The sequence below is a fragment of the Sparus aurata genome, chromosome 4, assembly GCF_900880675.1.
Source record: "Sparus aurata chromosome 4, fSpaAur1.1, whole genome shotgun sequence".
In the NCBI taxonomy this organism is placed as follows: Eukaryota; Metazoa; Chordata; class Actinopteri; order Spariformes; family Sparidae; genus Sparus; species Sparus aurata.
In genome coordinates this window covers 9,989,708-10,278,065 of record NC_044190.1, presented here as the reverse complement: position 1 = coordinate 10,278,065, position 288,358 = coordinate 9,989,708, and the positions used below count along the sequence as shown (strand labels likewise).

Below are 288,358 nucleotides of genomic sequence, written 5' to 3'. Positions count from 1 at the left end.
CAAAAGTGTGTACTATCAACATGTCATATTTAATGGACACACTATAAACTGTTGAGTTGAGTACCAGATATGTGATTTTTTGTTTATGTTTTTTTTCTGCTTGAAGGCTGCTATTGTACAGAAATGGTTTCTTTATTAATAAAATGAATCTGATTTTGTACTTCTGTTGGTAGTCCATACAATCCATGGTCGTTTTTCATGCTTTCAATAATTCTATCGTATTGTAAGCTTAAAACTCTGTATGCCTCTTTTTTCAAATTTATACTGGGTGATTACACCGCTCTTTAGTTTGAAGTTGGACAGAGTTGCAGCAGAGTTTGCTACAACTCCACTGGACAGTCAGAGGTATGTCAATCAAGCACACAGCCCTGAGAAGACGACTTATCAGCCCTGTAAGTGAAAACACCTAGTACTATGGGTGTTTAGATGTAGGTGTGAAACTTTTCAGAAACAACGATGAAAATGTTGTGTAGGGGGTTTGTGGGACTCAATGGAGAGTGGCCAAAAAGGTCCAGAGGCAGCTGCAGTGCCTCCGGCCCAAAAGAGTCAGAGCTCCACTGGGCAGCTGCGAACAGGTGAGCTGGGGCAGGCCAGAGGGGTCAACCCATTTTATATTCTTCTGCCCCACCTCTAAAAAAAAGCATGCACGCCTCAGTTTTTAAGTTGGCTCCTCCTTGCTCTTGTTGCAGTTGTTGAAGTGCGAGCAAAAGGACTTCACCCTCCTATAACTGAGCAGCTCAGTGGCAAGTGGGAGAACGCTGTGATTATACTGGTCAGTCCCCCAGTGTGAATGTGTAAATGTTTGTTGGGGTGTGATGCCAAGTATGACTTAGACAGAGGTTAGAGGTCTTTGCTCGTAGAGACAGATGTTTAAGTAACATCACATGTTTAACCAAGTGTTTGTCTGTGTGGAGGAACAGCCAATCAGAAGTCAAGAATTCACTGTACGCATACTGTTCGTCCTTCAAGAAAACAAAGCAAAAAGAGAAAAAAGATCACATTTTCATTTTTTAAAAGGTTTCTTTTTCGTTGTGTGAAACCCTTAATATCTCCAGTAACAAGTGACACGTCCAGTTACCGACAATCTGATGTATTTAGAGTAGGGATGGAACTTTGGGGAGTTGGCTGAAATAGAAAAGAAAAAAGAAACTAAGGGCAGGAAAGAAATTGTACACCTGCCCGGAGGAGAACTGAAGATGATGTGTACGAGAGCAGACAGCTGTGATGCATGGAAAGTAGTTGTAGACAAAATAAAGCTTTATTCTTGTTTTTAGCACATGTGATTAAAGAAAAACAAGAAAAAAAACTGGGTGCATTAAATGTTTTCATCAAATAGGCTCAAACCTCTGGATCATGAATCATACAACAATCTATTTTGTACGATCACTCCAGATGGTCAGAGGAATCAGAATACTGCATATATGAGCTTTTATTCTGAAGTTTGTAGAGGAAATGTGAAAGAATGTTTACTTTTATCTAAAAAATGTTACGTTTCTCAGTTTGATGGGCCCAGGCCTTTATCATAGACCAGCTTTTGTTTCTAACCCTCCACTATTTTTAGAGTCTTCTTATTCTGTAAGTTATAAAGTCTGACTCCGGATCTCCATTTGCTCTGTTAATTCACTGTTACTATTATTTGCTAGCAATACAAATTTAACACACCAGCTCCTTCTTTCTTTAAAGAGCACCTCGCCAGATTTAACCAACATACTTGTATATTCAACCCACCAAATCTCAATGTAAACCATTTAAATAAGTATCTATTTGCTCTGAGGATGACATGACTTTTAATGATAATGAATGCGGTGGAAATATACTCAACACTGAATTTATCAGGACAATAATCACGTGAGAACTAACGATTTTTCCCTTAATTTAATTACTGCACCTGCATTTGTTGGTGTGAACTGTGACTTTCCATATGATATAAGACCTTTATGTATTTATTTGAATGCAAGCTTTTATTTTAAAGTTAACTGTAATTCTTAGGATATTATAGGATCACATTTGCTTACATTGTAGCAATAAAAATGATCATTAGCTATATTATTAGCTATAGGAATAAAAATGTAATACTAATAAATGTAACGTGAAAGTAAAACTAAAAGGAACTGCAAATGTACATTCCTATATGAGTTTTTGTAACCTGTCACTTGCATGTTCTGGCAGAAGAGCTGATGTTGTAGCCTAATTCAGTCTTTACAATCACAGAGTCTCAAAGGCCCCTGTAAAATAGACCTTGGTCAGCACTGCAAGCATTGACAATTTTACTCTTATATTGAAAGCATTCATCAGGAGCGACGCGGTGGAGAGCCAGTAACTTGCAGTGGGACTACCGACACGCCGCCTGTTACGAGGACTAAAGATAAGAGCTCACACATACTGAACACTCTGACTGCCGAAGAGACGGTCCCCGCAGTCTCCCACGTCTGCTGTGTGAGAAAGTGTCTCTGACAAGATCTAATTTCATCTCAATATTAGTGTATGTGGTGATGTGAGCACCGGCAATAAGAAAAGGAACCATGCTACCTGTCAAAGTGACTGCATGGGGTGATAAATGACCTGATGTTGATCTGTTTCAGCTCGTTTTATTGCTGCTGCTGCTTAATACTCACAGGTCGGTTCCCCGCAAAAATAATCAGTCAGCTGTGGATCAATATGTGCATGTGACAGATGTACGATCACTGTACAATCAAAAGAGTTTCCATAAGAATCAATATCAAGCTCAATCCTCTTTGCTATAGGCGACTACAATATTAAATAGTAGGTCTTTTAAGCTCTTTATCTCCCATTCAGTTTTTCATTCATAACTGCAGATACCTATATGCACTGAAGAAGCTCTGTGGCGATCATCATCATTATCTTTATTAAGCCCTTTTCTATAAAACCTTTATTAATTTGTGTAAACAACATACTTAAGGGACCCAGAGATTGTTCTGTACCATATGCAGCAGTGAAAATGGCTGCAGGTCCAAACGTTAAAAGTGCAATATGCAAGAATTCTATTTGAAAACATTAAAGAAATTACTGCGATTATCAGCAGTGTGAAGAAATAACAGTTTTGACACTACATCAAAGACATCTTTGCACTGTGCTGCAGAGTTGTCCTCTGACGTGCTACACCTTTAATTAAAGCGAACCAGAAAAACCCTGCTTTCATTTATTTTCTAAAGTCTGTTAATTGATTTGTCAGCCTAAGCTCCTCCGACAGGTTGTTCTAAAGCTGTGGAGTCCAACTGAGTGCAGACCGTAGTATCAGGGAGCCCAACACACACATATGAGGAACTGTTGTTACCTAAGGGGGCAGTTGTTTTTAAAGAGCCCGGACCACCCATGTCCTGCTGTGCCATTACCTGCTTTAACAGCAGTGATTTGTTGGTGACTCTCACTGGCACTGTGTGATGTAGGTTTGGGAGTGAGCTCTATTAAAAAGTCATTAAAGCTGAGAGAAAGCATGGTGGGCTCAACCCTCTTGGCGAAAGGCGCCTCTGGAAATTACTCCATCCATCATAATTACACCGACCGGACTCTGCCTCACAGAGGCCAAGGGACACAGATCCCTTCATGACCTCACTGAACCAGACTGTGAGCGTATAGGGAGAGAAGGAAGGGATGGATAAAGAGACTAAAACCAACAGAGTGAAGGAAGGAGGGAGGCTGGGAGAGGAGTATTAAGAGGTTAGAGGAGGAAGGAAAGGAGGAAGGCTTCGGGACAAAAAAGGAAGGAAGGAGGAAAAGTTAGAAGGTATGACCCTGACTGAGCACAGATTAACTGTGAAGTAAGGCTGCTGTCATAAAACAGATGATAAAGGGAGGGACATATTTCCTCAGTATCTCAGTATGGGCTCTGGTGCAGGATGTGAGTGCACAGGGTGTGGTGGCTGAGTTTTTTAAATTCTGAGGCCAGAGGCAAACAGCGCAGCTGGAAATGAGGTTGGATTTAGAGAAACACATTATCTGTGCGTCTGGCTTCAGTCATGATCAATCAGATAAGCACTTTTCCTTCCTTTTAGAGTTTGATAATTTTGTGATGTAATAGTCCAGAGCATCACAAAAGCCTCTCTTGAAAGGAAACTAATGTCCTTGTGTGGGAGGTGCGGCGCTGCCATCAGTGACTATATGGTACCTTAAATAAACTACTGGTACTTAGGGCTGGTGATTGTGTTTGTTGCTGTGGCCGTATGGGAACAGTTGCCCCAGTGCAGAAAATGATATTAGACAAAGAGACAATCAAACATTGGCAGCAAATCGCCGTGTTAGCCCACACTATTGACTCCAGACTGTCCCCGAGCACATTGTTTAGAGAAAATAAAAACAACCCCGACGACCTGTCAGTCCATTACGGGGCTCGCACACATACATATTCAAATCCAGGCGAGAATTACTCTGTCCTCTCTGGAGTTAGAGTTTGCTTTTATTGAATCAGAATCCAATATACAATCCCTTGTTGAATCTGATTAATTCAACATTTGCAAGTAATTAAAGTAATGAAGTAACTAAAAGTCAATGATCTGTAATCAGCTTTTACTGGCTGTGGAGGCAGAGATACTTCAGTTTAAAGTAGTCATCTATTTAATCTTCACAACCTGCAGCTACACCCTAAAACTGAGATGAATGGCAGAAGACATGTAACTGACACTGAAATAACACTTTAAGCCAACACACTTTAACACCTGATTTTTCATGAGCTGCTTGATGCAAATAATGGAGGCCCCGATTCAGAGGTCGTTGATCAACTTAAAATATTGATGATATGCATAAAAGTTTAACTGTGAGATTAGAATGTCACGGCATGATTAGCTAGATCATTTCTCAAGAAAACAGTTGCCCTTCTTGGTCTCGCTGAGCTCCTCGTGGTTGCAGACTGGTGTTGAACATTGGTGTTTCTCTTCACTCACACACACTTAGCTGGGTCAGTGGCTCGAGGAGATCCCATTTATCAAACAGACTTAACAGCCCAATCGCCACAGTAACTGTGGTCTTCTGAAAACCATTGACATGTTTCAACTTTACATTTTTTAAGATTACGTTTTCTATTCTATTTTGTGATAATGCTGTGCTTGCTGTCTTAGAGTACCTGGTTTGTTTGCCATAAACAGTTTGAGATGTCCCAATGTCTGATTAAAAAACAACTGAAGATAACTCAACTTCCTGTCAAAAATATCCCGTTTTTGCTGCAACAAACAGGCCAGAAACTTTACAGCGGTCGTCATAAACTATCCAGTGGTTTCACATTTGCAATTGTTGAAACACAGTCTTGAACTACGGTCAGTGGCTTGGCAGCCTCGTGGCCTGTAACTCCACCACCATCCCCTCCACCTTCCAACAGGATAGTCATAAACCTGTAATGTCGACATGCTATACAATGTATTTTAGAAATGTCAGTATGGTAGCCTACGAATGACAGGTGCAAAATGTGAATGAATCAGTAGTTTGCAGAAACGTCACCTGCCAACATTTTGTTCTGGCAGCTGGGTTGAGCTTCCTCCAGACATTTTTTAATAATTTTGTCTAGTTCTTTCCTTTGTTGAAAAAGAATCCAGTTACTGTGAATATGCAAATATCTAACAGTAGCTGAGTAACATCCATTGGCTTCCAAACCAGTGAAGATCTCACAAAGTCATGCCAGTCTGTGTTCATCTCAAATTCAGAATTGATGTGAGACTCTTCCCCCTCAGTAGATACATGTGAAAACACCCACACTCTCAAGCTGAAACATCCAAGAGAAGCGACAACAGTGAAACACATTTTCACAAGGAAGCGGACTTTAACACATCTGGACATTTTGCCACCTAGGAACGGGATCCAAACTAAGTCTGTCTTTCACAAATAAACCCTCGTCGCCTCCACTTTACTGACAGCACAGCAAAGTCGACATGGAAAAGACGCTTCAAGGACCTCACTGATTCCATGCGTTGGAGCCCCAGGACTAGCCTTAGCAGTGATTATTCAGTAAATGTACAAACTAATGCATGTAAGTCAGTTGCGTTGCAGCTTAATAAAGTTAGGCTACATTACAGCAAGAACAAGAAACGTTGGAGAATATTTGTTATTTTTCATAAAAAAGTAATAAACCAACAGAATTTTGCCTGACCCATTTAGTTTGTTTTATCAGTAGCATATTATAATTCCTGACAAAAGCAATGCTGAGAGCAATAACTGGCAATAACTGTATCATTCTGGATCAACACATTGTTCAACAGCTTTCAGAAACACATTCACACGTCATACAATTCACATAATGAGCTCAACAGCCTTTCGAAGAATATAATACGATAAAATGTATTGTTACCCTGACATAGTTTCTAATTCATTGTCTACTTTTATGTGAGACCATCATCAACTCCTTTAGTATTCTGAGAGCCCACTTTGCTTATTGTGTGGCTGTGTGCAGCTTGGATTGAGCTTCCTATGTGTCTGGGCTGATCTAACTCCTCCATCTCTCATGTGCACCGGAGGCTCTGAGGCTGGCAGCGCTGCCAACAGGCTGCAGGAAACATCAGCCTGGAGACACAGAAACAGGCAGCGAGGGGGACCAGGGTTATTAATGATGACCGCTGGAGCTTGGTAGAATGACAAAACAGGGAAACAAATAGCGTGTGAAATGCACACCTGTCTGCTGCAGTGGCACGAGTCTCGGAAGAGGAGTGAAGTAGAAGGTGAACACTATGAAGATGGACGAGGAGGTGCGGGCCACTCTGGAGGAGCATGACGAGGTGGTGGGGCGGGAAAGGTAGAGGTCAAAGCAGGAGGAGGAGAACGTGAATGCTGCTCTGGAGGAGGAGGAGTACGAGGGGAAGGAAAAGGAGGTGCGAAACGCTGTTGAAGAGCTGGAGGGAGGAAACAGCGCGGGGGGTGGTGGAAGTCTCTGTAGAAGAGGAGGATGGGGTGCAGAATAAAAAAAAGGGGAGCTGTATAATTGTGTTGCAGAGCAGGAGTAGGTGGAGGAAGAGAAGCTGCAGAGGAGGCTCTGTTTAGCTGTTTGGAATAGAGTCAGGTCTGCCGGGTCTGACGGAAAAATAAAATAGGAAGCAGGAGAGAGAAAGGAAAGAGAGAGAGGGAGAGATGCTAACCCATATTTCTATTACTATGTAGTGCCAGTGGTCAGTGTGCGAGGTTTCCTGTTGCTTAGTTACTGTATTGCAAAAGCAGCGTCAGTGTCTGTGTTTGTATGTGTCATCCTCCCAGTGGTGGGTGTCTGCACGACTCTCCCACTGCTGCCGCCATGTCTGCTGCCTTGAAACTATAGTGCTGTTAACAAGAATCGCTCTCCTGACACAGAACTTTCACCCATGGCTTCCTGTAGGCGCCTCGGCCGCTTTGCCATGTACTCCAGACGGTTGGTACTGTAGAGGGAATCGCAGTGCCCAGCTGGTGTTTAGGAGCCAACATGCTCCCCGATGAGCTGTGTGCACTGGCCCAAGTGCCCTGTCGTAACCCCGCCCATCAATCACCATTGGCTGACAGCCTCAGCAATGGCGTCCGCCCTAAGGAAACGTGAATCTCCCTTTTCCCCCCTTCAGGATGATGGATGACGATGGAGCACTGGGCCCTGAGGGCTGGTGGCTCTATGGAGTGTGAAGCTGCATGGAGGTCGGGTGGAAGGGGTGTAAAACTTGGAAATCATATTTTTTTTTCTTAACATAAGTGAAAAATGTCGAGCCTTGGGAGTGTGATGATTCTATTTCACGGCAGAGTACATGAACCCACTCTGATAATTTGCTTCAATCGTGTGACATAGAAATCTAACACAATTGCCAGTTGACCCCAATTTTATTGATATTCGCACCCGAGCTGGGAAGAAGAAAAATCATCGCACCTCATATCGGGTTTATTTCACTTGTTTGAGAAAAAAAATCCAATGAGAGGAGGAAATGTGAGATGAAATTACTTCTTCAGTTGGACAGTTTTTACATCATCAGGCTCTGTATGTGAGGATGAGAGAAGAGAAAGCTCTCCTCTCAAAGCCATGTATCTGATGAAACGTGGCTCTGAAAATGTGTCCGCCGTTTGATCCTAGAAAAAGGTTGTGATAACATCAAAACAGTGACTAATGAAGTCCACCAGCGAGTATACTGCAGCGATCTTGTATTTTAAATGACAGAATGATGAGCTTAGTCGTGACACAACATGCTGAAGTCTTTTAGCGAGACATGCTACAGTACAAGGCCATTTCTTGTTTGACGTCCAATAACACAAACAGAGAAAGAGAAGTGACTTATATAACATCATTCTTTCAGAACGTTCAAGCAATTTATTACGTGGATGGAAAGAAAAAATACCTGGCCACTAAAGGGATGGAGGGGGGCAGGTTAACAGGGGCTGGCCTGCAGTCGTACGCGGTCAAAGGGTACAGATAACCTTGACTCAAGCCCAAAGCTAAACGTTTGACCCTTAATGGGGCAATATGCAAGAATCGACCACCTGTCAAATTCATACTCAAAACAGATAGGGGGCAGTGTCTCACTAGAGTAACCGCTAACTGCTGCTATTTAGTGGTCCAGCTGTTTAAACCACTAACACAGTAGCTTTAGATGAGCCGAGACAAGCTGGTTAGCATAATTACTAGATAAACGGTGAAATACATTGAAGTCATAACATCTTTTATTCAATCGCATTCTTTGCTAAATTCATTTATTTCGTATTGAATTAATTCTGACATATTGCATCTTTACATGGGATCAAGTACAACAACTTACCCACTGACCTCTATCACTGAACACAATGTATATGTGTTTACATGCTGAATTAATTGACAGCATAAAAAAACAAATTCCAACTTGCTATCTGATACCCCAACCCCTGCTTTTGCTGCAAAATAGTGCGGTCAAAGCCGTCTGTCAAATATTCCAAACTCATGCTGCACATGTCGGGTGAACTGACAAGCAAAGTGGAAAAGTGCAGAGTAAGCTAAATGTGTAGTGAAAATGCTAACAAAAGCCAGGGACTGGGCAAGATATAGAGACAACAAGTAAATGAACAATGCTTGCTGCAGTCACCCATCAGGAAAAGAGCGAGGCAGCTTAACTTTGAAATTAGAATGTAAAGTGTGAATGCTTGCAATGAGTGAATTGTTAACAAATTGCTTACTGGTAGCACAAACATTATCAACTGTGTTAGCATGAAACAATAAACTGCTGAAGGAATCTGAACATTTATGATGCTAAAACCATGGTAATTTCTCTCAAGAGAGCTCAAATGTGACTTTATCTAATTTGTAACAAACACAATACGAGTTGCAATGAACAGCGCTGTGGACGTGAAGTCTGACTTGTAGCATAGTCTTGTAAGAACGTATGTGCGTCCCACCATCCACACACCCCGACAGCACCATGTCATATCTTCCGTGATTAGCCTGCAGAGAAAATGCACAGGTAACTTCACCAAACATTAAGAGGGAAAGTAAAGTAGCACAAATTTACTGGGATTGTTACAGCTGTTTCCACGGTGGACAGTGGCCATGCTGCTGCTGGTAGCCATGTTGCTGACACTATGACTGGGGTAAGTTGGAAAGTTGTCGATTGCCACTCTAAGGAAAAGATTTGATCACCTCTCTCATTTGCCAGCAGGTTTATTCCTATTTTTAATGAACTTACTGACACATTTAAGCACAGAGTCTTGGGAGACTAAAATCACATCCTTTTTAGCCCCAGTACGCCTTGCATTAACACGAGACTCATACCTGAAAGATGTTGTTTTATGTCTTTATGACTATAAGTAGACCTCTGTGAGAATGCAAGCACTCTTGGGGGTCTCGTCTCACCTTATCTAAAAGGTTACTCTACAGTATGTCTGTGGTTTTTTCATGGACACTGGTTTTTAACACACTCGTAAAACCACGTATGATATCTCTCCCAGAAGACACACTCTCTAAATGAACAGTGGCAGCTGAGAGACTCCGTGGATTCAGTCATGCTAATAAATGTGAAAGAGATGAATAGTTGATTCCTCTTTTAGCAGCGAAATGATAAGAGTGAAATTAAGGCCGTGTGACTTGATGTTGTTTCGGGCCAGCTGCAGCACTGCTCAGATTATGCAAATGTGTTTAATTCCTTATCCTCCAAATAAATAGTTGCCGCCAATATTTTTCCCCAACTGGTGTTGAAGTGTGCTCAGAGCAACAGCTCCACTTCATTTTGCAGATTCCAGCTAACTGCTGGGGAGAGGATTTTCCCTGAAACGTGTTGAAAAATGAGAAACATTGTCTTGAACAGCGTAATGGCCATAAACAGAGACCTGCAACTGGAGTTTTGATGAACACATTAACTGCTTCATAAATGAGCTGGCTTTATTTGGACCCTATTAGACGCGTCAGCAGCATGATTTAGATGGAATGTAACTCTTAGTAGCGTAATGAGATCTTCATACAATGGCCTGCTTTGCATCTCGTCTGTCCCAGTCAATGTAAAATATGGAAGCCCTCATCACAGAATGGGAGCTGATTGCTGCAGAGTCATATGTAATATTTTAAGCTCTTATTGGAGACATTGTCAGGCTGAGTATTTTTTCAGGTAAGAGGGTAAAAAATTAAAAAGGTTTTAGAGCGTTTAAACGTTTAATGAATAACTAAAAATGACTTACATTTTTTGGAAGGGTGAAATTGTAACATTGTTGTTTGTTTTGCAGTTGCTGCAGCGGCTCAGAGCCAGGCAGCTCTGGAGGACAGAGTCTGGGTACAGAGCCAGACCTCCTGGAGGGATAAACACCCAAAGTCACATCCAGTCTTGCTCTGATTGGGAGCTGTTTACTGACGGCAGGAGGGAAAATGTACTTTACTTCTGTAATGACTTAAAGAGAGGAGAGGGGAAAAGAGGAGAGAGAACTGGAGTCTCTGTTGAGTGCTGAATTTAGTGAAAGCTGACCTGAATTCAAACACACAGGCACGCTCAGTGTGCACCATTGCTTACTAACTTACAGCTAATGCACAGTAAAGTGATCTGGCTGTGTGGGGCAAATGAACACTCACACCATTAAACAACCACCAATGCTGATAAGATATCAATCCGACGTGACTCAGTCACAAATGTTTACGGACAATTTTATTCACGTTAAGTTTTAACGAGTTCCCTGGTTGGAAGTGATGGGCGACCAAATAAAATTAATAGTTACTTTAAAATAACGATCTCAAACATTTTGCTGTATTTGCTGTAATACCAAAGATGTACACAGGGTGTTGGTGCTGAATATCGCAGAAAATATCACAAGCAGCGCACAGTTAGTGACGCAAGCACCCAGCAGTGGTTGTTAGAAAGTAAGTATGTAAGAAAGTATATACTAGGGTTGGGCCGATGGGCTACTAATCCCAATCCGATTACTAATCCCAATCCTATCGTAACATCAGGATTTAAAAGGCTCCCCATCAGAGAGAACAATCAAGTGGTGTGTCCTCTCAGAGTTGCCATAGGGCAGGAGTTGTTGTTTGTGATGTGTAGGGAGAGGAAATGAAAAAAAGGATGTTGCTGCTCAGTGCACAACATTACGTCTCCATGTCCCCTTGTCCCCTATGGACATGTGGTGCGGAGATGAGGCATGGGCATGTATGTTGGTGGTAACGGGAGATAGTTTCCTCTGCAGGGTGAGACAGTCAGATATTCATGTCAGAGCAATGGGGGACACGCTGCCTCAGATTCATAGACAACGATGTCACTGTCCATCACGATGTGTCACTGTAGACATCGTCATATGCTACTTACGCAGACATTGCCCAACCCTAGATTTACATAACGTTGCTTTTATAGCAACCATTTGTTATTCTGTAAATAGCACGTGTTTACATCATTCCCTTTTTGCTTTCATGTGATGTTGTAATGGAGGCGTCCCAAAGCTGTCAACTGGACACTGGATCTCCGGGAAGCAGTGAGGTCCAAAAATACACATGTAATTGCCGCTTCCAGAAATCTTTGAGATTGCCACTTTGAGTGAACATCTCTCTGGTTTGAACATTAAACAACTCAAGAAAATGTGTATCAACTGTGTAGTTGTTATTAGACACTTTTGTGTGACTCAGGATGTGAGTTTGCATTGAATGCAATCAATTGTATTGATACATTTAAACACATTACATACTCAAAGCACGGCTTCATTAAATAATAAAACAATATAGAGGTAAGATGAAATATAATTCATATTACTGCCTTAGAAATGCACAAAATAAATTAACATTTATCACAGAATACAAAACCATTGTACACATCTGTATATTTATTCTTCTAAGCAGGGAATGATATTAATATTTCTGTCAAATACTGTGCATTGATTTTTTTCATTGTTCAACGGACTCTCCATCTTTTCTTCTCAAAGTTGCAGTGTCCTCTCAGTCTAATAAACATATTCTTACTGTGCCAACCAAGAACTTAAGTTGCTACAATCCATCAGAACAGCAGCTGAAATACGTTCCTGCTAAATGAGTGATAATTCATTTTAAAGAAACTCTTTTAACAATGTCTCCGTCCTGAACTCTCTGCCACCTGACTCCGAGACTTAGTGCTGGCAGAATAGACTCCCTTTATGTGATGCAGATAGAGGAACGTGGTCTCTTGAACACATTGCTGCTCTCTTCAGAGAAATGAATGTGGAAAAATTGGAACTGACAACGACCTCCTAGACAGAAAGCATGTTGAATAGGATTTTATAGTGCTTTGCCTTAGTGTGCCAGTTCCACAGATTCTCGGGTGAACTGCATCGGTGTGACGTGCAGAGAGGATTCTCTGTTTTGATTTTTAGCATGGTTGTATTAATTATATATCACCTTCAATTATTCAGGCTTTAAAGGGGACCCACTCACAATGTCTTGCAAGAGTGCTCCTTTCAAACTAGATATTTGTGCTGCTGAGCTGCATGACTATTGGAAACACATTTTAAGCAGGGGAATAGTGAGAAAACAGTCTGCCATGATCAAGAACAGGAAGTGAATCAGCAAGAGTGGCACATCTGCTCTTCTTCTCCCACATAACTAATGATTTCCCTCAGCCGTAGGAGGATGAAGTCTGAAACTCACGGTTATGAATAAAGCATTTAATAATGACATTTTAACATGAAAGCTATCTTTAGAAGTTGAGGCACAGGGATGTTGAAATAGCCTGCAACAGTTAGTAGCAGCATTTCAAAGGCGGAGCAGGTTACGGGCAAAGCTCATGTCTAGCCAATGGCAGCTGAGGAAGGGGAAGCCTTCGGAGGCAGACAACACTTTCAACCTCTGCCACTCCTGACACAGGTCACACCAAGCAGCACAGTGAAGCTGATCCACATGTCCTCATGAGAAAGGTCATGTCAAAAGCTTGATTATGTGGAGACTACTAGCAGGGGTAGTTTTTGAACCACTGTGGCTGCTGAGGTAACAACATGCTAGCCAGCTAATTGCATGCTGATACAAACAGCGGTGGGATGTGACTAAGTACATTAACTCAAGAAGGGTAATTCAGTACACAATTTAAGGTACTTTATTTATTATTTATATCACAGTATTTCATTTTCCTTTTTGGAGGCTACCTCTCTGCTAATGTTAGCAATCCACAAACTGTAAATGAGACAGACTCTTAAACATCCACTGTGTAGAAATTCAAACTCAGAAGTTTTGTATTTACAACATTACTGAGGTAACAATACAAAGAGATCTTTATTTTCCCCTAACTGGATAAACTAGCTGCTCTCAGAGGAAAATAAGGTCGGCAGAAGACAGTTTGAAGCTAGAAATGTGGCAGGGTCCGCCAAACACAATCACAGTAAAATGGTATTAAACTGAGTTGTCCTGAAAGGTCACTTTATGCAGTCATGAAAACAACGAGAGTTTATTCTTTTTAGTTTATTTAGTTTTTGTTTCGGTGTGTTCAGTCAATAAAGATCTTTCTCTTCTGATTAATACATTAATTTGTTTCTTCACCAAAAGGACAGAGTTAACCTTTAAAGTGAGATGTGAGTGAGCGCGGCTCGACTAGACTGGGTCCTGTGTTTCAGCTTGACTGCACCCTAAGCTTGATGAGTAGTAGAATACCTCAGTATTCCTCAGAGGTCGCCCCTCCGTCTCATTTAGACTAAAGGTAGATGGTATTTCAGATTTTTGCACCTTAAACATTTTCTTTTCTTCCATCATGTGGCAATTCTGTGAGATGAGACATTATGATGACAGTGATGTCCATGTTTGGTAATAGAACGATGTTTCACTTTTAAACAGACCGAGTCGTACCTCTTCTAATTCAGGACAGAAAATTGTCACCTCCAGGCAATTAACAAAATGAGGTCTGGTTAAGGTTTTTAAAACTGCTGTCAGGATGAAGTTCAACAAAAACCAATTAAAGTGAATAGTGAATGGAGAAAAAGATGTGTAACCTGCTTCTCCTCCGTTCTGCCAATGTTCTTTAATTCAAGGTTGCAGATGTAGAAAGAATAAATGTAACCATTGTTGTACGACCTTACATGTGCAAAGGTTATTTATCTTTGACCCACTGATGTAATTTTCGCTATGAAATTTGAAATATTCAGGTTAATGTTTCCTGCAGTCACAGCTACATGTTACAGATGCGGGATTTTTCTTAACAGTCCATCTTATGTAGACCCTGCTGGATCCAACCCAGTGGCCACAATACAATTATAGCAGATAGATAGATAGATAGATAGATAGATAGTTAGATAGATTGATTTCCCCGAGGGGAAATTACATTAACAAACCACTGATATGTTCACATTCGTCCAGGTTGTAGGTTCAGTAACATATTGACATTTCTACAGTTCTACAGGTCACCTCATCACATGTTTATGACCTGCCTTTAAAATCGGGAGGCGGAGGTGGCGGGGATGTTGATGGTGTGACAGGTGAGGAGGCCAGTGACCGCAGGATGACTGCAAGGATATTTTAAAATTAATCAAACAATATTGATTTAATTCAGAGATTCAGAGATTCAGTGTAAAAAACACTGAGTTGACTGAGTCTTTTTACTCAGGTGCCTTACTTACGTACAGTGTTGAGGTACTTCTGCTTTTTATACTCTTTCTCCACTTATGATATAAAACATAATCAACAAATACATGATGACGTAATATTGTAGGTAAGGATGATATGATTTTTGATTGACCTGAATTCACAAACTCCCCAGCAGTATATAAAGTTATTAAGATGAAATCCACCTTCAACAGCTGCAACATTAATACATTATAATCCGGTAATATAATATAATTATTCTTTGAAAGTGTTTTGATAATAATAATTTTGTACTTTTTGACTCCAGAGTATCTTTATGCTGTGTTGCTTAAAGCTCTTTCGTCCATCCTGTACCTGATTGTCTGTGGATGCACAGAAATCTCCTTACTTTTGTTTCTTTACATTGGTTAAATTTGTCATCCGTCTCCAGCACCTGTCTGTTACAATTTAGCCGCGGTGCGACGCTCCTTTCCAGCGTAATGTGTAGTGACTGAAGAGGAAGAAGCTCTGGGTCTCGCTCGGGGTTACACTGACAGAACACATGGCTTTTTGTGGAAACACTGGCTGTTGCGTCGGTCAAACGTGTGACGTTGCAATTCAGATCTATTTATCCACTCGGTCGTCCTGGTTCCCAATATGAAGAGATCCAAATGCAGAGCTGACAGACCTGATTTGCTGGTGCAGTAACGTATTTTGGAATGTCCACCGAACTCAGACGACTCAATCGCAGCGTGCCGGCTATGCTCCATTGCCTCATCTCATATCTCATCCCAACCAGCCCCTTCACTGATTTTTTTTTTTTCCCTCTGCTAGTTTTCTCATTACATTCCTGGCACTCCCAAGGAAATAATACAGAGCTTTTTTATTGGTCTCTGTGGAAAAATGCATTTCCTTTCATCTGGGCCTGTGTGTGTGTGTGTGTGTGTGTGTGTGTGTGCAGGATCCACATACTGTATCTGTCCTATCACAATGTGTATGCAGCCCCCTCTCCCACTCTTCAGGCTCCTTAAATAGGCTATTTTCTCCTCTAATGTTGTTTCCCCTCTTCTCTTCTTTTGTATTGATTGGACAAGCTCGCTGGATCAATAGATTGCTGTAGATCAGAGCGATTTCTGCTCAGGCGGGCAACCATCTCCCAGCATTCAGCACGCTCTCCCTCCCCTACAACCACTCAGAGAGCCTCTCATTTCTGCGCCAAGGTTATGAAATCAAGGGCTGATAAAAGTTGACGGTGAGGCTTGTTTGTTTTGACCGATGAATAGGTTAACTGCTCTGGCATTGTAGCAAGCCTTCCGCGAGCGCTCTGGGTCTCACCTCATTGTGGAGCAAATTACCTTGAATCTATGGTCTCTTTATTGCGCTCACAAATCCTGAAAGTTGTTAGTGCCACAGGGCTGAAGAACAGAAGGGAAGATTGTATACTAATGGACCCATGATGCTTGTGTTTTTTTTTGATTCAGTTGAGATATCAAACCATCAATCACTGTGCCGTGCTATTAAACCAGAAGTTCGTCCTCACCATTGTTTCACTTACTTCTCCTTTTTTTCCACACTTTGGACATTTAGCTGACACTGCACTCTGGCCAGCCTTTCTCAGTACAAACACTACACTACATCAACTTTAATTTGTCCTGCAGTCAACCTGTGTGTCAGCAAATTATTCTTTTCTGTGTTCTTTCGGAGAGAATTTTATTTCATTATTACCACGTCCCCATCACATTTCACGAGGAGACAATTATTACAGCTCTCCTGCATATGTTAAAAATCATTAACAGCTACTTGACAACTGCTATTTTTTCCTTTAGCTTTTGTCCAAAGTGACTTACAGAAATTCATAGAGTATTTCATACACTGATGGTGGTGGCTGTCATGCAAGGTGCCAACGAGCACATCAGGAGCAGTTTTGGGGTTCCGTATCTTGCCCAAGGACACTTCGACATGCAGGCCAGGGGAATGGAACCAGCAACCTTCCGATAACAAGCTCTGCCTCTGAGCCACAGCCAGCCCATGGTCTGCTTTGGATGTGCTTGAGTTACACAAGTAGCCATCGCCATTTATGGATACTCACTGCCTGCTCAGTGAAAAATCTGTTAGTTGTATACAGATGTGAAGAACGCTGCATAAAAGGAATACATTACATCATGTCTTTGTCAGATTGTTTTGTTTCTCATCCGTTCCCAGGTCCTTTCCTCTCCTAACGCTCTCCTGTGCATGCTGTCCCTCTGTTTTCCTGGTTTGTGCTTAGAGTTTAGCTCTTGGATTATTCCTCTTTGTTGCCAGCCTTTTCCACCTGACCTTGTGAGGCAGCTGGAGTCATGAGTTCACAGATCACATTCAGGCTATACGCTTGTGGCCATTCAAAACATGATCGGCTCAGTCAGTGTCCTTTACATTACGGGCGTGGTTTGGATGCGATGAGGGCGAGAAGCGGCTGCTAGCTCGTAAACAGTGGCGACCCCTGAAGAGGTTAGCATGGATGCTGCCATAGCAGCAGTTTAATCAGAGCTGGACAACATTTCTTTATTAAAGAAGAGCAAAGAACTGCTCTAGAGGCTTTTCTTAAGGGAAAAGATGTTTTCGCTCTACTCCGGAGACAAACCATCTGTGGTGCCAGGGTATTTTCCACCTGCCCTTCTGCTGCTTGTAATTTTGAAGTCTGTGGGCTTCAGCTTTAGTTTTTCAAACCTAGATTTGTGTCCTTTAACCGGTTCTACCTCTGAGTGTAGGCCAGATTTTAGGTCGCTTTTAGATACATGCACAACATTTTAGGTAGAGCTGGAGGCGTTTCCAATACTGGTGTACGACCAATCCTGCTTTTGAGCTGTGCTAGTTGCTTTGTGGCTTGATGTTCTTGGCCGATGTGTTCACGGCTTTGTTTCAAACTGGGGGTGTATTTATTGAATTAATGGCTGTAAAATTTCAGACATCCATAGTACCAAGGGATGAATCTTAACCACCTCACTTGAAATGGATCTATCTAACTATGTTGTATGCCATTTCCAGTCAAGAAACATCTATCACACTGTAAAACATGTACACATGGAGGGAGGCCACGTCTCTCCAATCTGATATTCAGCACATAGCTGATAGCAGAATCAGCAGAATGTATATTTAATGGATTTCGTGTGGACAGCAGGCGCCGACACATTGCATCTCATCCTTCCCTCACAGTGAGGGACACGGTGTAAAATGTTTAAACAATTATTGGATGGCACATCATGGAATTTGGTACACAATAAAACAAAGCTACTGGTAATGCCATCAACTTCAGCCATACTCTCTGCTGGTGAATGTCAACACACTGGGAAGGCTGACATTAGCATGTCTCTCTTGTTCAATCTTGTAGAGGTTAGATTTCCCTGCAATTGAAAGCCATATCATTACCCCATGTCAAGTCAAGCTTGGAAGAATATTTCAGTGTTCCCACTTATTGCCTATAGCTGTTAGCTCAACCTGAACTGATATTTCATGTAGTTTCTAGAGCTCTACATTTCTAAACAACATTGAGACCACCGTTTCAGGACATACTTTCCTCTGTAGCTTTAAAAATGCCTCTTCATCTTTTGCCTCAAAAAACAATTTCCCTGAGAAACACATCTTGGCCCTGTTTATTTCTCTACTGTATGAAACACAGCCTCATCTCATCTGCTTTGCAGTGGACTGAAAACTAGCAAACTGACAAGCAATCTGTGTTTGCTCTTTTGGCAACATTTGGGTAATAGCCCTTCTTCGATAAAAAATACATGTCTAACTGCTGTTTCAGGTGAACAGGGTTGTTCAGTCTTGTTTTCTGCAGCTGAAGAGCATTGATAAAATAATGTCCATTATCTATCGCAGACCTTGAAACAGTTATCACAGCTTTTATCTCATCTTGTTTATGCAACAAACTGCACTCTGGGTTAAATCAAAGATTGTTCTCTATGCTGCAGCTTGTCCATAATGAAGGCAAGCTTTCTAACAAGCTTTAAAGAGACTGCGAGACTTTTCCTGTTTTAGACTTTCCTCATAGCCTGACAGCTTCAGAACTAAAACTTTCGCTGAACAACAACATTTACTTAATCTGTTTCCCTAGTCTTTGTCTTATTTTCTTTTCAGGTCTCATTTGATAAATTGATCATTCTGTCTGTTACTAATCCTCGGATTTTTCTAAAGATGACTTCAGTATTTGGATGTCAGTTTTACTCTGAATTTTATGCTTTTACTGCCAACTTATGTGCTTTTATAATGTGTAATTTGTAAGACGTATTGTTCCAAAACTATAGGAGGCAGCATTACTGCTTAGCGCTGCACACTATACTAGACTTGCTACTTTTGGCTGCAGCAACTACCTGCCGTTAGCAAGTAGTTTGGTTAGGCATGGAACTAAGTGGCCATGTTAGCTGTCTGGAGTTTGCAAGCACTGCAACCTCGTATGGTGAGGGGAGTCACTGCGGGCGAGTGATCATGGACACCAGACTGAACACAGCCTCTGAGACCACCAGATCCCAGTTTGAAGACAGGGGATGTAATACAGAGGTGATTTACAGGTCTATGACTTGAGGACGAGAAGACACGGTAGGCGGGGATAGGAGAAGTGTGAATGACAGAGGACCATGAGGGATCAGCTGTGGTTGAGTCCGGCTTGTAGAGACGAAATATTTTCACATCTTACTCTGTGAATTGAGGATTTATTTTGACCAGAATCAGAAGTAACTGTGTCAACCAATACCATTTTTGAGAGTTTTATTTATGTTTTTAGTAGGGAAAGTAGAAGATATTTCCCTTCTTTCCATTTTGTGAGTTTATTTTGTTAAAGTAGCAAACTTGATGCTTTTACCTGTCCCAGCTGAAACTACACGGGCTGTCAGATATGTAGCTATTGCTTCTTGCCGGGGCTAGCTGGTTAGCATGCTAACCTCAGTAGACATCTCTGCGACATGAAAAAACGTCTTCGAAATAATGTCAGCACTGTTGTTACTTCACACTCTGTTGATGATTTTGGTTCTACTAAAATACAATTCTGGCCATGAGATGTAAACCACTTGAAACGAAGCATAGAAAACGTGTTAGTCCTCTCCCTCCATTTGGCGTTGAGACAAATATTAGCAGCTTATTGTGAAAAGGTTGAAAAATGAACAGCAAAGAGAAATAAAACACAAGAGTGCAATCAAGACGGAAAGATGGCCCGCCATATGCTCCTCGTCAAATTTGGTTTCTGTTTTGCTCTTGACTTACAATAATACATTAGTGTCATTTCACAATGGAGCTTTCTTTATTGGCAGCACTTGCAACTCTTTTTTCTAGAGGGATTCTCCAAACTAAAGCCAGCTCTGACACAAAGGGGAGGGTGTAAGGGGAAGAACTGGGACAACACATTATTATTTGTATTATGACAGAAAATGGTTCATTTATTGTGGTTGTCGGCATGTAACAGCCGAGGTCTTAATGAGGCCTCATCCATCTTCCTTGCTATGCAGCCCGCGACCATAGTATCCAGCACTCCAAAGGCGTGAACTGCAGCTCTGTCCATTTTAAATAACTGGCTTTTTCACCTGTGCTACATGCCCTGGGACATTATGCAAATGTCCCGTCTCCTTGCCAGCAGACCCCACTGCTCTCTGCCTGTAATCAGACATGATTATGCACTGTTGGCTGCAAACGCTTCTTCAGCAAATAAATTCACAATGGCCATTATCATATCCAGACCTGGTGGGACGAGGTGAGGGCAGGGGGGTGGACAGGTGTAGTATATCCAAAGATGCACAATAATCCATTACAATAGGAGCGTGTGGTGGTGTTTTGGATGTGGCGGGGAAATGTCAAATGAAGAAATTAAGATAATGAGTGCGTTAAATCATAATCAGACATAAATGATTCTAAAAAATGTTTCCATTTTGGTAACGAAACACAACTTGCTAGGAGCGCAAAGGTTTCTCAGCAGCGGAGAGGACATAGTTTTTACTTTAACCACAAAGTCAGCTGCAAGACCCTGGAGCGAACTCGCCTCCAGCAGACTACCGCACAATACATTTGACCACCATACTTGGTGCACTTCTATCTTTCTTTCCTTCTGTTCCTGTCTTCAGCGCACCGTAGGAGGACTATCTCTGGCCTCATTACAGGGAACAGACTCTGCACTGATGAAAGCCTGTTGGCCATGCAAAATATCTGGTTCAATATTTCAATATTTCATCATGCCCTTACGGCAGAGCGAGTAAACAGCACTTTGCAATTCCCCTGAACTCCCTTACTTGGTTTCTTTGTCTATGCTAACATCTGTATTTTGTCTCATTCAGTCCAATCTAATATTTCTCTTGTGCTCTGTTTATTTCCTCTCTTAATTTCTTTCCCTCTCGTTATTTTACTCATTTTTTTTTATATCAAAGTGCACAAAGTTTGAAATCTGAAAAATGTATTTTGAAATATGAATGGCTGCAACCGTAAGGCCCTCTACATGTAATCGCACATGTGCTGGGCCTCGGCTGGATGCTCTTATTCATGAAAGACGCGGTTCCTTCCTCTCACCCAGACACATTTATCAAGAGCAGGGGGACTTACTTTATCTAACGGTTGCTCGTGTTGTCTTGCTAAAATGTCAGCCAACCATTCAAAAATACTTGTAGGACATGTTAAGCCTGAATCATTCATTTCTCTTGAGTGACACTTGTCCCCTTTTAATGAGACGCTCATCTTTGTCATGTGTTTTTATTTGTTCACCGTCTGACGTAGATCACTTAGTCAGAACAGTGTCGCGTCTAATTTGAAAATTGACAGAGGCGAGGAAAGGCTCAGTCTTAACAGAAAATGAAACAATGACAGCTCTGAACAAAATCCTTGCACTTTAATAGAATCGCCACAGTTAGTAACACTTAGACCATTTAGCCCTACCCCCCTGTTTAATGCTTTCTCAACTGAGGTGCAGGGTGATTCTTGTTCGGATAGTAGGGAGTTTTTAAGAGACACTTAAAACCAAGGGTTATTGTAACCGTCTGCCATTTGAATGTATTATGGTCCTTTTCTTCAGAACAAGCAAAACACAATCCAACCAAATGTAACATTGTTATTGCTGACTTGTGAATGAGTTCTGGATTTTGACAAATTTCAAAGTTGCATTAGTCACCTTTGATGGCATATGATGCCTGAAATGTAATTAAAGCTGGTAGTGAGGCAGTGTTCCTTTTATTTCATGGCCTGGTTGACAGCATGAAGTTGTAAAAGAATTGGGAACGTCCATGCATTTCTATCTCCGTCAGATAAATGGCAGATGTTCACTGTGATAATACCGACATTGTAACAGTAACACAAGAGAAACTGCCACAGCGGAATACGCCATGTTGGAAATGTCTGGTCGTAACGTACCTGTAGATGTCTCAGGGTCCCTGAGGGTTGGACCATTTCATGGGGGAGATTTCAACCCCTGCCACTTGTAACTCTGTTCTGAGGGGCAAGCTGTTCACTCAAAAACTGTCATGATTCCTGATTTTGTGTTGTGTTTTATGTTTGGATTTTCATGCCCCATGTGCCTTTAAGTTCTCCCTGTACATTTTCCTGTGGTCTGCCCTCTGTCTCCCTCTGTCTGTCAGTCTTGTTCCCTCCTGGTTTTCTCCTCTGTGCTCCTCCCCCTCGTTACCCCACCTGGCCTCCTCCCTCCTCTCTCTCCTCACATGTTCCTCGTCGGTTCTTCAGTGTCTGTGTATTTAGTCTCTGTGTTCCCTTCACTCCTTGTCCGGTCATTGTATTCTGTTTGCCTCTGTCTGCGTCCATGAGCCTGCTCCTGTCTGTTCCCTGTTCCCCATGGTATGTGTTTTTGGACTTGAGTTTTGCATTTTGCCTTTTGATTTGAACTTTGTACTTTTGGTTTGCACTTTGTTTAGCTATCTTGGTTGCTACTTTGCTTTTGTCCCTTTTATCTAGTTTTGGTCTAGCTCCCTTTTGTTGTTCTTGTTCAGCTTTAAATTAAAGCTCGCCTTTTGTTTCCCCATATCCTTGCCTCCCGTGTGTAACTGCACTTGGGTCCAACTCCTATCTCCAAAGCCTTTTAGTTTTTCCCCCTTTAACCCTACCGTGACAAAAACAAGGTGTAAGGGTAAAATGAGACAAATAAACGTCAATGATGAACTGTCCACCTGAGATGATCCTAAAGATCATCAGATCATCCTCAACTGAACTGTAGCCTGCTGTGTTTTGTCCACCTCAGGCTGTTATTAAAAAGCTTCTCCCGCAACTTGCACTTCTGAGAGAGTTACATTTCTTTTTATTTTGACAGTAAACATGGATTCACAGACCTCCAACACTAGCTGGATCGATTTAGTCTTGTTAACAAAGAGCAGCATAGCGAACGTTCAGGCAGGCTGACCGTTTCTAATGCCGGTGAAAATAACACATTTGCTGACAGCAGGTCATATTATCTCTGGCTAAACTGGTTATACCATGAGTAACTTGATGACATGCCGAAATAAGCTGCTGCTGGGTTTGTGTACTCTCTCCAAACTGCTGTCTGTGTAGTCAGCCAGAAGTCACTTGTGAAGAAAACAACCTTCATTTTTCGCAGTTCCAACAAAAGCTGATCCGGGTGATTATGTCAACTTAGGAGGTGCGTTATCTCAGTTAAACTTTCATTAAAGCTGACCAACTTAAAGATATAATGTGTAGGAATTCTGCATTGAAAATGTCTCAAAATGACAAAACCTCTGTTTAATGTCTTGTTGAATCATGTACTTAGAATATTTTTAAATGTTTTCAACAATGTTCAAACAGAGAGATCCACAAGTTAAGTCAAGGTAACGGTGCCTCTGCTGCAGTCAGGCTGATAGACAGGAGGGAAGATAATAATTAAACCAATAGTCATTTCTGATGTTACTCCGGGTGTTTCCTGGGCCGGCCCTGCCACACAACACTCTGCAGACGTCTTTTGTTTTGTTTTGATATAGAGCCCCCTATCGACAGAAGTTACACAATGTATGTTTAAAGGCTTGGAACGAGACAGCTTGTGAAAAATAAGTAATGCTTTGGACTGGAGGGCGGGGTTGCCCTGCTGACCGGTGTGTGCAGCTATAAACCATCAGCAACATTCTGCTCTCACAGGCTGCTGCAGCAGTGCACGCAGCATGACTGAAAAGTCCATTCTTATCGGCCTGTCGGCACTGATACCGACTGGAAAGTGGACTTGTAGGTTTTCCCTGCCTCACTGTTTAAGGACCTGTTAATAAAATGTTGCGTGTGAGTGTGTGCGTGCCAAAGCCTCCCTACATCCATCATAGCCCCGGAGACAGAGAGCATTATTACACTCAGTCGCTGACAGGCGACTCTACACTATGACCAGTTTGGAGCTGGTCATATTGTTGGTTGTCAGGGTGAATTGTTGAAACACATGCTGAAGTTCTTCCAAACTGGGTCAGCGAACCAATGAATCACCACACTGCATCTCATACCCCCACCCACATCTTCCTCCTTGTTCTCAAGAAATAGCCTAACTACCTTTCTCCTTTGCTCTGTTTCTTCATATATTTATAGAACATCTGTGGATGGAATATTGTCAGGCTATTTAATGTCCTGCATTTCTTACTACTTGTAAATATTGGTGATCCTAATTTGGACGCTTGTGCACTCACTGCAATTCATCTGGGTAGCAGCTAAATGCATAAAATCTAAATACCTGTTAATGTCTTTAATGGAGACCTGTTATACTTATTCATTTTCGTCCTTTCCTTCAGTATTTTGTAAATGTTCCTGTGCACGTAAAAGACCTTGAAAGTTCCTTCTTTTTCTTCTTTCTTTTTACTCTATCGACAGTGATATGTCGTGGTTTCACTCTTGCAACAAATTATTATTATTGTAAGTCGCTTTGGACAAAAGTGTCTGCTAAATGCAAACGTAAATGTAAGTTAAAAAAGTTCTGCAGTCTGCACCATCAGAAGCTTTCTCTCTCCTCTCTGCTCCCGAAACATCTCGTCTGTAGTCCCGCCTTTATTTCCATATCTTTGTGACATCATACTACATCATGGAGTCACGCTTGGCACAAAATGATTGATTTAGCACAGGTGCTCTCTTGTTGTCGGCGGGGCTGGGTCAGGCATGTGTGAACTGACCAATCACAGCAGACTCTGTATTCAGTAGTGGGGTACCTTAAAGAGACAGGAGCTAAAACATAGCAGAACTGTAAATTATGAGAAAACCAATGTGTTTTTTGAGCCTTAAAGCAAGTAAACCTATTCTAGTAGTAATGCAGATTAAAATGATGAAACTGAAAAAGGGCAAAGATGAGATGTAAACATTGACTGATCCCTCCTCTGAAGGTTTTCTAATTGTAGTTTTCGAATCCCCCCCAGGCTGTGAAGGCCGTCCATGTGAGCGTCTTACAAACAAAGTTGAACTAAACCTGAATCAAAGTCAGACAATAATTTCCGTCTCACAGTCAAATACAAATTGCCTGTGGGGGAGCCTGTAACAGGTGTGTAATCTACATAACGCAATCACCACATAATCACAGCAATTACATTCACACTAAATTGTGGCTTGCATTAAAATCCACCGAGCATGTCACTTGTCTTGGTATCAGACCCCTCTGCACCAAAACTTTGCTGAGTTCCGCCATTTTTTAAATTCACATTTCAAGCATCCAGCTGAATCCTTTACAGTACGAACAATAAACTCATGGACCCCCTACAATGCCAGCAGGTAACCGCAGGATTGACGGAGCTCATGGTCTCTCAGTGCTGTGACTGTGATTTAGCATTTATGGGTATCTAAAGTAACAAACATAAGTGTTTGATCAAAGAAATGGATTAAATGTATGAGCAGGGAGCACATGTTGACATTGTGCAGCAGAGGACTGGGACCAGGTTTAAATGAATTGATTGATTAATTGATTAACTGATTGTTTTGACGCAAGGTTCCTGCTTAATGGCGTATTTCACTTGTCTTTCATGGCTGAAACATCTTTTCCAGCCAAGGTCTTTATCTTAAAAGGTTTTTATCTCTAGATTTGAATCAAATTGTTTTTTTTTTCTGTTTCTTCTTTATTTTAGCATTGCCTTTGGTGGCAAGTAGTTATAACGCAAATGTTTTGTAGTGTACTATCCTGAGATCACTTGTCAAACTGACAGAGTGGGAATGGGTTGATGGGTTTCTGTAGGCGATGCTCTTAAAATTATCTTACTTTGATTGGCAAGTTATAAAAAATAGACATCTCATCTTGTAGAACATGTCTGCTGGGGGTATTTTTTATTTTCTCACTGCTGACAAATCCTATTAAAATGTACAAACAAACAATGAATGCCAAAACCAACATCAGTCAGTTATTATCTGTGTATCCACAGCTTGATATGTGAAGCCGAAACATAGAAACCTCACAAATAGTTATCATTTGAACACTTTCAGATCAACATTTTTTAAAGATGATACTTGATACGTTGATAAGAATTTGTCTGATTTCCTACATTCAGACAACATGCAACATGGAACACATGAAGCAGAGTAACGTTATCCTAGCATTCAAGCTTTCCGCCCTGAGTGACATCAGAGGAAAATGGCTGCATGTGAATGTGGTCGACTGGTTTGGGTCTCGAGTGGCACAAACAGGGTTGGGAATGTGGAAAGTACTGAGGACCTCCCCCTTCTTATTTAACTTCCCAGATTGCATTGTGCCTTCAAATTATTTCTACCATAGAATGTAAAATTTGTGTCCGCGGCGTGTACTCGACTCTCACTCACGGGACAATACACCTGTCAGAATGGTCGCAAAATAATAATATTTCACAAATTTCCAGTTTACTATTACGAAGGTAGTAGCAAATGAGTGGATGCGGGTCACAGCCTTGGTATTTTCATGTGTTTTGTTGACAATAACAGCAATATATAAAACTGCAAGCTTTATCCTTTAATGGAGGTTTAGGAAAGTGAATGTTTAGGGGGATGGGGGGGGTTACACAGGTTGAAGAGGGGTGAAGCAGAAGAAAAAGAGGCCTTCGAAGCTGTTAATTGTGTCCAGTCAAGGTTTAAAACAGCAGGTCTGCGGGTTAAACTCACTCTGGAGGCTGTCAGGAAAGCCAGGCAGGGCTGCAGATGATAGATGTACCAGCATATGGCTGCTGTTAAAGAAAGCTAATCTGTGGCACATACAACGCAGGCTCATACCCATCCCCTTATTTGTACAGATGACATACTGTAGCTTGTAGGGACGGACAGTAGCCTCGATCATTTGTTGCCATCAGAACGGCGAAAATGTTGACAGACTGCAGCGGGATAATTTTTGTGGCTATGATCGCACCAATTTAAAAGCTGCTGCCTGTAAATCAACAGCGATGCAGGGAGGAGGCCGGCTTCATTAGTCTACGTTTTTCATTGACAGGCATATCAGGCAGGCAATCAATGCAACACTGATGGGTGATTGGTTATCATCATTTATTGCTTAGTCAAGAGCAGCAGCCTCCAATCAGCCAGATGGTTCTTAAGGCAGAATCCCTTTTTATTCAGTGAAAGGAAGAGATTGTGTTCTTTTTTGTTTACAGCTCGAAGCCATCTGTGTTAATCTGTAAGTATGAGTCCACATGGATGGATATTACACTGTCGCTGTAAAGGGCACAGGCTTATTTCATTGAATAATTTGCAGGGAGGTTAAAAAGAAACCAAACAGATGGCAACTGCAGAGTCCACTGGCCCAGAGCTGCACCTGTGGCTGGTTACAGCGCAGGTATGATTGATCGGGAAAGGGCTTATAGAAACATGTGTCAGGAGACAGGACACTGCTATAAATCTATACTAAATTATAGCAAAGATCTACCCAAATGGGAGAAATTTGTTTCAAGTTGGCATCTGTGATCTAATGTGTGCATTTGGAGGTCTTTGACATGACAACGTGTAGATCATAATGTTGTATCACAGCAGCACACTTTGTTGTGCAGATGGGAGTCCTTTATCATGTTAATGCTCTTCATACTGCTGATAGGGGTGGCAGGGTACTCAAGTGCTGGGAGAGACAGACATCCGTCACTGCAGCCGGCTCTTTATCAGATTTTCTGGGCTGAATTAAATTTTGTTACATTAAACTCAGATAGCTCAAACTAGTTCCTGTAAGACACGGCTGGGAGCGCCTTTTTGTCGCTAAAAAAATGAAGTCATGTTTAGTATTTCAGAGCCGTTTTTCTCAGAGGCAGCGCGGCTTCCTCACCAGTCATTCCTGTAATTACCTAAAATGTCATGGGAGTGTAAATAGTTTAGTCATATTGCATTCGTGCGCTTGATAGTTGGGAAAGTTTGGAAAAAAAAAAAAAAAAAGAGGCTGTGGCGAAACACGTGATGAGCTTCTTCATTTGAACCTGAAGGTAAAAACGAAGTAACAGTCACAGAGAGTGAATGTAACATCTAATCCCTCACTTTAATCCCAGCCTGGAGAGAGCATCAAAATGCAGACAAACTAATTCTGTCGTTCATGAAATGAAAGAGAATTGCTCGGAAGAAATATGCATTTGCTTAACTTAGTATTAACAGTGATGTGTGGTGGCTGCTAGCAGAGATAATCCACAAGGCAGCGTACACACATGGATGCAGGATGTTCGGGGTGTGTGCCATCAAAACTGACCACCATCTGTAAGAGGTGATAGACAGTCACAGGTCTGTGGATGGTGAAATGTGGACAGAAATTGAGTTCCCCAACACCTTTACAGTGGAAGTATTAAAAGGTTAAAGGTTTTTATGTGTCATATGTATATGTAACACAATGAACAACAAAGCTGACAGGCATAAAGCGTATGGTCTTATGTGATGAGGGATTTGTAAATGCACACTGATGCTGATTGTCATGTATTGCAACAATGACATTTTTTCATCTAGCACAAATGACCTACAGTATATTGCCAAAAGTATTCACTCACCTGCCTTGACTCGCATATGAATTTAAGGGACATCCCATTCTTAATCCATAGGGTTTAATATGACGTCGGTCCCTTTGCAGCTGTGACAGCTTCAACTCTTCTGGGAAGACTTTCCACAAGGTTTAGGAGTGTTTATGGGAACGTTTGACCGTTCTTCCAGAAGCGCATTTGTGAGGTTACACTGATGTTGGACGTCTTCATGGACCTTGATTTGTGCACAGTCATGTTGGAACAGGAAGGGGCCATCCCCAAACTGTTCCCACAAAGTTGGGAGCATGGAATTGTCCAACATCTCTTGGTGTGCTGAAGCATTCAGAGTTCCTTTCACTGGAACTAAGGGGCCAAGCTCAGCTCCTGAAAAACAACCCCACACCATAATCCCCCTCCACCAAACTTTACACTTGGCACAATGCAATCAAACAAGTACCGTTCTCCTGGCAACCGCCAAACCCAGACTCGTCCATCAGATTGCCAGATGGAGAAGTGCGATTCATCACTCCAGAGAACGCGTCTCCACTGCTCTAGAGTCCAGTGGTGGCGTGCTTTACACCACTGCATCCGACGCTTTGCATTGCACTTGCTGATGTTTGGCTTGGATGCAGCTGCTCGGCCATGGAAACCCATTCCATGAAGCTCTCTACACACTGTTCTTGAGCTAATCTGAAGGCCACATGAAGTTTGAAGGTCTGCAGCGATAGTTTCTGCAGAAAGTTGGCGCCCTCTGCGCACTATGTGCCTCAGCATCTGCTGACCCTGCTCTGTCATTTTACATGGCCTTGCTGTCGTTCCCAATCGCTTCCACTTTGTTATAATACCACTGACAGTGACGGTTGACTGTGGAATATCTAGGAGCAAGGAAATTTCACGACTGGACATGTTGCACAGGTGGCATCCTATCACAGTACCACGCTGGAATTCACTGAGCTCCTGAGAGCGACCCATTCTTTCACAAATGTTTGTAGAAACAGTCTGCATGCCTAGGTGCTTGCTTTTATACACCTGTGGCCATGGAAGTGATTGGAACACCTGATTTCAGTTATTTGGATAGGTGAGTGAATACTTTTGGCAATATAGTGTATGTTGACAGTGGCCTGACGTGGTCCTCAGGCACACATACTGCATTTCCTAGTGATGGTCAACAATGTTTTTTACCCTCCACCATTAGTAACTGCCCTCAAGAATCATTAATGAGCATTTTTCTAATCTGACGCTGTATCAGCAGGACAACAGCCAACACTGTGACGATTGATCTGATCTGACAACGCTGAAACTGGAGAAAGGACTGAAACCCCAAATCAAAAATTAAAAATAAGATAAATTAATAAATAAATGGCTAAATAAAAAAGTGATATCCAATTAAATGCATCGAAATATATTAAAAATGTAGGCAGTCATCAATTTATAAAATGTTACATAAATTGACGTTTCTGGTGCATTTATTTGCCGTTGTATTCATTCCCCTATTTATTTACTTTAGTTTACTAATAAACTAATTTTGAAATGTTTAATTAATTTTATTTTCTCTTTACATTATTGATGATGAATACACGTAATATACCATTGCGCTGGCACTTTCAACATTCCCTTTGCTGACATGTAAAATGAAAGCCCTACATGTGGCTGATCACAGACAGCACTCCACATTACACTGTACAAAATAAATAATTGTTTGAAAATGTGAAGATAGGAGTAACTGCTGCCCTGACTGCCTTAACATTTCTAACTGAATTAATACTGCGTAGTAACACCTGTTCATTATTTATATATTAAACATGAAGAATCACCTGAACTTAAAATCAGCATGACTTCCAATTATTGCCTCATTCAACAACAACCATTTTTAGTCTGATTTAGTCTCATTATGCACTACACTGCCTATTCAAAATAATTAAGCAGCATGATCAGCACTGATCCAAGTTTTAATGTGACCGAGCAGAACTATGTTTAAGATCAAACCCGGCAGCACTGATGTAGAGAAACACTACACTGTCACAAGGCAGACGACAGAAGGTCAGCACGTGGCTTTTTTGCACTTGTATTTTCATCAAACTCATTCACACACATGCTTTGATTCATTACTTGATAATGAATGTTTCCATAGAAGATTTCATCGTGATTTTTACAATTGTGCTATTTTAATTTTCATACTAACACTGATAGACTGGTTTTGACTTGCAAATCACATCTCAAAGACTAGAGGCATGACCTGGACTTCATCCAAAAGACTTAAGTTCACAATGTGTCATCCCTGCTGCTAGGGGTCTGTATCCTACAAAACAAAGGATGTTTGTTGAGCGTCGTGTGGGGAAGGAGCAGGGGGAAAGACGTTCAGGGTCAAGCAGCTCTAGAGGAGAGAATCGAGCCAGAACATCTGGAGTCACATCGGATTCCTGCTCTGATTCAGAGCTTCCCAGATGAGTTCAGAGATTCCTTATTTCATTTTGGGATTGAAAAATAGATTTAACTTCATTATTCATTATCAACCTGACTGCAGCAGCGATCTGTGGAGGTGAACATCATTGTCGGGTCTTTATGTTCTGTTATGTTGCGTGCTGAGTGGAGCTGCAAGGGAAATGTCTTCTTTGTTGGATACATTTGTGATAATGTAGTAGTACACAAGCACACAAATGAAGAAAACATAGCCATTTCAATGCAGAATTCTTACATATTACATATTTAACAGCTCTAGACCTTTTTAATATTGTAGTCTAAATCCTTTAATTTAACACACTAGTGCATTAACAACACGTAGTCCAATTTTGGACTGTAATGGGTTTTTATGTTTACATCACTCCCTGACAGCTGGACACTGGCGCTGTAAGATAGCGTGCATCTCGATGTATAACTTGAAATATCAGTATAAACCATAACAGGGCCAAAGACATGAACAACAATTTGATATAAATGAAGCTCAATGAAGGCTGAAACAAAAGGCTAAATGAGAGGTGAGGAAGCATTTACTCAGTGGTAAACAAGTAATTAATCATGCCACCTCCTTACAGGTTCCTCGTATGTGTGTACACTGTAGAGAAGGAGTCACTATTGCCTTATTTTCCACTCCTGAGAATATCAACACCCCCACATCACGTACAATTTTAGAGGTTATAGAATTGAGTCTAATTAGACCAATCATCCTTCATTTGAGTTTCACTTCAGATAGGAACGATGAGAAAAATGCTGCCACGTGTAAACCAAGTTTCTCGGCAGACACTCTCTCTAGTCCTGAAGTAGAAGTGATTGTTACATCGCTCCATGCAGATTAGTAAATTGACTGTTTTTCACAGAAAGTGTCTGGAGTGTGAGCTGTTAGAAAAAAAATTTGAAATCAAAAACCCAGAGAACCTGTCTGTTCCTCGGAGGGGGCCCCGTAGAGACTAGATGCAAATTAAAAACAGGTCGCCAATTATCCTGGAAGTGAAAATACGTCTTAGAAATCCCGGAAATAATGATTTAGAAGTAAGAAAAGATAGATAAAAAGGCTGTCTGGCTGTTTTCTAAGGTCCATCGACAGGAAGAGTGATGGTCTGCAGGGGTGGTTTCTTACTCAGAGCAACTGATCTTCACTTCTCAGCCAAACTTCTGAGTGTTTGATGGAAAACATGAACATCATTGAGATATGAACCCACTGTCAGGTATAATTAAAAGTGACTTCATCTCAAACTTTAAGTGTTCCTGAAACATGCAGTGACTCTTCGAAGAATCAATATGAAGGCAGACCACACTGACAGAGAGGCCCGATAACTCACCACTCCATCAGACAATGTTATCGTGGAAATAAACAATTCATTCTGACATTAAAAAGCCTTTTCTTCCCTAACAGTCACTAACTACTGCTTTACTTTGAACTTCTGCATTCACCGTTTTATTTCAAGGCAATTCATGAAAACACACACAAACAGTTCTCATGGTCGAACCTCTCTGCGGATGATGTAGATAATATAGTTTATTCACCGTTGGATCTGGTGCCGTTGCCTTGGGGCATGTGAAAGTTACTGTATATGCTTGAAATATTAAAAGCTCAAAAGAAAATACACGATGCAATGCCAATAAGATTATTTGTACTCTTTCATGTCGCTTTTGCCATTAGCGAGAAAACCCAGACCAGAGGAAGAAAACTGTGGACCTTGAGAGCAAGAGGATTTTTGTGATGAATAATCAGCATGTGATGTCAGTCACTGAAACCAATCTGCTCCTTTTAAATAATCTGTTTTTCCCAAAATAATAACTAGGACATCTTACTTGTAATTTACCCCACTTCCCATATTTTTTTAAAGTCTTCCTCCCTTATTCACTCATGTTCCACAAGACACTCTGAATTTAATCTTTCATGTTGTCAAACATCCCCTAATAGATATTGATTGAAATATAGAGTATGCTCTCTTTGGAACAACCTACTTCTATCACTATAATCATTCAAAGGACCTCTGAAAAGGATCAATTACGCAGTCTTTTCACCACTCTTTTTAATATTGCTGTCAATATATGTGATAATAAAAAACAAGCATAAAAAAACGAAAAAAACAAAAACAAACTACAAACCTTGATTACATGATTATATCAACATGCTCACTCCCAACTCATCAAATACAGCAGCTTGGTCAGTGGCCATAAGATTCAAACTATGATGTCCTACGTACCCTTTTAGTGCACATTAGCGCTCTACTTTAGCACTTCTATGTCATATGCAACATTAGACTTTCAAAATAAAGCTTGCTGAAAAGCAGTTAATATATTATGACATAATATGACACAACACAGCAAACAAATTAAATTATGCCAATTATGTCTGTTCCTTACTTACATTACGTAACTTGAAAACATATCCTTGCTCTTTATACTGTTGCACTGAAGTGCTTCAGGAGTTGACTCTATAGAGGTAACTACACTGTGAATGAGCAGGGCCGCTGACCAGTCTGCTGTATTTGAGGCGTCTGGAGTGAGAAAGGGTTGTTGTATTATTTACACAGCAAGACTTTCAAATACCAGATGTGGAAAAGTACTTCAGTAACCCTGTCATCATTTTCTCAGACTAAAGCTCAGTTTTTGCCGTACACCCAGCTCATCAAATGCTCTGTCTGTGCTGTGATGTCTTTGGGTATCAAAGCAATGTCTTCTCCTTTCTACTCTCTGTGCTTTAAGGCGAGCAACTGTCTCATTCTCTGCAATTCTTTGGAAAAAGATATTGATCTTGCCTTTAAAAAAAAAAAAAAGGATGTTGCCTTTGTGACAAGAACACAACTATATTCACTGCGTTTACATGCACTTACCTAAACCTGCCAATAATTGACATTCTGCAGTAAACTGATAAAAATGAGAAACCTGGATTTCTTTAAGGCCCTGTGCGCCTACGGTCCGCCCACAGGTCATTTTAATTAATGTGCCTAATTAGACCTCTGAGGACAGTGTAGGTGTGGACTGACTGTGTTTCAGTGGAATCTACCCGACCTTCTCTCTAACTTTGATGCACCTGTGAAGTTGGAAAAGTTACACCTTGATATTCAATTCAAAGTTTATTAGGGACACATCTCATGAGAGGTCCATAGCACCGACATACACAACACACTGATAAAAAAAATAAAATAGAATAAAATAAATATATACATGTATACACACACACACACACACACACACACACACACACACACACACACACACACACACAGAAATACAGGTTTGTTGACCTCAGATGTGGTCACACACTGGGGAAAAGATGCCACGTCAAAAAGCTTCACTTCATATAACTATCATATAAAACACCTGACTGAAAAACTACTTTCTAGTTGATTGTGTAGTGCACTATTTTGACCAGAACATGTGTATGGCTTTCCTTTTTATTTTTACCTTTTACATATTCAGTACCCGACTACCACTTTGGATCTCTGGCACTTATCCCTTTAATAATGTATGTTCTATTTTGTGTCTGTATTAAATGTCTCGTCTGTCTGTAACTGTGTTTGATCAATTACACTGGTACATTGGAAACAATAAAAACCTTCATAAAAACCTGTAATATTCTGGCAGCAGCAAAACAAATAATAGAAACAGTAATTTGCTGTAATACAATAGCAGTTTATAGTCTGAACCTTACATGGGATCTTTTTTTATTTTTTTTTTGTTTAAACCTTTAAATCTTTAATTGAGTATATTTACTCATATAAAAACTAGACAATACTTGTAAATGTACCCACATAACTTTTACTTGATCTTATGCTAACTGGATCTAATTTCATACATTTTCAATTAAAACAACTTAGCAAAAGTATTTTCATGTGGGAAACAAATATTACATTACATTAGACATAAATAAGAGTCTATATTTGCAATTCCATAAATACTTAATTGCATTTAAAAAATACAGGGAACATCTATAAGATTACAGTTTTTTTAAATTGATTGATAATAAAATGTGTCAAACTTAATAAAGAAGGGTTAAATAAAAATAAATACATTTCAAAATAGCTCCACAAAACAGGGTCTTCACATGTGTGCATGTTCAGGGCACAGACGTGAGATGAGTAAAGTGGTAGTCGAACACAACTGTTAAACTTGTTGTGCTGTGATAGAAATACAAATTATTACTGATTAAAACTGAAATAAAAGAGTATGAGTCCATTTCTACAGCTGAACAGACGAGCGTTTGCAAAAACCAGACACGAGCACACTGTCGGGAAAAGTTTTGCAGTCTCACAACACAGCTTGTCCTCTCACTGCAGCGTCAGTCCAAATGTTCCTACAGAAAAGCTGCAGACTCTATGTCTCATTATATCAAAATGAGACAGACTGGGTTCAAAAATCTGGTAAAAGGATAGAGGAGGAATCTGATTACTGAGCAGCTGAATGTGAAGTATCCAGATAACTGCTGCGCATGTGAACTCCTTAATCTGATCTTTCAAAATAACCTGCCAGACACAACATCGCTTCTTCTCGTATAATGATATCAGTTTTAAGTCTCGTTCTCACTGTATGAAGTGAGCACATCAGCAGCTAATCATTATTCAGCAATCCAACCACCGGCATTGATACTAGTGTTAGCTTTGTTCTCCAATTGTGGTGAACAAACTGTTCATAATCTCCAGATGGACTCTGTGCCAAAACCTAATCTCCATTTTTTCAGCAGCACTTTATACAACTAGACGAGTGTGACGTGCTCTCGCTGTGACAAACTGGTACTGACCGACTGTCAGGTTGACTTGCTGCATATAAACAATGACAAATAGGTGGCACACTCTTACCGCGCCCACCCCGTATAAAATGAATTATATGTGACTGCCTGTGAACGTTACAGCTACTCTTTAAATAACTGCAGCAGTAAACTGCAAATCATCTTGTAATAGAGTTCACTGCTTTCAGGAAATACAGGATAGTATCTTGAAAACTGGTTGAGTAATGCTGTAAAACCTGAGCCTCAAAAACAAACCCTGGAACTTGGAAAAAGGTGAAATTCGAAGAAATATGAAACAGTCTCACTCTATCAGCAGCAGACTGAGTAGTTCAGAGTGCTGTTTTGCTGAGTTGCCCATTACAAACAAACAGGTGACTGCATTTCCAAAAAGCTTCTGGTAAACCAACCACAAGCCGTATGGACAGTGAACTATCCACCCGCAAAACGTCTGCATTGCTGCTAACTTGATCAAATTATCTCATTAATATTGAACTGTAACAGCGCCCCGAGGCCTTGAACATCTCCTCATACGACTTGGACGCATTTTAGCTGCACAGATGACTCTTTGATTGGACAAAATATGCGGATAAGCATTTTTGGGGGGGAGTGTGGAACAGCATTAGTGGTTTGGTGTAGCCAGAAGCGGAAAGACATAGGTGATTTGCAATAATTACATTAAGAAAGTGATACTGGCTGAGTTGAAATGGAATACACATGAGTGCTTAATGCAGCCCAACCATCCCCCCTGCATTGTTCTCAAGAAATTGGGCTTCTGAGAATTCATAATTACTTGTTTTACTCTTGGCCTAGCTTATGAAAGATTAAAATTATGTTTAAGGCAGCCGTCTTCCTGTGTTGGTGCAGAAGTGCTTTTGAATGCCAATATCTGCAGTACTTATCACAGAGACGGATATCTCATAAACTAGAGCTCATGGATACTCACGGCTACTCTGCCAAATTTGTCAGCGTCAACTGTAACATCTAAACTCTGCTCAGACATGCTGGGCGTGTGAAGCCCAGAGGAGCCCTCTAAAGAGGAGATCGAAGGGACCAAACGGCAGAAAATAAACGACGCGGAAAAACATGGGCTTATGATAAGTCTACAGAGAAACGGCTTGCTGGCCCTGTGCCTTTTGATATCAGTTTGAATTAGAATGATATTATTGATTTTTGCAAGAGCAGCCTGACAATGCGCCTGTAGCCAGTCCTCGGAGAGCGAGGAGACGGAGGCAGAAAAAGGCGAAGGGACAGAGGGAGGCAGGGAAGGAGATAAAGAGGAGCGGGCAGAGGAAAACAGATAGATAGAGGGAGGGAGAAGAATGGGCAGAAAGAGGGGAGGGGTGGGATAAAGGAAGAGCAGGAGACAGAAGCGTGAGTGAGGGTCTGCTTGCAGAAATAGAACGACTCCCCAATCAATTGTGCGTCGGTGGCCCTGCTGTGAGACTGCAGGGGATCCCTCAGCAGGAACACATAAAGGAGAGGTCGTAATAGGCCAATACATTAGATAAATGGCATTTACTGCTATGGAAACGACTCCAACCTGGCTGGAGGTTGCCCACTGTGCTGGCAGCAGGTTTGTATTTATAGGCCTCTCCAGCCCCTCGCCGTGCAATTTCTCTGAAACCTTACCACCAATATCACACGTATCACACCACCAACACCAACACCATCACCAGCTCCTCATCTTCAGCCTTGTCTTGTCTATCCTTCTTCACCTCCCTTGGTCTCAGTGATCCTGTATCTGAAATCCTGCCTCCCATGTACCCAGCTGCCCCTCCTTCTCCTGTAACCAGTTCCTGGCGTCTGTGGTGAACCAGGATGCCGCTGTTGGCGACTCAGTGCTTCCTGCCTGAGCAAGTAACGACCGGATGGTGCACTAAGTGGAGGAGCATTCGTGAGTGGTGATGATCAAAGTCAAAATTGTGTTCAGCACTGTGGCAAATTTGTGGCAATTACGGACATAACCGCAGAGCAGTTCTTTCATTTATAACCAGTTCGTTCATTTGTGAAAAGTCACAAGAGTGGGATCTCATCATTAGTTAGCTCCAGTGTCCATTAAAGACTGTTTCAAACTTCTGCAACCAATATTTACACACTTATAATGGAGAAAATCACTCATGTGTAATGTTCCCCTCATCTGTACTGACTGTTTTAGCTCGTTTCAGCAGATTGTTTTGATTTTACAAGCTCATTTCACCTTACAGTCAACTTAGATGATTTTTTTGTGAATATAATGTAGGCTATGCTTATTTTGAACTTGATGCCGTTTCAAACCAGTCGTAACAGGAGGACCAACAAAACACTGGGGAAGTTGTTGAATGATTTAGAAATTGTTTTCTTGCCCAAACTGCGTGCATGCCGCAAAAGTCCAGTAAGTGTTTTGTTGTTATGCTGCAGAGGTCGTGTTGTTTTTGTATTCACCCACTTGGATGTTTTACGCTTGTGTAGCTTTTATAAATGGAATCATGGTCACTGTAAATAAAAAAAAAGTCTTCATTTTCAGCATGAAAACAGATTTCTAATGTCAATCTCTTTGTCAAATTATATTGACCGTGATTCAGTTTATAACAGCAACAAAAGGGGAAAACATCTGAGGGGTGAATTCTACTTATAGGCACTGTACATTGTTTTGGGAGATGCTGATAATCCTTTTCAGTCGTTTACATATGAGGATGTGCTACATTGGTATCAGGTGATAGTATCATGACTAGGTATGAGAAGGACATCCTTGAAAGTCACAGGTCTTTCACAAACAGACTTTGTAAAACCATTATCAGTGGACACTGTTTGTTTGCAAATAATTGCAATCTGTTTTTATTATTTCACAGCGACCCAACTTCTTTGGTATCGTGCTGTACTTTGTGGACTCTCCCTGTCAAAATAATTCAGCTGTGGTGAAATGAAAATACGTGCTGCTGGAATAGGTCCCAGTAAAAGAAAGGTTGTTTCTGACGGCAGGTAAGATAAGGTAACATTTATAAACTCAAATTATCTCACATCGCGCTTTGGGAGAAAAAAGTCGAGAGAAACAATGAAATCTCCCCTCCTCCATCCCAACACAATTATTTCAACCCCACATGACAGGCATTTTAATTGGTACTTGATAAGTAAAGTGCATTTTAAATTAAATTGTGATAATTTATAAGTTTCAACATGTGGCTCAGTCCTCTCTTGAGCACTGCCATCACTGCATGGGGATGATATCTTTAATTGTGCGCAGATTTACAGAGATAAATAGTCTTACAGTCTGACTCCTGGAAGCAAGAGAATAAAATTAAAGGATTGCTGGTGGTATTTCGGGCTCCTGCTGAAATAAATCATGTGGTAAACAGCCAACAGGTGACACCAGGACTGATCTGATGCTGATTATTGTTACACAAGGAAATGGCGAGATGATGGCATGAACGCTTACACTCAGCATTTTTAATTTCCGTGGCTGGCTTTGATGCAGACAGTCATAGAAGGACATTCTCATTTAGACTAAAAATGCTCTTCTGTCTGTTTCCACTGTTCTCATTTATGCCGACGCCTTAATTTCAGCTCTACTGACACCAAAAAAGATTTTCAGTATCTATTGTGTACAAAAACACCTCCTCCTCTCTCCTCCGCACTCTTTATCTCCCAATGGTGGATGAATAATTAATTCCTTATTCAAAGGAAAAGGGCAAGCAGACTCACAATATTGTCTATGAACGAGTACTTATAACCCACAGACCATTGTCACGTTCATGTCTCCCCGGGGAGCAATTCCAACACAATTTACTGAGCAGGAACATTAGACTGTCAGGAGCAGGCCAGAGCCCCTGCCTTCTCAGTACAACAACTCTGGTCAACTAATGCACAGGGGAAGAGAAGACATCGGGGAAGGCTTTGCTTTCAGGTAATGGCTCTTAGCGACGCCTATTCATTAAACAGAGTGTCTGAACAATAGAGCTCTACGTAATGCATCTGCTTTACACATCCTGCATTATTTATGAGTGTAGAACAGCTTTATATTCAGAATGGGTTAAAAGCTTAAAGGTTGTTGAGGGACGTGTTTTTATTCAAGCCGGTGCATTTAGCATCACACTGAAATTCTAGGAGGTCACTGATTAAAAGCTACAATAACCAACTTCCTCACAGCACGGTAACAAATAAATTATGTAAATATATAATTGTTGTAATGCTGTAACAATTCAGCGGCTCTTTGTCATCTGTTTTGTATGTGCATGTCTATGTGTATTTGCAGGACTATATCCTCCGGTTTGCCTAAAGGTGCCAGTCTGCTCAATATGAACCACTTGCGATTACAGCTGTCCTGAATGAGCAAACTGGAATGCTGGGTAAAAAAGCCTGCCGTCGAAGAGTGGGTGCGCTTATCCTTCAGACAGGGGTAAAAGCACTCGCCTCCAAAAAATTTTCAATCTTCACTCAAAGAGGTCAAGTTAGAGAAAATATCCTCAAGTGAAGGTCGGTAACATCATGTCCAACTTGCATTATAATTCAGTGCAATAGCCAATATAATGAAGTAGACTAGTATCTGTATCAAAGTCTGTGTGTTGTCAAGAATTGACTGTCGAATGGATGTGGATGTGTTTTAAAAAAACAATAACTAAAAGAAAGGTTTTGAAAAATGTACCTCTTAAAATAAAGTGCATTATTTTAGACAAATTAAATAAAAAAGTGAGCCGGGAGTTTCCCTTTTTTTACTTCACATCTCAAAAGTCTGAACCAACTTCATGACAATCAATCTCTACATTTCTTCAGAACTGAACAGTGTTTTTTGCCCCTCTTATGTCCCACTCCAACATTTCCTCCTGATCAGTAAGAGAAGTAAACTCTGACGTTTGTTTTTGTGCTTTGTCTCATAGTGGCGCTGCACATTGCTGCTGTTACTAATCACCACGGTCTCGGAACAAATGAGACATACTGGTTTAGATGTGCGGGTGGGAAGAATGAACATGTAAAAGTCTGTCTATTCTTGATTAAAAACTTTGTTTCCATAGTCCACCTCTGTCCTTCAAAGCATGCCTTGTGAAATACGTCTTCTCGGGGCTCACATTTATATGACTGTTGTCTCTGGTCTGTGTATCTCATCATGTCATGGTGTACAGAATTGGTTGGCTGAGTAGCATCATGTGAGATGCACCAAAAGAAGGAAGTAGTTGAGTGAAAAAAGACAGCTTGAGAGTGAAGATCAGACCCTGTTGTCTTTGTAGCTCACCTGGCAAATTGCTGCATGAAGTGGTTGATTGCAGCGCCTTGATTCCTGACGTCAGCGGTGCGTGGTTCGGATGGTTAGCAACCAACATGCAATACTTATTATTTACACCTTGACAAGCCACCTTTCAGGAGCCTGTACGAAGCTCGTACTCTGTGTGTCCTCCCACTGGTTTTGTAACACAGGGATTAACGGATGTAACATACAAAAAAAAAGAGTCAGATATTTATTGCCAAAAAAACCCAAAAAACTGATACTAAATGCATTCATCAAGATATTGTTGCAACCTGCAGAGGCATAATGCCACTCACCTAAACTCTGCCCAAGCTCTAATATACATTTAAAACCGTAAAGAACTTAATATGAGAATTAAATTGGCAATTTGCACAACATTGATTGCTCATATAGACTGAATCACAGGAGGTCTCTCCAAACAACAACAGTCACTCCTTGGTAGAAGACCATTGATTTGCATTGTGGAGATTTGTTTGTGTTGATATTTTCAGCTGTAGTTAAATACAGAAGTGGTTCATTGTATTTGTTGTTCCAACTGTGCTTACTTCATGTACTGTGTTGCTTTGCTAGCACCGCCGATATCAACCCAAGACAATTAAATTGTGCGCGAGCTAGTGAGTGATGCAGGGGTGTTCTACCCCGAGGTTATTGTAAACAAACATTGTGGTCGCGTCTATATTCAGAGGGAGAGAAGGCACCTCTCGACAGCCGGTGGCATTCTGAGGTTTCACGGATGAGTTTTTGAAATACTCATCCATGAGAGAACAAGTGTTGGTGGATCCAAAATTACCAACTCATCTTGTGAGGACAATCGCATGTATTATGACAGTTAAGCGAGCACTCTGGTGAATTCAGACCATCAGTCATCATCTGCATTGTATTTTTAGCCATTGTAACAGTTTGGCTCCGGGGATGGCAACGTCACCTGGAGAGTCACTCCACTAATTTGGTCCAGACTGAAACATCTTAACAACTATTGGATTGATTGTCATTAAATCACGTGGAGACATTTATGGTTCCTCCAGGATTAAGCCTAATCATTTAATCTCTTCACTTTTTCTCAAGTGCCATCATGATATCGACATTTGAGGCCCTCAGTGAACTATCAGGACAACTGTGGTATTGACTGTCATTAAACTTTGTGCAGACATTTATGTGGGGGGAGACTGAGGCATCTTGTCACATAGGGAAGATGTCACAGTGGCTGTATCTCCAACACCAGGGCGCATTTTAAAAATTCTAACAGTTGAATGTGCTATTTATTGTTGTGTACATGTCACTGTAATCTGAGGAGGGAACAACTCTTTTATTTTCAAACATAAAAGTAAAAAAGCTGTACCATTGATGTAATAAAACTTTTAGTTTAGTCAGTATTGTTTTTCAAGAGAACCTTGGAGTGAAAAGGTTTATTTTCAGAGCCAAACTAAAGTACTGCACTAAAGCTAGCTTGTGTTATAGCTTGAAATATCACCTCTCCTTGCTTTTGGGGCAGCCCAAGTGGACTCTGTGGAAGTATGCAGAAAGTCCAGTTGGGAGCCCTTGTGGACTGGATGAAATGCGAGTTAGGACAGCCCTCAAGACTCGTGGACTCGCCGCCAACACGCCTGCAAACTCCGCAAGTCTGCAAGTGTGGTGAAGTCCGGACATTTGGATGCAGCCACATTGGGAGGCTAATGAAGGAAAATGTCAGGTAAAAGAGCTGGGCTAATCAAACAGATACAAGACAGGTGTAGAGGAAAATCAGGCTGTTGAGGAGTGAAAGAAAACAAGAAGGAAAACAACACTGGACAAAGGGCAAAAGACCAAAGACAGAAACCTAGAAAACACCCATAAAACACATGTAGAACGGTGACAATATTCCAGAGTAACTCCTGATCCCTCTGCCAGCTCTGTCAATCACTGTTCCTGTGCTACATGATCTCATGATCTCTGTGGTCTTCACATGTTTGTGGAGGTGGAAGTCAGCGCCAAGGCCTCCGCGGTATACGCAGCACCGTGACGCTGATGTATAAATCTGGCTCACCACACACATACTGTACACACACACACACACACACACACACACAAACATCCATTCACATACGGTACAAGCAACATTCACACACACACACACACACGCACACACACACAGAGCTGGCATCTATTTTTGTGTTCTCAGTTCAGATGGGGATGTAGGAGTGATTTAATTAGATGTGTGTGTGCATGTGTTAGAAGAGTGATAGTGGAGGTGATCATCAGCCTGCTGGTAAATCCTGTCCTCTGTAACCTCTCACTTCCACCTATATCATCACCTCTCAGCTTCCTGCTGAATGTGTTCATGTATGTGCTTTACAGTGTCAATAAAATGTCACACACATGCAGGATATTGCATCGACATCTATAACAGAGAAGAAATAACAGAGATAGCGATAATACAGACACTGATAACATATATTAAGGTGCAGATAAACACCATGCACACCATTAAACAGACATGTGTATATTCTGTATGCATGTACATACACGTTTTTGTCCAATCTGTGTGTGTGTTACACTGTATACAACAGTTGCCTATAACCTAAATAGCAAGACCCATTTTTAGGCGCAATACCTTATTGTCTCTGACAGCGAGTTAATCACACAACACAATACATAAAGAGTGTAAACAAAATAACAAACTAGCCAGTCCCATCTGGAAATGGGTCAAATCATTTAATAGTGTGAGAGCCCGATTCATCATTTTGAGACGGTGTTGAAACATATTTTCTGCAAGTTCAATCCTTAGGAGGCCGTGGTGCAAGGAACAGAAACTTGTGATTTCATTTATTCATGAATAAAGTGTAAAATATATTTAAGCATTCATACCGCATGGTTAGAGGGGAAAAGATTTTTTTTTATATGGGCGATTAAAGGAGTACGTTCCACCACTGCTCCACCCTCTGCGCTAGGTCTGCTTCCTTCCCTGCCAGAGAGGTGACAGTCCACATCCCCAGCACCAGTCTGCAACGCTAGGGGTCAGCACTCCGAGGTCCCACCACACAGCTGAGACTCACCCGACCCCGAGTGCCTCTCCCTGTGGGTGGAGGGCCCACAGGGCGGCTGCTCTTTGTAGGTCTTTCGAACTGTGCCCGACCATGGCCCGAGGGTTGAAGTGCAGCCACCAGACGCTCTTCTCCCAGGTCTGGCTCCAGGAAGGGTCACAAGTCCAGATGAGGTTTTGCATAATTTGTGACATTTAAAACACAAGATTTTGCAACACTTTTTTTTAACAACTTTATTATATAATCATAAGGAAGACTCTCCCTCATGTCTGTGTCCTTGACAACACAGCATCAGTTCACTGTTTGAATGGGCCAATGGGGAACCAGAACCAGACTCTCTTCCTCTTGTTCTTTTTGACCTTTGAAAGGACAGTCAGTTCCTGAACCCTGCTCAGTGGATGTAAGCCACAGTGTGAATGGCTTTATTGGCTGGGAAACAAGTAAATAATAATGACTCCTTCCTGGTCTGACATCGGAGGCATACTGTACATTTGGAGGTTGGCGAGACCTTCAGCAGCTATCAACAGGGGACCGAGCGGAGGCTGAACAACAATAGGCTGATTCTGGACATGCTAGCCGTTCCTCCCACACCTCAGCATCTTATTCTTATCATTTCCATGGCTGACACTTCCACTGAACTCATACTATAAGCGACCTCGATCACAGCCTGTGACAAGGGCGTAACATGTATAACAAGTGTCTTTCTAAATGATAGGATGCCATGGTAGAAGATATTTGCATTCCTTGATGACACGCTGGAGATTTGAGTCACCATGACTGCACCTGTTGCCCACAGCGCTCTCTAATATTGCTCTCCATGCCTATGAGTAATTATAAAATGTACAATGTCAAATTTGATGTCAAATGCTCTACCACCCCTCATATCACATTTCGAGACCATGAAAGCTCTTGTAGACAAGCATTGTGAGTACTAATGTTCACAGCATCGGTTAAATTGCTTGTTTAGTGCTTGGAAAATCTTCTTGGGCCAAAAACAACTGAGAACTCTGTCTACAATATGGTTAGCTGAGTAACAGTGGGTGCTGAAATAGCATTCGCAGGGTTGACAGTGATAAATATTGACTCCGTGTGACCTCAGTTTATTTGGTATATTAAGTATGAGAGCTGTTTTCGATCAAAGCTGTGGACCAGAGCAATGATATTATGGTCCACCTTAAGATATTGGACTGCTGCACTCCACTCCAGGTATGTTTAATAATGTGATTAGCTGAATGTGTCAAAGTGCTACATACCATGTTTCATCAAGTCTGACCAAATCAGGTAATGCACTGTGACAGGTTCCTCATTCTATTCATCATGCACGTGCATTGTATTAGGTCACAGATGTTGAATCACATGTTGAATGTGCTGAATCGGATTCATCACACCAGGCACTAAACACACTGACTTCACCTCTCTGTGCATAACTAATAGGGCGCAGCACTTTAGTACCCTCTTTCAACCAAAGCGAAACAAGTGTTGGCTCTTGTCTGATGCTGGTTCAGAGCTGGTTCAACCTGTGAACATTTTAGGAACTTAACTGTTTATCTTCCCACGGGAATGAAAGCCACTGTAGAGTCCCATCATTCAGTCACTGTATATGTCTCAAATTTCCCAGCATTGCCAGGATCAACTATGGAGGACAACATCGACTCTTTTCAGGTGTTGCTCCTTGCTTTGCGTGCTCACACTGGCATCCAAAAGTCGACTGGTCTTCAGACCACTTTTTCGAGTGGAAATACTTATAATACTTTGTTTATTCTCCAATGGAGAAGTCAGAACACACTAAACTAGCTCTTGTTTTTAAAAAAATGATGGTTACAAGTTGTTTTAGTTGGTCCGTGCTCACGATTACCTCGGTTCTTTGCTTTAGACCTGGAAAGATTTGGTGCCACTCTGAAACCAGTTTTCTTGGCCTGCAGCCAGTTCTTTGGGTTTTGGCTGTCATAGCGCAAATAACTGTTTCCAGAACAGGCGCTGGTTCCGAACCAGCACCTGAACTGCCTTTATTAAAAGGGGGTATCAGTTAGCATTGTAGCTAGTGGTCCTTGACTGACTCTGCCCAGACTGGGAGCTTGGAGCACTGGGAATCGCAAGAACTGAGCCGAGCAGGTGGGCGAAGGTACCGGGCTAATCATCCTCTCAGCAAACACAGACTCAGAGACTGACGGAGGCCAGATCGATGTCATGAAAAACAGTTCAGAGGTGCTTTACAGCAGCTTCAACTAGCACTCTGACTCTGGGGACGATGTACACATGGTGGAATCAGGCAGGGAAAGGAGAGGCGTGAAGTACAACAGGAGTGAGAGGGAGGTCAGAAATCAGTCAGCGCCCGACTGTGGAGGCCTGAGCTTCGCTGCAGGTCCATCATCTCACAGCACAGCCCTGCTTACTGATCCTAACTTTAACAGATATCTCTACAAAAAACAGATGTGTTTGATACATCAACACTGTTATTTCTTCACATTCTGTTAATTTTTGAACGTTTTGCAAGAAAATTCTTTCACATTGCACCTTTAAGTATCTAATGCTTCATCTGTACACTAACGCTTGGTGCCTGCAAACAAAGGTGTCGTACACACATGCCAAAGATTTGTCCCGATCAGTCGTCAGGTAAATGCTCAGATGATGGAAAGTGAATTACTCTTGGGACCCAGAGCTAAAATAGGGTCCGGGACCAATCCTCATCACACACTGTTACTCTTAGCGGGGTCCCGATTGATCTGTTGTCAGGGGAAGCAGAATTTCTAGCAGCACCCCTCTAAAGACTTCTGTGCATTATGGAATTGAGCAGTTAACATATTCCCAACTGCAGTGTCAGTGTTTTTGTCCACAGGAGTAACGAGGTGTTATTAGCACTGTTTGGCCTCTAGAAAAAAAAACCCCACTGTAAACTAACCTCAGGTGTCTGGGGCAGTAGAGTTGTAAAGAAACAGAAAACAAGGGATTGCAACTCAAACAGACTCACAGCCAGAAGCAATCAATTCTGCATTAGAAAGTGCAGAGTTCAGAGACTCAAAATCAACAGAGGTATTCAGCGGGTCGATGTCCAAGTTTGCTGCTTTTTGTGAAATACTTCATTTCAACTGAACAGTGGAATCATTCCAAGGCGATTTAGACAAGTGTAAGAATGCGTCAAATCACACCAGTCGACGGTAAATAAGTGTGTGTAGTTAACAGGACAGGATTACTAATCAAACACTCAGGAAACATGTACCTGCTACCTCTTACTTTACTGGTTAGAGACCTTTTTGATGTGACACATGATGAATAGCTCTACACCAGTTGCACTGTGTTACATCAGCGTCTTGGTGAGCGGTGTGTTACATGTGAGAATATGTAACTTTAGTAATGCATAACCCTTCACAGAAGAACATGAGCCCCTTTCGGACATGTACCCTGCTGGCAGTTTAACACGTTAATCTCATGTCTGGATATACATCATAATCACTTAATACCAAGTAACCAAGTAATATTTACAGATCACATTGTCTGAATGCATAAAGAAATACAAAATGCACAGCTTGCTTGCCTTCTTAAGAGCACTGTAATAAATGTGCCTCTTAATTATAAATAAAGTTGAACAACATCAGTTTGTTTTCTTGTAGGGGCTATATGTAAGGATCGGCAACATGTTGACACAACGTCTCTCAAAACAAAATGGGGAGCAGCATATCACCAAAGTAACCGCTAACTGCTGCTAACTGCAGTTGCTGTGAGCCAGTTAGCTTACTTAGCCGTGCGGCTAGCGTTTCAGACTGGGAGATCAGAGTGGGAACACAAGACATGGTGGGCTAGGGCTAGCTGGTTAGCATGGTAACTTCAGCAGATATCGCTGCAACATAACACATAGATGTCTTTGACATAAAGTCAAAACTGTTATTTTCTCCTATTCTGTTTTTAATTCTATTTTTTTAATGTTTCAAACCAAAATCTTTACATGTTGCATCTAAAGTTATGTTTATATGAATGTTTTTTTTTTTTAACATGTCAAATCATGATTGTTTGCTTGCTAGTGTTCTTCTTCACCATTTTGTTAGTGCTTTGCAATGTTCCACTGGCATCTGTCAAACAGTGATAATAACAGTGGGACCCACTTGTAAAAAACATCGCTACTGATGCAGATTCCACTGAGTTCCACTGGGTACCTTCAAGTTGATAATGACCCAATGTCCAATCACTATTTTATTTTTTCCCTCAAGTTGTGGGGTAAATAATAAAGACAAACTAAATGTTTGTACAAGCACAATAACCATCAGGCAGCCTGTTCACTGTCAGACACAACAAAAGAGGCAGCAGAATTAAATTGATCTGTCATAAAACTCAATAAGCGGGGGCAATAATTAAAGCTTCAATTAAAAATCATAACTGATTCATCCTTGGAGAGGAAGTAAACACACTTTTCTTCCTTGATGGTTGCTTTCCAGCTCGTGGATCTTGTCCAACAATGCCGTCGCTCCCTCTCTCACATCAGATGCCAAATATTATGAGAGCATATTGTCTCTTGGTATTGGCCTTGTCGTGTCTAAATAAAGCTGTAATGAACATTTACATTGCAGACGCAGACCTTATTTCCAAATGACAAAAAGACATCACACACAAACAGATGAAGCCAGAGCTGTTATGAATTCCATGTCAGAAAAGGCCTACATGTACACACAGGGATACATGGCAGATGTATTGCCTGATGTCTGACATATCCATATATAACTCAAATCTTTTTTTTTTCTCACTGCAACACGTTAAAGCAAGTTGTTACACCACGCTAATCTCCATTTTGTATTGTACCCCTTGCTGCTAACATTAGCAAGCATACTACTGTTAGCAGAAACTTAAATCTCACCTCCAGTTCTCACTGAAGAGTAGAAAACCTTATATTGACCAGGTCTCCCCTCTCATCCAGCCAGTTGTTGCTACAGCGAGTCATTGCACCACGCCAATCTCCATTTTGTTTACGTCTGCCTCCAAATGAAATCACTTGAAAGGGATCTGCTGTGAGCCCAGCCCTGCTGCTGCACAGAGCGGCGTTCGCTGTTTATTTGAAAAGTATTTTTATTGAATGTGTTGCATGTCCAAATTGTACCAGATTTTATACTGCACTTTGTTGGGTCCTCGGCAACAAACCTGCCAAGTGTGAAGTAGTTTGGATGAACGATTCTCGAGATATGTGAACCACATACAGACAGACGGACGGACAGACAGAGATTCCTTGCTTTATAGTTATATGCAAGCTCACGGCAAATCAGCTGAAGTTTTGTAACACTTGGCTTTGAGCCATACATAATGAACCATCAAATAAATATTTCCCACTGTGTTTGTGTTCTTTAGTAGGTACAGTATGTCATTAGACATTTGTTTATAAATAAGTCATAGTATTTTCTGTGTAAGGTGTCACTGATGCTGATTCTATAATTAAAATGTACATGAACATCTGCAGTAGATGTCCTGCTACAGCGCACTAATGGGAAATATATAAGTGTAAAACATAACAGTTGTACATTCCTGACTGGATTTTTTTAAGTGTTTCACACTTGCCAGCAGGTTAACTATAGGGTTAAACATAAAACCGTTCTGAAAATGAGAGCTGTTGAGCAGTGGCTGATGTGCATCCCCGGCTCTGTTTGCAAGGTGCTGTAGGCCGATGAATAATTTAAAGTGTGGATGTACAGCCACAAAGTGTAGCACTGGGCCGGCTGTGATAGAGCCTGGCTGAACAAACCGAGAACAGCAGGAGTGTTTTAGCAGGCTGGCTGCCGCTCTGTGATGCCACCTCTAGTCTGGCAGGGACAGATCGCTGTGTAACGAGCCTCATTAGAACACAACTCCATTGCCACATCAAAGGCTTCCCTTTTATACCAGGAGTGGGTTCACAATCCTTGGGATATTTCGGCACCTACTCCATCCCCGAACCTTCACATCTCCCTCTCTGAGAGCAGGAGAAGGCAGAGTCAAAGTTTTGGGTCATTTTTAGATCTCTGCTGCTGAGTGGCGGAGGCGGCGCTGATTAATACAGAATTATGATAATGATCTGGAGGATGTGGAAAGGGCAGATGAGGCTTCTTATTATCTCCCCTGCTCAGGTGCGGATGGATCCTGGCTCTGCTGCTCTCTGACATTGGGAAGGGACAGACACACACTTTCATTTTGTCAAGTCAGCAGGCCTCGAATCAGGAGGATGTTTTTTTTGTTTTTTTTTCCCTCCTGGGCCGACGCCGCCGTCCATTTTTTGGTCAGGGCATTCATGCTGTAAATATCTCAGGGAGGAGAGAGTGACCTCGTTTCCACCTGATCTCCCCCCTCACACACACACACACACACACACACACACACACACACACACATACACCTCCTTCTCTGTTCTGCATTACTCTAATTGGAGCTCAGGGTATGCAGGCATTGCCAGGCATCCCCCTTCTCTTTACGTATGTGTCTTCGTCAGTCTCTGTCCCCGTTTCCGCGTCAAAGTCACATTTCCCTCTGTCCGTCACTTCTCCTCTTCCCTCCATCTGTCAGTTTTCACTTGAATTGAAATCAACTTAACTAGCTATTACATGTAGAGATTTGTTTCATATTTTTTTGTAGATTTTCTAGGGGTAGTTGTTAGTCAGTACGCTCCCGGGGAAGAAAGTCAGACAACTGAAAACTCTCTCTGTCAAAAAGATGTTGCTGGATTGACTTTAGACAAAGGTTGAAGAAGACGCCTCGCAGTTAAAAGTCAACCAGATGGATTTTCTTCCTCCAAACTATCAGTATATTGTCGGTGACTCTTTTTTATGTGTCCTTGATCATTGATTTATGAACCTCCCAGTCAAGCAAACAGCTTTCTCAGGCACACACACACACACACACACACACACACACACACACAGCAGTTCCAGACTCACGCTCCTCTGACAGCAGGATATTCTAACACTGTACAAAAATATTATAAGGAACACTGTTTATGTCCTCCTTCTACCGTGAGAATCATTGTGCATCTACAGGAATAGAAACCGTTTCACAAGTTCAAGTTGTAACGTGGTAACACACTGCTCACTTCCAGATGGAAAGCTGATGAGAAGGGTCAAAAGACTTCTCTCATGCAACACTGAACGGAGAGCAATTTGTGGAACATTTGTTTTTACGCCTTGGGTTCACTGCACGCAACATCTCGACAGCGGAGTCTGCCAGTAAAACACATCCAGACTTATTGGCTCAAACACTGCTGGACTTGTCAAACTTTAACCAGACAGAGTCATCAGAAGGGCCTTAAAAATAGTGCGATGGAGAAAACAATTTGCAAATGGATGACGAAGCCAGACGAATACATCTCTAGTTTCCTCAACATATTTGCTGAATGTGTCAAATACGTATTATCTAAAATGACAGATAACAGATCCCTGCTGCCTTGCTGCACAGTCCAACTTCTTTAAAAGTTTTCCATCGTGTACCAGTAGCCTATTAGCTTGAATGCTAGCTGTGTTTCATAGTGCAGGGGACTTGGAAATTGGCAACGCATGGAGATGGGATGGAATAACAGTAGTTGGTCAGTGGAAGTCTTGCTGCTTCACATGCTGTAGTATTTGGTGTAGGCACAGCATTTAGCTTTAACATTGAACCTTTATTAAATTCCTCGGAATGAAACGTAAAGCGTTATGAAATTGTGGCTCTTTCAATAAGACATTATGCTTATTTTCAGCCTCATAGTTTTAATTTGGGTTACAACTAGTATAGGTATACATGCTTCAATGTGAAAAAACACAATAGTTTTCTCATATTGTCCCCTCGCTGTCTTCTGTCACGGAAAGGCCCTCCTTCCAAATACCCAGGGTGCTCTGATTGGTCAGCTCTCACTCACCAGCACCGCTCACAGTGCCTCTGGTTAGCTTCACTTCTACTGAATGGCACTCTGAGGGAACCAGTCTGAGTTTTCAAGGATTTACTGTTCAGGTAATAGCTTACAATCATGTTGATAATTTAGCAGTTTATCCAAAAGCCAAGTCTGATAAAATCTCCTCAGTCAAAACATCGTCCTCTGTGAGAAACTCTGAATGACTTTAAGTAGTTTTAAATAAGTGATGAGTTAGTAGTTAAATATCTTGGTACACTCATCCGTGACACTAATCAGTAAAGACACACTTTAAACACTTTGCCAACCTGTCTTATGTAACGCAGCTATTAGAAAATGTGAGGACTAATTATATTGTCAATTTTTTTAAATGACTTAAAACATATAGGGGATTGGGGGATGTATTATTAGCAATCCACTTATCTACTATATCAAAGTCACTTTTAATTTTTTGTGCAGACTTTGAATTATTAGAGTAAAGCATTAGGAGGGCTTCAAAAGTCCACAATGATGACACATAGACTCTAATATGGGCATGATATTGAAAGCATAGAATATCAGTCAAAGCATTGCAATCTAATATGAAATTTGAGTACTAACTAAAAGTACCAAGAATCCCCCCCAACAAAATGAACTTTTTTTTTTTTTCATGATCAAGGCGATCTCCTTCCCCCTGTCCCAGTCTCTCTACAGCATGCCTCTCTCCCTTTTTAGATCAAAGTAGTTGCTGTAGTCATTCCACTGCTGTTTAATGAACATATTTCCAGTCCACCCACCTACTTATTCAGAGCCGCCCACATCAAAGAACCTAGGAGGAACCTTGGCTGTTGCTGTGATGAAGAAGACTGGGCCTACCACGCCGCTCTTCCAGCTCTGCCTCGGGCTCGGGACTCTGATTTTATCAACAGCAGTCCCATAGAAAAAGTAATGGATTAATCACAGAGAGCAAATCAAGCATGTTAAAAGGGAAAAGTGACTGTCTCAAAGTCAAACCTGTAACACTGGAATTGCCTTTCCAAGATGAAAAGCACTTATAAAAGGAGAAGTGACTGAATAAGCAGCAGATGTGGCTCTTATTCTGCTCAAGACAGTTTGATTATGCTTGGCTCAATCACTGAAAACATAAAACATTGACTCAAGCGTTTTTTCTTGTCACAAGCCTGCCTATGCTGACTTTTAATTACTCCTAAATTAATACTGTTCTGAAAAAAAATATTTCTTCTTCCCCAATAATGCATATTTAACACATAGCATGCCGGCTTTTTGTTGCCGGCTCGTGAGTTTGCTGCGGACGTGACAGCTGTCAGAATTGTCATCAGCAGGCCTCAGGATTTTAAGTGAGGAGGTGGTGGGAAAGTCACACGTTCCTGAGGAATCTGTCATGCTTAGCGCCGATTTCAGAAATAGCAATAGTATACTGTCTGACTAAAGTACCAGAGGGGCAGATGGCATTTTTCATGAATCACCTTTCCAACATGCTCGCGACCAGATGGTCTGGTGGCACCGAAAAATACACAACACGAATGTTAAAAAACAGTTCTGCGACGATTCTTATGAATTGCAGAAACTTGAGACTTTTTTTGCGGTCATCCTTTTCCAAGTACAACAATGTGAGTGCATGACAGGTGCACTGTCTCTCACTCTGTCTTTTGAGTGGCAAAAAGAAAGGATTCATCGTAACAGCTGGACAGAAAACACTGGTTTTATTAAGTCTTTTGTTAGCAGCAACACAAGGCTGTTTAAGGGCTGTTTTCTGCGGCTAGCTAACACATCAGTATTGGTTGATTTCCGTGTGACGTAAACTTGTCAGTGTGCTTATACTACGTTTACGGGTTGCTGCCATGTCCTGTTGTTAACACATCTGGTTTGCACACTGTCAGATGGCCTGTGTGTTGAGTAAGACAGCAGACCTCCGTGTTTCCACTCACTTTAGTTACTTTGCTAAATTTGCTTCACATACTTCATTCATGGTTAGTTAGCTAGCTAATAAAACCTAAAACCAACTGTTCCTTTGGGAAACTGCGGCAACAAGCTATAATTTGTTTTTTAAGTAGAGACTGTGCCTTAAGGTCATTCTGTATCAATCTGCTCATAGAGAAGGTTAAACTGTGAGGGTGTTGTATTGAGGTATGTTGTTTCACAAATGGTTATATTTAGTCACTCTTGTGGGTTAAATCTTCAACAGGTTGCTTCTTTTTCAGCCACACTGTGGCAGCGCAATGAGACACATCCCACAAACACACAAGCAACTTGATTCGACAAACATTGGCTAGTTTCACATGGAGACAGAGCAGCATCAGCATTTATTTGGAGTTTGTGTTCAACTGGCAAACAATGTAAGTCCATTATTCACTCTCGATAGTTTTAATCTCTAGTCATGTTCCTGAGCGAGTCACTAACTGCCATAGACCATGTTCATGCTGCGGCCATTTTCCTCTGACATCATGCTCAGATGGGTTGATGTTAAGGCCTCGTGTTCCAGGTAAGTCATATACACATGGGAAATCTGATACAATGTCAATCAATTCACATCTTCTAGATTGATCAGTAATGGAAAAAATGATCAATTGTAAACTTCTGGAGGGACATCTGCCTGTATTTCAAGGTAAAACAATAGATGTAATAACCCATTAGCTAATGTCAGCGTCAGTCTCTTTCTGTCAATCTTTATGGTTTGATTGCGTCAGTGAGTTTCATTTCCAGGCTTAAATAAATGTGATTTATTTAAGTGGCTGTAACACTGTACAGCCTTGCCCCAACTCTCCAACTTGGTTATACTGTGAGATCGATGCTGTTTGGAGTGGTTTAAACAATAGCATAAATAACGTCAGTCAGTGCATGATGTCAAAGTTTGGCGACCCCTTGTGTACACAGTGCACCTGCCTGCCACAGTTGTGTTTTGAGCTGTCCCACTGATCTTATTTTTTTAAAATTATACTACCTATTTATTTGATTATTATCATTACCAGGCTACAGTGTTCCTCCCAGAAGACGGGAGAAGACGAGAGCAGAACAAATGTCCGCTGCGCTGACTATACTGCCACGGCACAGCACGGGGAAATGGACAGAGCTGCAGCAGGTCGCGAGGACGCTTCACTTCAAATGTACATGGAGCGTGAAAAAAAGTCTATGGGAGAGGCAGGAGAGGCTGATGCAGGAAGATCATGATAATCAGCGTTCACTTTTGGAGCAGCTGTCCCGGCTTCCCTATAGGCAGTATAAGCCAATTCTACCTGTCTCGGTCAGCTTATGTAAGTCTGCCAACAAAGACAACACAATGTCAGTTTAAAAAAAAAAAAAAAAAGAAGAAGAAGAAGAAGATGACTGAAATGACAATCGACAATTCATCAACCTGGGCAAATGTACATATTTGCGCACACATTTTTGCTCGTTGGGCACTTTAATACTGTGCTTTACAGTTATTATTGAATATATTGTTTGCCTTTTTGCATTGAGTGCCCTTTTATATTTGAAAAAAATGACACATTTTGTGCAATTTGGAACTTTAATGTTATAAAAATGCTTCTCTTTGCACTGATTTTCACATTTTAAATCAATAAACTATATTTTTAGCCTGTAATCAATTAAATAAGCCACAACTACAAGTTTCTGAAAAACAGAATGAGACAAAAAAGAACATCTTGTCTTGAAGTATCAATTGTTCAAAAAATGAGTACTGATATTATTTCAAATATCAGTCATTCTTTATCATTTAAAATAGTCAGCATATTAATACATCTTATCAACTGAGTCCTATGCACAAAAAGTTCCAAATGCTTTGTCTAGCAAATGTCCTTGTGCACCTTCATGAGTTAATATGTAAAGGGATAGTTCCTGTTTTTTTGAAGTGTGGTCATATAAAGTACATATCTATAGACGATCTGTTCCCTACCGTAATCACCGATCAGCGCAGCCTCAGTTTGGAGTAGCAGAGAGCACAACTGATGATCTGCGAGCGATGAAATACAGTGCGAGGCCCAGTTGCTGGACGAGAGGTTTATGCACGCAACTCTGTTTACTCTCGATCAAAACGAAACTTAACAATTTCAGACACGGACCGTTGTACCTCCGTATCCCTACGCAGCTGCGCTAATGCGTACGGAGGTTCTACGGTAGAGGAAATGTAGTGCCAAAAGAAAGGGCGGTCTTAAGGCGAGTGTTGTGAATTTTCTCTATATAACGTACACTTGAACTGATATAGATTTTTTTAGGTGAGCCTTGTTTTAGGTGGTTAAAATTTGCTTTACATCTGCAGTACAGAGCTGAGCGTCTGGGCTGGAGCGGCTCTCTACTTCTCCAAACTGAGGCTGCGCTGATCGGTGATTACGGTAGAGAACAGACCAACTATAGATATGTACTTTATATGACCCCACTTCAAAATACAAAAAAGGCAAAAGGGGACATTTTTGAGAAAGTTTTCATTTTTCATCTTTTGACAGTGATTTTCTTCTCTCCAGAGTCTACTCTGCTGTTCACTCTGATAACATGGTTGTTGCGTGCGATGGTGTTGCGGATGACGTGGGCGGTATTAGCTCGCTCTCCCTCGTACACAACAGCATGTGGTTGGCCTAGGCCCTCTGGCTGCTCCACCTCGATGTTCCACTCTGGCATGAAATAATCTTTCTGCAGTTTGCATACTTTGTGCAGAATGCAAAAGGCAGCTACACAATTTGGCATCAACAAAGGTCAATGTAATTCCTCCTCATCAGGCATCTCCAATATCCTTTCAATCACCTGAAGGCATTCTCCACAGCCATCCTTGCTGAGCCCAGGGTATGGGTGTAGCGGGCTTGTTCTTGTGAAAGCTGATGATGCTGGGTGAATCCTCTCAACATCCAGGGCTTCAGTGGGTAGACAGCATCTGCAATGATATGTGATATGTACAGAAATCTCCACCCCACCCACCATCTTCGATTTCTGTAAGTAATAATTGGAATGTGTGTTCCATCAATGGCTCCAGCACATTGGGGGTATCCGCGCTCTTCAGATCCTTGAATGGTGTCATCAAGGTGCTGTCCGGTCAGGAGGGAGATCAAACACTGGTATAAGTTATCCATCAAGGCACTTGTGACTTAGTGTACCAGCTCGCATACAGTCGCTATTCCAACTCCAAACAAACGAGAAATCGTGCGGGACTCTCCAGGGGTCGCACACCACCACAGAACAATGGCGACTCTCCGATGAGGTTCAGTGGGGCTCCGAAAGCTGGCCACTGGAGTTTGACCAAATAATAAAATGTTGACTGTGCCTTCCACAGATCATCATCAAAATGTTCTATTGTCGTCCAAAAACTGTGAGTTCTATCTCTGATCCTCATTGGGCGAGTGGTTGGAGCACCACTGTAAAGACTAGCCATGGTGGAGGCAATGAGGGCTTGCCGCCTTTGTTGTTAACTCCAGCGACTCTTTGACATTTCTGACACAAATCCCATCCGTCTCCGCTCCATCAGTGCTTGAAAGTCATTCAGTCGGCGTTGAGTTTAAAAGAAAGACTGCAGTGAAATGTTTCAACCAATGATCAACGTAACATCGTCACCGAACTCCATGCTGCCTACTGCCTGCTTGTGTGTACTTGGTATTGTTCCCTGTTTTTTTGGCACATTTGTGACAGAGCGCGACGTCAGTGATGTACAATGTAACACATCAGATGAAAATCACAGACGGGGTGCCTTGCCTGCAGGAAGTGGGAAAGGGGTCACTAGGCAATTAATAGCAGGTTAACCCACGTTTAAAAAACCTACATTCACGGGAGAAGAGGGTGAAGTGCAGATTTGCGTGGTGATTCTCTGTGATATTAATCAACACTTTTCTAGTACACATAATTTGACTGATTTTTGTTACAGAAATATTAAATAGTGCAACTTTAAGGTAGGAGTAAGTGTTGTAGATGGTATTATATCTGTTATATCTACACACTATTCCTGCATCCACTTTTCTTTACCTACAGAAGCAAAAATCTAGCCAAGGACAGCTCGGACTGAAACTCCATTATCTGTCATCCTAGGGCATGCTGGCCATTGCTTATCCCCACGAGCAATGCTTCAAGTGCCTCCGCACTAAACACATGTGTAGTGGACAAGCCAGAGTGCTCTTTCTGCAGAGGGGTGCCGGCAGTGTTACAGATATTTTGGTTACTCCCTGGAGCTAAAGCTGGAACACAATGATCGTGACGACCTTCTGTGCCAGAAAGGATGTGTTCGGGACCAGCCTTCCACCCCTGGCAAAAGAAGATGACTTCATGCCACCCACTGGATGACAATGACAATGATGCCCTCTTGTTCAGTTTTGCTCATGCAAAAGTAAATTATTCTATTACTCCAGCTTCTCCAGACTGTGATGAAAGCACCCACAGCTTGTTTAATCGCCACCCTGCATGCCTCAGCTGTTCATAGTGTGGGCCTAAAGACAGTTGAAAGGACTCAGACCGACATATGGGAGTGTTTGGGACTGCTGAAACTGTTTCTGTGTGCTGAGTTGATTTTTATTTATAGATTCAGTTAACTGATTTAACCCACTGACTCTAATATCAAGTTTACATACATATAATTGCTTTGGGATCTAGAGGTCCAATCACAGTGAGGTCTTAAGTGGAAATTGATTTACTTGGTGTCTGGTTCAGTTCATATGACATGAGGGGTTTACATTCTACACTTAAACCTTATTTACACACTTTAAAGAATGATTTGATGATTTCCTTTTAGATTCAAACTATTTTACTTGGACTGTTTTTCAACATACATATTTTTAAATATACAGATTAATTCTTTTTCCACCAGAGTTCCGTCCCTGACCATGCATTTAGAGAGATAACAGAAAATATGATAGTTATTTAAATGAAATAATACTTGTGGAAAAAATAAGCATATTATAACCGGACTGGACTGTGCTGGAGGAATCGAGTCTTTCATCATCAGTATTTCTGAACCCCCTCCCCCCCCGTCCTGTACATGTAAATGCAAATGTTGGTTGTGATACCGTGTGGGAGATTAATGGACTTTTACATGTTACGTGTCAACAAATACTTCCAGCATCAGAGACATTTACTATGAGTAGGAGGAGTAGTAGGAGAAAATAAACAGTATGCCAAGATCGCATGTGGGAGAGGTTTGCCTTCAGGGCAGTATGCCAGGAAGTCTTTAGGAAGTCAGCTGATGAATGAAGATAAAGATAGTGTCAAGAGCGACGCAGTCTGCATAGCGAGGAGGTCAGGGTGGATGAGTCAAACACATGCGGCCTCTCTTCCCATGTGGGTTACCCTAACCCCCTAACTCTAACCCTAACCCAGATCACAATGTTTTCCTAAACCTAACCAAGTAGTTTTTCAGCTCTGACCTAACCAAAAACAGTAAACAACGTATTAGAGAGGTGTTCTGTCACAAAGCCTGGATGGCAAACTTTTCCCACTACTGCTAAGGATGTGTTCCATTTCTCTCGGAAGTTGGAAGTCTGGAGTCGGTGCTGGAAGTGACGGCGTACCCGAGTTGATTAATTTCAGTACAGCAAGTTGGAATACATTTCTAGTGATGTTAGCTTAGTATACAATACCAGTAACAGTCCAGATGCAAGTTGGCAGAACAGTTCGAAGACTGATAAACAGCAAATTCTACATCTTTCCCAGCTGTTGATTTGCTGAGGTTGGGCTTTGATGACTTTCTGAATCTAAAATCAAACTCCAGTGGGTTTTCCAGCTGAAAGGACAGACCGGAAACTCTGAAATTCCAACTGCTGACTTTATATAGAACACGCCAACGGACCTTCTTACAATTGTAGTAACATTTTTGTGACGGTGCGAGGAAGCCTTTGCAAGCAGGAACTACAACAACCAAATGAACTAGCATCAATCCACCTTGAGAGTTAAGGAAGTATATCCTATAGTAATATCTGGATGTTCAGCTGAACGGCTGTGGCGAGTTGCTGCTTATATTTGTCTGCTGTAGGCAAACAATTCATCACCTTGAAGGACGCGCAGGGTTGTGAGAAGGTGACGGTGACCAGTAACAGCTAGCATCAGAGCAGAGCTCTCATCTTCTCAGGGCCGCCAGGTGAGTTCTGTCTGGCTTGACACTTCATGGGAGTTATACTGCTGTAAACCTGCTAAGCTCTTCTTCTTGCACTCTTATCAATTAATGATTTCCTTCCAAAGGTTTTCTGTTGCAAAGAAAAGGTAACACTGCACAGAAAGGATACATTTGTGAAAAGATAAAGCAATATTGCTGATCCGAAAGATTTTCATCCTGCTGTCATTCCTCTTTTCGAACCGCTGGAAATTATTCAGTGAGCATCCGGTGACAGGCCTCTTTTAATTTATGTAGGAGCTTCTTAATGTTTGGATTATTCCTCCCACCTCACATCTCAGAGGAACAGCATAATCAAGCCATCCACTGCGCTGAGTACATCAAAACTGCACTTTGTACCTGTGCAACTGTGTAATCAAACTTTGAAACTTGAAACGTGACACTTGCTTGACACAAATCAGGAGCACACGGTAACTCTGATTTCATGGCTTATTTAAAAACCCTTGTAATAACAGACATAATGCTTCCTAGTAAAAAAAGACAAGCCTGTATATCCTGCCGTGCTGTGCTAATGAATGTGCAGAGTCAGACACTAACACTGTTAGGATGGTGGGTTCATTTCAGCATGATGGGAAATGCTGGGCAGTAATCTTCTCTATGTGACACCTGTGTACACTCCTACGCATATAATTAAGAGTAAAAAAAACATAAAATTCAATTTTTCTTCACCTCAAATCCTGGTACTTGCGTTGACAGCTTGGATTTAAAAGGGGGTCCAGCGAGGGGCTTACCACGTGTAGTAGTTGTTGCTGAAAATATCAAAAGCCAAAATTTCTGTTGGGAAATATCCCATATAAACTAGTTCATTGACAGAATATTAAATAACTCTTACATAGTGTGACCTGAGATGTTGCAGAGACAACTTAAATGTAAACTTGTTTTACGCCACAACGACTGCAGCAGTTACCACGAGTCCAAAATGTCGAAGGCGAATCAGAAATCAGAAATCCCTGGGAAAGTTTTTTTCCGTCAGAGCGATGGTGCAACAACTACCGCTCCTCAAGAACAGAAAGATATGACAACGGCTGAACAAACTCAAGAGGCCCTACTGTATGTAAGCGATCTATTGCACATGGTTTGAAGCACATGACACGTTTGTCAAGGCAAGGGTGTGTCCACCTCCCTTCTGGGTGCAAAGTAAGGCATACAGTGCAAAGGGCTTGTATTTAGACTTTTAATTAATCATGGGTGTGTTTGGGGCTTAACATACACTAAACCAATCCGGGTGTCATCTCCCATTCCCTTTCAGAGCCAGGGCCACTGGAACCTGCCTCACTGACAACAGTGGCAAAGACTTGTCTTTGCTTCACAATTGTCTGTCCCCTCAACAGGTCTGTTTGACTGCGTATGAGAAAATACACTGATATTTCACTGAGGAGGAGGAGGAGGAGGAGGAGGAGGAGGAGGAGCACAGCTGCACGTACCTGTGTGTGTAATAGTGCTCTCAGTCAGTGAATCAGGCAGGATGGGTCATAAAAATAATCGTTCTGATCAATAGCAGGTGGGATGCAGGTGGGTGAAATACATCTCTGATGAGGAAAATATTATTACATTGCCTCCAGCAGCAGAAACAATACGCCTGTTTCTCAATTAACATGTGCATTTGCACACGAGGAACAGCTGATAGACTTTTTGGATTGTTTAAAACTCCTGACTCGCCAACAGGACTGGTTACTATTCCACGTTAATTAATGTTCTGTATTCTCCTACATATTGAAAGGTCACAACCACAGTCCAGATTCATAGAGTAAAAGATTTGGAGTGAAGCAGCCTACCCCCCCTTAAAAATCCAGAGATCCTGTCTAAGAATATTTACTTAAGTTTAATTCTGTTTCCTCTTGAGAGTTTCCAGTTCAGGCTCTTAGTTTTGCAGCTGATTATAAAATTAATTATTAAATTACAATAACTGAAAGCAGCCTCTCAAAACATAGAATCGGAACGTACAAGTGTTGTTAACTTGAACAAGTCGACCGCTTGTCGATGTAACACTTGGCTCAGGCAACATGCGCACACAGCCGCGCTCCACAGGCGTGCCATGAACACCCTTGGTGCATGAAAAGGTTGACAGAACAGACAAAATGTTCTGCACCATTTATGAAGGAGTGGGACAAGTCGCAGTGGATCATACCGTTTGTGTGTTTAGAGTTTTTATTCCTGTTTGAAATGGATGCCAAATAAAAAGTCTGGCGTTAACGCTGGGTCCAGCTACAGTCTTGTAGACTGCATGACGCACCCACTTTCTTTCACTTACTAGCCCCGACCAAATCGTTCCGGTGCCGAACCCTAATCATTTAAAGGGGAATATGTAGCAGGCCGTGCTGTAGCTACTCTGTTTGCAGACAGACCCACCTGTGGATTTGGGTGTGTTGTGCTGGTAGTGATTGATTTAGTTGCTCCTTCAATTACAGTCCTGGTAAATGCTAACATCGGTGATGAATGCATAGCACCTCTTGTGCCTCTGCTTCACAAGAAGAACCACCCCGTGTTCTGCCAGTTGCATTGGCAGTCTTTTAATACAGCTCTGATAACAGAGGGAACAAGGAACAGGTTGATAATGATGAGATAAAATTGCAGTAACCAGTAACTGTTGCTCGCTTCATTTCCTGTTAAATTCCCCTTGCAATTTGAGTCCAGCTCGGAAATAGCAGACTCCACCACAAACAACGAAAATAACTATATGGAGTGGTTGTTACATTATGCAATTACTGTATATTGAATGGCTATTACTGAAACAATGCTGACCGTAAATAGTTTGAAAAATAGGGTTTAATCTCCTGAAAAGCGTTATACTGTGTCCTTTAGTCTCTGTAAAGCAAATGTTTGGCAAGCTGAAAGTGCTGCTTAGATTGATATGCGGGCAGGAGAGGTTCAAATGACCTAACAAGGCAGTTCATTCCTTTTTTGACATTCCCTTTTCTGAGGGAGCATGAGTCAATACAGGTTGAATTTAGTCTCCAGAGAGAATTTAATCAGCCTTTTCAATCGTGCTGTGTTGACATCAGATGAGCATTTGAAGCACGTATCTGTGAGCCTATTCTGTTATTAACATGTTTTCCCCAGTGCCTGCACTTGTAGTACAACTTGTTTGGGACTCCAAACTATTGTAGTCCTCAGACAGATTGCATCCGATAGTGCCGCAATTCTCTGGGCTGGATACGAGCAGGTGAGCTGATAACATCCATCGATACAGTCACCGTGACCCGAGTAATGACATCCACAATAAACAAACCCTCCACACACTTATCAGCCCTGCATTAAAGTCGTTTCCAAGTACTTTTCAATGATTGGGTAAATTGGAGCTGTGAGGTCTCCATGTGTGAGTCAGCATTGCTGCACGCACTTTAGCCCAAGCCAGTCCTACTGAGTTGGCTGCCATACAATCCCTCCTAATATAATAGAAACCAATTAACTGAGTGGGTGGCTTTACCCAAATCTTGATTTAAAATGGAGCTTTATTAAAAAGAGTTACAATGTGGCAGCATGCTTAACCTGACTGGTGGCAGAGATATGATAAGGAATGTAATCCCTGAGGCGAGAGCTGATTAGCTTATCCAGTCAGAGTCACAGCTAGTGCAGAATGAAAATGGCTGCCGTCTTGGGAAAAAAAATCCGTTATTTAAAGCTCCGGCAAAAAAACATATTTTTGTTTTTCAGGGACAGAGGGGAAAGACGGGCGCACTGAGAGATGGACTGAACTCAGCTGAAAGATTTAAAAAATCAATATTGCCCATGGTGACTTTTACCTGGTTTCTGTTCTGAAAGAGCATCAGATTCCAGCCTCCAATATGCGATTCCGTGATTTTACACGTCTCTCATTCTGTTCAGGTCTGTGAGCAGTGCAGCTCAACCAGGACTTAACCAGTAGCAGCACACTTCAACTGGGCTCTACAGGGATTCTCTCACTGAGTTTAACCACATGTGCCCTGATTAGAGGAAATGTTAATGACATTTTAATGAGATATCAATAAGAAAGTAATACACCAAGGACCATTGGTCGAATGATCAAAAGACCAGCACAGCTACACAAATCTTTGCATGTCTATCTGTCTATCTGTCTGTCTATCTGTCTGTCTATCTGTCTGTCTGTCTATCTATCTATAAATGACTTGGAAGCAGTCGAGTGATGTTTAATGTATAATAATCCATAATGCATTGTGTTTGTTGCTATGAAACGTGCCCTCGCTCCTCACACAGTGCAGGCTTGTATCCTTGCTAGAGCCCCTTCAATGTCAATCAAACAGTGAATGTAAAATGTAATGTAAATGGAGCTGTGGTAGCAACCTCCAGCTGGCTTGTTTGATTTGGCTGGCCGGCACTGTGTATTGTAGGTGCAGCCATCTTTTACTCTTGCAGGCTTCCTGTTTGCCTGCTCCTTGTCAGTGTTTATCTATGGATTACACCTTGTCTGCTTGTCTGCATGTCGCACTCCAATTGCTGCCTCGTCTTCTTGCTGAACAAGCATCTCTCTTGGACGGGCACTGCGGTGCAAATGAGGAAACAGCATCTTTTTACTCAGAACAGGATTTATGGGGAAGGTGTTTAGGATTTAGGGCTTGTTTTTTTTTTCTAAAAATATAATTGTATTCCCACAAATTGCCAGTATTACGTTAAACCTCCTCTTTCAAGCTGGAAATTGAAATGCGTGCAATGGAAAAGGATGTGTTGCTCCTTCTGCAGTGTATAGATTTCTGTATTGGCATGTCAGGGAATCTGGTTGTCTTGTTACTCAGTGTGGCTGGTTGGTTAGATAACCAACCAGTATTTCTAGCACTATAAGATGATTTTGCACCTCCTGTTTGTCTACTTGTGAACCCATAACTTCAGCTTAGCCATAGTTTCATTGCAATAATCTTTCCAGAACCTTAAATGGTCGATCTGTAAGAACTGGCCTCCTTTAAAAATTCATTCTCAAAAACAAAGGCAGCATATCACCAGAGTAACCGTCAACTGCTGCTAATTGTAGCTTAGCCTGTTAGCTAGTGTGGTGTGTGGGACCAAGAGGGAAAGCTGGCTAAGCTGTCTCTCCATAATCATCGCTGGGTCCAAACACGTACCCCAAGTCCGTTGAACATCAGTTTGGTGTCGATGGAATACAGCAGCTCAGACCAGGACTCTGGAGACATCATCAGTCAGCACCCACCTCTTGACTGTGATTCATAGTTGGTTATGATTAATGCAGCTTTGATGTCACAGTGGAACAATCATAAACAACTGTGATGTCACAGTGGCCTGAGCTATACTATTGGATGTGTCATATAAAGTGGTTTTAGAAGACAGGATGGGCCTGGGCTAGCTTGTTAGCATGCTATCGTCAGTGGATATCGCTGCAACACAATACATAGACATCTCTGACATAACTTCAAAACTGCCATTTCTTCACATTGTGTTTTTAAAGTAAATGTTTTCACTCACATTTTTGTTGTTGTTGAATTGACAGAATTTTCTAAAGGAGACATATGCTCATTTCAGGTTCGTGATTGTTTACATGCTTAAGTGCTCAAAAAACACATTGGTTTTCTCATCCTGTCCCCTGGTGCAGCTCTGTGTCTCTTGTCTGTCTGTTCCAGTTTCTTTAAGGCCCTCCCTCCCAAATACCCAGTGTCCTCTGATTGGTTGGCTCCCACATGCCTGACACACCTGACAAAGCACAGCTAACAACAACACAACAGCTGTGCTAAATTGTTTCTTATCTGCCAAGCTTGCCACTAGACATAATATATGCAAATGTGTGACATGGTGACACAGTGTGATGTCATAAAATCACGTAATTAAAGGTGAGACTACTGACAACGTTATTCAGGAGCTCCTGTTGATGCGCACTTTGATCTTTTTAACTCTCAAGATCTTTTACAAGCACAAGAACATGTATAACATACTGAAGGGAAGGTCTTCTCTAAACTAAACTTTTTATGTTGCACCTTTAATCATAGCATTGTTGCCATGGGTGAATATTTTTCCAGGGTTTTTCCACAGTCATCTAATATTGATGCTCTTGCCTGGCAACAGGGTTTGGCCAACAATGGCGGCCACACATTCAAGGCCTGGAACATTGACCAACAACATGTTGAAGAGCCCTCAAGCAGAAAACTCATCCATATCCCTTCATTCATTATTCGTTGCCCTGGATATGAACTTGGTGTTTTTGAGCTGATCACAACTACACATAGAAGGAACCACCTTTCACATCCTCTGAGCAGTGACAGAAATAAACTTTCTTTTTTTTTTTTTCCTGAGAGAGCGCGGCAATTACCTTTGTCTTTATCAACCAGTAAGAAAGGGTTGATAATCAGTGAGGTATGACATGTAAAACAAGAGGCTCCAGCCATGCTAGCAGCTGTGTAGCTGTGTGTTAAACAGATGTTTTTTTCCATGTTCACCATGTTAGTTTAGCTATTTAGCGTGCTAACATTTGCTAAACACAAATCAGGCTCACAGTTGTGGAGGATATTCTGACCTGATATTCGTTCTCTTAGTTTGAACCTCCTTGTCATCCCATCAATCAATAAAAGTCAGCTGGTGGCAGGGCCTTCTCTTACCGTGCTCCTTTTCTATGGAATGGCCTCCCACTAGATATCAAAGAAGCTACATCCACTGCAATTTTTAAGTCCCGTCTTAAAACATACCTCTTTACCCAATATTTTGGTTTAAACTAATTCTTAACCGTTTTATCATTTTCCTCTGGTGTTTTACTATTGTCTGTTATTATTGTACCATGGTGATTTTTCACTTTTAATAATAAATTGATTGATTGATTGATTGATTGATTAAAAACAAAACAAAAACACACATATAGCTCAAACATCTGGTTAGCATGACTTTAATTTGCACTAGCTTTTAAGATAACAATCATTTCTTAGTGAGTAAGGCACTCAGTACAAGCACCTATTGTCATCCAGTGTGTCTGTGCTAGGTTCTCTGGACTACAACCAGTAGGCGATTTGAGGGGGGATGAGGGGGGATGCCATCCCCCTTGTTAGCAAAATTACCAAAAAGCATCCCCCTTGTTAACCTGACATCAGTCTCCATCCGCTAGTAGCAGATAGTGTGCTAAAATCACAATTTGGCAGCGACCAGCTCCGACGCACAGTGGAGTCAAGCCGGGCACGGCTGCTTTGCGATCCGACTGCCCGTTTTATTTTTGACGAAAGCCGCAACAAGCTGCACAGAGCAGATCGCGCCAACAGTAAGTCAGAGACACGGAAACGGCATAAAGTATCCAGCCAAAGTCTGGCAGGCAAAAGACTCCGCTTCTGAAACATTCCCGTTATGATGCCGTGCGGAGGGCGGAATAAAACCAGTAGCAGACGCACATATTTATTTTCAGTACTGTTTAATTTTTTCAGAGATTAGTTTTTTCAGACAGTTTAATATTAATAGTAAGTTTATTATTTATGTTTTAAAACTAAATGTTACTTTTTGTGAGTGTTTTTAGTGTGTCTGTTAAGAACATGGTGGCTTATGTTATGTTGGTAACTGTCATTTTTGTGCTGGTTTATAGTTTAACCATTAGTGAGGTAGCTGTTACATTTCCGAGCTGTTTTACCCCCCGTCGAAACGCACCCTGCAGGAGTGACTTTCTCCATTCTGTATTTGTAGTTTTTAAATATAAGGTCTTCATATTGGACAATATATTCACTGATAATGATATATCTGTGATAATATTGGATAAATAGATTTAATAAATAGATAAAATCGGCCAACAAATAAGTCGGTCAGGCTCTACTATTTTGCACAATGTTCACTGAGTGTCCTTCAGGAAATTTAGATGGTAAAAAATTCCAAGTGTGAGAAACATGAGAAAACCCTGCCTGGATAAACTCAGTCCACTGCATACAATTTAAAGGTGTACTTACTCAATACTTTAATTCAATTATAAAAAGACCATTGTAGTAGGTAGAGAAGGAAGATAACTGGATAAAATGGAATTGTAGAATTAGAAATGTCATAGTTATGGTTAAGAGTGTGTACATAGGTGTGTCGGGGCAGGGTGATGCTCGTGTTGGGCCATCCCCCCTGTTAAAAATTAACAAATCACCCACTGACTACAACTATTATCATGTTGGGATTGGACTGGTAATGATCAATTCTTTTGAAGGACACAACAACCATGCTAAAGACTGATAATACTATCCAATTTGGAGAATGCACACACAGACCAGTTTGAGTGTCAGTACAAATTACATCACCAAATTCCTCTGACTATCCTTATAACTATCGCTGGATGTTTGGGAAATAATGTAATAAAGAAGAAGAATAAGATGACACGGGAGGAATGGGCAACAGCACTGGACTGGTGCCCAATCCAAGAGTGCACTTTTGTGGTGTTTTTTTCTATGGTAAATAAAAGCATGCCCCTGACCCTCACACATCCTGCTTTCACCACTGGTCTATAGTATTTCAGTCTTTGATTTTGCTGTTGCTCCATCTTGGTGACATTCATCTTTAAACTAGTTAAGCACTTTTTAAACAAACCGTGACAAGCCTCTATGAGATTCTAATTTCAGCTATCTTAGTAACATGAAGTCATGCCACCTCAGAATGAATAAGGTCAGAACTTTTTCATTTCAAAGCTGTAATTTCTATTTATTCTCTCCATTCCATTTGGCCTTGGTCAGGCTCATTTTGTGAACATTACCAAACACAGTGGCTGATAGAGGCCAGATAATGAATATCTGATATAAATCAGCCTCCTTTGTTATTCATAGGGAGTATTTTTCCTTCCTGATACTTTCTGATAGGAATCTACAACATTATCTGGTTGGTTGAGATAAAACGGAGAAAAGACACACAATTCTCCCGAAGAAGTGGAATAATACTTCACATTTTCAGACTGACAGGCCATTACTTGATGAAACATCTACTTGACAGAGGCTGCATGTTGCAAACATGCACCTCGATGCACAGGGGGCTAATTGCAGGGAACTGTGGTGGAACGTTGTGTGGCACCACCTGCTGTGATGTAAGTATACAGAAGTATCAGATACCAGACAAGTGAAAAAGCTAGCTGCGAGAGAACCGGGTCACTGCTTTATTTTGCAACCTGCAAATTTATCCTCTGACAACGCCCTCCATTATTAGACTTGCCATGATAGCTCTTTGATTTGGAGGTGCAGGAAATCATTTGAGATGTAAATGTGGACATGACTTCTCATCTCTATCATGGGAAACCAATCAGACACAATAACAAGTAAGAATACATTTCGCTATGATGATAAAAAAAAAAGAAACTGTGAGAGGCTCGGGGGCCACATTCATATACAGTAGAGACCTTTAGAGATATATATGTGATATATTCCAGGTTAAAACACATGCTGGGAAGGAGGAGGAGGAAGAAATGTTAAATTAATGATAACCCTCTAGCAAATCACTGGTTGTTACATAAAAATAAATGATGGTAGCCCAGGATCAAAGCAACACTATGAACGCTTTAATTCTTTGATGGAGCTGCACACAGGCCAAAACCCTTCATGGTGTTGCGCAACTTTTTAGTTAATAAAAAAATACCAGAAATAATGAAACTGCTGTCTAGAACTTACCTTAAAGGCACAATGTGAGTTTACTGAGAAACATTTGACATATTATAGGTTTAGGACGTGGTCGCGGTTTGGTTTGGTTTAGGCAACAAAACTACTTAAATCAGTAGTAATAGTTACACGCAGGACTCAAACCTACATCTCCAGTTCATACTCTTTATGCTGCTACATTACAGGTTGCCTCCAGAAGTGATGCTGATGTGGTACCTGTTCATACACAGGCAAGTTTCCTTACATTAGTCAATTATAGTAAAGCTGACTGCATGATTAATTGTAAGACTGGCAAAGCTGTCACATAGTTACATAAAATGAAAACAGTCAAGTAGCCTTCAAGTACTACATTACTATATGAGCATAATACTTATACACTTACTTATATACTGAGTAAAAGTTGTTTTGAATGTGGATCTCCTGCCAGGTTATTTTCATCAACAACATTTCGAACTTTTATCTTTTTAGCTGTTCAAAAAATGAATGCATGTTTTGCTGCCTTATCGTCATTACGAGTTAGTGTTAACTAGCTATAAACTGAGGGAAGTTTTCACAAAGACGAGCCTACCAGCACCCTTTAGGGCGGGACATGGTCAACGCGAATGCACGACATCTTTCCCTTTTACAGATGCTGTAGCGGTGATTGGATCTGGTGAGCCGGCAGCATCAGAGCTGAGTGTAGAGCCACTGACCAGGCTGCTCTATAGATCTAAAAGTCTCATTCCATGTTAACGAAACATAACGATTCTTAGTTTCAGGTGATTGTACACATGAAAAGTAATGTATGGATATTATATTCCATCTCTGCTAACGGATGCCCTCCAGCATTTTAAGTTTTTAAAGTTTGAATAAGAACAATTTTTATTGACATTTTTAGTCATGAATAAGCTCGCCATCCACAAGAAATGATCATAATACGCATTTTCAAGTTCTACAGTGTTGCATTTTGCAGTCGTCCTTCTCATCTGTGACAGAACACTTTCTATTCTAATCCACACAGCTGTGAGCACAGGCAGGTTGAGGTTAAAGTCTCTTTCTACTTTCGTTGTCACACACACACACATTTTGCGGTGTATTGGGCCCCGAGTGCTGTCATAGCACGCCTGACCTACACACTGTACTGTGCCTGAAACACGCCCTGTGTAGACACTGATGGAGGGCTGAAGCTGCAGCTGCCATGTCTCTGATGTGCTGCCTGTGTAGATAATGTGTCTGAGTTAGAGCATCAGGACCCGCTTCTGGTCCCAACGCAGACCAGACCCCTAGATTCTTTAATGGATGGATTATGAGATAATGGGCCCCTGGGCGTACACACATTATCAGCAGTGGCCAGGTGACCACACAGATACACAGATTTATTATTTCCTTCAGCAGATTTATAGAGCCCATATGGCATGTTGTCCATTCTGAGACCTGGACACAAATACGAGGGGAGGGTATAAACACTGCCGTTGAGAGTTACTTCGGGACTTTGTGCCCTTTCACTTCGCAATGAGAGTTCTAACAATGAGGCCCCTGTGCCATTCTGTCCACTGGTGAACTGACAAATGCCTGTTGGTTGCAGGAGAGTTGCACCATGATTTGGTTCAAGACACAAGGCATCATTTTCATTTCAGTTAAAATACAGCCAACATAGGCTGAGCTGATGAAAGTTCTCAGTCACTCAGAATGTACTTAGAATATAGACTTAGACACATTTTGTATTAATTTTTATTACCTTAATAGTTCTTAGATGGGAAAAAAATGTAATAACACTTTATTACTCATTAAGACTGTAAGTTCATGTATTAAAGGTATTTTTTTTTATCTAAGTAATTTTTAATGTAGACCGTCATTTTTAAAAATATGATGTTAACAATACATAAAAAGAAACATTGTGACATGCACCTTTATATCTTCAAGATAACCCTTGTCAGCTGTAAAACATGTAGGAAGCATATGTCTTTTAAATGGTGCTAGAAAAAAAAAAAATCTGAAGGAGGCCTGATTTATGATAGCAGTCGTTCTTGGAGAGCAGGTTGCCTGTTTTGTAAAAATGATGGACATTTCATTTTGGAGCCTTTACATTTCTGACCTGCCCACACTCACCTGGGTTTGTCCTGTCGCTCTTTATGTGTTGAAGTGAAGTGAAGGTGACGGAAAACCACGTTCTTACTCCCACACCCGTCTCACTTACTACTCGGGAGTCGCTCTCTCACACAGTGTCTTTCTTTACTCCAGCCCCTGCACACCCCTAATCATGTACAAGTGCCACTTTTTGCTCCACGTTCACTTAATTGCTGCTTCACTTTGGCTTTATGCAACAGGCTAAAAAACATTTTTCTTTTTCACTTTCCGCCAGCAGAAATTTGCAAGCAATATCCATAGGTAACTTGTTGTTTGAAGGACTCACAAATGTCAGTATTCACATGGCATTTGTGGAGCAATTCTATAATAACTATTAATGCAAACATGCAAACACGTCTCAAACACACACAGCCAATCTTCTTTCCTTCTGAAAAAGAAAGAGGCCCTTTTTGTTTGTTTTCTGTTTTTTTTGCCTTTAAAATGCTTCCTCTCATTTCTCCACAGTGCTGTTTGTCCTCTCAGCTGCCTCCCTGCCAGCCAGCGCTGCTTCTTCCACTCCCCTGCTCCTCTCGCTATTCCAGCCAAGCTAAGCCACAACTGTCCCACATGCCATGTCTGCTGGATGTGTGAACAAAGCTTGGAGGGAGCGAGGCAAAAACGGCCTTTCTTAAGTGAGTCGGACCCAGTCAGGCGGGACGGCTGGAAATGTCTTCCCCTTTGATTCCCTGGGGAACAGAGACGGAAAACAAATGGAGTCTGACTCCCTTATTTTCTCAAGGTCCTGGATGTGACCTGCCGCTACTGCGGAACAAGGGTTGGAGCGCTGACGCTCGCTGCCTGGCCGCCGAGCTGTCCAGCGGTCTGTCAGGCCGACACAATGGAAAGGGCCCCTGAACCCTCCCCGCTTCCTCATCCACATTCAATCCCAGCTGCAGACTACAGCACAGCCTGTTCAGTGGCACTGCTGACAACTCAGTCGGCCTGTTCACACGGCGATGACCCGGTGAGTAATTGGTCGATAGAAGTCGGCAGGCATCGACTTGTGTGGCTTTGCAGGCGGTGATGACTCATTGCGTGTTCGTCATGTGGTTGACATCCATGACTGTTCCAAGACAAATATGAGATCATAAGGAAAAAAAACAGATTTCCTCAAAGAAATAGAAATAGCCAATGAATAATTAATGCAACAATAACGGCAAACATGCACTCGCATTAATCTAATCATTCCGCAGTGGGGATGTGTACATAATAAGAATATTATCTGTGTGCATTGCGCCTGCCAGCAGCTCGGCCCATTTGGCTGGAAGCTAACAGAGGAGTTTGGCTACCAGTTATCGCACCGCTGCATCTCAGCAACTGGATAGCTGATTCTGGCAGATGAATACAGGATTTCCATCTCAACACATCAGAGCAATAAGTCTGAATTCAGCACTGTGTTAATGAGCCAGAGCCTAAGAGAGACACAGAGGGAGGGAGAGTTACAGGTAGAGATTCAAACATGTTTCTTCTCCGGACCTGTATGCACACATGCACAAACGCACTCCTTCACACATAACACGCACTCCCTGCAGGGTGATGCAACACACATGCTGCTCCTCTGTTCTGTAACATTTAATACAACCGGGCTGTATAGTAGGAGACACACTATTACTACTGACGGCTAAACGTAAAATGGCGTTTCATCAAACTGGCAAGATTACAGGGAGAGGTTTTTCAGGCCACTGTGATGCCTCGCCAACTGAACAGTGTAGGACTGCAGAGAAAAAACCCTGTCTCTTAAAAAATATGTTAACATATCAATTTGAAACAGCACTAGTTAGCTACCTGAATATAATGAATGGCTCTGTAACTGCCTCATGTTGACAAGTGTAGTGATTTAAAAGCTATGACTGTGTGCACTGTAGTGCACGTGTGCTTTTTAAAAACCATTCTGCACATCCATAAAATGCTCATCCTGAACATATCTTTAACATAATTTCATCTAATTCCCCTGCAGTATCTACCCATGGCAACCAAAACATGACAAATGTTAAAGCACTCAGAGCACTTAGTTAAATCTGCTCCACTAAATATTCTATACCAAAATAGGACAAATGGGTTGTTTGTGATGAGCACACAGAGAATGATTAACTGTCTCCAGTTTACGCATCCTTTAGTTTAGTGTTTAGCTTTTTTGTCTCAAAGCATTTTTGTTTTCTGGTTCGTTCTCTTTAGCGACATTTTCAGACGCAGCAGGAAGCGTTTTTTAAACAAAGACCACACAGTCCCGGTCCGGCACTGAACGAGCAATAGATTCATTTAGCAAACAGCATTTAGCTGCTAGAGAGACAAATATTTCTCCCATGGGACCAAAAAATGGACTTAAATCCCCCCCATTGCTAGAAACATACTATTGTTCCATCTGACAGTGGCCATATCAGCTTAAACATATAATGTGTGAATGTTGTTTGATGTCTTTAATGCTGTAACAATCAGTGAATGCAGGTTAAAGGTTTTTGAAAGATGCAGATCATGAATATTGAGTGTTAAGGTGACTTCAAGCACAAGACAGCACACATTTACTTTTTTAATATTTAAATCTGAACTATGCAGGATTTCCCCTCACTCAAACAAATATTATCCCTCTCAATCATCATTTATGAGCCACACTGAATGTGTGGCAGTGTCTGTATCTGCAGAGACCTGTGTTTTCTCATGTAATAGTAGTTGTTCCTGACTTTTCAGCAGTGTGTAGGCCAGAGCTAATAACTGTTTAATATAAAAGTGTATCCAGGTTAAATCACTGTCTCTCTCTTCTGCTATCTGTCTGTCATGAAGAGCTACTGGTCGGTGTGTCTGACTGACTGAGAGTGGGGCTGAGCTACACACACACAAACCCAGAGCAGGGACATCAGCACGGATAGGATGAAGTGTGTGCACTAAATTCAGAAGGTTGTGCAGAGGTGTTTATTTGTGCTTTAGCACGTAATCGTGAAACAATCAGAATTCATTTCTCTGATTCACTGCTTTGTTCTGCCAATGCCGCTCTCTCTCTTCATTTACACTCTAGCTTCCATCACCACCTGTGCACCCTCTGTGTCACGACTGTTTAGCAGGGAAGGTGGTGCCTCAAATTTAACCCAAGAACAGAGGCTAATTTTCTGCGCTTGTTACTGCTCCTCTGACTAGGTTAGGAGCTCGGGTTGCAAATGTTAGCCTATGAAGCGCCGCTAACATGAGAGACCGGGAGCAACACAGTGTCCTTTTATATTTGATGACCTGGTGGATAGCATGAGGTTGTGAACAAAGTGGGAGCGTCTATGCTTCTCTGTCTCTATCAGGTAAATGTCAAATGTCATTTTCATAATACTGACATTGGTTCACTTAAAAAATGAAGGTTGGGGGTATAACTTAGAATTAGGCCTAGAACTAACAACATGGCCAACACAAGACTCAGTTCCCAGCATCTGATGTCATCATATACAACTGTGTAGACTGTTAACATAGGCTCCATACCGTAGTTACAGTCAGTCCAGCATACATATGGCAGAACATTTTGTAGCCCTGTATAAAACTCATATTTTGATAGCTGAACCTTAACTGCTCTGCACCAACATAATGATGTGCTGCTCATACTAAAAAGTTTTCTATTTTTTCTTGTTGAACAGTGAATGTTGCTTTAACCACCGTGCTCTTTTTCAACCCTACCTTTTCACAAATCAAATCTATCATCTCACACCTGCATCTGCCCGGTGTGACGACAGTCATTTCATTGGTTAACTATGGGTAAGTTTGCACCTTCAATGCCAGCTGAGTCATTTCGTTATTAAATAGATTGCTTGACAGCACCTTGACAGCAGACGACTGTATGATGAGGGCATTTTGCTCTAATTTTTCAGCCAAATTATCCCAGCAGGCCACAGATTTGAATACATAACCTCTTACTCACCGACCAATCTTTAATCTATTTTAGTGAGCTCTCCACTTCCATCACACTGCCTGTGAACTAATTATGAGCCACCTAGAAATCACTTGTTATTCATTTTTTATTTTCTTTCTTCCTAGCCACCAGGAAGCATAAAGAGCGGCACAAATACTGCGCAGAGTCGAAGTGAGCGTGGAGAATTTTGACTGCAGTGTCAGTGATACTCAAAGCGATGTTGGACCAGTACAAAGAGAGTTTGTCAGGTGGATAAGGCCACTCAGCAACCACGGATATCTACCCAGTCTCGAAAAAAAATATCAGAAATCAGCATTGACATTTTACAGATTCTTGCTTCCTGCTTGCTGCTACACTACACTGTTTTTCTCAAGATGGAGGAAATTCTTTTGAAAATGCAGTCTAGCGTTTCTAAAGGTGAGGTCTGGGTGGCAATGTGCGCTCTCTGTTTTTCTTTCTGAAATGTGTCTAATCACGTCAGAGCCTCAGTGTCAGGACAGGAGGATGAAATGCTGAATTATTTTACTGTTTTCAACCTTATTTTCAAAAATATTATAAGAAATCTCATCTTAATCACCGATGTAATATTCAATGGTTCAAACATAGAGCCACCATCAATATTCAAAACACAGCACTGGAACTGGAGCTCTCATTTTTAAGCTGGCTGACAGATCTTTGGATTTCACACTTGACAATAACTAAATTGAAATGATTTCCCTGGTGTTCACACGGTACACATGTGTAACAGAGGAATATTTTCAATTATTTCTCTTTTGCAAACCCATTGAAATGATTTCTTATTTCTCCAAGACTGTCAGGCAACAGGCCTGGCAAGGACATCACTGCTGTCACCAGCTTGAACAGAGTGAATGAAGGCACGGTGTCAGGGCTCTGCTAATTTGAAACATCTAAAAACCTTTGTGCCTTGTTCAAATTTATCAACGCCTGTGATGTAATTACATTTTAAATAGGCTGGGGTGATAAATTGAATCTCTATACTGTTCTGCCCCTAACCAAACTTGATTAATCCATTTTTAATCAGCTGGTAGCGGGGCGGTGCCTTGATGTTTCATTTAACCAAGTCTGACGGCTGAGACGATGATGCCTCCGTCGGATGAGTCCCGGTCAACATTTGGAGACAAAGGAAAAGGACGAGCATTTTCTAATAATTTGACACCGTTTGACACGGTGGGCTGTCTGTGCTCTGGTGTAACGCTGGTGGCGTGTTTGTGTTTTCATGTGTCAGGGACAGGGTGATGATAAAAAACTACCACTATGAAGCGGCCTGCTCTTTTCAGTTACTGTACTGTAGGTGGGCGAGATAACAGTCCATCTGAGGAGAATTGCTTCTAATTATAGATGACAGGCACACACTCATTCCCCCAGCGTCTTCCTCCTCCCAGTGGCAGCGCTAGGAAGAGAAACACTTTAAAATAAAGGACCCTTTGGCCTCTCATGTTGCAAAGTGAGGAGCTACAAGGCCCGGTGATACAGTGTGCACTGAATGTAGTTGTGTGGTTGCTGGCTGTGGTGAAAGACAAGCTACTTGGGTATTTGAGCATTTGAATTCCCTGCTACTTCTCACCTTTACTCTACTACTGTGAGGTAAGTAGCTGTTATGCAACTATATTTGTTTGATATCTAAAATTTAAAAACAAAATATGCATCTTATAAAAGAAAAAGAAAATGAGTCAGTGTCTTCTGTGTTGAGTGGTTTTTAAACTGTTTGGTGGGTGTTTTCATTGGGTTTTGATCATCTGGGATCATTTTTGTGCCATTTGGATGGATTTGATGAAAACCAATAAATTAGCCCTTCCTCTCCTCAGCTGTTATGATGGAGACTGATGGCACTGAGTTATAGGCTCGGCTCGACATGCCATGACTGATGACCGACAAGTTCATTTTATTAAATGAAATTCGGTTTTAAAAGTTGGACTGCAACTTTTATGAAGATTGGGTTGGCTGGGCTCCAGGGTCCGATTTGGATACCTTTTGTCAGTCCAACCTGGCAACACTAAATGTCAGTTTCACGGCCATATTCAAGGGTTAGCCAACATTAGCGCCCATAAGCTACTGGGCCATGTTGTAAGGCTACAGTAGCAGAAGCTATGAGTGTGTTGAATGGAACAAGTGTGCCTTTGATTGTTTATGAATTTTAGTTCTAAGAGGAACGATTTTATTGATCCATTTAAAAAGTCTTCCCACCACTATCTAATTTGGGTCAATTTAATCCATGCATGAACAAACCACAGTAGTTAAAAGAAGCTGGAGTTCAGACAGGAAGGCTCCTCTCTCACATGCTCAGCCCTTATTTCTCAAACCAGCCTTTCATTTACTCCTCTCACTCATGCTCACTCTGTCAATTTTAATCAGCTGCTCCCATCAGTCGGGCACATTCATCCGGGGGCACAGCGTCACACCTTCACCGTTAGCCTGTCATCTTGCTGCTGTCTTCTTAAATACGGTTGTCTCCCTGCCTTTAGTTCATTCATGCTGCTGTTTTGCGTGCCGCCTCCACCTCCCCATCACCACCCAGTCTTCACAGATTCACTGGCTTCATTGATTCATCAGCCACCACCAGTGTCTGGACTCCATGGGGGGGGATTCATCTGGCTGCTGCTCGGGGCACTTGCCCTTCAATCACAAAATCTCCCTGTAGAGTCTCAGACTTTCTGACAAGACTCATTATCACATATCAGCTGCTGTACTAAACATTTTCATTACTTCATTCACTGGCATCTCCTGATTGAAATGCTGCTTAGACTTTGTGTTCAGAGGGATGGATGGGTCAGACATGGGACAGTCAACCAGGACACTGCTGTTGTCCCGTGTGAAACCAGAAATGAATGTTGATAACGTTATTTTGCTTATGTACTCAACTTTCACGACCTAACATACTTAACTTATGTCACGTAAGGTAAGAATTATTTATGCAACTGAATTCACATAGCAAACATACTTTTTTTTTTTAACCTAAACTATTGTTTTCGTGAGCTGAACTAAGTAGTTTAGTTGCCTCAGCCTAACCAAACTGCGATCATTCCACTAGTTAACCATGTGTTTATTATATTTACCATGATGTAACCAAGCGTAATGCTATCTCAGTTTCAAACCCAACCTGTAACATCCCAAACTAATGTTGATCAATGATGTCACTGCAGTGAACAGCTGCACGTGTCAACATTACTGCAGTTTTATCCATTTCTTTTGCTCTTGTGTTTTTAGTTACTAAAAGAACTGAATTGACTTCATCTAAAGGTTTGGATCAGAATTTGGATCACTATTAAGAATAATACAATAAAAGGGTTAAACTGTAATGTGGCTATTTCAGCTGATGTTAACACAGTTTCTATATGACCTGGCTCTTTTGATGTAGTAGTCACGTGTGGCTGCCCTGCAAATACATCTGATTCCAAGATTACAGCGGCTCCATGTGACTTTGGTGTAATGGTACTTAATGATATAAATCCACATAGAGAAAAATCATAAAAATCCACCATTTCCGCCAAGAAACATGAACTGTCATCAGTCTGAGAGGATTACATCCTTCTTCTCCTGCGCGGCAGAGGCACTGAGGGGTGTAAATCGCAGGTCAGGATGACAATGTGTAATGCACCTTGACTAATTGACTGTAGCATTTTGAATGGCAGGAGCTGAATGGATGTGAAAACAGAGAAGCTGTAGGAGCTGTTGTGGAGGGAGATGGGCTGTTTTTACTGTAGCTTCTGGTCTGCTGGGCATGTTGGCTCCATCCCGGACAGAGCTGGAGTGGCTGGAAAATCACATCGGCCGACGAGTGGCAGATAAAACATTCCTCCTATCCTGTCACTGTGAAGCCTTTATTTCCAAATCCTCCTTTTAGTGCCGTCATATTCAGCTCCTCTTTCCTCCCACTCTCCTCATTTTCACTTCTCATCTGTCAACTTTCTCCCCTTTCCTTTTTGCTTTTCTTTGTCTCTCCGTTTAACCTCTAACTTCTATCTAACAGTCTTCTTCACAACATTTTGCAGTCTTCAACTTTTTTCAAAAGTCATGTTTAGTATGCACAGGAACCTCTTTGAAAATCGATTCATACAGTATTGATATTGATACATATTCCATGAAACACTGCGTACTATAAAGCATTTAACACTAATCACTCCTCTCTTCCATGTGCATATTTGTATTGATTGTTGGTGATGAGTTCCTCCATTAGTCTTGGAGTCCCACAGGAAAATAGATTCTTTAATCTCTAAAACAAATTATAGTTTGATAATGCGATATCTAAATTGACTTTATCTCTGATGGGTATTTGATCTTGACCAGATGGAGCTATGACAAACTTCCTGATGGGCAAAAGTCCAAGTAATGAAGCAGAGGAAAGCTCTCTTGCGTGCATCGTGTTTGTCTAACTTGGAGCTCTTTTGTCTTTTTGGAGTTCATTATTGTCATTATTCAGGAAAGTTCTAAGTCACTTCAGCCCTGCTATGCTGCTAATTACAATCAGTCTGGAGCTGTTGGCTGCTGGGAGCAGCTTGTACAACAGTTGTCTTCTGTTAGTGACCACAGAGCAGCTCCACATGAGCAGCTGGAGGTTGAGCACCTCGCTGATGGGTATGCTTGTAGAAGTTATTGAAAAAGAGAAAAGAACACTTGTCATTCACGTTAGTAGAAAAAAAAACAGCAATGACGCTACAACTATTTCTTGGACACCTTGCTTGGTCCCCCTTGATCCGCCCTAAAGACAACAGCTGCACATGCAGAAAGCACAATAATGAAATAATGAAATTGAAGGTTTGTTTGGCTTTGTGGGTCTTGTACAGGTCTGTCAAACTCATACTCAAAAACAGATAGGGGGCAGCAAATTGTTAAAGTAAGCAATAAATAGTGCTAACTGTTAGCTGGTTAGCTTGCTAGCTTCAGTAGATATCTCTGCATCACAGAACACAGGCGTCATAATGTTTTAAGTGTTTTGTCATTCTGTTGATCATTTTGGTAATTTTTGAATGTTCCACTAAAATCTTACATTGCATTTTTAAAAACACCTAGATAAAATGTTGTATCGTTGTTATTATTGTTATATTTCTTAAATTATCTTTATCATTGTTATTATTTTTATTGTTGTTGTTATTGTTGAACATCTTTTCTAACCTGATCCTTTAAAGGAATAGTTTGTACCTTCTTATTTGCTGTCTTTCTGAGAGTAAGATGATTTTTGAAAGCTGATGATGATGATTGATGCCACTCTCTTAAGCTACAACAAAGAGGCAGTAAGCTTAGCTTACACATAGAAACAGCCTGTCCGATGCTTTGGTTTTACTTCCTGGAGAAAGACAATTGATTGTTGAGTCTCATCCCCAGGTCATCAAACACCAAGGCTTTGAGATCGGATCATATCCACCAACCGAGAGCGTTGGTTTTTGACGACCTGCGAATGAAACTCAACAATCAGCTTTGTCCAAGAAAATACATATTGTTGCTCTAATCTTAATCTGCCAAACACAATGTCAAAAAACATCCAAATGGACAAGGGTCCATGGAAACAGGCACTCTGCTAGGTTAAAGGGAGGGGCCATTTCCATATCTGTGCTGAGGGCCTATTGGCCGTATAGTCTGCTCATATGATTTTAAAAAGAACTCCCATCTGAACAGGGCCTCTGATCACTTTTTGCTCTTGCAAGTCCCCCAGTAAGACAAGGTGGGAAATAAACTAAGTTGCGTTCTGTGTGTGAGGGAGGGAATAAAGGAAAAAAGTCACAGAGAGATGTATTTGATGGTGTGTTCAATTTTCAGGTTAGGCTGAGATGAAAATTCTGTTACATAAAAGCATCTCTTGACTCCTGTGGTACTCTGTACAACAGAGGAGAGCAAACCATTGTAATTACCTGCAAGCAATACAGAGAAACAGTTGGGTGTTACAGCAGCATCTCCGGTTTTCCTAAGAGACAAAAGCACACAACACACAGGGAAGTCAGTGAAGAGGCAGGACAGCGGAGCAGAGCTGTTTTCAACATGTTGAATTTTCTATGATTAAAATACTTTTGACTTTCAAATCCTTTTTCCTTTCAGTTGAACAAAGACAATTTGGCATGTTTTAATCCAATCCCTCCCATCAGTTTAGCATGGCTAATTCAAGAATAAGATGTCTCTCAACAGGGCTCGTCTTGTTTATCTTTTGTGATTAACTGCAAAAACAAAACCAACAAAATTCCAGAAAAGCAGCATGTTGACAAACGAAAAACTTCAAATGTGCAAAGCACAAAAGCACAACAACAGCAACAAACATTCTCTTGGCAAAAATTGAAGATGCATCAGTGCATCAGCCGGCCAACAGGGTCAGATGCCAAGCCAACCGAGAGCTTGGATAAACTCATTTTTGAGTTGGTGAGTTTATTCTGCGAACAGACAGACTGAGCTGCAGAGTTTCAGGGCTTGAGTTTTAGAGATTCCACATAATGGCCCGGAAAGAAAGTTGTCCATCCTCCGTGGACACACCACACAAGAAAACAACACACATTCAACAGTGGAGGAAGTATTGTGGTTTGTAAAAGGTTGTAATCCTGGTTGTAATGGGGAAAAATCCATTTTAGACGTATACCGTACAGTAGCTTATGGTTATTACTTCCCAGTCACTCTCATCGGGCGTTACTACCACTTGCCTGTGGTGATTACTGTTGCTTCCGTCATTTCCTGTCTTATAACTATCACTTACTGTAATATCAGGGTCTTTCTTTGAAACCCTCAGGTACCAGTCATCTTCTCCGCCAGCTATACTGACCATCAAGTGATGTAGAACTTTTCCCAACAAGTACTCCAACACATTATCAGTGAAATGTCATCTCATTTCCAGGTTATTGTGAGTAAGTACCTGAAAAATAACATATCATGAAGAATTTCAAACCAAGAAAAGCAAAGTCTCTGCTGGTTGGCTGGCCAGTGTCACTTAATCTGTGTCGTGCAGTGGTGGACTCAGGATGTTCAGTGGATTTTTCTGAGTAAGGGGCCATCAAGGGGCCACAATATTCATGGAGGGGCCAAGTATTTCTCCAACATCCTTGCACACAATATATACATTTAAAAAACGAAATAACACCAAAGTGTACATTTTAATACGTTTAATTATAATTAAACTTATTAAAATGTACACTTTGGTGTTAATTCGTTATTTCGTTTTTTTTTTTAAATATCATGACACAATGAATGCATTCATCACGCAGTTGGGTCTTTACATGACAGATTATAGAGCTTAAATCTAGCGGTCCAAATGACAAATCTTCTTCTTCTTCTGTATGCTTTATTGACGCTGGACATTCCTATTTGGCTCATTAGCGCCACTCGTGTTTGGAGATGGAATTGCATCTGATCATTGCTCTCGGACAAAGGACAGATGAGTGACAGGACAGGGGCACTTCATGGGGCCAACCAGATTTCAGCTGGGGCCAATACCCCTGTGGCCCCGCCCCTAGAACCGCCCCTGAAGATGTTTGAGGGACAGGGGCAAAAAAAGAGAGAAAGGGGCACCAGTTGTATGCAGTGGGACACTAGCACACAGAAATACTTGACACATCTTAAGTGAAGTGAGGGCTTTTTTCACAATTTCTCCACTGGAAGTGCACCCTAAAGAGCATCTCACCACATATTATACACCATAGGGGAATCCTAGAGGGCACTCTTATGGCATTTCATTGAACACGGGGGGCCCCAGGTCCACTTAATGTGTTCAAAATGATGGTGGCGTAGAAGTCATGCTGCTAACAGACAGACATACATACAGAGCTACAAGTATCCTGCTGTGCAGAATTGTTTCCAACTATGCTAACAATCATTCGCAATGTCACAATGTTGCATTACCATTTTCCATAGACATAACTATTGATATAAAATGCCTTGCTAGTATTTTAGGTCTGTGAACATGAACTCTGTGCAGAAACAAAGTACTACAGTTCTCCCTACAGACGCACTTTGTTGGGAAAGCCAATAAGTAGCAGCACAATGTTCTACTAAACTTTGAGTGTGATTCGTCACTGTGGTTCTGTAATGCAGACTTTCCTATCGCTCCTTTCACTGGTGAAGGGGAGATCTGAGAGTGTGTCTTCTTTTAAGTTGCTCAGTTTGGAGAGATGGCAGAACAATCCCTCCATTTAATTAGTCCTCAACAACTCCATGCTCTGCTCATGCAGCCCTTCATCTTCAGCTAGACCCTTTGAAGGCTGTACAGTTAGACTGGGTGTTCCTGATTGATTTTAGCAGACCAGCTGAGCTGGTAAAGAAATGAAGGGAGGCGGATGTCACGGCAAACAGACATTTTAAATGAGATAAGGCTTTGTGTGCAGTTGACGAACAGCAAAGGATGATCAATGACTAAGCAGGAAGTAAGATAGAGGCTCGGCGTCGGCTGCAGATGGGCTAACTTCAGGTTGGCCCAGAGAGAGTTGTACCGATGGGTGGAGGCCACGGTGATGGCAGCACATTTGAAAGAGGAAACCGAGATAACCTGGGATATTTTGAAACTGGCGATGACTCAGAGAAGTCAAATGAAAGCCTGCTGGCTCTACTCATTCGCATATGATTGCAGATGGAAGGCTGTCATGTGCTCAGTAAGGTCTTTAGTGATTTGTCAAACTTTATTAATGGAAATAGCTCAAAGACATGGACCACTAAAAGTTCTAGATGGGATCAGGGCACTGGGTGGCATCTGAGGAATCAATCACATTTTGATAAAAGTCTGGATGACACCAAAGAAGACTATTCTCGAAGGGTTTTCATATCTGTTTAGTTTAAAAAAATGAAACTTCATCTCAGATTAGGTCAGAAGGACTATGACAGCTGGTCGCTACTATCAGCCAGCCGTCTACCCAAAAAATCTTTCAGAATGGTAAAGACTGATATTTCAAACAGAGCCTTCAGATGAACTTTAAAGATCAAATATGACACGATTATTCTAATTAAATCACTGTTCATTAAATTAAAAATGAATACACAACGCACTAAAGAATAAAGTGAAGTGAAACAGAATGAAATTAAATGCACACACTTATAATTTACTAATGCAAGGGGATTGAAAACATAAAAAAATAAACAAAACCAAACAGTTTAATGATGACATGCTAACATTTAAATACTGCAGCAAACAGAATGACACTCAGTAGAGTGCATACCTCCGCCAAGGGCCAGCACTCTGCTAGATCAGTATTTTTATTTAGACCAAAAACACATTTTGCGAGATCAAAATGTAGTTATGGTTAGGAGACAGGTATGCTCTGTGCAAGAAGGGGGGGAGGAAGTAGGAGACTGTCGGCCCAGAACAAAACGATGGATCACTGTATCCCAGTTTCAGTCATTCGTGTTTGATAAAGACAGCCATGTTTCCAATTCTGTGTGTATGATGCAACGGAGCATGTGACATGAGAGAAGTGAGTTTGGTGAAACAGATCAAATGTACCATGTTCAAAGAAACATTATTACAGAAATTCATAATTTGGTGTGATCATCTTTCAGGACGGGCTAGCTGTTAAGCATGCTAACTACCTAGATATCTCTGCAAATAGTACAATGACGTTTTTAACTTAAGTCAAAACTTATTTTTCTTAATTCTATTGACAACCTTTCTAAAGCAACGAAATGTGGAAATTGCCAATTAGTGTGATTCGGCGCCCCCCACAGTTTCTGAGCGCTGCACGGCTGTAGTAAATACAAATCCCGGGTCTGTCACAACTTTTCAGTTGTAATAGAGTGTAATTTAAATACACACACAACTCATAAAACGTAAAAAATGTATATGTTGAGGTAATCAGGTATGTAACGCTGTGATCCTACTCTTACATCACGTTGCTTTATATTAGTAAATTTCTCGTATCTAACAAGGGAATATTTCAGCAGAATGCATATATATGTCAGTACTGACGTAGGTTCAGAGTTTACCATGCAAGGATGCTTGAGTGTATTAAAAAAACTGTCACAGTTCACCTGTTCAACCAAACTCCCTCGTCTCATCTCATGTTCCATTGCACCATATTACTGATGTGCTCTCACAGCTGCTGTGGTTCCATCACAAGATGATGTCTGGTCATTTATTTACGTTGATATTGATATATTTCCGTAAGTATGTATAGTATCCCATCAAAAATAAATAGTACATTTTTACCTAGTTTAATATAGGAAAATAAATACCTTCAAAGTATTGGCTGCCAATAAGACGACATTGTTCTCAGCTCTGAGATATACGATAGGCTAGTCTGCCTTTATAGGGCATTACGTGACGGTGGCTGCTAATTATTAAAATTATCTAAATTTAGTGAAAATCCAAAATGAACTGGAATATCATAACAACTGCAGTGTACTGACTGAGGTATCCCCTCCAGTGAAAGCCATCTCCTCATGCTCTTCGACTGTTTCATATTTTATTGGCTTTCAAAATTTTATTAGCTTGATTTCTGTTAGAAGTTCAATGAACATGCTTTGGGGAAATTGTTTGATGGCATATTTTCACTGAAGAAAACCGGTCATTCTAAGTAAATTTAGACGCAGCGGATGTAATAAAAAACAGAGTGAATGGAGGGAGGTGGCTGGCGGGACGGGGCTGAACATTTTGAGCAGATTTTGCTTTTGTTAGTCAAATAAAGTGGTTATCATCCAAGTGTTTTTAATAATACTTATGCGTCGGAGGGGATTAAACTTAAAAATCGTGCACCTTTCCTTTAACATAAAAAAATAATCAGATTATTTTACACACACGCAAGTAGCTCAAGCAAATGAACAGTGTTATTTATCTCCAGGAAATAGATGTAAATCCACCCACTCCATTATTTTAATGGAGGGGGATGCTGTTAAAATGAAAACAAGTTGTGTTAAACATATTGTATTAGAATATAAAAGCATCGCTGCAATTTGGTGCTTTGCTGGGCTCTCTCGGATAAACAGTGCAGGCACATCATCTATTTAATTTGAAGCCATCTAGTCTCCAAACTGCCTTGAAAATTACATTTGAACATTAAATCATTTTCATCCAGCCTCTTACTCCAACCAACATTTCCTCATTATGTGAACCATACAGAATCCGGCCCAGAGAGCTCCAAACAGGACCATAATGTTCAGTTGCTTTCTACGTCTGATTGACCCGGGATTACTTTTCATTCAGAATATCGCGAAGCAGACATCTTTTACCACTTAAGATGTCAACGTGGCCAGATCGAGATGATCATTACAGCTGAGCTGCTCTTAGCCTCACATCTCAACCTCAGAGTGAAAGCATGTTTCTCACTTATGTAGATTATATAAAGTAACAATGAAAACAGTAATAAAAACGCCGCACTAGTATTCCTGTTGAACTCTGTCTCAAAAGCATCTATACATATTTTCATTAGCTTACATAGACTACTTACATTTCATCCCTTTATTTAACCCTACAGAGTTTTCATGCTTTATCAACAGGAAATCAGTTCTGGGTGGTACCTCCGGTGCTCAGTGGCACTAGTCAGTAGCAAAATAACATAATAGCTGATGCAACAACAGCACCTTCAACCTTTAGAGGCATAAGCTAAGTGTATAAAATCGCTAACCTAGATCTACCAATCGCTGTACCGCTGCGATCCAGTTGACGTTGGTGTTTCCTTGTTCAAATGTCCAACTTCCAACCTCAAAACTTCCCAGGTGCATGACACCAAAAGCGAACAAAAACTTGTCTGACTGTAATAAAGTGGTGTCTCTTTGGCAAGTGCACTCACAGGTGAATCCTCAGTGGTGTAGCCTCTTTGTATATGGCGGAAATAGAGGAGGATAAACAACAGATGTCATTACATATTTTTATTTTTACAGCACTTTTACGCTTGGAAATGCATCTAAATATTCCATTGAGCGCCCAGCCAACAGGATATAATGTTAGAAGTTCACATTTATTCAAACCACAGAGACCCACAGTGTCGAGATTTGTAACAAGCGTGGCGTATCATTTGCACATTATATGCTTTTTAGCCGTCCTTCACATGAGGAGGTCGAGGGGATGGTGATTCTGCCGACAGCAGTTGGAATCACGTCACTGGATAATTTTAAGGAAACCGGGGGGTACTTACAGCCTTCGTTGTGGCATCAGAAATTGGTGTTTTTTAAAGAAGAGCTGCGGACAGATCCAGTGGTTTTCACAGGAAGTCAGACCATCTCCACCGGTGATCATGGTGACCAAAACAGGGATTATGAGCCAAACTATGAACTTTTCATAACCCTCACCGAGTGTTTTTTCTGGCTAAAACTGACCACATGCACGTGTGATGTCAGACAGCTGCTCCCTCATAAGGACGGGGTAGACGGACGTGCCCAGAGGTTCTATTGTACCTTTTCTAGCTGGAGGTCACACATTTTCCATTTTCTAGTTGTTTGGAACGCAGCACAGGAATGAGAATTAGTGTCTCATGGAAAAAAAGCCTGATGCACCAGACGTTGCGCCCATAATTTGCTCATCTGGATCTGGACCCTGTCTCGGCTGCTGCAGGACACAAGCTTTAGTCTCTTGGGGTGCTTCTTCATCTTCCTGACACAGGATCACTGAAATCCTGGACCTTACAGATCCCCCACACACGAGGTCTCAGATCAGGGCTCAGATGGAAGAACAGCTTTGAAACGCTCTTCATCATGCGCAATTTTAGGTGATGTAATAAGGTGATCAGAGCGGATACTTACAGTTTGCATACATAATATTATGTATAGTATACGAATCACATCCATTATCAAATGAACAGTGACAGCTTCCATGCACATGATGTAGGTGGGTGCTCAGTCTTAGTGTAGCAGCAAATGTTCCCACCAGAACCAGCGACAGCAGGATCCACCTGCAGGTTCTGACGGACAGCAAAGCATCAGCTGTCGTCTGGTCGTTAACGTTTCTTGGCGAAGGTGGTTTTGAGAACAATTTCAACAAATTAATCTTTACAACAGTGGCTGAATACAAACATGTATTCAATCATTATTTTATATTATCATATTATTATTACTAGTGCAGTGCCCGTAAGAAAAATGTATTCCTATATAATATATATAAATTTATATATATTATTTTTCTATTTTGACATACTGTATTAACACAATGGACCTAAAATCACAAAAAAAAACCCCATAAAATCCAAGTAGAAAAAGTTAGATTTTTTTACTGTGAAAACCACAAATATGTTTAACAAACCATTTTTTATTACTTATAATGCAAATATAAATTGTTGTTTGCTAAATTTGTGCATACATTTAAAAATGTACAAAGTTATATGTAACTATTTACATTTAAATGCAGGCAATGCTCAGGTCTTCCTGTGCTCCTTCCAGCTGAATGAAGAGCTGCACTGCCTGCTCCACATTCAGCTTCTCCTCATTATTCTGACTCATTAAACAAAAAAAACGACTCCACTACACACTAAACACACTACACCAAACACTTCATAACACACTAACTATACACTCCAAACACGCTAAATGTCACAAATCTCTCAACACTCAATATCGCTGTCTCTACACCGACCGTCGTTGCATGTCAATCATCCGCCTACGTCCCTCCCACAACTTCCTGTTCCTCAACAACCAAACTTGCTGCTTGGACACATTCGTGACAAAAGCCCGTTTTTACCGTTTCTTCCTGCACCAGACACAAAGAAAACCTGGCGGCAATGTTCGCGAAAAAGTGTGGCGGACATTATTTACCCTAAGTCCGGTTTTGGACGTGCCGGTGGGTCCGGTCCGTCGCCTCGGGAGGTGGGCCATGTAGCTAGCGGCTAGCAGCTAGCTGCTAGCTAGCGGCTAGCTACACACGAACATCCACAGATTCCGATTCCACTTTGTTGTACGCACGTCTCCGGATCTCCTCAGACCCGAACAGACTCGGTCCGGACTCGTTTGATCTCATTAATCCACAACAGTCAGTTTAGATGCACAAAACAGAACGGGACCGAACCGCCGGCAAAATCCCGGTCCAGCTCGCGCCTCTGCAGGTATAAATCTGCTTGTTTCTTAAGGTGGGCTCTGCAGTGATTGGCTCTGGTGCGCAGGTGGCCACGGTGTGCAGTGATTGGCTCTGGTGCACACGTGACTGTAGTGGCTCCGGTGGACAATGCTCGTGGAATTTGTAAAGCATTTATGAAATAATTTATTAACGGTATCATTGCAGTCCAAACAAATGCGAAATCGCACACCCTTGAACCACGCAGCAGCCATGTTGAAACTCTCAGGTCAGTCTGATCCTGATCCGCAGAGATATTTGAGGAACACACACACACACACACACACACACACACACACACACACACAGACAGAGATTCCTTGCTTTTATAGAGAGATGCATATTATCAGCTCTAGTTTATGTCACATTGTTGGAATGTTTTTACTTTTACTTTAAAACATCCTTTTCTTTTCATCTCTGTCTAAATCCACTACGACTGAATGATATAAAACGACAGAATATGGAAACTTAGAAGCGGCGAGTACGTTCATGTTCAATGTACAGCACAACTTCATGATTTGGATTTTGTGCTGGTCTTTTTGTGGTCTCTCTGTGCTCATTCGCTCTGCAGATGTGCTCTGGAGAAGCTGGCCGTGGTTTCCTGATTGGCACGGAGCTGCTGGCTCTCTCACACACCTGCAGTGCATTTGGTTCAATCAGCTCCATCTTAAAAACCCTGGTCTTCACTTTGCTCGCCGCCACATTATTTCCTCAAGCAGACGTGGTGCATGGTCCTCCAGTGGCTCTCGTAGTTCTAGAGCCTCTCGTGTTTCTAGTGTTGTTTTGGAAAGGAATCTAATTTCGCCATCTCTTCCTCCCTGCTAGTGTGAGCTCTGGAACCAGCTCTCGCTCCGGCCTCTGGTACCTCTGTTCGGCTTTCTCAGACCTCTGAGCTTGTGTTCGCCCACTCAAGTCCTCCACCTGCGCCACCGTGATCCTTTTCTACACCATCAGAGTCATAATCTGAGCCTCCACCTGCCTTCATCGTTACACATGGTGATTCAATAAAAGACCTTTTAACCTTCCTCAGTCTTGCCGTCTGCTTCTGGGTCTTACTAACACCTGCTGCCGAGCGTAACACACCATTTCACACTGTTTTACTTTGTTGATATGTGGCGGACCCTGCCACCTGAACATCTTCAAACTGTGTTCTGGAGACCTCTTCTTCTGTTCTGTTTCTTCAGTTATGAGAAACCTTTCTGAGTTTGTGTTATTACCTCAACTTATTCAAATGATGACTTTTATAAGTACGAGTTGCATATTCAAAACTACATAGTGCCCCTTTAATGAAACTAACATGTGTGCTCGTGTATTTTCTCTATAAAGACGTGTTAGTGACATGGTTGTAAATGATTGTGTTTTCCAGATTGTCTGTCACTGAAACATTTGCTCAGACTGACTTAATCAGCGCCGGAATAGCAATCAAGGAGGAGGTTTTCCATATTGATTTCTCATTTATTTATGTATTTATTATTATATTCAGCATGTTGTTCATAATACACTCATGTCTCTGTGTGTGTGAGAGCATGTCAGAGGTCCTGCTGTAATCCCTGTTGATTGCATGCAGTTTCTGCAGGTGTCAGTATGACTGTAGCCGGTAGGAGGGACTTGATGCTCCAACTTCTCATTTTGTGTCTGTGTGCTCTCCAGCCAGTCGTCCTGGTCCTGCTCGGAGAGAGACGACGACATCAGCAGCGGCAGCAGCGGCAGCAGCAGCACGGCATTCCGGGGGAACACCATGCATCTTAGGCTGAAAACACGACCGGAGCCTCGCGTCATTTCGCCTTCTTATTTCTGATTTCCGATTTTTTTGTTCCGTCTTTTTCTTTCTCGTGGTGTTTCTTTTTTTTTTCTCCCACCTCCTCCTTCTTTTTTTTCACCCAATCTCTGACGCGCAAGGACACTACAGCATCCATCCACGGCAGAGCCGCTCGCATAGAGCATCCTCTGTACAGACGCACCACCGTCCTCCTCCTTCCTTCCTTCCTCCTACTCTCCTCCTCTCCTCTCTCCTGTTCTGTTCTAACCCAGAGGACATCGGGACCTCTTCTCCCCCCCTTTCGCCCGGAGACATGGATCTATGGTTTCACTCGATCCGGATTTGCTGGTGGAGGGTTTTGTTTCTGATGAGTATTTTCCAGGACTATCTGAGCTCCATGCTGGACTGCCCGCCGACCTGCAGCTGCTCTCAAACAGAGATCTATTGCAATAAGTCCGACAACGGCAGGTTTTTCCCTCTGCTCGCCCTGCAAGACACCGGGAGCAACGGGACCAGCGTTGACATAGCAGAGTTATTCCAGAACATCAGCTCTATGTAAGTAGATGCGGATTATTCCGTTTTGTGGGGGGGTGGAGGAGGAGGTGGAGGAGGAGGAGGATGGGGGGATTTTTTTGAATCATTAATTGATCTCGTCCTCAGTGAGGCGTCTGTGCTCTCAGGATGTCTGTTGCTTCCTTCGCGCTGATCTGATCTGTTGCCTGCTGATTTCTCGCCTCGACACTTTCCTGCACTTCTGTCAGTGTCTGAAGTGGCCTCTGGTGAAAACACGGTGTTTGATAATCAGGCTCGTGTCGAGGTGAAATGCGCTTTTTTTTTTTTTTTTCTCCCTGCGTCGTGCCCGCACAAGACAGACGCTCTCCTGCAACCTTGTTAAGCCAAACTTGATGTCGATCCCCTGTGTGTGTTTCTTTTATTATTATTTTTTATTATTTTTTATTTTTTGTGGCCCCATAAAGTTGCCCCCTCCGCAGCGGCTCCGCAGGCCTACATACCAGACGGATGTTGCGGAGCAGCTCCCGTCACCCGCACACTTGACTCTCCCGTCCTCGTGTGGCCCCGCAGCAACCGCTCCGACAGATTGTGCCAAATGAAACAGAAATAAATGGTGCAGTAAGGTCAAGCAGCTACATTTCAGCCCGCATCGTCTGAGACTGATGCGAGCCGACAAACTTTATCATGTCCGGATGATGCGGGATCGGGTGGAAGACGTCACTTGTGGCTTTTTTTGTTTCTTTTTTTTTTTTTGTTTCTCCGTCTCTCTTCCCGATTTCCAAAAGAGGTGATGCGTTTTAGCATTTGAGCGGATTCATAATCTTTAAAGACAGAACCCAGGAGCAATGATGACGGCAGGCTCTCCAACACCCCCCTCTCTCTCTCTCTCTCACACACACACACCCACACACCCCCAGAAGTACATTTTCATTCTGCATCCTCCCTCCCTCCCTCTCTCTCTCTCTCTCCCTCCCTCCCTCCCTCCCTGGCATCGATCCTTCCTGCCAACATCAAAGCTTTCTTTCTTGAAAAGTCAGGAAAAAAAAAGAAAAGAAAAGGGGTGTTTGGAGGGTGGAGGAGGGTGGTGGAGCTCAGGCCCTTTAAAATAAGTCCCCTGGTGTCGATTGGGCTGATTTGCATATAAGGTAAACATCTCTCGCATTTCACGCACTGGAATTCCCTGCACGGCTTCCTCCGCGTCGTCCTACGCCACAAAGGACTTTTTTCCTCCCATCACTCCGGGTATCCGGTTCACCCTCCATCCGTTCTGAGGGAGACGACAACTTATTTTGTGACACGGTTCATCGCCTCCCTGTGCCACTAGAGGGTAGCCTGGTACCCTCTTAAAGCCCTGCGCAGGGAATCGAGCGCGCTTTCCAACACTGGAGTCATTTACGTGACTGTTTTATCAGAGAGGGTTTTTAGTTGGATTCAGGCGGAGGAGAGGAGCTGGGAGACATTCGGAGGAGAGGGGTCGGAGGTGACAGAGGGATGCCCTCTTTGTAAAACCTGTTTCAGCTCTTCATCTCCTTTCCGCCTCTTAATCCGCCCCTTGATTCTCATTTTTGAAAAACGCCCCATAATGTACTTCCTAACAAGCCCAATGTCAAACATTGATTGCGTTTTTGCCTTTGAGAGAGCCGAACACAATTGACCCAGCACTAATTGTGCATTTCGTGGCCCCTCGCCAGCAGGCCCGCTTTGTTTTCTTCCTGCTCAGCATGGACAGCAACCTCCACGCAAACACCGGCAGCAAGCTCAATGACAGCTTATCAGAGACAATGTCACATCATCTGACAGGAATATATACATTCAAACACACACACACACACACACAGAGAGAGACACTTCTGTGAGATGTGATGTCGACCATGCGTGCTCACGTCGTGTAATTATGTACTTTAAGGGCGTAGATATGGCAAACAATCACTTAGTGTATCTATAAATATGTGCTAATTGAAACGCATCACATCTTATAAATAATAGTGGTTAATTGCTTGCTGCTAATTTATCTGGCCAGGAAAAGTGCTCTTTAGAAATAATCACCAGTATCCATAGTAATACAGAGCAGTTGGCGAGGGAGGGCGGCCACACACGGAACAAATTGTCCTTGGCCCTCTCTGTGTAAGGTGCTGGGTGCATGAATTTAGCTATCAAAGGGTCCATTCCTCTCATCACATGTAGAGATGGGGACAATTTACAGGAGACGGAGTACGACAGCGAGGGCTCCGAGCGGGAACTGTGGCGCGATTGGCCAGCCAACGAAAAACTGCCAAGTCCAGATAATAGTTTTCCAGTTCTCTCACATTAGAGATTCATCACAAGAGGCATCGCTGTTTGAAGTGGATAAGATAAGGCCTTGCTGTGATACTTGAGGAAAAAAGAAACGGTTTTCTGAGAGCAGCTGAAGCGTTTGACAGGTCTGTGTGAGCGCGGCTGCGACTGCAGGTGTGCACGTTTTTTCTTTTGCAGAATCCAATCAGTGTTTCCACCTCCGGTGACGACGCTGGCCTCATTTTGTTTTCCTCTTTTTTGACCTTTTCAAAGCGTGGTTTGTGCGGAGCGGCTGGAGCACCAAACCGATCTCATCACTGTGGCGTCAAAATGTCTGCTTGCACTCAGCTCTTATTTTTTAGTATATGAGTTCAGCCACATTTATGCATTCACCGTCACTGCTGAGACTGTTGCCAAGCATTGTGATATTAGTATTAGTAACATTAACAGTCCAACTATAAATGTCATATCCTCATTATAATCCAACAGCAACTCATCTGTGGGCACAAATATATCATTAAGATTTAACAATAGAGACTTTGGACCACTAAAGTCCTGGAGGTCTGTTTTTTAAGATAAAATATAAACCTCTAGTTACTCTGGTAGTATGCTGCCCCCTATTTGTTTATGGGATGATTTTTACAGGTGGCTGTATATATTGCATAAGCAACATTAAACCTGTTAAAGAATATATTATATGTGTGGTTTTCACTGCCGTTTAGCCGATCGTGATCCAGGATCTATGTGTAATCTATATGCAACAACTTTGTGTTTGAAAAGTTGAACTACTTGGCACAAGATGTTTCCTATTTCACCTAAAAAAGTCCTTTTCTCAGTGTATGTACAATTATATAAGTTGTATGTTAGACCGTGGTCGGCTGTGACGTTGTGATGTCAGAAAGGCGTGCTGGTACATCCACGCCTCAACACAGAACTAAAAGCGAGCGCGGAGAAACTCCGGCAGGTGGATTTGAAAAGAGTATCCCAGTGTTTACTCTGCTCATCCATCGTTCTCCACAGTGAAGCTCAGATGTCACAGGGAAGTGTTATTAAGCAAAACACATTTCTGAAAAGAGGGGGACCACAATTTAGTTATGGCGCCCAAATGTGTCCCTCTAATATGAGAAAATCCGTTTCACATCCATCCATCCATCTTAGAATGTCAGACTCCATTTTCCCCTGTTGTTGTCATTCAGATGTCTCGTGTCACACTGATTTTACAACATCACATTAAGGCATGCTGTAATGCTCTCTGTAACTGCACGTGTTTCAATCAGAATTCCTCTATTTGTCTTTGAAATGAGAACGCTCTTCCAAAAGTGCCATAGTTTTGGCTTTCTCCAATGTCAACTCTTTCCTCAATCAAAGATATTTATGTGGACTTGTAAAATTGCCATCTGTTTGTCTGTAAACAAACCGAGACTTCCACACTCTGAAGTGCTTTACTGTTTATCTGCTTTGCCAAATGCGGCTTGAAGTTTATCGTTTGATAGCTTTAAAATCTTGATGATCCAGTTTATAGAAGTCTGTGGTTTTTTTTTTCCTCACTTCCGAGGATTTAGGCTTCACTTTAAAACACATCATAATGTCATATTCGCCATGATTAATCTTTTACTTACAGAAGGTGTCACTCTCAGATGATGAGGAAGCTGAGACAGATTGGGGGGTTTTATTTCTGTGCTTAACGCTGAACCGAAGGCAATGTTTGAAGGATAAAGTCCCGTGTGACTGACCCTGATCTCTGACCTCCATGTGGAAAAACGCAATTTCAGTTGTAATATACCATAAATAGGATCATGGGATAGGTTGCGTGTGGTCTAACAGGACGGGCTGTGTTGTGAAAAACGGCAAAAGAAAATCAAAGCTGTCACATCCATCCATCCATCCACTGCGTTATTGACTGTACAATTCTCCAGCCATCACATTCGATGCCGGTTACTGTGCTTCCTCACAAAGTTGTAGAGAAGCATTTTCTCTCTCTCTCTCTCTCTCTCTCTCTCTCTCTCTCTCTCTTGTCTCTTTTCTTTTTCCGTTTCCCAGCTCTGCTTGAATCTATCGATCTTTGCACACCTTCAGCTGCACATTTTATATGAAACCTGCCAGCTAACTGCTGCTGCCAAAGAAACCCGTTTCACACAGGAATGTTTCCAAGGTCCGCTTATAGGTGACTCGTGTGGGCTGAAAGTGTCCCCCAGTTCAGACACCGAGCATTACTGCATTACATAAATGTAGCGCTTTCTCTACCTCTTAAAACTCCTGTGCAGCCCACATAAGTGTGTGACTGTGGCCAATAGCAGCCACGGATCCAAATATCTGCTCTGTAATTCTTGCGTAAGCCTTCTGAATGAGGACTGATATGTTAACTTTTATAGAATTCCGCTGGAATCGTTTTTACAAGTGGAGTACTTCCTGTTCAACTGAGAGTCTTTGCTAAAGTGCTGGAGTACTAGTTGACCCTGAAATGAAAAAGATCTTTTGCACGTTGATAGGCGCTCTCCAGCAGTTTGGGAGTGCATTTTCATGAAGTTGATGATCTTGCACGAGACACATAAAAAAAAGATTGGAACTCATCAGCACAGGTTGAGATATCCCGAATGTTAGTAAATAATCTTGGTCAAGCCAAAAAAAATGGTGGAACATACAGCTCCCAGAATGCAACTCTATAGTTTCCTCCCTAAAAGCCTGTTTGAAACCCTCCACTTTCTACCACAGGCTTTCAAGCTCGATAACATCATCAGGGCTAATGTCTCAAATCACTCTGTTCTCACCGTCAGCGTGGCAGATTCTGTAGTATAATGCTGCAGTTACCTCTGAAGCGACAGTTCTTGACGAGCCCCTCTAGTGCAGTAGTGTTAAAAATGAGAAAGGTCAGAGTTGGTGGGTGGATGGATGGCTCATACACAGGCCTGTCATCCAGGAGACTGATGTATGAGTCATGTTTGTGACCAAATGTCAAGACTGATTTGTTTTTAACTTATGTTACATAAATATGATAACCTATGTAAATAAGACAGGCCTCGGTTAGGTGAGAGAGGTGACAGAGCTCAAAGCGAGGTCTTTATCAGAACCCAACCACACAATGTTAACTGGATCAAATGTCATAATATGAAGCGTTTGCCAGCAAGCTTTATTTTGAAAGTTTACCGGGATGTGATGTATTTATTACTGCTAACTCGACAAAGTAGCCATTCAGCCTGCAAAGTACATTCACTCAAGTGTGGTTCTTAAGTACAATTTAGATGTGCTGGTACTTTAGTTGAATATCTCCATCCGCTGCTGCTTCACACTTCCACTCCACTACATTTTGTGGGCAGGTGATGTACTTTTTACTCTTAAATGAGATTTGATAACTTCAGTTACCAATTACTGTATCAGATTACATGCTGCATCAGAGCCAAAGCAGTCCTTTAAAAAAATAAATAAAAAGAACTACTGATTGCGACAAGATCCAAAAATCAGCCATAATTATCCAATAGCCATTGTGCTCATATGGGTGACTGTCATCTTTACCAAAGTAATATTATGACATTATATCCCTGCGTTTACTCAGGTATGACTTTGGGGTCCTGGGTAGAAGCTGCTGTGTTGTTTGGAGTGAGAACATGTTGACATTGTCCAGTACAGTTTTATCTCGTCTTTCACCTTCTCATCAGTTCTCCTTGTGCTGAGTAAATTGATTCTCGTGTAAAATCAGTGAACTGTCCCTTTAACGCCTGGATGTGGGGATGTATGCTCAAATAAAGGCCAAGGCTTGGACTAATTAATAGAAGAAAAGCATTAATCCAAATGCGGAGAGAATGAGCTGTAAAATGTATTTATTTCTCAGCCCGGGGCTCTGTTTGAAACAGCATCCATCGAATATCTGCTCAAATTGGACCGCAGGACAAAGAAGTGGATTTTGTTAGTATTAGCAAAGACATAAAGGACAAGAGAGACGGCCATGACGGCAGTGAATGTGATGCAGTACCCCTCCTCAGTACCAGGTGTGACAGAATAAACAAACAAATCTCGGACGTTTTATAATGTAATCTGGTTTGCCTGATGTAATATCACACCTGCAGGCTGGACTGTGTGAATTCCTGATATTTTAAGTATGATTTGATTAATGTGTTTTGGAAAAGCAACTGACGCCTTCCAGGTTTTCCCAGGCTCAGTCAGCTGGAACGCAGTCAAAGGGTTTTGTTCCGCCCCCCAGTCTGGGATGTCAGATGGATGTACAGGGTGGTGTGCCCCCCTCCATCCGCGAGCACTCACACACTCTGATTCTCCCTGAAACATTCCTACCTTCCCCGCCTCGCTGCCGGTACATTTATTTATTCCCCCCTCCCGCTCTCTCCTCCTGATCCCGTTCTTTGTCTTTGTTCTCTGCAGTGTGAAGTTTTGATGTCTGGCCTTCTGATGCCCAGCTCACCTGAATCTGTTTGTCATCTTGATTTATTTTTCTTTGTCGCCTTGATATTTCCCTCTCTGTCGTTTCTACTTTATTTTACTTTTTGCTCTGTAGGGGTGAGATGTTTTTTTTTTCCAAGCCTGGTGGGGTTTCTTTGTGTGATCTGCAGTTTGAGGTGCGTTGGTATCATTTAAAGGTACAAATAAATTATAGCTGAACCTCACTTACCCTCTGTGGGCTGCTCACGGAGAACGCAGCTCAGAGCTTTACACCTGTCTGACATCAGCCTGGGATATTTTCCTTGTATAAGCAGATAAAACAAATCTCTCTCTGTTCTGTTCTGAATGCAGCACTGCTGCACTCCTTATTTGAGATGAATTCTTTGGAAACTGTGTAAGTAATTGATTTTTAAGTGTGGCTGATTGATGTTTGACTTTTCTTTCATTAGCGGTTTGGTATTTATACCAAAACAATTCGTTTGACAATACTTTTGATACCTTTGTTTGATATATATATCTAATAACATCTTTATTTGCAACCTCCCTTTTCAAGCATTTAACAAAAAGAAAGTCACTATAATCAAATGGTAAATGTCTAAACACAGGCAGCAGCACACACACTTTGTAGAAAAAAAACTGTTTCAAACTGGCAACGTTTCAAATCGTCTCATGACCTTTTTGATCAAACAACATTTGGAATCTGACCCAACTAAACTTTTGAGTACTGGCGGATTGTTAGTCAGCCTTTAACACTCTGGCTTCATTGAAAACTTAACCGATGCAGAGCGCTCACGGATCGCCTGCTGCAACACTTTACACATCCGCTGCAATCAATGAAACTAACTGCACAAAGCCTTAGATCCACCCTGCAAGCACAACAAAATTATATTTATTTATATTTCTAGTGAGGTCTGTGAAAACTTTATAGAAATGGGTCATAAACTTTCTGTTAAACAGGGAGCACGATGTGTTCAACAGCCAGAGAATTTCATTTTAGTCTGTAGAAGCTTGCTAAGAAACATCAGGATATAAAATATCACAAGGAGGTATGATAGTTAGGTTAAGAAGATGATTATTTTCATTTTGCAACACCGATATTGGAGAGCAAGGTTTAAGTCTCCCCATGCTACATATGATTGTAAGAGAAGTATTTCATGCAGCGAGGATGAATTCCTAAAATTCATCCTCTGCAGTCTCTTAGCCGGAGGACAAAAGCTGCTCTGTAGTCTGGCGCTACAGCGGTGATACTCCCAGATGGCAGCAGGGTGAGCAGACTGCGGCAGTGGTGGAGGTTTACTATCGTTATCCTACAATATGTTAGAAATGCAAATGCAACAGAACTTTTTTTTTTTTTTAAGCTATCAAAATAACTTTTGAGTTGCTAACGTTTGACATTTTTGAAACTTCTGAAAGTCTCAAATGTTTAAGGGCATCTAAACATAAACGGACATAAAAGAACCGCGGCTCAAAAAAATACGCTAAAACTGACATGATCAAAGAATAAGTAAATAAGATAAGGAATCTGCTCAGGCTTGCCAGTTTGAGTTAGAGATTTCAGATTTGCTCTGCTATGGACACTTTTCAAAATTGGGTATCCAGCTTAATTTTATGCCTTTAGAAGTTTCAAAGATTGTGGTAAGAAGTAGCAGAATACATGATTAGATGCAGTGTTTGTGGCAATCCGCTTACTCAGCCTGAAACATAGCAGTTTTAGGACCGTCATCAGTATAGCTGCAGTACTAATGCGGGACATTTTTTAAGTCTGCCATGTAGTTTCATGAGAGAGCTATTCAGATTCATTCATTAATTATTGGCCTGTCGTAGGGGCTAACATGAGGTTGAAATGAAGCACTTTGCCTATCGGGTTCAGGTGATCTTGACAGCCTTCAGAGCCCCTTGTTACAGCTCCACTCCCGTCCTGCGTCGGTGACGGTGTCATGGCGCATGTGTGGTTTAACCACCCAGAGTCGCTAACGCACGTCCTGCCAGTTGGGCCTCGCCATACAGACCCCCTACTGCCTCTGCATTGCGAGGCTCACCTCCGGCAGTGAGCGACGGGCTCCTCTGTTATAAGCATATCATCAAGTTTGCATGAGCCTGTCTTTGTGGAAAGTAGGTCATGGCTGCCATCTGAGAATTAGGAGCAGAGAGCGGCGTTTTTTTCGTTCAGATCCTCTTCATGCAGAGATGCTGTGAGAAGTCTCGGCCATGTGACTGACCCAGCTTCTCCCACGCCCCCCCCACCTCAACTCCTGCATCTGCAGGCAGCCTTCGCGCCCTAAAAGATGCATACTAATGAAGCACCTTCCCCCCCTTTAACAATCAAAAGACGCATTGAGGATCGAGGGGTGAAAAATACTGAAGGCTCTGCTGTTTCAGCCAGGATTAGAGAATCCCTTTAAAGCCTTGCGGCCGTGTTCTGCGGACTTTCTGTTGACATTTACTTGAGCTTCTGCTTTCACGCGGCAGAGTATGAGTCAGTGTCGCCGCTCTGTGCGACAGTTTATCAAGTCAAATTTGGAAGATTGAACGCAGCGGAAAAAAGGATGTATCTACCTATTTAAGATGCGCTTCCTTTCATGGTGGCATGAAAAAACATAAAATGAACCCCTGGTGGAATATTTCCCCTCAAGCCCAGTCCCTCAATTTACATCTATTTACATGCATTGCCTTTTGCTAAGGTTTTATTTATTATAATGTGCTCTGTGATCGCTCACTGGTAAGCAACAATTATCAAGTGGCTGCTGCTGTTACGTGGTAGATATCTACTTGTGATCACGAGGCTGACAGTTTTATGTCTGATCAGGTAGCATGAGCTCTACTGAAGCTTTATTCCAGTGAATCGTGTTTAAACGTGCTGTCTGCATGCTTACTGAAAGCAGCACGCAGCTAATTCCTTCCTCTGCGTCCTCCTTCTTTACACTACGAGGCGTTTGTGCAACGCCGTTGGCTGGGAAACTTTGTTCTCTCTCTGTCGGCCCATATCTCTCTTTCTCTCTCTCACACACAGCCTTAATTTCCCTCAGAGATAACCTCTCTCCAGGTGAAGATGTATGCCTGACCTCCACAGTGTCCATCACCGCCTGCCGACAACGCCAACGTGAAAACCCCCGCCTTCGCCCCCCCCGGCTTCTAAAAAAGGCTCCTACTTATTATTCATGTGGGATGTTTTGTGTTTGGAAAAACATCAATCATCATGTATTATCAAGTAGGAGGAGTCACCCCACTGTCCTCTGTGACAGCGATGACTGGCAGAGCTGTGTGAATAATGCAGCTCTCTCAGTTCTTGCTGAGCTTCAGCCATGTTCTCCTACACGGTGCGCATGTTGATGGATGCTATTCAGCGCCGTTCTCTCTTCTCTCCTCTCTCTCTCTCTTCTCTCTCTTCTCGCTCTCGTTTTAAACAAAATCCAAAATTCTGCTTCAGAAGTGAACCGTTCATCTGTGTGAGGATCCCATTCATCTGCGGTCCTGTATTGTTTTGTGATCGCCTGCTTCAGAATCTCGCTTGAACATGTCTCAGTGTGACCACAGATGGCTTCTGTTCAGGGCTGGAGCTTATCCCAGCCTCGCAGTCCACCATTCTTATTATTTAACTCATTAATTTGATCTTTTTTTTTTTTAAGGTTGAGCTAGAAAAACATTTTCTTTCATAACCTGAAATGTAACTGCTCTGTGTTTTTAGTGTTTATTTGTTCTGTCAAAGCACAGCAGTGCATTACCCGCGGTGAGCTGCCCGCATCTGTCTATCAGTATTCCGGCTGCGCAAATGAGCGAGATCTGCAATATGTGCGCTGATGTTTGGGGTGGTAAACACTCATAATAAATTAATGGCTCGACAATCCTGGCTGTTTAGTTTCGACCACATCAGCGGTGAGGACACGATAAAGCGTGGCCGCGCTAATGTACCTCCATATTTCCCAGAAAGCAGAAAGATATATATATTGGCCCTGAGCACCACAGCAGACTCTATTTATTGATCACCTCAGATGCTGTGATATCTGTATTTGTTCGGTTCTGCGGACTATTGGCGCATATTGCACTACATCAAAACATTATGGACCTGGCAGGCCATTCAGCTGTGCTCACTGATCATTCTCAGCAAGCCGAGGACTCTCGGTGGCCGTACACGAGTGGACAGCACCAGGAGGGCTTTTTAAGACCCCGACAGAGCTTTGTGTGGAGGCAAATGAGAACGCATTAAAAGTAAATGGTCCACTGAGACTCAACTCTCCTTCCTACTGGCTCCCTGTTGGTGCAGTGACCTTGCTACTCTCGTCAGAACATCCCAGTCACTCTCCATCTTCCTTCATAGGCTAAAAATCTCATCTTTTTAAGAAGTACCTGACATCACCCTCTCTTCATGCTGAATCATACTCTCTCTCATATCTCCCTCCTCTAATATGCTGTCTCCTTGAAGTTGAAAAAAAAAAAAAAACCCACGTCCTTTTTCATTTTTTATTCCTACAGTTTTGACTTCAGTTCTGTGGCTCCCAAACATTTTTAAAACAATGGCCCAACTTTGTACTGAAAAGGTTTTTATGGCCACCTTCCATGCACATATCACATATGCACATGATATGTATCAACTAACATGCACAATAATTGCAATATAGGCCGATACAAGTTCAAAGTTCTGACAGCCTTATTGCCAGGAAAAAGTGCACGTGTGAACCATGGACAGGCTGAGATTATCCTGTCTTTGTGTTGTAAATCTGACGTTTCTTTAGGTCAAACTTTCTTTTTCACGTTGTCACACAGCTGTGCTTCTTATGATCTGGTTAAGGTTGGTAAGGAAAGGATCGTGTTCTAGCTTAGAATATGTAAGTATCCTGTGGTTTAACACTTACTGATGTTGAAACGCAGTCCTGAACGGCGGTCACTAGCTTGGCAGCCTTCTTGCCAGTAACTCCACTAATATCCCCTCCACCTCCTTCAATGACAGTCAGGTCAGAAACATGTAACGTGACTAACAACTTCTACTCTTTATGCTAAGCTAACTGAATTGACTCCTGGCTCTCTGTGAATCTTGTCATCCAACTCTCAGCGAGTGAATAAGCAGAACGTGAAACTCCTTCTTTAAATTGAACACATTTGTTGTGATGATATTGCGATACATTTGGAAACAAATGACTGGATTCTATTTTGGTACTGTCGGAGTGCTTGAAGGCAGAGAGACACCATCCTATTAGCCTTTTCTAGTTGTATACTGTGGTTTGTAATTATGTTATTTTCCAGCAGAGCATTCATCTTGAAAATGACCACAATGACAAAAATGCACAAGATAGACAAGATAAAATCTATTTAATCATACCCAAATGGCAGAATAATTTCTGGCAATGTACGTTTCAGCAAATCATTAATAAACTTGATATTTCCTTATCCCCCTTGAGCGTTCACAAACACCCTGAATGAAAAAGAGAGACAGCTCTTGTGTGTTGATGTGTTGCTGTCCATTTGTTTAGCAGATTCAACACACTAATTCATTGAGATTAATTATTTAATGAGAGTTAGATGAGAACATCGATAACAATCTCACATGTCTAGTCAATTTGAAGCTACTGCAAGCAGCCGATTAACTTAAACACATGAGATATAGCACATGAATAATTTACTGTTACTTTCAGATGGAGCCAGTCTTGTTGTTGTCCCGTTTCAAGTTTTTACGCTAAGCTAAACTAGCCGCCCGCTCCTACTCATATAACAGACAAATATGAGAGTGGTATCAGTCTTCTCATGTGACTCCCGACAAGAAAGAAAATACGGCCATTTCCAGCCAAACTATTGCTTAAAAACAAAAAATGAAAAATTAAAGAGGCTAAAAGCTAAAGTTCACATCTTTGGGGACAGACAGCGTGCACATATGACATCATGCATTGATTTTGTTTATCTTTTACCTCTCCTGTTACTTATCTTTCTTGGCCAAATTAGGGTGTTTCGTTTCAAGATGTCTCCCGAGCTTACTTGGTATCATTGCCGCATATGACATTATTTCCCTGGTGTGGTGCCGCTAGCTGTCCCTCTCCACTAAATGGCTTTCTGTCTGTTCTTTAGGTCGACTCGGGTTCAGTCGTCTCCCTCTGTGTTGAAGGCCTACATACATCAGCATTCTGCGGGCTGTATTTATAGTGGCGTCAGTCGCTCCGACATCCGTCATTTCTGACTGCTGTGTGCCGGAAAAACTCGTGTACGGGAAAAAAGCACATTGTGTTTGGATGACAACCTGCAACCGCGAGCCGCTGCAATACGAAATCACTGACAGGCTTTGTAAATACGGTGATTCTGAAGTTTTTGCTTGCCTTTAGTTGATGGAAGTTAAAGTGTAAATGTAGTTAATAGAAGTTCCCTTTTGCTAACAATGAAGTGTTAAAAGGATGAATGTAGCTGCGGCTGTGACTCAGAGGCTCTTTGGGGCTGACGGAGGCTGTGAAGCAGAGGATTCAACATCAGGATGTTTGTCAGAACAACTAAAGTAACTTGCCTTTCACAGCGTTAATATCCTTGGACATACATGTGCACGAAGAGCTAAGATGATTTGTAATTTTCAGGTATTTCAAAGCAGAAATGAGGTTCTACACGGAGGTCACTGATGTGGTGCAAACTGAACGACCATAAATACTAAGCGATGATTATCTTCCTTTTCTTTTTCTTTTGAATAATATTCCTGATAATAATACAAATGACTTTGGAATAGTTTTTATGTTACAATGTTAAATCACGAACAGGCAAACTTTTGACAAAGTCTGACCTTATTCACCCGATTTCGGGACACAGGAGATTTCAGCAGATTTCATCATCCAGATATTTCGTGCACTTCACGTAACACACAGGTTGTTGTTTAATTTATTAATAATGTGAGGTCCCCACGTTATATGAGTCAATGTCAGCAGGGCTAAACAACAACCACGACTGCATACATAAGTAGCAGGAGTGGCACCTTTGGGAGTCAAGCTAATTTGGTGCTTTGACTAAATTAGCCTCCGTGAGGAAAACTGGTGTTTCTTCTGTGACAAGGCTTTGATGGAGAAACTGGCTGGCACGTCACTCAGGAGAAATGACTTGCGGCGGCAGCTGTCTGCATTTGACACTGTGAACTGCAGAGGCTTCTTATTTCCAGAGGAAGCCATCACCTGTCAAGCATCACTAATGTGTTTATTGTTACAAGAGAGATCAACTTGTTCCCCTCTGGTTATCATAGAGAGGAGACAGTAGGAGGAGGTTCGCTGCCGTGCCCGTTTCTCTGCTGTCGGAGCAACAACGTTTCAGTGCCTTAAAGTGATTTCTCCAAAATCCAAAGTCCACATTTGGTAAATTCTGGAGTACAGGTGTACATTATGTGAGTGGAAAGAAAGCACAGATGTGTAGAAGGATCCAGTTGAAACATGTGAACCTGGGTTAGCAGTACAAAGTAGATCACAGGGAAGGTGAATCCTCACAAAGATGAACTCGTGATAAATGCCTCCTTACTCTCCTACATCGGAGCAGCGCACCCAGACTGAAAGACACACAAAGAGACTATTGTGTTGTTTGCAGTTGTTTTGCATCTCTTTGTGAACATTTTGAGTTTCTCTGTAGTCGCTTTGTGTCTGTTGGTACTTGTTGAGCGTCTCTTTGTCGACGTTACTCGTCTGTTTTTAGATATTTTAAGTCGCTTCATGATTATTCTGGATCTCTTCGTTGTTGGTAGTGGTTGAGCGTCTCGTTGGATTCATTTCTTGTCTCTCTGTATTCATTTTGCATGACTTTGTGGTCATTTTGTGTAGCTTTGAAGTCGTTTGTTGTTGTTTGTGTTATTTTGCATCTCTTTCTGATCCTTTTGAGTCTCCATCTAGTTGGTAGTCGTTGAGCGTCTCTATAGTCATTTTGCATCTCTTTGTGGTTGTTTGGCACGTCTTTATGGCCTTTTTGTCGTCCGTTTGTATCAATTTGTGGTCATTTGAATGACTTTCCAGCAAGAAATATTAAGCCCCTTCATGCAGAGACGCTTTGGGCCTCCACACAAAGACCTGACAGCCAACTGACAAGGTTTTATGTTTTGAGGTAGACTGATGAGACGTGTCCTCAGGTTACCCAGTCTGGCTGGCTGGATTAGGAGTCATTCAAGGACCCTCATTTGGATAAAATACTGAGTGTGTATGTGTGTAAGACAGGAATAGAGAGAGAGTGTGTGTGTGTGTGTGTGTGTGTGTGTGTGTGTGTGTGGTTGTGTGTGTGTGTGTCAGAGGGACGCAGTTACTTAAATGGAAGCAAGGAGAGAAATCAGCAAACAAATCAAATATTCATCAACCTTGAGCTCTATCTCTCCTCTGTTCCCTCTTTCCTGCTGGAGGTAATTGGCTGACACTGTAGACTTGTGTGAAAGCTGTGGTGTGTGAGGACTAGATGTTATTGGATTTTACATCTCAGTCAGAAAACAAAAAGACAAATTTGGGAGGGAATTTAACAAGAACCTTCTAACACTTCCCTTTGTGTCTCAAGTTTCACTCAGTCTGACAAAGTTGATGTTTATTGATGTACCCAGGGAGATGGAATTGTAGATGTGTAACTTCAGACTCTTTGTGTAGTAATGAAGTGATTCCTCTGCCAAACACTGACAGTCTCAGCTGCATCTGTTAGTATATGGTCCACCTTTTACAGTTATTACAGGAACTGCACCGGCGCATGTGCCAGCCTAAAATTTAAGTGCTCAGGACTGTTGAGACATTTTCCAAGAGATCTGTTACCATTGGCCGCCCACATATCTGGACTGAATGGAGCCGGGTTTGTGAGCCTCCAATATTTTATCTGAAAGCATTTTGGTGTGAGTTAGCATGAAAAAATTCATATCTTTGTTCATACGTTCATGAGAAGCACAGACACAGACAACCTCCAAATGATTTAACCCTTAGAACGCCTAAATTAAAGCAACAGCACAACAGTTTGTGAAATATATATTTTTTGCTTTCTTGAGACGATGTGATGCGAAGATTCATACACCACCGCTCTTTTTGTCTGTAAGGTAATGAAGCTACCACCAGCAGCCAGTTAGTTTTGCTTAACACAGAGACTGGAAACAGCAGCCGACTCTCTCCACAGCAAAAAAACAAACAAACTACCTGCCAGCCAATCTGCAGTAAATCCCGCACATTAAAATGCTTCATCTCATTAGTTTAATTGATTCACAAACCGAGGTGTTAAAATGACGATTCTATGTTGCTCAGCATATTTTTGAGCTATAGAGTGAGCCAGGCTAGCTGTTTACTTCCAGTCTTTGTGCTAAGCTAAGCTAAGCGACTCCTGGCTCTAGCTACATCAATCATCTGATCTAACCCGCTGCAAGAAAGTGAATAAGCAAAAAGTGAAAGCAAACTGAACAGATTTATGGTATTGCGATGAATTTGGAAATAAATTACTCAAGAATTTCTTATATTTCTGCCCTGTCAGACTGCAGTGAAGACAGGGAGACGTCATATTTTTAAGATTTTGGTTGTATACTCTGCTGTGGATTGCACTTGGATGATTGGTATGGTACTACTACCATTCTGTAAGTGTTAGTAAAGGTCATGTTTTGGCTTAAAATGCCTGTTTTGGTCAATTCAAACACAGCTGGAGATATCCCGACTCTCCATCAAAAATATCTGTTTTTAGTCACCACAGAAAAGCCACACACACCACCAGGCTTGAAATTATCTGGAGATCTCCTAAAAAATATCTAGTAGTTTCCAATTTACAAATATTGATACACAGTCTGGAACTGTGGTCACTGGCTTCACAGTCTTCTTATTAACACTACCACTGTCCCCTCCACCTCTCGATATGAAATTCAGCTCTTATGGCAACTGGGCAGATTAAAGACATGGAAGAGTTGCAGTCTTCTTAAAAACAACAACAACACTTGGATGTGATCTTAGTAATCTCTCTTTGAGGTGACATTATTAATAAATTAAACCTCTGAACACAAAACGTCTTTGATCCTTTGTGTTAGAGACAGTATTTCTGTTCCGTCTCGGTGCCTTTCTTTCTTTCGGCACTTCAGCGTGTTTTACCCGCCCCAAACAGGACAACTTGGCTCATTGTCACCCTTGGAACCAGTGTCTGTATTCTCGCAAAAAATAGCGTTCTGTCATTTTGACACCTGACTAAATATCACCGTGCCTGAATCTAATTCCAGCTGTGAGCCTCGTTCCTTTGCTGCAGGTGTAAATTCCTCCTGTCAGAGTCCTTCGTCAACATGGAAATGCTAATTTATCGGGAGCTCTAATTAGCATGAGGACTCAGGTGCAAAAGTGTCGTGCACATGATTCAGCTTAACCTTTTGCTTTGATTTCCCTTTAGACTGATTTCTGGTATTCACAAGTAAACAACTCTGTTTGCCCCTGTGCTTCTGAGGCTATGTCCTACTGCTGGGTATCATTTGAGTATTTTGCACTTCTTACCTTGTTGAAGGTAATCTGCTTCTACATATTTATACTGGGGTCTTAATTATTGTGTGGTTGAAGCATCCCTACAGTCGATTCTTGTCACATTATTGTGATCTCTCTGTCCCTCTGCTCCATGACTAATTGAACTGATGTATCTGCTACAGAAGGATTAATAAATCAACTCTTCAGGCTTCCTTCTCCTGCCAGGATTCAACGCCTTCCACTCCCTCCTCCTGTTCTCACCTTAATTTGCTTTTCCTACGAAAGAAGAAGATAACAACAGTAAGCTATAAGGAGCAATTGTAGGGTTTTGAGAGCAGTGCTCCAAGATGAATGAAGATTGTTATCAGAGGAGCAGGAAGGAAAAGGAAGAAAAATGATGTTTGTGTGCCATTTTTTCCACATCTTTCAAAAAAAGTGTTATGCACAGAAAACATGATTATACAAAATGCAGCCCACATGTGGGATGACTGTCTCACCTCTTCAGAGTAGAGAAAGTGCCCAAAGTGAGACGACACTACCGAGTTTCACCACCAGGCCAGAGGTGGACTGGATTAAAAACAAAAGGAATGTGAATAGGAAGGTCATTTGGATTCAGGACTAGGACTCATTTTGGATAAATCCAAATCCCAGTGTTCAGTGACCACTTCAGGAAGGTGTGTGTCTCACGGTATACAGCGCAGGTGGAAATTAAAGGTGTGGCAATGAGTTTACCTCTTGTCACAGCAATTAAATTTTCATTCACTGAAGAATTTCTGTTGTGGCTGGACAAATCCCACATCCATGTTTTCTCCTGCTGATTTGGTTGGATCATACAATGTGGCAGCTTGGAGATAATCATTTTATGCTCGTATTATTATGCATATCATTCTGTTGCTTCCTAATGTGGTCACAGCTTATGCACAATGCAATCAGTCTCACCATAATCGCGTAGGTATATGAAGCATAATGCACCGACACATATGCTTACTGTCCGCAGTGGATGCATTAAATGTGCACTCTGTTGCGTAGTGCAAACAAACCACTAAGCTATCAGCTGTGTGCTAGAGATCAGTTTGGAGACTTAACCACTCACGTAAAACACTGATTAGCTCGCTCCGGCACAGTAGCCTCTCTTGCTGGAAATGACGTGCACTTGAGTCAACAGCAAGCAGAGAAGGTGTGTTATCTCACCAGAAACGTTCTGCTCCCTGGTGATATTAAAGTATTTTAGTAAACGGATACTTTGAGTCACTTTAAGCTGAGAAGTGGTGGGTATATACTCAGAATTCATTTAATCTCATTTGTTGGTTAAATTTCTTGAAATGAGCTTTTTATTTTGGCACAGTTTAACTAAATATGCTTCTGAAAACCAATTTGGACAAAATTGGTCATTTCCAAGTGTTGGAGAGATGAGAGATGCCCCCAGTGTCCACGGTGCAAACGACACTTAAATAGGAGACGGTACTGTAAAGAATAACCAGTTAGGACACAGTTCTATAGGAAACAGTGAAATCCAGCTGATTTTGTTTGTGATGCTCGCTCACGCTGCATTGAGTTAGAACACGGTGTAATGCCAAATCGTCTTTTGTTTTTGTTTTTTTACTGTATCACTGTCTCTGGACTACATTACTGAAACTCCTGTTACACCAGATGGCCAGTCTGCTTGTCCAGTAGATGTAAAAACGTCTCATTTGGGCCCCTTTTATACATATCAATATTCAGATTCTAACCACTTTTAAGCATTTTAGCCAATTACTGCAAAGGCATGCAGCACATCAGGACCGTAATCATCAGTGTATCAGCACGTAGTCAGTGAGCGTCAAGCTGTACAACTACACCAGGTTTAAAAGGAAATGCTGAGCACTTGTGTATAAACTAGCAATAAAATCATTACTCCTGTATGTGAGATGCTTGCTATGAAATCCACCACTTTCCTCCTGTTAACTCGTAGGACTCAGACTCACAGTGTCATCAAAATGCTCACATTTACATGTAATGATAGCTCTGAGTTTACTGCCAGTTGTGTCTCAGTGTTGTTGCTCCAAGTGAGTGCTGATGTCTGACTGGGTGGGACATGCACAAGGTAGTTTAATTAATTGTTGTGCTCAGTTTTCTCTCACAAAGCGAGATAATAAATAATGATGATATTTTAATGAATCATCCTTACCCCTCCGGGATGGGAAGAGCTGCAGAAGAAGGCAGTGAACATAAAGATTTCATGGAAAAATAAGACGATTCATCATAAATTCACTGGGATGTCTTATTTTGCTACTTTGCAATAAACGTGCTAAGTCGGAATCATGTTTATATTTCATCGTTCAGGCACTGAGATAGTGCTTCATGCTGGAGGATTTTAAAAAGCAACAATAAAATAAACAATATTTTCCAGATCACGAACGTAACAAACAGCCAGTCATAAAGAGGTCAAAGGTCGGAGCATCTAGACAACAACGGGTGATAACATGGACGATAAAGAACGGCTGATGAAGAAATACAAAATCACCAGAGAGGTGAAAAGATCCTTAAATGTCAGTTTCACTGTAAACTGGGAGATAGAGACAGACTGTCTTCTGACAGGAATGCTGTGATGGAGTGCAGTGGAGCGTATCTCAACCCAAACCCAGTAATTACAGGGTTTCTTCCCTCCTCAGATGGGACTGCCTGGATAAGGAAGATGAGAGACTGTTCATGGCTTTTAAGTCCCCAAATGTCCAGGACTTCTTTCAAAGGGGGATTACGCATTCAAATAAAGAATGGTCAGGATTGTTGAACTACAAATGATACTGTGTGTAGTTGTGCAGTAAAGTCTTAAAGCTGACCGATAATGCTTTTTCTGTTTGTTTCTTTCCTTCAGTGTTTCATGTATGTTCTAGTGTAAGCTCCTCTCTCCCACAGAAAACACTGCGCCCGAAACGCCTCACCAGTAGTCCCGCCTTTAATTACGGGACTTTGTGACATCACACTATGTCACAGAGTCACACATTTGCATAATCAATTTCCTGCAGCTACTTTGGCATATAAGAACTGTTGTTGTAAGTGCTGCTGTCTCAGGCGTGTGTGAGCTATCCAATCAGAGCAGACTGGGTATCTGGGAGGGAGGGCCTTGAAGAGACAGGAGGGAGAATACAGTGCTGCAGAACTGGACAGTATGAGGGAAATGATGTGTTTACATGTATAAATTCTGATGAGCATTAAAGCGTCTAGTAGTAACACAAAATAAGATTATGAACCTGAACAAATTTTCCGATTTGAGACATTAGACCTAATTCTCATGTTGGCTGTTTTTTTGGCAGGCTCTAAATGAAAGCTATTCAGTGGATCTAATCTGGTTAAATAAGGTGACCTGTGGATAACCTGGTGCTACTTAAAAAGGAGAAAAATCAGCAATTTTGGCAACTCTGAATATTGTCGAAATAGCTGACATGCCATGTGGCAGACTCCGACTGAAATCCAGAACCGATGTTGAAGATAAACATCAGAGGATAGACACATTTAACCGAGGTGATTTCTATGTCACTTAATTGTGATAACAGTCGTGCCTTTGTCACGTAATCTCATAAAAGAGATTCTTATCAGATGCTATTAAAGCTAATTAAACTATTTATACCCGCACGATTAGGTACATCCTTGAGACTCACTTTCAGGACTGTGAACTGAGCTCAACTTTAGATGGAGGATGTGGACATGAGCAGAATGTTTGCATTATGGAGGCGCTAGAATATGCATACGATACTGAGCTGGGGAGTTACAAGTTCCAACATTGTCAGAAGCGGCACTTACGCTGAATGTTTGCTTACAAGCAATCGACATGCTCTTGTATTCATGAATAAATTTCACTCGCACTGAGAGAAATCAGAGACGGGCCATTCACAGAGCCTTTAACTGATAATCGAGATGTGAGGTAATTACAGAGGAGAATTATCGATTGTGGTGGAGAACAAGGGATCCGTCACGTCATGCCGGGTTCGAAAAGATCACAAAGTTCCCTGAAGGTTATCCCAGCATCTTGTCAGGCGTCTGGAGCGTACAGGCGCGCCACTCCGTGGCCCTCGACCCCAGCTGTCACTCATATTTCAATCCTCTTCTAAATTTCAAACTTCTCCCCTCCACAGTGACACCCAGCCTTCTGAGAGGGGACTTTAAATAGAGGATGAACTCTGAGCTCGGCTAGTCAAATCAATCTAGTCACGGTGGAGGAACGGAGCGGTTCATTACTGGGAGGGCTGAGCAGCTCTCCGATCAGCTCTCTAATATCGCTGTGATCCTCTTCTCTTTTCTTACCTAATTGAATTCTCCAGGAGAGATGCCCCTCAGCTGAAGATTTATCATATCCCGAAATTGGAGGAGACTAGCTCCATGAAGGACGTGCGCAGAACATTTAATCCACTCCTCGCGCTGTAAGACGAGCGCCCTGGTCTCTGCCAGGACTTGACTTATCCCACTGTGGACCACAGGCCTTCAGGGAGGTGTCTTTATTCAGCTCAGCCTCAGATGAACAGGGGCAGCAGCAGGAGGTGCAAGCATCCCATATCAAATATGCTGCCTGTCATGTACAGTATGACCACCGTTCACAGCAGATGGCATCGTAATCTGTAATCAAAGCCCCTTAAATGCAGCTCACCGCACAATATGTCTCTCTCAACTCCCCATCTTCCTTTCTCTCCACCTATATCGTCGTCTCCCTTGTTGCAGTGATATACATTTGGCTCTCCTTTCCTTTCCTTTCCTTTCCTTTCCTTTCCTCCACTGTAGTAATGAATGGTTGTGACATCAAAGATAAGATAACCAGGAGGATTGTATTTCACAGCCACTTCATTAGGAGGGTGGTTGAATGTAGAATGTGGTGTCTTGTTAACTTCAAGATGGAGTGTGGATAGGAAGGTGAGTCATAAAGAGGAGGCAGTTGGAGGACAATTGTACTCGCTGGAGGTCTGCGGGGGGTAATATAAATTGTTGAGGATCATGTTACCGTGGCAGATCTCATGACTGACACAATCAGGAACCGTCTCTCATTATTTAGATTCACAGCGGTCCACAGGTCCTGTCCTGTCCCAAACCGTCCTTGCCTCACTGATTTGCCCAATCCTAATTACCAGTTAATTCCAATCAATATTTTATCCTATAACCTTTCATTTCCTAATCTAAAGCCTGTTCTATTGTTCATTCTAATCTGTTATATCCAATCCTATATCATATATTCTATTCTCTCTTATCTCTTATCCTATCCTGTATTGTATATCCTGGCCTATCCTTCCAGCCTAATATCCCACCGTATCCTGTTCTTACCCATCTTTCTTTATCCTATCCTATGTTATAATACATTATATCCTTTCCATCCAATCCTGTTGCTTATTCTTGTCTATATTGTTTTTTTTTTGCAATTATAGTCCCTGTCAGTCATATATCATATAAAATACAAGGTTTCATTTATTCATACATCTACAGCACAGACCTGCACAACGAAAGCATGTTGTAGTCCCTCTGTGCTACTCACAAAAAAATATATAAATGGATGAATAAATAATAAGCCATATAAAAAAAAAAATGTATTTTGAATGGTGCAGTGCAAAAGGATAACTCATGCAGTCTCACAGCCTGAGGGAAGGAGCTGCTCTGTAATCCTGTGCTACGGCAACAGATACTTCTGTATCACTTGCCAGGAGGCAGCAGGATTAGCAGGCTGCGGCTAGGGTGGGTAATCCTGCATCATATCCTGCGCTTTACATTATATCCTGTTATATCCTATCATATCCTGTTTTATTCTGTTCTATATTCTAATCTATCCGGTCCTCTCCCATCATATCTTACTCTCCCTGTTCTGTCCTGTTCTGTCCTGCAATACTTCCCCTCACTGTACGATGCCTCCTTTAGTATAATCAGAAATATAACCATATATTATGCTTTTATACACTGAGTCTAGTGTGTGCCGAGGATCGGAAGCGTGCACGAAATCTGATGTATATCGTTCCAATGATTATGCATGTCTCCAGATGGGATGTATTTAAAGTACACTGCATATCTGTGCTTAAGGTCTGCCACATTTGCATGCAGTATGGCGGTTCTGGCAGAAATCCAGTGCTATACGATCACTTATTTGATTAAACATTATCATGCTCAGCAGGACAGAGAAGCTCTAAGAAGAGTCGAGGTATAACTGCTGACAGCAGCAGAAAGCCTTGTGACTCCTGTTGTAGTCTTGAATGGGACGATCTGCCCTCTATCATCTAGTTTCTCACGGGCAATAAGCTTGAAAGCAATAAAACCATTACCGTTGTGTACGATCACTTAGTTTTTTTGTGTTTTTTTTTTTGCATGCTTCACATCATTTCCTATCTTGGCCTGGATTTCATATTTACTTATCTCTTGCTATTGTCAGTACTTTGTTCATTTATTGATGGTTACATTCTTTAAAGATTCCCTTTTTGTCAAACAGATGTAAACAACACAAAAAGAGGTATGCTGTGGATTGTTTCATCTTTGATTCTCCTCGTTCACATTGTTATCAGACAGACGCTGAAACTTTCAGATTATTTTATTTATTGAGTTCTCACTCAAGTCTTCCATTTCTCTGCTGTGAAATTCAGCGTTTAGGGCTGCATGGTCAGGTTAACAATAATAAGTCATACACAAAGTCTGGTTAGGCTATGCTGACAAACAGTTTGAACATTGTGACAAATTATGGCTTCTGGACTGTTATTAATGTTGTCCAGGCAGAACAACTATTTGGATAGGTTTAGGAAAAGAAATACTACTTGGTTAAGTTCAGGTAAAAATAACACTTTTTGGTTAGGTTAATGTTAAAAGAACATCATGGTTAGGTTCAGGTAAGAAAACGACTTGGTTAGGCTTTGGTAAAAGAAACTCCTTGATTCGGTTTAGGTAAAAAAAAAAAAATAATAAAAAATAATAACTTGGTTAGGTTTAGGTAGAAATAAAAATATTTCATTACATTTAGGGAAATATCATACTTTGGGCTAAAATAACTATGTTCAGTGTTGTAACTAACCAGATGTAATTAGGTGTAAGTATGTCACACACTGAAAAGCAAGTGTTGTCATTAACATACGTTAACCTGCTTACGGCACGCTGACCAGGCTGCTGTATTTGACCGATGTGAGAACAGGCTGATTCAGACAACTTTTACTAACCAGGTACTATAACTGCTTTTAAAAGTGATCATTTGTCAACTTTGTTGCCTAAATGGCCCAAATCACGTATTGCTGCATCGAGTTCTTGGTTGCCATGGATACAAAGCAGACTGACTCGTCTGAATGTCATACATACATTTTTGTGTTTGTGAATGAGGCACTTACAGGGCACTGCTACACTTTGAAAATGGCCTGTATTTAAGATTCAGAGCATTTAATGTTGTAATGATAACCGTGGGTTGACAGTGTTGATGTGCTCTGCTTATTATCCCGCGCGGATGGAGGTGTACAGTGTGGAAAGTGACATTTGTTGATGTGCAGATCCATCGCCTTCTGAGCTGATGCTGAGTAACTCCAGTATGAAGCTGAATCCAGAGAGGATCATAGCCTGATGACACTTGGCAAAATGGCACACTAATTATAGTCATTTTCATTTTGGGCAGAAACACTTGAGCTTAGTCATGTGCGAAGTGTTGATACCTTTCAGAGCACGGACCAATGCTCCCACGATGTTTAGCCCTGCCAAATCTCTGCTGCGGATTGGCTGAGCCTGTAGCAAACAGTGACACTCAGAGGCTTAGGTAGTTTCCACCCAGGGCTGGATCCTCAAAGCAGTGACACAGAACGGTCTGGGGGCAGCCATGGGACGGCATCCTGGCTGGGAATATTAGCTGCGTTAGAAAACTCCGAGCTGATGGCTCTGGCATGGCTTCACAGCTCTCACACACAGAGAAGTGAAGTGAACGGTAAACTGGCTGACAGTTATTTTCACTCTGTGCAGAGCTTCTCTTAGAGTTGAGCTTCAGAGACAGAATGAGATAAATAAAGCAGCGGTCTTGAATATAATGATTAAGCATCCGAGCTTCACAGCTCATTATTTTCACACAATAGAGTAAGTGCCATAGTTTAGCTGATGCTGATTTCTGAAAATGAATGTCTCGATACTTGACCAAACACACACACACGCACACACACACACACACACACACATGCACACACACACTACAGGCTGCTGCAATAGCCCAAAGGCTGTAGTAGTGTCTGGAATATGCAAGGTCTTGTTACCGTAGCAAAATAAATGATCAACTATTGTTAGACTTTGTGTGTCTATGCTTCTCATGGTTTCATAACTTGACTTAATAACCAGGAAGAGTATCACTGGAATGAGTGATAGAACAGGAACCTCTGTTGTACTGATTCAAGACAGAGATGCACCAAAGTACAAAGAGGCAGACACCAAAAAAAGCAACCAGGCAAAACAAAATCATCTCAGAACAGAAAGAAAAATATTTGAAATATTGAAACAAAACCACCACATCACAAAGTAAATCAGCATTATATTTGACCCTAAATAGACAGTGGTAGACTCCCTGACCACTGTGACTGATAGACAACAAAGGAAAATGATGACAATATCCAGACTGAGAGACACAGCCTGGCCATAGAAACAGGCAGAGCAGGCTACCCAGCAAGAACAGGCAGTGTTCACTTTGATATAAAAGAGAGGTTGAGATAGAATCTCACTTCTTATTATACTGCAAGATTTGAGAGGGTTTTTTTTCTTTGATAAAATAGATAATATATATACCCTGGTTTTATCCATGTCCCTGATCCACAGAATCTGCCCTATCTATGTGGGGAGAAAAGCCAATGTGCAGTATAAGCTGCAAAATATGTTGACGGTTGGATAAACTAAGACAAACAGGAGGGCCAAAAATAACACTTAATGGCAGGGTACGAGCCTAAAGCATACACCTTTTATATGATATTTTCAAGATGCATGGTGGTACTCGGATCCCAACTGACCTCAAAGTGTCACGCTGCATGTCATTCTTGGATTGATGAAGTAAAATATTTATCAGGGATTTAAAGGTCAAACATGTCAAATCCATGATGAGAACAAATACGGGGCAGCAACTCAGTAGTGTTAGTGCTAAATGCTGCTAACAGTAGCTGCCGTTGACTAGTTAACTAGTTAACTCAGCAATGGAGCTAACGAGGTCTGTGAGCTCGGAGCACCGGGGAACTGTTGGTGCTTATACGCTAGCACAGGAGCTTTGGACCAGGAGAGGCCAAGGCTAGCTGGTCAACATGCTAACTTAAAAAGGTATCTGCAACATGATACTCAATATTCTGTTGATAATGTGGGTTTCAAACTCAAATTCTCACATATTTCACCTTTAAATATAAGTATTTTTTCTTACCCGAGAAAAACATCTGGTGGGTCAATTCGAACCATATGGCAGCCCTCCTCTATATCAAATGTGAAGTGATTTTTTTTTTTCATCTGTCATTGTAGAATAAGGACTTAAAGTGCAGAATGATATACGTAGATAGAAAAGACAAATACAGGGCTACAGCAGTCTCTTTCTAAAAGCAGTGATTATTATTGACATGTGTTCAGGTGGTCGCATTGTAAAGACAATGAAGAATGTGTTGCTAGGCTTCATGCACTATATACCATGATCAATATGTAGTTACTACCCACACAGTCTCTGCAGAGCGCTCTCAGAGGGTCTGTATAGTGTTGTAGTCTTAATAATGGCCACGTCCACTGGGACCAGCATTTAGAAGAAAAAGTGTTTGGCTGATCGGTCCATAATTCGGGCCATCCCTCCCCTGGAGGATCAGTCCAGGGGAAACCTCTGATAACTAAAGCAATCAATTGAAATTTCATTCCCGCTATTTTTTCATTTTGCTTTGTACTGAACTATTCGACTACTCCCTCTGCCTCCATTTCTCTGTCCCCATGGATTTTCAGATGCAGTTGCTGGAAAAATTGGGCTGTATCCTTAGTGCTGAATCCGTCGTTTCTATGCAAGGGGAATCATTTTTAATAAAGCTGTAATCTGGTCAATTTTGCCTGTCACTTTTATATCGATATCATATTCTCCAGCTCACACTCTCTGCTGTTAATGTAATTGAGACAAATTGTCACAATTTGCCTGGATTTCTATTTTTCCAGCATAAGTGCACTGGAGAGGAGCAGCGAGCCCATTTGTTTCCATGATGTTCCTATGTGCCAATATGGACTCTGAATCATTTTTTTAATTTTACCCTTTATTTATCAAAGCGACACTCACTGAGCATGTATGCTCATTTTATTGGACTAGCACTGGCATGAAATATAAGAGAGGACAGCCAATTATAAATTCCTTTCTCCACTTCAACCCCCATATGCTCAGCAACTGGTGTGAGAGTGCACTTGCTAGGCACTTCACACCCGACTCTTCCGGTGAAGCTTCTCAGTGTCCATCACTGTGAGAACGTGAAGCAGGGTGGCGCTGCCGCAGCCCCCTCTGGGGAGAGAAAGGCGAGAAAAAAAAGCACACCATACACCCCAGTTGGCTTTGTATATTAATACTGTTGTTGGAGGCCATTTTATAAATCAGATCCTGACCAACAGATGGAAGGCAGATATAATTTCATAAGCTCATACATAAGGAAGGAAGCCGCTACATCTGTCTGCCTGTGCGTGTGATTGCATTTGCATAGAGGTATGAGGCGTGGGTTTGTCTCTGTGAGCGAAGCCCGACTGATCATAACACTTGATTCCCATTTACAAGCTTTGAATGCCAAATGTCCCTCATGATTGTTTTGGAGCATGACTTGTTCCGTCCTACCAGTTGCAGTAAATGTTGGGGGGAAAAGCTTCCTTTCCTCTCTTTTTCATCATCGTCCCTTCCTCTGTTTCTTTCCATGCGTCTCTCTTTACAATGCAGCTTGCAAACACTCAGGAGTCAAGCATAAGAAAAATACACAGAGAAAAACAGGTTATCTGATTGATGTTAGGCGTGTGCTTTAATCTAGAGGAGTGCTACTTCACCGCCGCGTCCCCACTCTGAAGTGTTTGGGCTGTAGACGAGTGCTGCTCTGCTTCTGTGAAAACAGGGAGGGAGGCAGAATGGAGATCAATATCCCAGGAACACACCAGAGACATTCTATTTTATTAAACATTTTCCCATTAAGGCGGTGGCGCGAGCATTGTAGATCATCCCAACAAAGTCGTAAATCACAGACAGACAGCAGTATTGGAACCAATGGGCACAATCAGAGGAGATTACTGAGAAACAGAAGATATTCCGTGTTTGTGCTACTGGGAGCCTCATGTATCTTGTTCTTATATTATCACACATTCTCAGCTGAGGGGTTGGCTCAGTGATAGGGTGGCATCAAAATCGTATCATAGTCATCACAACTCACATCTTTATGTTACAGGCAGGGCTCACTGGCTAATCACCTAAATCACGTCATCATTCTCCTACTATTCGCAGCCGAGCAGGCGATTTGGAGTGGAGTTGGGAAGTGCATTGCTAAAGGTCTCCAAAATTGTTATGTGAACTCAGATTTGAAGCGGTACTTATTAATATTTTATAGAAACAGTGGATTAAATGGCCATGTGTAATGTGAAAGGGGATACTTGTAGATACAATACCACAGAGGATTATCAAGTGACTGTCCAGTTCCCCTCAACTGGGTGGCCCATTGGGAAAACTGAGATATTGTATATAGTAGAGCATATAATATACAGTATATTAATTTTCACTGTGCATTAATTAAATGTGATGACAGTTTTGTTTTACAAAATGCAATATTACAAGAAAATGTTTGTACACCATGATATCTGAGGGAGGACTGGTCATGTTTCATTTTATACAAAGGAAGATGAAGGCGATCAATATGTCTGGTATTATATGAATGAATCTCAAAAATTTATCTAACAGCATATCTATAGGATGCTTTGCAAAAAAGGCAAGACAGTTTATTTGTATCTGATCAATATTTATGTCACATACTGAAATAACGTTCAGTTTTCTGAAAACCTGAAACCGTTTAATTTGTTTAAATTTGTTTTACATTATGAAACTTCTTTATTATGGGTTGATGTTGGTAAATGGAGATGAGACATCTCTTCTGTTAAGGGTTAAATCAAGCCTAAGGATTTGTGTTAATTGTACTTTTATATGTATTCACCCTGCAAACACCACCTCCTCTTCTCCTTGTTTCCAGCCACAGTTGGCAGCAAAAATGTATGAAAATGCAGCACCAAATAATAGTCGGACAAAGCGGATCAACATGCAGAACATTTATTTGCTTATTTGCAGATATTGCCCTCAAGCATTGGTGGAGACCAAAACAGAGCTTGAATGAGTTATTATTGACATTAATGCACGTTTAAATAAGCAGCTGTTGAGTGCTCAAAAAATACTGCTCCACACTCACATGTTGACTTTGGGGCAGTATATTTTTCACAGAGTCTATTAGACAAATGACAATGCTGATGGAGCATTCAGAGCCCGGCGTTAACTTTACTTCCATGTCAATTCCAATCTTGAAATCCTGAGTAAAACATTGATCACCGCACAGATCTGTCTGCGCTCGCTCAGTAGCTCTGTCAATAATAAACTTCCATACATCAATAGCAAGTCGCTGAAGGAAAGCAGATAGCCTCTAAATGGCTTTCAATCCAGAGCTATTCTGGATTGTTTTCCGTCTCTTTCTTCCAAATGCCCCCACTCTGCAGATATTTGTTGTGTTCACTAATGAAAGAAATGAAAAACAACATATTCACAGAAGCCCAGAACAAGCTAGCAGGTAGGGGTTGAGTGTGTAGCCCAGGGCCACTGCAACACAACAGATGGCTGTTGCTGGGATCGAATCTGTTACTGTTTGGTTCCAGGGTGTTCTCCTCAAGCACCGGACCACCCTGCCACCCAGTTCAGATTGTACTTTGTTGGAGGCCATTTTTCTAAAGCAGATGGAAGGTGGTTGTAATTTCATAGGCTTGTATGTTAGAGAGCAATCTGGTAGGTCTGCTCGAACAATTTGTTCTGATAGCAGCCTGCTCATTTCCTTTGTACTCCCCAGTTATTAATCTAGTCATGTCATGGCAAATTTATTTAGAAAGCCCTTTGATAAATCAGGACTGTCATAGAATACTGTACAGAGAACAAATAGTTTAAAGACAGATAAGAGAGGAGAGACAAAAAAGAGAGCCAGACTTTCATTCTAATCATGTTGTCAGGACAAAAAAAGCCTCATATTCCCTTTTTCCTTTGCTCAAATCTCCCTTCTTCTGTGTAATATTCATTTTGACAAAGGGGCGATTTAAAATTATCGTAGTGCCTGACTCATTGAAAGTCTGGATGAGAGTGTCTACTTGAAATGTAAAAGTGTTAGTGTCTCTATTACTTTCCGAATTATGTTGATTTTTATTTTTGTACCATTTTATTTCTGCGTCCTCCGAGGATCTGGGAAAAAAAACAGGACAGAGATTGACTGCTGTGTATTATCGCCGCATCTTTGTTATTCATATCCATCTTTTCACCGGCATTTAATCCGCATGCATATTCAGAGTGCCGCGGACAATCAGTGGATTTGAGCAGAGGACGTGCTCAGGTCCGCAGGGAGGTGTCGCCCGCTTCCACTGTGCTGTTTGTTGACAGCCGCTTGATGAAAATGGGGATTGTGCTAAATTATATGACAGAGCATAAAGCAGCGCTGCAAATGAAAACACTTTGTGCCCACATGAATGATGATGATTTTTTTGCCTCACACTATTTTGCCTCACTATCTTACTACAGCATACACAATATTGTGAAAATTATGTCCAATTGCTGCAAGCATGTCGCGTATTCTAATCACTGTAGTTGCTAAATATGCCTTCCCAATGTGGACAGTAACAGTGACAAAAAAAAACTGTTAAACTGTTAAACTAGTTCACTGCATCATGTTAGCCTGAACAACAAACACTGCTGAGATGTGAGCCAGGTTTATAATACATTTTGCTCTTCTTATATTATGATGCTCAGCTGTTTTCTTATTACAATATCTTTTGTGAAAAACTTGAACAAATCTTTTTGATTTCATTGTCTAAATGTTTTGCAGTCCTCGACATTCAAAGCAACATATGTGACTTCAGGAACAAAGGGCTGTTGTTAGTTCATCAGTAAACCTGGTGCTCAAATTACAAAAGCAGTGAAGTGACACTTTATAACGACGCTCCGAGGCCACTCTCCACTGCTTACTGCAGTTTCAGTCCCGTATTGAGCCATCCAGGCTTGTATCATTTTCAGAAGAGAGATTCACATGATTGATGACAAACAGGGCCTTGCTCTCTTTTTGATTCCTCTCCATTCCTTTTCTTTCAGGCCTGTCTTGTCCCAAACTATAAAACTCTCTTTTATTGAAAATCTATAAAAACTCTCCAGTGCTAAATATCACCATTCTCTGGTCTGAGGATCAAGATATGTCAATCTGGGACAGAGAAGCTCCTTAGGGAATGGACAGACGCTTTCTCAATGTTTAATTGCTGAAGCTTCCATCCAAGAGGAATGACTGATGATTTTTTGCGTTAGAGACTATTTTTAAATATTTGGTTACGCAAGAAAAGAAAGTTTTGTAATTTCACTTTTTTTGGCTGGTTTGAATATGTACTCAGCATTTAAATACTTTATTCTCTACTGTTTTTGTTGTAACTTCTACTATTTATATCAAAGGACTTCAGGCCATGGCCCCCTTAGCTGACAGAGAGATGGAGTAGGGACCCTGTACTATATATATTGTCAGGAACTCTGTTGCATAATTAACTGGGCCTACAATAACGTGTAGACAGGCTTAAAGTGCCATGTCTAAACAAGTTGGCAGCAGTTGTAGCATGGCTAATGTTGGGTGCATTGCCCTCACCCTCTGCTATTTCTCCAGTGGCTTCTGAGGTGGAAGGTACGTCAGAGTCTCAGCTCAGTTAGTTTTAAAACAATCCAGCGTGGCTGACAAGAATGTGGGAGGCAGACAGTCATGATATATTTATAGCATATACTGTATATATTATGTATATACATACATGTGTAGACTTATCAGTTTTGTGTTGAATTAAATTAAATTAGATGATTTTTTTTATTAATACAATTATATGTAAAATGTAATATTTACCCAAGAAATGTCATCTATTCCATACAGGTACATGATATCATAATAATAACCAATACAACATATACAGTATAAAATATTTTCTAAAATAGCATTAGTGCGTTTTTAATTTAATGTTTAAATGTTTAAAACTGTTTTAAGCATCTGTCTGGTCATTAAAGACAGAGGGTAGTGAAATTGCATTTAGTGACTGGATATTTATTACAGCTGACTTCCCTTCTTAGGTTTAAACGTGCTGTTTAACTGATTCAGCTGTGAGATTATTCTGCCCACCTGGAAACGCTTGAAAACACTGCAGCCTACAACACGTGAACTCTTTTCTTTTGAAACCTCGCCCATGTTGCCTCTTTTGTGCGATGACTTCCAGCTCACAGCACGTGAGACCCCAGTGTGTGAACTTAATTTCTACTGAGCGTGCCCTCTCTCCCAATCGTCACACAGCGGTACTGTGAATAAGCAAAGCTTTGCGAGGGGAAACTGTCATATCGGCCTGCAGGTCACATTAATGACTCAGCTCCTGGCCTTAAGAATCAGCTGCCTTCAGTTCAACTCTAATATCAACATCAGCTGTGTTACTCTGTCGGTGTGAAGCAGTTATAGCTGATGCACCATTTCAGCAACACCTTCTCATTTGAGCACACAATCATGCATTTTGCTTTCAGGTTTTAGTGCTTTCAGAGTGATACTATGACTGTTTTTATGATTGCATCTGTGAATAAGTGTCTACAGTGTGAGTGGGCTTATGTAACACTGGCAACACTGACTTTTATTCACACCCAGTACTGGCCAAAAATCCTAAAATTTCCTTTTTTGATATTTTACACTCACCTTTGTGTTCTTGTAGCTTGATTTGCTCGATTTTTCCTGCAAACATCCAACAATGCTACCACATTTCCTCTTAGCTCCATACAGTATGTAGTAATGTATCCACGCATTCGAGACAGAATACAATCTGATTGTAGACACATTCTAGTTGGACGTTGAAAACATTTAAATGCACCAGTCTCTCTGCAATTTTCAAATACATCAGTAAGTGGTCCGCGGAAGCTTCTACAGGGTCAGTCACATGTGATTATCAGTGACGCCGAAATAACACCAAAATTAACAGTTGTTCTCCTTGTCTCATTAAAGTGGCGGGAAGACGCGTCTCCAGTGATTTGAACACGCACGATCTTGCTGAGCTGTTGTAGCACTTATCTGATCCCAGATCAGAGTGATCTTTTTGAGTGAGAGAGCAATGTGAAAGAGTGTACGAAGATGGTAAATCTCTTTCTCTCTCTCCAAGTTCATACAAGCTGTAGTTGTTAGCTCGGTAGCTGTTACTGCTAACTGGAAGTTGTTCCAACTAAGCTGGTTAAGTGGCCAAATTCTTCTTCTTCTGGTGTTCTCGGCACGTAACAGACAGCTTCATGTGCACTACCACCACCCTCTGGACTGGAATAGAAGCTGCTCTTGATTTGAATGTGGAAGAACCCACCCATCCACACACACACACACACACACACACACACACACACACAAAAACAACCCTACAGTGCCAACAGTGGACTACATATTTACAGTGACCAACTGTGGACCTCTGTTTCTGGTAATTTTATGCTGGTTAAGCGGGCAAGTTATTCTTCTTCTTCTTGTTCTCGGCAGTTAACAGACAGCTTCATGTGCACTACCACCACCCTCTGGACTGGAATAGAAGCTGCTCTTGATTTGAATGTGGACCAGGAAGGATCTAAACCCTTCTAAAAATAGGTGTACGTGTTTTGTTGTCAAAAACATCCGTTATGGTCCGGGAAATGACACAACTTTACCACGGCTGTAATAGGTAGCACAAGAATTTCCTGGAAAAAGATGTGAACAGGTGCATCGCTCTTTCTGGTTACTGCTTCGGCCTGCCAGCAAAATTGGCAATCGAGTAACAATAAAGTCTTGCACAGAGGGGTTCCACCACTGCTGGTTACATTTGGCAGACGTATCCTCCTCTCCACCAGAGAAGGTGATGCACTCCGGAGCGCTGCGCTCAAATAAACAGGAGGCCTCAGACGTTGCCTCATCATTGTATACCAGATGCACAGGATCTGATCACAGAATACACACTGAGCTACGAATGTGGGTGCAGATCAAATTTTTCTGGCTTCGGCTGACAGACTGATATGTGTTTCTTTGTGCATGTATATAGATGATATGTATATATAGATATCTGACTTTATGTCAAAACCGCTTGTGTTCAAGTACTATGGGTATGGCCAGCCAATCAGCTGGCTTGCCTCCATTTAAAAAACCTGCGTTTGTGTCTCTCTGATTGTTGTGTTGCCACTGATTTGAAATCTGACATTTCAGGATGAAGTTCCCGTTAGCGTGCAATCATATTTTCCTCTTTGCAAACCAAGCTATAAAGCCTTCGCCGTGTCCTCTGCTACATCTCCTCATTTCCCTGGCTTAATTGAAATCGGTGTGCCCTGTGTGTGTTGCCTATTTCATTTCCAAACCATAACAAACAAATCATTTACAAATGCTCTTTTTCCTCAAGCTATTTTAAAGGCGCACGCTCCACTTTTATCCCATCACATAGGCCGAGTTTTCCCTGGGAGTCTGGTGATAGTATAAGTAGAAGTAAAGTGAACAGGACTATTTATTTGGTCAGTCCCCTCTAACACTTCCCCTCACGTAGATTAAGTTTCAGAAGCTGCCTCTCGGCAATTAAATCTATCAGAGGGCAGCAGAGAGCGCTCCGTCAGAACTGTTCCAATAATTGCAATTTAAATGAATATGGATTCAAAAACTTTGACAACACAGAGTCAGTTATTTTGCAACTTGGGACTGAAAAGAAAGAGGTTTTTCTCCTGTCACATCTCCTGGTTTTGTTTTCCTTTCTCCTCGGATGAACAGGAGCCTCTCATTTACTATTCTCTTTCTTTCTGTTTACAGACACATAGAGAACTGGACAGGATTGCAGACTCTGAGAGACGTCGATATGGAGCTCTACACTGGACTACAGAGACTGTGAGTGTTGATGCTGTTATCTGAAGGGGAGCGGGGAGAGACAAGTGATAGACACTTCTCTGTATTTCGGTCCTACTGTGTTGCAGATCTGGAAAAGGACAGTGGAACCTGTACCGCTGTTAATCCCTGTTTTCCATCAGGTTGCCCGTCTGCTCGCCGCAGAGCCGCCAATGGTTTTCCTCCAAGAGATGAGAGCAGTAATTCAGCTCAGAACACAAGTGGCTGCGGCATCTCCAGCAATGCGTCAGGATTTAATGTCCGATACTTCTCCGAATGTGACACCATCCGGGTTAATTCTCAGAGGATGTGACAAGGTGTTAGAGGGGTGTGTGCAAAGCAGAGGGAGTGTTGTTTCTGATCCTAACACAAGCTGATGTTTAAACAAGCTTTTAATTCTTGACAGTCACACGCCAGTGGAACATCCCCTTCACTTTGCTTAGCCACTGATCAAATAATGCTAAAAAGCAGCAGGGAAAATTGAATTAGGGGTCCCTGCTGTTGTGTTGTGATTTTTTTTTCAACCCTCATCTCTTCACTTCTTAAAGCAATGTTACGCTCTTTTGCTGCTTTGCCACCCTGCACTATGAGGCCACTTTCTTTACATTCCTCTTGCCCTGCCACTCCTCACTCCACAGACGCTGCCTATTCCTCCTCCACATTTTTTTCCCTCTCTCTGCAGAGAACCGTATTCTCCCTTGCCCTCCAAATTCAGAGCTGCCCTCTCCCCTGATCCCCTAGATCCCTCATCAGGGAGGCCAAGAGCAATATCTCCACCACTAAATTAGCATTTTTCTCATTACCACCGCCTCTCTCCTGCTGCCTTGTCTGGGGATGCTGGCTCCTCCCTGGCTGGAGTCGGGCCTTCCCAGGGAAGGCTGTTACCTTGTGATGCTGCCCAGTGGGGCTGTTAGCCGTGAGGACGGATGAGTGAGACAAAAATCAGTCTGGGATACTTTACATCACCTCATTTTAAATTTGAACTCGCTCATCTTTATTTTAATCAAATGAAAAAAAGATGCAAGCCGTTAAATTAAACACTGATTTATTAAATGTTTTAAATAACTGTAGAGTGCATATCCCAAATTAGGGTAATTTTATTTCAGAAGATGTTTGTTTTAAGACTCTGCGCTCGTGTTTTAGAGTTCACTTATCATTTATCTAATATTACACGTTTTCTAATTAAACACCAACAAACAACAACGTGTTAGAAACATTCTTAGCAATCCAACAGAAGCCAATCTGTTTGAACATAAAGAGTTGTTTCGTGTAATTAACTGGATTCAGTTACAATAAAAGGCAAAGCTGCTGGTTATATTTTTACTGTCAACAAATTGCATAAAAAGACAGATAAAAACCAACATAGCAGTTGTCCTGGTCTCAATACCGTCTGTTTACCTCTGCCCACTGGTTTCTACTGATGACACAACTTAAAAAAAAAGGGTCACAAACTTATATTTAATAAAAAAATAAATACAAATCCAAACTACTTTCATTAAAAAGCTGGCCACTGTAGCTTTTGGCAAACATGAGTAAACAGTGCATTTGTCTTGGATTATTATATTATCATATAGATTGATACATCGCACTCCCGATTGGTAATTTCTCCTGTTGATCTCTGAATTTCAAAATGATACAAAGTCAAATGGTTGTTTCTCAGTTCCTGGGTAGATGTGAGTTTTGCTACCTGGCAGCTCGAGAACACATTGTTCCAATGACCAGGGCCGCATTAAATGGACAGATTATTTTAGGGGGACTGTTATAAAGGGGCCCCCGATATGCACCCTTTGATATGTTGTAAACAAACACAGATTTGTTAAATACCACATGATTACTATTATACTCATGCATTTAGTTAGGTATATATATATTTATATTATTCTATATTGATAATAAATTGGCTAGTCTTTAATTTATAGGAAAAGCAAAGCTAACATGTTTAAAAATGAATGAATAAATATATAAACCTTGAAAAAAGTTTGACTAGAGAATCTTCAATTTTTATAATTTCGAAATATTTTCCAGTGTATGTTAAACATGATCAGGTAGGCAATTATTTCCTTATGTCGGGCCCCTCTAGGGACAGTTTGGCTCCATCATGTGCCTAGAATGCCTACGCCCTGATCCAGCCCACCATATTATCTCGCCTGATGTGCATCTCGGGACTTCGCTCGCTCAACTCCTTCACTCCGTTTACTTTGCTTCTCAAAGTGGATGGAACAGGTCCCAAGAAGAAGAAATACAGAAATACACTTACAAATGTCTCTCCACTCAGTGTGAGACTTTCCACTTCATTGACATTTGCCTCCTATATAACTCGCTCGTCCTCCTGCCTCCGCACTGCAGCGCTCTATCATTTTATCCTTCCTCTTCTCTTTAAGTTTCTGCCTTGCAGTGATGGAGCCTCCACTCACACACACACACCGATCAAAATGTTTGAACTCAAGTATATTTTGTAATGCAAATTGTAGATGTTGACTTTTGGTTTCCTTTTTGAACATTTTGTATTTTTTTGAAAAATTATTTTACTGTGAGCTATAAATATAAGTTCCTGACCCAGTTTCACAGCCTGGTGTTGGCAGGTACGCATTTGGTGAACTACTAAGTATTTAAGGCAGTCGGACAACGTATGGGGGATTGAGCCAAAATAAAATACAGTGTGTGTTCATGGAAAGGGATGTTAATCACTTTACTGCAGAGAATATTTTTGATCAGTTACGCCTGTCGGTTTTGGTTCATTTACATACAGACACACTGTCTGCTAACGACAAACAAAGTGCTGTATAAAGTCAGTGAGGGAACAGTTCCTCCAGAGGGGCAACAAAGTTAAATGGAAGTTAAACTTGTGATGCTACTCTTTAGCTTAGTAATACTGCTAGCACTATGCTGTACCACATTAAGATCAAGCACACTGCTGCCATGTCAAAGGATGGCTAGCAGCCAAAGATCACGTTGCTGCGAGTCGGGAAGATTAAACGTGCGCGCTGGTTGGGGAGATGTATGCTGCCAATCAGTGTGGCAGAGGGTGAGAGATTCAAAGAGTTATGACATCAGGGCTACTGATGAGCTAAAAGTCAAGGTAGCCAGGTCGGACAGGTTAAGGGCCCATATTGACATCACATTACTTTCTGGCAGAAAAGCTCTGGTGGCGCACATGGGAGCGCCCGGTTCAACAAAAAGGACACATCTCAGCACGTTGGTTTTGATAGACATTAGCTAACACCATGGTAACAGAGGGCTGACTATTTAGCTCAAGCCAAGCTTACAACAACGGTCGTACAAGCGCTCACCAGCCACATTCAGTGTACAGCTGATCTGCCTCAACAAAAGCCCTTTTCGGTGTCTGTTACGAGCAGCTCAAACTCAAGATAGATGAACACAGCCAGAGCAAGCTTCTCCTCCAATTCAGTTTGATCAATTGGGATGTAGTGAGATTATGACAATATGTCAGGTTTCCTACTAATATGCAACACAGCAGCATTACATTATCAGAGAATTATAGCTTGTTGAATGTTGAGTTTCTTTTTGATAGTTGAACTAGAACTCTATGGCACACAGTTAGCTATCAGACAATAATTAAATTCAATTTAGTTGCCACTTGCTTAACACTAATAAGAAAACAGACTATAACCAGACCTATGGTTGTTATTTTTGTGCATCATTGTGTTAAAATGTGTGTTTTTGAATAATGCACTTGCACTTCCCATGGTATTGCATGTTCAAGTACATCTTACCTTGTTTTATATCTGATTTTTAAAAACGGGCAGTGTGGCAACTTTAATGTAGTTCAAAAGCACCCTTCAAGTAAAAATTGCAGTCGAGTGCCGAAGCCTTGCACCAAATGACACATGGATCACGACCCATGTACTGTTAACACTCCTTTAATCAAATATATTTTAGTCCAGCCTTTAACAAATCAGAACGTGTTCAGAACACCTCACACCCATCAAATTACTGTTTTTTTAAAGGGATGATTGCATTCAATCAAAAATGTTGTCATCACTGCCGAGAGGATATTAACCAAAGCGCAACACTCATTTACGCATAAGACAATTCCGAGGGAGTGAAATAATAGTGAAATCATCCCGGGGAACCCATCGGGACGTTCCAGAGGGCCCCAAAAACACTTCGCTGGGAACCTCACTTTGGGAACTTTGGGGCGATAAAAAGCCACGTCCCTGTCAAACACCACAGAGGCATGATCAGACTTCTGCGAGGTAATTGGCACCAACAGCTGGGTATAATCAGCACACTGCGTTATGTGGCGCTCACTGATGATGTCAATGACTTCTTTGGAGAGAGACATCTGTGATTACAAGATTAGAAGTCATTACCATTGTAGCACCAGAACAGTGTTTTCCAAACTGGGGCACTGGGAATAACTGGGCTCCTTGAGAGGGTTCCACGGGGTCCCCAGCAAAATTAGGATTGGTTTAATTTCATAGTTTTTCACTCCATACAAGTTAACACAATGAGGGAATGTGCACGTTCCCATCAAAGGTTTCACTCACTTTATAGTAACGGCACAAATCTTTCATCAAATGGTGGTTCAAAGAAAATTTCCATTTCAGTGTCAGGTCCGCAGGGTGTACACATGCAGATTGAAGTTAGAGTAATTGGAATAGACAAGAAACTATTCTGATTTGTCACAGTGGACTGCTGCAACAGAGACGGGAAAATGTCTTGAAATGAGTAGCAGTACTGTCTTATGCTTCCTTACCAGGCCACCATTTTGTGTATTTATAACAGGTTTATTTGCAGTTGTTTTATGTGAAAGGACAAAAAAAGAATAACACTGAGACACAATAGTGAAAGAGGGAAATCTTCTGAGACACAACAAACCAAAACAAGGGGAAAACAGATGAGGTGCAGAAACCAGAAAAATGCAGCACAAATAAAGGACAGCGAAAAATAATCCAACATGGCCTTGATGCAGTTACATGATCACATCCATGTGAGGCTGTGTGTGTGAGCCCACGCTGGGATGAAAAGAAATGTCTTTGTTCCGATGATTTGTTCACAGTTTCATCTCTATTTTATCATTTCAGAACGATCATGAATTGCAAACTGAAGGTGATCCAGGCTCGAGCGTTCGCTCAGAACCCACACCTACGCTACATGTAAGTAAATATTCCGTCTTTGACAACCATGTTTCCTGTGCCTCCAAAAGATTCATTATGATCTGCAATGCCTGACAGCTTGCGGTATACGGCTACAGACGAGTTAGTGTCGAGCAGAAGATGATGCGGTTGATAGAGACTGGCCTCGGGAAAATTGTGGCACTGCCATTACTGTCGCAACAGCCGCACATCTTAAATGAGACATCCATTATTTGCCTTGGATAATTGGATTCCTATCTGCCCCGGTTCTTTGTGCTGCGGCAGAGCAACATGCCAAAGACGCAGTTCCATTTAGTCAGCTCTCGCCAAATGGACAATTTGTGCAGAAGGCCGAGCATCAGAGAGCTGGGAGAAGAACAAGGTAATTTCTTTAACAAAGGTTGATATGTCACCCTGTGTGACAGCTAGTTATTCCCCAATTTTCCAGGAGTAAACACTGTGAGGAAGTCACTCACAGTCTTTTACCTGTACACGTTGCCATTTGCAATTTCCAGTTGTCAGTTGAGAGGCAGCTTGGTCTCTCCTTACTTCTGTGGATTACTGCTGTTAGGCCTGAACCTCTGCACCCTGCACTGCAGCCGTGTGTGTGTGTGAGCGAGAGGGAGAGATAGCAAGCGGCAGTTCAAACTGTGGTTGCTAATGTAAATTCACTTTATGTCAGTCAGGAACTTAATCTTGGTTGTTAGTGAGGCAGAAAAGTAGTCTGATTATCAAATTTATCGTGTGTTATGAGCTGACTTCTGGGTAACTGATTATCTGCGTACATCCCTGCGTGCACACACTGCGCCGTGCGTGTGTGTAGACGTCCTAGAAAAAAGTTTGCACTGCTTGAATCTTTATCTAGTTAGGTGATTGGTGAAACTAATTGAGCTCATCAACATTTAATGGAAGTTATTTAAATCCCCCCTTCACTTTAATTTTCTCTCTAGAAAACTGACTTGCAAAGACAAGGCTGAAAACAAATGTATCGTAACCTTCTCACCTCTTCCTGCCTTCTTCTCACCAACCGTAATTGCTATGCAGCGGCAGGGATGCAAAACATGTGAAAGATAGAAGAGGAGATTGGGTGAGAGGCTGACGGTGCCGGTTTTTCCGTCGCTCTCACCACTGGGGTAACGGTAAACAAGAGCGTGTTTTTCAGACCCTCAGTTAGTGATCATTAGAGTGCAAAAACAATTACAGCTGAAACCAAAAATACAATCTTTCCTGTAAAGTGATGCTTTTCACCCTGTACGCTCTCACACCAGACAGCACACTGCTCTTTGATTAGGACTAAAAATGTGACAACTATTCTGAAATTAGAACAAAACTAGTGTGTTGAGGTGTATTTCGCCTCCTCTAGATACATTTTAACTTCAACATGGAGGCATATGTGTTGTAATCAGTGAAAGCCCCACCCCAGACAGTGACAGGCCTCTTTTGTGGTCTCGTTAATGTAGATGGATGGTTGCTAGGTGACACCGAGGATGATGATGTCAAAGAAGATTAATTATTATGCCTAAGCTTAGCCTCAGAAGGCCGACCTCATTGATGTATGTGTCAGACAGGTCCACTCAAAGCTCGGGCTATCAGACGCTCAACTGGTTGCTCCTTTGTGGGGAGAACTGAAGCTCTTTATGTCAGGCTGAGGCGAAAACATGTGAAATGAGACACATAAAAGACGCGTCTCCGATACCATCCTTCCAATTAATAATCTTTCACTCCGTGATTTAATACATGTATCATGCATTATTTTGTATGCACACACATTACATACTTTGACTTGACGATTGTCTATTCACATGTATTTACTTTGTAATTCTTAGCATGTTGAATGGTGTGCGAGGCTGCAGAGAGGGTGGTACTGTGGTGGTGTCCCGCTCTCTACAGTGACTGGGTGTTACTTCAATAGCCAGAAATGTTTCATACCACATCATTTTGTGTGGTTAGTTCAGGTCAGGGTGCTTTAAACATTGAAAATTCAGACTGAGAAAGCTTTTTTAGTGTCTTATGAAACTAACGTTAACTACCTCTGTAAGAGATGGAAGCGGTGTGTATACAAGGAATTTTAAACCATCTTAGAAGGCGCATACCGCCACCTACTATCTTGGAGTGTGTACTGCACTTCTTCGTATGATCTGCTCTGTTTAGCCGATATTATACATTTCCGGATATTATGCAGTATTCCCCCTGGTGCTTACTGAACTGTTAGTAATATCTGTAACATTTACTTTATCAATTGATATTGACCTTATGTGTTTGAACAAGAAGGTAGTGCTCTGACTTCCTGTCTTCGCTGCGTTATGTAAATTGAAATCTGCTGCTTATTGTGATCACCTTCTGTCTGACATTTGAGCGAATACCTGTCCTGTTTCATAACACACTGCAGGCTGCAATGTGAGAGACTGCCAGGGCTGGAGACTTTTTACTACAGCAGTCTGACAAACATCCACTGATATTTATATAGTGGTGCTAATTAGATCAGTTCTCCCACACAGCTCCGGGATCAGCCATGTTACTGTTATAATCCAGCCATGGTGACCGGTCAGGGTCTTGATGTTTGTGTTTAATTATGTGTTTATAACAAAATGATACCATTAAAGAAGCTGTCTGAGCCTGGACACTTCAAAATGTGTGTCAATGCAGTATTTATTCATCCAAAACACAGCAGACTCATCTGGTTATTATTAATGTGTACTTTTACACATAGCTCGGTTTTATATGACATGGGGTCATTATTTTGCATCAAGCTGTTTAAATATACATATAAATAAAAAGAATATATAATATATTACATAGTTGCATGAAAGGTTTTAATTGAATTCATATTGAATGTCATAGTGCTGCAAATCATTTTGATAACATCATCATACTGAAAGTCTGAACGTCCATCCTGTGCTATTTATTTAGTTTTTGCAAAAAGGGATTCAAATTTAAGACACAAAGAAGCAGGAAGTTAAAAGAACTATAGGCAAGCTTGAATGATGAGCTAAAAGTCCAAACTCTTCAATCTAAACAAAAGCTGGTAAAGGAAGATCCAAGGGGAAAGCTGAAGAGAAATCTAAAGCTGAAGACAAACCAGATGCCACAGAGAACAAAGCAGGAACACAGAGGACACATGGGGACCAGGAACAAGCACAGGAGCACAGGAACACAGCAGACGCAGGATAAAACAGACAAATTGACCGAGGGTTACAGAAAAACACAGGTTTAAATACAATAACAAACAATAAGACTGGGGAAAATAGAGAAAGACAAGTGGAAAGGCACAACAAGACACATGGGAATATAATCTACAAAATAAAACAGGAATAAATCAAGACCAAATCTTGACATTTTGAATTTGAATTTAAACTTCTGTTACAACACATAGTAAGCTGTTTGAGCTAAGGAAACGCTCGACCGAGCCTAAATTTGTCCCCAAGATTTTGTTTTTTAATACGACTGCTGTGGCGTTGTGATGCTGTCAGATCATGAACTCCTTATACATGTGGTATGTTTTCCCACTTTTAGAAATGTATAGCAGGCTGTCTCTATCGATCAGAGAAATGAAAAAGTATTAAATGAAGTAATGAAAATAAAAAATAACAAACCACATGTAAAGAAATATCAGGGAGTTTTTTTGAGGAGGTTCTGGGGACATGGTTTTGGAAACTTGTATAGTGAAGCACAGGGGCCACTTTAAAAGCTTAGCAATAGTAATAGTGTTATTGTTCAGTCGATAAAGTGGTTAACCCAGATCTTCATGAATGAATGATACACTGTAACTAACTACAGCACTGAAAGCAATCGTTAGCGTCTTGTTACCGTGGCAAATGCTCCAGTTAAGTGACAAGACGTCTTGGAAGTTGTTATGGGGGCTAAGAATAAGATACACCTGTGCTAAACACACCGCAGCATTTACAGCCATTTTAACAAATGTTCAAACAATGGAAGACACATCTCTTGTCAAAGCATCAGTGAAGTGTATTGGTGCATAAAAGATTTGCAGAAATGTTGCAAGCCAGTGCGTTCATTAAGCCTGCAGCCTGCTGAGGTGTCCTTGAGCAAGCCACAGAACCTCTCATTTTCTGCTCAGACAGCCCAGATGAGAGTATCAGCTACAGAACCTAAAGGTAAATACAAATGTGCAAGGCTGTACGAAGCTCCAGAATGTGATTAATTCCCCTGCGTTAAATCTGTGCAACACTCATGACACAAATATTTGAGCAGCACTCGGAGTAAACGTGCTTGCAAGTCGCAAACAGGAAATCAACAAACTGTGATATTTACTTTTTAAACACCTTGCCGATGCTTTTATTTGGTTAATGATTGACAATTAGTGTTTCTGAGATTCCAGAACCACAGTTACTAAAAGGAGGACAACTTACATTTCTACGTTGTCTGTGCCCATGTGTCCTAGGATCTATATCTCCTGATGTTTTAAAGGAGATATATTCTGCTTTTTGTTTTCCTTTCCTTTCCACAGCTGCTCTATTCATGCTAGCGGTGCTGGCTCAGGCGTGTGTGAGCTAACCAATCAGAGCAGACTTGGTATTCAGGAGGGATGGCCTTAAAGAGACAGGAGCTAAAACAGAGTGTTTCAGACAGAGGGAGAAGACAGTTCTTACATAAGATACAAAGATAAAAGAATAACCAAGATCACAGTTTGTTTCTCAGTAAACAGTCAAGAGGGAGTTGGGGACAGAGACGTGTCAGAGCTGAGAACTCTAATCTGTTGCAGCTCGTTTAAAGTAAAAGTGAAAAGTGTTTAACTTAATACACGAGTGCAAGTTACTGGCCAAAGTAAATGAATGACTATTGGTATGAAAACTTTTCTCTTGCCAAGCCATTTGAAAAGTTTTCTATGGGATATCTGCTTTAAAAAAACCGCTCATCAACTAAACATATTACTGTGTTTGTCTCAGTGGCTCCAGTGGCTCAGCAGCAAATCCCCTCTCACCAGTTGTTGCGGCTGGAGAAACTGATGAAACAGCCTTGAACCTCTTAAGTGCCATAAAGGGACACCGAAGGGACAATCAGTAATATTTTGCACAGCTTTTGCAGAAAATGACCACGATCAGTGCCAGGAAGACCAAAGCTGCTGAGATGTGAGCCGTCTCGTCTGTACTCCATATGTATTTCATGCGTGACCTCTGCGCCCTGGACTTCGGCGAGCGTGTGTCATCAAACCGCTGTTGGACTTTCAAAGCTCAGTTTTATTTGCACATGTATTGGAAAACACATCATACAACATGGGGAAATGGTTCCTTTGGCAGATTCACATCCTAATTTCACAACACGAAAGAACATTATAAAATGTACACTTATATGGGCTGTTGTCCAGTAATAGCTCTCTGTTATCTGCAGGCTTCAGCATCAGGAGAACATGCTGCTGATACAGTTAGGTTACAGATGTTAGGCTGGAATAAACTACCGTTGCAGTTTCTACTTTTGTACCACTGAACTAAAGATTGGTGATTTTGTGTTTAATGTGGTACTTCAGTTTATAGAGCTGTGGGCTGCATACCTACTTAAAACATCCAATGGAAGAGACTGATCCGAAAATAAAGTCTGCAGTGCAAGGAATCATTTAATTTAGACTATAACCTTTAAGGCAGTGCAGGTTAAACCACTGACTGTGTAAAATATGGACGCAGCTTCTGACTTTGAAAAGTGAAGCCCTAAACCTGCATTCTTACTCATGACCAGAAGGGAGCGACAGCGCTGGTTCCAAAAATAACCTAATTTTACGTAAGATTATGAGAAAATTACCCTAACTCTCCCTTGAGTTCTCATCCTAGTAAATAGTTTCCTAATGAGGTCATGGTTTCAATCCCTAGTTTCTAGTCTGCTTCAGTACAGCACAATGTTCATTTATTAAATTATGGTCCCGTTTAGATTAGAATCGAAGACAAAACCGGGTTTGGCTACCTTGTGATTGAGAAGTTTCTACCACAGTGTGTCCTTGGGGTTCAATCAGGACATCCTCCCCAGCTCCACCCACATGTCCAAATATGGTCCCTACTGGCTCCAGAAAACTAAGATGGCTACAGCTGTAATGCCAAACTCAACGTAGCTTTAGACTTAACCGGAGCTATCTGTTAGCTAGAGTTGCAGTGGATACAATGGTCGGGGCCAGTTGAAGGGTTCAGACAAGGATAATCATCACATGTACTGTAACGGAGCGGCTGTTTTATCATTTTGGAGTAAAATAAGTGGTTCTGTTTTCTCTTCCACACTCCACGCTTCTTCATGTAGAACAGCTCCATGTGCAGGGGAGAAGCCAGGCATCTAAATCACAATTCTGTTCATTGGGTGATTAAATAGACATTAACAAATGGCTTTAAAGAAATAATTAAATATTAAAGTTAACTGAATTTCACATTCAGTTAACTGGTAAGTGAAAGTAATAACAATCTGTTGGCTGAACACAGAGGAGCTGACTACTCACTTCTTGCTGTCTTTATTGCAAACACACTAGTGAGGTTGAAAAAGACTCACTATTGTTTTAAATGAACAAGTAGCATGGCAAAGTATCCGTTACCCCAACTTTACCTTTAAGAGTCTCCTTCAACAGTTGCAATGTCTGAGTGTTTCAACAGATGTGTGGAGGCCTGAGCTCAATCGTCTTTGTCTTTGTGTCAGAAATTGACTCTTTTTTATTTTAATGGGATCTGTAGTCTGCCCGACGATAGCCGCTTTACTCTTTCCTGCAGAATGTGATGGTGGAGATATAAGGGACAGGAGCCCTTGTGAAATGTCTTTAGATAATAGTAATTGTATGAAAGCTTTAATCTCCTTCAGAATAGTTTGAGATTACACACACACACACACACACACACACACACTCAGAGGGCCAATGAAGGTGTTGTGCTGACGACTTACATCCTGCGTTGCCTCACCTTGCCAGTGCTCACAGTAAATGGGCATTATCATGTGTATTGGAGATTTATGTTAGATGAATTAATTGTGTTGTTGCAGCATTGCAAGAGGACTGTGCTGGGTTAAACCCATTATTATTAAATCATTATTGCTTATTGCTCATTATAGCCTCCTCCAATTGGGTCTCTCCCACGCTCACACAGTTACAAGCGTTTGAGAAGTGGTTATATGACCTTGCATTGCTTGGTCAGGCAGGCAGAGGAGGCATGCCATCGAAAACCAGTCACACACAGCTGGATTGTGCCCCAGCAGTTTAAAATGCACCATTTTCACTCCAGCTTTGGTTGAGGACATGCATCCATTTGTATTTTTCTCCTGTGATGACTGTATGTGTACTTGACCACACTGACCCGTTACATAACCTGACTCACTTTACTGGAATATTAAACTGTCAGTCTGAATATACAATATGATGATTACGTGACAACCATTTTCCCTGAACCTGTTTTTACACAATACTTTGAATACTGTATATAAAGAGTGGTGCTGTTCAGAAAGTTTCCTAAAGACACTGTTGGTCCGGGGTGAGATAGTTCTCATCCTTGAAGTCTTTTCTCTTGTTAAATTCAGTAATCACATTGATTGTTGGTAAATCAAATACCAACACATCTTTTGTCTAGCTCTTGAAGTGATCATTGATCAGAATGATTTTCTCATAATAATAAATAATAAATCTCACATAATTCTGTGACAGCTGTAAGTCTTTGCTGATTGATGGATGAGTCTGTCTCTCTGGACACTATTTGGACCTGTTTTCTTTTTTTTCTCTGTGGCAGCAAAAACATTAGAGCCATCAAAAACTCCTGCAGGTTAAAATGGGCTTACTAAACACATCTAGGTGGATTTAGTCTGAAACACAAATTGTAAATGGAATTGAGGACACCCTTTAGTGTTGCCAAATTTAAGATGCAAAAAGAAAAAAAAAGAAGAACAAGAACAATAAAAACACTTAAATCTGTTGGACCAGTGCCACACGTTCTCCCATAGATGTACAATGAGAACTGCATACAGCGTCACGGGCAGAACCAGGTCATTCCTTTGAAAGTTGCTCAGTTGCGCATGATGGCAGAAAAGTTTGACTTCCTGGTTACAGGATTACCTGGATGTTCTGCGTTGTGCACTCTGAGACTTCCGCTGGCCCAGTCAGCTAACTGCCATTTTAACCCCCGGCTAACTTAAATAGGGATATAATCATTTAAAATTGCAATTTGTGAAAATTTTAGTTGAAAACATCCCTGGCCTCTTACAGTCAAAGTCTCCTGAACTAGCAGTGTAAACACCAACACTCTGCTAGCTGCATGGCTATCTGACTAGCTAATGAGAGCTACAGTTAGCAGATGTTAATCACATGGATTGCCAACTATGAACTTGCTCTCTCTACTTACAATTATTACCTGTTTGTCTGCATACTCAATTGGACCACAACTGCAAACCTGCTTTTTCAAATGTAATTTCTTAGATGAAAAACAATTCTGGTTCAACATCTGAGTTTCATATTTTGGGAAACACTCTTATTGCTTTCTGGAGCACAAGTAGATGAGAAGGTCATTGACACTCTCATTACAAATTAACTTGTTTTGTCTAAAGGTAAAAAAAGAAATAATGATCTACCTGCACCTTTAAAGCTCATTAATGTGGTCGAATTATATCTCAGATGTTTAATCTGTTTTTAAATGAAGAACACAAGAGGCTGCGACTTTCTAGGGTTTTATCTCACGGTAAGATAACTGACAGGTGTTATTCTACCATCTGGTCAGAGCTAGCCCCAACTGTTTCCAGTCTCTGCATTAAGCTAAGCTAACTGTCTGCTACATATTTAGTGTAGACCATTCTCATCTAACTCTCTGTAGGAAATCCAATTATCTTAAGATTAAGACTCAGGACTTGCATGTAACATTTGGGAGGGTGACTCATACCTCTGATTAACACCAGAAGACAATGGCTGACTGCTAGCTAGCTAGGCAGAAACTTGTCAGTGTCATTTCAGCGATCACTTCCTGTTCTGCCGCTCCCTTGGATCCCTCCAGCTGTGAATACCCAGCGTTCTCGCTTCGCTATACTGTGACATTCATTTCACACACATTTATCTTCAACACAAACCATCAGGTGGAAATGCGGTCAACAAAGGTGCCACTGTGAGGTCTCAGGCTTTCAACTTATTTCTGCCACTGCTGGGTCCAGTTCTCTATTTGATGTTGCTGGCTGGTCAGGCTTCGTGCGCTGTGCTTGTCCCCGCCTGTGTCAAATTAAAGGTCAGCGTCTGGATGGTGAGGCAACTCTTCTCTTTATTCCAGTGCAGCCGAGGGAGAGGCCCAATAAATCTGGAGGGAACGTTGTCACCGGGGAGTCTGAAAGGTCACTCCCCACAGGGTGAGGGAAGTGGAGAGACTCTCTCATTAAATCTTCCCGGCTACGTGTCTTTTTACATTTTTTTTATTTTTTTTATTCCTAAATGTCACTTTCATACTCGGGTCAGCTGGCCGACTCGCCTGAGACCACCTTTAATTAGAAGTCTGATTATTCTCTGTTTACCTTGTTGAGGCTTTTAAACTCTCTGCTTTCTCTTCCTCATTCCTTTAACATAGACTTTCTTTCGCCCTTCCTCCTCCTCCTGTGTCTTTCGTTTTCCGTCAGGTTTTCAGGTAGCCTGTTCACTTCAGATGGCAGCTGACTGGGAGATAGAATGGTTACCCAGCTGACACCTTCAGTCTCTGTAGTGTTATGCCTGGTGCCTCTATAGGCACATAAAAATAGAGCAGTGATCTTGTAGGTGTAAATGAATGCTAAACCATTATATGCTGTCTGTGTCAAGCATCTTACATTCACACTCAGAGCTGTTAAGAGACGCTCCAACCCAGAGAAAGCAGAAAAGGGGCCAGGGTCGTTGCCAGAGATCAACCAAACATGATCATATTTTAACCTATTGGCACTGGAAGAAGCTGAACTTGAGACCTTTTCTCTATTAGATGAGCTCTGCAGCCATTACTACACACACAGTCGGTGTGAAAGGGTGAATCGTTAAGTGTGTATTAAATGTTTCTTTTTTACCTTGTCTCGGGGGTAAGAGGAGCTAGTTTGCCTGTATCAATTCGTACTTAAAAAATCCTCATGACACCATAACCCTTCTGGCATGAACAGGCTGAGGTGGCAGTAAACCGGTAGTTAGAAAGTGAAACGGAACCATTCTGAAGAGTTGTCATTTTGAAACCCAGACATGCTGGGGAATTGTGAGTGGGTGGGGAGACAGGCTTAAGGTACCGGTCTTTTAATGTGGGGTTTGTACAAGACACTTATCCATAATCAGTGTATTACCTGCAGTAGATGACCGTCAGCTCTCCCACTGTGTGGAGAAGCAGCGCGTAGTACTGACAGGTCAGCAGAGCATTGTACTGCTAAACAGCACAGGTAAGACATATTTTAGCCACCTGATTGGCTGCAGGGTGTCCATTAACCCCTGATATATGGACACCTACTAACTAGTTCCACTCAAACTGACTATTCACCGCTGTAAATCAATGCGCTAGCTGGCGTATCAAATCTGAATATGTTATTTCCAGCACTGAGTTCAGTCTGTCAGTCCTTCAGTGTCTTATCCTCTGAACACCACAGGGTGGCGACTGTAACACACAAGCTGCAGAAAGTTCACTTCCCCTCTAAATTTACTGATACGCGAATATAATCTCACATCCTGTTCGCTGTTAAACTCTCTGCTTCAGGCTGCAGCCACAGTAACGTTACACACGGCTGGTCATTTGTTCGTGAACATCTTGCTATTGATTGGGGACAATGACATGACTGGTTAGTTAGCTAATCGTGTTAGCTAGCATACTGTCAAATTATATTTACTGTTTGTCAACCGTATGCAATGTTATTGACTTTGAATCTTGCTAGCATAGCGTTAGCTTTCTGGCTCATCGCTAAGCGGACTAGAATATCTCCCGTTGCCAAGTCGTATCTATGGTCCGTCCTATTTACTGGAGGAGTGAACAACGCTTCCGTTGCATAAGAATCTTACGGGAGAGTAATGATTGTTCCAGGTATTAGTCAAACCCTCAGGCGTTACCAGGGAAACTAAGTTATGGCTTGTGAAAAACTTTATATTTTGATTGTAATACGCATGAAAATGTAAATTAATGGTCCGAATTTCTTTTCTTTGGCAAGTGACCATGGTATAAGCGGGATAATGCCCTTCGAGGTGTCCATAAACAGGAGTTATAGGCCTCCGCGTCGTCAATTAACTCCTGTTTATGGACACCTCGTAGGGCATTATCCCTTACATATATATATATATATATATATATATATATATATATATATATATATATATATATCCCTTACATGTATATATATATATATACATATATATATATATATATATATCCCTTACATGTATATATATATATATATATATATATATATATATATATATATATATATATATATATATAAAAGTGTATGGTATATATTTTGAACACTGTTGGTGCTTTACATTGCCGTCAGACAGCCGCATAGTACCACAGCTGTGCAGGAATACAGATGTTGCATGGTCGAGGGACTGCAGAGCCATAAAATTCCAAATTCCAAAGGTCCTACTGTCAGTTCTGTTTAGCAGTACAATGCCCTTTAAGGACAAAGGCCAGATGTTAGTGGGATTTTCTTGGTCCAGTTGATAGGGGTTAAACGAATAAATAGGAAGCGGGGCGGTGTTAAGGAATATTCATCCTTTCTCCCCCGGGAAAAACACATTTCCTCTCTGGAAAAAATAGTGACAGCTTTAGAGCCTTTATAAACAAGTAATGTACCTGCTATTATTGGAGCTGTTTCAATCCGTCACTGAGCATCTTTTCTGTTTACTTCCATTAACAATTCATTATTTTAGATGTGAACAAGGCCTTGTTATGCCAGTTTATGACCCAAAAAAAACCTCTCAGGGTACATGTGTCAGCAAAACTCAAGTCTAGCTGTAGCAGTTTAAAGTCTCATTTATAATGGCACAATAACATCACTGAGGAAGGTAATTACAATTCCTGAAATCAATATCAGTTCATTAATGCCTACAAAGTTAATGTTAAAGACAAGAAAAAGCTGCAAAGAATATCATTAAGATAAAGCTACTGTGATTGCTACACCCTCAAATATCTACTGCTGTTCTCCCGAGAGGAAAATATCCATCTGTGTTTAGACTTCTCAAATTATAGCAATCCAGAATACATTAAAATAACTATTCAGCTGTGTTTGCAAAGCTATACAAGTGAACACAGTAATGTGGGCTAGCGTAAATGTTTTGCTTCTGTGGGAGTCAGCGCATGACTTTTGATTCTTTAACAAATGCATAACGGCTGTTTATCTCTCCCCATCCTGTCCTTTCTCAGTTTAGCTTTGCTCTGGAGGAGGACTTCCTCCTACACTCAGGCTGTACCCTTCAGAGACCAGCACTATTTATTCCAGTGAGCCAGTTATTTCCATCAAATAATACACATGCGGTATGAAGCTGGGTGCATGCCATACATACAGGCACTGGATGCATATAGTGCACTGCAGAATCTTTCCCTGAATCAACAGCAGCTCAGCTGAGATCACACTCTAGCGCTTCCTGCCCACTGTGCTCTGTGTGGTCGCGTTTCTGCTTTCCGAGTGTGTTAAATTGGAAGTTGGCGTTGCTCTGCGGGTAAAGGTTGCGTGGACCTGATTCACTCCCACAGGCCGACCTGCCGCTCGTCTCTGCCGGGGCTGAAGCCGTATGACTGTGGGAGATAGCTGATGGGGAGGTGAAGGGTACTTCAGGATCTCCCTCTAACATTAGATGTTGTAGTAGACCACCCCCGCCATTTTGAAAAAAACTCACCACGCACAATGCATCGCATGAAATCACTCTTTCAGTGTAGGAACCGGACGTGTTGCTGTGCCTGCTGCTGTGTTCCTGCAGTCGATGAAACACACTGCTGTTTGATAGCGCAGTCTGCTCCCTGTCTCTGTTCTAGAGTGGGGGTAATGGATTTTTCCAGTATGGAAAATGGTGAATTTTTCATGAGGAAAAAAATAAATAAAGTGCAACTCAACAACAGAGGAGAAGAACACATTAGAAGCACCAGTTAAACAGGGCATATAGTGAGGCGAGGCTTATTCCCCAGACGTGGAAGTTTGAGAGAGCAAACAAGCATTTGAAATTGAAGCAGCACATTCATAAATTTATACTGAGTTCAAATTTACATTCCGTCCTCATGCTCGGATGCTTGGATGTGCTTGTGGCTAATCTCACTGTAAACACAAACACAAAGCTTGCCACCCCCTGATAGTGGTGTCATGGAGCATGGTATCTGCTGGCGGCGTGGACTGTGGGGAGAAACGCTCCGCTGCTCACCGGCCGGCTATCTGCCGTGACTTGACCACTGGGACACTCTCTGGTTTTGAATGGAGTGCATCAATCTACACTTTTAGGTCTGAACTGTCTATACTGCTTGTTTTGTATCGATGAAATGAGCTCTGAGGCTGGGCGGAGACTGTACAGAGCGTAGACTGATGTTGATGAGTGCAGGGCCTGAATACAACAGGTAGACAAGTGACTCTAGTGCTCTGTCAAACAGAAAGGCTTGTCAGACATGCTAAAGGGCCCATCTGCAGGCTGAGTCACTAAAAGATGTGCCCACTCTAATCCATAAAGCACCATAAATTCTACTTTTGTGTCTGCGGAGCCATTAGGGTCAGCATGACATTAATTTATTCTGTCTGCTCTGTTATCCATGCCAGGCCATAATGGAAAAGTCTGGCGATATTCTATATTTGCTCATTATCAACAAGCCCCTTAGACCAAAAAAACATCCTACGAACAACAAGATCCAAAATGACTATTTCTACAGACTGCAGACTGGATTCTGTATCATCGACAGAGTCACAGCTGACTCACATAAACCTCACCAACATGGGTTGAATGAGCACCTGTAGGTCCAGCTTCTATAGGCTACATCTGGGTATGAAATCCTCACTACACTGTGCTTTTATCAACGATCTTAATCTAGTCTTTAATTACCTCCCCGCGCCGTCTCACTCCCTCTTCCTCTCCCCAGGGCACATGTGGGCACATTCAGACTAGACAGTAGAGCAGTGACAGCTGCGTATATGTTGAGGAAGTTGATCAGTGTTTTACATAACATACCAACTGCCAACGTATTTGCAAATATGTGTTAGTCTGGCCCATAACTTTATTTTTTTTGGGCGGCTCACACAAGTTGAACATACCCTCTCTGTATGTGGAGTTATGCTTGAGTGAAGTCAAATATCTCAAGTAGAAGAGAGCTGGAGGTTCTCTCAGTAGCTGACTAACCAAGTGAAAATCACACAGAAAAGACAACATTGAACATTTTAGTCTGTTTTGAAGGAAATTCTAAATAGGAGACTCCATAACAAATATTGTTGATGGAAGATTTTTTGGGTTTATGACTTACATCTTATATTATAGGTTCAGCCATCATTTCTATTGGTTATGGTAACACTGTACTGAGGTCACTGTAAAACACGCAAAAACAAAGCAGGTGGCACGCCAGCCGACAGTTAGACAACATGTTCAACAACAATGTTTCTTTTTTTTCTCTTTTACTTTATCGATGGTGATATGTTGTGGTTTCTTTCTTGTGACAATTGTACTTATTGTAAGTCGCTTTGGACAAATGCGTCTGTTAGAGAGATAGAGAGAGAGAGAAATGATTTCAAAATCAAGAAAAATATACATCTTTCTGACTCTTTCTGCCCTACTGTGGTGCCAAACCACTTAATGCAACTTCAACACTAAATTACTATATGGAAGCAGGTTGTGTGTGTGTTTGAACGTGCGTGTGTGTGTGTTGGTCGGTGTTTCTTTAGGGTCCTAATTACTTTTCTTGCTTCGCTCAGTCAACGTCCCAACAAATTGATATGGGAGTGATGCATTGCTGCGAAAAGCCCCGTCTGGCTCAAACCAAACGTGAAAATTTAGTTTTTAAAAAAATGTGACGAGGTAGAGGACAGATGTGAAAGAGAGATGTGTGACACACAGGCTACAGGTAGCTATGGACAGGAGAAAGAGTGAGCAAGAGACAGAGAAATTAGGTATGAAAGCAGGACTAAAGTAGAAGGAGGCTTTCACCTCAAGGCCTGTTCAGAGAGACGGAGAGTCGCCAGGCTGTGCAGGCGATCTTTACATCCATAATCACAGCACTCTAGCAGAGCCTAATGCTTTATGACGGCTTTGCGGGTCCTGAGACAGCAGTGGGTGGTTGTGGGTCGCGGTGTGCCACAGGAATAATGGCTCCAGTTAATCTGCAGTACAGGACATTCAGTCTCAGAGGACTCCATGTCAACCGGCGTGACTGGATCGATAGCGTCTGTAACGCTGAGCTTTCTCCTACCGCCTCAAGTTCAAACCTCCCACCGACAGTTCACTGCATCCTCACCTTGCTGCCTTCACTTTACCGACGTTGCTTTTGATCTCTCGAGTGTTGAACAACCAAAGTGGGGAAAAATGATCCAGGTGAGACAACATTTTCTTTACATGAGCTGAGGGAGCAGCTAAAAATAGCTGCTTTCATCTCGGTGAAGGATCGGGTCTAGGTGCCGTGCAGGAGCTCGTTTGCGGCGCTCCGTCCTCTTAACCGAGATGCTGGAGCGCTTTCAAGCTGCGATGCAGGAGTTCGGACATGCAGGGTCATCATGCTCTCCGCTCACTGTGTGCTTGTCAGTGTCTGAGGTGGGAAGCTGGAGCAGCAGCGGCAGAAGCAGCAGCAGCCCTTCTCTGAGGCAGCCAAATCCCGCAGGCCAGATGAGGTTCTGTGATTCCTGAGGCAGCACTTTGCCCCCGGCCCCCTCCCCTCCGCTCAGTTCCACCCTCCTCCATCCTCCCACATCACTCCCCACTCACTCTGCAACCTGTGCACTGACAGACAGTTGTCTGACTGAGGCCTGACACTGGGTGTACACAGCGCCAAGCCCTCCGACACAGGCGCCGTCAATCAAACGACACTGGCGAGGAACCCTCAGATGTGTTTGGACAAGAGGATGAGGATTTCAGCCTCGCAGATTGCTATTTACTGTGCCATGAGGGGGAGAGGATCAGACCTTTTCTCCCGAAGCCCTGTGGCTCTGCTGCCTGGCCTCTGGATGGAGCCCACTGGCCTCTCATACACGGAGGTTGTGTGGCGGTGTGAGAGTGTGGCAGTGGGCTGATTTCCCTGTGACAGAGACAGATAGAGGGGACTGACTTTGATAATGTGAAAAAGGAAATAAGGTTTTTTCCCTCCTGTGTATCCAGGGAGGCTGATAAGATGGCTGTTTGGAGCGTTAACGGTACAGTCTGTTTCCGTCTCCACACTTCTCTGTACGAGAACACTCAGAGACTCCAAGAGTTCAGATTTAATAACATGTTGCGGAGAAAAACATTTGGTTCCCCCAAATTATAATAAATAATTGTAATCTATTAACACAGTTTTGGCCAAAATCATCTTATTGTTCGACGGCTGAACAGTTCATCATTTAAAGTCAATATTATGATTTGGAAGAGTGGCATTTTTAATTATAACCTACAAAATCATCATATAATCATATCAGCAACCGTTCATTTCATTGGCTGCACTGACAACTGTCTCAACTCCATGTAAACCAATAGGGCGAGCAGCAGCTGAGCATCCAGCGTGGCCAGCCTGTAAGACGAGCTCAGCTGGCTGGTCAACTCATCCTACAACAAACATTTAAACTCTAGATGGACAAAATAAAACTGTTTTTTTTTGTGACACAGTCATCTCTGGCCTGCTCGAAATATATCCTCAATTCAGCAACGGAGATGTGAAAAGATCAAGAGGGGAAATCATGTCCGTGTCCACTGCTGTTCGTTCAGTGACCGACCGGGTCGTCCGAGCTTGTGGTGCAGGCATGCTTTAGTCATCCAAAGGGGCCACTAGCATATAGCAATCAGCATGGCAGTTAGTCGCTACAACCAACAATAGCTACACCCAAAAGTAGCATTATTGTCCAGTATGTTAGCAGCAGTGAGCGGTAATGCTGCCCCCTACAGCTTTGGAGCTACCTTTGAATTCCGGCTATTTATTACAAATGCTAAAGTTCTGGAAAACTGTACAGTAAGTAACTCGTATAAATGAATATATCAGAATATCATGTTTATGTTTTGAATATAAAATGTTCCCACTGATGTAATCTTTTTATACATGTGGGCTTAATTAGTGATTTATTCTAAAGAAATCAACGCAGGTCTATAGAGGTTCACTTTTCTCTAGCTGACTGGTTTAAAGAGCCCCGGGACCGCATCCATAACAAGAAGTATGCAATATATTGAAATAAAATAATCACAATTTAAATGGCAGTTGCAATATTGTTCAGTGAAATTGCAATTCAATAATTTCCTTGAATCATTCAGCTCTGATTTGCACCAAAGACTTCAGCAATGTCACACATTATTTGGTTAAAATGTGTTCTTGCAGTTTGTTTAACATTGATTAGTAGCATTACGTGTAAGTTATTATGGTGAAAAAATGTAAAATACGGCCAAAGGAAAAGTGTGTGTTCGAAGCCAGCAGGTTATGGATTACTGGGCCTCAGCATTAAATGGTTTTACAGCCTAGATGACTATTGATCTTCAAAGTAGCCCGCACATTTCACAGAAAAACACTATTTGAGCCTCGCACCGCAGCCGCAGAGATGAGACAGCTCGAGTGAGTGATAATTTTCAGAGGTGCTAACTCCCTGCTTCTCTCCAAATGTCCAAAAGACTCTGAAGTGATGTTAGCAATCACAGCTTAAGACTCACTGAACTCTTTGATAATCAGTGGCGCCTTCTCTCATAAATGTCACCATGAGTGCACCGCGCTGCACACACTCGCATTCTGCGGTCATTATCTCAGTCCACATCAGAGCTTTTTAATTTCATTTCCTTGTGCTCCCTGTTTTTTTAATCCCTTTTCCAGTGGTGTGAATGGTTTCCTTTCAATTTTGACACATTCCACAGTTTCTTTTAAAAAACAAAAAATAATATGAGACTAGTGTTTGATATTTTAACTTTGTTATGATGAATTATCATGGTGTGACTGAAATAAATCATTACATTTTCATTTCAAAACTGGATCAAAGAGATACCTCTGAAAATGACGTTCCAATCCAGAGAAACAGTAATAAACAGAGTTGCAAAAAGCTGTACGGGCAAGAGTGGCGGTTTGGGCCAGTTCAAAGTAACGTTAGCGCTATCTGCTACGTTAGCTTGACTGCTACAATGAACGACTTCTCTGTGACTTTTCTGTCAGTGTACGTCATCTTAAATGAGGTTTGAGGTGGTACCGCGACAGTTTGTAGAACAGTTACGCCACATTTTGTTGTTACGACTTTAGATTAGAAGCATTTTGTACATGTCTTGATGTAGGTATGTGATGGTAGAATGTACTGAGCTAGCAGGAGAGCAGCTGGTCACACATACCTACATAGAAAAAAGCACTAAATAGGGGAAAATTATGAATCACTTGCTGGTTTTAATCGTTTTGTCAGTTCAGTTTTAAAGGGTAACTCCACCATTGTTCCACATTAAGGTGTGTCTTACAGGTCTTGGGGAGTACCACTGCATATGTGAAAACAGCAGTATGATGCCTTTTATGGCTCCAGAGAAAGCTGCATGTAATCTGATAAATTGACTTCAGTGATGTCACTTAATGGCTAAGTTGAATTGTGGGTAACGTAGGGGCCAGATTTGAAAAGACGCAGACTCAATTTGCAAAGCTTATGAAAGATGATCAAAGTCAAACCAGCAGAACCAGAGATACCACATTCTTATTCCTCCCACTCTTCTCACTTTGAAAACCGTTACCCATGATGCAGGATTTCCACTGTGTGACATCACTGGAGGCAAGTCATAAGATTACACGCAGCTTCCTCTGGAGCGACAAAAGGCTTTATACTAATGTAGTACTATACACTATGTACACAGTTGTACTCCCCAAGACCTGGAAACACACTTCAATGTGCGACATTGGTGGAGTTACCCCTTTAAGATCCGTAGTCAATGACTATGTCGTTTGTTACTGATGTATGCACACATGTAAATACATCAGTGAGCATTCAGAAGCACAGGAGGGCAGAGAGACAGAGAGATCTACATGAAAAGATTTTCTGACGGCTGTATTGAGTTTGTTTTTCATGCAGGATGTTGGTTGAATCTGTGAGGATCAGACCAAAACTCAGTTTGGTCATCAACGCTTACACTTTGTCTGTTTTTTTCTATTCGTGATGTGAGCTCAAAGTGTTTTTCACTGAACCAAATCTGTTGGTAATAAGCATATATGCATAAAAGTTTAGCTGTTAATATATTTCTTCCTTGGCAACTGCAGATAAGCTCACCCAGGACTGAAGTGTAAGTACCAGTCCATTGCACCGCCTCCCTTTGACAAACTGCTCCGTTTTGTTCAGCTTTTGATATTACGCAAAGGTTTCCAGGTGCCGATTTAATGCAAACCATTCGGCTCTGCCTGTAATTAAATCTGTTCTGCTAATGATCCAATTAAATCTGAAGAAGTTAGAGAAGGCTATGGCAGTTCAATTAAGTCGTGTCAGCGGAGAGTAAAACATTGGCATCGTCGGCTTCACGGTTGGCTCACTGGCTAACTCAGACTGGAATACTCTGGCCGGTTGTTTGACTGGTTACTGTGTGATAAAACGCACCAGCTTCCCACTTCCTCACGCACAGCTTGAGGCAGCCTGTAGCTCTATAGATACTCAACATGTAATCAGTATTTCTTTTTCACCATTCTCTGTTTGGCACTGTGGAGGCTCTGTTGTTGCTTACACATGGAAAAAAAAAGAGCACGACATGATAACAATGGAACAGTAGGTCACTGTAAAACCACCGCCTGGGATTACATCGGGTGGGATTGACAGGTGTTAGATATTGATTGTTACTTTTCTACTTATTGGCCTTTCCCCATTATTTCCACAAGAAATTAATGCCAGAGGGCAGAAAGTAGTAATCTTGACCTGCCAGTATGAAACATCTATTCACTGTATTATTTACTGAAGGCAAACAGCAAGAAGGGCCGGTGGCTCGGCACAAAAGGCACAGAACCTGTTCACAACCCGTCAAACATAATTTAGGGTTTTTATTCTCAGGAAATGATGAACAAAATGCATCCAAAAAAATGGAAACTGAAAAGGTTGGTTGGTCTGTCAACCAATTATGTCCAGACTGAAATATCAGAATAACAGTTGGATGGATCGTGATGCAACATTGTACCAAAAATATCATCACATCATCTGCCTGGAGTAATCTGTCCATTTGATCCGGCCCTGCATGTTGCCATGGCATTTAGCTCAAAGCACCGCTGTGTCACAATGGATGTAGACTGTTGGGGTTGTTTCTAGTACATTTATTCTATATAGCCATTTCATTTAAATGCTTAATCACTGGAAATGATGTATATATATATATATTCCGGTTTCTCAACATGGTCCTTTCCTCCCTTGGCCTCTTCCTCTCGGCTCGCTTCATCGTAAATGCCATTGCTCTGCTCGTAGTCGTGAGGTTCGTTCATTTAGTGTCACCGAAACTGAAGTTAGCCAAGATGCACAAAATGATCCCTAATAGGATGTTTGGCAGAGTGCTAGCCAATGACCTAGGGGCTGCTGGGAGGCCAGGCTGTCTGAGCTGTCTTCACCGGGCCTGGATCTGCATGGCCCGCAGCCCTCTGTCTCCAGTGGGGTGATGGGAATTAAGATCTGGCAGCCCCGGCTGGGTCAAGGTGGCTTCCTGCTGTCTGAGACTCGCAGGGATGCCCGGCTCATTGCCAGCCACGTCACCCCTGCCAGTTTAACAGTACCATCTGCCCCTGCTCCTCCTTCCACTCAGCCAGCCTCGTCAAAACAAGTCAAGATGGCAGCCCCAGGTGGCTGTGTATGACAGCTACGGCAGAGGGGGTGCTGGGAGATGCTGAGAGCTGCTGTGCGGTGGTGGCAATCATCCAGGCAGGCCTGGGCTGGTGTTATACCGTACATCCACCTCAACACCTCCTCAGCTGCGAGACAGCGACGTTGCAACCTGCTGCCCCCTCCACCAAACAGACCCCAGGTTGGGGATTTCGAGTTAGCTTTGGATCAGCTCGAAGGCTGGCAGACAGCCTGAACTCTGCAACGCGGGAGCTGCCGCAGTTTGATTTCTAAGCTGCTTTCGCTTTGTTTCGGTTTCCTGTTGTTAAAGTATTAAATTCTGGAAAAATGTATCTGATCTGGAATTAGCAGCAGCCGTCACGAGAGGATTCCGAACACAACCTGACAAGCTGTTAAAACGTGTGAAAATTCATCTCTTCTCATATTGATTCATGGCACTGAGTTTAGAATATACACCTCAATATGATGTTCTCAAACACATTTGTATAGCACCCCATAGGGATGGTAGAAAAACACCACTGTGCTATAAAGTGGTTAATATTCTATATGTTTCTTTCGTGGCTTTTAGATAGTGATTGCTCCCTATGGAGACTGTTTAAAGCATGCTAAACTCATCTTTAAGTAGCACAGCTGGCTTGCTTTCAAATAACATTAAACATAATCGTCTGAATTTGAAAAAAATAGACCAGCAGTGAGTTTATGAATTTCTTTAGGGTGTTTGGACTGTGTGGACTTATGTGAGCCACTGAATCAGACGGAGAGAATTAAGAGGACGAGAATTTCATTCGACAGTAAGTTATAATTATAACAACACACAAATGTATCATATTCTTCCACAATACATGTATTTGCTTTCATTCATTCACAATCTGATTCCACCATCACCAGGTGGCAGAGTGGGAATCAGTCTTGTAGTTCAAGTTTTTTATCTTTTATACCACTTTTAACATGAGCACTGGTTATTAATGTCATTTTTTTAAAAAGCGTGACAATGTTTGAATTCAAACAGAATATTACTGTCAGGTGTATATATATATATATATATATATGTATACACTCACTCTTAAGCATACAGTTAGACAAACAGTCATGTATGTACAGCATGTTGTATTAGGTTCACTGTTCCAAAGGTTGACTTAACACCAGTCCAGTCACCATCACTCTATTTTAAGTACAGGCAGGTGTTCAACTTATTCTCTAATGATGACATTTGGGCTGCGGAAACGTTTAATGCTGTTCCACTATTTAGTTTGCAATTTCATGTCTCATCTTCTGCATATTTTAAATTGCTTTTTCTTTCTTATCACATACTTTTTACAAAGGCCATTTTCGAAAAAGAGAAGACATAAAATGGCAGAGAATTCAAAGGGTTTGCCAAAGTCATGAAGGCGAGTGAATTTATACGGCATCATTCAGACACGAGGCAATTCAAATGACTTCACAGAGACGTAGAAATGGACTGAAATAAGACTGTAAAGGTGTTCTTGATAACATTCAGCCACTGAATGTGTCACTCCATCTCCCCCTGCCAGTGCATACACGTCACCACGCTGCTGTTGTTTGAATCACCTGCCCCCTCAAGTGCTCGCTGGTTGATGCACTAGTCAGCGTTGCTAAAGCTAGCTAGCAAACGCTAACGTTGCTAATGCTAGTAAGCCAAAAGTAGGACAGTACAGTAAAACTGGGCACATTCTGTATGTAGACATCAGCCATTTTAAAATATTTTCCCACTAACTGGCAACTACCAAGACTGTTGATCGCCGACCAAACACAGATACCAATGCTGTTGTACTGCTGGCTCACAAACCGTGTTAGAAGCTGGAACCAACTTTCAGAATTCAACATTCAAACAATCATTTTAATTTTCTTATTACTGATTCACAATTATAACAATGCATAATGAGGGAAAGAGATATGTTTATGCTGCATCTCTCTACAAGCAGAGGCATAGTAAAAATAATAAAAAAGATTTGTCTTTGTTGTTAACAGTATGGCCTTCAAGACATTAACAAAATGTTAAAATTGCATTACAAAATTACATATTTTGTGCTTACAAAAAGTAAGCACAAAAAGGATTTTATAAAGAAGGTGCAGATCTACTTATTTGAAGTATCAAACTGTCTAAATGCTGAATTTCATCACTGGTGATGTCATCATCGTCTACTCTTTTCATCTCACATCCCTCCCTCTTCTGCCCTCCTCTGCTCCCGTCACGCCCAGGAAGAGTTTTAACCCCGAGTACTCGAGTCGCTGTGATTAGCTCCACTTCCCCGCTTCCTTAAACCTTTACTCGTTACTGCGAACGCCGAAGAAACGCCACTTGGCCAAAGCCACTCTGATGTGTGTTGCATGGCAAGGTGATAGTGTTATTGTTGCAGGAGTGCAGTGTGATGAAAGGATAAATGGATCCTGCAGGCTAATGGAGGGAGGCGGCCCAACCTGCAGCCCGCTGAGTGGAGCCAGCTGTAACCGAGCCGGGAGGAATCTCTCCGGCTGGGCGGCGGAGCTGTTTTTCATGTTCTGAATGTCGCCGTGCTCATTTCTGCCGGCGAGAGCGCGAATGATTTGGATGTCACCTGCTAGGGTTATGTTTCTGAAACACGAGGTCCATCCACCTGAACTGATCATTGTCATTCAGCTCACAGCCTCTGTGCTCCGCTCGCTCTGCAGAGACTCTGCCGGCTGTGCAGATGTTAGACACGACTGCTCGGGCTGAGCTGACAAACAGCTGCTGTTCACTAAACCTTATATTTACTGATCATTAAGAGGGAGACGCTATTTCTTTTTTGGAATGTATTTACTCGCTCGCAGCGAATGTCAAGCCTTGATGTTGATATTAGCTGCCATCTCTTTAATAATCAGTGTTATTGTTTTCACTCTGTGCTGCTGAAATCCCTTAAACACCTTTTATTTATATTTCTTTTGGCGTCGGGCATGCAGAGACTGGACTAGACTACCAAGTTATTTCCAACACTTTAATCTGCACTTATTATACTTTTATGAGCAATTCTCAGCAATATTGGGGGAGGTGGTCAAGTAATTACTTCCAATTGACTGCCTCTGGAATATTATTCATTTTGATGCAGCTCTCTTGGTGAATTTTAGGAAAAGCCTCTTGTTGGATTAATATGAGTATTTCCTCTAAATAGAATTCCATTTGCAGTAGCTGGTTTTCAGCCGGCTGTGTTTCTGTTACAGTGGTCTGTGTTGATCATTTTACCTGCGTGATGGAGCAGGGAAACATCTCAAATGGGCATGGCAGGATGCCACAAACACCAAAACATCCATATTTTTGCCATTGTCATTAAGACCATGTACCGGACCTCAGCCCATGTAACCCTATATAACCTCAGTGTTGAAGTTCCTGTCCAGACCTTTCTTCTTGGATCTCCGTGATATTTGTCAGCCGGGGAATTCACGGCAGCTGCATTTTAGAAGCCACTGTCGAATCAAAAACCAGAAGACATTCATAGACGTGTTCCAGGATCCACAAATATGTCACTATCCACCCATCACACACAAAGAAAATCTCACATGAACTTTTTCGTAGATTGGCTGACAAAAATACAGTATCGACTCGTTCTAACAGTCGACCGATCGATTATTCTGTGAAACCCCTCATGTACGCGGTAGCTATCAAGCTGTGAGTGGCAGGCGATCATTTTCAGACAACAACACATTATCTGAAGATGAGTCGACAGTAATTCTTCACTCCCTGCACCTCCACCTGCATTTCCATAAATTGTCGTTGTTGTGTTAGTAAGTGGGGCATCGGAAAGTTGAGTGTCCTTGAGGCCAGTGTTTTTGAGCTGCCAAGGATAAACCGCTCTTCAGATTCAATTCGTTTTTTTCTCCTTTTCTTCCTTTTTTTAATGAAACGGAAAGTAGTGGAGACGGTCCTCATTTCACGCATCAGATTGTTAAAATACTTGAAAGCGCGTGCTCACTCGACGCCTGGGGTCGATGCCTTCCCGGCTCTCTCACTCTCGCATGTTATGTGCACAATATAAGCTGTTTGGACATCATATATGATGAAGTGTCCACTGAGCAGATACGTCACCAAACAGATGAATTGCTTTAGGAAACATCTAATATAGGAAGCCACATGAGGTTGCCATTTAAAAAAATAAAAAACAGCTACCTTTGAAGAAATACGGAGTGTGCTTCATAAGCTAACCCTTTATGTGACCGAGAAGATCTTATTCATTTAATGTCTGTCCGTCTCGCTCAGGCAGTAAGCAGCGTTTTGTCTCCCAGAACTGCTTCAGCAAATTTAATTAAAAAAGCGGCCCATTTCAGTTTTTGCAGTTTCTGCAGTCGGTCTTCTGGTTTCCACAGTAACCAATGCTCACACGGTGCATCTTGAGATGCACACTGGGAGGCTAAGACACAGTACAGCCATAGAAGGAAGGCTCGCTTTGAAATTAATGAAAGCTTCTCCATTACAACAGAGTGCTTGGCGGTGTGCTATGTTGGCTGGCGTGGCACATTACATTCCCGATAGAAGCAACCACACACAAGTCTCGACGGTGTAAACACGCATCCATCATCTTACGCCGCATTATATAACTAGAGATAAAGTTGCTGTTCGTTATTGATGTTATTAATGATTTAAACAAGTCATGAAACGAAGTTGTCCTCACAGGCTTTGATGTCCAATTTGCTAAATAAGAAACATTTTTCAACATGACAGACTCCTGATAAGTGGATAATTTAACCTCCCACTGTGTATTAGTGTCTGGCTGTAATTTGTTAAGATGCAGAGAATGCCCAGTGCTACAGAGTCAAACATAAGTCCTGCTCCCGGATGGTGTACAGTAGTGATGGAAAGTAACTTTACATGTACTGTTTACATGTTCTTCCTTCACCATGTTCAGAGACTGTGCGTTATACTCTCCTATGGCAGTTTCTGGTTACTTTACACACATATTATATGAGCATCATGTTGAATAATGAGATATCAAAATAGATGACAGGATGTATTATTAAAATTAGCTCCACTGCTACAGTTAAACGCTAATTGCACATGAGCACTGAGTGATAGTGTAACACTGACAGGGGCCGTTTGTCTGCATCAGAGTAACTTTACACCTAATACTTCAGTAAAAGTTGCTGATAACAGGGTCTCTGCAGGTTTGACTTTTTATAACCTTTTTAAGACCACTTTGAACAAAATTTAAGACCGACACAAAGTACGAAAAAGTTAGGAAAAATAAAGTCCCCGAATTACTTTCAAAAATAACAAAATTTATTGCCATTCACAGAGCAACTCAAACAATTAAGAATGGAGTGAGTGAGTGTTTCAGGGTTTTTCTAGTTTTTAAATTTCATTAGTTTTTATTTTAATTAGTTTGCTTTTTATTTCAGTTTAGTTTTAATTAGAAGTGATTAAGTAGCTTTAGTTTAGTTTTTATCTGGGAATCTAATTTAGTTAACTGTAATAACCTGGTGTGTGTGTGTGTGTGTTTGTGTGTGTGTGTGTGTGTACATAATAAATAATAGTAAATAAATATTTTCTTTTTATATATGTATATATATATATATATATATATATATACACACACACACACACACACACTCACTGTGTTCAAAATCCAAAGAACCTCCGCTTTCAACATCAGAGTTGAGCCATAGAAGGATTGAATGTCGCTTGACTGCGAGACTGCAGAGGCAGCACAGAGATCGGGTCGAGCAGAACTGGACAACTTGGACCGGAGATGACTGTGAATCTCACCAACACATTTCCCTGAAACAAAAACAAAGAAACGAAATAGGCGACGACATATTTAAGACCTGACTAAATGTAAATTAAGACTTTTGTGCAAAGTTTCCACTGAAAAAGCCATTAAAATCCTGATGATTTGGAAAATATTAAATCAGCATGTTAACATCGTCACTGTGAACGTATTTGCATGCTTACACTGGCCTTCAGCTCCAAGCACATTACTTAAATACATGCAGAGCCGCTATCATGACTGAGGACTCGTGTTACATGTAACAGATTATTTGCACTATGTGGTATTGCTACTTCTACTTAAGTGAAGAATCAGAACACTTCTTCCATCATTGGTATTCAGAGTTTTTGCAATTGCATGTTTGCAAATTAGGTGTTTCAGTGCTCTGCAGCAATATAGATCAATGTTGTAGTCAAGACCATCTGAAGCGAGACTAAGTCAAGACCAAGACCAGTGCTGGTCCACACCGTGTGACACACAATAAGATGAGGAACCTGCAAACCACAGGCACTCCTAAGATTGATGTGAAAGAGCCATAGTCACAGAAAAACTTGTGTAACCAGTAGAAAATCGTGATAAAATGATCAAAGCCATTGTCATTTCACATTCCTTTTCCATGTTTTACCATCTACCTAACACAACATCAAATACAATATGTATCAAACAATTATATATTACAGTTATATCCGTGCAGTTGTTATCTTGACTGGGAATTAATTCCAGAGTTTTCTTTTACGGAGACCCAGAATTGTAGCCTAATCTGAGACAGTGGTTGTGAGCCAAGACTGATCTCGAGTGCGGCGACAAAACTATAGACACTCTGGATCTACATCAAGACTGCTCCCAATGTTCCCCGAGGGCAAAGGTGAACAAAATGAAGTCTATTCAGAAAAAGTCTGCAGGAAACAGTGAGATTTCTGCAATAGTTCCCCCTGCAGCCTCTGACAGGGACACAGGACTCCCCCGCTCCACATCTAGATGATAAGAGCTTTGATTGCACCAGCCTTCAGTGCTCTAAAGAGTTATGTCTGTTTCCTCCCGGCTCCCTTGGCTGTTGTCTCCGTTATTGGTGGGGAGAAAGAAACAATCACTGTGGCAAAGACTGAAACAAGAGTAATGCCTGCGGCTCGGTAGAAATGTTTTAATTAACAGAAACAATGTTTAATCCAGTCCTCGGGACAGTGGAATTACAAATGGGCACAGCAGAAGCCCAGCGTTGCACTCTGGTCTGGCAGCCAGCTCAAGGCAGCAGTGGATTTGGATGCAGGTCTGCTTCGTATGAATGCCTCGATCACTTCTCTGAAACCTCTGGATTATGGCTAAAAAGCACTCAGCTAGTCAGGCTCACAGCGAGGGATTTAAGGAGTCCTGCGTTGGGGAAAGGGGCCAGAAACACATTGGCTTCCTCAATTTCTTCCCCTTGACTACCTTCATGTCTTTATTTTCTGGATGGACATTATTGGAAGTCTGAAGTCTCTCATTGGGTTGTTTGAACCCAATAACCTAAATGACCTGCTCAGCCTCGTGCCTTTACATACTGAAGGCTTCTTTTCCGTTAGGGACGCTGACGTTTCACAGTGCGGGAAACAATTACAATATCGAACGTATTTACTCTAATCAAGCTCTGTCGACTTGCTCGCTCGCTGGTTGGAAAAACAAGGCCGGAAGAGAGGCTGAGAACGTTTCTCGCAGTCGTCTGAAGAAAAATACTCCCGGGTGTCTTTATTGGTGTTTTAATCAACTCTAACATTTTATCGATTTCAGCGAGAGGCATTTCATAAAGCAGCAGGCCAGAACAGGTTGGCAGTGTGTACCTTCAGCTGAACAAGCAGCAAACTTTTCTCCATAGGAGCGCTGAGCCCCACTTCACTCGCAGAAAAGTCCAGTAAAACTCCCGCTACCTTCACCTTCCTCTCCCCGCTGTTTGTCTCCCGGAACAAAGACACTTTCGCGTTGCATTTCATCTGCGGCTCTGCATATTTCATCTCCGTAATTAACAAACGCAATCAGCATTATGGCTGAAAGGTTTGAGAGTACCTGTGACAATGCTGTCACCCCAGTGGCGGTTCTGTCTCTGCTTGTCTCATTAGATTGATGACAATTTTCATTACATTACTCAGTCTATATTAACATCTCCTTCCCTATCTGGGAAAATAATCAGAATCATGGCTTAAAGGCTTCGTTCTCTTGTGTCTTGGAACGTTGACTCACATCTCTCCTTTGCAATCAGCAGCACAGATGGATGACTGTGCACAATATTGTCTTGCATTAATTACACCGACAAACTGAAAGCTGAAATGATATGGCAGGGACGTATCCCAGTAACTTAACCATAATGGTGCAAACCTGACTTAATGGCTCAGTGAGCTCTGTTGTGAAGCGTCAGGCCTTTCTTTGCTGGCTCACAACCCTTTCCATTTAATTTCCTTTCTTTCAGATCACTACCTTTTTGTATCAACCAACGCAGAAATAACACAAAAATGCTGCTTAGAGATTAGAATCAGCCAAACAATGCTTCTACACTGAGACTAATTTGTTGGTGTTATCACTGCTGATAGCAGGATTTATAAAAAGATAGAGAAAAGGCCGGATTAAATCCTTATTAAAGTAATCATTCCCCGTCATTCACGGCTGTTGCTGGAACCGAAGTAAGAGATGTAATGGCCGTTATTAATGTATGAGTCACCATAAGGCCTTTGTTTACAGAGTAGTTATTGGTCTGAAGATAAAGTCATTCATCCTCCAATATTGAATGAGCCAGGTAGCCATTTTCTGTACTGAATGAGCTTGTAGTTTATAATTTTTTAATGAAGGAGCTGATGAGTGGGTGCTTGTTAGCGTGACTCTCATGATGGCGATGTTGGCCAGTCCAATGCTTTGGTTCAGATCCCCAAAAGGAAGGTTGAACTAGTTCTGGTCTTAAGCAAGTATGCAGGACAGATAATGTACTCTGTAATGAGTAAACTGTGTCGATGTTCCTCATTGGTTAACTGATACAATAGTGTATCTGTTGGGGTTGTATCAACAGTTCAGTGGTAGAATCCAAATGTCCCTTCCACCTGAACACTCCCATGAGCTCCGTGGATTTGATTCGGCACGGCTTCTCGTCCAAAGCTGCTATTATACTTTTGACAAACAGTTGGACTCATTAAAACAGCTCAGGGTTATGTGCCTTGCTCAAGGGTACTTTGATAGTAGTTGCAGTTTCATTGTATTTAACCCGGTTGGATGTGGAGGAGGAATAAGCAGGTTTAAAAGCAGATGAGAGGAATTCTGCTGGAAGATTAGCACTACACATGCACGCACATACCACAACCAGAGGATTTCTCTGAGATTAAAGAATCGACTATTTTTATCACACTTCCCCAGAGCAAACCTTACCTGTGTTTGATGCAGATTTGGGGCGAATAATGGTCTCGATTATAATGAAGTGGGGCTGTTTGAAGTTTCTCCTTGGCTGTTGGTCCAAATGAATTCTATATGGTACCTCCAACACCCTTTATGGATCTCACCACCGGCCCCCCAACCCCCACTCCCCACCACCTGGTCTGCATTTGTGATTGAGCTGCCTAACGAGGGGGATTTTTAGCACATTCACTCTAATTCTCTCATCAATAATACAATACAAGCATTGAGGCACATCCCTTATGAGATGTATTTATTCTTCTTCGTGAATGACTCACAGTTTATCAGGTCCAATCTCAGATGTTTCATTAAACAGAAGATAAATGTGTTGCAGATAATGATAATTCCCATAATTATGAGCTTCTCCAATGAGAAATCAGATGTAAAGAGGCCAACCAGTAACTGAAGCTTTACCAACCATGACACGTGATGTCAGCTAGTCTCTGTGGCAGCACTCTGTTGTGAGGACCACAGTACTGTACATGTGCTGAATGAGTAACTAGAGAGGGATGTGATAAAAGACAAACTTCATTTACTTTGTGCAAATTATTCAATTTTTAATTACGCTCTACATTTTGGCATTAATAAATCATTATCTCATTGATTTTGGGACGTTTGGGTAATTACTGTAAACAAATGAGACTGTCACTGAGTAGCCTGTCAGACTCTGCGATGCATTTAACATAAAGTGTCCCCAGGTTAGACCGTGCCAAAACCATTTGGGTTTCTTTTAAAACCCAGACGGAGAATCAGAAGGAGGACGAGTGAAAAGCAGATCCTCTTGTGTGCAGGAAATCATTTCAGCCGACTTGGAGAGACCTCTGACAGCGAGGGGGCCACCGTCTTTTTCTTACATCTGACAAACAAACAGCCAAATACTGTATATAATCTACCAGGTTTAAGACAATTATTCATATCCTAAATAAAATGAATACAGAAATCACGAGGGGATTCACTTAATGTCAAAGCAAAAAATGCTTAAAACGCAAACAAACTATTAACCCAGCATGTTAGCACACAACTGTTTTCTTTCATCCAGCAGATGCTGAGTGACGGCGTTAATTTGAAGTTGCTGTTTCTCGAGGTTATCGTTCGTGAAATGAGAGATGCTGTGGATTTTCACGGGCGAACGGTCTTGATTCTGGCCTCCTGGCGAATGTGTTCACTCTTCTCTTAGCTCTGTTTTGGTTCACACCACCACTTTGTGCACGCCCTCTTGGGAGCCAAAATGAATGCTAGTGCCCTCTTGGTTGGTAAAACACACTAAACTGCCCCCTTGGCTGGTTAAAACATGATAAACCTCCTCTTGGGTGGCAGAAACGCACGCTATAGTGCCCTCGTTGGAGCCAAAACACGTGCGAAACTGCCCTTCTTTTCGCCCCTGCCCTTCACAAAGTCTGTGCACGCCCCTGTTCACACCAACTCCTGAGAGAAATATCCGGCTCTCGAGTTTCCAGAAGCTTCATTATTTGGGCGGATAACATGGTGAACTTTTGTGAGAAAAACAGCCGCCTGCTTATGTTTTATGTTTATCTGAAGTCAGAGGTCTCCTCTCTAGTCTCTTGTCCTTCTGGGGTCCACAACATACAAGTCTAATACAAGCATGCAATAAGAAAGTACAAACTAAGTATATTCTAACTTGCCTATCTATTTCAAGCCTGCTATGGCTCGAAACCGGCTTGAGAGCAGTGAGACTGAACCAAAACAGGGAACTAAAATGCTCCTGAGAGCTGAGATATAAACCTTCATATAATTCTCTGATCCATTGTTGATATACAATTGTTGATATGGGCAGCTTTTGCTCTTGTTTTTTCTGACTGACAGTTGAGAGATAACAGGAAGTAATGGGAGAGGCAGAGCAGAGATGACATACAGTAAAAATCCCTGGCTGGATGCAAACTGGGGACACTGTCCGTCACTATCTAACCCTCAGAAAGGGTAACTTTTATGTGTGATAGTTGCAGAGCTACTCAAGTCATGATGGGACATGTTTTAGTACACTATATACTCAGCCCGGTCTCCTCTAGAATTACATTCATATGGGATGGTACTACAGTACGGCACTTATGTCCAGCGCTCCTAGTCATCAAAAATTCAGGAAGCAGTGGGACATTACAGCCCGCGCTCACTTTCACCGCATCTAATACTGCAGTCTGGTCGGTGGCCGTATTATTCTAAGTTTGACACTGCAGTTACCCCTCTAGTGTGACTTCTTGAAATGCCCCTAGTGGTATCAGGAGCGACTGTGTCGGGGAGTCATGGTGGTGATTAGATGGGTCAGACCTTGGACTTTACCTCGTGAAAACGAGGGTCGCTTCCCGTTTGTCACCAAGAGTCAACAGGGAGTTATTTTTTTGAGTTATGTAGCATAAGTTAGTTTGTGCATGTAAATGACTAGTTTCAATGATCTTTTCCTAAACCTAACCGTAGTTTTTGGTGCTTAAAACTGGCAGGATGGGAGTGAGTAAAGATTAAGATTACCATGTTTTATTAATAACCATCAATTTGAATTCTAACCATAGTCATTTACCAGAGTTCAGTAAGAGCCACTTGCATGAAGGAAGGAAGCAAGAAGATTTGGTTAGAGTCTGCCAAGGTGTTTTAAATAGATTAGGCGAGGTATAATTTAGGGCTAAAGTAATGTGTTTTTCATGGCTTGGATTTTGGAGGAATGCTGCTACCTGGAACGACAACAACTGACGGTAACTGTTCTCAGTAATTTGCATTAAAATGTTAATTAAGCTCTAGTCAGATTTGAGTCAGAGGTTGGAGCCCGCAGATAATATCCCCAAAGAGGGAGAAGGAAGGAGGCGAAGATATTTCAAATGAACACTTTCCGCCTGAGACAGAGGCATTTCTGGTATGGTTAAATATGCATATCAACATACATTCAGTACTCTATCACTGTGTGCATTCAGGCAGTGGGTTTTAGCTGCGGAAGGGATAGGTGCATTGGAGCGGTAGACCATGAGATGCATGGATACTGGGTGGGATGAAAAGCATGAAATAAGTTCTGAGGGAGACACATACAGAGAGGCAAAGACTGATCACATTAGTGGGATATACCTGTGTATTTTTCACTGTGGAGTTCATTTCTTAGCTTTGACCTTCCAGCTATAGGACGGTTTTGAGGTTGTAGTGAGTTCAACCTTTGCAAATGAGGGGAGCCATTTATTTTGGGAATCCCTTTGGTGATAAGCGGTAGTGGCTTTGATGTTCCAGGCACTGGATCAACATAATAAACACGGAAAGTGCAGAATAATGCAAAGCAGAACGCTGACGGTCTTCTTGGAGAGTGTTTCCAGGTAAAGAGGCTTTTTTTCTGGGTGTTTGGATGAACAAAAGCTTGAATGAGAACTTGACTGCAGGCTGAATCTCTGTTGTGTTGCATCAGCCAGTGACAGAGAGAGGCAGACTCAATGTGTATACTCATAAAACAAGTTTGTCTTTTATGTCATGCTGTAATTATCCTTTTAAGTAGTGTAAAACATGTTACCTCCTGAATTGTACACAATGTACCGCTAGCTTTGTGTTTGAGACAGCTGACAGCCGAGGTTGAAGTTTCCTTAAATGCAAAGTTCAATATAAACTGCACGTGGCTGTCTAAATGTCAGCTTTTAAGGATGGAAGAAAAAACTATGTTTTTAAGATTGACACCCGTGATATTTTAAAGTTACACATCATTTTTTTGAAAGGTGTTTTTGCAGCTTACAGTCCTCAGCGTTACTCATAACTTAAAGAGCTCGGAGACAGGAAAAACAAAATCTCTTCCTGAGTGTTAAAAAAAAAAAACGAAGAGAAGTAAGATGGAAGCAATTAGTTGATGTTGCTGCAGCAAATATTAGCAGCTTCTCCTCAGAATGACAGATGATGAATAGATTTTCCCGACGTCCATACTGCTGATCCGCTGCGACACCTCGCTCAGTGGCTGTCTGGTTCTCCTCTGCGTGGTCCTGAATGTCAATCTGCAGAGCTCCCCCACACTCAGACAGTAGCTACCAGTGATGCTGCACTAATTAGCCAACCCTCTCGAGTAGCCAGGCCCTCCCAATGGCATCTGTGCCAAACAGAATTATTAAAGAAGGAGGGAGGAGGAGTTGCACCTCCTCTGCAGAGGAGCAAACACCCAGGTTCAGTTTAGCATTCACTTCGTCGCCCTCTGGCTGGGGAGCCGACGCCGTCATCAATATTAACACCTAGATACATCCGCCGCTGGAACGCATATTTTTTACCCCAACCTAATGAAAATTTCATGTGAATCACATAATTATAATTCCTTATTTAAATGTGCACTGTCTGAGGAGCGGAGATGATTTGTGCGCTGAAAAACAGTTGTATGTATGCTGATGCTGCGTCTGCTTTAGTGTGTATGTGCGTGTGTGTCGGGTGGGTGGTATACGTCCTTGCAGGCATGGAAACAGAGCTACCTCTCTTATAAATAGATTAATTTTCTACACCGCTAATTTTGTAATTTAATAATCATTGGCCCCCCTCTTCACAGTGCTCGGCCTTCCTCACCTCCTGTCTTCTGGCATTCCGTTGGCTTTGATGGCTTATTTGCTGATTTGTTTATATATTTATTAATTCATTTACCCCCCTCAATCCAATTTTAGCTGACATTTCTTGTCGGGATGCGAAGGATGACCTTTGAAAACAGAACACTTCCTGCCAGAGATGTGAAGGAGGTCTCACTCTCTCTGCTCAGAAAACACTCCTCTCCTCTCCTCCTCTTCCTCCTCTTCCTCCTCTCCTCTCCTCCTCTTCCTCCTCTCCTCTCCTCTCCTCTCCTCTCCTCTCCTCTCCTCTCCTCTCCTCTTCTTCCTCCTCTCCTCTCCTCTCCTCCTCTTCCTCCTCTCCTCTCCTCTTATTTTTTTAGCCACATTTACAGCTACAGTTAGCATCCCCATGTGCATTCCATAAGGAATTAGCATTATCATGCATAAACCTTAAATTAAATCCAGATTTTTTTGGAATGAAGGTGATTTTCTTCCTTGCTGAGTGTCACCTCTAGTTGTATCTGTCAAGTTAATATTGGCCTACAGTTTCAGCTAGCAGGTGGTTAGCATAACGACTATAAATGGGAAACAGCTAGCCTGAATTTAATGTATCATTTTATTGACAAAATCTAACACAAAGTGTAAAAATGAGTTTGTGTTTTTACACCTATGCTAAACTAAGCTATGCTAACTTACTGCTTGCTGTAGACCTACAGACATGAAAGTGTTCTCATTCGTCTCATCCAAATCTCAACAAAGTGCATAAACCTGTTCCCTTAAACATCAGACTATTGCTTTAGATGTATGTATATCCAAGTGGCAGTGTTAAGATAAATGTATCAGTATTTTTAGTTTTCTTTGTTGTTTTCTAGTGTCAAGCTAGCATAGCAAAAAGAACACAAGTCCATGAGCGCTGAATAAAGGGGATGAATATATCCATCACAGATTACGTATGAAACAAACATGTATGTTATTGAAGAAGAACATGAACAATGAATAAACACATAACTGTGAACGCTCCCAGGCTACATTTTCAGCGATACATTTTAGAGGTACTTCTCTCTGAGTCACATTCCCAACTCGTCAAATACTGACGCCTCGGGACGGCGACCGCCCTGACCTACAAACACAAAGCATCCGTATTTGAAGAGTCAGAAATTAGACGAAAATCATCCATCATCAGATGATGGATGATTGAAGCATTAACTTTGTGTTCGGGCTCCTGGTGTTTATCCAAGCCTCCTTCTTTTCTTATCCTTCTATTCTCTGTCCTATTGTTGTGTATGTGTAGTTATAACATTTTGTCGGGTGTTTTGTGTCTACACTTACTCATTGATTAATACTGTGTCATTTTTATTTGTACTTTTGGTGGTTGTTATGTTAATTAGAACGCCGGGAAGACTAGGAACCACTCTGTGGAAGCTAATGGGGATCCAATAAAGAAGAATAGAGAACAAAGCATGTGGTTCCAGGGGGTCCCTCACAAAATATGTTTATACATTTGTGGTGATTAACTAAATATAACTGATTTCATTTGACATCTCTTGTACAGTTATGAAACGTTTTAATGATATTAATATTAAGATATAGAATAAACAACCACCTCAGATGAAGGTCTGTGGTCTGATGTGTCTATTTGAGTAGCTCACAGGTCTGCAGTGTGTTTAGAGTGCTGCAGTGTAATGTATGTATATCTGAAGCTGCTCAGCCTGTCAGGTGTCTATTTCAGAGTCTTTCATTTGACGTGTGTCTATTTGGAGATCTGTGGTATAAATGGATGCCTATTTTGGGGTATGTGATTTGACGTAAGTGTTGAGCGCCCCTGCTCTGCATCACCTAACGAGCTGCTGTTTGCTCACCCACCCTTTCCTTCTCTCTCTATCCCTGTAATGTATTCTCTCAGTGTATAATACAGTCCCTTTGGGACCACAGGTTTTCTCTGGGAGGTGAAATTTCATGCATCATCTTTACATATCCTCACACACGTCCCCCTGTTTTCAGAGCGGCGGTGCGTTCTCACAAGCACATATTTCAAGGTGACAGTATTTAACCAGTTTGTGAGCGGTTTCATACAGACGTGCTTGTGTGGGTTTTAACCTATGTGTGTGTGTGTGTACATCTATGTGTTTTTGTAGGTGTGTGTGTGTTTGCATGTGCACATGTAACAGCATGTGTGCATGTGTGATATCACAGGAAATAAGAAAGACCTGCAACATCCTTAGCTCCCTGTTGCCATGGAGACACTTCTGGTTACAGGAGTATCTAATAGGCCTTCCATACAAATTAACCTTCCATAGTGTGTGTGTGTGTGTGTGTGTGTGTGTGTGTGTGTGTGTGTGTGTGTGTGTCAATCATGTATGTAAATTACTTTTTAATATCCTATAAATATTGGCTACTTCTTGCTCATGAAATGCTTTATTGTGATACAAAATGATATTTAAATATGTATCTATTTCATTAATTTCACATTGTTTTTAATATTCTATTATATTCTATTTTTTTGAATATTTTTTTTGTTTTTACACATTTACATAGTGTGTCTCACTCATTATACGTGCACTCTCCTGCACTGCGCGTGTCACAATCAGTAGCTGGCAGGATGACTCCTTGCTGCCTTATAGACACTGTGAGCTGTGATATCACGTGCGGCATTCAATGTCACAATAACGTGCAAAGAATATGCGTCATTAAGTGAGTGTGTTCAGCTAAAGCTACCCATCCATATCAGATTAAACAGATAGATCAGACGTTACTCTTTCATTTCCCTCTCATGATGTAATACAGTACATTAATGCAGCATGGACTGATAATAGGATGTGATAGTGTACTTTATGACATAATGCTGTGTTAATTCTCTATCAGAGAGGTTGTTTTTCTTAATAACTGTATAGACAGATGCCTGATGTCCATATTTAACTGGTTCTGGTCACATCACTTTTAGGGCTCTGGCTATTTGTTATTGAATTTGGTGGCTTCCTGAGCCGGAGGGGTTCCTTAAGTCAATTGAATTATTTGACTTGAAAGCGTCCAACTTTCTTTTATTGAGTTGGCTGAGCCCTGAAGCTCTGCACAGCCAGGCCTGTTCCCTTCCTTTGTCAGTACTACTTTGCCTTTTTTCAGCCATCAGTGCAGGCCTGTATATCCAGCTTCCCCATTTTCTTATCTTATTTTAGTTTAATCCATTTTATTGTACTGATTTTAATGATCTAGTAATGTTTCCTTGCAGATGTGCACAGCAGTGCTGTAGGTCTAAGTACACAATGATGTAAATTAATTTTACCTGAAAAGCAAGAGGATAAAATGTCAAAATGACCCAGAGAAAGATTTGATAATTGGGTTTCTGAATCTAACTTTGTAACTGAGGAGTGGGTAAACAAAAAAAAAAATGAAACAGAAGAGAAACAGAACAGACATGAAGCCAGAGACATGAATTCATTATTCATTTTAACTTTCTCTTTGTTTGTCTTTCCTCCGCAGAAACTTGTCAAAGAATCCTCTCACCACTCTGTCATGGCAGCTCTTCCAGCACCTCCAACTCTCCGAGCTGTAAGTCTTCTCTGCTCGTCTGATCTCTCTCTTTGGCTGTTGTTTGTATTTTATTACAGCCATTTATCATTGCTCCCTGTGCACTATCTGCCACAATACAAATTGTCTTCGCCGCGCGCCATTATAATTCCTGTCTTTGTTGTACAAAACCTCTCATTTGTCTGAGCACATGTAAAAGATTGAACCTATAGGCGGTATGGTAGCACTGTGATCGTATAAGTCATTTGTTGACTTAATTAACCCACACAAAGGAATGTAATGGCCTGGTAGGAGGGAGGGAGTCTAACCCCATTTTCTTGTTTGTTATGAATATTTCAGCGATCATTGTGTTTATGAAATGAGTTTGCTCTTTCACCACCAAGGAGAACATTGCGATGTCGACCCGCTTGTAATTTACACATCATTATGCCTGTCAGCACTGTCCATCATGTGAACCATCGCTCTGCTCCGAGCACTGAGCACTTCCTGCGCCTCCTGGCATATAAAGCTGAGGTATAGCAGGATGTGATACAGGACTATTTCAAGCAGGCCTCCTTATTGTTCTATTTTCAGAGGTAGAAGCAGGGCGGGTCCTCTGAGAGCACGACACAATGCTGATCTGGGGTAGTCCTGTTGCTGTACACAGCAGAGCGCAGGGAAAGCCCGGCTAACACTGACACTATAGTTTTGCGTTTCAGGTTTTTAGCTTATGCCGTCATCCTGAGGAAAATGTATGTCACGCACGTGCAGGACCACCGATATTACACAACGCTCAGCCTTATCCTGTGTAGGAAGCAGCTCACACCAGACCCCATACCAGCGCTACACAAGTGTCATCTCACTGTGGGCCCTCATCACAGGCAGATGGGCGTCTGAATCCCTCATTGTCCCTGTTATTGGGTTGTGAATTTCATACTTCACTGGATTGTAGAAGTTCTGTACTTTTGTTGTCTTATACCAGCTGTCCAATCCTGACTTTGTGGAAGCTAGATTAGCCTTTAGCCTTTTTTTATTGCTGCTGCCACTGCAGTGTCTAAGCCATGTATCCCATGCTTCCAGATGAACAGTATACTCCTGGTGGAAAAGGTACTTCACAATATCTCAGTATCTCAATAGCTCAGTGTGAAAATACTAAATCACATGTAAAGTTTAGCTTTTCCAGAATAATAAAACTTATTTTTCAGTCAACGTCTTACTGTGAGTTTACAGCAGGCCACATGAACACTCAGCCTTCTGCCAAAGCTGGAACGGTTTTGGGTATTCAACATAGCAAATTTCTGCATTTCAGCTGGACTCTCTAGTGTAAAGTGGGCGAGGCTGAGCTGCAACAATTAGTCCATTGGTTGTGTGAAAGAAAGTAGCTTCGCAAAAGTAAAGTTGAACCAAACGATGCGTCTAACATATTAAGTTACTTCTACAAGTCAATAAAAGACAAACTACGTTTACTTTTATGACCAAAATGCTTTTTTTGTCCGTTACCTCACAGTTTCATCTCATGTGTTGACACGACTACAATATTGGCCCTGTCTTTAACACACTGGTACAACCTTATCGAAACTGTTATTTACCTTTCAGTTATCCAATGTAGTCATCAGCTGTTTCTTTTATATACTTTAAAGGGTAACTTTACCAATTTTTCACCTTAAGGTGTGTTTACAGGTTTTTGGGAGTACCGATGGTCGTGTGAAAAAGTAGTATTAAGCCTTTAGTGGCTGGTGTCGTCACTAAGTGGTTAAGTTGCATTTTGGCTAATGTGGGCGCCAGGTTTAGAAAAGCAGTCCAGTGGTCTAGCACTGCACTACTATGAGACTGTTGAACTCATTATGAGTCATTTGTTCTTACTTTTAAAAACACCAGTGGCAATTTATAAGATTACATGGAGCCTCATATACAGTAGTACTCTGCAAGACCTGTAAACACACTTTATCTGTAACAGCGGTGAACTTACCCTTTAATACAACATTACCATTGACGGCGTCCTTGGTTTCCCCTTCAGAAATCTCTCTGAGTATTGTCCGGATCATTATTTTTGAGTGGGGAACTCCTAATTGATGATAATTAGAAATATTTTTAAACATTTTTTTCTTCTTTTAAGTCATGAATATTTTACCTTAAATTGAAGCCAGGACTGCAGAGGCTTTAAATTAAAGTTTTATCAGCAAAGTGTGCTCATAATGAGTGTAAGTATATTTCAGTGTTATATTATTTAAATAAACTTTCTTGTGGGATTATTGGATTCATGTGTAAACAGCATTAAGGGCTGGTGAAGAAGGAGTCATTTAACTTATTTTATACAGTTGAGTTGTTCAATCCATAGTGATTTATAGTGATTAATTACCAAGCTGATCATATTAGTCATAATTACGGTTTGGCCATTGAACATACTGTAATTTCATCCTTTCATACAAGAAAACTGAGATGAGGATCATTTTGCCTGCAGTCGCTGATTTAACAGAGAGACGACCTTTTATCCCTACACACAAATAACAAACATAACTAGCCCAGCTCCTTCCTAGACTAAATCTGCATTAAAGCTCACAGGGCTCAGTTTGCTCTGATGTGCAATCCTATTTCTTCTTAAGCAACCATTTTAGATGCGTACAAATGGTGTCTTTGTTGTTCTACATGAAAAGCAGGGCCAGGGTGATGCCCATGCCTGCTAGGGAATGCTGATGAGGAGTGAGGGTTTATGTCCATTCCATTTGGTGTGTTTGGTTAAGAGGTGTCAGTTGGAGTGGCGTGGCGGCACAGACGTGGGCCGAGGCGTTATGCAAGAAGGAAGCCATGTGGAATCGGGCATCGCTAATAGGAAATGAGTCACTCTATCATGGGCAGAGTCGGCGACGTGGCCCTGACATCATTACTTTCTTCTCTGTGTCTATGTGCTCACCCAAACCGTATTAGCCTGGTGAGTGCCAATCATTCAATCATGCCAAATGAAGCGCACTCACCGGGCAGCTATTGCCTTTAATTATTAGGATGAAACACAATGCTGTATCAATGATAAGTGGCCACCCGCACTGCTGAACTACACTGATATTATGTAAATATAGGAAGATCAAACCGGCTGAAATAATTTCCGTTTTATGTGACGAAAGGCGAGCATGGGCCTTTGCCATCGAGGTGTCGCTACACCCTGTTATCTCAGTCACTCTCGGCCCTGTTATTGTAATTGTGTTTCATTTTTTACCAAAGAAAGGGGACAAATTTCAAAGCTCTAACATGGTGAAGGTGACCTGCAGTGAATACCAGATGTACACATACATAGTTCCTGAAGCCTGGAGTTTGCAAATGTTAAAACACCGATGCTGTCGTTGATTCATTCATTGTACAGTTTCCACAGGTCCACTGTTTCTGCTTCCACAACCTTCAGTGAAAAATGAGGGAGGACGGTCGGCACACAGACAATGGAGGGTTTTGAGGAGCCATGTTTTAGGGCCATATATATATATATGTATATATATATAGAGAGATATATATATATATATATGTCAATTCATTTATTAAGCTAATTCTACTATAGTAGAATTAGCTTAATAAATGAATACATACATATAAAAAAGGAAATGCTCAAAAATGAATGAACACAGTTACCTAATTTAATGCTTAAGAAATACAGAACTATGTAATAAAATGCAGAAATAAATACCTCCATAATTTAAACCTTAAATAGATCACAGAATAAATGGAACATTGAATGTATAAATGTTAAACTTTTAATGTTTTAGATATATTTGTATGTGTTGTCTTTTGTATATTTGATTTATTGCATATCCATTAATGTATTTATTAAATAAATGAATGAACAGATGTTGGAATTAATATATAAATACATACACATATGTATACACAAGTTTAAATAGATAAATAAATGAATAAATACATCTAACTTAACTCAAATAACATTTATATATTTAATGTGTGATTCAATTTGTGATTTACTTATTTATTTATTATATATATATATATATATATTGTAACAGTTATGTAATGATTCATCCAATAATTTATGAAAGCATTGGATTTAGTTAGATTTAATTATACGATTATTCATGTGTTTAAATATTCATATATTTATATCAAAATTATATCTAATTTTGGTCCTTAAAACCCTCCATAATTTTCCCATCAAAGCTGCTGACCGTAAAGATAATACAAAAACATGTATAAGCCTCCTCATGTTGTACTGAAAATCACCATTTAAGACAAATGTGGTTTCATTGAGATTGGTCAAGTTTTGCATTATACGCTACATTTCCTGCTTTAAGTGCTCCTCCACACATAATTGATTAGGTGTAAAACATGTGTTACTCGATAAAAAGAGGCGTGGGCCCATTAAAGAACTGTTCATTCAGCTACTTTAACACAAAGGCAGGACTTCTTCATTAAACTCTCCAGTGGGTCCACTCAGTGTGACCCAGGGCTCACTCACTACCCACAATTAAAATCAGATCTGGGAACAAAAGTCAACCTGTATGATGAGGTTAAAAGAGATAGAAAAAAGAAAAGTAGTTCCCATCAGTCAATGTACATTAAGTTTGTTTCTCCCTTATCAGGCGCTCCTTATCGAGCCTAGTGAAGTGTAACTGCAAAACAGCTTTGTTTTGCAGGTTGGTTGCACAGATATTTCACTCTCCTTGCAATATCTGAATATCAGTGACAACGACAATACTATCAGTAAAATCTCAATAATCTCAAGTCTTTTGTGGCTCCTGTGAAAAGGCCCCAACATCACATGAAGCTCTACAATAGACGTCTGCTGTGTGCTGCCTCTGGATGAGACACAGATAATCGGCTCTGCCTCTTTGTCTATGTGCCCTTTAGCCAAAGGACCGGAGCTACTGCAGCAGTGTGCTGCATAGGCGGCGCAGCCAATCCAAAGCCTGAGAACAGCAGTGGGGGGAATGTGGCGGCTAAATGCTAAATCTGCCGCTGTGGCTTCCAGGGTGATATTATTGGAGATTATTCGAAGCGGAGTTAGAGGCAGTCACAGACACCGCCGTCTTCGAGGAAGCTCATTCTGTCTGGTCAACAAAAAGCAGGAAATATTCTCCTTCTTTAGCCAGTGAAGCGATCTGCCTGAGGCAACGTGCATCCCCAATCCCTTTATTCTGTTAGCGCCTCTTTAATCCAAGCTCTCTGGAAGCAGGAGCCGACGCAAAGTCAAACATTTACGCCTCTCACTGCAAAATGGATTTTTCTTTGAATATGGATGAAATGTGAATAGATCAAACCTGTAATCTTCTGATATGACTGCCAGTGGATTAGGATGAATTAAACATTACATTTCCAAAGGCTGCACGACAGGTAAATTACTCATTTTTAACCTTCATTTTATTACGTCGCAGTTGCACTCAGGGCAAACTCTAACTGTAACACATGACATTTACACTTACGCTTGAACAACATCATAGACTTTCTTACAAGAGCAAATGGGAGTATTAAGATGTCAAACGTAATAAAAAAAGATTAGATTGGGGCAGCAATGGCCTGGAAATTAAAGAGGTCAACAGCTCAAAATCAAAACAGCCTCCTAGAATCTATGTAGAGAAAACAAGGACGAAACCTTTGCTGATAAACACTTTTTTTTGTGAAATTACCAACACAAGGCCTTTATCTTCTATATTAATATTCTCTTTCTTGACAGATATGATTTTATTATCCAGAGAAAACTGGTGCCCCTTTCAGATAGAAAAGTTGGCACATTTGCAGCAAGGTAAAGGCTGCAATGTGCTGCCTTGTCCATCTAAAAGGGAGGTGTAATATTCCTTCTTTTCCAAAAAGCCACCACTTGGCCACCACTGGGGTGGTATTTTTTATTTATTTTTTATTTGAAAGTAGCGACCGTTAGTAGCTTGCCGCTACAGCAACAAGCGGACAACGAAGACAGCTACAGAGACCGAGGACACGCTAGCATCTCCTGGATCTCAGCGGCTGTCCAGTTGTTCATCTTAATGTCCGCGGATGAAGTGATGGACTGACTGCTGTGATCAGCTGTTTCCTGGTTTTAAAACTCCCCGGCTGTGGGTCGCACAACAGTGCAGATCATCGACACCTCCGCCCATCTCACGAAATTGGCCAGCACATCGACGGCTCGGATTTACATAGCAATGGAGGTGGAAAAAGTGTACCCTCCTAAGGCGTCATATTGGCGGACCAAAACAGACCTCCAGTTTACCGCCTTGTCTCTAAATCCGTGGACCTATCCGCAAAAAGGACGGCCAATTGGCGGCTTGCTCCCCATATAAAAACGGTTAGTGTTTTTTCCCTGTAATTGGGAAGGGCTTTAGACATGCACAATACATCGCAGTGGAAACTACAGATGCTTATTTCCTCACCAAGATCTTACAAGCTGAAAAGGAGGTCCTTCAGTCATCCTACAAGCAGCATCACCCATTATTCTAGCCTTTACCCAGCTTTGCTGCAATTACATTCAAATTTGTACTTTGACTTTTGTTTCAATCTGCACGCTCTACCTACAATATGACTTCTATTGAGGGTTTTAAGTATTTGTAGTGACGCGACATATAACAACTTGAATTCTGTCAGTGGAGAAGAAAATAACCCCAGGATGGAACTTCCCCACCAGAACTGCAGCCATTATTGCACTACTTCAACTTTACTGCCAACTTTACACGTGAAAGAACAGACTTCCCTGTGAAAGATGCTGCTAGCAAAGCATTTGGACAGTAACAGTGGAGCTTGAAGTCTCTGTACTGGGCAGCTCCAGGGTCTGGTCACCTCGTATCACAACAAGGTATCTGTACAGTATGTAGTCACTCATGTTGTTTAAACACTGCTGCGGGCCCTGTTGGGCGATAACAGGCTCGTAAAGGTTCCGTGCTGAATCATCACACTTTCCCCTGTTATCAATAAACCTGTTCACCTGTGGGATGCTAGCAGCCTTTTGTTGTCCCTGTCCCAACTTGCTTTCAACTTGTTGCTGGCATCAGAATTCATAATGAGCATTTATTAGAAAATCTATAAAGTTAATTGACACATTCGCCATTTTCCCCTGACATTACTCTCAAGTTGGGAAGCACAAATTGTAGCGTAATGCTTTGCTGCTGCTTTCCAGATTGTGAGTTGCATAGAAGTAGGGAGTCTGATAAATTCTTCTCATTTCACCACATACCAGTCATACAGTGACTGAAAAAGTGATGATGATGGACACTGGAAATCTGGCAGGACATTGGGTCAGATCCCGTGCGTTTCACAGTTTTAAAACATTTGTCTAGGATGTATATTGATATTTTAGTATTAATTCGCGCATTTCCTCACATTTCGTGTAAAATTATCAGCTGGTAACAAAAGCCAGGAAGGGGTTGAAAATGTGGTTGGCAAATCAGTTGTTTTTACTTGAAGTATGGCCTGGTGTCACTGCAAGTTTTCACTTTCCATCGTCTTTTCAGTGAGTGATCAATCAGGAAGCAGGGTTGAATTGAGTTAGAATTAGGGTTGTAATAATATACTGAATATAGGACACATATAAACATATCGTCCATGCCGAATAAACACATCTAGTACTTCTGAAAATATCCCTCTGCCAGAGCTGTCTGAAGAGTCCCTGCACAAATCTTTTGACTCTGAAGAAATTGCCTTATTCTCACTTTGATCATTTTCCCTACCTGGACCCCCCTGACCTGACTCGGGTGTCCCTTCTCCTCTCCGTGATTGCAGTGCAGGTGGTGCTGTCGATAAGCCAAACTAAGGTCTGACTCCTCAGACACAAAACGCTGTAGTGTAGTGTGGAGAACGAGCCTGCAGGGACGCTGACTGGCAAAGTGGCTGCAAGCGTAGAGAAAAGCAATGATGGTACAAAGCAGTGATTTATTATTATTTGCGGCATACTGCTTTATCCGTGACATAAGCAGAAGATATAGCATGAGGACGATGGAGCCGGTCCAGAGACAGCCAGGAGTGTGGTAAAGCAATGACACACACCAACTGTGGTGTGGTAAAAGCAGCTGTTAAGCAAATTTAGCAGGATCTGGGAAATGCTTATGTTGTAGAAGCTCTTGCTGATGAGAAGAGTATTAAATTTGACATCAGTTGAGTCAACTCTCCGTTTTTTCCAAATTTATTCCCCCCTGATTGATTTATACTATTCTTTCTCAAAACTCTAATCTCACCACCTCCTGCTGTTCGATGAAAACTGAGCATAATTTCACATTTCACCGAGAAGAAAAGCAGCACTGCAGCAGTGATGTATGGTAAACACGCAGCAAAACTGAGGCTACATCTGCCTTTTTCAGCCTTTCGCCTATGAATAGATGGCCAACTGTCAATCAGCTGCTTAGAGACAAGCCAATCTGATGGTGTGACAGCTAGATTATCTCTTTTCCACACTATAATAATAATGACAGTCCTGGACGCACTGTTTTGATTGACAGGCCATCCGTGGAAATGCAGTGCAGAAACGCAACAGCCATGAGTGTTTGCACCACAGATGGAGACCAAAAAAATAAAGATATATGATAAAAAACATGCAACACAAAATACCATCAAAAAAGAGCGAACTGACTGATTACTGAGCGCAGCCCTTCGCCATAGTTGCTACGACTATGACGATCTTATATTATTGTAGTACTGGTTCCACTGGAAATGAACAGTAATATGTGGAACAATGGGTTTTCTATGACACACAATAGCAACCAAATGCTGGCTTCTGGTCAAAGACCGCAGATGTTGTCAGTTAAACATAGGCTAATGCTAAAACCAGTTCTGGCTGGTTGAACTCCATTTTGAACTGACTTTTCAGTGTTTCCAGCGGATCGTCTTTATAAACGTCTTAAATGCAGAACACACAATTATGGGACATTAATAGTAAAGCTAAAGGTAAAGCTACATGTCCCTATTCATCCTGATGGTCTCATCCTTTCAGAACACAAGAGTGAAGCAAGGAATGAGACCTCAAACACGGAAATGTATTGTAATAGTTCCCTCGTCTTTGGGTTATTCCAGTGGGTCTGTGGTTGAAGGTGCTATTTGTAAGAAAAAGCTGACTCGTCTTTATGGAGTTCTTTGTCCTGATTGGATAAAGTGGGCAGGGATACCAGAACATGTCTCAGAACACAGAGGCTCATCTACTCACGTGTTCGTCTTCACAGGTTGACTTTAGTTGCAAACTGTTCTCAGTCTCTAACTCTCCAACTTTGAGATCGACCAATTTATAGTAATGTGTGCACAGTATAGAGTAATACAAGCTTGTGCTGACATTGAAGTCATGCCACTGTAGTTCCTAAACATTAGCTATTTCCTTCTAGTGACTGCGTTTATTTGTGATTATCTTTCTGAGAGAAATGCGTAAGTACCATAAACTCGTGTTTACCAGAAAGTTTATTTAACGCAATAATACACAACCCAATTGGAAAACATCTTGTGTCGAGGGAGCTGGCCGATGCTAACGTCCGGGTAAGCCAACAAAATGCAGGAAAAAGCTGTTTTTTTCTTGTTTGCCTGTTAGAAGTGACATTAACGTCAGTATTTTCACACAGTAAAGAGGAAATTATTTATGGTGGTTTGGCAAATGTTATGTTAGCAGGAGTGTGAATTGAAACCAAATCAAGTACAGGACAAAACTGCTGTTGTTGCTCTGAAGCAGCAGCTCAGAAAAAATAACTACCTTTTACCAGTGAGGATAAATTCACACACGTTATTTTTCTTATTAATATGCATTAACATCTGGGTGTGCTGTATTGTAGTAGAAGGGACTAACAGCGTGACGAGAAGAGCACGGTAAGCACACATCTTTCTGCTGAACTACCACAAAGCCAGGCAATCACAGGAAACACAACCTGCAGTCACACCCCAGATCAGTGGCACGCTGGTAAAATGTGCCAAAGAAGGCGATTTATTAAACACACAGGATTTAAAACCTAAAATAATTCCTGACAACAGTATAAGGAGAGGAAGCAGAGCATTCAAGCTGAGATCAAAGCGTGTGAGCAACAATGCGGTATATAGCTTATTGTTGCTTGTGATCCACGGCTCCTCAGCCAAAGCACCTGTGTGTACATTTCTCAGAAAAACAGCCTCCGGTGGTGATCATTAGCTCTCCTCTGGAGTAGCGGGGTGGATCGTTAGCCAGCTTCAAGGAAACATCACGCTGTTAGCTCTCTGCATCTGGGGTCACACTGCTGTTTGCTTTTATTCTTTCCGAAGTCTAATCTGCTCTCCTCCAGACATTTATCAACTTCCAGCCGTCAGTTTGCTGCACGTTCTTTTTGGTTCTTTTGTTGTCTCGTAATGTTTAGATGGTGCAGCTGAGAAATCACGATCACGTTGGCGTTCTGTTGGCCTAGCACACTGCACGGATGTGCAATATCCTGCTTTTCTTCTGCATCTGTAGCGCTGAATGTTGGCCCTGATCAGCTCTGCCCAGAGGAATAGAGGCTAATGTATGGAGGTGGTGGTTCTTATTAACAATTAACATAATTACAATATAAAGGGGGAAAGCCTGGGCCTCCCTGCGCTGGTGAGCTTTGATCCCTCGTGGTTCGACTTGTTCAGCATTAAATGAGAACCTCTAACGGTGAAATTCATGAAGGGAGCTACCTGTGTGTGGACTGAACTCCTCTGTGATTTATACCGTGTGGTTTCCATAGTCTACATAAGGATCACACACATTTATCCAACATGAATCTGCATTCTGGAATCTGTAGTTGCTTTGTTACAGTGCACCGTGTGATCTATCATTTCTGAATCTTAAAATTGATGGGTGCTAATTAGGCTCATTCCAGCATTTTAAGACTCAGTATTTTTAGCATTTCTCCATCACAGTTTCAGTGTTTACTCCAACTGCTCGTGTAGGAAGGCGTTCGAAACACCATTTAGACCTTCATGTTGGCAAATAAGAAGCTTAATTTTTTGGGTCAGTGATTCCCTAATAACTTCCCAAAACATTTCCTGGAAAGAATAATGTACTCTGGTGCTAATAAGAGGGAAAGTAGAGGCAGTGCAGGAGCAGTTATTGTAGCTTAGTTAAGTTTAGTCGCGTTTATTTTGATCAGTTATACAGTGTAACATTTTACAGATCATTTCTATTTGCCATCCGGTATTCCACTCATGTATGTGTAAAATCCAGCACACGGACAAACTGTATTTGCCTGTTTCATTGTGTGAGTGGTAAAGTATAATACACCTGAAATAATACCTGTGTAGCTGTCAGTAAATGGTCCGTGTGATGCATTCTGAAGAAATCATTTTGCCGCACTTGTTCGCAGCAGAAACTACATCTGCAAATGCATCTTAATGCTCCGTCTTTGTTGTCGCTGAATTACTTCCATTCAAAAGTATAAGGTTTATTTTCTTCATCTTGCATGGAAACTCTCATCAGAGAAGAAACATGTTTGTGTTGCCTAATCAGGATCCTATAATCAAGACACTAACTGCTGTTATTGACGACAGGAAGGGAGAATACATTTTTTTCCCTTTTGGGTTTTGGGTTGTTTTTACTCCATAATGTGCTAAAAAGAGAGAAAAGATGTGCTTTTCTTTGCAGATGTCTCTTCCTTGCAGCATATGAGTGAGCTCAATGAGAATCCTGTCACAGAGTGAATATGAAAAGGCTCTGCTCTGACTACAGTATCAGATCCACTGACCACCTGATAATAAGCGAGATCCACCTGAGGAAATCTATTCTCATTACTTTATATGGCACGGTGGACGTACCGCATGCATTATTCATGCATCCAGCAATATCTTATTGACCTCTGTCAAGGACATTTGGACAGGCATTCATCTTGACAAAATTGGCCAATCACAGCCTCCAAATTGGACATATGCAAAATGCAGAGGTGGAGTACAGTGTTGAATAATGTGACGTTCCGCTGCACGCTGCTCTGAGAGTGAAATGTATGCACAGAGGGCCTAATCACACCTGCCTGCCACTAGCACAGCCTGAGCTTGATAGCCTGAACACTGCGGCGACCTTTGACCTCCTCACATTTGAATGCCGCGGCGCAGGCTGTCATTGTTTTCCTTCTCATCCGTTAATTTGGATAAATCCAGCTGTTGTAAAACACGGTCCTACATCAGTGCAGTGTGATGCTATATGCCAGGCTCTTCTGAATGAGCAGCCACTTATACTGATTTTCATAGTTACTCATATTGTTATGATTGATTTTCAGAAGAATGTTGCTAATTAGGAGATTATTGTCAGAAATGCTGCTTTTTGTGCAGACAAAGACTGTTATTGCTTCCTCTCTTGCTGTTGCTAACAGAGAAGTGTGTGCGCAGCTTGGTGGAAGACTGAAGTTCATGTCAGCTCCAAAGGACTAGAATTGATCAGAATTGAATGTATAATTCACTACAGAATACAGACAATTAAACAAAAACAGGCTTTTATTAGATGATCAGGGGTTATTCTTCACCTTATGTAGATGTAGAACAACCGTTCCTCTCAGACGTTCCGCACTATGCTCATTTTCTGGTTCACACTTTTATTTTGTGTGTCTCCTAGCGCATTTTTATTTGCTTTACTGCGAAGAAATACTGTCCAATCTTATTCCACCTCTATTCACCCTCTGTTAGAACCCTCTGTTTTAGCTCCTGTATCTTTAAGTCCCCCCTCCAGAGAAGCCGGTCTGTTCTGATTGGACAGCTCTTACAGGCCTGAGCAGGCCCCGCCCACATATTTACATGTCAGCTCTGCCTCTGCCTCACTATGGGCAGTGCTCCTGGAAAGTGTCCACAGCACTGGTACTCTTTCCATGCCTTTTCTATTCAAGCGGCTGTGCAATGCATTCTGGTAGCACAGCGTCGCATTTTAAGTTGCATTTCGCTACTCATTATCTTTTTGTTGAGGTCTACACTACTAAATATAAATCTGGTGAGTCCAGCGCGACTTGCTGCATCTAGGAACACCTGAAACTATAAAAACTAACCACTGTAAAGTTAAAATGAAAACAGATTCAGCAGCAGCTTTTTTCCTCGCCTAAGAATGTCTTCAGAAACACATTTCAGTGCACTATTTTCGTAAGAAGCCGCCACGTCGGTCTGGTTTGAAATCAAAACAACCCACAAATGGCATTAGACCAAATCAGGTGCAGCATGTGAGAGTTGGGGTGGTTGTCGGAGGGTGTAGACCATGTTGGTCAAGCTGAAGGGGGCGAAGCATAAACACCCCAGCGGACACACACCTTTACTATGTTCTATGACATCACAACCTTAAGAACGTCTGACGGCTTATATAGACTTTGTGCGTTTCTCTGTGGATGTGAAAGCATACCTTTAAAAGAACATAGTGTTCTGAATTGAAAGAAAAAAACACTGCCAGCTGCACAGAATCTTCTGGTTGTCAGCATATCCTCTAACATTATTAGTTTGACCATTTTCATAGCTGACCTGAGATTATTAATGTGTGGAGTTAGCCTGGTAATCACACTAGACTGACGTTGTGTTTTCACTGTGCTCCACCAGAGCAGACCTTTGTGGAGTGACAGAAAAAGAAAACCTGCCTGATACATCCATCAAATCATACATCGGGTACAGCATGTTCTAATGGTGGCATATAATTATTGGACATTAAGTTATATGACAGTTCCACCTGTTGAAAGCCTCTCTACAGTCTGATCTCTGCCTGCATATTTTTATTGTGCACTTTGTTCACGCTTGCAGTTGCATTAATAAAAGCTTTCAGTGTCAGACTAGCTACGCGGGCTGGATGTGTCTTTGTTTCAGTCCATACTATAGTCCTCGGTATGAAAACACAGGTGCACACAGACGTACACAAAGACGTCCTGCTTTTATGCAGATATTTTTTGGGGGGGAGAATGGATCAGATTTTGACGAGAACTCCCAGGAAATACACTTAATCTTAATCCCTCGTGTTCAACATTAACTCACAACCTGGTTGGTTGTCTTGCTGATTATTATCTTAGTATTTGTTGAAGAGGCTGATGACCTTCACTTGCACACTGCTACATGATATTTATGTTGCGGAAGATATGAAGCATAATGTTGGTGTACTTATGTCACTGCTTCCATTATTTGTGCGTCCTTTCATGAAAACGGGTGTGTAGGTGTGTAAAAGAATACGAATACACTATGTGTGACTGACCTGTCATTCAGTGACACAATTTACCACAAGCAGCACAACACTTCTTAGATTCATAACTCATCAATAGTTATAACTTAAGATTTTGCCTCTTAAGTGAATGAACAATTCAAACCGTACATGCTAGCAGCGCGACTTCCCAGGATGCAGGTTTCCTGAAATGCAACCAAATGAAACAATGGAGGTGTAGAAAGTCCCAAAGGAGACGTACGCTGATTTTCAGGTCCATTCTTGTGTTTTGTGTTACTACTAGAATATGTCTACATGCTTAAGGTGCTTTTATGTGCTGTGGCACTGTATCGCCCCCTCTGTCTGAAATGCTCTGTTTAAGCTGCTGTCTCTTTAAGGACCCCCTCCCAAATACCCAGTCTCCTCTGATTGGTCAGCCCACACATGCCTGACCCAGCACCACTAACAACAACAGAGCAGCTGTGCTAAATCTATTCATACGTGCCAAACTAGCTGCTTGACATGAATTATGCAACGGTGGGACATAGAGACGTAGTGTGATTAAATATAAATTAAAGGCGTGACTACTGACGAGGTGTTTAAGGAGCAGTGTTTTCTGTGGGAGAGGGGGGCGTCCATCGGTTCAGACTTTTTCTCTTTCAAGATTTTGGAATGACAGGAACAAACCAAAAAAACATGATATGTCTCCTTTAAGTTGGATTTTAGGGCACTCAGTGAGGTTTATCATTAATTTCTACTCATCAGTTATACAGGATTTATTGTTCAGTGCTCAATAAAGCGCAATGTTAAAATCATAATGTAATATTGTAGCAGGCACTCGAGTGAGGGACCATCTCAAAAATGCAAAATAACGAGGAGAGCTTTTGAATATTTTGGCAGTAGCCCTGTACCTTTTTATCATGGACACTTCAGACCAGCTGTTCTTTATTTGGACATTTTGAGACAGCATGAACATCCATTTAAAAAATGATTATGTAATGTGGCCAATGAGCTGACATGGCCGGTGCTTCGTCAATAGCTTCCTCATTTTTTTTTCATTATAAACCGTGGCAGCTCACATGATCTACACAACATCCAGTTTATAAATAATGGCCCGAGATATTTTTCTGACATGAACAAATACGAACAGTGCTTTGCTTTAAATCCCTTGTGGTTACACTAGTGTTATTGTGTTGATCAGGTTTTTTTTTCCTAATTGTGTTTCAGGCGCCTGGACGGCGTGGTGTTCGACTGCGGCTGTGATATCCGCTGGATCCAGCTTTGGCAGCAGAAAGGAGAGGCCGGGCTCAACACACAGCAGCTGTACTGCAAGAATGGAGACTCCAAAATAAGACTGCAACACATGTACATCCAAAACTGTGGTAAGAATGGGGAGGAGGAGGAGGAGGTGGAGGAGGAGGGTGTGATCTGAATTTAAAAAAGAGGAAAAGAAAAAAGGAAGCAGCAGAAGGGAGAGGGAGCCAGCGAGGGAGGGGAGGAGAGGGATGGAGAGGAGGAGAAGGAAAAAAGTAGAGGGTGAAGATGACGGAAGTAGACACGAAAAGCAGGAGAAGGAAGGAAATGGTTAAAGGTGAAATGGAGGAAATAGAAGAGGAGCAGGGAGAAGAGTGGAGGCGGGAAGGGGAGGAGGTGTGACAGAGTTCAGAGGGTGAATCTGATGTGAGGAGCTGTGTGTTGATTCTGACAGAGGCTGTAGACTCTGCAGTATTATCTCCTGGTGGTGACTCATCCCTGTGACATCTAAAGTGTGTGACACCGTGTGTGTGTGTGTGTGTGCGTGCGTGTGTGCGTGTGCGTGTGCGTGTGTGAGTGTGTTTCTGTAGATGTGAATCCCATTTCCTACTTTGTACTCATTTTGTTGCAGTAATGAAAAGTGATTAATTGATTTGGTGTGAAAATATGTAGACACAGGCGGTGACAGGTGTGTATTAACATAAACATACACCCTGTGTGTGTGTGTGTGTGTTTGAATGTGCGTGTTTTCAGATTTGCCGGAGATCAGTGTGAGCCACAGCAGCATCCAGGTGATAGAGGGCGACAACGTGACGGTGAGCTGCAATGGATCCGGATCACCGCTGCCTGAGGTGGACTGGACTGTCGGCGGCCTGCACTCCATCAACACACACCAGGTCAGACACAAACATGCACGCACACACACACACACACACACACACACACACACACCTGTGAATTCACTGTCATCATGATGTTTTAGAGCTTCACACAGAAACTAGAGAAATGACAGAATAGTAATTAATGAAAATGACACCAAAGCACCCAGACATGTGACATATATTCTTTCCTTTTTTTGGACCATTAGCAGTCACATTTAGCCCACTTTGAGTCAACTGATGTCTAACACCCCTAACACTGCTGATAAACACACACTTCACAGGGTTCACATTGCTCCTTTGAGATCCACTGAGTCACTTTGTTGTCTTCTTGTCCAGAAGTTTAATGAATGTGGACTTTTGACTCTTGCGTAAGGCCCTGTTTTTTTTTAAGTGTGGCTTACTCTAACTAATGCAGGCTAAAATCTAATTATCAGACATAGAAGAAGAAATACTCCCATAGGTCAGTAAAAGCACTAATGCGACTGTGTAAAATAAGGCTGGTACAGGTTGACTTTTAAAGGGGCACTGTGTAGTTTCGGAGATCAAATTTTTAATTATTTTTTTACATTTATAATATTAATGAGGTAATAATACAGACTCTGAAATATAGATTTTTTTTCTACAATGTATTGAACAAGCTGTTCTCAAAGGAAAATAATGCCCTCAGAACACTGTTTGAAGCTACAAAGGTGGCAGAGTCCGCCATGTATTAACAGAGTTAAACAGTATAAATTGTGCTGTCGTTTAGGGTCAATTAGTTTATTCAGTTTATTCAGTCATGTGACCAAAGAGGGTTGGTTCATTTAGTTTTTCAGGCATAAAAAAATTAAAGCCAATGAAGATATTTCTCTACTGAATAAAATCTCTTCCCCAAAACTTCGTAGTGCACCTTTAAGTAAAAGTATAGAAGTATTTTAAGCTAGATCTACTTGCTGTAAATACATGTAGTAATGGCGCTGATGGCAGTGTGTTTGTAGCATGTTACTCTTCAAGCAGACTGAGGACGAGGAGGTTGAAACTGTATATGAAGTTACTCCAGTGGTTCCCAGGGTAGAGGTTGGCCCTTTCCAGTGAGTTACAACTTCAATCTGGAGGGTGATGGGTTGATTTACGAGAGCAGAAAGAAAAGTTCCTCTCCATAAATGTATATTCATATTTCTGACTAATTGGATTCATTTTGGATAATTAGACCTCTTAAACCAATTATGTAAATGACACCAAGCATGGAGGAAAATCATCAATACTGACATCTGAAGACATCTGAAACATGACAGGGGGTAACCAAGTGTCACTGTTATTTGACAAGAGGTCATCAGCAAAGTTATTAACAATCTTATGTATTTTATATGCTCGACACATGTCTGTGTAAAGTCTTACTTTGAAAATAAACCAGTGACAATTTGTCTACTCTGCATTAACGTTATTCTCATCCAGCCAGTTTACAATTTATTTGAATTATTATTTTTTTTCAAGTGCACTTTTAATTGATTTGTTTACTTCATCACACCTAGGCATATCGTAATGTGCATTCTCTACCCTTAAATCATGTTTGTATCATAGTTTTAACCTTTAAAACTCACAATTGCCATCAAGCTAACCGAATTAGCCTTGGCCTTTGCAGGTTCAGGCCTTAGGATGTGTTGCTATGACAACAGATCCAAGTTAAGCTACCTCGGTTATTCACATATTAGGAATAAGGCCTTAACCTACTGTGTAGCTGTGGGATTAGCTGTGCAGCATAGGTTACCATGATCATCTACCCCTGTTCTAAATAAGCTACTTTTGTGAGACTGAGAGGCCTTGGTTGAACCCACAGTGAGCCGGCTAACCCGCTAATCTGGCTCCCCGAGACAGGCCCCGGGGATGCTACAGCAATAACAACAGCAGAGATAAACAGCAGGAGGGAGAGAGCAGCCGTTTCTAAAATTGCTGTGTGGCTGAATTTGTCATCTGTGTCTTTAATGCTGGCAGTGACTTTACAGATGAAAGTTACCTCAGCCTCAGGCTTGATGTTTTAGGGTAGACAGACACTGTAGCTCATCGGGATGAGTGAAGCGTTGGGGAACCTGGCAAGCTGAGGACAAGAGGGGGAGCACAAGCATTGTGTTTGGCTACTTAACAGTGGAAAGCTGCGCACCGCTCTGTCCGATAAATACCAAAATGTACGAAATGTCACTCTCTACGTTCCTGCTGTGGTTCAAGTCCCTCAGTAGTAAAATCAGACTGGACCACTGCAGGTAGTGTGCACTCCTTCATTTTAGTCTGTTTTATTTCATCAATCACTATTGAACATCCATTTTTATCAAGGTAATTCAACGTTTAAAGGGTGAGATATGTAAGAATTGTAGAAACATTGAAGAAGTAATAAAAGCTAACTTTTAATGGGTAGCTACAGTCAGCAGCAGCTAGCAGCTATTCTTGTGAAAAGCTGCCTACTATTTGTTGTTTGAGTACAAATTAGGCAAGATTCCAATTCTTGCATAATGCACATGAGTTATATAATCCTAAACGCTATATATCCTTCACTTACATAAATATTTATCTTTTCTCCATCTGTGTATCTCATTCTGTTCCCAGTCAAATGTCTACTGGCCCAACATCCACTCCATCAACCTGGCTCTCTTCAACATGAGCCGAGACGACAACAACTTCCAGCTGACCTGCATTGCGGAGAACGTGGTGGGGATGACCAACTCCTCCATCCAGATCAACGTTCAGTGTGAGTTGGATTTCTCCCATGGTAAAATATAGTGATTCTCTGTCCGTGAACTGTGGGCAGCTGTGTGGCGAGGGCTACATCCAAGCCTTAATGGATGCAGTAACTCACGACAAACATTTTAAAGTCATACTGCAGGTTTTTCCTTCTGGAGAAACTGCTTCTGCTGTGTGTATATCACCGCTTAGATTTGCATTTTAATAACTAAAAATGATTCCCTTGAAAAGATTATTCCCTGTGTTGTTTTAAGATTCAGGGTTCATATTCATTCTGCCCATGTGCTACGTGAAGGCTCTGACTAACTTGTTTAATTAATTTCCTAATTTACATAGGTGTTTATGTTATCCTCAAAGATAATAGCTGTGTAATAGTGTAACAAGACGGGCTCTTTATGCCAAAATGTGATTTTGAATGTGAAATGAATTAACACTGAGTTATAATACCCTTCATTTTTGACTTTTTCTAGTCATTTTATTTAAACACAAGATTAATAACGGGTGTGCAGAAACACCAGGGCTGAAAAAAATAACAAAGATGCAAACCAGCTTGGGGGATTCAGGAAGATTTTCTAAAACAGCTCTAAATATGGATTTACAATTGACTTAATCATGAGGATGATGGGAAAAAATCACCTTGGAGTTAATGAAATCTTAAAGCTGCACAGCTGTCCTACAAATCCAAAGTGCAGTTTCTACAATATGGGTCAAAATTGAGTTGAATTGTGACAAATTCTCCAAGTACAATCTCTCCCTTGCTTAGAAGAAAAACACAGTTGCAGTGCTCCAAAAACCAAAGCAAACTGCATCAAGTGTAGTTACTGCAGTGTACCTTGCTTTGTCTCAGCTTTGGCTGCAGTTAACTGTGGTCTGTGACGGCTGTACAAACTGTGAAGGAGTCTTTAAATCCTTCTAGCTAAATTCAGGAAAATCCAAAGAGAGGAATCTTCACATTCTCCACTGAGGAGTCTTTCTGACTGCATCTGTGTATTATCAGCTGATCCAATTATGGTAAATAGTAATAAAAGTGTGAATATCACTGTGCTAGCTCTGGCCAACTAATGAGGAGAGGAGGGTACACTGACATTGGTTTACAGACAGTCCACCCCCTTTATCTATGTGTATGTGTATTTAAAGGGGTTAGAGGGAGCAGATAGTTTAACCACAGTGTTACACTGCAAACACCAAGTCATGATTAATATAACGTCAACTTGTAGCCTCTACAGCAAGGATTATAGCGATGTTCATGTTCACTGACCTTGATAACAGTTCAGTGTGAGATTTTGGATCTGCAAAACTTTCTTCACATTTTCTCCTACAGCACACACACTATGTGTTTGTACAGCCAACTCAAGGGCTCGGGAAATATTTTTGTTTTACTTGAACATTGAAAGGTTAATCCTAACTTGAAGGGCTTTTTCAGTCTATGACCAAAGTTGTGAGCTTTCCTGACCTTAAAGCTGCCATAACCAATATTTCTGTGTTGACTGTAATGAGAAGGTTTTAGCAACTTTCGGTTCGTTGTTTCGGTTCGTTTCAGGCCGCTCTTACTGTTTTCACAGAATATCTCTGATACAACACGTGACCAAGTGACGACCTTGTGAACACAGTTGAGCATTCTGCCAGTATCTTTCTAGGAGTTAGGGAAGAGCAAAACAGCACCAGAGTCAAGTGGATATCAGATTTAAAATGATCAGGAGGACGTTCACCGTGTCACCGTGTGTCTGTGTGACGCACACACACAGATAATGCATGTTTAGGTGGTGTTTATGTTGCCTACGCTTAAAAACACATAAGAACAGGCAGGGGCGGTTCTGGGGGGGGGGGGCAACAGGGGCCAGTGCCCCCGTAACTCTGAGTCTGGACCCCCCTGTGGCCCCCCTGACAGTGAGTCTGCATCAATAATACAATGACAGATTTCTTGCAATGATTTTGTTCTGAAGGGAAAGGCAGAAATAAAGTGTCTCAGCAGTTTGCTACCCAATCACAATTGCTGAAATTGTAAACACTGTTTTGTCTGAATGAGGGATTTATCCTTTTTCTGGGTTGTATGTGCCCCCTAACAAAAAAGCCGGCCCCAACCTGGCCCCCCTATTAAAACTGGTCTAGAACCGCCACTGAGAACAGGAGGTAGGACCTAGACCTTGGCCTGTTCTCTGTATGACCAAAGATCAACTCTGCCTTCTCTTCAAAATGTAATCCAGAGAAGAATCATGTCCTAGTGGATGTATTGTGCAAAACAAAATTAGTATGCAGACACATTTTGTAGGAGGCAAGGCTGTCTGTGCAGGTTTGCAGCTGTTTTATTAAGCAGCTCATGCTCATTGAATGGAAATATCGACTGTATTGCCTCCTTGTTGTTTAATCACAACACTGACTCTTAGTTTAACGTAAATCTGGCCAGCAGGAAAGAACAATACTGTAAATCAAGAGGGAAAAATGCTTATTTAAAATGTTGCCGGGGCAGAAGGAACGCTCGGAGCGAAGACCATTCGCTGTTTTTCTTCTGCGTGAGATGTCTTTCATGGCAGCCTTCTGATGGACTCACGTTGGGGACTGAAATATATCTTGTATTAATGACACTGACAGTCTAAGAGAATAATTTACAAGAGGGGAGAAAAAAAATCTCCTTTATCAAGCAGAACAGCCAAATTATGCAGGTACATTTAGAATGCAATGAGGTGTTGCACAGTTACAAACCAAGTGAAATTGATGTAGCCAATTAGCAAGAATATACCCTCCAGCCCACATGAAAGCTCAGCCTTGATCTGAGCGGAAAGAGAAAAAGAAAAAAAAAACAAAACATAACCCTCAGCAATGATAAAGCAATGATTTGGTAACCATCAGAACGTTCCTCTAATAGCCAGACCATGAATTACAGCATATACCTGCGCTCTTACATAAGTTCACCCTGTGGACTGGCCCCGGGCAGATTTGGGACGGACTCCATTCAACGCCAATATTTATCAAAGGTGCACTGACATTTTTCTTTTTGTAGCAAGCATGCTGTTGTAGTGCACGATCTATTGTGGCTGTTTGCAATGCATCACGCTACAGGACAGGGGAGATTTGTCACCAATTCAAACACTCCCTGCTGGAGCAGAGCTGCTGAGGACCACGCTAGAATGACAGATTGACTTTTGCAACATCTCGTCTTCAGGGCTCCCTCCACACGGACACTCTATGGATGTACATCTCCAGGCACTTTTTTTTTTTTCTGTTGACACTCTCTGCTGGTGCTGCAAATTAACTTATTAATTTTTCACCACATGCTCTGATGGTAATTACATTTCCTCCCCTGTGCAGCCTATTGTCTCTGGAAATGTCATAAAATAGCTTAAACTGCTGCTCTGATTAGGGAGTAATCTGAGTGACAGCGAAATTACCAGCCGTCAAGTAACATTCTCTGCATTCAAAGATGAGTTCCCTATTTTAGCGAAACTGTAATTAACCACAATGCAAATTCTGCAGACCCATTGTCGTGCTGCTGTCTGGAACAAAGGCAGCTCGAGAGCATTGTGGACTCACATAACTAGCCGTGTTTTTTCCCTTTGGTCCTATGGGCATGATGTAGCTCTTCAGTTAAAAACGAAAACACTGAGGCCTGGGATGGAAGTTCTGTCTGTTCTTATGAGTGATTAATGAGGAAATTAGCTAATTGTGTCCCTCACTGTGCTGCTTCCACAGGTTGAAATCGTACAGTGTGGTTCAACCCAGAGGGAAAATGAGTTAGCATCTGTCCAATGTTACTGTTTTCTCCCCTGTCACCGGCAGCCATGATGCCCTATCTGTACTCTGGCTGCTACATGGCATTTGAAATATGCCATCCGTGTTACCACGAGATAACATTGCACTACTAGCCTTGTATTCACTGTTCTAACTGATCAAAGGCATGTATTTATCAAAGCTTGTCATCTGTATGAGCGCCGCGAGGACACCATGTTGTTATAGACCAGTATGGAGCGCTGTACTGATTTGTATTGTATTGACTGAGACTGGGCTGACAGCCACGCTGAGGGGAAAATGGATCGGTCCCTAACTGTCCATCAACAGGAGAATTTTGTTTTTTCCTCTCGCTCGCTCTGTCTTTAGACTGCACCGCTATATACCGCCCTCACTTTATGCCCATCTTCCTCCCTCGTCTCTTTCTTTCTTTTCTCTCATCTCTATCTCTTCCTTTTCTTCCCGCTCTCAGAATCGCACGCCCCCACACCAACACGTTCCCACACACACATGCCTTAGCCTTTAGTTCATTTGACTGACTTTATTGTCACTATTGTCTCGCAGGAACAATATCACCGAAGCAATTCATGAGATGACAGCTTTCAAACACTAATAACACTTTACTTATCTTTTTATTGCACGATTATTTGCTTTTGAAAACATGAACTCACCATCGCTAGTACACAGTCAACAACAGCCAAAACAACCCGAGCTGTACTTGACAGCTACTTCGATAGCTTGATCGATTTATCTGAAAGCAGCTTATGAATTAATCTGTCACAGTTTTACTGTCTATTAATGATAAGGCTCAAATGCATTGTTTACAAGTGGGTGGGGTTATGGTAAAAAAAAAAAAAAAAAAAAAAAGACTGACCAAACACTCTATAAGTGTGATTATGTTGGAATACAGAGCTGTTTAACACGATAAAGAATATATTACTTACAGAAGCTTGAAATCTCTTCAGAATGGCCGTACCTGAATGTGGGGGTGTAAAGCTGGTCATGTCAGGTGTGTGTCAACATATTACCGGTAGTTAGACTTTGCATTATCAAAATACTATATCAGCTAATACCTACACTGCATTATAACCTCACCTTGGCCCTGTCTATTTAAGCCGTGCTAGCTGCATGGCAATGCCAGTGTACTGCTATTAAACTTTGCACAGACGTTCATAGTCCCCAGAGGGTGACTCCTAATATCACCGATCCTTCATCTAGTGCCACCGGCAGGTCAAAGTTTTCACTTGGTCATATGCCAGATGGGTTAGTGCCAAATATTACACACATTTTTACACATATTACACAATTCTAACAACCTCGTTTTGTCTGAAATGTGTGTTTTGTGCTAATTTGCTAATGTTAGTGTGCTAACATTACCATGTTAATTGTCATTTTTAGCTTTTTTTTTGCTCCAAGTACCAGTTACAAAGCTGCTAGCATGGCTGTATTGTGGTCATGCTGGGAATTTTCCTAAAGAGAGTTGGCAGAACTGATTAAAATGACAATGCCGGTTGAATTGTCTGGGCAGAGCTGCCATATAGTCTTTGTGTACTGTTCTTACAGTAATGGAAAGTCTGATGGAGGCTTTGCAGGTGAAAACACAATGCACAGAGGGTCATAGGCTGGACTGCAGGAAGACTAGCTGACGTTGAGGTGTTAGCTAATGGGGATACTAATAAACTAATGATAGGTACAGGGTTGTTTTGCCCTCTGGCCTCTAAACAGCTTAATCCGGCCATGTAAATCCTCTATTTGGTGCCTATAATCATTAAATACTTACAATGACTTACCTAACCCTGACCCCATTTCTTAATCGTCTGAATAACAACATAAACACACAGAGGCAATCGTGGTCTCTGACTCAACAGCGTTGCTCACACGTGCCTATAGAAATTGCAGGCTTCCTTGAGACCCAGCGCGAGACTAAGGAAAGACGTCTTACGAGCATGTGTATGAGTATGAGTGTGGGCCGTGGCGCTGGGTCGGTAGGTTTGGTGGGGGGCCGGTATGTAGAACAGACTCAGAGAGAGAATGCCAGGTAAAACTGTCTGCCAAATATCTCTGTTTGATGATGTAGCTGCAATAGTGACTCACCGCAAAGACAAATCAGTGGATGAATTGTTTATGAAACGTTTCTGATGGTATTAAAATGATAAATTGCCTCTCAGCTTGGCGGCGTTGTACATTCAGAGGTGTGTTGCTGCATGTCAGGAAATAATGGCTACATGCTTATTTATGCAGAGGAGATTCCTCTTTCTATTTCGAGAAAGAGGAGTACCTCTGTCTGTTTTTTTCACCATCCCATCTACTGCTGCAATATGGAGCACCCTGAAAGGCTCATTGCCACAACCAGGCAAAGAAATCCTGCTTCCTAAATGTTTCCCAGAACAAATCAAAACCGCTTTGTGTCTGCTGCTGCATTTTTTGAGGTTATTCAAAGAATTAGGGCAGCTTGTCATCAGCCCAAGGGTTATGGAGAAAAGAGAACTCTTGAGTGATCTCGGAACTGCTCATTCGTCTCTATTCTTCATGCTATAGATGGAGTGTCAGTATGCCTAAAATGTGCATCCGTCATGGTTTCTTTCCTTCTTCCCTGCAGTTCCTCCAGTCATTCTGAGGCTGGCTGAGCCAGAGCAGCGCCATGATACCTGCATTGAGTTCACGGTTCGGGGTTACCCCCATCCAAAGCTGCGCTGGTTCCACAAGCAAGTGGAGATTCAACAGAACGACTACATCAGAACTGAGATGGACTTCTACCAGGACTATCTGGAGGGCTGTCTCACCTTCCAGAACCCAACGCACATCAACAACGGCAACTACACTCTAGAGGCCAGCAACATCCTTGGAACAGTCACCAAGACAGTGAATGGTCACTTCCTCGTGGCCCCTGACGTAGATGAAGGTGGGTAGATCTTTTCTGTTTCGTAGTTAATACTCTGTGTGCCTGTGGTTGATGGCTGGCCCACTATTGGCAGCTGGTATCACTGATGTCCCCATAATCACAATTCAGATAACACTCGTGGGTAAAATGGCATTTATACAGGGGTTATTAACTCACTTTTACTGCCTGAACATCGGCTTCCTTCTTCTGGATTTAAATAAGAATAAAGCACCGGAGAAAGGAAGACATCCTGCCAAGAAACTCCCTGATTCCCACCAGAGCTCACATGGCCCACTTTTTGGGGTAGCTGCATGATTGGAACAAGCCTCTGACTAGTCCTAATTTCTTGTTTAAACTACCGGTTGTATTAATTACAGGTTCCACTCTAGGTGGAGGAACCATTGGGAGCCTTTGGCTTTTATTAAAATCTCCCTTCACAGGGTGCAGGTTGTGGAGCTGATCCCTGCTGGCTGGATCACAGCCAGGGTTCATCCACAGTTCAGTCAGGTAGATTGTTCGCTTGCAGTTCATTTTGAGTTCACAGGCAGGGGAATAAACCCACAAAGACTGGCAAATTTCTCCCCATGGTCAATATTCCAAGGTTAATACCTTGTGTCAATTTATTGACGTAGCGTGACTTTCTCTGTCTCCTCTTTTGCAGAAGTAGTGGAACTAGGTGAGTATTTCTATTTTACAATTTCACCCTGGTATTTCTTATTTGTTTTTACGTGTTTGTTTATCGTCATTATGCAAACACACACACACACACACACACACACACACACACATTGGTGCAGTATTGTTTTTGCGATGGTAACCATGGAGAAATTTGCTCACTTTGTGTTGCATTTCAGTTTTCTGGACCCTGAACATATTCCCTAATCAGGAAAAACGGAATAGGATGCTAATGATAGCCCTCGTACTGAGGGCCATATGATTAGCTGAGGGGCATCTCAAGTGGTTGTGAAAGTGAGGGGAAGCATGTGTGGATCATCCCAGCCAGTCACGAGATTTGAACTGGCAACCTCTGAGTCAAAGACCTGCTTTTCTTCAAGTTGTTGGGGTTAATGTTGAGTGGTCACACTATGCACCCCGGTGTCATGTTATTGTCCATGCTACTGTAACCTCTGAAGTAGGGCAGTAGCTTTACGGGGGGATTTGATGCTTCAGGTGATGCTTTAATGATGCCCTTCTATATCTTCACGTGTTCTCACAGTGAGGCGTCCTCTACAACCACACTATGCCTCTGCTGCTTGGCATGCAGCTCTACTTGAGCAGCTCTGCTTTGATGCCTTGTTCAAGCGCTCGCTAAGCCTGTTGACACCTGTTTGAGATTTACCACTGTAGCCCTTCATAATTTGAAGCAATGGGACTTTTGTTTCAGACAAGGTACTCTTTATAGCACGTACCCATGAGTGACCACTGAAATGATTGTATCACTTAATAAGCTCATAACATTAACCAGTGGTATCTCCATGAGTTGGTTGAATATGCTGAGACATTTTACCACAAAAAAAATATGCTTTTGATTGCTACATACACAATATTCTAGCATGTTTGATGGTAGAAAAAATGTGAGATCAGACTGTTGCTTCAACCCATTTGGCTGATGTGAGAGTTAGATGTTGGATTTCTGCTTTACTGTTTTACATTTCAAAGAGTGGGTTTGACTTTTCATGTCACAAGTGAAAAAGCTTTTTGAACCAAGCTAAGTTTACCGTGTCTGAGGTTAGTGAAATGAGAGAAAGAGAACTACCGAGCTAACGTTAGCCTTAACTCTGACATGGCAGCTTCCAGGACCGGCTCCCATCCAGTGGGTAAATACTACACTGAGGATGTGGTACCGTTAAGTTGGGCAAAAGATTACCCCCAAATGCAAAAAAAAAAGGCAGGCCGGTAAAGTAACTATAAGCAAACAGTTATAAGGGGCAAATCTGAGAACTATCTATGAACAAAATTATGAAAACTAAATAAAGTCCACACCAAAGAAGCACTGTGAACACAGGCAGGAACACATGGTTGCAAAACAGGACCGGGGAACAGAGGACGCAGAACTCAGGACTGATGTGGGGAAAGAGACGAACCAGGAAAGAGTGAGGAGAAAACACAGGCTTAAATACAGGGAATGATTAAATAATGTAACCCAGGTTAGCAGGAAAAAGGGGAGGAAAACAGACAAAGACAGGAAGTGGAAGGAATTTTCCAAACCAAAAATCCAAACCATGATAATGATAATTAACACAACCTACAACCCAACAATAATGTAGGCTAGTAAAGCTGATTTACTGCTGTTGGTAGTATTCTATTTTGGCTATTTCAGCCTATGTTAGAACAGAGTGGATTCAACACGCTGTTTAATCCTTTCTTTTCGCTTCACCTCTTGTGTTTTTGGTTAAAAAAAGACAACACCCTCTGGACTCATTCTCTTTAATGGGAATCGTATTAGCAGCTCTGTGTGCATAACCCCTAACTGATCCTCTCTAACTAACCAGCCAGGGTGCTAACAAGCTAGTTTCCCACCTTTTTAGCCGGTGATGTGTGAGTGTTTGTGAAGCGGCGAGTGCAGTCATATTGCTGGACCGATGCTCCGGCCCGCTCTAACACTGCTTCCTAAATCTCCTGTGTGTGATGTGTGGTTTGGCCTCAGGCTGTTGTGGCAGCCTCCTCACAGTTGACGGCTTTAACAAAGTAGGCTGGTCTGATCTCTGACCTTCATCAGCATCTTCCTCCATCTCCATATGAGACCATTCTTTCTAATCAGCCATGGATTATAAAGCTGCAGCACAGGCCAGCGATGGAGACGGATGGACGCTGGCTCTGCGGCGAGCTGCATTAGGCGGGCAGCGGCTGAATGTCGCCACACACACGCACACACTCACACAGCTGCTGGGAGAGCGGCAGGTGAGGGAGAGATGTTTGGGTGATGAGAGTGTGAAACATTATAGTAGCGGTGTGTGAGGGAGTCCAGGCGTAGAGGGAAGACTGACAGGCTGAGTGATACGCATACTGCTGAGGAGAGAGGAGGGCAGAGGGAGGAGAGGAGCGCGGGATGAAGGCTGGGGAGGAGGGACAGAGAGATGGCGGTGAGGACACACACACTCACACACAGAGCAGTGCACTTTAGTGTACTGTGTGTGTCTGCGCCAGTGGCAGTCAGTCTACCATGTGGCCATTAATTTGCCCACAATTACTCTCTGATGTCCTGGCTGGAGGCCTCAGACTGGAGTTTCCCTGACACCAGCTCATTTTCGTTCTCGTTTCATGGCTCTGTCTCTGTCCTCCCCTCCTTACACTCCCCCAGACCTCTGCCGTTTGCCAAAACTTGTGTTGGTAAAGGTGTGACATGTAGCACTTTATCATCAGGAAATGGAGTTCAGGATAATTCTGAGACATTGACTTTCGTCCAGCGTGCTTCACCTCCGTCTGAATATCTGGGTCAGATTTTTCAGGATAAAAATGTCGAGTTTGAGTTTGTTCCTCATTTTATCTGATTTAGCATTTTTTCCCCCGATCTGTGTCAACTTTCTTCTGGTTTTTATCCCGCTTGTGTAATTTTGTATAATTCTAAAGCAGCTTGTTTTTAATTACTCCGTGTCTTTGTGTATTGTATGTACAAGCACCAGCATGCATTTGTGCAATAATGAAAACCCCCAAATGTCTTTTCCGTTCGTTCAACCCGAGGCTCGGGTCTGACAAAAACACATTTGTTATCAACCCTGAGACAGGTGACAGACTTGAGTGTATATTCAAGCCTGTCAAGACTTCTAACTGAACGCCTTTTTTCAGCCGCTAGACATGAACATGCATTGTTCATCTATATAGTCTGACATTATCTCAACCTTCAGTGGCACAGAACAGGTGCAAAGTGAGGCTCCTCCTTTACGCGAGCTTGTTTATCAGAAGGAGGGCAGTTTCAGTCCAATCTACTTTAATACTCTTATTATATATAAAAGGAGAGATAGCATCTTCTTTAACAAAACAATTTGACCTTTACTATACATAGCTGTGTGAGTAAACCACAGCCATCAAAGGTTTATTTTCAATCACTGATGCCCGTCTTGTGTTTCTGTGTCGCAGTTACTCCGACGCCATCGGACGAAACAAGTCGACGAGATGAAGATACATTTGGGGTGAGTTTCTCTCCTTAATGATGTTGATGAAACAGCTGCTGGAGTTGTTGCCCTTGGACTCAACAGAGAGCCACTGTGTGTTTCAGCACAAATGAAACTGCTTCTTATTTGTCAAAGGACCCTTGTAGGGGTTTGTACTGTGTGCTGACATGCAGCGCAGAGGCACAAAGACTACAATACATCAAACCCGTGGTACAGTCATTTTTCAAAGTTGTGTGTTTGGACACTAATGATGTTGACGATGGTAACAGCGTGTGCTGCTGGTTTGAAATGTTACATAACGCGGGGACTCTGTACAGTTTGTGAAACCGACCCCGGTGAGTTATTCCACTGCAGATAGAAACAGATGCTAGCCCTACCATGGTTAATGGACTCTTTTAATGACAGACATTTGGACTTGCTATAGCAGGAGAAGCACAGCTGTAAGTAATGACATTAGCTGCAGTCAGTGGTAAAGATCCAGTTTCCTCGTAATGTGCATGCTTGGGTCACTGGCATGTCTTACTGGGAAAGCTAAATGGGAGTTGTTAGTGTAATTTAGTTAATGTAAAGTGTAATTAATTACGCCTGTGGTTTTCCTGTTATTGCAAAATCCGAATGTCTGCTGTGAATAAGGTTTAAAGGGGCTAAACATAAGAATTTAAGTTGAGAACAGTGAACAAAAAATAACTGAAATTATGAACAGAATGTGAGGAAAAAGCAGTTTTTACATGTGTATGTTTTGTGTTCCAGTGATATGTGCTAAAGTTAGCATGCTAACCAGCTAGCCCCTCGGTCCAAAGCCTCTGACAACAGGGACACACTAACCCTGGTCCCCGAGCTCCCAGTCCAAACCGCTAGCTGCACGGCTAACTGAGCTAATGGCTATTGATTACAGCGCAAACAAAACAAGGCTTCTTTTTTTGTCTTGGCCTGCTAGCATTGATATGGCTAAAGGGACTCTAACAGACAGACTTTATTGGCTTGCAGGTTTCCTTTTAGCATTAGGCTACAATAGAGAATGCTTTTGGGATGACGACTAATCAATGGTAGTCTCTGGAGAAGGGCTGCTGGAGATGATGATGATGATGACGAGTCAGCCTTGTGATTTTAACTGCTACCTTTTTTTTTTTGCTCAAAATTGCACTGACAGTCTTAGTCTGCCTGTAGATGAGAATCATATTTAAATGACAATCTGTCAACTGGAATACATCTCAACAAAGACAGGTGTTTGACCTTTTTTCCATTCTGCTGTAATCTGTGAGGAAGCAGTAGTCACGATCTAGTGGATTAAACTGATTCACAGTATTTAGGTGATCAGAAATCTGCAAAGGATTATGTATGATGTGATCACAGTCGCCTGAGCCTGACGCAGCACTTCATTTCTCCCAGGTTTCCATCGCCGTGGGTTTGGCGGGCTTCGCTTGTGTCCTCCTCCTCGTCCTTTTTGTTCTGATCAACAAATATGGCAGACGCTCCAAATTCGGTATGAAAGGTAAGTCCACTTGAATAGTCAGGCGTTCAGAAAGGCAGGCGTGCAATTAGCTTTGTTTATCGCCTTTCTGCTGGTTGCATCACTGTGCAGAATCCATTCCTCCAGCTAATCTTCTCTTGGAAACCTTTGTTCACCAGAAAGATGTACATGCAGCTGCTGCAGAAGTCCTACTTTCTTACTGCATGTTTACAGAAGTGCTGCTGCTCTTAAGTCATACTGTATCCCCCGGAGGACTCATTTGGAGAAATAAAGCTTGTTCCCCTTTGGAAAGGACAATTAATGGTCTGTGTGATGGTGCAGGACATTACAGTTGGTGCTGTATGCTACATGTAGTTTAGGCCATACATATGCAGCCATACATGTATAGACAACTGGATCAATACCAAAGGAAAGTGCGCATGCAAACGAGGTCATACATTCAGTGCGACTTCTATAGGGCGAGATCGCGGAAGGATTTCCTGAATTAATTAGTGGACGCGCTGCTGTCGATCATGCTGAGGAATTCAATAGGATTAATGTGGCTTTTGTGCATGCTGAGCTTTCATTTTGTGTCAGCTCCAGGTTTTGCTTGTCTCTCTGGCGTTGGCGTTCTGGAAGAGGCAAAAGCAGTGGTAAGGCTGATCTAGGAACAGAGAGCAGAGCGGAGAGGAGCGCACTGATGGCAGATCAGGTCCCGTGGTTCAGGTTAAGTGTTTGCCCACCCAGCTACAGCTCTTATCAGCTGGCAGTCGCAGCATCAGCTCGTGTTTACTGATTTGCGGTGGGCTAGCCCGTCCCCGTGTCCCTCTTTGACAGGACGCGTTGACATCAAGGTTGTGATCTGTCTCCGTATGCATTTCTTCTTCTCTGCTTGTGTTATTCAGATTCACTCAGCTCTTTTCTTTCCATTTTCAGTACTTGTCACTTTTTCTCTTGCAGCTAAATATGTTGGAATAACATTCCACTGTGACCCAACACCTCCAACCATGCATGTTCTCCCATTTACACCCTAAGCATGGTGTAAAGTAGCATTAGCCGCTGCCAACCCTTAATTAGCTACTTTACCGGATTAGAGTTCGTCACTTACCTCGGTAAAAACTCTCTGCTCTAATTATTTAGGGGGTGGCAATTATTGCATTGACCTAAAGCTGCCGCTAATCAAGGATGAGTCTTATAGTTAATGAGGCTCTACAGGCGTGTTTATAATGTCATGGCTAGTCCTATGAATTTAAGCTGTGCTGCCACGCTGGCTCTGCACAAAGGAAACATCGCAAATCCAGATAAAAGATAAAAGATAGGAAAAAAGGACGATGTTGCGCATAGATCACAAACTGTACATCCCCAACTCCTCATCTGTCAGCGGTTTGACGCTGCAGACAGAGGGGGAACGCAGGGCTGCAGCACCGGGCAACATGAGCACTCAACTGATGTGTTTTTTTGATCATTAAAGCACGTAAACTTATTCTAGTTGTAACCCAAAATAACATTATGACCCTGAGAATTAGCATAATGACTCCTTTAATTGGTGCCACAGTTGCTTGCTAATGATGCCTCCTCTGTGCAGTACTTTTTATCTGAGGCACCTTCATGCAGGAGGTGACAACACATTTCAAATACAACAACCTGGCTGAATATTTATAACATCCGTCCACAACAATGTAAAAACCATGTAAAACTAAAGCCTACCAGGAATCTGTTAGCTCGCTGCTGTATTTTTACACAGTCTGTAATAAAAGGAGGCCACGTTGCTTGCAGCACTGAGAGCTTAGCATGTTTTAATGCTCAAAGCGTCCGATGTTACTGTAGGAGTTATTTCACCTCTTAGCAAAAGGGCGCTTCAAAATGCAGTTTCAGTACTCTCCAAGCAGGAGCGGTGAAGAGCGTAATTTATCTCCTTGATGGCAAGGTCCAAAGTCCTCCTGGACGCTGTAGGGCATTTTTTAAAAATTGCATTGTTGGGATATCTCGCTGAGTGCCGCGTTGTTCTCCAGCAACACTCACTGCGTTGTATAATATTTTAAGATTGCTCAAGGGTGCCTCAGAGTTTTTTGTCAGGAGACTGTAAAACATTTCTCATGCATTTCTCTCTGCTCTGATTCGTAATTAGAGACGTGCTGCTTCTTCCAAGGTAACACATAGTTTCAGACTGACTGCAGAAAAAGAAGCACAATGAAGGTTGAGCCATTACCGCTGCTGTTAATTTTAGCCTTCTTTTTTTATTTTCGACATTATAGTCAGTATTATATGGATGTGCTGCAGTATTGTGCAGGATGATTTCATTCATTGCTGTTTCTGCAGTAGAGATGCTTCTGTCTGCACTGTCACTGTGAGTGATTGAGGGTTTAAAAGACTTAAAGAGAGGTGATGTCAGTGTGGACTCTTTCAGGACCTCACGCTGTTCTGTACAAAGGCCTGATTTGTCCAATGTTCGAATGTGTGTGTGTGTGTGTGTGTGTGTCATCCCCTCCCTCTCTTGTTCTGGAGAATCAGCTGGAAGGCCTAAAGAAGTCATTACCTTTGGATGGAGCCATAATGGATTTTCGCTCCACTAAATCACTGTGGCTCTTTTGGCTGTTGGAGTTTGATCACCGACCGTTTCTGGGCATCCAATAAAAACTCTGTTTTTCTTTTTTTTTTCTTTCTTTTATGTGGCTTTAGTGTGTGTGTGTGTGTATGTGTGTGTGTTTGTGTGCATGTGTGTGAGTGTGTGTGTGAGCTACATTCAATTGATTTGCTAGCAATTCAAGGCCCACCGCCAGGTCGGTCCACTGGCTCCGTTGCATTTACAGCTCTGACTGATATACTCCAGCTCAGTTTATGTGGTTGTAATTGTGGTTTTATGAAAGATACTTTGCCTGTGTGTGTGTGTGTGTGTGTGTGTGTGTGTGTGTGTGTGTGTGTGTGTGTGTGTGTGTGTGTGTGTGCTGACATGGGTGCATGTGAAAATGGACTCGTACTGTAAAAACCTGTTGCCCTGATCAATATGTTGTCAGCTTACCTCCCAGCTAAAATATCTTGCTGTCTAAGCAGCAGGCTCATCTTTCAAATTGTGATTCACACCAGTGGGTTTTGAAGTGTCTCTCACACGGGTTTTTGTCAGCAGGGAATCAATAATGCTTCTTTAGAAAAAGACACTCAGCATGTCAGTAATAAGTATTACGCTCCCCTGTCATCTTTTCTTATGTTCTGATAGAAAAGTACCCCACCCCTGCTGCTGTAAGTGCAACCAATATATAACAAAATGTATATCATTTTGTCATCTTTACTATCTCGCAGACCAGACATTTCCCTGCCTTTTCTATAAAGGCCTGTTGGGTGCACCATCTATTTTCAGAGTGGGTGCAGAAGACATGTCTGTTAAAACTGTGCCTGCCTGCAAAAACACTAACAAGCCTCAGATTTACTAAAAGAATTACGATAATACAGACGTTCCTATTAGCTGACTGTCTCTGACAAATACTTCTGTCATCATAACAATACAGTGACTTACCCAGATATGAATTTTGGAAATAAAACCATTCTGAACTCATACGCAGGGTCCCAAAAGGACTTAGGAATCAATGCCACATTGTGCTGCATCCTGAGTATTTCTGGGGCTCATCCCTGACAGTGGTTGGCAGCTGCTGTGTGTTTATATAAGGAGCAGATGATACGGGGACTATTTTTGGCACCTGGCCTTGATGATGAAGATTGCCATTTCACAGCAGAGTTTAGGCTGAAAATATACAGTGAGGAAACAAAGGTAACGTGTCAGCAGGAAGTGACAGCTGATGGGAGGACTGAGTGACATTAATGTCGGGAAGTCCAGACGGTTTCAATCAGTATTTGATGGATGAAAGTTTTTCTGAACCAAGTCGAGAAAAACTTATATATTACATATTTTCTTTATTTTGCATATTTGTCAAGAAACAGTGATGTTTAGTTTGATGTGGATGTCATCAATAAATGCTGTAAACATTTCTATTTCTTCATAAAACTTTATTTAATGTATATGTGCAAAGCTGTACGGCTCCCTTTAGGTGGTACAGTACATCCTAAAATTGTTACGTTTAAGTTTGATCACTTAACAAAAAAATAAAAATAAAAATCTGATGGATGACACCTGCTGTATCCCCTCCATTCACTTTACCGATCCACTTTTAAAGGTGTAGCTTGAGATTTTTCAAATGTGTGTATTAGCTGTACACTCAGTTTTAGCTAACCTGCAGCCAGACGTTGTTTCATATTGAGTGTAAATATAACCTTTTAATTTTTTAAGTTGTGGTTTTATGGCAAGTTACATGCCAAGGCAATCTTCATTATCAAGGCCAGGTGTGGTGACTTCCTGGAGTTTCTGCTGGCTGCCTTACTGGACTCCAGGAATTCATGGTACCTAGGTAAGAAACAGTTTGGCATATAAGCACCCTTACATGGGCTTTATGTAACAATTATGTGCATGTATAACTCACTTTTTTTAATGGCTGTTTCTATGTATGTAGATTGTAATGCATCTCTCTCAGTACCCTACAGGCCTGTGGACGATGTGTTTAAGGTGTTTAATGCTTCTGGACGGTGAATTTATTTGTCAAGGACTCGGGTTGGGTTGCCGCGACAGTCCAAAGGATTTGACTTTATGCACATTGATGACTTGTTTGACTCGTCTCAGTGCCTCTCTCTGCTCAGCTAACAGTGGCTAACGTTAGTTTAGAAATAGAAACTAACGACTGGCTTCCAGCACTACACATTAATTTGACAGAGCCCCTTTAAAATCCCAACATTTATAGTCTAAAAGGGTTTTGTCACCTCCAGACAGAGTGAGGCTAGCTGTTTCATCCTGTTTCTCGTCTTTATGCTAAGCTAAGCTAACCAGCTGCTGGCATTAGCTTGCCATACAGACAACGACAGGGTATTCATCTCCTCCTCTAGCTCTTAACATGGAAGCAAATGTGCATTTTCCAAAATTAAATGTATGATTACATGTTTACACTGAGGCCGGCTTCATACGGCAGACAAACTGCACCTTCAGGCCAGTGTGCCTGTTGGATGAATTACACTCAGGTCTGCAGGAGCAGAATGCATCTGGAAATGTGTCCCTCGGTCTTTAACCCTATTAACACTATGAGAGTGAAAATGCTGACCGAAGCAAATGACTGACTCTTAAATGCTGAGACACCAAGAAGTCAGGGTTAGATGAAGTGGAGTCTGAGGGACCAGGCGGAGGGTTACCTGTAAGTCAAGGTGAGCAGACACTGTTCAGATTAAATTAAACGTACAGTCTAGCTGTTAAGTTGACACAGTTCCTCAGAGCGCACGGGTCGGATTCTTTCTCAACTTGTGAGAACTGAACCTGTGACAGTTTTGAGCCGCTGGCCAATCTGCTCTCATTACAATTTTGACTTGATCAGCTTCGGCAGTTCTCAGGTTCTTAGGCGTACAGATGGACATGTACGTAAATCACAGAGATGCCCACCAACACACTGATGCACACTGACACACACACACACACACACACACACACACACCTCTGCTGACTCACACACATACTCACACACAAACAGTACCCCGCGGCAGTCTGCTAGCCTCTGTGATCCAGGCGTGTGTGTCAGGGCGGCTTACCCTCGTCTCCGCTACATTACCTGAACCAGGCCTGGGGATGATCAGCCCACACACACACACACACACATACACAGTGCAGCATTTACCGCTTCACTGCTTTGCTTGGCCTCCAGTGGCCGGAGTGAGCTCAGCCGCCAAGCAGTGAGACACGTTCGTCTACAGACAGATGGGCAGACAGACACCGTTGAAATGTGCAGAGACAAACGTCAAGCAAACTGTCAGAAAACTGTCTTTGAATTAGTTTCATTAGTTTGGATTTGTTTGTTAAGGAAACTGAAACTAACATCAGATTCTGTTCATCATGAGTCATAAATGCTATTTTTAGGTACTTCTACTTCAACATTCTGCCACTAAATGTTGCATTCCAACTCCCCGTTCCAATGTATTCATGAAACGTCATTGATGTTTTTCCCAATCATCCATCCCCTCCAGTGGTTGTGCTAGTTAATGTTGCTAATGCTAGCTAAGGACACTAGCATCAGCTCGCTGCCACTGGATAGAGTTTGTGCGCGGGTATGTGTGTGTCAGTGTGTATCAGTTGTTGGTACGCATCTCTGCGATTTATGTTAACATTAGCAAGCAAAAGTAGGATAACGTTGGTAACACTATCTAACATTAACGTTGCTAATGCTGGATACTGTTGCTAACATCTGCTAGCTGCCGTGGGGTATGGTTTGTGCGTGAGTATGTCAGTTTGTGTCAGTTGTTGGTGGGCAAGCAAAACTAGGCTCGCTAACATTAACGTTGCTAAAGTTAGATAATGTTACTGCTGTTTTCCCAGACTGGCAACTACAAGACTACCATGTTTGAACACCGATGCTGACGGAACACAGATATCATGTGTTACGAATGGGCGTTATACTACCGACTGACAAACATTGCTATGAGCTTGGACCAACTGGCAGAATTCTTACGCAGAGACAAACAAAACAATCATTTTTACGTGACAAACATTGAAATAGTTGTAAGGAAAATAGCTCCATTTACCCTGCACCATTCTACACACAAAAAAAAGGTTTCTCTACATAAAAAATTTTCTTAATATGACATTTAAAATGCTGCCTAATTCTAATTCTAATACGTAAGTGATAATAATGATATGGAAATATCACATATAAAGGTAAAATGGCTGATATTTGTAATGTTTTATTCAAGCTTCTAAAGATACAAACAGTTGGACAGTGTTATACAGCACAGTCCATAATTATAACTAATCTCCACATTAGCAAATGTAGCGTATTTTTATGTGATAATTAAGTCACAGAGGGCAGAGAAGTGCTAACGCTTTAGCACTCTAACTAATCGTGTGCAGATGGAGACTTTTAAATGCAGGAGACTAAATGTTTGGCCCTCCTCGTTCTGGACAGATGTTTTAGGGTCATCTCAAGCCCCTTTTGAGCTGCAGTCTACGAGACTGATTCACTATTCATGCATAAATGTTGAAAATAACATTTTAAAAAGTTTTTCTTTCGCTGTGAAGAACATAATTTCTTAAAAACATGTTGTTTTTTTTTAGAATTCCACCTTAAGGACATTTATTTACATTTTCTGTCTTCTGTTAGGTTTTTCTAATTTTGAACATCAAAGCACAAGTAGAAAATACTCTTCTTCGTCACAGAGATGCAGATCACAAACCTCTTGTCTTCTCCTGCACAAATGGTGTTTGCCCTTTGCTCAGTTGCTGCAGCGTCTTCGTCTTAATTGGCTTGAACGCATTCTTGTAAACGCGTGCAGCAGATGGGGACTTCCAAGAAAACAGCAACAGGCACAGTAGCAAGTGTGTCACTCTCTTCTTAAGTGTTCCTCCTTATATCTCTTCCCGGAAAAGAAGGAGGTAAAGTTCACCCTCCATCATCTCTATCGTCACACTGTGTTTTCCCCACTAATCCTGCCACGGATGCCTCAGACCGTCAGTGCTCTTAGTGAACCCTAAAGGGATTTGGATACTGTCTGCAACCTTTCAGCCACAGCATGATCTCACCTGTCTTTCCTTAGTTCTCTCTGCACCTTGCATATAGAATGAAAATACCCCCCCAAAAAAAGGCTTTTCACTTATTTATCTCTCTTAAAAGTTGCATGAGAGCCCTCCCTGGGAGTTTGCCGCTGTCTCCCTCTGGATGGGTATAGAGAGCAGGGTGGCCTGAGGTTGATGCGGTGGACAAGGTGTTCCTGGTACAAATAGGATTCCTCTTCTTTTCTTTTCTTTTCTTTTTGACTTTGGACTGTCAGCGCGAGCCTCCTAATAGCTAAGTGCCTTCTGTCCTCTGTATCGTTCTGCAGAGGTGCTCGCTGCCCTGCTGTGCTGCGCATCGTAAAGTAACTCCCAGTAAAAGGCCAGGCTCGCAGAGTGGGCTCTCTGAATGCACTCTGAAGGGGTGTTTGGAAGCTTTCTCCCCTTTTAAGTCTTTGCTATCAATAGTTCAGAAGGTTGTACGCGGTCTTGTGAGTTTAATAATAGCTTAAAATAGTGTCTTTAAAATTTCAAGATATGGCAGAAAACAGATGTAGGAGTGGAGGGAGAAGCTCACTTTTCTTACCGCTGCACGGTTTGGCTTCATACCCAGAGGGAGCCGCTCGGAAAATATTGTGTGTGCTGCTTTTTTCAGCCATAGACACCAAAAAAAAAGCTGGTGTGAGAGGGACACGTCGGTTTATAATGAATACAAATGTAGTTTACAATCCAAGCCATTTAAGAGGCGCGGCTGTCTTCGCTGCAAACTGAACAATAGGAGCATGAAAATGCATCAGGGACAACTTCTGCACTTCCATGTTTCAATTAGTATTGATCTGGAAAACTCTTCAACTGGCGCTCTGTTCATTGTGTTCTGTTTCTGAAATGGAGTAGATAATAGATGTTGTGTGAATGAAACCATCTCCGTGCTTTTGTTCTGATACCAGTCCAATCGAGTGTGTTGGTATTGTTTACCTGAGAACAATGCTTAATCGTTATTGCGTTCTCACACTGTTTTAAAAGCTTTATTTAGCTCATGGCAGCGCCTCACTTCTTAATATTTATCCCTGCGCAGCGCAGCACACCCACAGTCTTTTGTCAAGCTTTTACTGCCGGCTGTGTGTGTTGTTTTTTTTTAAAAAGACTTAAATTCAAATTGACAGTAGGCTAACACGGAGGAGAATTGTATAATTAACTTCCTGCCAAAATTCCTGTGCCTGGAATTAAAACACCTCTCCAACCACTGAGATTCTGCTCCATCATGTCAAACACATGTTTGAGATAGAGAGTCTTACATTTTCTCCGTAAGTAATCATAAACACGTTTATTTCCTTCTTGAACTCTCATTCAACCTCCCAACCATACCGTGCATCCCCTGTCCTGGAGGACTTTGCTAATGGTTATTGCTCTCATATTTTCTGCAATTTACACGAGGCCTTGAAACAGACTCGCACCGTATAGTGCTGATGAGTTTCCTCCAAGTTAATGAACATGGAGGGACGTGGAGTCTCACCAGACAGCCCTTTTGGAGTACAGTGAACTCAGCTTGGACAGCACTCCTCACAGTTTGTAATACAGGACTGAGTGTTCCCTGTTGGCCTCACAGTGTCGGCAGGAGGTGTTTCAAAGTGCTGCTCTTGTTGTTACCATTAAAAAAAGTCTTGTTAAAGCCGGGTTGGGGCTGAAAAAAAAAAATATATATATAAAATCCTGGCTCAAATTAGAGAAGTCGAGAAAGTGCTTCCTCAACCGCTGTGGGCGATAACTGACTGTAGAGACGGTAACCTGCACTGTAAAACTGGCCCGAACGAACAGGTGTTACTCTGCCATAAACCTCCAGCTCAACAATACAGCCCTTTGTTTCCCTGCAGGAACCTCTGGCAGGACTCCAGCTGGGATTTTGTGCTCGTGGAGAATGCTGCTTTCTTTGCTTTTTATACCGCTGCGACACAGCATCCAGTCAGAAGTGGGAAGGTGGCTTTCAGGGTCTTGAGACGATATTCCTGCTTTATCTTTTTTATTTTTTTAAGACTGAAAAGGAAAGAAGCATGCTTTGAAGGTTTTTGAGCCCCCTCTCTAACCACTAGTTAATTCAGTGTGAATTTTAGCCACCGGCCCCGCAAACAGCTCGTGTTATGTAACGGCCAAATGTAGGGTGCCGCATGCTCACTCCTACGCTGGAGAGGATTGTGATTCTTTTATACTGACAGATACAAAGTGCGAGTTGCTGCACTGAAATGACACTTTTTTAATCAAAAAATCGGTGATGATGTGACAGTATGTTTAATAAAGAGCAGTATTCTATATATATGTAACAGTGGGCATATTGACTACAGCATATACAATCATGACAGTATTGTAAATATGAAATCATAGGTTTGATATTGCCCCCAGTCTTCTATAGTGTGTCTTTAACAGTGGGAGGATTCTCCAGATCTGAACAGCCACAGCTCTATATATACATTTAATATCAGTGTATTCTGCTCTATGTTTAAAGGCGACACATTCTACTCTGTATTATATAACAGTAAAAGTATTTCAGTATAGGTACACATAAGGATGATCTAATGAATCATAACTGTTATAATAACAGTACTATACTGCATGTAATAAGATCACATGGCTGCAGCATCTTCGAGTGTCGATATATATAAATGAATGTATTAGAGCAGAGCAATATCAGAGGTGGGAAGTAACTAAGTACAAATACTCTACTTGAGTAGAATTTTCAGGTGTCTGTACTTGAGTTGAGCATTTATTTATTTTTCTCACAACTTTTGACTTTCACTCCTTACATGCGAACACAAACATCTTCCCTCTCTGCTCCTCGCGTTTTCAGAACGGGCTCGTGACTTGACTTTGGATCATCACCCAAAAGGTTTTTATTTTTATCTCCTGAAACCAGTATTGGCATCGGCCTCAAAAACTGCAGGTCTGTCGACTACAATACATATTGAGATGTATAAATGAAGCATAAACATATTGTAATGTTACTTCATATCTCCCACCATAACATGTATTAATAGACCTTTTGCATTGATTTAAATTGTTTACAATGTTTTTTTGTTATTAATATTAAACATAATTCGACTATTATATGACATGTTTTTTTTTATTTTATAATATAGAATTTTTATTTAATAATATAGAATTTATAGTTTATAATAAACTATAACTGTGTGTATTAGAATATATTTTATAGTGTAGTCACACAGTATGAGAAGTATTTAACTCTATGTACATTTAAGCGTGGCACTATTGTTTTAATTCATATCAAAAGAAGCACAGCCCTGCAGAGAGTAAACAGTCATTACGCGAAATATAAAGACATCAACAAATATCAACAAATATCAACAACATACAGAGTATTTCTAATTCTACATTAAATCATACAAGCTGCTCTGATATTTGAATTCATGTTCTACATTTTGTAGTATATTCAGTATTAAATAATGTATTGTATGTTGTATTTGAGCCACTGAAAACACTTCAAATGAAACGACAACAAACTCTCATTGTAAATAGCAGTGAAAAAATGTTGGAAAAATATTCCTAAATATAATCATTCATAAGCTGCAGTTGGTGATGAACCGTGTGTGCGTCTGGCTACAGTAACCCCCCACCTCTGGTTCCCATCCAGTACGCCTCGATTCATCAGGACCAGACTGCCTCCCAGCTGTTAAATATGGAGCCGTCCTTCCATCAGCCGCACTCCCCATCTTCCTCAAATTCCCATCGGCTCATGTTCCCATCAGCCTCTCCCCAGTTTGCATTAAGACACCTCTGGGACCGGCAGACCGCAGCCTCGCCGTTATAGATAGAGAGCGAGCCTCCATCTTCCATAAGGGTGGTTAAAGTTTGAGCTCTAGAGAGTAATTGTTGTGTAATCACAACTAGGGGATTAATTATTCATACAGCATGCACACACACACGGAACACATACACACAAATTGCTTCCTTCATCTCTCTGTCTCAGTGTCTCTGCTCGCTTCCTCTGTTTGTGTCTCTCTCCCTGTACCATTCTTTCCATATGTCGCTCTATCTTCTCATCTCCGTCTCTCTGTGCTCCCTCTCTCTTTCCACACTAATGGAGTTAGTGAGCACCGAGGATAAAACAATTAAAACAAAATTCATTTGAATGAATTAAAGAGCAGGGAGCTGCAGGAGCTGACACTTCTGAGGCAAGACGAATTATCCTGCATGGCTGGTTTAGTAGCATTTTACAGTGGCCCCGTCCCACCTCATTAACCTGTGTATTAACCCGTGGAGAAGAATTGTTAGTATACTATAATGCAAAGAAGGTGGGGGGGGGGGTTTACCGCTCTGTGTTAGCATGGCTCTGAACCCTTCTGATGAACTTGGTGGAGTAGCATGCAGCTGCTACCTGTGAGCCTCCCGACACTGTGCCATGAATAACAAATCACCTTCAAGTCATCTCCGTGCATTTTTCCAATGTTTTCTCGTGAGCAGCAACAAAAAGATGCACCAGGTTTGCGGCCTGGCTTCTGAAAGACTTCAGAGGCTGTTAAGGAAATGCCAAGGCCATCTGTGCGGCTCTAAGAGGGTGTGAAATGAAGACGGAGAGTGTGTCACACTGCGATGAGAGGTCATTACTGGCTCCTCAAAGGCAGCAGATTATGTCAATTTTACAGGTCACAGTCTTTTGGGTCACAACATATTTTATCCCCTTCGTCTCTGCGACACCTTAACACTTGGTAATGAGTCAAGAAGTGTCTCCAGTTCAAATGTGCATTACGCACCACGATGCTCGGGAAACAGCAGCTAAACGATGTGGCCAGATGGCATCGGGATGTTGCTTCCTGCACTCGGAGTCGCTGAAACAATCACTCTCTCCCTCCTGGCAGACTGTCACTTCATGTCTTTATATATGGCGTAATGACTGTTTACTCTCTGCAGGGCTGTGCTTCTTGCTAGCTCAGTAGCATGGTTTTCATTTGACTAGGCTGCCTGTGAGGGACGGAGGGGCTCACAATGTTGATGAGGTCCACCTTGTGATTCCCTGCTGGTGTGTTCTCAAGCAAGACCCTGAAAGCCTTCTGAGCTCCTGCTGCTCTGTTGCTGACCCCGACCTCTGACATGTGAGAGGGGAGCAGGAGAAAACAGGACTCCACTGCAGGGAGCCATATATAGTTTCAGTGAGTCAGCCCTGCGTTAAAATAGCTCAGCGGGATGCGTTGGTGGGGGCGCGATGTTTAAGGTACAACTGAGACTGTGAAATGCGATCAGTTTGACCAAGGATTATAAAGGCTTATCAGATACCAAAACACAGCACACCGGTGGGTAATACTCAGAGACACAAGTCTAATTCAACATCTTCGGCCCTGGCGATCTTGAACCGGTACACAACATCTGCACTTTTGTGTGCTCCTTACTGACTACAGAGATTGAAGTCCCAATCATCTAGACTAAAGAGGGCCTCTACAGATATTCTGTGATGTAGTCCCATTAACCCCCAAAGACTGAGACATCAGGTGGGAAAAAAATATATTTTTCTAAAATGTTAAATAACTTTTGAAGGTCTAATCCTGTATGTACTTTGAAAGCACTGTAAGGTCGAGTTTCTCAGCCTGGTAACACACATGTCTTGTTTGGGAAACGCATGTACTTTTTTTGCTGCAGCCGACTACTTTTGTTGGTGTTCTGTGGATGATATATGAATCTGAAATTAGTCACCTTTTCTTTCTTCAGTGCCATCTTTTATGAATTAAAAACTATTTTTTATTTACTCATAACTTTTTTGGGACACATCTACCTGGTACAAAGAACCGCTGAGGATAATTATATAATACATGTACGTAACTTTCTTTAGGAAAGGTCAGATGAACTTGAAAGTCTAAAACATCGCAATACATATTTTTTCAACAACCAAACAAAAAATTAACCTCCCGAAGTTCTGACAGAGTTTAACAGTAAAGAAAACAACAAACTGGTAAATTCACCCAATCTCAGACAAAGTCAATGTAAAATTGGGACTTTAAATGAGCCAGACTGAACTTTCAAGTTCTCCTGAATCAAATGATGTATGGCACTTGATGCTGACTGCTGGAATAAGGTAGGAAAATCTAAGTAAATACAGGAAAGTCAGGCCTCCCGAAAATGGATTTGTGTCTGTAAACGTTCACTTGATTCTTCAGCAGTCCTCACTCTAACAGTGTATTCACGCTGCACCAAGATTTATTTTTACCTCACATCACCAAACTCTGATGAAAATACCCCCAACATGCCTCCTGTGTTTGAGTGATTGTACTTCCATCTACTCTCACAGAAATAGATCCCACTTTTGTAGAACTGAACCACGGCCGGCCTTTTTCTAGGATCAGCCGAAGGTCCGGTGTGTAGGATTTACTGATATCTAGTGGTGTGGATGCAGATTGGAACCAGCTTAATACCCCTTGCCTTCCGTGTGGAGGCCACTATGTATGTTTGGTTTGTCCATTCTGGGCTACTGTAGAAACATGTTGGTGCAACATGGTGGACTCCATGCTTCTGTAGCTATGCCAGACTTGTTCTATGGTAATGAAAATGCATTCATTCTTAATTCTGGTCTTGTTTTATTTTGTAGACTTTATCCTATTATATCATGTCTTACTTCCTGTTTTCTTTGCATTTTCCCCGCCCCTTTTCCTGCTCACCTGTCTTTCACTAGTAAATCAGCCTTTCCAGAGGAGTATCTTTCTCTCTGTTCCATTTAAAGTGCATTTGAGAGCCTTCTGAAAATCCAATAGGTGCTGTATTATCGCATTGTCGCTGTAATATTGCGTTTCAGCTGCTTGGCAAAGTGGCTTATTTCTGTGTTTAGGCTCCATGGCAGCTAACTGGCAGGGAGATAAACTCCATGCAGCCCAGGGGAGTGTGGTGATGATGAGCTAAACAAACAGGCTAACAGGCTAGCAGCGCTATGGTGCTACAGCACGACGGAGTCTGCTGAACACAGCATGTTACATACGCACGGAGAGCAAAGACCGACGGGGGGAAATATGGGGGAAAGAGAGGCGAGGAGGAATGATGGAGTGTAGACGGAGGGAGGGAGTGGAGGGGAGAAAATGAAGAGAGCAGAGGGAGGTGTTGAGGAGCTCTGACAGGCTGGCTCAGCTGGGTTTTAGCTAATGGGTGAACTGGACTCTCTGCTGACTCTCCTCTGTGACTGCTGGGATGAACATTTTGTTGTAGTAGGTTCAGTTTCTTTCACCAGGAGGCACCCGGGGGTCCCCGAAACAAACGTGTCCCGTCCTGACAGATGTAAGGTCGACCGCAGGTTGAAACAGCCGAGAACATTATGATGAAAAGAACAGCGAGGAAATGAACAGATTAAGTGAAGTCCACAAGGAATCAACATTCTGTGCAACGTGGATCAGGCAGGAGAGAATAAACTGTGGAAATGACATCAAATCATATGCATGAAGTGCAAAAGTGCATTTTTATTCACATCATGTCTGCAGATTGTTCCATATGTATTGGATAGACACACGTTGTGGTGCATGTGTGTGTGTGTGTGTGTGTGTGTGTGTAGTGTGTGTGTGTGTGTGTGTGTGTGTGTGTGTGTGGGCACATTTGATTTAATACCATTTCCAGGGACTGAGCTCTGATTTAAGAGCGTCTTCATGGCGACCACAGCAATAGGCACTTTCTGGGTCATGTGAGAGCTGGCATCACTTAGATTTATGTACCAACCCCTCCCACCGCCGACACACACACACACACACACACACACACACACACACACTTTAATGTGGATAGGTACAGTATGTGTGCGCACAAAGAGAGAAATGGAGGATGAGAGGCAGGATATAGTTTGTATGCTTGTGTGTTGCTCTGTCAACAGTAAAACATAGTTGAAGACTAGAGAGGGGCAGCAATATGTTTTGGACCGATGCTGAAGCTATGATAAGATCCACGCTACCGCAGCCCGCAATCTGATTCTGCTGCTGTGCCAGAGGGCAAAATCCAATTTCCTCCACACTGCAAGGGGAAAAAAATGCAAAACAAGAAGAGCAAAACATTTTTTTAATCAATGATTAATGCTGTGCAGCAGATTACTATTTATCTTGTGCATTTTCCAGTAGAACAAAGTGGAGCAGCAAATAGATTGTTTGTATTCACGGAAGATTTTTGCCAGAATAATTGTATGATAAGCCCTGGCACGTCTTTAACCTGAGCTTTTGTCTCTCCCTGGCCTTCTTCCACCAGGCCATGTTTGCCTTCTCGCAACATGACATTTGGAGCGCAAATTGTCTGGCCTTTGAGAAGGCTGGACTGTCTAGCTCATACTGACAAGACAGACAAAACAGTCTCTCAGATAACTGCTCCATCCTCAATTATTAGACTTCTTTGAACTGAAATGTTCCCTCCGCCGCGCGTGTCTGTCAGCCGCTGAAGATAAGCAGCGGGCCCACGGTGCAGCTACAACTCTGCTGTTGATTTGCTGCCGGACTTTGTCACTGTGTCAGTCTGGGTGGGGAGAAGCACTTACTTATAGGTCAGCAGTAGACTATCACACCAACACATCAGCTACTGAGAAGTGACTGTTTGCTAAACCCCACTTAGAAGCTTAGCAGCAATAACCAGCCCATGCATTTATTAATTAGCTTATAAGTTATTTAGATTTTATCTTAAAAATGTCAAGGAAAGCAATTTAAAATTCATGATTGGCCAGCAAGAAAACAACTACTGCGCACATAGTCTGACTCACTGGATGTAGACTGTTGGTACGAAGCCTGTCATTGAGCGTTTGTTTCCGTCCACTATCTGTGGCGTATTGTTCTTTTAGAATCTCCGATGCAACGGGACAACAACAACCTCCTCCAAGCTAGAAACCTACCCGCTGCAAATTGCAAGTTAGCTAACAATTACCTCGTCGCTAACCATACAAACTCTAACAAGCTAGCGTGCCGTTAGCTTTTCCTTTGCAAGAACTGAGCCATTATAACTCCAGGGCACACTGCCTATAATGCAAAACAACTTCCTCCAACACTATTTTGACTCTACCAAAAATGATCATTTTTAGCTTAGTTAGCTAGATCGCTGCAGATAACAACCCGCGGCTGTCACCTGCTGGAAATGAGAAGCTGCTTCTGTTACTGAAGTTATTTTAACATTTGATTGACTTTTAAGTGTACAACTTCTTCCTGCGGAGTCAATGTAAACTGCACATGTGCCCTGCATGAACGGAAAACAGAAGGAAGAGTATGTGAACTTTATCTGAGGGGAATAGGGCTCAGGGAAAGTCCAAATGTTTTGGGATGAAGACAGCTTTGGGGCTTAGCGTGCTGTGGTTAGAGTGGTATTCATTTTAGATCAACTCCATTGTGTATTTAGGCTTTCTCTTTTGTGCATTAGTCGCTACAAATGTGTTACGTAAAACTCTCTCAACCAGCTTCTCAGCAAACAATTCCTTGTAACTCGCAAATGAAGATGATGCAAAAACAGAGGCATGAAAAAACAAAGTTGAATCTCTCTTGAGGAAGCAGCCAAAGTGCATCAGTAGTTCAAGCATGCGGCAGGGAGAGGCTGCTACAGTAGCTCCATCTGTATGTAATCCTCTGCTGATTAGCATAAAGCACTACTGTATTTCTCAGCTAGCCAGCTCCCCTTGTTGCCCCCAGAGTCTTAATCCTTCCTCCGCCTGTTGTGTTTCTGCTCCACTGGGGACCAATCGCGCCAATTCCACTCATCGAGCTTGATAATTAGTGACAATTGTAAAAGTAATTTACAAACTCAAGCGATGCCATTGAGCAAATGGTGCCAATTAACTAGAGATGCTAATGTGGGCAGAAATGCGGAAAAAGCAGCATCCGACCTCCATTACAGTGAAAGGAGGAGGGCCAGGAAGCTGTCCTCTGAGTGTCAGGGAGAATTGTCCTGGGAGGAGAGGGGAGGCGATGCACATTGTTTGACTGGGCTCATCACCATGCTGCAGATTAATCCTACAAAACAAGTACAAGCATCGTAGCCAGGTCCATTTACATTTAAGGCTATGAGCACATGCCCTTATTTAAAGTCTCTGGCACGTCAACAGTAGAACATGGCTCGATTCCTACATCATCAGCATTGCAAATGACTCAAATTAGGCTTTTTGGAACTGATACCCCTGCTTGTTAGCCTGAATTAAAAGGGTTTGTTCACCAGGAAAGGGCATCGCTATCACAGTTAACTGGGATGCTGGACATCATCACAAATTGTTATAGGTCTCACGTGGGTACTGGTTGAGAATCTTTCCCCCACACAGGAGCTTATCGGCTGAAATATTAGATCAAGAATCCACAGCAGACACTCCCCATATAGCAGCTGCTTCTAAGTAGTGAGATGATTTATGGTGTGAAAATGTGCTTTTTTTATCGGGAACTAATTAATATCTGCAGCCTGCAGGTTCCTTCCTTTTAATTAATCAAGTAAAAAAGCCTGGAAAGGGAAAATAAGAATCGTTTTGCTCAAAGGTTCACCATTTGGCCATTAGACGTGTCTGACATGTTAAGTCTCCAGCGGGAGGTCACGAACGGAGGAACCTTTTTTTCAAGCCACTGCAGTGCAATGCCAAATCAAAGAAAATGTCACGAGGCCACTGTTTTTTAGGTGATTATAGCATATTTTTAATAAGGGCTCCAAGATGGATTTGCTGATTAGTCTCTTTATAACCAACCTGGCAGGTTGGCTCCAGAGATGCCCACGGAGCTTTTCTCGCTTTTCTCTCAGCACTTGTATGAGCTTAGCATTTAAGTTTTGTTTTTAACTATCATATGGATTGAGTCATTGATACGTTCCCATGGTCTTAAGCTCCCTAAATCCATATGGCACCTAATGGGTCCTTTGTTGCAGGTTCCTATTGTTCCCCAGTTCTGCACATGGGCTCACCCAGGGACCTTATGTTCCCAAAGTCCCTTTGTTCCCGAGGTCCTATGTTCCCAAAGTTATGTTTGCAAAGTCCTGTGTTGCTAGGGCCCTATGTTGATGATCCCAAAGGAGCAACATATACTGTAGATGATGTGGTGGGATTAAATTTTGTATTTTAGCAAAGATAATGTCTGGAAGAGGCTCGTTATTTGAAGTCAAGGCCTCACTGTCTCATTATGATTAGTGTAATTGTTTCTCGGTTCACTGCCTCCAGCTTTCACAGACCTGAAAAAAAGAATCAGTAATAAGACTAATCCATTGTAAGCAAGAGGGAGCCTCCTGGTTAATGGTACACTTTGCCCTCTATAGAAACCTCTCTTCTCGTTTCCTTTCCTTTCCTCCCGCCCTTCCCCTCATCTCTCCCCCTTCTCTGGGATTAAAAACAGGAGGTGTATTCCCATTCTGTCAGTCACAGCTCTGCCTCATAGGCCTCAGCCTCTATCAGTGTAAACAGAAGAGGGGAAACAGTGTTGGGTGTTTTCTCCTGTCGAAAAAACCTCCTTTTGGTGTCTCTTTGATCCCGGGCGCTGGAATAGTAATTGCTATCACTTATGAAACAAAATGACAAGCGGTGTCAACAGCTTAGCAATGCAAATACAAAAGAGGAGAGAAGCGAGAGTGGTGTGGATAGGGAGGTCTATGAAGAGGAGTTGATGCAGTGAGCTTGGGCTGTGGAGGTCCTGAGCTGGCAGCGGGGATGCTTTTGATTGATTTTGGAAAGGCAATAAGAGAGAAATATTTTCATCTTTATACATATATTCTTTTAAAGTGGTAATCCACAGGACCCATGCGTCACTGTCTTCTACACTTTTCAAAGTGGAGCCATAGGCAACTCTGGATGCTTTGGATGGAAGCTGCCTTTTGCACAAATTTGCTGAATCTGACTTGCATTGTGAAGTTCCTTATTTCAATTATTACAATCCTTTTTTTTTTTCCAGATACAAGGAAAAAGATCATCAGAAAAACCACCATACATGTCGACTGTGAAAGCAGCTTATAACAGCCCACATTTACATTTGTTGTAAGGTTGTGACCTCGTGTAGTAATTATTGCAGTGGCAAAGGAAGAGGTCAAGTGAAGTAGCCTTAAGGGAACAAAGTCTGCGTAGGACTTTCACCCAGGAGATCACAGTTCATGTCCAGTGTGAAACCAAAAGTAAACCAGGACTTTTGTTAAACTCTATACCTCTATGCTGATGTACATCCAGCTACAACAGCTTGCTGAATCAAGCGCCAGCCAAAAGATATAGAAGTATCCACTGCCGTTCCAGAAAAAGGTTAGAAAGGGTTTTTAGCTCACATGAAGTGGACGCAGCCAGAGCAGCGGTGGCTGTATGCTGGTTATTCAAACAGCATACAGAAAGAGAGAAATGAAGGAACTGGATGACTCCTCTTTCCTCTTTAAAGCTGTGGAAGTGGATAAGCCTCTGGTGTTATTCACAGGCTCCTTCTCACATCTCTGTTGATGTTTATTTAAATGGCGCTCAGATCAGTGTGGAAATCGTCCCATTGCGAATGCCCAGCAGGACACAAAACAGCTGGGCTTTGGAAGGGAAACAGAGAAAGAGAGAGAGAGAGAGAGATAGAGAGAAATATTTCTGAGAGGACAGAGGACGAAAAAAGCGGAGAGAGGGGAAACTTGAGGGTTTTATGTAAAGGAAGGGATTTGTGTGAAATGCATTTTGTGTAATGAGATGCCCCAATTCTGTTCTTTGAAATAGTGTCACCTGGAGCTGGAAAATAAGAATCTCTCCTTTTGCCCGTCCCTTGTGGAGCCGGCTGTTCTCAGCTTACACTGGGCCTACCCTCCATTTCACACACAAAAAAGAAAAAACACAGCTCTGTATTTTCTCAGATTTAGTCATCAGGCTGGTCGTCAGGATAAGGTGTCATTTCAGAGCTCCTGCTGGGAGATTGCACTTTCTTCTAGGACACTGTGACACAGAGCGTTAATAATGCAGCCCTCCTTTCATAGCACTCACAAATATAGCCATTGACCCTGTTGGCCATCAGCAGAGATGTCCATTCACTGAATAAGCTGCAGTTACCGGCTGTATTTGTCGGGGTATTTCTCCAGACTCGGTGTTGCGGCTGCGTGGAAGATGCTGGACGGCCATTTTGCTCTTACAACATGGGAACACTGTTTTCTCAGTGTGATGAGCACCATTTGACAGTCCCCTGCCTCAGCATCCTCAGCATCTAAGCCCATTTACAGCCAGCTCATTCACTTTATTGCCATTCGCTGATGGCAGCACTTTGAAGTGTTTGCTGAGGGATGGTGGGGTGTGGGTGTGGGTGTCGGGGGCAGGGGAAGTTTAATTGGCTGCTTTAGTTGGTTTGCTCCTTTTCTTCTGTCTTGGTGCCCCCCAGTAACAGTGAGCTGGATTAGGCGACCTACATTTTTAGTTCAGTTTTGTTACCCCCCCATCTTGATTTAGTGCTAACAGTCTTCCTCATGGTACCCATATTGTTTTTGGCTTCTTTGAAGGGTCCCGCAAAAAGTGATTTGGTTGTTTGATTTGGGTAAAAAAAAATCATCTTCAAGCTCAAGTCCACATTTCTCCTTGTTTACATTGACATGGATGTGTTCACATGGAAGTTAAATATAGCAACTTCATCCCTATGCACATGACACTGATTGACAGCCCGCTGTGGGTAATGATGTGTTCTGTTTCACATCGCGTCGCCCACAACGGTCGCCCTCGGAGGAGATGTGATGTTTGTTCTGTTTGAAATGCCTATATGCCCTTGTACACCCAGCACAACATCTTGCTAGATCAACATCGATGAAGCTTCCATGTGGAGAACAAACGGGAACTTTGGCGATCAAGCTGTGAATCTATCCCAGAACCTTGTTCTTTTTTTTTTTCAGTGCATCTTTGTTTTTTTTTAACAGCTGCATTTTCTCTAGTGAACCTCTCCCACTCCTGCCACAGCCTGTTCACCCCGCTGCCATCTGATACAGATACAGAGGTATTCGCTGCCGTACCGCCAGACTACAGAACAGCCTCTTTTCTCAGTCTGTTAGACTCCTGGAGCATTTACGCTGCTATAAAGAACACAGTTTAACTCTCACTGCCGCCACAGTCTGTTCAGCCTGCTGCCGTCTAGCAGAAGATATCAGGTATTCGCTGCCGTACCGCCAGACTACAGAGCAGCTTCATTAATCAGGCTGTAAGACTCCTAAACTCATCTTTTGTACTACATCTTAAAAAAAATGTTTGTTCATTTTCTTGTGTGGCATAAAGCGACTACAACTACATACGTGTAGGATGACAATTAAACAAACCTTTGAACCTTTTGAGTCTTTGATAATCTATGTAGGAAAAAGCATTGGTCGTCTTTGATGACAAAAAAATGAATGTCTAAGACATGTTGTAAACTGAAACAGATGAAATGAATCACACATTTTAGATGTTTCTAATCCCGGATGAGTTGAGTTTGAAAAAATTTCATCTTCCTGCTCATAAAATAGTCTTTAAAAAGGCCAGTATTAAAACACAAAATGTACAAGATAAAAGTGCTGCTTAATGTGGGTTTTAACATTATTTTACACTGTTGCAAAAAAAGGACAGCACTTAAATTAATACTTAACTTAATCTTCAAAATTGCAGTTTGTCACACATGCTATATGCTGAATTGGCTCTATATGCACTCCTTATGTAAAGACCCATTAACAGCACAGAATCATCCACATTAAGTGAAGAGCCACGCTGAGTAATCCTAAATTTACCAGCTATGTATTATATTAGGAGCATTCTATTATTATGCGATATGGAATTCTTACCCAAGCTGAAAGAAACCACGGAGAAGTGACGTCCTTTCTGCAGGCGTTGTACAGTGTTCAGGTTCAAACGAAGGAAGGTTGATGTTACAGCTAACCTTGGCTATGCGCCCTGCATGGCTGCCCCTGTAAGCCCATCAGTCTGCTGTGAGTCTGACTGAAATATTAAAGAGCCTCTGTGCTCGCCCGAAGGAGCAGCTCGCCACGGAGCAACCTCGCTGTACGGTGCAGCATGTGTCACAGGTAGAGTAGATATGTAATGGATGGAGACCAAAGTGAGACAGGAGCAGAACATTGTCCTCAGCTGAATCGACGCTCATATTACCATCAATCCTTTGATGTATTTATCCATCTGTCCATACATTCAGGACTGACATTACCTCCCTGCGCTATATTATATTTTGTTGCTGATAGAAGATTGCAATAAAAAAAAAAAAAAAACTGTGAGGGTATAACTACATCCTGTCTTTATTAAAATAAAGCCCTCGCTGTGGTGAAAAGAAGATTGAAGTCACCTCGGCCTGCTGTAGATCACCTCACAGCAGAGCAGAGGGCCAGCTCTTTCTTGTTCCTGCAGGTAGACGCTCACATTTATGGGTTGATAAGCTGCCTGTGGTGCAGCAGGCGATTCAGGTTCATTTTTACACCAAAGATTTAAGTCCAATTCAAACATTTAGTGCCAGCACACGATGTAATGTGTCCTTTATGAAGCGTGGCAAAAAGAAAGGCTGTGGAGGTCAGGATGATGAATGGAATGAAGCATGTCCAACTTTCATTAAGGATGGAGGACGTTTGCATTTTTATCAACCGTAACGCCAATCTCGTTCCTCAAACCTCTCCTTAACCCTAACTGAACCTCAAACAGGGACTCTGATTTTCAACCAGCTATGTATCACTACAGTATTGGTGGCATATGCCAGCGGACAATGATAAACTCCTCTTTGATTTGCTAGCATCCAGAGCCCTCCAGCTTTTCGAGTACAGTCAGATCAACAGAGGGGCATCTCAACAAAATCTGATCAAAATGTCCAAACTTTGCAGAGCTGACAGCCTATAAACCAAGATCGTGTTACCACGCTGCCTATTTCTCGCCTGAAATGTTTTCAGAAAACATATTTTTATTAACAAAGACCACGGCAACGAGGTTATAAATGTAGAGTTTTATTGCACATCATAAATGGATATTTATGATGTAAGAGGGATGGGAGGGTAGAGGGATGATGGGATGAGAGAAAGGGAAATTGGGGTCGTTGGAGGATGGATGGCCGACCGATGACGGAAGGGAACCGGGGGAATTGAGGCCCAGAGAGAGGGAGCCGTCCCTTTGTATGCTCGGATTTTGGAGAGAGAAAATACGAGGTTTTGAAGGGAGGGATGTGAAAAACCGAGTCAGAGGGGAAGGAAATAAATCAGGTGAGCTTCAATACTTTTTGTGTGAAAATGTCATATGTTAAAGGTGAACCCAGTTATAAATAATCTGGATTTAGCACACTGGTTAGCTGCAAAGGAGACAGGTCATGAATCAGAAGTGGTGCCATATTGTTACTGTACTGTGAAAGCAGAGTCTGAATTGACTACGCTCTTCAAAGTCATATTTATATGATCTGTTTAGCTGTTGTAAGACATTGTCTGTTACCAGCCTGACTCTGTACTCTTTCAAAGCGGAAACAAGCAGAAATTGAGTACCACCGGGAGGGTTTATTGGTAAAGTCCGCCGTAGTGCATTCTGGCTCTGGTAGGTTTTCTATATTTGAACATAAAGGAATATCACCATCCTTTTTCTCTGTTTTCTCCGGCCATGTAGCAACAATTTCAAAAATCTACTGCAGAGACAGCTGAGTTCCATGAAAGGGCCATCATTCCAGCGGTGAAAGACTTTATTCAAAATCTTGTCTGGCGGTAGGGTCCTTCAGGAAACATCCGAGCAAAAGAGAATAGTTGTAACAAACTCTGTTTCCTCGATATGACATTTTGTCGCAGACCGAAAACCTAAGCCCCTAACCTTTACCAAGTGCTGTGGGTGTCCTTAAATGACCATAAAAAAAAATTAACTTTCAGGTGTTAGAAGCTGATATTGTATAGTGAGAGTAAACAGGGTTGGTTATACATATTTTAGTCAATCATGTGTTGATTCTGTAAATAATGAATACATATATCTTGTATCTAAATCTATCTATTTTGCTTAACAGTTCATCCGCCAAGCTCTCAGGTCAGGTCTTTCACAGCTGGATCACACTCTTCACGGCTGCACAGAACAGAGCAGAGACGATGGCCAATATGTATGTAGTAGACGGCATTAGGCGGAGCAGTGTGAAGGTTGATTTGCGTTCATTTGTCTTGGTAATATAAGATGTGTAATTAGAATGACCCCCCCGCACACACACACACACACACACACTTCCCTGCCTCCTTCTCCTCTTCTTCCAAACAAATCTGTTTGGTCGGGGGCCCTCCAACAGAGGGAGGCGGTTTTGAAAGAACAGGGGCAGGAATCAGGACCCCTGAGGCTAGGAACAACAAAGAGGAAGAGAAAGAGCCAGGGACCGCAAGAGATGACACAGAGAGATTAAATCTTATTAAAATGCCTTTTAAGTTATGATGAAATGGCAGCCGCTCGAGTAAAACATGCTGATGGAGGAATTTAAGTTTTGATCAATTGCTTGTTGCTGTCATTCTGGAGCCATTTTATTTTCTGATCATTATTAGTACGATTGGGAGTATTTTGACTCACTTTGGCAACATGTTCAACATCCTGACAATGAAAGCCACTGAAAAGAAATCAAGGCATTGGAGAAATGGTGGAGAGAAAACAAAGGAAAGTGAGTGCACGAGCAAAAAGGAAGGAGAGAGCCGCGAGAGGAGAAAGGAGAACTTTGACACCTGATTGATTGATATCCCCCAGTGGCTCAGGGATTTAATTGTGTGTGTGAGTGTGTGTGTGTGTGTGTGTGTGTGTATAACTGAGACTAAATGAATGCTCAGGAAATGGGACTTGAATGTGCCGAAGTGTAGAAAACATGCTTAACAATGTCCTTAATGTGCTGCCTCCAATTAATTGTAAGCCCACACAGAGTGCTTGCCACTGTTCCCTTAACCAGCTGGGAACACCTCTGATTAAAAATGAATTGGCTTTTCATTGGTGCTTTCTAAAGTGCCTTTGCCTCGTTTCCTTCGGCAACACAATAGTCAAAGGCTCACTTCCTGGGACAATGTTCTTTAAGTCACGCCAACGGGATGGCTACGTCGGCCTGTCCGCCCCTGGAAAACATCTCAACAATTATCAGATGAGTTTCAAAAGAATGCATGTTCCCAAAGGGTGAACTCGAGGAACTCTGGTGACAATTCGTCTGTCACCACCATTCTATTGCCAAGGTTGTTTTTTTAGTAAAATGTCTCCTTTACAGCAGAATGGATTGCTAGAAAATAACATTGGTACACATAATCAGGGTCCCCAGATGATTTCCTAATGACTTTGGCGATCCCTTGACCTTTTCTCCAGTGCAATCAGTTGTGGAACTACTGGACGGATTGCCGTGGATGTTTGGTACAAATATTCCTCAAGATGAACATCAGCAATCTTGACTTTTTATCAGCACCATAATCAGGGCAAACATTTTTACTTTTTTAGTATTTAATGCAAAACTAATGACATTCTGATTAAGCTCAGCTGGACTTTCTGTTTTGTACTGCAGTAAATGTGACAATCAACTATTGGGTGTATTACCAAGATATGTGTAGACCTTTATGGTCCACGAAGGATGGAGCTCACGTACTCTTTCTATCAGCCATTTTGCCACTATAAGCTTGACAGTTTGGGTTTTGAGTAAAGTGGCTTGATGAATATTGGATGGGTGAGCATGAAACGTGTTACGAACAGTCAGTCTTCAGTGGTTAACACCGTTGCCTCACAGCAAGAAAGCAAAGCCTCAGATCTGGAGTTTGTCCCCGGGGGGCGTACATTTCCTCTGCTTCCTCCTGATGGGTTAAATACAGAGCACCAGTTTCACTTTCACCCCTTTCGCATATGAACTCCAGACAATACAGAGAATCATATCAGGATATTTTCCGCATTTTCTTATTCACACATACAGCACACAACAGGAGATGTCCATGTCAGACGCGTTCAGGCGATCGGCTCTGCCAGCGTAGGAGACTACAGACTGCCCTGTAACTGACGGTGGCTATTTCTGCATTGATATCATCACTATATGTATTTGGATGTATATAATATAAATGAAAGAGTGGAAAGTAAATTAGAGTAGGAAGTAGGAAGCAGCTACACTCAGTGCACCAAGTCCTCACTGTAGAAAGAAAGCTGCAGCATTTTAGCTCTGTGTCTCAGCACCGTGAACGGGCCATATGGAAGCATGAGAGACAGAGCAGGGAAGTAATCCGGGCAGATGTTAAGAAGATCTTTGACGATCGCATTTCTGCATAAATCCAGATTCACAGTGTATTTGTGAAAGGGGCTTATTTTGTGCATTGTATGATAAGTGATCAAATAAATATTCTGCGTCTTCTTCTTAAATAATCCTCACGCTGATAAGCAAGTGATCGCATGTCATGTTAAGATTGAGGAAAGGCTAAGTGTCACTCATTACATAAGCAAATGCACAAAGTCATTGTGATCATGTTAGCTTCTAAGGTTAGCATTGAGCTACAAGCCCAGCCGTGCCACCGGTACAGGCTCACAGAGCTGTAGTCTCAGACCCGTGTTCCTCTGGTAGCTTATATATATATAGCCATAACAGTAAGAGGTACACTGATACTGATACAATCAGAATTTTCCAGACACTGGTTTGGGTTTCAGCTTCCTTTTTGCCTTTTTAGGTGCTCAGCTGCACCCTGTTCATGTTCCATGTGCAGACTGTGAAAACATTTTTTTCTCCTGGGAGCACAATGAAGTAGCTGTCTGTCTAGCTACCGAGCCAGTCATAAATATTTATAAATAGGGAATCATTCAGGTTCAATCCTTTGAACTGATTCAGTTTGGTGATATATGTCTGTTAAGTGAACCCAAACCAAATTTTAACCTTGTTCCACCTGAACTTATCAAAATAAAGACACCATATCTTATCAGCCCTGACTAATAATTTACTCCTTCCCCCCCCACCATCACCGAGAAAACACTTGTTGCATCCCAGTGGGATTGTGGGCCACATTAGCATGCAGCGGCTTCACCCGCAGCACTGATGTGCACAATCATCAAGCCGCTTTGTGGGCTGCAGCGGCTGAATGTGGCTCCCCTTTGTGATTTACATGCAAACTCCGCCAGATGCTCGACGTTGGGGAAGCGTTTCATATTCTAATGCCACGATAAGAAATATAGCCATCCAGTTTGTGGCTGCCGCTGTGCACATGTTTGTACTATTTGTGTGTATGCATGCGCCGACGCCTTTTACTGCTGAGTTAACGATGCAAACTAGTTTCCCTTACAAAGCCACCACAAGCTTTTCATTTGGCCCTTTCTGATAGCATTGCCTGTGAGTGAAGAATGAAACCCCAGAGTGGAGACTTGTGTGGCTCTGAATATATTCTCAAATTGCTGTATGTTTTTGTTTTCAATTTGTGTTGGAGCGCATAACAGGTAATAAAATGTAGGTCCCAGTTTTGGTAAAGATCCTGACTCTGTCGTAGTCATAAATCAAGCAACAGACTCGGGACAGCTCGACTGTTGCATGATGTCATTTCCCATCACTTTTCTGACTTGTGTAAAATTGCTTTGTCTGTCTTCAGGGAGCTTACAGGGTAATGTGTTGTCAAAGATATAAAAGCTGATAGGGCACTGTGGGAACAGAGACGGAATAACAATCTCAGTGTTTTGTTTTATTATCATTCTGGGCATCACGACCACGAGATATACAGCAACTCAGACTGTAATTGGTTCAGTCCTGTGTCATTGCAGATAATGCTCGGCATGGTGTAGATGCTTGATTTCAGAGGACGTGCAAGTGGCTTCAGATGCTGAGTGATAGGTTTACAGCACATTTCAAACGCATGTTTATTTCTGTCTCGACTTGGCCGTCCTTCCCCTCAGTGCTGTGCATTGTTTATGCCACAATAAAGGGAGAGCACATCAAGCTGTGTGGGGCAACTGTAAATTGTCGATAGCCTACATCTCAGAGAAGCAAAAACCTTCGCTGTCCTGGCGCTCGATATTCGCCGCAGACAGTCACCATCAACCGGGGAGGGAACAGCACTCAGTCCAGTGGTGTATCCATCCACAGACGCTGCTATTTCGATAGCGTGAGAAATGGGGTTAGTGTGGGTTTGCCGCCGGCCTGCATGCCTGTCACATGTTCACCACGCTCATCTGTGAGTGGGAGGTTCAGGGAGCAGGTTGAGGCCGTTTGTCAGAAGAGCTTTTTACATATCTTCTTCAGCGCAGCGAGGGGAGTTGTCATCCATAACCTCGAGGCTTCTTCAAACGATAGTGGCATTTGGCGATTAGCTGGCCTTTTTATAGCACCACTGCTGCACGCGCTGTGTCGATTTGCACATTTGCTGCCTCTAAGCTAGCAATCACAGCGTCATGATTGCGCTCGAGGTGGTTCATTTTAGCAACAAAAATGTGTGTATGTATGTACATGATGGTTTCCATTACAACAACGCAGCAGTGAATCCACAGCACGGAATAGCAGTACTGTCTCTGATAGATATATCAACAGAGCTTTAATCGCTATATGACAGCTGGTTAATATTTGTGTCTCGCAGACTCTTTGTGTTCCCTTCATCACAAGAAAGATGTTTGCCTTTATGACACTGTTTGCGACCCTTTCCACGTACGGATTTAATTTGTTTCAAATCCATCGTGAACTAGAAGTGGGGCTTTGCCTCTGTGAGTTATCCTTCCTGTGTTCTCTTGTTCATTTTACATGTCCTCAAGTTAATTCCAGTCCTAATTAACAACCTTTGAAAGGAATCTGTGTGATAATTACCACAAGGAGGTGGAACGGAAGCAATCATACTCTGCACAATTTATTCCTGACCACAGGAAAAACCCTACAGAGTCACCCGCTGTTTTTTTTTTTTTTTTTGTCCTGAGAATCACCTTCAAGTGCTCACTTCGGAAGCAGAGAAACAAAAAAATCTGGTGGCTCAACTGACAAAACACCCCTGCTGGTTTATAGTCTGGTGTGGTATATTTACTATAACAATTATGATAATAAAAACAGAGTGAACAAAGAAATGAGAGCTGGAATAAATAAATTGGGCAGGTGAGACCTGAGAAACCCAAAGGCTGTTGTAAAAAATAGCTCTGGTGGAAGAGAGAGAGGAGGAAACGTGATAAATGGACACAATAACAACATCTAATGTCACCATTGGGGAGAATTGTGCATAAAACAAGGACACACACTGTCATTGATGCAAAGCACCCAAAACCAGACCAGGTCAATGCGGTCCAGTTTGTCACAGCAGCCCAACTTGTGGACAAAAAAGTAACAACAGCAGTTTTAAAGACAGGACTAGTGATGTTTTACGTTTATATCTCTTGAAAATCCCAAATGTGCGTTCGTCCATCTCAGTACTGACTGTTTTCCCCATCCTGTTAGTGGGACTCAAATCTGAGTCCATTGGTGCCTTCTGAAGATATAAAAGTAAAAAAAGGTTATAAGGTTGCTTATATACTTTAATCATGTATAAAGAAAGGTAAGACAGGATTAAAAAGGAGTAAATGGTGCATTAATTTGCACTGAGCGTGTAAGTATTTACAGCCACAGGACAGTGTGTGTGTGGGGGGATAGACACAAAACAACCTGCAGTGTGTGTGCTAATGTATTTGCATGGAACTGAAGGAAAAGGTCAACAAGAGCAATGGGTCATGTGTTTTTAGCTGGTTTTGAATATTGACATGAAGATGGATTCTTTTTCCTCCCACTGTGTAAAGATTAAGGCAAAATATCGTCTTGCACTGGTGATGTCATCTGGAGCCAATAGCGATCGGGGCGCTGAAGCCGCGGTATCGAGTTTGCCGCCCATACACCCACCCGACTCTATCACGAGCAGTGCTCAGCTGTCAATCATGATGTCACAGCTCCTTTTCATAGCATCTAATAACTACTTTAAACCAAAACAAACAGCCTGATAAAAGTAACCTAAAACAACAAAACCATCTATTTCATATTTTTTATTTGACGTGTACTTTGACATTTTAGTTTGACCCCTGTGTGTGTGTTCAAGGCTTAAGATTTTACATTTCAAACTGTAAAATGTCAAAATGAACAGAACAAATTTCTGCTGAACACTCTGAAGTACGTGGTGAGACCTTTCTTCAGCCCAGATTAGTGTCGGCACAAATTCTTTTCAGGCTACATACAACCCCAACGTCCTTCACCAATAAGACAGATAGGGCAGCTGCTGCATGTGGCATCAGAGGCAAAACCTAGGGCAAAAGAAAGTCTACAAAGCAGTCGCTGCTCCACTCGCTGCTGAGTGTACAGTAATAACTGAAGGTGACTCAAACAAGCACATCACCATTTTTGTCAGCTCATCTGGTTTATGGCGGCAGAACGGTTAGAGAACAAAGCTCAGATAGTCCTTAATGGACCTATTTTCTGAGTCCAGTCATTCAAAAACAGCAAAATGTGTTAATATATAAATCTGAATGTAATGACTTTTGTAGTCAGTGAGTGTCGGGGTGTTTCTGGGAGAAATCATTCTCAAAGTCTCATTTGCAAGTTTTTTTTAAGTATTGTTAAAAGGAATGTATTCATAAATGGCTGTGATTGTGCTTATGATGGTGAAAAAGCCTGGAGATAAAAGTGTACTTGTGTATGAACGGTGGCAGGTTCAAAGGTTTGCATGCTCTTTTAATTCATCACGGAGGCACAAACCGCAGATGTACCACTGGTACAATACCTTAATGACAGAGTCCATTTTTAAACCCAGGAGGGAAGGCGGCTCTGTCTCTGCTCCTGTCGGCTAAATTAGATTGACTTCTAAACTCAGAGAAACAGATGATGCAAATGTCACACTTGATCAATTGATTTGGCTGAATTAGCTAATGCACCTGAGATCTGCACCCAACACAAACATAAAACATTCTCTGCACTGGGATGTCACAGTGTTAGGTGAAGGTACACTGAATGATGCCGACAGGAATGACAGGCCTCCTGAAAATAATGGGGGGATTTCGGCTGCAGTGACATATTTCCTACAGAAAAGTCAAAGGATGTGTGCTGAAGAAACATATTAGCTGGCAAAGTACAGAAGGATGTGAGCAATGAGATTTAACTAATCTTCAAACGACAGCACGCCACAATGATCTAAGACTCCAGAAGGAGTCCCTGGACAAACTGGTTTCTGTTACTCTGAACATGTTAAATGAAAGATTCCTTGCCCGTGGTGGTGCCATGTCCTTTGATGATCAATTGCATTCTTGCCAACTTGTGTGAGACTCAGATGTGCACGAGGCTGAAAACGTGTTTCATTTTATATAATAAAAATGAAAGACTTGAGTTATTTAGACAACTTGACTTGACACGGTGTGTTCTGTTGTTGTCAAAGGTTTGACATTTCACTTATTTAGTTAATAGCGATGCAGAGAGTGAGATGAGAACATCAGTTCTGCACGATAAATAAGAAACTGATATTAGTAGCTGATTAGCTTAGCTTAGCACAAAGAATGAAAACAATAGGAACTGAATAGTCTTGTTCTGTTCAAAAGGCAAAAACACATCTGCCTACTGTTAAGGTTAGGCAACAAACAACCCAAACACAAGACAGGACGCAACAATCCAAGAGCACCAAAAAGACAAACTTAGTACTAACCATGAAAGCACGAGGACACAGGAAGCTAACGCAGGAAAGAACAGAGATAGGACAGAACCAGGGAGCAGATGAGAAACACAGGACTGCCAAGAGGACAAAAACAGACGTACTGACAAAGAGGACGATCAAATACAGTGGGAAAAAAAATACAAACACAGGAAGTGGAAAGTAAAACATGGCACATTAAGATACATCTACCAGAATAAAAGAGGAAATAACTAAACCAAAAACTTAAACCATGACACCAACACATGTTACTACAAGCTAGTTATATTACCTAATTTCCCATCATTGTGCTAAGCTCAGCTGATTGGCTGCTGGCTGTAGCCTCATACTTACTGTGCAGACATGAGAGTATGTGACTGTATACTTGTTTTACGACAGGCTCAACTACGAAAAATGTGGTGGTAACAAGGCAACTAACAATGTCTGTTAGACTGCTGTCATCATTTTTTACTACCGTTTTCAAAAGATGTTGTGAATGCAACACAGCTGTAAAGGTCAAACAGAGGCAGAAGGATCGCAGCCTGACCAAAGAACCAGTCTGTCAAGCCCCTCTGACCATGACTCGCTGCACTTATCTCGTCATCCTGTGGAAGTGTGGCTTCCTTAAGGCCAATGCTCAGTCAGATATTTTACAACGATTAGAGTTAAGGCTTAAGGTTAACAAAACGCCCAGATAAAAAAAATACATATGTTCTTTCTCACAAGATTCAGCCTTTTAAAAAATGATTTTAACTTTTAATATGATGCAGGTAAGAAATTCCTTGACTTAAAGTCTTAAATGACTAGTTGAGTCAGATGATGAACTGAATTCTATGTCCTTGGATTCAGGACTAAGGGCTGAATCATCTGAATGAGAGAGCAAAATTGATCGATGGTGTGCAGAACGTTCTGTTTTGTTTTTTTTCACACAAGTATGAACACCCAAATCAGAGCAAAGATCAGCACAGAGACACAAACACTGCGCTGCATTCAGAGTCATTTCCAGTCCCATTAAACTTGTGACAACCGACCGGGCGTTTACAGGTCACTGCTCTGTTTTTGAGCGTTCATAAATTGTGAGTCATTCCACCATAATTTAACATAACAACAGTCCAGAAAGTTTGATGATCATCACACTGCTTACCACGATCTGTTTGGCCTCACTCATTGTCGGGTAAAAAAACTACTCACACATACATGAGGGGTCGTTTCAATCTTCTCATCTAAATATTGGCAAGAAAGCAAATTATGTAGGAAGTGCAAACTAAAAACAAACTACTATTGCCGTTGCCTTTCTTTACTGAAACGGGATTAGGGTTAAATGAATAAAGATAAGCATAAGAATCTATACAGTGTAATATGTTAATATACAGAGGTGGATGTTTATATATTTGTTATTAAACTTCTCGTGTTATAAGATTGCAGTAACTAGATGAATAACAGAAATTAGAAACGAAAAACCACAGACAGTCCTTAGTCAAGGTCCAAATTAGACACAGTTCATGGCTGATTTTACCGTCTGTATGAACCGCATTACCACAGAAAGTTGTGAAAGGGACGAGATATGAAAAGAATTGAAAAATAGCCGAAAGTTAGCTCATTTCATTTTCCAGTTCTCCTGAATAAATCAAAGTTGGTTTAATAGAGAGGAACTTTGCTCTCAGATAGATGTTTCGGGGGGAAATGTCCGGTGCTGAATTCCATTCAGTGCACAGGCAACGTCTGAGATGATAAAACCCCTCTCACAGGCCGTTGGGTCTTTTCATCACTCAGGTAACATAAATGCAATTTTTAGGATGTTCTGAAGTCAAGAAGTCCAATTTCCTCTTCATCTCTGGAACACCTTCATCTCCCCGAGAATCAAGCCGGAGGTTTTTGTGTGGTTGTGTGTGCTGTGGTTTGGAGCGGTGCCAGGCGTTACCCGAGGCCTCATCGATCTGCATCTGCAGTCTGGTCAGATGGGTTTTCATGATGTATTCAAAAGAGGAATATAAGACCTGCATCTTTTTGGGCTATCTTTTCTCATTTTTTAAAGAGCGTGACCCATTCTGTGTCATATTTGTATTATAAGTGTAGTGATATTTGGAGCAGTATACTGTCAATATATCTCTGCACCGGTGCTGTGTAGTGAATGGTCCGAGGCATCAGCACAGATTCAGGGCTGTAGGGTGCTACTTATCCTCCCCGGAGGCTCTGCTCTGCTCTGCTCTGCTCTGCTCTGCTCTGCTCTGCACATCTCTCCAATAAAACAGGTGCTCAGGTATGAAAACCCTGCATAGGGGCAAATGTTGTAAATAAATTGCTGCTCACATGTGTCACTTCATCACACCCAACCCCCCCCCCTGCGGCTCAGGGTATGTAATTTAGTATGACTGGGTCTTGATTACTATTTACAGTGTTGTCAAGGTGAGCGAGAGACTCAGCATTGTGGGTAAACAGATTCACTGTCACAGCTCCACTGAATCAGCTACTGTTGACTTTATATTCACTTACCGGCTCCCGTCCCCCTGTCGTGCCCCCCTTCCCTCTGAAGATTACAGTTGTCATGTTGATTTTGACACAGCAGTGATAGAAACAGGAAGTGGGATCGCGTCTGCTGACAGTAAATCATGTCTGGAACTCTTTTTGTCACCGTTAGCAAAGGAAAGGAGAGGAAATGACTGTTGGTTGACAGGACTTTGCTTTATGACGCCGTAAATTCAACCAGCAGAGATCTACCAGAGAATGCTTTCAATGTAAACAGACATTTCCATGTAGTGACTCATTTTGTATACTGAAACAAAGAATGGATGGAAGGATGTTTTGATAAATCAGTGAATAAACTGAGGCCCCAGTTCAATATTATTGTTATTGACTGATCTGCAAATTACTTTCAGCGATTATAAATGAGCTGCTTTGTCTGTAAATGTCGGAAAGTAGAGAAAAATCATGATGAGCATATTCCAGAACCTGAGGTGACATATTCTAATTGCCTGTTTTAACAGATTTATAGATATTTATAGACTTTATATCACAATGAAAGGATCAAATTATGACAGAAAAAAGGCATGTTTGCTTGAGAAAAATTACTGAAACAGCAAATCAATTATCAAAATAGCTGCTTGTAAAATTAAGCAAACAAACATACTCATACTATCGTGCATTTGACAAATGTGACATTGGATTTTGACGCCACTTTGTGAATCAGAACAAAGCATTTGGCTCAGGAAATATACCAACTTTCTGTGTCACCTTTTCATCTTCTGATAAAACAGTTTGTGTTTATCAAAAGATGAAAAGGTTTTAACAGGATGAAATCACATTTATTTTGTCTCTCATGTCAAAACTGGACAAAAGAATTGTCTGATGACCGTCCATCAAATGTAAATCTAGAGGGCGAAGGAAATATGTCAGACTGTTATTGAAAAGAAATATTTTCAGCTATTTACCGGTATTGAGCCAATAAATAGAGTTGATAATATTCGGGCATATTTCAAACTGCTGCGGTGTAAACTAGAGCCAAACATGTTCTTTTTTCGTGTAAGAGGAAGAGGTCACAATTGTAATTTCCAACATGTGTTCACAAGCGTTCCACAAATCTACGACTATTGACAGCAAATCTCATTAGAGCTATGAATTATTAAAATCATCCGCAGGTGTCATTTACACTGGAGGAGGTGAGAACACATCCAAACCACTCTGGAATGAAACCCAAAACAGATATGGAGACAGGCGGATCAAAAGCAAACAACAAAAGCGACCTTTAATGAGCGCTGATGGTTAGGGTTTCTATTTTTAATACCAAAATGAAATAATTGTTTATGTTACCTGCATCATCCATGAGAACGAGGTGATCATTGGTTGTTGTTATCTGCCACACAACATCCATTCCAAACATCCCTATCTAAATCAATCAAACTAAGGTAACTGCATTACAATAACTACATTCATTTTTGTAGTTTTTACCCAATTTCTATATGTGGAAACCAGCGTAGATCCAATTTTCCATACTTTGATTTTGAATCTTAGTTATAACGGGTAATTGCACACCTTTCCACGTTCACATTTACAGTAACTGTGAGCACTGCGACCTATTTTCTCTGGCCTGTGGCTGACAACTGCAAACACACCATCCACCTTCACAATGGTCTCCCATATGTCATTTGATTAAGCTGCTGGCTCACGGACTATTAGTTAAAGATCCCCTCTGGACGGGTTTGAAGACATATAAAATACTTTCCTCCTTCAGCAGATGAATGTGAAAACAGCCCTGTGGTGTCGAGTTCTGCACATATATCATGCTGCTGCACAGTGGAGCTGTAACATCACACTGATGTAACAATAATACAAACTGGTTTCAAGTGGAGGGGGAGCTGAACTGCATGACTTACACGTGCGATTCCTCAGGCGGTTGAGTTATATTTCAGCGTGTTCTCATATGTAACAAGTATTACGTAAAGGTCCGACGACTTGAGCGCCACACTTTCACTCATCGCCCCTCTCTTTTCATTCCAGGTCCTGTAGCTGTGATCAGTGGCGAGGAAGACTCTGCCAGCCCTCTTCATCATGTCAACCATGGGATTATTACCCCCTGTACTCTGGACGCGGGTCCCGATGCCGTGGTCATAGGAATGACTCGCATCCCCGTGGTGGAGAATCCTCAGTACTTCAGACACGGACACAACTGCAACAAGCCAGCCACCCGTGAGTCTTTGTAAAGTTTCTAACTCATTACTGCTGGTGACACTTATAACAAACGGTCTGACCTTCCTTTATGGACACACAAAAGGACCCTTGAACCATAAGCATGAGGCTAAGTACACTAAAACTGTAGCATTACAGAATGTAATGTACTGTAAAGAAAAATGCAGCATCTGGTCAGAGAGCCTGACATCAAACGCCGCGTCTTTACGAGGCTAGCTGCAAGCACCGCAAAGCTGTTATAATTTGCTGTTTGTCTTTACAATGAGAAGTGCTGGGACCCTCGGGCCAATAGTATAATTTAGTGTCATCATCATATGCTGTTGGCATCTGGTGGCACAGTTCCAGTCTCTTCGTATAGGATCTGTTTAGACAAAAGCAGCCTTCTGAATACCATCTACTGGTGTTCAGACAGCTCCCCTCTCTCTCTGCCTCCCTCTCCCTTGAGACTCATGTTCCAGGTTGGGGGAAAGACAAGACCACTTTAAGGCCTAATTACTCACAATTACATCAACTGCTCAAGAGAATGATCAGAAAACAACTGTGCCGGCAGCCAGCCGTAGCCTGGCGCCTGCTGCTCTCCTTCCAGACGATGCCAGTCAAACCGGACGGATTCTATTGAGGGGCAGACTCTCTTCCTCCTGTGTGAACAGCAGCACGCCACATCAGGCCGTCCCGGTCCCCTCTCAGCTTCCATCTGCATTGTTTACATCTCGGCTCGCTCTCAAAATGGCCGTCAGTCAGGCTAACACAAGTTGACTTATGAGCTGGAGCCAATGAGAGGGAAGGAAATCCCATTTAGAGGTGATAAATAAATAAATGACGGCTCTTATGTATTATGAATCACATGAATTGTTAATGGCCAGCCGGTGACTGATTTATAACATCTCAAGCCTCACACAGGAGATCAGATTGCGAGCTAATGAATAAATGACAGTGGGCGCAAATGAAACTTCTCCCCCCCCCAATTACAGCGCACCTGGGATTGAAAGTCAGGACCATGGCTGTGCATGATGTCCTCCCACTCTCCGAACGCTGCGCGCTTCATCTTTTTTTAGATGTAATTCTATGTGCGTGCGTAAAAAAGAAAGAAGCTGTAGGAAATGAACCCTGAATTCATCACGAGGTCGTAATGGCCACAGCTTTCTGCCATCGGCTGGAGAAACAAAATGGCTCCGAACGGCTTCTGCCTCTGCCGATCGTTGGCTGAATATGAATGTATTCTTTGCCCTCAGGATACGCAAGCAGGGAATAGAAATGTCTGTGTATCCATGTGTATATTCACAGTATGTGTGTAGGTGTATGAGAGTGCAAATGAGTGGGTGCACATGTATGTGCACGTAAGCGTAGACTTTCCTCCACTCCCGCTACATGCTTTGATTTGTGTCTCCAGCCAGTAGTCCCTCGGGTGCCCTTGGGCCCCTGGGGTGCCTATTGTCCTGCTGGCCTCGCTCAGCCCGATCGTCCTGCAGCTTCACGTCAACCAAAGAGCTTCACTCTGCTTCAGATACAGTGTGGCTGCTTTATCGATGCTCCAATCCATAATATATTCATTCATTTACTTGAAAGCTTCTCCTGCAGGAGTATAGGTGGCTGCCAGGGTGTCTCTCTCTCTCACACGCACACACACACACACACACACACACACACACACACACACACACACACACACAGACACACACACACACAGACACCGCTCCCTAGTCCCGTTCAGCACACATAAATTTAAACACACCCACACCTCTCCTTACCAATGTCCGTCAGAAGGTCCCTAACGTGCGAGTCAGTCCCAGTCCGCTCCCACCACGAGTCGTCTGGGTAATTTATGGTGTTCCCAGCTGTCGGCCGCTGTGCATTTTGAAAGCAGCTCCAACAATAACAGTAAAGTGCTGGAAGAGGAGCAGTCTGTTGCTGCTCTCTGCCACGCTGGCTTCTGTTAAAACAGCTGCATGCAACGGGAAATCGGTTGCTGCAGAGCTCACGCCAGTGATTCCAGTGCGCCGTACCAGATGTATTATTCATGAGTGGTTGATCTTCAAGTCAATCCTGGTGAAATATATATATATTGAACCATCAGTTTAATAGCTGCAGAGTAAAGCCCGAGCTCACAGTGTCTTGGCTGTCAGGGAAAACAGCAGAAGTGCTGCTGTCACTCCCTCACTGTGGGGAAAAAACACCAACAAATAACGTAAAAATGATCCAATTGTGGCTGCCCTCCAGCTGAACCTGTACACAAGCAGTTGTAAACAGAGAGATTGGGGGCATTGTGAGCAACGTGTGAGCACGGTTGTCGTTCTGATGGCAATTTAAAAAACCTGAAGTGGCGTCATACGATTGGTTCTTCTTCCGGGTGAACCGGTGGCCTCAACGTTCGCTGCGGTAAACAGGCGAGCCGTGACTGATCGGGACGTTTGTTGAGTTCAGCTTTTTTTTTTGTTTTTCAGCTGTAAAAGGCCAATCCTGGGGAAATGTAGCCGCATTAAGGAGATAAGGGCAGAAAAGGCAAAGGACAATTCTTTAGCCTAATGGCAGATCTGTATCTCACTGCGTTCGCTTCTCCCAGCAAGTGGCTTTGTTTTATCAGTCAGCTTGCTATTTTAATTACGGATTTGTCACATCCCGCCGGCCAAATATAGACAATAGCTTTTGATGTTGGAGTAAAACGCATAGCCTTTTATTGTACCCATGTTATTAGGGATATCACATGTGGGCACAGCTCGGTCAAACCCCCATTCTGTCCCTTATACTTTAGTGTGACAGAGACGCAATTATGCTCAAGGTGATGTTTCTGAAGATTAAAATGTTTCCAGCAGTGACAAGGAGTGAGTAATTTGGCAGCTTGAAAGCTCCGCAAATGAATGGAAATGCAGAGCAGATTGATTGAAAGGCAGTTATCATGTTCCCAGGCTGTGATTCCATGAATTATAGTTTGAAGCAGAACAGCACGCAGGCTAGCCGGTTGTGAATGCAAACAACCCACTTTAATTTGTTACTCAAGTCCAAGATGAGCTCCTTTCAGCTGAGCACAGAAAGGAGCCAAATAGAAACTTTGAGCTCTAAAGAAGATGCTTGTCGACGCCAGGTGCAGCCCTATGAAAACTATATCCAGATAGACTGAAACCCCCATTAGAATTCACTGAAGATCCAATCAGACAAACCTCCAGACGAAAATACATTAAAGAGTAAATTAGAAATGTTTGCTTCTGCAAACACGTTTAATTGGTTTGCAAACCTTTTGCAAGCTGAAAGGTGGAAAGAGGCTAAATACAAGCTAGAGTCTATTAAGATATTAACATTTCCCCACATTTCTTGGCTCGTGCTACTGTAAGCTTAGACTGACCAGTATAGGTAATGAAAGCATAGGGAGTACAAAAACATATGACACATTCTGTTTTAGCACTAACACTGGACCAGAGAGCTGCTCGTTAAAGTGTAACACATTTTCACGAGTGTTGACAGGTCAGCACTGTAATTAAAATAGTTCATTTCCATTCCCAGCCCCACACTGCAGCAGAATTAAACCAACCATGAATATCAACATTATGCCAAAGTAAAGTCCTTTTCTGCCTTCACTGAGACATTTTTATACTGTATCTGTCGGGACTCTCAGCTCAGGGTGGTAGCATGCTTCTCCTCTAAGATGGCAAATATAACTATTTTGTGTTGCTAGACTTATAAAGAACCTCCCCTGAGCAGCAAGTGTAAAGTACTTAGTGCTTAAGTGTACTTAATGCTAAAACTTTAATCCAGCAATAACAGTGAGGGTGAGCTTAGGGACACGCTATCCTCAAAAGGAAGTCAATCACAATTCTATCTCTATATATAGATGTTGTGGTATGGAGCCATTAACAGTCAGACTCTGTATAGCACAAGATCAGCTGCTCTACATTAAAACTTCTCCTTAAAGGGTAGCGCCACCAATTTCCCACATTAAAGTGTGTTTGCAGCTCTTGGGGAGCGCTACTACCTGTGTGAAAACAGTAGTATGAAGCCTTTTCTGGCTCCAGACTCAGATGCATGTGATCTGATAAATTGCCTCCAGTCACGTCACACAAAAGCAAATGATCATAATCTATACAGCCCAGACACTAGTCACTAGGCAGCTAGTCATCCTATTAGCTAGGCTATCTTGTTAGCTCTTGTTAGCTCGAGTAAATTCCTCAGCGTCGAAGTGAAGATCCAGTTTAAACAGTGGCAACAATCTGGATGATGGTACTCCTTCAATGTTTTGGCACTAAAGACGTCCCTTAGACAAAGACACACGACTGCTGAGCACTCTAGCAACACAATGGAGCTAGCTGGCCGTAAGTAAAGGGACTATTTGACAATTGGACAGAAATCCCATTCTATTTCTGAAACCAGCGATCCATCATTCATGCCAGACGACAGAAGGATAGCCCAGGTGTGTGGCGGTGAGAAAACAGGGTTCGATCTCCTGAATAAGCAGAGTGACCTTGCAGGATGATGAAGGCCACAAGCTGAAATAGATTGGAGTGACAAAAAAGTAATTTTTTATACATCAGTACATGTCTTGTTAGAGTTCTGACCTCCTCCAGTTTTGGACTACTACTACTTTCTTTTTCATTCTTCAAACAACTATTTCTAGTTCTTTTTGAGCAGAACCAGGTGTTCAGTCAGTGCAGCTGAGGTCGGACCGGTTGAAAGGTGAAGGTGCAGGCTCTGCTGTCAAATCCACTGTCAAAAAACTAACTTTATGAAATTAAAAGTGTCATTATGGGGGCGGTGTTTAGCTCAGTTGGCAGAGCGCGCGTCCCATGTGTCGAGGCTCTGCAGCGGACCCAGGTTTGACTCCCGGCCCGGGTCCCTTTGCTGCGTGTCACTCTCCCTGTTTCCTGTCATATCTTCAGCTGTACTATCAATAAAGGCCAGAAAAAAGAAAAAAAAAGTGTCATTACGATGACATCGGAATAATTCGGAAAAATGCCGAATAGCCCATCTGCTTCCTTTTCCCGGGGCGTCGCCTTTTTATAGAAATTTCTAAACATGCCTCAAATCAATACATTGATGATGTTTTAATGAGCGATACATTTTTCAGTTTGTCACAGCTCAGGCAGGCATATGTGGTTTTTCACACATGGTCCGGTGTTCACCCAGGCCGGCCAGCAGCGACACAAACACAGGCCGGCAGTCAGCCAGCCGCAGCAGGTTAGCAGGAGATACCCGCTGAGAGTCAACAGTAAATGCTGCTGTTCATGTCACTGTTGCCCAACGATGCCAGCAGACACAGAGCCCCTGTGCTGCAGTGAATTTAATGACAGGGAGCTGTTTGTATGCTATTAGCTGCTGGATGAGCTCCTCTCACCTAACCATTAGCATCCTGTGGTGCTGTTTTTGTAGACAAGCTGAACTCTAAATACATTTTCCGCGATCGCTTAAAAAATAATTTCCCTTTTTATTTCTTTGTATTTCTTTGTCTTTTATTTTCCTTGTAAAACACTGATATTCATAGTTTTTAATTTCAGTAAATAGGTATTATGATATTTTTTTTTGTTTGTAGCATTTATGAAAAAATGTTAAACTGAACCTGTAGTAAACATAAGAACAAAATGGTTTGAGTTGTGAAGAATTAGAACAAGTAACTCTGTGTACAAAGAGACTGAATGTAGAGCTGAAGTGGAGATTTTGGAGGACGTTCTCAGTGTTTTTGATTGAGCCTCCACCTCTCAATATTAAAGCATCGACCCAGCAAACGGCATGTTGTCAATGACCAGGAGACACGCATCGATTGACCCACCACACACACTCAGGAAGGCTGTCAGGCAGAAAAATACTCAAGCACACACTCTTACACACACATACACACACATACCTTTGAGGCAGAAACACACACACGAGTGCACAAAGTTGGCAGGTAGTGGGAGAAAAACACATCCTCAAACGCACTCACAAACAGACACACACGCAGACTGAAACTGGGGAAAGTTGGCAGGGAGTTGTGTTGAAATACCCACACACACACACACACACATACATAGGTGCAGAACAAAGCCCTCCGAACATCTGTGCTCCCCCAGCAGCCTGACCTGACTAGCTGAGTAAATCTCGGTGCCGCGTTGTCTCTCAGCCTCCAGGGAGAATGTTTGCTGGCGTCGAGGCCTCAGGTGAGCCAGGACAAATGAATGATGCTGAGCTGCCGGATGGAGATTTAATCTCAGGGCTTTTTCAGCGTGCCACTCTGGGTAAATAGGCTGCAGGATGCAGCCCGAGTCTGCCTGCAGAGGAAACTGAAGGTTAAAGTAACTTGTCCTCGCCACTGTCGATAGGCACACTCCAATAATAGCTGCTTCATTCCCATCAGTGGGGAGGACTGAGGTGGCCAGTCACTATTTAGCAGCTGAATGCAACAAACCTAGATTGAATATTTACCTTCAGGAAATAAGGAGGTGGGGGCAACCTGTGCAAATGGAGAGTTCAAGAGTTTTTCAATGTTCCAGCCTCAGTTGTGGACACTGTGGTATCCTCTGGAGAACCTCTATTCTCTGTCACTAATTGGCTGCAGCTGTGCAGGCATTATTCAACTGTTTTAAAGTCAGTTTCCAGTCAGTTGTAATATAAATATGAAATCCCTTAACTTAGCCCAGCTGGTGGGGTAATGTACTGTCTACATATAAGTAGTATTACTACTCGCAAAATGATTTATACAAGCTTGTTTCAGCTTCAAGAGTGAATAGGAACTGGGAAAATTGGAAACATTTTTAATTTGTTTTAAAAATTTACTTTGGTTTTGGGCAGTACTAATATGATCAATAGTTTTTTAAATTGTTAATAACAATTCCCATCAACAGTGTTATAACAGTGCAATGCTAGACCAGTGGACTGCTTTTCAAAACTTGCCGTCTACATTACCCACAATTCAACTTAGCCACGGAGTGACATCACTGGAGGCTTTAGACTACTTTTTTACATTAGCAAAAGTGCTGCCCAAGACCTTTAAACACACTTTAATGTGTAGAATTGTTGGAGTTACCCTCCAATTCAACTGGACATTATTTAGCCAGCAAATAATTTTAGAGTACTTCAATAATTCAGCTCTACACTCTAGTAACACTGTCAGACTGATGACTTGTCAGACTCAGTTTTAAAACCACTAAATATATATAGTCCAGATATAGTCATTTATTTATTCCAGGGCAAAAAAAATAATAATTATAAAATAAATAAATTGGTGGAGTAACCCTTTAAGAAAGGTTTATGAAAGAGTATTACTCCCATGTGTCAAACACAAAGTAATACAAATGTGGCTGTGTTCCAGTCTGATAGCATTAGATGGTCATTGATTCCTGAAAGCCTTGAAAATAGAGTGACGTTTCATTGTTTGTTTCCTGCACATATTTAAATACCTACAGTTTAACAGAGCACTATGTAGTTCGGAGAGGAAATTCCAACACAATTCAGTCTTAATAGTTACAATCCTAATGAGGTATTCAGACAAACTTGTAAATATTTATGTTTACAGAAAAGAATAAACAAGCCGTTCTCAAAAGACAATAAGGTCCCCAGACCACTGTTTGAAGCTGGAAAGGTGGCAGGGTCTGCCACATATAAACAAAGTAAAAGAGGATGAAATTGTGTCGTCCTTTAACGTCAGTTTGTTTATTCAGTTCATTCAGAGTTGAAAAGGAAGAGTCTGTTTATTTAGTTTGTTCAGGCATAAAGAAATCAGTCAGTGCAGATCTCTCTCTTCTTCCCCAGAAACTACACTGTGCACCTTTAAGGCGCATTTTGGATGTCTGACTGTACCAGATCACAGCCCGTAACTTCTAATGCCTTCTAATGAGCCAAAAAAAGGGGATCTTTATCTTTACAAACAAAACCTGGAGGAAAAGTGCAGAAAGAGTTCATCTAGCATCCAGTGAAGGACTGATGACAATAAAGTGTGGCAGCCGAGGCAAACATGTCAGAAAAAAAGGCGGATTGTTGAAATAGTGGAGCTAAATTAACAGTCACTGTTCTTCAGTGTCGTTAATTTACATAATGACAAGATGGAAGTAAACATCTGATACAACTGATAAAATATGATTAAAACAGACGCGATGAGATAAAAAATCCATCTATGAAATATCACCTCAACTCGACTGCGAAGCACAAGATAAAAGAAGTAAAAGTCACGATAACAATCAAATACTTCTCAGGAAAAGTTAGCCAAAGAAATATATCATATTCCATATATTATGCGCTGAGGAGAGTTTCTGAGCCTGCTGATAGATGACAACCTTCACAGTTTTAAATTTTTTGGCATTTCACCAACTATCTCATCTAGAGAAGTGTAATGATGGGTGCCACAATAGAATAAGCTTCAATAGTTGGATCTTAAGCATGACAGGAGATAGTAAGGCCAACACTGATCCTCTAATGATCACGAATGATGGAGGAGTGCACTGAAGAGAATTAAAGTAAAAGAGGCCTAGGGATAAAGATTATTCATATTTCTTTAGGAAAGTACATCAGTAGAGAAGTAGAGATAGGATTCAGAGGGGAAGAGATGTAAAGTCTGGAAACTCTTCAGACTTCAGGAAAAATAATTCACTGTTCCTTTATCAGCCGAGGAAGTGTCGGAGACATTTGGCCTGAGAAATCCAGTCATAACATATTTAGAATTAAAATGTATGTGTATCGACTCAGGGATGTTTTTCTCAGCTCTTAGAAAGCAGATATTTTAGAGGATGAAGCTTTGACAGCAGTGATGTGTTAGCGTCCCTCGTGGGGCTCTCACCCAGCACACTGGCTGCCAGTTTCTGCAGACACTTCAGTTCTGATCTACTTTAAAACTGGGACATTTCTTCATATTTAACACTGATTTCAGAAATGGCGGTTGACGATACCATCTGACTGAAACACCAGAGGAGCAGGTGAGATTTTTTATGAATCACCTCCTCAACGTGTTCATGTCCAACAGTCTGGAGACGCGACAAAAAGGGAAAAGAAAGGAAAACCCCAGAGGAACAGTCACACTGAACTAGTAATCCATGTCCATGAATGGGGAAACATTTCAGAGATTAAACCATTTGGTGGTGTTCTTTTGGGTAAAGCCTCAACAAACAATGCAAGAAATGAGTGCCTCACATTTACAATCTCTCACGGAAAATCATTCAATCACAGGCGGCACGGGTTCAGCAGCCAGAAAGAAGGGAAAAGTTTTGCCTGGCGATGGAGGAAAATCACAACTTCATGACTCAGAGACTGTTGGGCTTACATATTACTGAAAGTGACTGTTTGCTAAACCCCTCACTCAGAGAGCAGTTGTCCAATAAGTAATTTATACCACTAACGTTGTGCAAGTGTAGCCAGTCTTTTCTTAGCCAGTTACAGCAGTGTACTAAGCTAACAATGGAGCTAAGAGAGACATTTTGTATAGAAAGAGTAGGTGGTGGTGGAAAACTGCAAATGTTAGCATACCAGGCTAATTTAACACCTAACCTAATATAATAGCTGTTAAGTCTGAAAACAGGAAGTTCTCCTGAAGAAACCCAACCATGAATAAAAATACAGTCATAGTCATCATCCTGGTCAGAGCTGATGTAAATCACCTCCATTCTTTATCTCGCATCCTCAGTCCAGAATCTGTTTGTCTAAGAGGCTGTGTTCATTCCCGGTGTGGTGTCCAGCCATGTTCACTGGGAGGCTGGTCGACTGAGCTCCACTGCTCACAGTGACTCCCCCATCATCTGAGGCTGTGTTGTAGACAGACTACATTCAGCTAACAGGGCCACTCGGTTCCACAGCGAACTGAGATACTGGCTTACAGCAGCAGTTAGCGGCTATGTTGACCCCTGTAGTTTTTTACTTCAAATTCTTTCCATTTCTGACAAATTACACCTTTTAAAAATGCTCATAAGTAGCACTTCTGCTGCAATTGGCCAGTGTGTGGAAACTATTGAATGCAATCATATCATCAAGGTTAACATTAGCAGCTCTGTCAGCCAGGTTTACACTCTAGCAGTTCCAGCAAAAGAGTTGTTTGTCATTTTGTGTGAAAGTAAAAACTTGGATCTAACTTGGAGCTTTGTTCTTTTAGCACGATTTCTTATAGATAGTCATTGTGTGCATATTGAAGATTCGTTTTATTATTAACCAGTGGAAAATAAAATGGTAGCCTCATTAGCCAGCTGCTAACAGTTGATGAAATATGCACATTTTAGGTGATTAATTGCAACATAATGTCTCCCATTTTCCGGGAAGATGTTGAATCTCATCCCCAGAATCTCAAATACTGGTGCTCTGAATTGGCAGCTTCAGCGCCAATTCAGAGCACCAGTATTTTACTACATTCTTTCTCCACAAAGTTACATTGTTTTGCATTTAAATCAATAAAGTTGATGGTTGCTGGTTAGAGATGAGAAACTGCTTTCATTTACCTCCGTCTAAAATCAGACCTGTTGTTTTTACTTGTACCGAGAAATTCAATTAGCAGCCTTATTCTGTCCCCATTAAGATTGTAAACTGAGTAGAGACAAGAACCAAAAGCTGGCAGGTGTATCAACACTAACTAAGAGGAGCATGACCACTTCATCTGCAACAACACTGAAGCATCGCTGACTGGCTTCAGAGTTTCAGAGGTGCCTCTGTCTCTATTATGTTTGCTGATGACAGCAGATGGAGCAGCTCATGGGCTCCTGCTGCAGGCACAGCAGTGTTTCCACAGTATACACTGTGTTGTGTGCTCTGGAATCCTCACTGACATATTTTATATGATATCTGCAAGACCACTCGTGTGGTTTAAAGAACCCACAGATGGAGGATGGATAAAGATCCTTGAAGTTTACTCGTCTGTGGGGGAGGCATTCGACTTGGCTAACAAGAATGTACTGTATGGGAAGCCTGAAAATATATTGTGAAAACAATGCATGATGTCTCTGAAGAATCATCGTGTGTAGTGACGGGCCAGCTCAAAAAGCTGTCCAAAGGTATTGACTGAACTGCCCAAATGAAGTAAAGTCAAGTCTGCCAAAATAAAACAGCCTAACTTTGGCTGCTGTGATGATGAGCACTCGTGTACATCCTGTCATCTTTGGTGAAATGTGTTGTGGTTAGTAACTATACATAAATATAAAGCCATGCATACAGTATGTGCGCACATTTAAGGACGTAGTGGAGTTTACATGGTAAACCTACAGGCTGTCATGTTTTATTCAGGGTGAGGGATCAGGAGCAGTTCTGTTCCCGAGCCAACAACTCCTACACCTCCTCAGCTCTTTCATACGGAGCCTGGCAGGTATGAGGGGGTAAGATGTTACCCCCTCATACCCACCAGGCTCTATACTGTCTGTTTCATCATCCTGTCTTTTCTTCTATCTCCATCTTGTTCTCCTATTCGGCTTGATACTCTCACAAGAGTCCAGATTTAACACTTTTGTTAGAGTAACTGATAGATTAAAAGACTGAGCCACAATTCTGTGATCACTAATACTGCAAGGGTGATATGGCCATATATGAATATCCCAATATATCAGGTCAGATCAGCTTGGTGTGTAGTGTTTCTAATGTTTGCCATACACACAGTGTTCTGTGGACCTCATTACGCTCTGAGGACATGTTGTTCAAACTGGTATGGAAATATATCAAATAAGAAATGCAGAATAAACACCATATCATTATAAAGACTTTTTATTTTAAGACAATACACAGTATAGTCTTATATCTCAATAATGATGTAAAACCGATGTGTTTCCCAGCCCTAATTGCGAACAAGATCAAGAAGGGACGGGAACAGATTAAAGGTTACAGTTTCCAAACTCGATGGACTAAAACGTCCAGTCAGTCTAAAATGATCCTGTTAGAGTGAGTTATTAGGAGAAATAGAAGAAGAAGTATAGGGAGAGACAGAGGGACTGTTGCTTCTGACTCTGCTCTGATAGTTGTTTTGTTTGCCTCAGAAATAGACATTTTACAATTCTGTTCTCATTAGAAAATGTCCCCCGCGGTTCGTTTCAATGCCAACACTAATACCAAGGAATCCAGATAAGAGATTTGCAGCCCGGCAGGTCCAATGTCATCTCGCCGTTTATTTGCGCTTTAGAGATTTAAAACCACTTGAACCCTAATGTTCCCAATATTCTCTCTTAAGTAGCTTCAAAGTTAGATAAAACGTTTATTATTAATTTTTTTTACGTCTTGACAAACATATTCAGTACTTGCTTTTTTCCACACTTACATAAGGAGAAATATTAAAATATTCAAGATGTTTTTTTTCTGCTTTATTGATTCACCGTTCCATCAAACAGAGAATTTAGGATGTCAAGTGCATCCCTTTGCACACCCTCCATTGTAATTCATGAAATATGATCCACTGTGTCTTTAGAAACTTGAGATCTTGACTAGAATTTAAAATACTACAAAGTAGCTGCACCCACTGTGCAGCAGCTGCAGCTCTCATTACACTGTATCTCTCTCTCTCTTTGTATGCGATCTGACACTCAGGCGCCTTCATATTCTTCCCTTCTCGCTTTCTTCTTTTCCTCTTTTCCATTTGTTAATTCCCAGGTTTGAGAGATCAAGACAAAATATTAATTTGGGGGGTAACATTCTCATTCTAAAGTTATTACTCTGCAAATATAGTCAGGCTTTCTGTCCTATAAAAAGGTTGTAAAGCTTAATATCTAAGGACCATTTTTTTTTTTTTAAATGACTCTCACTCTCTTTTCTCTCCCTGTCTGTGTGTGTTTAGTTGTCCAGCACATAAAGCGGAGAGACATCATCCTGAAAAGGGAGTTGGGTGAAGGAGCCTTTGGTAAAGTCTTCTTGGCAGAGTGTTACAACCTCAGCCCCACCAAGGACAAGATGCTGGTGGCTGTCAAGGTACATCTTCACCGTGCCACTGTGTGTGTGTGTGTGTGTGTGTGTGTGTGTGTGTGTGTGTGTGTGTGTGTGTGTTCTAAATAGCATTACATAACCATTTGACATTTTGGGTAATACATTTATTCACTTTCTTGAGGAGAATTAGATGAAAAGACTCATATATGTGTACGATAATCATGAAGCTAAAACCAGAAACGAGGAAACAGCTCTGTCAGAAGTACTTACTTCCTGCCAGCCACCATATCTTAGTAAAAGTGTGTGATATAATGAGGGGTTAAGTGTTGGACTATGGCTTTGTCGGAAAAAACTCCCTATTTACTTTACAGTGCACTGTATATGATATAAAAAATTGAACAAAAAAGTAGGTAGTAGTAGTTGCAGTTAGGGTTACGTTTGGGGTTAGTTACCAGTACACAGTACAATGTAACAAAGTTGTGTGAGCCGGCCAATATTCATGTTAGATTATGTTTGGACCTGTCACCAGGCCCTGCAGCTGTGCTGGCTATCAGTCCTAGCCATCATAAATCTACTGATCCCTCTGGCAGGCGACATCATTCTCCAGCCCTGACCTAACTTACCTTTAAGCTGCCTTTTAGTCAGCCTCTCAGCCGAGCAAAGAGCAGGTTCACAGTAGCGTGACCCAGCCTTATATCTACATTGTGTCTGCTTAAGCTAAACTACCATTGCTGGCCCTACTGGTTTTATAGGCAGGTAGTCCTGCCATCATCCTTACTTATCACCTCCACTGGTCTTACAAAAAGTTGCCCATTATATCACAAAACTTTTTCTGCACCTGTAAAGTGTCCTTGAATCCGACCTTCATCCGAGCAAGCAACAGATGCTGACCCAGACTTGTATCTACATTCTAACTGCTAAGGTTAAACTTTAGTAGCTGGCCCAACTGGCTTCAGGGACAGTTTCCTGTTAATGCCAAAGCCCACTATCCCTATAAGTCTCATTCTCCCAGACTTATTGGGCTTCTCAGTACACATGGCTCGGCTTGACTCGGCATGTGGTCAAAGGAGCAGCTGTAAATACTCTTCCTCCCTGCAGTGTCATTGAAGAGGTTACACTGATTCAGTAAACATTTCCTATAAAATCTTCACAATAAAAGTCCCCTGATATTTAGTCATTTAAAACCTTTGCTGTGAAACAGTAATGTCCCAGTTTCACCCAAATCAGTGAATAAAAATGTAAAGTTGTGTTCTGTACAGTAATCTGTGAGGTTTGGTTCTGAGCAACACACTGTTCTTCTTTTCATACATCCATGGCAGCGTTGTCAAATAAAGAAAGCCTTTACTGTACGACAAATAATGTACGCCCCTGAGTGCAGGATAAGTCATCAACCTTTTAATGATTTTCCAGGAAGATACAAACACTGAAATAACTTCAAAAATACCTAAAAAAAATGTTTTTGCCACTCTTGGGCCCATACTGGTGTATAGGTGGGACATAGGAGCAATACGTGAAAAAAACACTAAAACATATTTTGACTTCATGGGAACTTTAACACACCCTGTAAGAGCTGAAAGCACAAAGAAACAGTAAATTACAGCAGATGTCTGAAGTACAAGCATGAACGCGGCCCATTAAGAGGAGAGGGAGGCGCACTTTGGCTCCAAATCAGAGAGCGTCCAATCCAGGCAACTTAGTGCAGGTAAACTGGTGATGGCATGGTTCAGCTCGACATGGCCAAAAACCTCCTTTACACTACCAACCGCTACTAGTTAGCTACCCCTAACTGCTCAGAGTTGCATGGGGAGTCGAGACTGGAAATGGCCTGTCTGACTCATTAGCTAGGCTAAGCTAACTGCCTCCAGACTGTAGTATAGTTAATGGGCATATCAAACTTTTCCTCCAGATGACATTGACAAATATTTTTTTCTTCTCCCTGAATGCTGAATCCTTATCATTATACAGTACCAATATGAACATGTCACAAATTGATATTGTTGGTAGGGAGCATTGAGACACAATGTAGATCAAAACAGAAAGTCTTCTGTTTGGTGGGTCAGGACTCTCCCACGTGGGGCTGTGCGCCCTAACCTCTACCTGCCTTTGTACCTATTTAAAACTAGTCCGAGGAACAGCCAAGGGACCAGCAATTACTGTGCAGCAAAGTTAATACCCCAGTGCACTTGATGCTTTGTTTTAAAGCACTTAAAGCATTTAGAAGCATTGTCCCTCTGTGGTCACTGTCAGTGCTCAACATTAAGTTGTGCTTGGCAGCTCCCAAGTGTTAATACAAGTATCTGTATGAATGTGAAGGTGGGTGATGCTGAATATGAGCTTGCAGACTCAGCAAACCTCTCCCAGGATAAGAAATAAAAAAAGCAGCCTGTCCTTGACGACGGAAGAAGTTAGTGGGAGAGTTAAGATATGTCTGGCTGTCACTTCCTCACAGGATTAACAAAAAAAGAACATTCAAGAGTATTAATCTGTTTTTATAATAATCCTCCTCTACAGGCTCCTCTTTATTTGTAAGAACACAGTGCGATGTGCATTTTCATCTGAACATGTTCTTGTCTGCGATAAAGCAAAAAGAGGCTCTCTGAATACGCTTAAAGGTCAACAAAGGGAAAATTCATTGCAGCTCTTTCCCTCAATTTATCGTAGTCGAGCACTTGAAGGTATTGTTTGGAGGGACGCCCAGACAAGAAACATTTCCTTAAGAGTGCGGTTTGATTTGGTAATAGAATTTTATGGCCATTTTACCTACTCTGTCGTACATCTCAACCACCTCCAGCACTTCCCTGCAAGAAGAGCACGTATGAGTAAATGTATTTCCATCCCAAGGTCTTTCCATCTGTAATAGCGTCAGCAGCAGGCTGGGGAAGCAGTTCTCAAGGCCAAGGAGATCAAGAGAAGCAACTGGCTGTTGCTGATGAAGTGTCAAGAAGAGTGTTTTCCCTCCAACCGAGGCTGCAGTGAGCAGCATTATTGCAGTTATTCGATTTTTTTTCTTCCTTTTTTATGATATGGACCGTCTTAACTGAGATTTCATCAAGATTTGGTATACTCCACATCAAAGGAGTTCAAGGCCCTTCATGTCCGATCATTTTACCAATGAGATCAATTTGTCTCAGCACAGTTGTTCCAGCCGGCTGCACCACCTACTCTCTGAACTCTTCCTGGCCTATAAATTATGTTCAGGATTAATAGGTGGATATAATACATATCCACCCACTGCATATATTTGAAGAAAACAACTGAGATAATGCTGTACAATCAGGACTGACTACTTCAAAAGCTTTATTGATAAAGATAAAAGAAACATACCAGAGTTTAGTGTAAACTCAGTGGTGCGTTTACTGTCGACTATCAGGAGATCGAAGAGCAACTGATTTCCCCTGTTATTGTCCCTGTTATCTGGTCTAGCTGGTGCTGGTACCGGTGGGGGTTGAGAAGGAGATGGGCAAACAAGAGAATCAACAACATGAGCTGGAGGCAGTGACAAAAGAAAACAGATTATGTGGTATAAAAGTTGTTCAGAGGATATTGTTTGGCTCCACCACAGCCAGGATAACACGATTTAGGGTCTACAACCATCTTAGGCGCAGGAGTGCTTTGAACTAACTGCTGATGAGAGGATGCCAGCATGCTCACAGTGACAATGCTAACATGCTCACATTTGGGAGCTAACATCCAGTGTACATCCCAAGTGCTTTAGCATCCAAAAATGTTTAATCACCACTAAACACAGATGAGTTTTACAGCTAAGGCTAATCTGAATGTCAAGAACAGGATGTTGGGAAACCTTTTGGTTCCAGTGGATGAAAAGTCAACAGATTACCACAATTATAAAGAATTACTGGGGATTTTTTAGCAGATTTCTTGGTAATCGATACAGTTGTTTAGCCATTTCACTCAAATGCATTACCAACAACCTCATGACTTTGCTAGAACCAAGGCCAGGAGACCAGCAAGACTGTAGGGTTCAGCCTCTGGTGACAGTGAATGTGACAGAAAGAAGTTGTGTTTTCAGAAAAAAACCTATTACTTCCATGTAAATGCTGCCTGAGTCTAACACGATGAAATAGTGGAGTTTATGCTTGCTTCCATGAATCATCACTGGAATTTGCCATCTGACTGGCACAATGGACTGTGAGGGCTGCGGAGGATGTGAGCTGATTCAGAAGTCAGAAAAAAAAGGAGGCTTTAGAATGGGACAGCCTATTACCAGCCATTCTAATGTTCGCCTTTTCTTAATGTGTGAATGTCTTTATTTTCCCTTGCAGACGCTTAAAGACCCCAACCTGTCAGCCAGAAAGGACTTCCAGAGAGAGGCAGAGCTTCTTACCAATCTGCAGCACGACCACATTGTTAAGTTCTACGGGGTGTGCGTTGACGGAGACCCTCTCATCATGGTGTTCGAATACATGAAGCATGGAGACCTCAACAAGTTCCTCAGGTCGGTTCCTCACTGACGGTTAATCCCATTTAACCTTAATTTACCAGGCTGGTGCTGGCTGAGCAAATTAGAATTTCATCATATGAACCGACAGAAACAGACTAAAGTAGGTGAAAGCAATTACATTGCAAGTGTGTGTGTGTGTGTGTGTGTGTGTGTGTGTGTGTTCCTACCTGTGCTAGGAGCCTTTTAAGTCAAGGTGTTGGTTGGACCTTTGGATTTACATTTCCACCAATTTATTGACAGTATGTAAATGTTGAACTTAAGTCAGTCTAGGAAAAATAATTATTTTGTCAAATTCCTACTGCCGATAAAATATCCAGCTTACTTCACAGCTTTCTGGGTTAGCAAACATGAGCGCTTTAGTGCTTTTGTTCCATAATGTCAGACTGTACCGAGGGAAGTGACCTCTGATAAGCTTTAACAAAAGCGACATGATGCCGGTACAGCGACGCTTTGGTAATAAGAAGCTTCACTGGGGTTGATGTCAGTGTGCACAGGAGCAGTCTGGGATAGAAGTGTGTTGTTTCGAGTGCGTCGACAGCGGCAGTGTGTGTGTGAGCGTGTGGTCTCTCTTGTTTTTGAAGTTTGAGCAGTAGTTAAAAAGATGACATGTCACGATTTGAGTGTGAGTGTGTGTGTGTGTGTGTGTGTGTGTGTGTGTGTGTGTGTGTGTGTGTGTATTCAAGAGTGCGTGAAGACTTTCTGTTGGGAAATCATTCCTGAAATGAAAGGCAATGTCGCGAATGATGAAATTCTTTCATGCAAGGTGCAAGACGAGGATGATTTTTGGTCTATTGGTCCTGTTGGTCACATTTAACAAATGAGATGTGTGGAGAATCTGTCGGAATGAACAGAGTATCTGATGTGCGAGGTCCAGCTCAACCTTCAGATAATCAGAGGGCGGCCTGTGCTCATTCAGCCACTACAAATGTCTGTGAAGTCAAATAAAAGTGGAGAGACAAGAAGACACGCACTCGGGAAGAGTTCTGCTAATCCCTCTACAGCGGGGCCCAATTATTACACACACACTTTTAAAACAAAGAACATTACATTACTGTAAAACTGAGAGATAGTGAGAGAATGACAGCCCGAGAGGAGTCATTCTGGTAAATGTGTGCGACTTCAATGCTCGACAGGCTGGAAGAGATCAAAATGTTGCGACAATCACCAAACTGCTCTTGAACCACCGAAGGCTTGTATAACAGCCACAGAATTCATAAAAAAGAGTGCAGACACTTAACAGTTTATCATTGCAATTAAATCTGCTTGTAGGTTATAGTTAATTTTTGAACACCTCTTACACTCATTCTTTATTATGCAAATTATTCTTAATAGGTGGAAAAGGGCACCAACACTGCCAGAATAAGGGTTTATTAGCAGTGTAAGGAGCTTTGGCTTACTTATTAAAGGGGCAGTCAGGTTACTGTCCGCCAGGCTGCAAAGGCATTAAAGGTTCATACAACCAGTTGTCAAAGTGAGATTATGTTTTTATAAAAAAAAAAAAAAAAACTACAAACGTAAAGATGAATTCATAAGTGATTTAAGTCACCTTTTGCTTAGTTCAGTACACTAAGTTGTTTCTACTTGGTCTGATATGAGCAGAAGCTCATGGTGGCTAATGGTCCGCTAATGTCAGATAGATGTTGTCTCATGGCTAACATTACTGAGGCATTACTGCATGTAAAATTTGGCCAAATATATGGAACTTATACTGAAAATATAGAGTCACTAACAGAGGTAGCCCTTCCCAAGTTAGCTCGGCTTGCTGTGCAGCTACTGCTCATATCAGCCGACTCTGCCTACAGCCCGGCCCACCGGGAGAGTGTTGGTCTTTTTTAGTACTAGACTGTCACCTTTTGAGGTACAGTGTAGCTTGAGGCTAGCTTGTTAGCTTGGTAACTACAGTAGATTTCTCCGTAACACAATACATGGATGTCTTTGACACGTGGCCAAAACTTTTATTATAATCCAAACTATAAATTTGGATTATAAAACTCCATAATCAATAATAATTCATCAAATCAATGTTATTCTTTGTAACCCAGAGCCCACGGTCCGGATGCCATGATCCTGGTGGACGGCCAGCCACTGCAGTCCAATGGAGAGCTGGGCCTATCCCAGATGCTGCACATCGCCACCCAGATTGCCTCGGGCATGGTCTACCTGTCCTCCCAGCACTTTGTCCACAGAGATTTGGCAACCCGTAACTGTCTGGTGGGTAACGGCCTGCTAGTCAAGATTGGAGACTTCGGCATGTCCAGGGACATCTACAGCAGTGACTACTACAGGGTAAGACTTCACCTTATTTATACTTGTCCTTCGCCATCAAAGTACTGAGAGCTGGAGAGGTTTCAGAGTTCACACTGTCAATCAATGCCACATTTCAAATGTGTCTTCCATCGTCACCTTGGCTCAATAACAAAACTCAATAACACAATCCACTTTTTGGTCCTTTAAAGTAGCTGCTGGCCATCACCATGCCTGCTTTCTGTACTATTTAATGTGAAGCAACTATGGCGCAAGCATGAGTGGATTCCACCTGACTGAAAAAGTAATTTTAGCTGTGGATGTTCACAATACTTTTGACTTTGTTTATAATTGGGTCCGAAACAGCTCTGAACACATCCTCCTGGGCTGCTAACAAAAAACATATTTCAAAGGGGTGAAGACTGCTCCGCTCTCCTGGGTCATTTTTTGTTTATATGTTTTTGTTTCCATCTTTCTTTCCGAAAGGAGAGTTAAAAGCTCTCCCTCCCCAGTGCAGCCCCAGGCCCAACACCAGCCCTCGTACATTCATACTGTACGAGGAGGGGAAGGTTGAGCGGTGCGATAGAAGATGAGCCTGCTCAGCCCCCAGCCCGACGCTTCAAGGCTTGTTTATATAGCTTCCAATTCATGTCCTCTCTACTGTTTAACACGATTAGCAACTCTGAACGCAGCAAACCAGGCGGCAACTGCTGGGCTGAAAAATTTAGTATTTTTGCTGGATAAATAAGTGGAAACTATGGAGCGATGGCTGCAACAGATCTGGATTCCTTAAGCAGCCTGGTCTTGTGAAATGACTTTAGGTGCACCTGATCCTGTTTTCCCAGCGTGACAGCTGGGCCGGTTCGGACTTTGCTAGGGGCAACGCCAGCAGTTATGAAGTACTTGCCTGCTGGGTGAGCAGCTCTGCACACATAAAATCATTTGTAAGGAAATTTGAGCGAGATGTCTTTAGTGTTTGGTACATGGCTCCTGTATGCACACCATCTGTGTGGTGTGTGTATTATTAAAATCTGAATATTTTGTGTGGGTTGTTAAAGAATTATGGAAGGATTCCGTGTGTGTGTGTGTGCATGTGCGTGTATTGTTCAGTGCAGGCTGTGGATATGTTTGAGTGTGTGTCAGCAGAACTAATCTTACTAACTGGCAGTGAGGACGTTTCAGTAGAAACAGAAAATCAGTCATGCATAATTCTGTAAAAAGATGTGTGATTACAGCAGACCAGTGGTGTCTGAGCGACGTACAAGTTATCAACAACATGAACATATGTACCTTCATGTTATGTCAATAAAGCCTGTTTGGCAGCTATATTGAGTTATCCGGTGCAATTTGTAAAACCATTTTGAATTACAGAAAATCAAAGTCCTTTCCAGTGCTCTGTGACTTAATGGCATGTTCTGAAATATGATATTCAAAGCTTATTGAGGGTGCAGCTTACCGGGTATATAAATACTCCACTTAGGTCTTGAATACTCATTATAAGCTCTTTGTAGAGGAGAATAATTGGGTGTTTGGACACTGGCAGCTTCATGTAGGCCAGTTAAATGGTTACCATGGCAGACCTCATGCCATTTATTTTGCATTTTTGTATTTTGCAAATACTGCAGCATCCAGTCTCCCTGTTACAGTAATAGGAGTATGCATGCACATTATTTGTGTGTGTTGTTCCCATTTAAAAGGTGCTATTGATAATATTCAGTCACAGCATGAGGCATTTCTTCTCCCCCTTCTATTTTATTAACATTATAACACGGCTGTTGTTTAAATCATCTGCCTCCTGGCTGCACTAGCTTACTTACCTAGCGACCAAACATTAACTTTGTTAATCCCATTTAGTTTACATTAGGGGCTTTTGCTACAGTAGTCTGTGCTGGCAACATACATTAGAATTTAGCAATTTTTCAATTTTATCAACACAAACTGGCAACTACCAAGACTGTTGATCAGTGACAAAATGCCACATGATATGATGTTATACTATTGGCTGACCTACCCTGGAAGAAGCTAGAGCTGAATTTTTCTCATTTTGGACCTGACAAATATTATAAAATGATTAAAGGGACAGGAGCTAAAGCAGAGCGTATCAGACAGAGAGGCAGTACAACGCTGCTGCACTGTACAGTATAAGAAATGTGCTTTTGAGCACTAAAGTATGTAAACCTTTTCCAGCAGTAAACCAAAAAGAAAATTATGAAACTGACAATTTGCATAATACGCCTCCTTTAACTTCTGCCAAGAGAAAGCTTGTTTAGAAGCCATATTTTTAGATAGCAGCTTATTCTTGGAATGTTTTGACATTCTTCTACCTCCTTAAATATGTGTCTAACTACTTGAATTATTTTCGGTTTTTATGGGAATAAACACTTATAATTCTATTTGTCATATAGTATATGTAATTAAAGCTGAAAAAACCGAGAGACAAAGAGAACAGCCAAATACACAGAAACATTAGCAGACAGATATATTTAATTTTATGCATTTTGTAGTATGTATGTTTGTGAAGCACACCAAGAATGTCAGCTAGCATCACACTTGAGTGTAGACAGTTAAATAACAAGCACCCCTACTGTCATCCACTTGGACTGTGGGTGCACTGGGCAGCACCCACTTTATGTGTTTATGTGAACAGTGGGAGCTCAGGTGGACAAGTAGAGGACAAAACTGAGCGTGTTTTCTTGTTGTGGCCCAAATAACAGCTCATCTAATTGTCTCTGAAGACTAAGTCACAGCTGATTTAGCAGGCAGATACTGCTCAGCCGAAAGATTAAATGGTTCAGCTGATTGTTCTTGCCCGCACGATTATAGGCCTATTACATAGGTGCTGTGAGGTAACTGTTCCGTCAAAAGACAGCCAGAGTGTAACTGCAAGAGGGTCAGTAGATATAAGACCTAATGGGTGAACAAGGAGCTGCAAGTATAGTCTAGATGGAGTATGAGGGTGATGTGGGGTAAAAGCACTAACCAAGGCTTCAAGCCAGGACTGCAGTGCCCAACATAGGCAATGATCATAAAGCCTGTGAGGGATCATGTCCTTGAAACTACTCTGGAGGCTCTTGCTGGCTGGTCAGAGTAGACAGGGGGTGGACCTGTGAGCGATAAGGTGGACCTCTCATCCCATTACACTCCTCAGTGACAGGTGAAAAGAGGCGTCCGGTCACTCCATATGTATCTAGGTACACTCTGCCTCAGCTAACAGGGGAGTTAGCGGTGAAAAGAGCCGCAGTGTCAGGGGAACTGGCCAGTCCAAATGGGATAAAAGGGGAAAAATGCAGCAAGAGTCTTTGTAGAAGTGTGCCCAAAAGTCACTCCAAATTGCTTTATTTACTCACTAGAACAGGTTCTTGTGCGTCTGACAACCAGAAAATAAATTCTCTGATTAAAAACTAACCACACACATGTGAAGACGATAATTAATATCCCTCGCAGCAACGGTGTATGGAGCGAAATGAGCCAGTCTGAGGGAACTTTTCAGTCAAATGTTGGTTCCTCCTATCAAACTCAGTGGTGAATTTATTGGGGAAATTTTAGCAAGTTGAATAATTTATTGAATAATTTAGTGATTCAGCACACAAACACACACACACTGCAGTGAGGGGTGGAAAGTAACTCTTGCAAATCTGTTGGATTAGGTAGCAACCAGAGAAAGAGTTTGTAAAAAAGACCAGCGTCAGTTCAGATCCAGGGTGCTATATGTAGATCTGTGTGTGTGGCATGCCTTGTGTGAAGCTGCTGTTTGGTGCGTTGTGATAGCATCACCACCCGCCTACACAGACGAATATTGACAGAGCCCACAGATAAGGAGCTCCTAACAGTATTGGACACTTTCCCTGTGTTGAGTGATTATAAATAGCAGCGCCCTGCCAAGAACACAATCCTCCCATCGCTGACTAGTCGTATTGACGCGTGTTGCCCTCTGGGACTCCCGAGACACTTTGCAGCAGGAGGGAACAACTTCTAGAAAGAGATGAATATTGTCCTAAATCACATCCATCTGTCATATCCTCCTGCTCCGCCTGCACTGAATACGCTTTTGTGTTGTTTCAAAAGAGACAGCTGCAAAACCTGCAAAGGCCGACAGCAGCACCGGTGCCGCTATGTAGGTGTTTTATACGGCTGCCTCACAATATATCAGGTAATGTTTTTTCTGAGTTCAGAGAGTCAAGCACTGAATTATGCATGTTTATGTAGGTATAAATGACAGTGAATGCTCAAAGGGGCCTCTGCATTAAAGGTGCAAGTAGGGAGACGGGCTGAAAAGCTGCTTTTTATCAGACATGTTAAGGAACAGCGTCTAAAGGACGGATGGAGGAGCTCATGCAGAGACTCTGTCAGTCTGCAGGTCTCACAGTGATGACAGGTTTCTTCATATTGGATGTATTCTTTAATACAGAACAAAGTTATGAGTCAAATACGCAGGGCAGTTAATTTGTCCCTTGACAGCTAATTCCTCTCGTAACACCCAGTGACTAGGGTTGTAACAGTACAGAGGTCCAAGTTTTGTAGGAGTTGCATTTCAGTACAAGTTTGACGTATAAGACTAAGTTTCTTTAATCTATTTTCCACAGATAGTGTCAGTTTGTTCCACCTAATTCTACCTCAAGTTATCTGATTACGGGCAGCTTCCTCTGGAGTCACAAAGGACTTTTTACTCCTTTTTTTCCAGCAGTAACCTCCTGTAAACACACCCCTCATGTGTAGAATTAGTGGAGTTGCCCTTTAAGCAGTAAACAATGAACTTACAAACATGACAGGGCTGATAAAAAAACAAAAGCCTTTCACATCTCGAGGCTGATTATGAACAACAGGGATAAGTTGTAGCACATCTGGGCGATGCCATCTAACATGCGTCAGCACGTTTCCGCTCACACACCATGAAGCTGCCGACAACGCAGACACACTGTCCTCGTCCGACACACCGCTCGCTATCCACAGCAGTGGCGTAGTTCGCTGGGAACCTGACATTTTGCTGAGACAGCTGATTTGATTTGAAAGTCGGTGTCTTGTTTTTTGGGTCGTTAACTTCTTCTGCTTTTGATGTTAAATGGCAGTTGGCATCAGCTTTTTAGTGCCACCTACTGGATTGGAGTGTAGATCTGTTAGACACTTAACATGTGATGTCCGTACAACAACAGCATTGTACTTGGTTTTGTTTAATCATTAATCCTAGAAAGCTGCTCTCTGATTTGTGACAGTAATTCATTGTCTTTATTGAAATTTGTGTTAAAGGTGCGATAGAATTGGTCACCTGTCAAAATTGTTGCTCAAAACAACTAGGGAGTAGCCAATCAACAGAATAACTAAGGAATTCTAACTTTAGCTGTTGTTAGCTGGTTAGCCCAGTTAGCTGTGCAGCTAGCAGTCCAGACTTGGAGGTCGGACAATCATGGAAGTGTTGGTGTTTACAGCGCCAGCACAGTAGCTTTGGACGGGGTTGTCAGGGGCACAGTACACAAACATCATAACATCAACATTTTTTAACTAATTTCTTGCATATTGCACCTTTAAAATTTAGATTCCTGGTGGCATGGAAAAAAAAAAAGTTCTGGCTTTCTGACATTTGCAGGTAGACTGCAATCGTAGATGCCGGCTCACCTAGAAAAGGAGAGAAATGGCTTCAAACAGCTCATTAAAGCCAAATTATGAACTGTGACATATAGCTTCCTGTCAGGGGAGAAGATGTAGAGGCTTCCAGTTTCTACTTTTTTTGGTAGAGTATTAAAAATTCCTCAGACTTTCCTCCAGAGGCTTGCTTGCAGTGTGAGTGTTTTCATTTAGCAGTTGCAGGGTTTTGTTCTTCGTTGTGCAACGCTGTCTGAATGTAAAGAAGGACGGTGTTGCAAAAACAGAAAGCACTGGTCCGGCTAAAGTTACTGAGCTGCAAGAAAGCAACAACAATGGATGTCTTGCCCTTAACATTTAAGCAGGAAAGAAAAAAACAAAGTTTTAAGGCCAGAATGCATTGCATTTGTGAAGAGTGGACTAATGACTATCAAACACTGTAACATTGTTGGAGTCTAATGACTCAGTTTCAAGGACTTGGTGTTCTTTGTGACTCTGCCAGGAAGCCTCTGCCTACCTGCACTGCTTTTCTTTGAAGAAAAATGGTCCCCAGGTTTCTACTGTTTCAAGGATCAAACAGACACTCCTCTGCTGCATTATTTATCAAGCACAAGCTCCTCAAACCTGTATGCAGCTCGGTGCTAATGAGTACACAGGCCATATTTATTACTGCTGGATGAAGGGATAAAAAACTGTTCAGCCTCTCCCCTTGGGTCTTGTTTTTCCTTTTTTTCTAGTCCAGCGCTCCTGTCTGACATGATCTGAGAAATTAGGGACATGCTACTGTTGACGTAAGAGGAAGTCTGGCTTTGGATGCCCCAAGAAATGCACTTTATTTCATTCTTTTGAGCTTGTTCAATACTTTGGGGAATATGTTTTGGGGCTTTCTTAGGGGGAGTTGAGAAGGTTGATACCACTGTTGTGTATGTTTGGTTAATTTGAAGCTAACACCAGCAGCTTTGCTTAGCGTAGCATGAAGAAAAATTGTACATATCACAACATTAAGTAACATTTTATTTGTTGTTTGTTCAATCCATATAAAAACCAAAAAGTAAAGTCTTCAGGTTGCAGTTTACTGAGTTATGTGCCAGGCTGTTTTCCTTGGACTGGAACATTCACTTCCAGGCGTCTAGTTTTCACCATGACGTTGCCGTGGAGCCAGCAGGAAAAACCTGGTCAACAATATTTTGTTGAACATGTTTATTCTGTCTTCAAAGCTATTACAATGTTTTACTCCAATATTAAAGTAGTAAATACAGTAAGTTCTATATAGTGATGACACTATTGGTCAGGTTGATTGGTTGGTAAACGATTTAGCTCAAGACTGAAGTATCTCATCAGCTCTTAGATGTATCCTACTAACTACATTTTCTTTACTATCTGTAAGATAGTTGAATTACCAAAGTGTCAGTATTTAATGAGTTGGGAGTGAGACCCAAAAATCAACTTCCACACAAATTGGACCTACATACATTCATGTTCCTGTTAGAAGTGATTGTGATGCCGTGACTTTTCCTTTAGCTTCATTTTAATAAGGTCAAGGTCAAAGTCTCTGTTTTGTCGGATAACAATTAGCTAAATGAATGACATTACCATCAGCCTAAGCTGTACTTTTCTACTGTGTTTTGTGCTAATTCGCAAATATTAGCATGCTAACATGCAAAACTACGATGTTGAACATGGTAAACATTAATCTTGTGAAATAACAGCATCTTAGCATCATTATTGCAAGGATTTTATCATACTGACATTTTATCTCATAGCTGTGCCTCAGGACTGCCTCACAGCCTCGCATGGCTGTAGACTCATGGTCTTGTTATTTATTTATAGCCAAACACATCCCATGTAGAAGACTCTCCAGTGCATACTCTTCCAGAAGACGTGATTTAGCAGCGTAATAGAGCTGTACTACTAATAATTTTATATTCAGAGTGCAGTTACAAAGCCAGCAGCAGCACAGAGGAGCTAACCATCTCCACTTTTGTATCACTCAAGTTGGTTTGGGGAGCTGAACAGCGGAAATGTGCATGTAAAATTGCATGATAGCAACATTGTGGTGTGTGTTAGCGCGTGTGTGTTTTGAAAAACCTTCAGAAACTTTCACCACCTAGCCGCCAGAGTAGATACCACTTTATCTCCACTTGGCAGCAGCACAGCAGGTAGGAACCTAATGGACATCATAGCCTCTAAAAGTGAACTTGTGTTCACTGCTGTTTGAGCTGGGAGAGCAAAGATAGCAGCGTGGCTACAGCAGGCAGAGAGAGTGTCTAGATGGTTATCGGGGCCCTTTAAGATGTCTGGGGCCTCCCAGGGCTCCCTGCAGGCCGTGGAGCGCCCATCGAAGAGCCCAACTGGGCCAGTAATCTATCCCCCTGCCATGCTGCTGTGCTCTCCACGCCGTTAATCCAATCACTCCCCTGCCACGGTGGGACAGGCAGAGCACTAATCCAGTTTACACAGCAACAAAAAAAAGCCCCAGACTCATTCCTCACTCCCCGCGGAGCATTGCCAGCTTCTCGATGTGACATTGAGTGAGAAAGATGAGGATAATTACAGGGGCAATTATTTTATTTTTATTATGTGTTCAGCCTTTTTTTTCCCTTCTTCCCCCCATGTTCCAAGCTAATTGCCATGGCCTTGTCACAAAAACCCAAGGTGATAGCATGCAATCATTTGGGAAGCAGAGAGTCAGCCAGTTTTAATGCCCCTCGCCACAGCAGCAGCGGTTGAATCATTAGTATGCATCTGATGAGGTTTAGCCTTGTGTGCAATGGGCTGGGTGGACCTCAGATAAGTCATTTAGACTAACAGGAACTTAATTAATTTTGTTTAATCTTTATAAAGCTCCACAGGGGGACAGATTGGTACACAGCCCCTCGCCGATCCTTTCACCTCACTTCCAGCCCACCTATCTTGGCTCGGCCCAGAGGTTTTACACAACAGGGGCGACTGGTCTCCGCATCAATATTGGCTTAATGTTGTGTACAATGCTAAAATGTGGCATGTCTAATGAGACCAGGTGGGGTGTAAGTCACTGTTCATTTGGTCATTAGCTTGCAGTGGAACCCTGGCAAATGAGGTTTAGGGTTCAGTGCCGGGGAAAACTACTGCTGAGCCTTTTTGTCGGCACAAAATTCACCCTGGATCCATCAATAAATAATGTGTGTTCAAGATGTAGGGAAAGGACACTTTGGTTGGAGAACCTCTGAAGCGTGTGTTTACTTTAATAACTGGTTTTGTCTGAGGAAAAACACAGATAGCTTCCGATTGTCTTTCAGGGGCTGCTGGGTCATACTTGTTTAGTCTGGGACTCAGCCAGAGAGGGAGTTTGGCAGGGAAGAGTTCAAAAAATTAGGAGCTAAAGGATGTTTCTGTCTTTGAGATTCTGCTAATACCTTACATGCCCTTGGGCAAGTTCTAGAGAAGCCTGACTGTGACTGGAGGATCCGGCAGAAAGGACACAAAAGTGTTCTCTCCTTGCTTTACATCTGAGATGCAGTTGAGCAGAGCAGTTACCCCCTGGTGGGATTAGTAGAAGACTGTGGTTGTACTGGACAGCTCTGAGGTGTAAATGTGTGTAAATGTATTAATGTGAAGCAGGATGCTGCTGAAAAATGAGTGTATGCTCGGCAAAGCCTCTATGGACTTTAGGATAAATGTAAAAATAAAAAATAAAAAATCAAACACAGTTGGCTGAGGAGTAAAAAGATCCAACTCCATTTGCGATAAACAATCACCATAATCCGTGAAGTTCACTTACCGTGTTGCTGTATTATGTACGGACTATTTCTTTAGCTCCACCTACATCTATGCGCTTGTTCAAAGAGAGGAAAGAGTTAAAGAATGACTAAAGTATTAAATGATTTGTTTCAATAGACATTTTTCAGTGAGGGAGGAATGGAGGCGAAATGATGCCCTGCTTTTGTTTTGCTGAAACGCCGCGAAGACCGAGAGGCGGGCAGTGTGGAGGTTAATGTAGTGTGATTTTTCATTCAAAGTCAGCATATATAGGTGTAGCTGTGGAAAACAGACTCTAATGGTCTTGTTGACCCCCAGGCCACGTCTCCAGATATCAATTTGTGTTAAATGTACAGACAGCATATAGCCTTGTGTGCAGTAAATGAGCTACACCACACACCAGTTATCGACTTCTTCCAGACGCTGAAAACAAGGTGTTAGACTGAGAAGCTCCAAGGTTTAAGATGGCATAAATACTTACTAGTAGCCTTAGTATAGCAACCTTACTGTAGATGGGGGATCTTCTCACTCTTCTTGAGAGATGATGGTGTTACATCTAGGACGTCTGCTTGGTTGAAGTAGTAACAAGCCTCATTCACCATTTATGATGCACTCCATCAAGGCACTATCTTGTTGTACAATAACACCGACTGTAACAGTTATTTAAAGCTCTTCTTCATTTGAGAGTACACTCTACTTTAGGTTTGGTTGCCTCCTGCAGCCTCCCGGGGTGGTCGCATCAGCTGCCCCCGAAGTAAGAGTACATATCAGGATAAGATTTCTATAAATGTTTTAACATCCCTGAGTCTGTTGCTTCAAAACAACATCATTAGGGGACATGAGTTGTTTTGAAATGTTGGCTGACTGTAGAAAAAATAGAGAAGAGCCATGAAGTCAGCTGCTAACATTAGCAAGCATAAGGTACAGGTCATACCAGACCACACCCCCTGAATGTGTTCTCCATTGAGCCAAGGTGCATTTTACCAAACGTATTTTTGCTATGTGAAGATTCACATTCACTAAGTTGGAAACATGTTGCACCATGTAAACTACACTAATCGACCAACCCATTAAAACCCTGTTTTCCGTATGTTGAGAGTGGGACCTCCATGGATCAGAGTAGATGCTTGATCAGATTGTGATCTAGCTAATGTTAGCTTGCTTACAACCCTTTTTGCTACATTGAAAAGTTATTGTGTTGCTGAAGTGGGACTATTTTAAATTACAATTCCTACATTTTAAACAAAATCAACAGATAAAAGTTGGCCAGGTTAATAATCCAATATGTCTCATTCAGGCTGAGCTAGAGGAACTCTCACCAAAACAAGAATTAATAAATGAAACCAAGCCAAACCTACATTTAGAAAGATGTTGGCACTTAAAGGCACAATAGGTAACCATTTCATGTTAAAATGTCTAAAAACTACCACACCTTTGTTGGGTATTTTCCAATCTAATTTCCCTTTAGGGATTAAAAAATGTATGTATCTATCTATCTTAAAATGTGTACATACAGTATAATTAACTCTCATGTTAAAGTTTTGAATGAGAGACCCCCAGCAGAATAAAGTTTACTGAAGGTTTATGTTTGCATATGTCTTAGTTATGCAGCAGTTTGTGATGCTGAACTGACTTTCTGTGAACACTATCGATTGTGTTTAGCAAAGAAATTAACACATTTATCAGCTCAGACATTTATAAGTTTCAGTTGTGCAACCAGGTGCCTAGATCACCACTCCGAAACCTGCAAATGAAAAGATTTAGGAGCGTCCATTGGCAGGAATAGAAATATTCATTAACCCAAACCCAATTATGTTTTCATGAGTGTATAATAACCTCAAACTAAGAACAGTTTTTGTAATGTTGAAATGAGCTTTTCATATTTAGTGAGAGTCCTTTACCACCATGTTGCTTTGCCATATTTGTACAGTAGCCCAGAACAGACAAACCCAACGCTGTCTCTAGAGAGGGCCGTTCACGTTTTTCACATGTTCAGCAGCCACCGCAGGACAGTGTGAGGTGAGGCGTGTTCAGTTGGTTGCATTGGTTGCAGCCACACTTCTACCCACTAGATCCTCCCCACTGGAGCTTAAATACATACACTGAGCAGCCTTAGCTGTTGCAACCCAACCCAGGATTTAAGAGAAGTTTACAGATGAATGTTAAGCAGAGGCACACATACAGAGGCCTCGTACTCAGCAGCTAAATCTGATCGAGTGTACAAACCAGAGGACATTCTGAATAAATGCCCAGGAAGTAGCAGCCTTTTGGCACATTGACAAATCTCATGTTTCTTTAAAACATGCAGAAGATTCATCTGCTGCGTAAGGCTGACATGCAGAGACAGTGTTTGACTTTCATAGGAAATGTGCAATGAGCGTGCTACGGAACTAGGGAGGTAATTAGTAAGACGTGAGTTGATTTTTTTTTTTTTTTTTTTCCTTCGTCACTTAAAATGCCACACAATGCTCACAGCTGAGGGCACACAGATGTTGGAGCTGGTAAATGGAGTTTGGAGAAGAGCTTATTATGATTAAATGAATCTGATTGTTTTGTAACCCAGAGGTACAGAGCCGAGGAACCACGTGAGGGCGAATGCAGCTACTCTAAGAGCTTGTCCTAATGATGAGTTCAGAGCCGGCGGTCTATTTGTGACTGTGTATTTGATTTTGTTTTGTCCGTAAACACAGAATATTAGCTCAGGGGGAGTAGATGGCCGCATGGGTGGATGGTTGGACGGATGGGTGGATGGATTAGCAAATGCATGGATGGATGGATGGGTGGTTGTGAAGACGGATGGATGCTAGATGTGTGTCTGATCCGCTACAGGAGTACTTCCACTGACTTGGAGATAGAAACGTCAAAGGAGCTTAAAACTCCATCTCATTGTTATCTTGACAAAAATGTCGAGATAACATAAAGATAGACAGCGAAAGTCAAAAACTGAACCAGATGACGAAAACTTAATGACAGAGAGGGAAATGATAGGACAGCAAATTCCATACAATAAGAATTCTATGCATCGCAATTTGTTAAACACAGATGATTTTTCTGTGATGCTTTGATGATTTTTTTAATGAAGGATATGTGACTGGAGCCCAATTATAAAAAGCTAAATTACAAGTAAATCCACCTGCTGATCGTGAACTGTTCGGGAAATGATCTCAGAATTGATCTGCAGCCAAGCTGTGATTTTACGCTGAATCATTTTTAATAGTAACACGTAGGCTCGATGTCAGCGCAGGTATTTTCCCTGATTAATAGGTCAAAAGCTATTAAAACTGCTCTGCTGTGTCCTACTCCGTGTACTTTCAGTTTATTAAAATCCATTAAAAAGTGTGTGACAACGATCCCACAAATACGCCCTGAATCACTTCTGCACAAGACGCCCTCCTTTTTGCCTCGTTTCCACCTGTTAGTCATCATTACCCAAGACATGTCGTCGATTTTCACTCTAATATGGGACTGATAATGCAAATAGTTTGTTATTCCTTCACAAGCTTTTTATGACGAAGTGAGGGGAACAAAACATGCTCATTAAAAGCATTAAAGTGCTGCATAAACCTCTGTGGAGGTTATGTGATGACATCACATGACTGTCACGATGCAGAATGACAATCGCAACAAAACTGTCGAAAGGACGAGTGACCAGTCAGTCCGCTTAACTTCATGTCTACTCTTCTGCATTTGTTCATGAAAAGTCAGTGTGAACAAGAACTGGACCAGCACTAAAATGCAAAGGTGTATAATTTGCTCACTTGTTATGGACCAGATGAACTGGACTGCGACACAGTGTTGCACCGCTCAATTCTCCACAACAGTATTCTTCAATCCAACCCAGCTAATTAAAACGAATGGGTTGTTATCAGGCTTCAGCAGAGCGTGATGACGAGCTGATCATTTGAAACATGTGTAACATCCAAACCATGCAGGGCAGCGGACCTCCAGGACCAGGATTACACAACGCTGCTCTGCAATACAGCTTCAACATCGTTGTGCAGTTTTTTGCTTATTCTATTATTACTTTCCAGGTGTCATTATTTCTATTTAGTTTTTGTTGTACTGTTTTTTTTTTGTACCTCATATTAGAACTCTGTTTCATCATGACAGCAAATCACCGTCACATTTCTTCTATATGAAAAGTTAAATTCATCCAACTGTGACGCATCCCATTTTATATAGTTCTTTGAAATTACCCTCTAATTAGCACGATACTCACCTCAAATGTGACCCAAAATGACCCCGACTGGATTTCATTATAATATTCTTCTATTTTCCAGTAAGCAATACATAAATAAACTTCCTGGGAACTTCCTACTGGTTTCTGCTTTCTGCTTTACCTCTGCTGATCGTGCAATCTGAATTCATTCATTTCCAACTCCTTTCTATCCAACTTCCCCCCAGCAGGCCACTAAACTGAAGTGAGTTGTTGCAGCTTTGTTTCCAAATGTTCCACCCATTTACATTTTCAGCAGCTTGACTTTGATTTCATTTCACTTCACTGATTTTCCTAATTTCTTTTTAAATAGCTTGCCGCCGCAAAATGGCATTAACCAACAAATACAACCTCACAATCAAAAATCAAGTGACCTGCAAGACTTAGACAAAAACAAGTTGGAAATGAAGCTGCTACAAATCACTTCAATTAAGCGGATTGCTGGGGGGGAGAAAACTAGTTGGAAGTTTCCAGAAATGTACGAATAAAATTGCAGCTATGTATCAACATTTACAGAATATTATTATTAAAACGTATTTGAGTGATTTTCAGGTGTAATGTAGGGGTCATTTCAGAGGAGTGTTTGCCACCTACTGACCATGACACTTCTGGACCAATAAAAAGTGACCAAATTCCCCTAACTGGAGATCGTTTTACTATTTTTCCCAAGCATTTCATGATGATGGGTGGCTGTGGCTCAATGTTAGAGCCAGCGTCTTGTCATAAGAAGGTTGCTGGTCCACATGTCAGAGTGTCCTTGGGCAAGATACTGAACCCCAAACTGCTCCTGATGTGCTGGTCGGCCACCACCATCAGTCTGTGAATGTATGAATTACTGTAAGTCGCTTTGGACGAAAGCGTCTGATAGAATGTTGTAAATGTAAATGTCTTCCTCTGCGTATGAGGTCTGCCCCGTGCAAATGGAGTCAGCTCATGTGACCACAGCAGAGAGCTTCAGGTGTCTCATGGGAACAGGTGTTCGTGCACGGCCACAATGATTGTACATAATTGAAATCTCTGGGAAAGAGTCATTAAGCAGAACTTGCATTAAGATTTTGATTTTGATGTCTGAGTGTCTTGCCAGACAAGCTGTTGTACCACCAAACACTCCCTTTGGGATGCAAATAAAATCACAGCAGCAGTTCGGCATGCAGTAACAACTCAGACGGCTCCAGCAGGCTTCGCATCAAATCACAGCAGCATGTTAATAATATTATCTGTCAGTCGTGTGCTTTGACTCCTGAGCGCCACAGTAATCACTGTAATTAATACTGCCCGAGGATTCTGATCTGAAATGTGCAATACTTTTCATTCTCATTCCCACATCGGTCTTGTCCAGCCCTTCACCGCCATGATTAAAGCACAGCCACTGACATGAATGGGAAATAGATTTTGAAACAATGCCTGCTAATGGAAGCTGAGAGCAAGGATGATTAATGGATGATTGTTTAATCGATTAATATGTCGCTTCTGAGGATTTAGAGCGAGGGAGACTTCATTTCATGTTCTGCTGGTTTGAAGACATTAAAGAGCTTACGGCTGATATCTCGGCAATCCGTCCTATGACCACAGGAGGTACACATGTTGATATGTGGCTCTCTCTGTGAGGAGAAAAACACAATAGAACTTCAATCCTCGTATTTACATTAGAAGCCATATGAAAATGTTTACCACGAGGATCCATTCAGCGGTTTTCTTTAACCCCCGAGGTTGCGACGGAGTTATTTAAAAGAACTGATTGGAACACATTCAATTCAATGCTTTGATGCTCTGCTCAATGCCAGCACTTCTGCAGGGAAGGGATGCAGATTGCTATTTTTCATCAACAATAAAGGGACCGTTAAATGCCGAAACCTGGAGAATTTCAATACATGCAGAGGAGCTGGCAGATAAGTCAGCGTTTTCCTGTACTGCATCAGTGTCAACATCCAGCAGCACGGCAGTCATTCATGAGATGTTAAGCCCACCGTATCAGTTACATGCAAGGACAGCTAATCCCCAGACGCCTGGGAGTTGTGATGACGACTACATTTTTTTTTAATCTGTGTTTCAGCGACCAACGTATCATTGGCAATAAGGGGTCTTTTCTCTTTATCTCCTCCTCTCCTCAGGTTGGAGGACACACCATGCTACCTATTCGCTGGATGCCCCCAGAGAGCATCATGTACAGGAAATTCTCTACGGAAAGCGACGTCTGGAGCTTCGGAGTCATCTTGTGGGAGATCTTCACCTACGGGAAGCAGCCTTGGTTTCAGCTGGGCAACAATGAGGTACAAAGAGCCCGATGCATTCAGAGAGAACCCTCACGAGATTCAATATGTTGTGTGTATATTATCAAAGGCTGTCCTGCAGGCACACACAGTAAAAACGATAGCTTGAGGGTTATTTAATGGCAAATGTGGAGGTCTTCTTCTATGTCCCTTAACATCTCATGAGCGATGAAAGGAAGAATGTTTATCTCAAGTCACATGAAAAATATGAGCAGTTGTTATTAAAGAGGAAAGGAGGCATTGAATAGATTTGCCTCCCCTCCCTGAAGGGAACGTATGAGCTTTCTAATAGCAGATTTAAATGAACACTGCCATTTTGGATCTTAATCTACTGCCGCGTGTTGTTTCTATTCTCTTTCTGAGACTTGTGCCGGCCCAACGAGGTGATAAATTGATGCCGCTTTGCCACCAGACAAGATGCCGCATTACATAACACCCATGATTGGTTTGTTTTTTCGTTGGAGGCTCTGCTTTGAATCAATAAAATTCAATTAGGATTACTCTTGTAAAGCGCGCATATTGAGAAAATTAAATTGACCTAAAAGAATAACCTGGCATTTCAAGTAAGAAACATCAATATGCTCTGGGGCTTGACACAAATTGGGATTTCCACATTTCAGTGTGTCCTGCGCGGGAAGAATTTTGAGGCACTCTAAATGAAACACTCAGCTGATTGAAGCACATTGCCGAAACCTCATGACAGTGTAATGAGATGAGCGGCTATCATGTCATGACTAAGAAAAAAGTGAAAATCCTCGATCTGTTTCTCTAATGTGGTTTTGTCTTCCGGTAGTGTCACAAAGCAATATTGCACTTATTCAGATTTGTCGAACACATTACGCAATGATACATTACAGCAACGATTATGAGTGAGTATCAGTGACAATGATGAATTAGCACCTGGATGCTGTCGGGACTTTGTTCTCATCCGGCCTGTCTCTGCTCCACCACTGTCCTCTGGTTTTATGTAGTAAAAAGCAGGACAGCTATCACAGAGGGAAACAAGCAGCCGTGCTGTCAGATCACATTTGGAGGGAAATGTGTGTAAAATGAGTCACAAGACATTTAATTGAAAGTCGCTGCAATAAAAGCACAAGGGGTGTTTGTACATTCCACTGAAGCCACTTCAGATGAAACTAAATGGGTAGCTACATGTAAACGCCGCGATACAACCTGAACCCGAGAGACGAACCAGCCGCACGCCGTTTCCATTGAGCGGCGCCCCTCCCGCACAGTGTCTGTACGTAGCAGCTGATCCACCCTGCAGCTGAGACCTGGCGCTGCTAATCGGTCCATACGAGCAGCTCGGTGTGTGTTTGGTGACCGGTGCCACACTCATCACTAGCTCTGTGATCACTGGTGGGATCACAGAGCTCGGGTTGTTTTTAAGTATTAATAAGCATTTCTATTTTTTAAAACCATAGTCAAAAACATGAAAACATGAAAAGTCTTTAAGCTCCTTAAATTCCGCCCTCCGCTCATCTCCACCGGCCTTCTGTTGGTGTTGTCGCACCTGTTGGAAAGGGCCAACTGAATCTACTCTAATTCTTATTAGCACCACAGAGTTGGTGACATTAATTATTCCTAACATAGCTCCATTAACTTACACCTGACTAGAGGTATAATCAGCCGGGGTAATTGAGAACACCTGGTGCCTTTAATTTGCAAGGTAACCAGTAAGTAAAGCTGTCAAATAAAGGCAGGAGTCAAATGTACGACATGAAATTGTGAAATATTTTGAAGTATAAAGCAGAGTAAAAAGGAAATACCTTGGTAACGCATAAGTATCCAACATTATACCTACGTACAGTACTTGAGTACTACAGCTTAAAGGTACATTTGCACCTTACACCTCCAACTGATCTATCATTAGTGAAGATGCATTGTGGGTCGTGTAGGTGCCAGGTTTTGACGTGAAGAAGAAAGTGTGGATTAAAATAAAACAACTCTCTCTCTGATTTTGCTGCACTGATTAAATTCTTTTTTCTTTTTATCTGTCCATTACAAGTTTGACAATGACGATTACAAAGAGTACTATTTTTTATTGTTTTAAATGATGCAAAAAAACAAACGAGTTTGTTGCAAATCTTTTTCAACAATTTCTCATCCCAAGGCCATTTTTTTGATTGGACGACTGACTGGAAATAGAAAATGTCAGCTGATGTCATTTAGCGGGACAGTAATTACGTTTCCACAGTGATAAACAATAACAACTTGTCACGTTGTGGGTTGAGAATTTAGTGATAAGTTTCCGTAGGTTACAAATTCATTGTGGTTATACATTAGTTGGATTCCTTGTCAGCTGAATAAAGTGACACGTCTGCTGTTCCCATGACCACTGCAGCCTCACTGTTGCTTGTTTGGGATCTGGGGATATATGCAAAGAGGTTCCCTATGTCTTTGCAGGAGAGCTGATGCTCTATCCCCTCAGTCTAAGTCTCAAGGTAGTCTGTCTGCCGGGCCTCTCATCCTTCCGCGACAATACAAGAGAAACAATTTACCAAAAGGGAGGAAGCAGTGCTTTACTATTGTAAACAGATGCAGCAGGTGGAACAATAGGACAGCGGTTCCCACTGGTTTGTTCTAATAGCTTGTTTTTATTTCAGTGTTTCGCTGTTGTTGACACTCTTGGGTATAAACCTCAGTGAAATCATATTTATTTAAACACAGATAAGGTTTTTTTCTACATTCTTTCCAGAAAATTAGGCTCCAGATAGCAGCAGATTATCGAACGCTTTGTTCTGACACAGTGTTGTTGTGCTGCTAGCTTGCGAGAGCATGAAATTGCATGACACCATAATGTGTCTTACGGGGAGAGTTTCCATTTTTCCTGCTCAGCTGTGTCAGTAATTATTCTTTGTCTTAATAAGTAAAACACGTAAACATCAGCGCCTTAGTTTGAAGGGTAAAGAAATTGTATGCGTTGGCAATGCTGAAAGAAAAAGAGAGAAAGAAAAGCAGAAAAAATGGTTTATTCGGTGCTACCACTTTCATCGCACACTAATAGAGCTTTCTCCATTCTCTTAAGCTACAGCGGCATGGAATTGACGCAAATAAAAAAGTCAAATTGTCAGGGAGCAATGAGTCATGTGGCTAATTAGAGTGCAAGTCCAACAAAGAGATGACCAATCAGCCTTTCAGAAGCATCTCAAACATCCACATCCACACATGGGCAGGATTATTGTTATTTTGTGCTGCGGGAGAGAAAAAATTAAATCTTGTTTTCCCTTCGATATTGGACAAATCTAAGACTGAATGCATACTGTTTACTTCTTTCATCTCAGTTTCATTAGCTCAAACCTCAAAGGACAGCCTGCTCAGTGTCAACGCTTTCTCATTATGAACAAACCAAAGCAATCAGTCAGTGAAAATCATCTGTCTCACTCCGCTGCCCTCTCTTGCTCTGCAGGTTATTGAGTGCATAACCCAGGGCCGGGTTCTGGAGAGGCCGAGGATTTGTCCTAAGGAGGTGTATGACATCATGCTGGGCTGCTGGCAGAGGGAACCGCAGCAGCGACTGAACATTAAGGACATTCAGAAGGTCCTGTTCGCCATGGGAAAAGCCACCCCGGTCTACCTGGACATCCTGGGCTAGCAGCGGCGCGGGAGGTGGCCCGTTCCTCGCCCGACAGACAGATCGACAGAGACATACAGACAGACCGACCCACACGAATCCAGGAATAACCAAACCAACCTGCTCCACTGTCGTAAAACACCTACAATGTTTGGGAAGGACTTAAGTGCCTGCAACACTTTTGGATATAGTGGATAAAACGTATTCAAAAAAACACGCACTTTTACATTTTGTTTACTTGCGTATAAGATGTACAGGTTTGAAGAAGACTTTTTTTTCCTCGAAAAAAAAAACTGCAAAAATACACAAAAATGGAGACGGAGGGGGAGTAAAATGGACTGGCAATAGGATAATGGCCACAGTTTGATTATTGGGCGGAGAGAACACATCAGAGTTAAAATCTATCCTGGGTTTGGTTTTATGAATATATATAGAAATATTACATATATTTTATATTTATTTCTTTTTGTCAGGGTGTTGAAGGGTCTGCCATGTCTGTTGCTAAGGGCTCGGCCCTGTCCGAAGACATCACCGACAAACTATTGGCAGGGACTTGACGATGGTAGCCTTACTTGCACTCTGATTGGCTGGCACGGAGCTTTCGACGGGAACTCTGCTTCTGAGGATTAACACTGGATGGTTGAAAAAAGGGAGCGCCCTGTAGAGGACCTACCCAATCAGACAGCCGACAAATCTATTTTAATTTAAAAATAATGTACATATTGTAAAATTCTATGTGTCAAAATTATGTTAACTTATTTTTTCGGGTGTTATTTTGGTTCCTTTTCTGACTGTGATCTGGGTGGCTAACGTATAAAGCTATGGTATTTGTTTTCATCCTAATCTAGAGGAGTTTTCTCTTGGGAATAACCCGTGTCAGTGCTGGTAAGTTGTCTCATGTGGTGAAGGTGACTGACAGTGAATACAGTTTGGAAAGTCCGCTGACACTGAATCACAGAGACTCTGGAGAATGGGGGACGACTCAGAGCCATCAACACGACACTTTCCAAAGAGGTGATGAAACCTCGTACTCACTTTCCAGTTCATTTGCTTTTTTATGGCGAGAATAATGCGTTGCTAAGTGATATCTTACACCACACTTCTGAACACGCACGCACGCTTTCGAGAGACTGTTTTGTCATTTTCAGGCTTTTTGGTGTGAAACTGCTTTTCCACTCTAAAGAAAAGATTTTTGGAACTGGACGTATAAATCATCTGTTAGCTGCAGGTGTGTGCCTCGCATACACGGTCTATGAGAACCTGTAACATAAAGGAATAGATAGACATTTTGGGAAATGCAGAATTAGATGTGAAGGTCGATGCCTCTGCCTTGTCTGTCAGCTAATTATGAAGCTACAACCAGCTTAGCAGTTAGCATAAAGACTGGATATGAGCAAACAGCTTACCCCGCTTTGTTTAAAGGTGATAAATCCACCTATTGGCACCTCTAATCCTCATATGAACATGTTACTTTTCTTTAGTTTAAGCTTCAAAAAACAAGGTGTAAAAACTGCAGCAGCTGCAGTTTTACATGGATTATGTACTGGACTGTTGTTAGGCTGGGAGCGGAGGAGAGGTTTTATCTAAATCAGGGGGCACAAAGGGGCCATGGTTGGAAGTAGGTTCACATTTACTGTACAAGTATGAGCCGCACATCCTTGTAACCAAACAAGTTACAATTGCCATAGACTATTTCACATTGCTGCCATTTTCCTCCAAGAATAATGTGGTATGTTGGGACAAATGTCATCATTTCATAGCTTCTTGATTGATCAGAAACTGAAGGACAACAGAAAGTGAAAATCTAAAGAGACATCGAGCCATAATTCAAGGTTAAACACCATATTTGATATCCTATTAGCTAATGTTAAACAACAGCTAAACTTAGCTAACGTAACATAAATTAATGAGTCCATGATGTGCATTGGTAATTGCAGGTTAATTTACGGCTTCTCCATCATGTCATGTGACTCTATCAAACAGCAGTGGCTAAATGCTAACATTTGCCGTTATCTACCGTTAGCTGTTTTACCTTGAAATCTGAATTTTCTTTGGGCCACCCATTTTTTTTTCAGTTGCTGAAGAAGCTGTGAAATGACTCCAGTTTTAATGCAAAGTTTCAATCTGCAATACAGCATTACGATGTTCGAGCTTCCCACCCTCAGTGTGAAGTCAGAGGAAAATGACTGCCATGTTAATATGGTATATTTAGTCCCAAAATGACTTAAATCACTGTTCCAAACATGAACATTGTAGCATAACAGCATCATGCATACGGGACCATCGTTGTACACTCACAGTTTGGTCAGGTTTAGACAAACTACTCCAATTGGTTAAAGAAAACAAGGTGTTTTGGGCTAAAAACAAGTGTTACCTATGTGACTTAACTTACATAAGTATGTTGTGAAAGTAAACTGAGTTTAAAAAAACTCACAGCTGACTTTAGTTTCTCACAGGAAACAAATAGTGTGAAAGTTTTTGTTTTTTGAGCCCTTTATTCGCCCTGTCTTCCTCCCTATGCTGACTGTGCCTCTCTACCACTTCACCTGACTTCCTCCTTCACAGCTGTAACAATTATTACAGCCACTAGAGGCCACTGCCCAACAATCAATGTAAATATCATAATAAGCAAGGTCGACTTTTTAGTCATTTTCCCGATGCGGACAGGCTGAATATGACATTAGTTTCGATCTTGTCATCCGACTATACAAGAAAGCAAATTTCCCAAAATGTCAAACTGTTCATTTAAAAACATTTAAGGATCCTGTCACTTCACAAGCTGAGAAAAGAAACAACCCGATAGTTTCCTCCCCCTAAACATTTCCTTTAGAGCAACAAATAAAAGCATTTTTATCTTAGTACTCTCACTTGTTTTTCATCAGCTGTACATGACTCACAGCCACTCGTTCCTTCCTCGCACTCGCGGCCTTTGCATGTTTAGCAAAGATGAGGCTTTACTCCCGTCAGATGCTTTGATAAAAAAACCTCTTCTGCCACGACCAGAGAGGAGCCACTGAAGCAGGTCGACACTCGTGTTAATTTATGGACGGTACATCAAAAACAATAATCACTCGAGCGGATCAGCTAATTGTGTGGTATTCTGCGTTCCATACTTTTGATAATTACCGTATTTAATGAACTGGAAAACATGAAGAGTTTTGTTCCAAAATGTGACAGAGAAACATGACCCCCAAAAATCTTGACAGCAAAAAAAAAAAAAAACTAAAACCAAATGATATTAATTTCAACCAATCGTTCATAAGTAAGCGCTCAGTTGACAAAATGAGTTCATTTTTACAGAGTGAAACCTGTAGATATCTCAGACGCTGAATGATAAACCTCAGGCAACGATTTTATTTTATGTTGTATCTGGATATAAAGCCTTTTGGAGTGGAACTCTTCGCATCTCTTCCTTATTATCTTGACATGAATTCTCACAGTACCACAGTGTTGTCTCTGTTCCCCGTTGGGACTATGTAAATCATTAATGAGCATTCAGTTATTTCAAGTACTTTATATGGAAGGCAGGATCAAATCCAACGAGTTACCCAAAGCATTGAGTTTTTGTGTATTCTCTTGTGGTAAAGATAAACGCTTAAAGACATTAAGACACAGACCGTGAGCATTTGCAGGGTATTGTAATCCTTTCATGGTGAGTTGAATATTGTTTATAAAGTTTTCTTTTTTTTTCTTTTCTTGGATGAACTAACTGAACACTTTTTGAAGCAAAGTTGGCATATTACCATGTACACATGTTACAGAATATAAAAATGTGGTATAACAACTGCAGTATATAAAATACTGGTATTCCATGATAGATCTTTGTATTAATGTGACTCTCTTAAGAAAATGTCTTCAAACAATCAGACGATCTCCTTTTCCATTTTGTCCTGTCTTATAAAGATGTGTAAATTTGACAAAATCTTGTCTTCATCTGAATCTCTGAGAAAGCTGAACAGCATGTGTTCAGTGTGTGTTCCTCTGTCGACTCCTGAAGTGATAGAAACACGACTTTTCTCTCAGGTCAGAGGTCAGTTGCTCTCTATTTCAGCAGGACAACATTTCTAAGAATTTTACGTGTATTTGAGTTTTACAGACCATCTCCTCTTTGTTTCTGTGGCCAGCTCGTTCTCATGGCAAACCCATGGAATATGGCAGCTTGGTCAGTTGCCTCAAACTACGCCTCCGGTGACAGTTTTAAAAATTGAATGGCTGCAATGTCAAGTTAGTGCTATCACCGTCACTAGTGCAGTGCCTGTTCAATTTATGCTGTTCAGCACAGACTGTCTGGTAATATGAGGGGTTTACAGATCCAGTCTTAAGCCCCCATAACTGCTAATGGAGTCACTGCGGCTGCCACGAAAATTTAAATGATGTTTGCTATTTACGACAACCAATCAGAGAGGCATACAGGAGCAGCAGACAGTGCTGCCAAGCAACAATCATTTTAGCTCTCGAGGCTAGCATTAGCTAGCACACTACAGTTGAAGGAAATGAAAATCTCACCTCCAGTTCTCACTGAGGAAAAGAAAACCTGTTCACCACATCTCCCCGCTCGTCCAGACGTGTTTAACCTTTTACTTTGTTTATGGTTCATTTCTTGCTGCACCATGTTATTGCAGCAAGTTGTTGCAACACATTTATTCCATTTTGTTTACGTCTGCTTCCCCATGAGATCATGTGAGTCGTCAGGTGTGAGAGTGCTGAAGCGTCACACCGCACTGTCGCTCAGAGCGATGTTCACTCAGAAACAAACCTGCCAAGTGTGAAGTCGACCGGATAAATGGTTCTCAAGACATGTGAATAACAGACAGACAGACAGACAGAGATTCCTTCCTTCATAGTTAGATACAGCACATATGAAACATCCAGTTAGACTTTCAGAATGAAGCCCGCTAACAAACTGTTTACATACAGTATTATGACTTTTGGACAGTCCAGGTTTAGGTCCAAAAACTATTGGATTAGATTCAGGAAAAGATCACGTCTGGGTTAAAACAACTACATTCAGTAATGTCACTCATGTCACAGATAACCTACATGAGGTAATTAACATATGCTAACATACTTTATGTAACATAACTGGAAAACATGTTATTCTCAATTCTTGGTCACACACGGGAACGCAATCTCCGGTTCAAGGGAGGTAATTATCCCGGTGGAGTCTCTGATGCCTCTGTATGTGTAAATATCCAAATATTTGCTTAGAAACCATCTTAAAAAAATCCCCTAACAACTTTAAACTTCACAATATTATAAGATTTCTTTAGTATCCCCAAGCCGATGTTTATCCAGGCAGTTCACAACAGGAACTTTTAGTAACTAATGCAGCGTGACTGCTCACAGGACGGATTCACCAACATGTAAATAAACCCAGGATGTGCAGCTGCAGCCTCCAAGAGATTCTAGCTCACTTTACTCAGGGCTGATAAAGTCCCACCATGTCCATGTTTCTGCTAAGAACATTAAATGTACTTTTACTTCATACTTACAGTTAATATTCAAAGATGTTAGAATCCACGATAAGGCAGTAAAGCACAGCATACTGTGTCGTAAAGAAGCAGTTATCCATCATTAAGAAACACGTCTCTCACCTGGAATTGTGATTTACACTGGGGTTCTTGCATTATTTATACATTTCTAAGAGCTTCCCTCCATCAGGATTGGTTTATTAGTTACTCAGAGGGTTACATCACAGTTCTTTTTGTCACGGAAAGCAAAACAATCCATTTAATCTATTTCATAACAGCTCTTATGTAGTTTCTACTTCAATTCAGCACGACCCCCGCCACTCTTAAAACCAAACCTATGCCACTGTGGCACACCTAGCTGCAACTCAGTATCTCCATGGCAACATAATGCTTCCGGCTCTCCATCAATAATACATACATACAAAATCAACTGTTGTCCTGAAACATTCATTCTGAAAGACAGAACAATGAAACACAAGAATATTCATGGATAATAGCCTCATGTTATCGTTGTTGTTTTGCACTCTCATGACTTTTCTCAGTATTTAGGTTCAGAATGTCCATCAGTACGGTTCATCATTCTTTATCCCAGGAACACACTCATATATATATATATACAATTTAATTACATGCTCCAAATAATCTACCTAGTAAGATGGACTTTCATACAGAGTTTGGTGTACGGCTGGATGAGTTTAGAACACGCTGCAGCAAAGATTGAATTAGGACATAGTGACTCTTTTGCTTTGTGACCAAGCATTGTATTCATTTATCTGCCAAACGCTCTTGTTAAGTTCTCCCTGCCTGGCCGATTCAGTGGTCTTGATGAAACAACACCTACCTTATTCCTCAAAATGAAAAAAACATAACAAAACATAGCTGCCCCCCACATCTAATCGAGCAGAGGATGTACTCTCAAATAACTCCCAGACCCTGTCTGATTAAATGTTGGGGTAATCATTCTTTTCAACATGTGCTATTTTAAAGGAGTTGCAGAAAGATCCACTGCAGTATTAAAAGCGATTCAGGAATAATTGTTTAATCCATCTATTTTTCTCGTCCAACTTTTCTCTGTGACTGAAAATATGTCCGTCCACCCCAGTGAACATTATGCACCAATGGCTTTATTCTGCCTATTGGGCATATTTTGGATCATTTTGAGGATCATTTTATACTGCTGTTTAATAAAACAATTAAAGTGCAAATGATATCATCATTTTTGATAAAAGATAAGGCAGAGTCTAAATAGGCAGAATGTAGCTTTTGGGACATAATGTCTACTGGAGCGGACAGCTGTATGTTCACAGAAAAAAAAGAACTCACAAGAATATTGTTACTGACTCGGATATTTCTAACACCAAAAAATGTTTTTACTTGTCTGGTTTTCTTAGAATAAATTGATTTGACTTTGTGCAGCTCCTTATCCCTCCACCATTCTGAATTTATGATGCCATATCTCAAAATGACAAAAGAGATACAAAGATAACAACCCATGCGACATGGTACTCCAACTTAATTGGTAAAAATCGTCTCCAAACATCTGTCGGTGGACACCATGCATGACAGGGTTAATTAACTAGCTAACCAAGCAATGGAACAACTGTAGGGCTACATTAAGTGCCATGCTCAAAGGAGCTGTACAAACGTCATTGTCGAGAGAGAAAAAAACATGCCTGATTAGTTTTAATTTGGTTTTGCCTTAATTGGACAGCTGATATTGAGGAGACAGACAGGAAATGAGGACAGAGGGGGAGAGGGGTGACAACAGTCAAATAAATCCAAAACCTATACATGTGAACATGCTGTGTGTTCATATGTTGTGTTGTGATTTTCAACACGCTCAGAAGAGATAATCCATCACAGTGAAATGTAACTTCACAGTCTGATGATGCACCAAAAGAAACGCGGACGCCACACTTCAGTGGCGAGTGTCCGCACATTAGCCGACAGCCATCCTATTATTGTTTTAGCTGCCCTCTTACAAACAACAGGAAAATGGAGACACAGTCAGCGCCGAGGGATTTGAGGTCAGTGAGCAGTGTGTTATGATGGCGGCACCTTAATTGTTTATTGATTTACAATTACACAGTGTTTTGTGTGTTTAGGTTTCACTGTCAGCCTCGCGTGTGAGTGTGTTCATATTTGCGGTTTAGTCCGGAGTGTCTCCAGTGTCCAGTTTCAACTTGTGCTAGGTTGTAACTGCAGCCTGTAACATCAGCCTGACAAATGCACGCGGGGTGGACAAACTGTAAACACATCACAGCCGAGCATGGAGTGTGTACGGTTACACACGCCGCTGCCTTCACTGGTAATTATGGTAGCTGCGTCTGGCAGCTATTGAATGGCTCTGACAATTACTTTGTTCTTCCAGTTCTCTAATATTCAGACAACTAACTGAGCGTCATAAATGGAGCGAGCTGCAGGTGCATTCGTCAAAAAAAAAAAAAAAAAAAGGTTATTTAGTAGATCAAGGAGGAAAAAGCTCTGACAACTAATAACACCACATGGAACTAAAACACATTAAGAACGCTTTCACAAAACTGGAAAGCAGGTGAATGAAATTTGCCTGCAGATGCTAAATGGTGGCAGTGCAGGACGTCAGGCACACAGAGCTCACATGTCAGATGTCTCCTAGTTCCACGCTCAGACCTGATTTATACACAAACAGAAGTCTGAAAAACGCTCCCATCCGGACATTTAGGTACATTACCCGTTTTTAATTCTTTTGCCGTGATGTTCCACAGCCGGATCTTTAATTATCGAATCTTTAAATATCTGTTGTAATAAGTGAATTTCCCCGCCGTGGGATAAATAAAGTCAATCTATCTAATTTAGTGAACTGTGTCTCTTGTCGACAGGCGTCTGAGGGGTCCTCGCCTGATGTTTCAAAATCGAGTGTTGCATGTCCACAGACATCTGAGAGGTCCCAGCCAGAAGTTTAAATATAACCTTTGTCTCACATCCACAGACGTCCGAGTGAGGTCCAACTCAACATTCAGATATTAAACCTGCAGTGTGCGTCCAACAGTGGGTCTGGACTGACTGACTCTATGAAGGTGACATGAACGTCTCCCTGATGGTGTGTGTTTAGTTTATAGTTTAGATCATTTATTCTTTAATTACAGTTGTTTTCACAAAGTTCTCTTGTTTAGCGGGCACTTATTGGACGTGTATTGAATAACATTGTTTGTTACTGTAGATGTCATACCGTATTAATTTAGGCTCTAACATTATAAACAGTGGTAGGATAGACTTTTTTTTTTTTTTTTTTTTTTAAATCGACATAAAAAATGATTTTATGCACCTACAGATTTATGTCCAAAAACATCATCTCACTCTTCCATCTTAGTCAAATTTATTACAAATGAGGAGCAGAAAAATGTCAGACTTCCATCTTCTGTCACTTCTAATGTACGCGGGACCCTCAAAGTGTCAGAGGGAAATATTTTCTGACACTGACGGTACATCCAAAGAGCATTCCCTGTCGAAGTCTTCTCTGGTTTTTGGCTCTAGGCCTGTTTAATTGAACATGCCAGTTCATACACGTGTCATGACTATGACTATTTTTAGGACCACACACAGGGATCTACGCGTGGAATGCAAATCATGTACACTTGATCGCTTGTCGCTGCTGACAATTCTCCGAAGTGCATTTCGGGATGGCAGTCACCGGCTTCCACTCGTTTCACTCTGATATTAAGATTCTTGTCAGACATCTTGAGTCAGATAATCCACCACAGTGACCGTTTAATTGACTTTCTCTGTGCAGCTTTCATCACTGCTGCAGGTTCAGGCAGTTTCACGCGGACACGGTTTGAAAAGTTCCCAAAATGATTCCCTGATGAGATACTTTCTCTAATAAGGCTCTAATACATTTACTATACTTACTAGAAACATGCAGTTATTCCTACTATGTGAAGATAAAACCGGTTATCGTCTCACAATATCTATTGACTACTCATTACACACTTAATAAAAGTGTAATACCGATCCGGTTGTTAATCATTTTTCCTGGAAGACGTATGGATCACTTCTCACTCACATCACGACACTTCCCTCATATCCTTCCTCACAGCTACAGTGACTGTAACTCCATGTTGCATGACAAACAGGGCTGAGGCAGACTCTTCTAATGTTATTGTGGAGAATTAGTGCTGATTAGAATTTGAACACCCCATCTAATCTGTGTTATATGCTGAACAGCTCATTTAACGCTATTATGTGGTTAGTTGGCGGTAGGCGAAGAGAGATAAAACTGGGCAACAGTTGTCATGAGCTGACTAAAAGTTTTTAGCGGTTTGATGCAGGGGTTTGGACGGCATCATCTGCACCTGGACATGTCTGTCGCTAATTGCAGTTTCAGGAAGAACCTTTAATTACAGTAATCAGTGAAGACTGAATTTTGTGGAACTCATACCTACATTTCAAGCAAACACACAGATTTGACAGATAGGTAAAGGTGAACGTCGAGCAGGGGTGTTTATACTGTGAGGCAGCGAGAAGTGTGGGGGAGAAATGTGAAGCAAAGACGCTGGGTGAGAGCAGTGAGTGAGTTCTAGCAACGGGAAGTTCTGGTGTGGCTCACTGATTTGTCCACTTATCAACACGGTCAGCAGCTGGAGCTGAGGCAGCTGCTGCAACACGCAGCTCATGGAGGCAATTAAGGTGGTGTAAAACCATTAGCACCCAGTTGTTGCATCCAAATCAAACTTTTTCTTAGAGTCATACTTGGGCCAAATCTGAAAATCCAGACATGGATGTTATTACATCCAATGGCCACTGTGACTACACCCCTCGCCTCTACCGATTAGCTCTCCACCTCTGCTCTGCACTTCACACCTGAGGGAGGGGCACTTTGATTGTTAGGGCCGCGTGGCCCTCCAAACACAGGTTTTTAAGAGGCTCACTTCAAATTGAGGATTATGGCAACTGTCTGCTGTTTCAGTTCATCATGGTTCTTTTCTTTCGAATGAGCATAAAACAATCATCACTACTTTGCTGGTGTTTGGGTCGCTAACTAGCTAGCTCGCTTATGTTGCTTTCTGATTGTTGATTTGTCTGCTGACGGTCCTGCATTTTGACATATTCCAATGATGCAAACAAATTGTGAGTGTCCATGCTTTTCTATCTCCACCAGATGATAATAATAATAATAATAATAATAATAATAATAATAATAATAATAATAATAATAATAATAATAATAATGATGATGGTGATTATACCAGGATTGCTATGGTGAGAAATCACCAAAGCTGAAATGTCAGTGAAATGAAATGTGGAAATATTCGTGTCTGTTCACATAAACACCATCGACGAATACTGATTACGTATGAGTCCAGTTTCATACAGGGAGGAGACAACCACCACCACTTGTTACTCTGTTCTGAGGGGGAAGGGGGCACTGGAAAACCGAGGGATAAGGGTAAAAATTTGTAAATGTGATCGAGCCTAAAAGAAACATCCAGTTGATCTTGCCTGGAAATCATGATATTTTAAGTTTTCCTCATCAATAAATATAGATAGATAACGTATAACGCATAAGTAGTCATGAATTAAAATAAAATATCAAGGTAAATAAAATAAAATGCTCAGGTATCGTGGAGTAAAGGTAAGTTGAACATTTATATCCACATTAAAAATTGGAAATACTAATAGATAATTCTGCATTCTTAAAATTGTGCCAATTTGCCAGTACATGAACAAGTACACATCCAGGTAAAAAAGGGGGTGATTACATCCCCAAACCTGAACACTGAAGAAGGCCGAGGGCTGAAACGTGTCTGTTTGTTTCTGCTGCTGTGGATTATTCAAAAGTATAATCTACTTAGTACTGACTCGTTATTTTGTGAGTTATTTTTTATTTATTTTTTTTGTCTTGGCACCCATTACACTTCTAAGACTTTTGAGTCTTTTTATTTGATTACATCCCAAAAAGCCCCCAAATTACGGAAACTTATTTCCAATATTCGTAGCATGGTAATCACCCAAACCGCAATGATAAATACTTGCTGGAGCTCTGAATGTCTCGTGGAAATAAAGCGGTTGAGGAGCGTTTCAATTGAGAGCGTTGGGGGGAACATTGGTTTTGATTTTGTCTACGGGTGTTGGGCAAAGTCTCAGAATTTAAAACTTGGATGCAGACCACAAACACAAACTCCAGCGCTGTGCGTCCCACTTCGACATTTGATGGATTAAGACGGGGTTTAGACCAATGTGATGAAAATTGTTAAAATGTCTAATTTATCTGCAGCTACTGCTGGTTCTTCGGTTGCCAAACAGTATTTCTTTGCTGAATTCAATGTGATTAGTATTTTCT

The 288,358-nt window shown here is 41.8% G+C and overlaps 1 protein-coding gene across 4 annotated transcripts; it reads left to right on the top strand.

Annotated features, from left to right (window-relative positions):
- The first annotated feature begins 91,140 nt into the window (after window positions 1–91,140).
- On the top strand, window positions 91,141–280,485 carry ntrk3b (neurotrophic tyrosine kinase, receptor, type 3b). 4 transcript variants are annotated; one of them, XM_030414473.1, is made up of 17 exons: window positions 91,141–91,838; window positions 126,844–126,918; window positions 131,964–132,035; window positions 169,954–170,022; window positions 185,237–185,391; window positions 186,017–186,159; window positions 188,722–188,863; window positions 195,179–195,481; window positions 196,122–196,136; window positions 199,538–199,590; window positions 200,962–201,055; window positions 237,531–237,719; window positions 250,402–250,532; window positions 254,771–254,943; window positions 256,992–257,235; window positions 272,836–272,994; window positions 276,404–280,485. In XM_030414473.1, the coding sequence occupies exons 1-17, from the start codon at window positions 91,597–91,599 to the stop codon at window positions 276,587–276,589; spliced, it is 2,445 nt and encodes an 814-aa protein (XP_030270333.1). In that variant the 5' UTR covers window positions 91,141–91,596; the 3' UTR covers window positions 276,590–280,485. The 4 variants fall into 4 exon arrangements, with proteins under 4 accessions (XP_030270333.1, XP_030270332.1, XP_030270331.1 ...); XM_030414472.1 differs by having other exon boundaries at window positions 91,142–91,838; window positions 196,125–196,136; window positions 200,962–201,064; XM_030414471.1 differs by having other exon boundaries at window positions 91,142–91,838; window positions 200,962–201,064.
- Window positions 280,486–288,358: the final 7,873 nt, after the last annotated feature.

What these genes read in the sequence shown, in the direction of transcription:
- ntrk3b (XM_030414471.1), top strand. Translation starts at nt 91,597, where the DNA reads ATGGATCTATGGTTTCACTCGATCCGGATTTGCTGGTGGAGGGTTTTG. An exon ending in ACTCCATCAACACACACCAG is followed by an intron (nt 186,160 to 188,721) that starts GTCAGACACAAA and finishes TTCTGTTCCCAG; the next exon opens with TCAAATGTCTACTGGCCCAA. An exon ending in AGATGCTGGTGGCTGTCAAG is followed by an intron (nt 250,533 to 254,770) that starts GTACATCTTCAC and finishes TTTCCCTTGCAG; the next exon opens with ACGCTTAAAGACCCCAACCT.